The sequence below is a fragment of the Melanerpes formicivorus genome, unplaced genomic scaffold (genome assembly GCF_026170545.1).
Source record: "Melanerpes formicivorus ecotype bairdi unplaced genomic scaffold, bMelFor1.0.p_v2 SCAF_40, whole genome shotgun sequence".
Classification (NCBI taxonomy): domain Eukaryota; kingdom Metazoa; phylum Chordata; class Aves; order Piciformes; family Picidae; genus Melanerpes; species Melanerpes formicivorus.
In genome coordinates, this window is record NW_027142392.1 from 658,586 (window position 1) to 946,943 (window position 288,358).

At 39.6% G+C, this 288,358-nt stretch overlaps 1 protein-coding gene across 1 annotated transcript; it reads left to right on the forward strand.

The window, feature by feature from the left end:
* The first annotated feature begins 23,047 nt into the window (after positions 1-23,047).
* MMP16 (matrix metallopeptidase 16) lies at positions 23,048-203,349 on the forward strand. The gene is made up of 11 exons (XM_068158513.1): positions 23,048-23,138; positions 23,290-23,472; positions 109,343-109,491; positions 119,258-119,380; positions 130,179-130,483; positions 153,130-153,291; positions 156,848-157,065; positions 182,762-182,900; positions 190,481-190,631; positions 195,460-195,575; positions 198,835-203,349. The coding sequence occupies exons 2-11, from the start codon at positions 23,341-23,343 to the stop codon at positions 199,167-199,169; spliced, it is 1,830 nt and encodes a 609-aa protein (XP_068014614.1). The 5' UTR covers positions 23,048-23,138; positions 23,290-23,340; the 3' UTR covers positions 199,170-203,349.
* The last annotated feature ends 85,009 nt before the right edge of the window (positions 203,350-288,358 follow it).

A 288,358-nucleotide genomic window follows, 5' to 3' on the forward strand; every position in this document is an offset into this window, starting at 1 on the left:
TCCCTTTCCTTGGGAGGAATAATATCTGGGCTGCCACTCAGGCTGTCCTCTGCTCACAAAAGCTGTGTCTACAATTATTATTTAGGAAAGCACCACATGAGGTTAATACAACTGTCATCTAAATGAGGATGTGTAGACCATACCCCTCTTTTACCAGACACATTGTACTCTTTCTCACACATCCGTTGCAAAAAAACAACTTGTATCTCATCTTGCAGAAACACTTCAGTGTAGCTTGAATACAAAAGGCAGTGAATGAACCCAGATTTTATTAAAGCTAACCTTTGAAAAAGAGAACAGAAAGAGAAAGCCAGGAAGAGAAGTCATCAATACACAATGACATACCAAAGCATTTTAGACTTCACCCATTTGTCAATTTAGGAGGGTAAGTTTTAGTCTGTGGACAAACAATTGGCTCATTAAAAGGTGAATTCAGATATGGTTGCTTTGAGGATTTATTAATTTTTTTAACTAAGTCTTCTGAACAGAAAAGAGAAGAAAGCCAAATCCTGATGCTGCTTTACCCATCACTTTGTTCATACTAACATATGTACCTTAGTGCAAATATGAGAGAAATATTTAAATTTCACTACTGTGAGACAGTTGCTTTCTACCTTCTTAAAACCCCCTGTATTTAAAGTGAAATTAGCATTTGTTTTAACATGAACACCCAAAATCCTTTTCAAGGACAATTACCAATGTAACTAATCATCCAAACGGACACAGCCAGTGGGTCTAATTCAGAGCAGCTTGCTCAGAAACATTATTTTTGGTATCATTCTTACAGTGCTCTGTAAGCAGTTTAGGCTAACAATGTTATTTTATAGTGGACCCAAGGCAGTTCTCTGCATAATGGTCCAGGCATATTCACTGCATAATTCAACACCTGATTGAAAAAGACCTTAAGTTCATAAAAAACAGCTATCATTTATGCCTTTCCTCCAGGAAGTAATAGCCAAAGCACATTAAGAAAGAAAAGTAGTGCTGGTTTTCATTCTTTTACTCATCTATTTACTTTACATGGTCTCAGGAATTATACACATAAGAATGTAATTATGGAATGGCCCTCATTTGCAGGCAGGAAAACTTAAAATGATTTCAGATTTCAAACCTCTAGCTATTAAACTGATAAACTGAGATGTGTGGGTTTTGTATTTAGCATAAGTACCCCATGTTCCTTTATCCCCCTGTAAAGTTGAACAGTATAGAAAGTCTTCCGTGATGCAGACTGTACAAATCACCGTGGACCAACCTGTATCTCTGATCAGACGGCTGAAAGGATAAACTACATATGTGTGCAGGTGTCTGTCAGTTAATAACTGAATCTCACCACTGTATGTACATTTGAATATATAATATACCATCTAGAGACAAAGAGATAAGTTAACACAGAAGTAGAGTAGGTAGTGTGTTGGTAAATTGAGTATGCAGCATTTTGCTGTTGGTAAACTTTGCTTTTTTACCTTTGCAGAGCACTACTCTATACATTTTCTTACATTTTAGGAAGTACTAGACAATTTACCCTAGAAAACTGAAATAGGAAGCTGATAAAGAATATTCTTTTCATAACTTCTAATGACTTGAAGATGTAAAGTATCAATCTTTTAAAAAATAAAAATATTTTAACTGTTGGAATCAGATTTGTTACCAAATCAAATAATTCAGATCCCAGTAAAGCTGTATTGTATATTTTCAGAACAGAGCATATTGGTGAATCTAGTCTGTCTTTGTAACTGACTTGACAAAATGTTAGAGGACTGCATAAGTAAAAGTCGTGCTATGTGAGAGCTGGGCAGAGAAAATCACATTTTGGAGTTCCTCTATATTTCTCTGGGTTAAACATTTCATTCTGCATTTCATCTCTCATTTCTTTGGTGCTTTGCGCCGTATACGCAAAAGACTGGGCACGGCAAAGTCTTTAGGAGCCTTTACTGATTGTGGCAGCAAGAAACTGCAGCAATTTTGAGGAACATTAACCACCATGCATTGAGTTCTCAAAATGGTCTTGGGGTTGATTTTTTTTATTTTTTTTTTTTGACCTTCTGAGCTGTCTCATCATCAAAATGGTTTCCTGAAGATTAATTGTAAGGGAAGCAAAATATCCCAATGGCATTTCTTGCTTTAATTTGCTGTGAGAAACTAACTGGTAACTGCTATGGAGAAAATTAAGACTCTGAAACAAGACCCAAGAATTCTTAAAGGGAGTATCTTTGCTCATAAATAAAAAGGAAGGCTGGGGAAGGACTTCTCATGATACCAGGTAGTGATAGGACTAGGGGGAATGGAATGAAGCTGGAGGTGGGGAGATTCAGGCTGGACGTGAGGAGGAGGTTCTTCACCATGAGAGTGGTGAGACCCTGGAATGGGTTGTCCAGGGAGGTGGTCGAGGCCCCGTCCCTGGGGGTGTTTAAGCCCAGGCTGGATGAGGCTCTGGCCAGGCTGATCTAGTGTGGGGTGTCCCTGCCCATGGCAGGGGGGTTGGAACTGGATGGTCCTTGTGGTCCCTTCCAACCCTGACTGATACTATGATACTATGATACTATGATACTATGATACTATGATACTATGATACTATGATATATTTCCTTGTACCTTTTCACCAGAAGCTGTTTCTACTGGCTAGGCTAGATACTTCAGGAAAACTTATGTATTAGCTTTCAGACCAAGAAAATGATCAGAGATGGTGAGTTAAGCACAAAACTGGATGCCACAGATCTTGTCTATGATTCACTGGATTTTAGTTCTGTTACATTATTTAATGAACCGACTACCTTTGGCATCATAATGCCAGGCTTCCAGAAAATCATGCACTAGAGAAAGCTTACACATTTGGATTTATACTCACACAAACAACCAAACAAAAAATAATAATAATTTCTTCTATGTATATCTATACCTGCAATTACATCTATGGTTTGGCTTCTTGTATAATCTGAATACAAATTTTCCTCCAGAGGTGGTTCAGCATGTTAAGTCCTGTTTGTTGAGGAAGAATCTCTCTCACTGACTAAGAAGAAAGCTGTGGAGATTACCCTTTTTCTACTTCACCTCCTGCCAAGTGTTAGTAATTCCAAACAAGAAAGCCCACTCATCCATTAAAACCCATTATAATGGACTTATAAGGGATATTTGGTAGAAATGTAAAAATAAATCACTCTTCTAACAGAAAATGACTAAGATTATATATTATTTGTTCAACTTAGATTCTGATCTTGGTTAGACACATCAGCTAAAGGAGTATAAAAGGTTCCTTTCAAAACATGGTGCAAAGGACATATCTCCTAAGTTGTTAATTCATTTGTGAAGGTTCCATATGCAAAGAATAGGGGTTATTAATTCATTGAAAGTTCACCTAATTACTCAAGTGTACATAGAAGTGGCTTACACTTACATGAAAGTGAATATTGGCTTTTGCTATTGGTATGACACCTTCATATCAATAATCCACACAAATGGAGTTGCAATTTTACTGTCAAGATCATGTAGCTCCTGTCAGATAAGACTTCACATAATAATCTTATAATAAAGGTATTTTTTAATTTGTGAAGACACAGTAACCAAAAAGATTTGATTGTAATTAAGTATGGGATTTATTTCAACTATGTTGTATCAGAGCTTACTGCATAATGCGCTGAACATAAATGTTTTAACACCTCCCTGACAGCTTAAATGAGCAACATATGTTTGTAGTTGGAAGTGGAATTTATCGTTGCAAGATCATCAGTTCAAATCTAGATCATTTCTTAATACTATGCCATCATTTTTGCTGAAAGCTCATCTAGAAGCTGAGTGCTGGGGAGCGGGAAGGACCAGTGGCTCCCTCAGGGTGCAGGGCTGAGAAGCCCATCCCATCCCCACAGTGAGGTGCTGCAGCAGCGCAGACCTGAAGACAGAAGACAAATTCACCCAAGAGTTAGGATGACTAAGCAAGGCCACGTTGATCAGGTAGGTCTGAGGCCAATGCAGGTGTACAGATATGGTAAATGAGGGTAACACAATCCACAGCATCAGGCATCTCCCTGGGGTTGGGGATGGTGACAGGCCAGGCCAGGGTGGGCCTGATGGCAGGCCCTATGGCAGAGCAGAGCTGTGGGGAGCTGGAGACCAGTCCAGCTGCAGCTGTGCTGGGCCAGGGAGCTGGGACCCCTCTGGGGGGCTGAAATGGGGTCCTGGGCCTTGAGCAGGGTGGCAGCTGGTGTTGTCTTCAGGGCCCTGACAACAATATTCAATGGACTAGGTAGAGTAGATGGCTTTCCTGCAAGTTTATTGCATCAAAACTTCACTTGGACATTATGGAGATAAAAACTTTCCAGGCTTTCTAGCCTGAGTTTTAATATTTAGATGTGTAGCTTTCTCTTACATACATTCTAGCTAGATAAGATTAGGGTGAATGAGAATTAATGCAGGTATCACAATCTTGCAAGACCAGGACTGTTCTATATTTTGGGAAAACTATATTATATATACTACATAGACATTTTTGAAAGAAAAAAAAATAAGAGAGAAAGGTTATGGACTTAACTAAACATTTTCCCAGGCAAAAGGAAAAGAGAGTTTCAGATTCCATTTTCCTTGCTTCCAGGCACCTATCACAAGGCACAAGGAATTCAGCAGCCCTGGCATGACAGGGCGCATATGTTGTACCAGAAAGAAGGTTCAAATAGAATATATTCCCTCAAACTTCTAGTGCAACAGTTAACTACTTTCTAGTTTACAGCTTCCTGTGTGAATTCCTTATGGAGCATATATCAACACTACTTTATCTTCAGTATTAATTCAGTGCTACTACAAAACCCCATTTGCTCATCATCTTTGACGTCACATCCCAGGCATTTTACCAGCATCTCCTTTGGCATCTGGAACATATTTCCATTTAAACTGATTTGCCTATAATTTCATATGTGTTTATTATTTCCTTAATCCAATTCAGACCATGCACGTAAGTGTATGTGTATATAGAAACTAGAGGAATCATTAAAACTTAGTTAATATTGGGATTAAATTTAAAGAGAGACCTTTATTTCAACTCCAGTTCTTCAAATAAAGCTGTAAATTTAGTTTTCTAAGTGAACATAGATGAGCTGAATTTGTTGTTTCCTAATAAGTGCATGCTATTATTTTTTTCAGGAGAATATTGTAATAGTTTTTTTGTCAATGTCACCTTATTTTCTTCATATTTAATTCCTACACAGATTTCTTCTGCCTGAAAGACCTAGACCTCTGAGAAACCTGCCTAATGTCACAGCTACTGAGTAATGTTTCTTCATCTTTCCTCAGCTGCTGTTCCCAGGATTCACAGGTAATGACATTTTTTCCTTGGAGCAAAGCACTTTATGGAGGGGATAATTTTGTTATAATACCATATGAAAAAGCATTTAGACAAAATTATGTATAACCTTTATAAGATATCCAGATTTAGTTCTGGTTTTCTCTTTTAAGTATGGTTCAACTTTTCAAACAGGCTAGCAACAATTTTGTTACAGAAAACCCTGTTTGGAGCTAAATCCACAAAAGAGTTGTCAGTTCCTGAATCTAGATTGTCTTCAAAGTACCCATGAAGACATGGAGATGATTTATTTTCAAGATTTCTTGGTTTTTTTTAAGGTTTTACTTTTTGTAAACAACAAACAGTCATGCTGGGAATGAAAGCAGTTCTCTGGAGTTCACTAGCTCTTGATGAGTGTGCACGAGGATTGTTTGCAACGACCTCAGTTGCTGCTTCTCTTCCCTAGTTGTGAGAAGACCAGATAGTCTATCACTTATAATGCTGACAAAACCTAAAGACAACAATTATTTTTGGCATGACAATAGAGGGACTGTATGCTACATGTACATTCTAAGTTACAGAAGCATGATTGTGGTAGTAAGCAGCAAAGTATAAAGCTCTTGGTGAAGAACAGAGACACTCAAAAGTTTTGTTAGCCATTGCATTCCAATGACTGTTTGCTATCATCATACAGTTTCTAGGTTTTCTTAATTCCTTCAGTTCATAATTTGCTAAAAAAAAAATGTTATCTCAATAAAACTTTACTGAGACCAATGATACCTATTTTTTTACCCAGTCTTAATTTCAGTTATGCTGAGATTTATAGCAACTGCACCTTTACAGTGAGAATGAGAACACAGGAGCCTAACGTTGCTTCAACACTCTGTTTAAATGGGTTCAAGTTCTTTGTGAATATTCAGGGGGAAAAAAATAAACTTACTGCAAATTACTCACACATCACTAATAATTCATTTCTACATTTAATTTTCGCAGTCAAAAATTAATTTACTCATGTTTTGCCCACCTTTTTCATAGTCTCATAGGATTGATTTGGTTGGAAAAGACCTCTAAGATCACCAAGCAAGTGCAGGGTCCTGCATCTGGGTCGAGGCAATCCCAGGCACAAATACAGGCTGGGCAGTGACTGGCTGGAAAGCAGCCCTGAGGAGAGAGACTTGGGGGTGCTGGTGGACAAAAAGATCAACAGGAGCTGTCAGTGTGCACTTGCAGACCGCAAAGCCAATCAGATCCTGGGCTGCATCAGGAGAAGTGTGGCCAGCAAGTCGAGGGAGGTGATCCTCCCCCTCTACTCAGCCCTGCTGAGACCCCACCTGGAGTACTGTGTCCAGTTCTGGAGCCCCTATTACAAGAGGGATGTGGAGGTGCTGGAACGTGTCCAGAGAAGGGCCACAAGGATGAGCAGAGGGCTGGAGCACCTCTCCTATGAGGACAGACTGAAGGAGTTGGGGCTGTTCAGTCTGCAGAAGAGAAGGCTCTGAGGTGACTTCATTGTGGCCTTCCAGTATCTGAAGGGGGCCTACAGGAAGGCTGGGGAAGGACTTCTCAGGATCTCAGGTAGTGATAGGACTAGGGGGAATGGAATGAAGCTGGAGGTGGGGAGATTCAGGCTAGATGTGAGGAGGAGGTTCTTCATCATGAGAGTGGTGAGACCCTGGAATGGGTTGTCCAGGGAGGTGGTCGAGGCCCCGTCCCTGGAGGTGTTTAAGCCCAGGCTGGATGAGGCTCTGGCCAGCCTGATCTAGGGTGGGGTGTCCCTGCCCATGGCAGGGGGGTTGGAACTGGATGATCCTCGTGGTCCCTTCCAACCCTGAATGATACTATGAAACTATGATACTACTACGATACTCATTCCATTGAATGTGAAACCTACATGATAGTTAAGCCAGAAAAGGTCTGAGGAACAAAGTGGTATCCAGGGTTTGGTTAGGATAGGGTTAATTTTTTTCAGAATTTTAGGTTGCCTTTCCTTATTCACTTAAATATTTTAATCAACTGAAATGTTGTTATCCCAACTGGATTAGAAATGTTATTGCCCTCTAGTGGATTTATTTATTTGCAATTTTAGAAATTATCCCTGAGACATTTTGGAAGAAAAAAAATGTGCTCTGCAACACAGAACAGTGAGTCTGAACCAGAAAACATCCTGGACTGAAAAACAGCTCATGAATTGCTTTTTGCAAGGTATGTGCTGGGGACTATAAAATGTAAAATGTATTGGGAAACAAGAAACCCTGTATTACATAAAACTATTAGTAAAGTCTGTTGCAGAAATACCCAAAGTCTACCTCGTAATGGCATCAACAAAGCAAGCATAACATGATGACTTAAGGCCCAAACCATACAATCAGGCTGAGCTGGTGACTGCCACTTCAGCATGGCAGTATGTGTGCTAGCTTCAACCACTCTCAGCCATTATTCATGTTTTATTGTACCTTTAATGTTTGGTTAAATGTCTGAAATGGGCATGTCAAACTCACCTGGTTTCTGCTGGGGACAGAGAGTAAGCCTTGGATAACGTTCTATCAAAGAAAAAGGAAGCGCGAGCCCTGAAAGGCAACAAAAGAAAACACCGGCAGAATTAAGTCAGGGCATGCAATGAATAAACCAGATTTTTGAATGACATTATAAAGATTAGACTTGAAGGGACTGGTCTAATAAAAGATAGTTAAGGTGAGTAAAATGTAAATAGGTTTTTAAAAGAACCTACTAGAGCAAGTACTTAACTCACTGACTTCTAAAAGCAGTGTTTAATGAACCTCTGTTGCCATTGTAAATTGCACTGAACTCCAATTTGCATAGTTAGATCCCCTCATATGTGTGCAAATGTAGCCTTTCTATGTAAAATGTGTTACATTCTTTATATTTTAATTTGGAATAGGATTCAGTGAAAGTCTCTGGGCTGTGTCTGAATGTCATGAAATATGGATTAGTGTGAGTAAAACGTGACTCCACAGATATCACAAATTTACATGTTGCAGCACTTCTAACATTAACCTAATTTGGTCATTTAATCTATTTTTAAACATTCAGTGAGTGTTGTTTTAATATTCAGAGCCTATCATTAAGACTTATTTCACACAATAAGGACCAACATAAATATTTATTAAATGACTCATTATTTTGCTAAACTATTTCTTAGCACCTAGTGAGCTTGAAAGCTTGTCTGAGAGAGACCGATTACTGCAAATTCCATTGCTTATGCTTTGAAGTGAATGGGATTACTTTGGATTTACACTGTCAGGGCCCAGATTGTATTAACAGACTTTCCACACGTTAAGCAGCCTCATATAGCCCTTCACTCATCCACTGCTTGTGGACACAATGGTTTCATTAAAGCTAGTGCCTGGACAGACATCCAGACCTGCCCTGAGCTACAATGCAGGCATCTTTGAGCCCTTGTGGGATTCTTGGATAGATCTTTCACCTGCAGTATCTTTGTTTCCAGCCATCTCCTGTCAATACTGAGGGGGATCCCTGGGCTCAGCCCAGACTTGACTCATTATGTCACCTTGGACTGCTCATAGATCCTATTCCTTTCACCACCATGCCCCGAGGCAGTGGGCCTGTGCCTTCCTGCCCATGCTGTAACTGTTTCCAGTGGCTTGGCTCACCCTCTTCAATGGACTACTTGGACTATTGCTGCTTCCTGACAAACAGGAGAATAAAATAAGAATTTCTCCCCTAACAAATTTGCATCCAGTATCAGTAAATTATGTATTTTCTTGATTTTTTTTATTAATCATATCTAATGTTTCTGAGTTTTAAGGACAGACAGGACTTCATCACTCAAAGAATTAGAGATTAATTTTCTACACCATATTTCTTGTGTTATTTGGAATAATCTGGTTTTATTATGCTGCTTCACACACAGGCCTAATACATTCATAAAAAGCACCTTTCACTTGGAAACACCTTTCAGAGATTTTTAAACACTTTTAACAATGGCATTTAAGTATTATGTTGTATCTACAGTTTAAAATTTGGTTTCAGATTGTATAATTTGTCAACTATACTCTCACAGCAACTGTTGATTTAGGTAAAAAACACATCAGGATTCCCAAGGGAAGTAAAACAGACTGTGAAAGAAGAGGCTTTCACAGCTGAAATCTAAAATTAGGCAAATATAAATCATCCTTGGTCTATTTGGTACCTACTTGGGAGTTAACCTTGGGCTGAAGGAAGTACACAACATTAACCTGGTGGTGAAAGCGTAGACACATACTGTATATCTTATACATCCTTAGAGAAGAATGTAAGGAAACAGAATCTGGCAAGAGGATGCTTTGCCTCTGCTATAGTGAAAAATCAATGAGTTCAAGTGCTCCCCAACATAGCTATCACTGCACTTATATAAGGCATCATATATATGGCTTCTAAGAGTGAGAAAGGTGAGTGGTGAGATGTGCACCAGCCATGAACACAACTCCAACTCTGTACTGCTCCTGGATCAGAACAATGGCAAAATACTATATGCAGTTGTTGAAGGTGATCAAGCCTTTAGTTGGTCATAATTAACTGTGATCCAGCACTACATTATATCAAAAAATAAGGCAGATTCCCCATATTCACCATTTTAATTGTTTGACTTGGTCTTACTTTCTTAAGGATTTCATAACATTCCCTGAAATTATAGCACTGACTCTATGAATAAGAGTGACAGAATCCAAATTGTGAGTAAGAATCTAGGGCTAGTTTTGAGATCTTGAGATAGCCAACTTTACCTGAAAGTTTATCAAGGGCACTTCCCATTAGATCTGTGATTTTATACTAATTCACCTGATATTTAAATTATCTTAGAAGAAATATGTACATCTATCTTCATACATCTATCTTCTACATCTGTTCCTGTACCTGAAGGGGGCCTACAAGAAAGCTGGGGAGGGACTTTTTACAAGGGCTTGTAGTGATAGAACAAGGGGGAATGGACTGAAGCTTGAGGAGGGATGATTTAGACTGGAGATTAGAAAGAAATTCTTTACAGAGAGGGTGGTGAGATACTGGAACAGGTTGCCCAGGGAAGCTGTGGATGCACCCTCTCTGGTAGTGTTCAAGGACAAGTTGGATGGGACCTTGAGCAACCTGGTCTAGTGGAAGGTGTCCCTGCCTATGGCAGGGGGTTTGGAACTGGATGTTCTTTAAGGTCCCTTCCAACTTAAACTATTCTATGAGTCTATGATCTCACAGCAAGTGTTTACTTTAATGTATTCCATTGGTTTTAACTTGTTTTGAGCATAAGAAACAAAATCATTTGTATTAGGATGCGTCAAGTAATGCAGTGGTAGTTTGCTACATCTTGCTGGGCAAACACAAGTTTGCTATACTTCATTTATTCTTTTAACACTCAGGCAACACATTCCCCTCCCTGGTGTTACCCTTTCTATATCTTTTTATACTTCCAGTCTTGATCTTCCCCCTGCCTCTTGAAAAGTCCTTATAAACTCAAGGCCATAGCTAGTATATAATAGATAGTTTGAGGAATACAAAGATGTACCGAGCAGGTAGCTGTCACAGAAGTTTCTCTTTAAAAAAGAGGCACAGGAGATAAACTTTGAAATACAGCAAAGAATAAAGGCAAATATTCATTACACCATGTGAACTCACAGCCCTGGGTTATAAACATATGACAGACCTCTCTTTGAATTTCAGTAGATCCAAAACCTCAGCAATTTTCTTATGAGGAGTCAAAACATGTTTTCTGTACTTCCTAGAAATTTTGCCCCTGCCCCAACATATTCCCAGACTGAAGATGTTTCCTCCCAATGCAGTCAAACAGTAACAAGTAAATAATTAATTACTGAGCTCATCTTACTTCATTGTTCCTTTGTTCCATTTTTCCAGTCGTGATGTTCTCAGATGGTATCGTTTTTGCTGCTTTCTCCTCTGTGCCTGATATCTCATCTTTACCACACATCATCAATCTCTTACCCACATCTGAAAAGGATGTTCACCTATTCAGCTTGACTCATAGTTTTTTTAAATCACTCTTTGTGTCTTGTTGTTTTTGTATTTTTTTCTGTTCTGCTCTTTCCTTATTATGGGGCAATGTGAAAGTGGCCTTAAGATGCACGTCACAAACACAACCTGCCAGACTGAACAGGGAAGAGATTGCTTCTTACATTCACCACAAAAGGGGAAATGTCTTTTAAAGAATGGGGGAACAGGCAGAGGCATTAATAGGAAATGGTGAAAGATAGCAATGCCTGACAAGTCTGGTAATCTTCAAGAATGTATCAGAAACTGTAAGCTCATGTTCTACCTCTTTGCTACTCCGTCTTACAATACTTCCCCCCACTTTATTCTTTTGCTTTCCTTCCTCTCTACTTTCTTACAGACAATTTGGGCTCTATAGGTCACAGAATCACAGAATCACCAAGATTGGAAGAGACCTCAAAGATCATCAAGTCCAACCCGTCACCAGAGACCTCATGACTTCTACAAGCACAAGAAGGAGTAGCATGAAGGGCAGACTTAGGCTTACCCATGACCTACTTCTAGGAATGCAATGCCGAGTTGGTACAGATGGAAAAACTTTAAAATGTGAAACTACTATTAGAAGAAAACTCTTCCTAGAGAATTCTATTATAGTCTTCAGGAGTCTCACATGCATACTGCAAATTATCGGATGTACCTGACAGTAAAGAAAGCCAAATATTCAAATTGCTCTGATTCACAGCTAATTATATAATTCAATAGACTCCATATGAATTTACATTTTAAAGTCATTAATTGCTCATTTATCTTCATCATAAGTCTTGGTGGCCCACATATGACAGATACAGGATAATCAGAGCTAGTTACATCTCTTTAATCTTTATGCTGCAAAAATCGGAGAGTGAATTTATTTTCACCAACTTGGTGAAATGGTAAACATGATTTTAGGATGGGATTCCTGAGATGACTGTGTAAATGGAAAGGAGACCCAAAGATTCTTGCCCTTCATGTGCTCATTAAAAAGCTGTTCCCCACTATGATTGATAGCCACCTAAACATGAACCAGCAGTGTGCCCAGGTGGACAAGAAGGCCAACGGCATCCTGGCCTGCAGTAGGAATAGTGTGGCCAGCAGGAGCAGGGCAGTCATTGTGCCCCTGTACTCTGCATTGGTTAGGCCACACCTTGAGTACTGTGTCCAGTTCTGGGCCCCTCAGTTTAAGAAGGACATTGAGACACTTGAACGTGTCCAGAGAAGGGCAACGAGCCTGGTGAGAGGCCTTGAGCACAAGCCCGATGAGGAGAGGCTGAGGGAGCTGGCATTGTTTAGCCAGGAGAAAAGGAGGCTCAGGGGTGACCTCATTGCTCTCTATAACTACCTGAAAGGTGGTTGTAGCCAGGAAAGGGTTGGTCTCTTCTCCCACACAACTAGTACCAGAACAAGGAGACAGAGTCTCAAGCTGCACAAGGGGAAGTTTAGACTCGAGGTGAGGAGAAAGTTCTTCACCAAGAGTTATTTGTCATTGGAATGTGCTGCCCAGGGAGGTGGTGGAGTCACCATCCCTGGAGGTGTTCAAGAGGGGATTGGACGTGGCACTTGGTGCCATGGTCTAGTCATGAGGTCTGTGGTGACAGGTTGGACTCGATGATGTTTGAGGTCTCTTCCAACCTTAGGGATACTGTGATACTGTGATGAAGTGGGCACAACTACAAATTCTTTGAGTAAAATGAATGTGATAAGAAGAGAACAGAACAGAAAGGTGGCAAAAAAAAAAAAAAAAAAAAAGAAAAAGAAATCTTCCTTCTCACTCCAATGAAGTTATAAGTAAAAGACTTTGACTGTAGGCCACATGAGCTGCTTCAGCTTAATTCCAAGTAACAGCTCAAAGGAGAAGTGGTATAAAAGAATGGCATTTGCGTCTTCACACATTTTAAAAGGGGAGATCTGGTTTCCAGGACTTTTGTTTGTTTGCTTCTGCAGCTTTTGAAGTTTCCAATAGTTACGTATTTGAATTGCCATGACTTGTTTTATTTACAGGTACAAAACTCATCTTCCCTATACAAACTATGAAACTATAATTTCCTTTAAAACGAACTATTTCTTCAAAATAGCTAACTAACCAAATGAGTACAAACCTGCACTTTAATTCTAGTTCACTAGAATATTCATAGACAAACACAACCAACAAATACAATGCCAAAGTCATTAAAAAAAAATCAAATTACTATTTACAGAAATAATTCTCTATGCTCACTAGCTTACTACAATGAAAATTGCATAAAGAGAAGGTTACTCAACACAAGGTCAAGCCCTTGCATGTACTGTTGTTCTAAACAGAAACAGTGTCACATTTTGTGTTTCCATGCCACACTATCTATAACAGCTCTACCAAAACCATCCAAACCAAAAGAGGGCTGGAGACTCTCTATGTTCATGTACCAGAAACACTTATAGTTTCATAGTTTCATAGTTTCATTCAGGGTTGGAAGGGACCACAAGGATCATCTAGTTCCAACCCCCCTGCCATGGGCAGGGACACCCCACACTAGATCAGGCTGCCCAGAGCCTCATCCAGCCTGCTCTTAAACACCCCCAGGGATGGGGCCTCGACCACCTCCCTGGACAACCCATTCCAGGGTCTCACCATTTTCATGCTGAAGAACTTCCTCCTCACATCCAGCCTGAATCTCCCCACCTCCAGCTTCATTCCATTCCCCCTAGTCCTATCACTACCTGATATCCTCAGATGTCCCTCCCCAGCCTTCCTGTAGGCCCCCTTCAGATACTGGAAGGCCACAATGAGGTCACCTCGGAGCCTTCTCTTCTGCAGACTCAACAGCCCCAACTCCTTCAGTCTGTCCTCATAGGAGAGGTGCTCCAGCCCTCTGATCATCCTTGTGGCCCTTCTCTGGACACGTTCCAGCACCTCCACATCCCTCTTGTAATAGGGGCTCCAGAACTGGACACAGTACTCCAGGTGGGGTCTCACCAGGGCTCCTACTTTTTCACAATCACAGAATTGTTCCAGGTGGAAAAGGCCTGTAAGATTGTTGAGTCCAACCATTAACTCTACCAAGTATGGTGCTAAACCCTCTACCAATATAAGGAAAATGATCCAGAAAATAAGCACAGGATCCTCAAGTTTGTGCTTTGAAAAAGGCAACAAGATGCCTTAAAAGATGGCTACAGTTTAATTTCTGGCAGCAGCATAGGGTCCAGACAAATTTTACCCATTTCCCAACTGCAAAGACAAGGTTAGTGACTGTAATGGTCACTATTATGAGAAACTTTGGGTTTCTGAAAATGATGTCACTTCCCAAGGCTGTGCATGCTGTAATTGCATCATGATCACATTATTGTCATCATGTTCTCAGAATGACAAGCTCATACCATTCCAAAGAAGTATATTTTTAATCATTAAATGAAAAGCTTTTAGTTCCAAGAGCTAAGGAAAAATACATCACCTGTCAGCAAAAAATGGAGAGACTACTAGTATTTCAATGATCAGTCCCATTAGTCAGCACTCTAATGTGTTCCACAAAAGCCCACAAAACTTTCCATTGTGTGAGGATCTTTCCTGCTAAAAACCAAACAAAACAACAACAACAAAATCTTTTTTGATAAATAAATGAAATTAACGTAATGTAACTGGAGAAATGCAAATATTTCTCTGTCCTATATTCTATCTCAAGCATAATTAATATGTTTTCCTGTGGAAAAAAAAGCTTCTATGCATATTTAAATCCAGAGAAAATATAAACATGCTGGGATTTACTGTTAATTACATTGTTTACCTATAACTTATTAAAAAGATAATTCAGTGCAGAGGTCAGTTGGTCAGAATACTCTGTGTTGTGCCACAAATAAATTGAGACATTCTTATTTTTAAAGCTTTCATGGCCTTCATAAGTAACCTCTTCCAATATTTACATATTATTACAGCAAATAGAAAAAGTACTTAAACTAAATATCTTGGGTTTAAATAATCATGGTTTAAGCCCAGGCAGCATCTAAGCACCATGCAGATACTTGCTGACTCCTGCCATCACCCCCACCTCCTTGTGGGATGAGGAGGAGAATGGGAAGAAAGAGGTAAAAAAACTCATTAGCTGAGGTAAGGAGAGTCTAACAAAACAACACAAAGAAAAAAAGTAGTAATAATAATGATAAACAACAAATGTATAAAGTGAGTGATGCACAATGCATTTGCTCACAACCTGGAACTCAATGCTTAGCCATGTCCTGAGCTGTGATCCCTCATTCCCACCAGATTGCACTCCCAGATATATACTGAGTATGGTATCCCCTTGGTGAGTTCTTATCCTGAATGTGCCCCTTCCCAGCTTCTTGTGTAAATCAACTGTATACCAGCTGAAACCAGGACATAAGTCAAATTTATCCCACAGTGATGGAGGGACGCATTGCTTCATACCATTGCCATGTCCTCTGCACTGTCTTCCCTTCTAGGCTGTATAAATCCAATTTTCAGACCAAGACAAAAGCTTTTCTCATTTGCTTTTAAGCATCTGATCACTTGCTCCTTTCTGTTTGCTTTCTCTTTGAGAATGATGCCCAAAGCTAGCCTTCTAGCTGACGCATTGCCAAAACCAAGGATGACAAAAATCTCACTCAGAGTTGTTAATTTTCCAGGAACCATTCCCAGAATGACTTTTAACTTTATAGAGAAAGGCACATTCTACACTTTCCTGTAGTCTTTCTTCCACTGTTACTCCTCCTTTTTTATTCTCCAAGCCTGGTACTTGTGTTTGTTACCATTAAATTGAATCACATTGAGGATCTTTGACACAGACTGATTCCTGGAATACTTGCAAGCTCCATAAATGCTGTGTCATTTGTAAATTTTGTACCTGCAACCTTGATTTTTTTTGTTGTTTAAACCATTAATGAAGATATGTCATAGCCCTTGAGAGAAGCTGTTCCCTCAGTGGGTCAGTTGGGGTAGACATGCATCACCTTTCCACTTGGACACAAAACTATTGAAAACTGAACTTTGTCAATATTTTTTTTCAACCTCTTCTGGTAATTTAATCTAGGCTACGGAAAATTAACATGATAGTATACTGTTAAGGAGTTGGGTTTCTAAACTCTGCATATTAAGAACTTTTCTTTTCAGTTTTCAGACTATTGACAATTCGTGTTAGCAAGTTGAAATTGGAAATGGAACCTTAGCATTTATCTCATGAAAATGTACACTATTTTACTGTCCACTTTGATCTGATCACTATTTCCCAAATGGCAAAAAAATAACTGATGATAGCAAAAGGATGCTAAGACAACCCTAACACAGAAGTAAAGTTTGTCAGTAAAAGGAGGAAACAAACAGGCTATAGTTCAAGTACAGACACAGAGAAACTGAAGCCTCTGTGTGTGGTTTTTAGCTCTCTCATTTGAACGAGATAGGTATCTCTCTTTGAGTGTATCTGTATTGCAGAATGGAATAATATATATGCTTAACCTTGAGTGAACCCTTCTGTTTCTTGCAGACTGGTCTCTTCAGATATATTTTCAAGTATGTCCTTCTAAAACACATTTTCTAGTGTTAACACTGCTCTCTCTTTAGAAGCAGTGTGCAGTTTTTCTTCTCTAAACTCTTCTTGCAGCTCTTCTTGATCCAAAAATTGCATATATGAATGGTATAAACTAAAATGATCTTAAGGAGTCATGTGTCCAATGCTTTTGAGTGGAGTAACTTCAATTCTTGGGCTACACAAAACTGCAGAAATGCTTTTTAGAACCTAAACTTTAATTCATGCAAAAACAAATAATAAATTATAATGCAAAGATGAACATATCATTGAATGTATATGTCCAACATATATTTTTCTTGGGTCTGCATATCTATAGCTCTAAGAGATGTAGTGATTTCATTAATGACACTGGTAATTAACTCTGAAACTCACCAATGATATTTAAACATTACCATTTTGGTCTGTTTTGCTGGTACTCATTTTGCCAGATGCATCCAAACCTTCTATGAAATTCCATTCTTAGGTTTACTCTTCAAGAGCCAAATGTAACACTATTTTTCCTGAACTCCAGCTGCCAAGACTTACCTTTCCCCAGGTAACACTTCCAAAGTTCATTTGTGCCATACACATATGAGAAAAAAATATGTACTTAGTGTGTTGGAAGCTGAAAATAGACAATATCAAATCAATTTCTGTGGAAAAATCACCATATTGGCAGTCTGGAACTACTGTAAATTCAGTGAATGATCACCAGCACAGATAAAATGTCAGCTGAGCTGACCTTTGGCTGTAAAAAAAGACTTTAGTTTGAGGTCTACATGTTGGGAAATTGCTGGTGAACTTGATGATTGAATGGGCCTTTCTTGCTCTGCAGACTGAGCCAAAAATCAGAAAGCAGCACGACAGAATGCATCAGGAGAAGGAGAGAAAACGGCAGCATGAAAATTGTCATAGAGAAAATAAGGAAGAATTTGACTGCTTCAGTGCACTTTTTTTATCTATTCTTCACTAACCCAGTATTAACTCACGTTCCTAGATGTGTTAAGAAAATGCTATTATCAAATAAGAGATTTTTTATTATTGTGTACTTCTCGATGTTTTTCTTCCAGAAGCCATTTCTCTTTCACAGTTTCATCTATCTCTTTAAAATATATTTCTCAGTCTTCAGCTACAGAATTATATTTTCTTTTGGCCACTTCTGCCTTCAGCTCCACTTGCTGAAATTGCTGTTGTCACCACCAAGATCAAAATAACTAAAGGCCTCACAAAGACCTCACAGAAGAGATTTTATCCTCAAAATAGCTCCCTGAGACAGAGAAATCATATTGCAGACTAGGAAATGATGCTTAGGTTAGATTACTTTGATCCTTGAACAAGCACTAGAGTAACTGAACCTGAGTTGCCTCTGGTTTGTGCAGTTGGACCTGACAATTTAGAGAGATCTCACTGGACCTAAATTATTCTATGATATTATGAGTCTATGAATTAGAAATTCAATGTATAACTTCATTTAAAAAAAATAGTGATTTATGCTTTCAGACTTCCTTCCTCTCTGGCTTCACTGGGTCTCTGTGAAAACCTGCAGCCAAACATGAACCAAAATGCCCTGAAATATTACTGACTTTTACCGCTCTAGAAATTTTCCTTGTGATCCTATGTGTGAGGTTTTACAATGTCATTTATCTTTACATAGGTTCTTTATAAAGCCATTGGTGGAGCTGTAAGCCAACACAGCACTGGCAGTCTAAGTCATTTCTACTTTCTAAGCAGAGAGCCTTAAGCTTGCAGTGAATCTTGAGTAAATAACCATAGGTACCTGAACACAGGCAGTATGAGTATGATTTTGGCAGGAATACATATTCAATGCAATATTACTTCCCACACCCTTAAACTTGTTTGCTGCCCTCATGTCCTGTAGACCTTTTAAACAGTCAAACAGAATTCAGCCTGACACATCTAACCTCAATCTTTACAGTTTACCATACTTGCAGTGAAGCTCTCTTCTCTTTAAAAGTTCCAACCGGTACAATCAGCAGCTAAGCAACACAAAATGCAGAAAGAACAACGTGTAATATTTGGTGGGTTTTACTTGTCATATTAATTTCTATTCAGAATTGATACAGACTACAGTGGAAGATTTTTGCCCTGTGTTCAAAGCTGGGAATGGAAATGTATAATGATGTCTACATCTGCTTCTGGTAATCATCCATCCAGCTAGTGATAGGACTAGGGGGAATGGAATGAAGCTTCCATCCAGGTAGTGATAGGACTAGGGGGAATGGAATGAAGCTGGAGGTGGGGAGATTCAGGCTAGATGTGAGGAGGAGGTTCTTCACCATGAGAGTGGTGAGACCCTGGAATGGGTTGTCCAGGGAGGTGGTCGAGGCCCCGTCCCTGGGGGTGTTTAAGAGCAGGCTAGATGAGGCTCTGGGCAGCCTGATCTAGTGTGGGGTGTCCCTGCCCATGGCAGGGGGGTTGGAACTAGATGATCCTTGTGGTCCCTTCCAACCCTGAATGAAACTATGAAACTATAATCCTGTGACTATAGTCATCTATATTAAATATACTCCACATAGTCAAAGAAATCCAGCTGATAAATGTCCTGCTTGGAAGCACAGGAGACAGATCTCTTCTTGCCTTTTTAAAAAGACTAATAGTTTTAGAAATAAATGGGAATACCAGTTTTTCAATTTTGCTTCCATACAAACCTGCACACTGATTATTAATTACTGATGGTAACTGCCACAGGCAAAACCAGACAAATCATACTGTTATTTGAAAATGATAAAAATCTGCAAACCAGTATATACAGCTTAAATAACAACTCATAGCTCTCATTTCTTTCCACTTGCATTATTCTACTTCTTTAATTCCTTACACTTTTAAAACCTATCTCCTAATCCCAATCAAACACATCTACAAACAGCACTCTATAGGGATTTAAAAATTACTTTCTTTTTATCTTCTTACATGTCTCACAGGATTCTGACCCTACTGCTGGATATTCCTTCCCACAGCTCACTCGTAAATACTCAAAGACCTTGACCATCATTGCCAGTATTTATCCCCTCATACAAGCATCCCTGAATGGTATTTTTCACTCCAAAGATCTTCTCTGTCCTTCATACGTCTTGTCTCTTCCCCCGGCACAGATGTTCACGCACTGCTACTCTCTTTCCTTACCAGTCTCTTTCTTTATCTGTGTGGTCTGCCTTTCTCTTCCTCAAACATGGTTACAAATACTCAGGTGCTTTCATTCTCTACCATTCTATTCATCCATTGCTTTTCTTCTTTGTTCTTCTAAGGGACACAGTGCAAAGGAAGGAGGTAGCTGTATTTACGACCCTATGCTTTTCACAGTAAACAGCCACAGCAGTCCTGACAGGGCAGATGGTTGAAAATCCAGTTACAGTAACTTTATTTCCATTTCTATTTCCAGGTACTACACTAGTAGCAGATTCTATGAAATATGCCAGCAAAAACAGAGCTAGTGCTTGCTGAGAGCACAAACAAGAAGGAGGTCCCCTAGGAGAAGGAAATCAAAAGGGACAGTATAAACTCAGTGAGCTGGTGTTTCCTTAACATCAGTTACAGTCCTTAATTCAGAGAGTAATAAAAGGAAAGGAATTACTGATATACTAGAAGGAAAGAGGTTTACTAGGTCTCATAATACAATGCACTGCCCTCAGAATGGAGACTGTGTTGCTATGATATTCTTGCCTGTCAAATCTCTGTATGGAAAAGATTCCACACTCCCACTAGGCATCTTGCTACTACTATCACATTTTAGAAAGTTTTGTGTAACACTGAGTCTGAAGTTTCTGAATAACTTAGTTGATTTCATGTTTTCCTTCACCCCAAACTGAGAAAGTTCTACCTCTACTGTCCTTTTCACACCAACACCAATCTCTGTTTATAAAGAGGTATTTGCCCTCAGTCTTTTCAGACTAAATAGTGTTCTTTCAACTTTTACATGTTACTTTTGACGTGTTTCAGTATTTTGTTAACTGTTCTTAGTTTAACACCAAACACAGTTGGCTTCATCAACCCCTAGCAGAAAAATATTTTTTCCTGTTGGATGTAATGTACACCCATTAAAATACTCCATAATGAGGCTGTCTGGTCTTTTTCTTTACTGGTAGCACCTTGCTGACTCATACTTTCTTTATAGTCCATTACAGCCCCCAGATTCTTCTCTGAAGTGCTGCTGTTTTACCAGCATCCTTTTGATTTTACTTTCTGATTTTCCTTCCAAAATGTAATTGACATTTGTGTTATGTTTCCTCCTGATGGTTCCAAGATGTTTCTTTAATTTGTTAAGCTCATTTTGACTTCCACCAAAGTGCCCATGGGTCCTTCTAGCTTGCTGCTAGCTTTACATTTCATCATTCACATCAGTAAAAATATGAAGAGCAGAAAATGCCTCCAAGATCAAAGAGTTAACATCAAAGTGTCCTATCGCATGTGAAATAGTGCTTAAATACAACTAGTTTTTATTAGGCAGAACATGACTTCTTCAGAGGTAACTGTCTTAATCTTAAAATATCAAATTATGGAGAACATACTACATCCCTATGTCCTGCTACTAGGTGTTCTCAAAATGTTATGCACATAATCTGCACGTGTTTTAATTCTGCCTACTAACTTCAACTATCTGAGTAAGATTTATCTGTCAGGTACAGCCTTTTACTTCCAGGTGGTGCCATATCACAATCAAGTATTTTTGCATCTTTTTTTGGATAGCCAAACAAGTAAAAACAAGGTAAAAATTCAAATTCGGATTATTCGGATTTTTTAAATTGCCTTTTTTATAAGCTTGCCTTCCCCCCCCCCAAGATACATTATTGCCCTGTGTTATCTCACGAAAGTTGTGGATCATCTCATCTTACTTCGACTGGGTAATGTACCAAAGCGCTGCATTCAATGTCCCATTAACTATAGAATCAGTGTGTGAGTAGTTCACCTGCCATAATCACAAAGCATTTTGAGCATTTCACTATCCAGCATAAAGTTTGTCTTTGCTGCAGGTATTTCACAGTTTCCCCTTAAACATACGCTCTTTGGATGCATTAAAATAGATTTTCAGTGAACCCAATACCCATTTTTTCCTCTGGGTCGTTCATATCCCTGTTAACCACACCATCAGTGACCGTGAACTTGGTCAGCAGTGACTCTGGGTTTTGTGCCGAGCCACGGAAAAGATAAATCGCCCCGGACACCGTGACTATGCGATCAACCTTCCCCATCACGGGCTGCGTTTCCGGGAAGCTCCATTTCTCCGCCTTAGCCACCGTCCAAGCACTTCAGTTTGCCGCTTGCACTAGGTGCTACTCCCCCACCGGGCTCCGGGCCAAGAGGTTTTACGGCAGCACGGCTACGCGCATAGGCTCGCTCCGCTAAACCTGACCACACCGGGGCTAGGAAGAGCTGCGCTCCCCCGGCCCCTTGGTGGCGGCAGGGGGACACCGAGGCTGAGGGACACCCGCTGGGAGCTGACTGGCCATTTACCCTGCGGCTGCTCCTGCAGCCGGCGCTAGGCAGCGGTTCACGGAAGGACTGTCCACCCCCCAACCCCGCTGGCCTTATGCCCCGCTCCCGGGCGCTCAGGGCGGCCCGGACCGAGCGGTGAGTGCGCGTGGTATCCACCGGGCGCACGCACTGCCCCGACCAAAGCGCCGGCCCGCGGGAGCGGGGAAAAACGCGTGGCGTTCACGCCGCTCCGGGCTCTTCTCCGTGAAGAGAAGGCGGCCCTCCCGGTGCTTGTGCGGCTGTTTCGGTACGTGGGGCTCAAGAACGGCCCAACGCTCCTCCCGGGCTGCCCCCCTCCACGAGCCGCTCTGGGCGGCAGCGGACTGCCAGCAGATCGCGGCCGTGGGGCGGTGGCGCGTCCGGGCCGGTGCCTCAGCTCGTTGCTGGGAAGACGCCTACGGGGCGGAGCTTATGTAGATCTCGGCTGAACATTCTGGAGTGGAGGGGAGCGGCGGGGGGCAAGGCAAGGCAAGGCAAAGCAAAGCAAAGCAAGGCAAGGCAAGGCAAGGCAAGACAGCGAGCCGAGCCGAGCCGAGCCGAGCCGAGCCGAGCCGAGCCGAGCCGAGCCGAGCCGAGCCGAGCCGAGCCGAGCCGAGCCGAGCCGAGCCGAGCCGAGCCGAGCCGAGCCGAGCCGAGCCGAGCCGAGCCGAGCCGAGCCGAGCCGAGCCGAGCCGAGCCGAGCCGAGCCGAGCCGAGCCGAGCCGAGCGCCTTCCCCAGGAGGAGGCGGAGGGGGTGGAGGCAAGGGGAGGAGGAGAAGGAGAGGAGGAGAGAGAGGAGGAGGAGGGGAAGGAGGAGGAGGAGGAGGGAGGACACGGGTAGCGATTGCTGCTGCTGGGCAGAGAGGAGTTGTGCAGGCTGCGGCTGCACTCGGACGCCACATTCCCTCAACACGGGACTGGTGGTGAGGATGAGCGAGAGTTGACCCTGCCGCTGCCGCCGCCTGTGCTGTGAAGTGTCTGCTCCTCCTCCTCCCCTGCTGTGGGTGAACCTGCGCTACGGGCTCTTCACCGACACGGGAGGGGGGGATTGGTTTGTTTGTGTATTTGTTTAAGGCAAAGAGAGAGAAAGCGAGAGATCTTCCATCCACTGAAGCACAGTTCACTATGGTCGTACTCGCATTCAGCACTGGAAGCCGGTTGGATTTCGTGTCTCAGTCCAGGGTGTTTTTCTTGCAAACGTTCCTTTGGATTTTATGTGCTACAGTGTGCAAAGCGGAGCAGTATTTCAATGTGGAGGTAAGATCAGCCGTATGCCTGTGCGAGCCTGTGTGCTTCCCTTTCCCCCCTCCTTTTCTTTCTATTTTTTTTTTTTTTTTAAATATTCCCGAAATCAGAGCAAATGAAATAGCCAGCCAGCCATGTCTTCCAGCAGCCAGGGCATAAGTCTGCCTTGGCTTTCTCTCGGCAGCCGGTAGCTAGCTTCCCTCCCCGAGTTTCTCCGCTTGATGGATGCGTTTCGGTTGGAGCTCCGCTATCCGCGGCAGCACAAAGCGCGATGCTGAACGCTGGAGCAGCCCGGGCCGCCCGCTGCCCGCGCCCACGCCAGACGGGAGACCCTCAGTCCGGGCACGGGGGAAACCCTGGGCGTGGAATATGCACGCAGCTCGTGGAAGGCTCTCTGCATATCCTGGATTTAAGATGCCGCTGTATTGCTGAGTTTGCCCTGCCTTCCATTTGAGGAATGAATGAAACAACGTTATAGGGACAGGAGGAAGGAAACTTGCGATTTTTGGCACGTTTCTTTCTGGTAGAGTATTTGTCACAATACGGTCTTTCCCTCATTTAATCAGAACAAAAAGAGCTGCCACTAGAAATAGTGAAACAAACGGCATAAAGGTGCAACTACAGCACAAAAGTTAGAGGGTGTGGAGAAGCAGGAATTAGAATTTTTCCAAGTGAAATAAAGTGGGAATGCCTCGGTAGGGCAAACACTAAGAGTTTACTGTGGCAGTGAGAATTCAGATGACATCCATTTCCGGTCACTTTTCTATACACTCCCAGTTTTCCCATTTGAGTTTTTTTTGCACAGTACTATTTATAAACTAATGTTCCTTTACTGACTTTATCATCCTTGCATATATTCTTTCCTCCTTTTTCTCCCTCCTGCCAACCCAATTTGTTCTGCTCTTAGTCCTTTTTCTTAATCTGGTTATTTCAATGTGATATGTCTATTTCCCTCTTCCTTTCCCTGTCTACTCAACTTCTCCATCTTTCTTGTTAGGTGTCTCTTCAATTTATATGTGTACTTTCAACTTCTGCAACATGGTTCTGGTTTTCTGTTATATCCCCGTGTTCCTTCAATTTCTTCTATCCTGACAGCCCCTCTCTAAACTTTCTGCTGCACTCATACACAACCCTTATTCCTTTCTGTTTCTAGTCTCTTTCATATCCTGGGTTCTCACAATTCTTTCTCTCTGAGAAGAGATGTCTGTGTCTTTTCCTCTGTCTCACACATATGCACACTTGCTTGTTCTGAGCTCTTGTTCTCACTCAGTGACACTCATTCTCACTACTCTCTGGCAAGATTTCTCCTGCAGATGCTCCTTCATTCCTAGACTGTCTCCCTTTTTGTCTAAAGTTCTTACATGTACTTCTCTCTCTGCCTCATGCAAGATCACCTCAAACATAATAAAAATTTTCTTTCCCTATGTTTTCTTTCTTTCTAGTCTTTCCCTGCCTACAGGCATTTTCCCTTGCCACATGCACTTTTCCTCTCAACAGCACACATCCGTAGCTTCTCTTTGACTTGTATCTCTACAGAAGGAATTGCCTTTTTACTCCATCATTATAATCACTCCCGATTATAAAGCCTGCTCTTTTACAATCTGTTGTCTGTGCTTTAGTCAGTTTTGTTTGTTCCTTAACACATTTATATAGCTCTGATTCTCTTTGGTTAGCTCTTTGGGGCAGGACTTGTGTCTTCTTACACGTTTATATGATGTGTATCATGCCCCAACTGGAGGACAACTGTGAGACTTTTACTACATAAATGTTAGAAACGCACATTGCAGAGCACATACTGAAGTTTTATCCTTCTTTTGCTCATGTCCTCAGCTGCCTCCGCTGATGAGCAGGGGAATGCAGCGTGGAAGAGAGGAAGTTGCGCTCTGTATCAACTCCAGGCTTCACAGCCTGGCCCCCTGCAGGGTATGGGGAAGAAATTCCAGCGACAGAACTTTCTCCTCCCACAGTAGTCTGCTTTGCTGGCATCTGGCTCTGCTGGAGAGACAGGCGGCAGATGGAGCTAGTGTGGGAGGAGAAAAAGATTGGTTTAGTCAAGTGGAATATGAACAGGAGGCCAACTCCAGTCAGAAGGAGGTTTTATGAGGAAAGAAGGGAAACACTTTCTTTTTTGCCACCCTTTCCATATGGAAAACAGCACATTTTGAGGGCAAAGGCAATATCGGGAGCAAGAAACACTGTTGGGTGGATTGAAGTGGCATGTGTGTGTGTGATGAGGGCACACATTTCTCCCTTTTGAAATATGCCATCTCCTGTTCTTCCTCTGAGCCCTTCTGAAGCAAAGTGTGTTGTCATATGCCAACACACCCATTCTCTTTTCATATTTAGGTCTCTGAGCTACAGATTGCCTAGTTCCAGGGAATTGGTGTAGTATTCAAGAGCCCTCCTAAAATATTGGAGATGTACCTAGGCAACTGCTTTTGACCACTGTCAGTGACATGGTCCTTAACTAAATAGACCTGAGATTTGCCCTAGAGCAGCCACTGCATATTTGCATTGTTTGGGCAGCATTGAAAAATCAGCTTTCTTTGTTGGGAACAGCAAAGGCTAAGAGCGTGGGAAAATTGAGGCAAAGGGCTTGGCAACAGCTTGTATGTATTGTGCTGTACAGTCCCCTGTGTCAGCAGAAGTGAATAAAACAGTTGTAACTGATAGTGAATTGTGAAAATATGGCATGAAGTAGGGTTCAGGAGAGAAGTGCTACATGTTTAGTTGAATGAAATGTCACGGAACAAATGCTTAGGATGGCTGGAAAGCAGGTTTTTTATTTTTTTCATTTGCTGTTGTCTCTACAAATAATACCTGTTGAACATTGTAAAATGTGGAGACAATTTCTTTCCTCTTGTAGTAAACCTTTGTAGTAAGGTTTGATTTTTGTTTGTTTGTTTGTTTCAATGCAGTTTTGTTAGGCTGTGAGGGCAATTTTTAGGAGAGAGTTGTGTAGCTCAAAGGTATTAACCAACCAACCAACAGAGCTGAAGTTTACAAGCTTGCATGAGCATTGCTGTTCTTTAGAATTCTCTGATTTGGTAAAATCTCTTTTGATCAACTATCTAAATGGATGAAGTCCTCAAGCTTTCAATGATAACTGTGTTGTCAATCTTGAAATGTATTGATCTGTAGCTGAGCAGTATTCAAATTGGAGAATGGGACTCTGGAAGGGCACGCTTGCACTCTGAGTCAGTGAGAGCTTTCTGGTATGACTGCATAAGAGATGACTGTCAACTAAGAGTTAAAGGAATTTATGGTGAAGGTAAAGATTCCCATAGTCTTATGGGTAGGAAGTTCTTAGCATTCATTTTCAACTCTGATTACCAGTGGTATTTGTGTGAGACATTGTTTCTGACATCGTGAGGAAAACTAAGGTCTACTCTGTTAGCTTTCTGTTTTCAGTGCTGAACTATTGGTGCAAAATGGTAACATCAATGAGCAAGTGAGCTAAAGGAAGAATCTGTCAGTGTAGAGTTTTTGTACTAGTTTCAACTGTTTCTGTATACAGGCAGAGGAAATGTCCATTGGTGAGACAATAAATGGAATAACAGGGAAGGAACATTTTGAATCTGAAATTGAAAACAAGCACACACAAGATAATTTATTACTAAAAAAAAATGATAGAGCAATCAAATTCCATCCCCTACTCCCCACCCTGGGTTCATAGGAATAATGTCTTGTGTTGCTCAGAGAGAACTCCTTTGTATGTTACTGGGAGTGTCTATAGATGGCTTTTCACAAGTATCATCCATACAGACTATGTATATTTATGTTTTTCCTAAACAAAATAATATTTTACTGTTTGAGCTGGTATTAAACTGTGAGTTTATCTTCTATTATAATTAGCTGGTTTGTGCATATGTTTAAGTGTATGTATGTTTAATTTACTATTAAATAGTCAATATAAAAATAGTAAACAATGTCTCCATCACCATTAAAGTGGTTCTTGAAACAAGGATACCTTGGTCAGAAGGCAGAATCAGTGTGAACTTAAATAGGATTAATCTGTGGATTCTAATAGTGCCTACACTTAGTCCTGTGAGCAACTGTATCAGCTGGCTATCTGCATAAAGCCCGTTGAGCAAGAGCTGTTTTTAGATTCACACCGAGTTTCATTGACTCTGTAATGTGGGAAACACTAGAGACAAAGCACACTTCATCATCTCTCTCCTCAAGCTGGCAGTTATGCTCTATTTTCCTTCTTCTAATGCTCAATATATAGACTTGAATCCCTAGGGGAGATCCTAAATGACTCTTATTTTAGTGCAAGGAGCTCTTTAAAAAAAGTATTTTCTCCCATCTTCAGAGGTGAGACAGTTACATTGCAAATTGTGGAACAAAATACAGTGGGATACAAATCTCACTTTCCTCCGTGGTAGTAAGTGGCTGCCAACTCTGTTTTCAGTGTTGATAAACTTTACAATTAGCTTCTGGGTCCTGCTGAATGGTAATGCATGACTTTTTCTGCCATAGGCTATGGGTCTTTTCAGCTTAAAACAAGACCAGTTTAATTCTTTAGCTAGCAATTGAAAAGGAATAAACATTTGGGAGGGGAAAACATTTTCCAATGTCACCTTTACATGCTTTTTAATTAGTGGGCTTTATTGTCAGGTTTGCAAGAACAGCAACAGTTATTAAATAATTTGTTAAAATGGAAGTGCAAAGCTATGAAGAAGCAATTGCAGTGGTTTTGGTATAAATAGTGCCACATGTCATAAAAGGAATTTGCAGGGTCTTCTGCATTTCTTTTAATTGTAGTCAATATGCATGATTCTCAGTTATTAAAATTCAGAATCTTGCTCTTGCCTAAGGTAGCAATTAAATGAATTGGATGTTTGTTAGAACGAGAGGTCTAGCTGAAATTATTAGAAGTGTGGAGAGGAGTTGTCAAATAAGGTGGTTAATAAAAACATGGATAAGATGTGATTTATTTCCTATTTGACTTTTGAGGAAATATAAATACAAAGGAAACATCCTGTAAAGGCTTCTGATGAGGTGAGATATGTAGATGAGGAAAATAATTAGAAAGTGTTAAGTGTCTGATAGGCAACAGAACAGTTTTCTGTCATAAAAGGCCAGTACCTCCTATACAATGAGCTGGTTCTCGTTTGATATGAAGAAATACACGTGGAGATTCCTAGCTGGCAGAGTGCATTCTCTGCTGTAATTGAAACAATAATTCCTGTTTACAAAGATTCCAGTAGATCAATTTTATATTGCAAAATATGAGATCATTTTTAGCTAGTGATGAAGTTTATGTTGCTCAGAGACAGATTGAAAATATGGTCCCACTTCTTAGGAATTCACAGTTGTCATAGTATGGTAGAACTTAGGTGCATGACGTCTTTGGTTTTGATATGTCGACACAGTCTCAGGCTGCGCCAGGGGAGGTTTAGGCTGGATGTTAGGAAGAAGTTCTATACAGAGAGAGTGATTGCCCATTGGAATGGGCTGCCTGGAGAGGTGGTGGAGTCGCCGTCATTGGAGGTTTTCAGGAGGAGACTTGATGGGGTGCTTGGTGCCATGGGTTAGTTGTTTAAGTGGGTTGGATTGGTTGATGGGTTGAATGCGATGATCTTGAAGGTCTCTTCCAACCTGGCTTATTCTATGTAATGTAATTCTATGTAATGTTGTTATAGTTTATCTTATTTTCTGTTTTAATTCTTTGACCATGTAGTGTTTAAGCATCATGGCTGTTAGTGGTTCTCAATTCTACTAAAGAAAATAATTAAAATGGTTAAAACCAGGAGATTTAAGTGATCACCATCTGCAGTGAAAGATACACCTACCAAAACAAGTATTCCTGATGTCTTCTTGACATGAACTCTTACTAAAATAAATGCACAATTTATTAGACCACCAAAAACTCCTGAATAACGCAAGCTCTGCCCCTGCCAGTATTGAGGAAGCCAAATGTAGAAGTCCTGTGTAACCACTCTTTGTTTCTTCAGTGTTCTTTAACTGCTTTAAGATTTATGCTGCTCTTTGTCAGTTTTATTTGAATCCATCTAAAAGGTCAGTGCTTGCTCTAGGCACCTCAGCTCTGCTTATGCACTCAGCAAGACTGACTGGCAAGAGTTTATAAAGATAGACTGTAGTATTATATAGATTTAAAAAAACATTTCCAGCTACATTTGTTTTCAGTGTTTTAAAGTCTGTTTCATCCTTCTACTACTGAATGTTCATTTTGTGGAGTTGAAACAGTGGAGGACTTTGTGTTGATGCTTTCTGAAGATCCTTAAAGTAACAATGTGGCTTTTTTAGAAGTGTATTTTGATTATCTTATTTAAATGGCTTGATTCTGCTCACCTCTCTGGTTTGGATTCCAGTTTGTTGTCTAACCTGCTCACTGTCCTCCAACTACAGTACTGACCATAATCTAAAGGAGCAGGCTGAATCTGTTTAATTTGTTACCAATGATATGTCAAATGACAGATTTGGTTTCATTTTGTATGAGGAAGACCAGGATTAGTGCTGCAAACATGATTTTAGCTGGCACTGGAATGGATTTGAAAAATAATTATGATTAGAGCTTTATCCTTTAAAGAGAGGTCATGCTATTTGGAACCTTTATTTATTGGTTGCCTGGCAACTGTTCATTCATGTTCCTGCTTATCATCATTCATTGTAAGCGTCTCTGCTGTACAGTAAGAGCAATTAAGTGGTAACAATTTATTGCTGTGGTGAATTAAAATTGACATGAATTACAGAAATGAAAAAAAATAATAATTTTGTAGTTTTACTTATTAACCAAAACTGCTGGTACAGTGTTTCTCTGCTTATTATCAGCTGGTTTATACCAGCTGAGGAGTTATCTGTACTTCAGCTCTGGTCATAATGTTCCTAGCATACCTTTTGAGGTATTACAGCACATAATTGAATTAGGGGTTTATTCAGGTGTTTTTGTCATGCTTAAAATCTCCTGTTAATTTCAAGATCAAGGCTTCAGGGGGTGAGGAAACTTACCCTCTGTTGATTTCAATGCCTAGCATTAGGCAATCCAATCTCAAGTGCTGAGGCTTGAGCCCAGTATTGGGAAAGGGGTTTGAAATGTTGGGCTCGCAACTGCGGTGACAGGGGATGTGGAGCTGAAGCAATGAGTCACAACAGCTCTGTAGAACATTAAAGCCACTTGATGCTTTCTCTCTGTAGAACAATGGTAGGTTTTATTACATTGTGAGAAAACATTCATAAAGCATATTATTTGGCAACTGGTTTGTGAGTGCAGATGAAAAATATTTTGACTTTTGTATTAATTCTGTATGAATCATATCATGACTGACTGTGGCCCATAGAGGGGTGGTGAATGGAGCTAATTCTGGCTGGCACCCAGTCACTAGTGGTGTCCCCCAGGGTTCAGTATTGATGCCTATCCTCTTTAATATTTTCATCAATGATCTGGATAAGGGGATTGAGTGCATCCTCAGTAAGTTTGCAGATGACACCAAGCTGAGTGTGTTGATCTGCTAGAGGGTAGGGAAACTATACAGCAGGATCTGGACAGATTAGACAGATGGGCCAAGGCTAATTGTATGAAGCTCAACAAGACCAAGTGCCAGGTCCTCCACCTGGGTCACAACAACTCCATGGTAAGCTTGGGGATGTGTGGTTGGAAAGCTGTGGCTTGGAGAGGAACCTGGGTGTATTGGTTGGCAGTCAACTAAGTATGAGTCAGCAGTGTGCTCAGGTGGCCAAGAGATCGAGTGGCATCCTGTCTTGGAGTAGGAACACGGTAGCCAGCAGGAACAGGGAGGTGATCATCCCCTGGTACTCATCACTGGTGAGGCCGCACCCCAAGTATTGTGTTCAGTTCTGGGCCCTTCACTACAAGAAGGATATTGAGGTTCTGGGGCATGCCCAGAGAAGCGAACGAGGTTCATGAAGGGCCTGGAACTCATGACAGACAAGGAGCATCTGAGTGAGCTGGGGTTATTCAGTCTGGAGAAGAAGAGGCTGAGAGGAGACCTCATCAGTCTCTACAGCTACCTGAAGGGAGGTTGGAGTAAGGAGGGGTCCAGCCTCTTCTCCTTGCTGTCAAGCAACAGGGAAATGGTTCCAAGCTGCACCAGGGGAGTTTTAGGCTGGATATTAGGAAATATTTCTTCACAGAGAGGGTTATCAAACATTGGAATGGTCTGCCCAGGGTAGTGGTAGGGTCATTGTCCATGGAGGTATTTAAGCAGTGTGTGGACCTGGTGTTCAGGGACATGGTTTAGTGTTGAGCCTTCGGTGCTGGGTCAAGGGTTGGACTGGATGATCTTTGAGGTCTCTTCCAACCAGATGTATTCTGTGACCCTTGTGTAGAATGGGACAATTGTGCTACAGAATATTTGTACAAGATGTCTCTGTGCTTTGGGAAGAATATTGGAACAAATTCTTTCTGGCTTTATCTTAAAAGAACATCTATTACTGCAGGGCCAGGGTGGAAGTAGATCTGTCTGCTGTTCCCTCTTGGTAGCAGCGGCTTTGCCTCTATATTGGATGGCTCAGAGCTTGGGGGAAGAATGACCCTATAGGACTGAAGCCCTCTGTCTTGAGCTTCTGATTATGTTAACTCACCAGTACTCTTTATACCATACCATGGTTATGGGTAACAGAGTAACTACTGTAGGACAAACCAGTTAATGATTTTCACCAGCTTTTCCCGCTCGCACCACATGTCTGTAGTAGCTGATGATGCTGTTATATGCTTGTTCCTTTTGCAAAACATCTGAAGTGGTTTTACAGTGGTATAGATAGTTTGAAAAGAAATGCTAGCCTCAGAAAATCTGCTCCTGAATATTTTTTTTGCCTCACAATCTTGTAGAGAAACAGTTGTTTTAATTTGTTGGTCCTGTTCATTTTTGCTGACATGTAATCACATTTCCATTTGCAAGTGTGAAATACAGGTTGGCAAAGGGGAGACTTACCTTTTGGAAAATTACCAGCTGAAAGGCAGAATATTATCAGTTTCTTCAAAATCAAAACAGAAAAGGAAAAACAAAAGGCATCCCTTAAAAGGGAAGGAAGATACTTCTTTTAAATCTACCAGTGGATATTTACAAAGTGTACCAGAAAAGAAATTGCTTCCTTTCTGTACTGCATCCGGATGCAAAGGTGATGATCCTGTCGTGTTTTTCTTTCTTACCTCAGATGTTGGTTGTGTGATGCTCTTCTAGGAAATTGCTTTGACCCACTGTCTTTGCAGAGAAATTAGCAGATTGTGTTTGTCCACGTGTCATGGTTTAAGTGCTGTACAGAATAGTAATAATGCTTTCAATTGCAAGTAAAATAAATCCTCTCTCTTTCATACAATACAATCTATTAGTATTACTGGAAGTAATAGTATTCCATTACTAACTCTACAGCATGATTTTTGTCCTGTCAAGTACTCACCACTTTTATGTAGTTTTAAAAGTAAAAAACCAACAACTAGTAGCACAGGACTGGGTTCCATTTTCCATTTTCCCTTATTGATTATCAAGTGCTGGATTCTGATACTTCTGTCCTGTCCTTCATTACTCATACATGGCATGTCAGAGCTTTATTATTTCTTTCTCTGCTGCATGTATTTGTAAATGTGTAGGAAGAGGGAGGTGATGTAAGTGCCTGAGGTATTGTGCTGCTTGACTGGAGATCTGGGTTGTATGTCCAATTCCATCCTGAATCTGCATATTGATCACATAGCTTATCCATCTTCGTAACCTTGCTTGCACAAATATGAATTGGAGTAATTGAAGAGTATTTGCTGCTTTTTCCAATACATGTCAAGAACAATAGATGTGAAATAAAAGAGCTGGAAATACATCTTCATCATTCCTGGTTTCACTGTTTTGTTTTGTTTTCATAAAAAGTAGTAGAGGGATATAATAAAATTAAAATGCAGCATTTCAATTTGATCATCTGTGTAAGCATTCAAGTAATGAATATATTGAAGGGACAAGTACCAGAGCAGAGAATGCGAAAACCATGTCTATACCTCTTCAAACTGTGCTGTTTTTTCAGTTTACTTTAGGGTGTGGGTTTGGTTGGGGTTTTTTTCCAATGTAAATACCAGAACCTGGTGGGGAATGTTGTAAGTTGGATTCAATGAAGGATGTCATTAGATAAGTGAAGACAGAGGATCACGTTCGCTTTCAGAATGAAAGTTTGAGTAAGTTTCTTACCCAAATACAAAACCAAATAGCCTGCTTCAAAATGTATTCAAATAAATGTAAAAGTCTTAACAAATAAAATGGGGTTTGGATCAGCTTGTAACTGTTACAGGATGCAAAATCAATGCATTTTGAATGAATGTACATATTAAATAAGTGAACTGTTCCGCAAACATTCCCGTTGCTTTGTCGCCGCAGTACCTTTTCTGTTTGACTATTTGTGGATTTTTATGAAATAAAATGAAAGATTGGCCTTTCACTGCTGTAGGTTTTATTGAGTTTTTTATTAGACACCACTAACAGGCAGACATGCTGCTCCCATACCCTGGATGTTAAAAGCTTAATGGTAGGAGGAGGAGGCACAAGGGAAATAAAAGATTTGCTATGCCGTTAAGTATGATAGAAGTGGAAACCAAATTTCGTTCTTCAGGGTTCCTGTACCATGAGTTCACTTATGACTTACCCTCTTCTTTCCATTTTCCTGCCAACTGCTTTTTGTTGCTTCTTTCTTTCTTATCTCTTACTTTAATGTGGTAGTTTTTGCCTTTTTCCCCCCCCCCTTTCTTTCTTTTCTTTCTCTTCAGCTTGTCTTACTACAGACCATTGCCTGCAGTCCAGGAAAATCATCAATCTTTATTGAACCATAGAATCAGAGATACTAGACATGGGAAAAACTTGTCAAGAGCCTATCTCTGCCAGGGCAGCTTATAGTAATGTATATTTGCTGGGTTTTGTCAGTTCAAGTTTTCAAATCCACAGTGCGAGACTCACAAAATTGGAATTGAAAAAACAACCTGGTAAAACTACAGTGGGGAAAACTACAGTGGAGGAATTATTTGCAACAGACTTTTCCCTGGATACTGGCAGTAGTTTGAAACTGACAATTTCACTGACAGAAAGTGATGTCTGTTCTATAGTCCAGGGTGATAAGAGTAGCTTATGAGCACAGGTGGCATGCACTGGCTGTTAATTCAGTGTATTTCTTTGACTTTACAGAAGGAGAAATAGGGGAGGGACAGACAGAAATGATGGGTTGATTTAAATTTACACTCCATTTGAAATCTTTATTGAAGTGGAAATGGGCTAACACTGTCTGACTTTAAAAGATATGCTGATGTGTATGGATTGCTGACACTGTCTCACTCGATTAGTTGGTGATGATTTTCTCAAAGTAATATGCCTTTATGCCTTGTGGTATTTAAGTATTACTACCTAGTGAATAAAATCTGGTATTAGTAGCAGTATTATGGGTGTCTAGATATTGTGCTCTATTAAAAAAAAATCTCATTCTGGAATTCCATTTTTAGAATGTACATCATTAACATGGTCATAAACATAGAATTCAACATGTTCATGACACTTGCACATAAGAGCTATCATAATATCTGTGCTTTGCAAATTATTTAACACTAGTGAAACAAGGGTCTGAGGATATTTTACATGTACAGATTGAATTTGTTTGCTGGTATACATCCTGCTGATGAGATTCATGCAAGATGATTTGCATAAGGGATATTTTCAAGCAAGCAGGCAGGGTTCAGGCTTAGATTTGGAACAAGATTCAGTTTGAGAGAACAGTACTTAAATTTAGGTGTTCAAATGTGCTGTGCATGTTTCAAAACTATTAGAATAGAATAGAATTAACCAGGCTGGAAAAGAGCTTTGAGCTCACCAAGTCCAACCTATCATCCAACACTATCTAGTCAACTGAACCATGGAAACAAGCACCCCATCCTAAACACCTCCAGTGATGGTGACTCCACCACCTCCCTGGGCAGCCCATTCCAATGGCCAACCACTCTATGAAGAACTTCTTCCTAACATCCAGCCTAAACCTCCCCTGGTGCAGTTGAAGACTGTGTCCTTTTGTTCTGGTGCTGGCCACCCAGGAGAAGAGACCAATCCCCAGCTGCCTACAACCTCCCTTCAGGCAGTTGTAGAGAGTAATAAGGTCTCCTCTGAGTCTCCTCTGAGCCTCCTCTTCTCCAGGCTAAGCAACCCCAGCTCCCTCAGCCTCTCGTCATAGAGCTTGTGCTCCAAACCCCTCCCCAGCTTTGTTGCCCTTCTCTGGACACGTTCCATCAAGTCAACATCTTTCCTAAACTGAGGGGCCCAGAACTGGACACAGTACTCGAGGTGTGGCCTAACCAGTTAATCACAGTCTTTTCCCTGGAGTCAATCAAATAAACTAATTCAGCCAATCAGTCAGTTAATATTTGTATCAGAGTGAGTAGAATCTTGTTTTCTGGACTCTATTGTTAGTATTGACTAAGTAGTGTGATTCAGTATCTTATGCATAGGCATCCACCACCATTTAAGGTGCTCTCAGCCAAGATCTGCACAAGGTTGGCATAAACAACATGGGACCTACAAAAGCTTCATCTTTTAGGCTAGCAACAGGAACCCAGACTCGGTGTCCTAAGTCATCCTAAATGACATTAGACATTTTTGTTTAGGTAACTAAATCCAGTTCCCAGTTTTAAGGAGTGTGGAGGGTGTTGAAACACCTATATCAATGGAGCTCCCCCAGGTAGGCACTGGCATTCAGATATTGCAGTTTGGGATTGAATCTCTTCCCTTGCAGTGATCTTGGTACCTGTTGCTGTTTAAGCCCTATGGTCTATCCCATTTGGCCTCTACATAATGTTTCAGGACAGCATGGGCTGCCTAAAGACCTGTTATATATATATCTGCCATCCCCTGGATAATGCAGATCAGCTCAGATCACACCAGACCCCTGTACTTCTGACCAGACAAAAAACAGAACTCCATTTTTATGGTACTGCAATTTCTCCCCTGCCACTCTGATGCCCTGCACATTACTAAATACATTTATACCTTAGCATAAGAGGCTGACACTTCCTTACATCTTCAGATCTCATGTATTTTAAAGATTTAATTAGGGATACAAAGAGCACAACATTTCTCTACTGGAGCCCCTATTACAAGAGGGATGTGGAGGTGCTGGAAAGTGTCCAGAGAAGGGCCACAAGGATGATCAGAGGGCTGGAGCGCCTCTCCTATGAGGACAGACTGAAGGAGTTGGGGCTGTTCAGTCTGCAGAAGAGAAGGCTCCCAGGTGACCTAATTGTGGCCTTCCAGTATCTGAAGGGGGCCTACAGGAAGGCTGGGGAAGGACTTGTCAGGATCTCAGGTAGTGATAGGACTAGGGGGAATGGAATGAAGCTGGAGGTGGGGAGATTCAGGCTAGATGTGAGGAGGAGGTTCTTCCCCATGAGAGTGGTGAAACCCTGGAATGTGTTGTCCAGGGAGGTCGTCGAAGCCCCGTCCCTGGGGGTGTTTAAGAGCTGGATGAGGCTCTGTCCAGCCTGATCTAGTGTGGGGTGTCCCTGCCCATGGCAGGGGGGTTGGAACTAGATGATCCGTGTGGTCCCTTCCAACCCTGAATGAAACTATGAAACAAAGCAGTTTTGCCTTCAGTCTTAATGAGACCAGGATTGGGCCTGTTTAAATCTGTGTAAAACACATTACCTCACTTACAGCAAGTACTTTTGGCAGGTTTTATAAACTCCGTGCTTCTGACTGTTTTTTGATGCCTTACTAGAAATGATTTTAATGATTCCTAAATGTACAAACCGCTAAACAGCTCTTTTATGCCCTCGAGGGGAAAGAACAGGCTGGTAAGCAGTTTTATAAAATATATTTTAGAAGATAAACTTGCTAAATGTCTGTTGTCTGATACAGACAATCCTCAAGAAGGTAGAAATGAAAAATGTCATTTTAGTGATTTCTTTGGGTAAGACCCTAGGCCCTCAAGTGTAATTATCTCTGTTTTCAAGTACTGTTGTTATGTAGAGTAAGATGTAGATTAATTCAGCAGAAGTTTGCATTTCTGTGTTCATTCCAGAATTTGGATCTCATGGATAGGTGGGTATGTTATTTCATTGATTTACTTGCATTACTTGCTTTAGGTCTTCAGAACTGTGAAATGAATGAGGTCAGGAGTCTTATTGGCCATCTTACATATTTGCTTCTTTACCTCTTCATAAGTCTAAACTTTTAAATAACTCAATATGCTACCTGATACACTATTTAAATGAGTTTTCTGATGTCATGTAATTATAGAGAGACTAGATACTAGATCTGCTGTTGAGTTTTAGGTCTGCCTTTCAGAATGAAGAGTGATATATCTGCAATCTGTTATTGCAAAAGAGCTTCCTTTGTAATATTTAGCTTTACTCTATTGTTTTGCATTGACAGGCTCATTTAGAGGAGGAAAACCCAGTGTTTTAGTTCCTTTGTGAATAATCCCATCATTTTTCCTGACTGCCAAGAGAATTCACTTTTTGTCCCAGCAGTCAGATAAAGATAGAGTCATTGTTCTTCATAGATTAATTGCTAAGATGCCTTTTTCACTGAGATATTAGGGAATTTTTCTCTACATGCAAGATCTTTCTAAGGAGGTGATATCAATTTAATTTGGACCAAAAAGATTTGGATTCTATAGAAATACATTCTTTCTTTAGCTTTGCTCAAAAGAAAAACTCTGTTTCATTGAAAGGGTTTTTAAGTGTCTGTGAATATTGTCTTCCTTCTCTAAATTTTCAGCAGCAGAGGGAATGCTTCTTAAGGGGAAACTAAGCTTTAAAAGTGTTAGAACAATACATTTGTTTTTAAAGGTTAGGAGTGACTAAGGACAGGAGAGCCTAAAGCAGCTATAGTTTTTAACTTGTTAGCCTTTTTTTTAAACAGCTCTAATACAATAGAGAGATTCATCATGCCCATTAGCTTTAGCATGATAGCTAGAAAAGGACAGAGTGGTACATTAACTTTAAATGCCCTACAGCTTTGTAGGTGTTAATGTGGTTTTAAAAGCAAAATAGCCATAGGTGTAGTTGAAAATTGTGTCATGGTTTTTGGTAAGATAGCTCATCAAAACCAAAAATTGATTACTTTTCTCCTTTGGAACAAAGAATTCACAGGTTTGTTGGAAGGAGTCATCTGCCTTCAGATTGATATAGAAATGAAGAGTGTAACTATTCCTTTGCTTTCTTGTTTTGAAGCTCATACACTGCACGTGTTTCAGTGATAAGAAGAAACTAATTAGAAACAGAAATATGAAGGGAATCCACCCATATATGATCTATTTTCTTTTATATAACTGTTACTTGTTTTTTTGTGTGCTTATTATGCTAGCAAGGTACCTGATCTAATCATCCTGATTGGAAAAAGGATGAGATTCTGATTTCATAGAATTGGTCATGTTGTGCCCTTAATTTCATTGGGTCCAAGATTTTACTCCAAGCTGTTGCAAATGCACTAAATTGCCAAACATTGTAACTGAGTGAATTAACAGCGTTTATATAGGTGTTAAATACATAAGGTATATTCTGATGTGGAAATCCATAGGGTTAACGTGCAGTATGGATAAATAGTACAAAAGGAAGTAGAGATACGTGATTTATGTGTAAACTGAGTTTCGTAGTTACAAGAAAGTTTAAAATCCTTAGAGGAGTGGTATTCTTGAACCATTTTTCCAGAAAGAATATGAGGGAGGTGATGGAGAGGAGAAAAAGTCAGCTTAGGAGAAATGTGTTTAATGAAAGGGTTACGCAGTGTAACTTGTCTCAGCAGCCGTAATGGACTGGATTTCTTCCTTGTCCTATACTCTCAGTCTAACCGTCCTTTTCCTCATTCAGTGAAGCTGATGGCTCTACTGACAGCCATTGACTGTAATGTTTATTCTTCAGCATTAGTCTGTCTGCCTTGAGAACTCTGTAGCTATTGTATTAGACTGAAAATGTGGACTATATTGCCTCAATTGAGTTCTCCACTTCATTGCTTTTTGTCACTTAAGCTATTCAGGCACCGTGTGTCAAAGTCTCTTTTTCCAATAACATTTAATTGAATGCTGACAATCATGAATAAGGCTTGTGGAACCAACCAGGTTGATATGAAAATTATCAAAAGGCTTTGGGAATGTTTCTGTTTGTCTTCTGTGGCTTCACATTTTATGTGTATGGGGTTTGTTTGTTTGTTTGTTTTTCTCATACAAGAATGAGAAATTCACAGTTAAAGGAAGAAACAGATTTTTTGTTTCATTCTGTCAAGTAAGCCAAGTCCTCAGGAAACACCAAGATTTTAAGATTAAAACTATCAAGGACTAACTGCAGTGCTCCTTTCATACCTCTTTTCAGCTTTGCTTTTCTTCAAAATTGTGTTTGCTGATGGTTTTGCTGCTGTTAAAACTGGCCACTTGAGAAGGTTGAAGTACTTCTAACTGCTGACAAACACCGTTTTTTTTACTAGATGATGACTACCAACATTGTTCAATTTGCATAACATTGTTAAGCTCTTTAACAGTGGCTGACTGATCTTGTGCATCACTATTTGCTTCACCACGGGAGTAGCTTAAGTTACATTTTACAATTTAGCCACCGACTCTTTGCAGCAGCAGGGACTGGGGAGTTCTCCAGGAATTTAGGTTTTATTTTAACAGGTACTGCAACTCCTGTAATAGGAGAAGAAAACCGCGGATTTTACTGCTTTTAAACTAAGTTTGTGACTTTGTATTCTCAACTCGGTAATTTGTAGCATCTGTGGGAAGTAAAGAGAGTTGTGAGCTAGGACAGGTGTCCTAGAGTATATTGCAATACCAATATTAGTCATGATGTGTACTTTTAGTTACAAAATAACAGTAATTTGTGAACTAAGGGGATTGATTTTTAAAGTAGTAGCTAAATTACATAAATGCATTTTTGGATGAGTATTTAGATAATATAAATCCTCCCTCCTCCTATGATTGAGATACATGGAATTAAAGGAGACAGGACTATTTACTAGCTGACCACTTAGATAATATTTTCATAAGAAAAATGCCAGTGATTGATACATACTCAATGGATATTGATTGGAAGGGAGGGTGACACAGCATGATGGACAGCTGACTGCCTAGCAATAGAAATTTAAACTTCAGAATTCCCATAGTGGTTGACTTCATGCGTGAGTCAGGAACTGAACACCAGCATGAAAGACTTGCCAATAGGGATTCTGCTTGTTCAAGAATACAAATAGGGAGTTCAAGATTATTTTAACTATATATATCTATAATGTTGGGTATTTTAAGTCACCCACTATGCTTCTTTCCTATGATTGCTTGGATAGAAAGGAGACAACAACTAATGAATTTCAATGTAAGAGCTAAAAAGGAACACACTGTTATAGGTCAGATAAATGCAATGCATGGGGTGGCTCTCAATTTTGAAAGAACAGAGGAGGTAATCCCTTCAGGCATTGCTCTTTGCTTGTATCCCTTGAGTTCACTGTGAGTTTCAAGTTATGGTGCATGGATTTGTGCTGAATGAACAGAGTTTTGGAAGATTTTGAAAGACATCTGGCTGTGTTTATGTATAATATATTAAAATAATAGAACTGCTTGTCCTGGTTTTGATGGGACATAATCCCAGGTCAGCTATGGGCTGCAGGCTGTTAGCAGTTCTGAGTCAGCCAGAACAGCTGACTCCAGTTTGCTACAGGTGTTTCCCAGACCGTGCACTCACCACTCAGGATAAAGGGGCGAGTTTGCTGAAGAGAGGGGAGTTTCTTGACTGGATTTCTCCTGGGCTTCCTCGTCTTCCCTCTCTTGCTCCAAAAGGCTGTCTTCCTGGCTACTGTGACTGCTGTGCTATTGCTGGGCTGAGTATAACTTTATAGATCTTTTACTGAGTGTAGTACCTCTTTGGTCATTTTATTATATTTGTTTTCATTTCAAGCTGTGACTTTTTTTCTCCTTTCCTTGTTTTTCCTTTTCTGCTGGGGAGGGGTCATCATGTAATAGAGAAACTGCTGTAGTTTAGCCCCAGATAGGGGCTAAATAGAGGCACTGCTTTTGCGGGTTTACTGGAGACCTCTGTGTGAAAGTGCATGTACGGTTGCCACATTACAGACCTGACTGGTCTAAGTCTTCAGTATCTTTAATTGTGCTGGAAACTCCTATCAAGGAGGATAAGGTGAAAAAACCATAACTTTTATGTCATATGCAACTTCTGTCTCTTTCACCTGATGACTTTCTTAATGATAGATACCTAGCTAATGCCAAGTTAACTTGTAGGAGTTAAGTTTGAAGATAACCCATCACTTTTCAGGAAGTTTAAAATTCAGTATCAGCATAACTCTGTTTGTATTAGTAGGCTAAGCAACACCAGAGAATTCTTCAGGCTCTAATCTCACCTGTATATGCAGCTCAATTATTTCTGCCATCATTTCATTGTGGACCAGTTAGCACTTTTACTGACCAGGGACAACTTCCTGAAGGATTTGACTTCAGGCGCTCTGTATGTTTAACAGTGTGGAGGTGAGCTGTAATGCTAGTAACTTTTTCATGCTGTGGAATGCTCTCAGTCACACTTAATGTAGTTTTACCAGTGGGGTTTTTTTTTGGGTGTGGGTTTTTTTTGTGTTGGGTGGGTTGGTTTGTTTTGTGTTTATTGGGGTGGGGGTGAGTGTTCCCAGATAAAGTGATCCTGACTTTTCCCTCTTGGTGACTTGCTCCTTCAGTTTGGTGCTTTCTGGGACTCTTAAGGAAGAATGCCACTGAAAATTGATTGGAACTGTGGTTATGGGAACTGAGCTGGAAGGATCAACTTATGAGCTAGCAGCTCTCTGAACTGCTGTAGTAGCAGTGATCTAGCCTTTAAGACCTCATTCAGAGTAGTACTTAGATGGGGAAAATTATCTTTCTCTCTGCTCTTCTCCTTTATGTTTCTCTTTATAAAGCTCAGCCTGGTACCTAGCAGAGGATATTAGCCTTGATCTTTGAAAGCATGCTGTTGAGACCTGTTTAGGGAAGCTAGACTGTTCAGCCTCTTGAAGTGGAGAAAGCCCAGAGTGGCTTTTTGCCATTGACATTTTTAACCTCCTGTGATACTCTGTGGATTACTCTCCAGTATAGACTGCATAAACAATCAAGCTATTGATACCTATTGTATTTTCTCTTAATGTAACACTGTCCCTTCCTGTTTTGTGACCCACTTAATCTCTATGAGCAAATTCTCTCATGTAAGACCCTGTAGGTAAAACTGCTGTCTGATGTAGAATTAACTGATTTGAAATGTTCATTGTATCACATTTATCTGTCATACCAGCAATACATGCAGTAAATTTGCCAGATATAGCTTTTTTGAGTTTGAGTTACTGTCTGGACTGTGCAGCATACCGTCTTAAAGGTCTGTAAATGAGGCCATAGCAAGCATTTCCAATTTCTCTGCTAAAAGTGAAGTCAGAGTTACTGGATTGCAGTTCTTCAGATCCTTCCTTGTTCTGTGTGTAAATATAGTTGTGACAATATAAGAAGGTGCTTCCTTCCTCCCCCCGCCTTTAGCTTCTTTATTCTAAGTAGGGAAAAGGATATTGAAAATACAGCAAGATTAGTAACAATGAAATTCCTGCAGTGAAATTGTGTCCTCGTTGAACTGAATGTATTTTACTCTGACCTGTGCATGGCTGTGGTTTCAATTGGAGCCCTGCTCTTAACAAAGCTTTCAGTTCAAGTGCAAGGGGACAATGTCTGAAACTGTGGAATCCCCTGTTGCCAACTAGAACATTTCATGTTGCTTTTGCTCTCAACTTTTCACTCACAGGATTAGCTCTTGCTAACATCAGTGCTATTGATTGAACACTGTAGACTATGGATAACTGTAACTTAGGGGAGTATTGCTTGCAGGATGGTAATGTGGCTAACTTTCCAGAAATATCTCTTCCATGCTTGGTAAAGTAGCTTCAAGGTTTTAAGACTTACTGTATTTTAATATTTTCCTAATTAAATTAATACAGCAAATAAGGCAATGGAGATGTAGCTAAGGATCCTTTGAATATGATGTCTGACAATTGTTGAGGTAGTGTCTCAGGTTAAACCACTTACAGCAAAGTGGCAAATTACTATCAATATATTTAACTTCCCTGTCTGTACCAGATATTAGATCACTAGAAATAGTTTTCTTTTGTTTCATCATGATGTAAAATGAAGGCATAATTTCTGCATCAACTTGAAACAATCTCACAATTAGTACTAGCAGAAAGTGTTGTAGATGTTGCTACTTTGTAACTGCTTTTCATGAATTACCTACTTGAACAAGTTATTTGCACTTCCCTTCCACATGAAGGAGATGAGTGCGAGATGAATTGCACCACTGCTACCCAGTTGTCATTAGCACTATTTCTTCTCCTTTCTTTGGCCAAGAATCACAGGATGTTAGGGGTTGGAAGGGACCTCCAGAGATCAGCTAGTCCAACCCCCCTGCCAGAGCAGTATTTAAAAGAGTGGAGGCAAAACACAAGTCTCCATGATTCCTTAGTGCATAGGAAGAAATACAGGGTGTCAAGATGAAGTGAAGTTGTGGTAGTAGTCTGGAGGAAGAGCCTTATATTTTTTTTCATGGTTGCCTAGCAGCTAAATATGACTGTTACTGCATATAAATGTGTCCTTCTTCAAAATGCTTGACAAGCATTCACAATGATAATGCTGTGAAAAAGTATAATCTCTGCACTTTCTGTAGCACTTTATAAGGTGTTTATTGCAAATTTATGTGTATGTATCTGGTGGGAAATATTAGTCATTGCTCCAGACAGACTTTTCAATCACTCTGCCACACTCCTATCATTGTTTTTGGGTCTGTAGTCTGTACTGCTTTCAAATTCTAGGTGTGCTCAGTCTGTTTAAACATCCTGTTCATTAAAAGCCCACTATCCTCAGTGATTCCTCTGGATCTATTGCATGCCACAAAAGTTATCTGTGGTTTGGTGGTAAAGTTGTTAAGGCATCATTGAATGGATCCAAAAGTTCTTGTTCCAGAAGGCTCCTTTATATATAGCAGTTTAGGTGTAAGTGGTGTGTTTGATAAGTTGGTCTCTGCTGTTTAAAGGCACACAGCAATACTTCATGCTTGTTGACACTAGTATGTTTGTACCCTTCTAGCCTTGTGAAACTTCAACAGGCTTCTGACAAAGTGTGCATTCCTATTGTGTCAAATGGGATTATATTTTTTTTTTTAGGATGCTTTTCTTAGTCTATCATATATTTACAGATGAGGAAACTGTCAGTTAGTCTGCCCAAACATTGCTGCAAGAGCCAGGATTGGACATCATGATTACTGTCTTTGGAAATGCATTGTCAGATTACTGTGTGACACGTTCTTCTAACAGCTTAACAATCCTTTTTACATCAGTATGTAAGCCACAGTTTCTACAAGGGTTACACCGGGTAGGAAGATGTGGATCAAATAACGGCAGACTGTATGAGGAACCAAGAGATGGAAAGAGATCAGACAACTGTAAAAGGAATAAAAGCGATAAAATAGCCTCCCTATTTCAAGGTGTGGCCTCTCATGGCAGAGGACAAGGGTTTGTGCATTCTGTCCCATTTTCCCCTCTCCATACTAGCGGACAGAAGAAAGAGGAGATTGTTTCGGGACAATGTGAAACTAATTCTCAACTAATTCTCTACCTTCTTCTTTGTTAAAAGGATCTAATGCTCTGTGAATGTTTATGTCCACCCTAGAACTCCTGGACATAGCAGAAAAAATCAGGTTCTTAGTTGAAAACAAGTCTAAAAGGGCCTCTTTTCAGTGTCCTGTATCTCCCACACAATTGTGATAACAAAAGAAGAAACTATATCTCAGGAAATGTGGTTTTTTATTTCCTTTGTTTCTACAGTGTATTACCCTTAGCAGCCACTGAATTCATCTGCAACTATTTCCAGCAAGTTTTCATGATAATTGTTCTTTTAATACTTTTCCCCATGTGCTGTGTCCTAAAGGAAAAATTCAGACTCTTTTATGCTTTTTCTTTGCATGTTTTTAGAAAGAAAGCAAACCAAGCTACATATTATATACTACAAGTAATAGTTTATAAAAAAAAATCAGAGAGATTTGTTAACATCAATAGCTGTAAGGATTTACAGGAGTGTAAGTGCAATATTCATGAAAAAATGAATCAGTTTAAGGCAGATTGATAACTTTTTCTAAGATATTTATGTTCAGGAGAGGATAAAAGGCCTGGCTCTGGCATTTATAGTATCATAGTATCAGTCAGGGTTGGAAAGGACCACAAGGATCATCTAGTTCCAACCCCCCTGCCATGGGCAGGGACACCCCACACTAGATCAGGCTGGCCAGAGCCCCGTCCAGCCTGGCCTTAAACCCCTCCAGGGATGGGGCCTCAACCACCTCCCTGGACAACCCATTCCAGGGCTTCACCACTCTCATGGGGAAGAACTTCCTCCTCACGTCCAGTCTGAACTTCCCCATGTCCAGCTTCATTCCATTCCCCCTAGTCCTATCACTACTTGATATCCTGAGCAGTCCGTCCCCAGCCTTCCTGTAGGCCCCCTTCAGATACTGGAAGGCCACAATTAGGTCACCTGGAAGCCTTCTCTTCTGCAGACTGAACAGCCCCAACTCCTTCAGTCTGTCCTCATAGGAGAGGTGCTCCAGCCCTCTGCTCATCCTCGTGGCCCTTTAGATGAAGGCTGCATCAGAAATGGTGCTTCTCTAGTTCATTTAAATAAGTATAGGCATGAGAACCATTCAGCACACTTCCTCAGCTGTCCAACACTTGCTGGTGTTTGTATTGCTGTATCTGGAGTTTTTCGTATTATTTTTTTTTTTACACGTTTGTTGCAAGGTCTTCAGATCCACGATGCTCAGGCTGTTCTGTGTGCAGCCTTGGAGGCAGACCAAACCTGTCAAATCTAATGGAAAATACATGTAATGGCCAGCTGGCCTGGAAGGCTGCAGATCATCAAGAATGAAAACTCCACCTGGAGGTCTGCCCTTCTCCTGTAGTGGAGTTTGGGCTTCCAGCAACAGATCATGCTATCCCTACTGCAGCTGCAGGGCTGTATCACAGTATAACTAAGGTTGGAAGAGACCTTGAGGATCATTGAGTCCAACCTATCAACACAGACCCCATGACTAGACCATGGCACCAAGCACCACATCCAATCCCCTCTTGAACGCCTCCAGGGATGGTGACTCCACCACCTCCCTGGGCAGCACATTCCAATGACGAATGACTCTCTCGGTGAAGAACTTTCTCCTCACTGCGAGTCTAAACCTCCCATGGCACAGTTTGGACTGTGTCCCCTTGTTCTGGTGCTGGTTGCCTGGGAGAAGAGACCAACCCCTTCCCGGCTACAACCACCTTTCAGGTAGTTGTAGAGGGCAATGAGGTCACCCCTGAGCCTCCTCTTCTTCAGGCTGAACAATCCCAGCTCCCTCAGCCTCTCCTCATAGGGCTTGTGTTCAAGGCCTCTCCCCAGCCTTGTTGCCCTTCTTCCTTTTTTTTTTTTTTTAAGTTTTCTCTCTTTACTCTCTTTTTTTGTTTAACAGCTCATCATAGAGCAGAAAGACTCTACTTGTTCTGTTTTTTGGTGTGGTTTTTTTTTTCCCTAGAGTGCTTCAGAGCGTCAGCAGGGACTTTTTTTGTGTGTGTGATTTAGTAGTCCCTTTCTAGACAAGGGAACTTTTGTTCTCTGTGCAGTGAAATAGTGGAAGTGTCCTAGATGCCAGGGGGAGGGGAAGTGATAGACATGGATTTCGTTAGACAGGGTTGATCTTAAGCAATGGATGAGATTCAGTCACAGAGAAAAAGCTGAAAAGGTTTGGCCCATACTACATTCAGGTTCTGTAGCCCCAGCAAGAGGGTATACTGGAAGCATGGGGGGACTCTATAAGGACCTTCCAGAGTAAGCAGTCAGAGATGCTCCTCTTCTGGTTTCAGGGTTATCAGACAGGAGTCATATGGTCCTCTGATTTACATTCCTGTGATCTCATACTGTACATTCCCTCATTATCACCCACAGAGAGCACAGTGTGGTTTGCAAAGGTTATATATACGGTGCTATGCTGTATTAGTTTTTTGTCAGCGTTCTGCAGAATCATTTTTTCCAATAAAAGCCTGAGCTTGAGGATGTGGGAATGTGCTAGAGGGAGTGGTTTTGTACAGTAGCTGGAAGAAGTGTGTGTGTGTGGGGTGAATGAAGAACGTTTTTCTAGGAGGTTGCAGAATGTAGTCTGTTTTAAGGTTTTTACTATATATATAACTAATAAATACATAACTAGGCCCTTGTTTTACAGGTGTTTTGAGGTAATAAAATATGATGATGTTTAATAACAGGTGCCTGGAGAGTAAGATAGTCAAAGAACAGCAATGCACAGCAGGAGAAACAATAAAAAAGGAAAGAATATTGGTTATAAATTTAAGCTGAGCTACTGTAAATATTTCTGAATAGATTTTCATTGATTAAGCATACAGAAATGCTGGTTTCATATTAATGAAAAACACTAATTGAAAAGTAAACCAACCTTGAATAAACATAGTTCAAAAGCATTTTTCCTCTTTGATGTAGTTTTGTTTTGCATTTCTGGCTCCTTTTTTATTTTGGTTTAGATAATACATCAGCCAGTCTTTAGAGAACTCTAAAAGCTAGTAGTGTACAGCAACTGTATATAAGATGGTAAAAATAGCGAAGCAATAAATCTTATGTTTCTGTTAGGATTTAATTTTTCTCTTACATCTGTACTTGAGTAACAAAAATGAGTTCTAAAGAGTATGTAGCTTTAATAATTTGCCATCTGCAATGTAGAGGGTAATCTGTTTATCTGAAGAGCAGCAATAGCTCTTGCTAATAACAGGGGGTTAGTACTTCTCATGTGAAATAATAGTTGTATCAGTGCAAGTAGGAACGGCTTAATGACTCATTTGTCATTTAAATTGTTCAACACAGTTACAACAGATGCTTTTATATCCTTATTTTGCTTCTCTTTTTTTTTTCTTTGCTTTTATTATACCTATTGTTCACCGTTGAAATGAGCACGTCTGCTCAGCTGATGCCGGGCTCTCGCAGCAAGGGAGGGAGCAGGGATGAAGCTGCATGTAGGTCTCCATGACGACCTTGGGCTTGGCCTGATGCCTGGAGCTTGGCCTGCTTACAAAACGCCGTGCCCTGATGAATTATTTAGCTCTTCTGAAGGAAAAAAAAAATACAGCAACAGGCTCTCGGTGAGTAACCGAGGAGAGCAGTAAGGTCACATCAGTCGGCTTATACTGATTTGTTTGAGGGCTCTCCCCAGCTAGCAGAGGGATCAGTTTACTCTTGCTTAAGGCTCTGCTATTTATCTCTGTCCATGTTGGATACTCCCATTTTTGTCAGTGGTTTATGAGCAGGAAAAAAAGAGGACAGTAATTCTGTATGTTGATAGTCTGCTTTCTTTTGATGTCCTTTGATCTTAGACCTAGATGAGTGTCAGAAATGGGCCTATGTGCAAGGGCAAGTCCAAGGTCTTCTGCATCCATACAGACTATGATTGAGAGAAACCCTGCAAAGGAGGACTTGGGGGTGCTGATGGATGGAAATCTGGTCATGAGCCAGCAATGCATATTCATGGTCTGGAAGGCCAAGCATCTCTTGGGCTGCATCAAAAGAAGCATGGCCAGCAGGTTGAGGGAGGTCACTCTGCCCCTCTACTCCACTCTGAGAACTTCCCTGGGGTACTGTGTCCAGCTCTGCAGCTCTAAGCACAAGAGATATAGACCTGTTTGAATGCGTCCAGAGGAGGGTGACAAAAATGATTTGAGGGCTGGACACACAGGCTGAATTGGGGTTGTTTGGTCTGGAGAAGAGAAGGTTACAGGGGGACCTTATTACCTTTCAGTACTTGAGAGCCCTATAGAGAGATAGGGATGATCTTTTTATCAGGGTCTATTGTGACAGGACAATGAGTAATGATTTTAAACTGAAAGAGTGTAGATTTAGACTAGCTGCAAGGAAGAATTTCTTTATGGTGAGGATGGTGAAAGACTGGCACAGGTTGTCCAGTGAAACCCTGTCTCTTATAAACACTCAAGATCAGGTTGGAGAAAGCTCTGAGCAACCTGATTTAGTTGAAGAGAGGTCTCTGCTCAATGCAGGAATTGGAGTAGATGACATTTAAAGGTCCCTTCCAACCTAAAGCATTCTATGATTTTATTTGTTTGAACAATTTTATTTTTCCATTTGTAACAACATACTTTCAGAGAGAGAAATTGCAACATGAGTTTGACAATGTCATACACTGAATTATGCCCCAAATTGCTATGTATTTCCCTGCATTGAAGTGACTGTTACCAGTTTGCTAAAGGGCATTTTGGTACTTGTCAATTGTTTCCAAAACATTTAACCAACCTCTATTTTGTTAATGGATTGTTATTAAGCTTGGATTACACCTATCCAATCCAAAATGCACACATGCATTTTCAGGTTTGAGATGTACCTGCCAGAAGGGAGTTTAAATAGAATAGTCAGAAGTTATTGTTATTTCTAGTAGTATTATCTGCTGCAAGTATGAAGAACATTTGGCATACAGGGGGAGAAGGTAATGTATCAAGTGTACAGTGTTTGGTTTAGCACCTCAGACTTTGTAGGTAAATTTTACCAGTGAGCCTGAAGTTTAGAAGTTCAGTCTCTACAGGATTATTCTTGTGCTTGTACTTCAGAGCAGGGTACCACTCTGTGCATGTTTAAGACTCAAAAGCCCTCTACAGAAGGCTGTATCCTATTACCACTGACTCAATCTCTTTTTGTGTAGCAGAAGTGAAATATTTAATATTTTTTTTTTTTCCTGGCACTGATTTATTTTTTTCTAATTGCATATCTTTGGAGCCATACAATGAGTTATGACTCCTGCCTGTGCAACAGCACTAAATAAGGACTAGAAATGAGCTGTTCGATGGATTCAGTGAGGAGCGTGTCTGTGCCAGGGGATTGAAGTTCAGATGCGTTATGTTGCTTGACCACCACCTCCTTTCAGTCTTGAATCAGCAGCACGGCACTGACCTTCTGCATGAAATCTGAACCTGCAGAAGGAATATTCTCCACTTGGCATGCTATGTAGCAAGCCCATGTAAGTCTTGAACTAACCTGGCAAAGCACTGACAGTGCTGCCATCAGTAGATCCCAGAGGAGCGGTTAGCCTAACCTTCACTCCATTCATCTTTGCAGCTTCAGCTTCAACTGGAAGGATCATCCTCACAGCTCTGTCACTTTGCAAGTCCAAGGCAGGACTTGGAGTGAGGTGGCTGAGATTATTCTGCCCCCTTATCCCCTTATACTCAGCTTTTGTTTAGCCAGAAGTAACATTAGCTGAACCAAAGCCTTAGCTAGCTAAGTAAAAAGCTGCATGCTGGTTAGTAAATCCTTATTTTGAAAGAGAGTGTCAGTCTAATAATGTCATTTTGCCTTAGGCCTTGCATTTCTTGAAAATAAAGCATGGAACAGTTTTCTAAAGGGAAAATAGTAACTCCTCTACATTTCAGGAAGCCACATATCAAAGTCTCTAGAGTGTAGCTAACATCTTTACATCTGCCAGCTGCAAATAAAGATGAATTAGTAAATATAGAGCTCATTTATAGTCTAGAGAATACATGAATGTGAAGATGTTACAAAGTCACTGTAAAGATACACAATATAATTCAGAGGCGGATAGCTAAGGATCAAAAAGAAGAGAAGATGCTGTTATTTTTATCAGGCAAATGTACCATAGTAATAGAACACCACAAGGAGGAAGCATTGATGGCTTCAGCAGAAAGAGAAATGTATTTCTGAATACAGGAAATGATAAAGTCCATATTTTCTGTGAATAATCATAAGTGCTATTCTCTTTTGTTAATTAATACTTAATCAGCTTTATTTTTCATCATTTATAGGAATATTCATTATTCTTGCAGGGAACTGAATCTTGGGGGCAGTGCTCTATGTAAAGCTATTAGGTGGTTACTTAAAGCTGAAATCCCAAATTTTTATCATAGTATCAGTCAGGGTTGGAAGGGACCACAAGGATCATCTAGTTCCAACCCCCCTGCCATGGGCAGGGACACCCCACACTAGATCAGGCTGGACAGAGCCTCATCCAGCCTGCTCTTAAACACCTCCAGGGACGGGGCCTCAACCACCTCCCTGGACAACCCATTCCAGGGTTTCACCACTCTCATGGGGAAGAACCTCCTCCTCATGTCCAGTCTGAACCTCCCCACCTCCAGCTTCATTCCATTCCCCCTAGTCCTATCACTACCTGAGATCCTGAGAAGTCCTTCCCCAACCTTCCTGTAGGCCCTCTTCAGATACTGGAAGGCCACAATTAGGTCACCTCGGAGCCTTCTCTTCTGCAGACTGAACAGCCCCAACTCCTTCAGTCTGTCCTCATAGGAGAGGTGCTCCAGTCCTCTGATCATCCTTGTGGCCCTTCTCTGGACACGTTCCAGCACCTCCACATCCCTCTTGTAATAGGGGCTCCAGAACTGGAGGCAGTACTCCAGGTGGGGTCTCACCAGAGCTGAGTAGAGGGGGAGGATCACCTCCTTCGACCTGCTAGCCACACTTCTCCTGATGCAGCCCAGGATCTGATTGGCTTTGCGGGCTGCAAGTGCACATTGAGAGCTCATGTTGAGCTTTTTGTCCACCAGCACCCCCAAGTCTCTCTCCTCAGGGCTGCTTTCCATCCAGTCACTCCCTAGCCTGTATTTGTGCCTGGGATTGCCTCAACCCAGATGCAGGACCCTGCACTTGCTCTTATTGAACTTCATGAGGTTGGCTTGTGCCCACCTCTCCAGCCTGTCAAGGTCCCTCTGGATGGCCTCCCTTCCCTCCAGCGTGTCTGCTGCACCACACAGCTTGGTGTTATCAGCATGATCCTCTCTATTAATTACATTATTTGTGATGGGTAGATCATCTAGGTATTGTTGTTGCGTGGATTATATTCACTCCCAAACAAACACATGAGCTTATACTTAGCTTCGATTTTAAAACCCACTATTTAAAAATTTAAAGTCTCTCTCTCTTGGATTTGGTGACAATAAGTTCACTTTTTTTCTGCACAAGAAACTGGGAGGGGGACACAGCTGAGACATGCAGCTGAGCCAGCCAATTATTTGATACCATACTGATGTTATGCCTGCTGTATAAGAGAAGGGCTGGCTGAGGCAAGGGTGGGTGCTTCAAGTCAGAGGCTGGCTGTGGTGGGGCAGAATCAGGGGGTTGGCCCATTGTGATCAGTATAGCATGTTGTCTCCCTGGCTTTATAGAATAGAATAAACCAGGTTGGAAGAGACCTTCAAGATCATCGTGTCCAACCTATCACCCAACACCACCTAATCAACTAAACCATCTAACCAAGCACCCTGTCAAGTCTCCTCCTGAACACCTCCAGTGATGGCGACTCCACCACCTCCCTGGGCAGTCCATTCCAATGGGCAATCACTCTCTCTGTGTAAAACTTCCTCCTGACCTCCAGCCTGAACTTCCCCTGGCGCAGCCTGAGACTGTCCTCTTGTTCTGGTGCTGGCTGCCTGAGAGAAGAGACCAACCTCTGCCTGTTTACAACCCCCCTTCAGGTAGTTGTAGAGAGCAATAAGGTCACCCCTGAGTCTCCTCCTCTCCAGGCTAAGCAGCCCCAGCTCCCTCAGTCTCTCCTCACAGGGCTTGTGTTCCAAGCCCCTCACCAACTTCGTTGCCCTTCTCTGGACTCGTTCCAGCAAGTCAACATCCTCCCTAAACTGAGGAGCCCAGAACTGGACACAGTACTCGAGGCGTGGCCTAACCATTGCAGTGTACAGGGGCAGAATGACCTCCCTGCTCCTTCTGGCCACACTGTTCCTGATGGAGGCCAGGATGCCATTGGCCTTCCTGGCCACCTGGGCACACTGCAGGCTCATGTTCATCCTACCATCAACCAGCACCCCCAGGTCCCTCTCTGCCTGGCTGCTCTCCAGCCACTCTGACCCCAGCCTGTAGCACTGCATGGGGTTGTTGTGGCCAATGTGCAGAACCCGGCACTTGGATGTGTTAAATCTCATGCCGTTGGACTCTGCCCATCTGTCCAGCCTGTCAAGGTCTCTCTGCAAAGCCTCTCAACCCTCTAGCAGATCAACTCCTGTCCCCAGCTTGGTGTCATCAGCAAATTTACTGATGATAGACTCAATGCCCTCATCCAGATCATCAATAAAGATGTTAAAGAGGATGGGGCCCATGTTAAAGAGTTATTTCATCAGCATTACTGTTACTTCTTTTTTTCTGTTCATTCTTTGTGCTGCTCTATTATGAGGTCATTAACATCAGTTGCATAAAATGTAATTCTAAAGAAGGTCCTAAAAGATGAGAATAGATGCTTTTTAATTTCAAAGTAATACCATGTAAGTAATGCACATTTGTATGAAGTTTCGTGAGGCCAATTGTAGGGTCTTCCACCAAGGAAAACAGCCCAGGAATGCAGCTCAGAATTGGGAGCCACCTGGCTTGAGAACAGTGTTGTGGAGAGGGACCTGTGGGCCTTGGTGGACCTAAGGCTCAAGATGAGTTAAGTCTGCTGTGGTGGGAAAACAATACAGCAGGGCTAAAGATATCATTCTCCCATTCTACTTGGTGTTGGCCAGGCTTCACCCTGAGTAGTGTATACAGCTCTGGTCCCCACTATACAAGGAGGATGTGGACAGGTTGGAAAGGGTATAGAGAAGTCCCACAAGAATGATCAGAGGGCTGGAAGACCTGTCACATGAAGGCAGGCTGAGAGAACTGGCTTGTTTTCATCTGTCACTTAAGAATTGAGTTGTCTGGAACAAGGGTTAATAACATTTTAAAGAAATATTCTGAGGTTTGCACAACTTTAGCTTGCAGTTGTGTTTAATGAAGAGTTCATTTCAAACAATGTGAATTTACTTGTGCCAAGGAAAATGCATTTTTGTGGTGTTTTGGATTTTATTTGGTTTGGGTTCCCCCTCCCCCCTTTTAAACTCTGTTATGTAGTTTAGTATTATTTCAGGTGTTTTTTTCTGAAACAGAACTCTTTGGTACATCAGTTGCAGTTTTATACAGTTTTTACTCTGAGTGCACTATTCCAGTGCACTGCTACTACACTTAGATAAAATCAAAGAGAGTTTTCTCCAAATTGTTCCACAGAATTCATTTCTATGCCCCTAAATTAGAGGAACCGAAAGAAAATATCCTAATTAACATTTAATGCACTGTATGATCTCAGAGCTCTGCTGAAGTAGAATGCTGTAATCCATAATTTAAGAGTGTGAAATGCACTTTCTTTATGCAATTAAACCAAACATTACTTAAGAAACATTTTTCATATTAGTTAGGGCTGCTTTTCACATTTGGAATATGGAAGGAGAAGTTTCTAGTCTAGATTATGACACAAAAAAGACACTTTATAACTCTTATTTGTTAGTGCAATGGACTGAATCTCCTTTAGCAACTGATTACCTTAATCCTCTCCAGCTAATTTCCATCATTTGAACTTTTGCATGATTAAAATGGAGAAAAGGAAACATGAGATGTTTCTCATGATGCATCTGAACTTCTGTGGAGACTGCAGATGGGGATGAGCTCTCAGGGCAAAGATGTTGCCTGACATGGGGTTGGTGATTGGCACAGCTATAAAAAGTTGTAAGGAGGGAAACAAAATTGAGCATATTCTCAGCACTGCTGGACAGTTCCCCTCTGCGCTGTGACCCTCTGCAGCTGTCCAGCTTCTTGCTTGTGTTGTTCTAAAAACTGCTGCTGGTTTGGGGACACTTTCAGCGTTACAATAAGCATGAACATTACCTTGAAATTAGCCTCCATTGTACAGTTTGATAGTGTTAAAATTAGAAAGGAACAACTTCACAGATTCATAGAATACCAGCTTGGAAGGGACCTTTAGTGCAAGCTTTCAGGGTAAGAATACAGTTTCAATGAGATGGCCCAGCACCCTGTCCTTGAAATGGCAGGGGAATTCACCACCTCCCTTGTGAGTTTGTTCCAATGTCTAATAGTTTGAGTGGCAAAAATCTTGTTCCTGTTATCCAGTCCAGATTTCACCAGTAGCAACTTGTACCTGTTGTCCCTTGTCTTTGCCATATGACTCTTTGTAAAAAGGGAGTCTCCCTCCTTATGACAGCCACCCTTCAACAGATTCCATCCTAGCAAGCGTTCATAACTGTTATCAAGGATGTAAACCAAGAACTGCTCATCACAATTTGATCACATGACAAATTAATTTGCTAGCGATAAGCAAGGCAGGAGAAGTGAACTCTCCTCTGGTATGGCTTGCAGAATTGACATGAACTCTGTACTGGTTTATCTAGTTCTAGATGTGTAAACAGCAATTTAAAGATATAACAGCATACCATCAAATTTAGAGAAGTCATAGTCTTATCTAAGCAAGAAAGTGCAGCTGTATGAATATGATTACTATGCTAAAAGAACCCGCAAACCAAAGTTTTTATTATGCTATATGCTGTGTATGGAATCACATTATGTATTTATATGCAAACTGGCAACTGCATGGAAGAATCTGAGGCAGATAATTTCAGAAAAGTGCTTAGGCCTGGGTGGGAAGTAATTTTTTTTTATTTCTCCCTGTGCATGCTTTAAAAATTGTTTTAATTCCTTTGTGCACGCGGTTTTGTGATCTCCTCTGAAAACAATCCAACTGCGTTTCGAAGAGGGAAAGGTTTATTCACTCAGGAAGGCACTTCTAAATGTTTCTTCAAAATGTACTGTTTTCCTGAATGTTGTATGGCTTTTATTAATAAGATGATCAATTTTTTTTTCTCTCAGAAGAAAGATTCTTACAAGCAGTGATTCTAGTACCTGAGAACATGTCTATTCCATTCGTCCTTCAGTCATTGCTGCGTTCATGATTGTGCTGATCTGTGTTTGTGTGTGGCTTGCGCACATAGAGCTCATGGTTGTGTACAAAGATGATAGTTTTCAGGGGTCAGTCTTATGAATCCACTGCCTTTGTTCATCCCCTTGTGGACAGGCTATTAAATGTTAATGCTTTTCCTTCATTGTGGAGTTCTGCTGGTGAGGTGTGTAGGTTGGAGATACGAAAGCACTTCTGGTGTGATGTGATAAGTGACTGAGGATTGAACACTTCTCCTTCTGAACTAGGTTATATGGAAATGTTTTTTTTCTAAGGCTTGCTTGGTGTGCAGCTCCAAATGAAAGCAGGCTTTCTGTTTCCGTAGAAATAAGTACAGCATGTGTTTATAAACTTTGAATCATGGCCCTATTTAATACTATCAAAAGAGATTTGACAGTACTGTAAATCTGCATGCTGAAGCTGCAAGCTGGAGAGCTTTATTGGTAATGTTTTTCAGTTGCTGGAAATACTTGTATGTATGTTGTTTCTCTGACTTCTTTAAAACTTACTTTATTTTATTGTATGGTGGATTGCAACTGAATGGGCAGCTGAACAATCACTAAAACTTTGATGTTCACAGTTCCAAGTGAGGAAGTAGAAAATGTAACGTCTGGCTTTGACTTCTGATTGTTACCTGTGACAAGCATTGCAGTCTGTCTGAAGCAAAGACAGTGCAAAACTGCTCAGAGACTGAAATGCTGTGAATGGGAAAGGTCTGGCAGAGAGCTGTAGTGAGCATTGACTGGTTACTATTTGCTGCGTGTGGAAAAATAAAGGGAACATGAAAACAGATGTGGAAGCTTCATCATAAGTTGATCAACACAGACTTTCCAGGTCTGTTTCTTATCCTGCTAAAATAATCATATGCATGCTGAAATCTTTGAATAAATGTCTGGTGAGCCATCTGTGATAGACTGAAAGCTATCAGTCAGAAACGGAATCCAAAGAGAAGAGTTGTTTCAAAAGCAGAGAGTAAGTCAGTGAGATCAGCATTTCTTTGGAAGTGCTAAGATAATATGAAAATTTGACAGCTTTCCATTCCTTTCATTATATGGGAAGTTTTACAGAAACCTGTTCTCTTGCCTAGTAATATTGCTAAAATAATTGCAGAGATACTGTATGGGTTAAATAAGAAATGCAAGCTTACAATAATTAATGTACTTTTTTACCTTTTCAAGTATTGAGAACTCTTGTCACTTGAGTTTTAGACTGCTTACTGGACAAATTCCCTTCAAGTGGAAAATTTAGGGCAGTTCTTATAGTCTTAAGAACAATACATTAATGTACCAGTGTCTTAAGAAGGTGGTATTTTACAACAGAAGTCCAGATACTGGAGAAGAGGAGACTCAGGGGTGACCTTATCACTCTCTACAACTACCTGAAGGGAGGTTGTAGACAGGTGGATGATGGTCTCTTCTCCCAGGCACCCAGTACCAGAACAAGAGGACACAGTCTCAGGCTGTGCCAGGGGAGGTTCAGTTTGGATGTTAGGAAGAAGTTCTGTACAGAAAGAGTGATTGCCCATTGGAATGGGCTGCCCAGGGAGGTGGTGGAGTCGTCGTCATTGAAGGTGTTCAGGAGGAGACTTGATGGGGTGCTTGGTGCCATGGGTTAGCTGTTTGGGTGGGTTGGATTGGTCGATGGGTTGGACATGATGATCTTGAAGGTCTCTTCCAACCTGGTTTGGTTTATTCTAATACTACACAACCTTGTGGTTATGAATGCATTCTAGAACATTTTCATCTTATTTTCCATCATTTCTAATCAAGAGGGATTAGATCAAGCAGATCAGCCCCTAACCTGTACTGGTGCACAGTGTTATTCCTCCCTATGTGCAGGACACTACATTTGCCTTTGTTGATCTTCATAGGAACGAAGACTTGCTACTGTCTCTTCCTTCCCTGGACTGTGCAAACAAATCCCACCTGTCATGAAAGATTAGTAAAATCCATCCCATTCTTTCTTTGTGTTGTTCATTCTTTCTTACTCAAGAATTTTTGCACTACCTTCAGCTAGACAGCCGTGTTGTGATTCTTACAGCAGCAGCACATTCCCGTACATCAGTGACAGCATTACAGTAAAAAGATTAGTGCATCTCTGCAAAGCTTAGTATGCTGTTTCTCAGCCCTCACCTCTGAATCTTTTTATCCTCATTTGAGAGCAAAAATGGAAGAAACCAGTTGTGCATACAAACAGGAATTACAGGGAATATGATTTATTTTAAAAGCCCAAGTAGGAAAAATGATTGAGAAAAGGCCACTGAAAATCAAGGGCAATGCCAAAAGAAATCTAAAATATAATTAAGAGTCAGTCCTTCTGAGTGCAGACCAAAATGCACAAAGGTTTGTGATCACACTGGAAATGAGGATGAGATATCTGTGTCAGTGGCAGGAATAGGATGTCCCTCCTATATTATGATAATTGTTTCATTTAGCATGGCTCTTAGGAAATTGAAGTAGGACATGTAATTAAAAGATTTTATTTGTTCCTTTTAGATATCAACTGAGTCAGCAGTTAGGCTACATAAGATGTGTTACTTTTTCATTACTGATGATTAGTTATGGAATTACTGTACTGCATGAAGAGGACTGGGATATGAATGGCAGTTTTCAAGCCAGAACTAACTAGTGACCCATCAAGTGTTTTAGCAGCATTAGACAGTCTGCAGTGTGTGTGTGTGTGTGTAACATACAGTGCTTTCAAACACAGAAACATTGTCCTTTTAAGTTATCCCAGCAAGCATTCTAGCATTTGAATGGAAATCCAGGTGGGTCATCAGGGCTGACCACTTAACTACAAATGGATGAAGGTGATACCATCTTTGTGCAGGGTACTCAGGACTTGTAATCCAGTTGAGGTTATTTGAGCTTGACAAACAGGGAATCTGAAAATTCTGACCTGTTCAGCAGTCAAATGTGATAGGTAGTTTTGAGCAAATTCAGCAATATGAAGTTAGAACTTTTATAACCATAAAAGTTATAAGTGCCATTGTGCTGGCTTTTCTCTAAAACACATACTACGAAATAGTCTGTTAGAGAGATCTCAGTTACAGAGAAAATATATCTGATTTACAGAATGTTAATCAAAGGCAGCCCTGGGGGGTGGGGGAGGGGGTAATACAGTATGCTCTAAGGCTACTTTTATCTGAATCCCAAGGAAGACACACATGTTAGAGATATTGAGACAACTGAAAGAATTTCTGCTGCTTAAGCAAGATTAGATTACTGTACCTGAAGATGCATTTTATGAGCAAAGCATAAAGAGTCAAAGCCTGGGATAAAAATGTTTAAGGAGAAACAGTATGAAATCTGACTTTCTGTTTTTTTGGCTAATCCATCTCTTAATGTTCTGAATTTCAAGTATTTGGTGGAACACAGCTTGGTGCAGTGGTCTTAACACATCAGTGAATAATGCCAAAAGAAGACATAGTATGCTAAAATTTATGAGACGAGACTAATCATTGATTATACCTCGTGTGATTAAGTGGCATCACTGCACAAGTCTCTAAAACTAATATCTAATGTGGATCTGTTTTGGGCTAGTTTTGTCAGTAACTGTCAGCAGAGCTAGCATTTTGGAGGCAGGCAGTATAAGGGACATCTTAGAACATTCTGAAAGTGTTTTTATTGTTGGTTTTCTGAGTTCAGTGAATGCATTTGCTGCCCAGCGCTTTTAGCATGGGACAGGACAAGGTAAGAGCTGGACAGGGAAAAGTGTGTATTGGAAAACATTAACTTACTGAGCAGAAGTATCATGAGTGTTTTCATTTTCCACTTATTTTTGTCCTGTGATGAAGACTCTTATGAAATAGAGACAGAAAAAAGTCATCCACTGTTCCTCAGGGTAGATCCAGACTGATGACAGGTAGTTTCCCGATCCCTTTTCTGAGGAAAGGTAGAGATAAATGTATGTTATTCTTCCTTAATTTTATGGCATTCATATTTCATTCTCCCTCTCTTTAGATACATATTCCAATACTGCAGAACAATAAGAGCCATATTTTATGGCAAAATATCTATGGGGGAAAAGAAAAAAGCTGTTATTTGGGTTAGTGCAATAAGTTTTTATGATGCCGTCATTCTGTCATGCATGACTGAGGCAAGGTCTTTGCTGGAAAATATCTCTTTCCTGATATTTTCTCACCTTTCCCTCCAGTGTGTGTGAGTAGCATTTCTATTAATTATTCAAATGACTGAATGGGAGATAAGTGTTCCCCGTAGGCACCATCCCCCTGGAAGGTCCTCTGCTCTGAAGAGTGCAGCTCACATAGCACAAGCTGCTAAAGTCCATTCGTACTCTGTTAACATTTGTTGACAGTGTGCTGTTGTGAACACACCTCATAGTGTAAGCTGTTAAAATCTGTCTGAGCTCCTGTAATATTTGTTGGAAGATGTGTGGCTGTGAACACAGCTTGGGTGTTGTGGGTGATGCAGGTTATATTGCTGCATTCTAGCTAACAGAATAATTTCAAACCATGATAGCCATTTTTTTTTTTTTAACTGAGGTATACAGTGATTGGATTTTTTTTTTTCACTGAATTTATTGATCCACCAGCATAAGCATTGTAAGGAACCAAAGGGCTCCAGGAGCTTCCAGTCTAACATGCAAGTTAGTTTCTTTTATACGGCAATGTTGTTTCCTAGAACAACAGCAAAAGGATAAACTTAGCCTCTAACTCTTAATATGTTACTGACTTACAAGGTCCTTGTCATGTGAAATAACTCCCTACATTCATTTCACCTTGTCAGTTGTTCCATGAGACTGCATGTGGTGAAATTACTCATCATTTGTTTTCTAACTTAAAAAGGCTGAGAGGAAGGTGTTATTACATCAGATAAAGTGTTGCTATGTACTGCAGATGCCATCCTAGTACAAGACACGCAGTCTATAGGGACATCTTCCCATATGGTCTGTGGTAAGCTAAACCCAGGGCTGATGCCCACTATATATTTTGCATTTTTCTGGAAGTGAATGTAAATGCTAACTTGTAAAACCTGAGTAATCATTTCTTTAAGGTTCACCCTTGTGGATGGCTTGACTGCATGATTTCAGTAAGCTCTATCGCTGAGATACTCAGATACTTTTATTTTCTCGTATGTCTGCTGAAGTTTAAGATGCCCAAGAATTCTATTAGGAGAAAATACCATTTGTAAAAATGCAATGCTGTGTTTTCATTCCACACTGTGGATTGAGCTTTCATGTTCAAAGTGTTACTGCACATTTCATTCTTATGTTTGCATCTTCAAATGCTTCTACTAGCTCAATGTAAGTGACTGAAGCTGCAGAATTTTATTTAATCCTGCTGGATAGCATTTCTCTAACTGTTTGAGGCTTCCAGAATTACCTATGTTTGTTTGAGGTTGATCACAATATGATAACTAGTCAGGCTGTAATATAAGGAGGGAGACAAAAATAGGCTACTTTGCCATGTTCTTTGGTTTCCCCTCTTTTGTCTTTTTCCTCCTTCATCCTTTTTGAAGAAGATGCTACAAGGAATTGTCTGCTATTTGGTTGTCTGATTGAATACTCTACGAAGTGTTAAGTAACTTGATACCTACTTCCCATGACTGTTTGAAAAGGGAATAAATGTTGTTGATAGAAAGGTGCTGAAATCTCAAAGGAGGAGCAGTGATTCTCAAATTCATTAACAATTTTTAACTGGTTTATTTTTATCTATTGCTTGAATTTCCTGTTCATAACACATAACTCCATGTGCCTGATGAGTTTGAGAAGGGTCTTGATGGTATTTATTGTGAAGGGAACACTTTTTTTATAACTAAGAAGTGAAGATATTTTGGGGAGAGAATTCTCACAGCCCAACCTTCCTTTGGTGAAGCAAACTGCATCAATTTAAATAGAATAAAGGTTGGAAGAGACCTTCAAGATCATCATGTCCAACCTAAGATCCAACACCACCTAATCAACTAAACCGTGCAACCAAGCACCCTACCAAGTCTCCTCCTGAACATCTCCAATGATGGTGACACCACCACCTCCCCAGGCAGCCCATTCCAATGGGCAATCACTCTCTCTATGAAGAATTTCTTCCTAAGATCTAGCCTAAACCTCCCCTGTTGCAGCCTGAGACTGTGTCCTCTTGTTCTAATGCTGGCTGCCTGGGAGAAGAGACCAACATCCACGTGTCTACAACCTCTCTTCAGGTAGTTGTAGAGAGCAATAAGGTCTCCCCTGAGCCTCTTCTTCTCCAGGCTAAGCAACCCCAGCTCCCTCAGTCTCTCCTCATAGGGCTTGTGTTCCAAACCCCTCACCAACTTTGCCCTTCTCTGGACACATTCCAGCAAGTCAACCTCCTTCCTGAACTGAAGGGCCCAGAACTGGACACAGTACTCAAGGTGTGGACTAACCAGTGTGGTGTACAGGGGCAGAATGAACTCCTTGCTCCTGCTGGCCACACTGTTCCTGATACAGGCCAGGATGCCATTGGCCTTCTTGGCCACCTGGGCACACTGCAGGCTCATGTTCAGCCTACCATCAACCAATCCCCCCAGGTCCCTCTCTGCCTGGCCACCCTCCAGCCACTCTGACCCCATTGAAATCAATTAATGTAGTTTTCTGTAAGCAGGTAAAGACATCATTGAAAGTGATTTTTCTGTCTCATCCAGAACTTATTTATTATTTTTTTTAATAGGCATAGTTTTTTTCCACTATTGTTCCTAGAGATTATGGACTAAGCTGAACATGTTCTAAAATATTGAGGCTTACTATGGCTTCCTGGTTTTGTGGGGTGTTTTCTGGGTTTGTTCTGTTTTTTTGTTTCACTGTTTTGTGTTTGTTTGTTTTTCTCCCCTTCTTCATTTTTATTGCTCTTAATTTCTTTTTACTCTCTTTTCTATTTATTATCCTTCCATTGCTGTCAACTTCTCACCATTCCTGTCCCTCCCTGTACACTGTCCCATTGGCTACCTTACTCTGTTCTCCATTTTCTAAACTATGTCCTGGTTGATGAAGTTTTGGTAACATCTCAAATGAGAATATGAGATGAAGCATCTGCAGAACATGCCCTGTTTGCAGGCACAGCAGGTGAAGCATGTATCAAAGCACAGCAGAGAAATGGTGAAGGAAAGCAAGCCCTCCACAAGCAGGTCTGACAAAAGCTATGAATTAGAATACCAACATATGCTTTAAAAATTTACAGTAGACAAACTTCTACTAAGACATTACTTTAATCTCTGGAGAAGGGGCGGAGAGAAAGCCCCTGTGTTAACATCATCCATATAAACTGAAGAGAAACCTGATGTTCTTCACATTTTCTTGCCCTTCAATGGCAATATACAACCTACATGTTTTATCCCAGAACTCATCATCTGAGCCTCTGAACTTAATTTAACTTGACTGGGCTAAACTCTGGTTGATGAGCTACTGAAGAAGTTTAATCCCACAGTACCATCTAGCTAAAGCTAATACTCTATTTGACACACTGCTTTTCTGTCTTTAAATGACTGCTGAGTCAAATACTGTAATTCAAAGATGGACTGCAGTTCCATAAATGCAATAACTGCTTCCTAGCTACAAAGTGAAATACCCTGCTGTAGTTTTCTACAGAAACAGATAAATTGCATGGAAGGTTTTATTACAGTTTTTAATATGCTAGACTTTTCAGTCAAAATCTCCTGAAAGAATAAAGATTGCCACATAATGGCATACACACAAGACTCTTTTTTTGTTGGGAAGTAACACCTCTGTAAAGACTTCTTTTCTTAGTTAGTGCAGTATCATCAGAACTCTCAGACTGTCCTGAAGGTCACTTGGTCGCCTTTGGAGATCTGTATCTGCAAGTAACTAGATCTATATGTTTGTAAGGAAATGGAATTGGCTCCATGTATCATCCATTTATGACACATTCATCCAGTATTTGCCTGGTTATTCCTTATATTTCTTCCTCTCTGTCTTACTAGAAGTCAGACTCTTCAGGGTATGAGCAGAGCAATGTACTTTAGCATACTAGCAGTACAAGAAACAAACTCCAGCTTTTTACTTAGGTCCCCAGAGGTAATGTGATCAGTCCACATTGACTGCAGCGTAGCCAGCAGTCAGCCAGATATTAGCCTGGTGTAATGTATTTATTATGTAATAATATGTCAGACATCAAGTCTGGCTCAGTTGTTGAGTGTTATCATCTGCTGGGATGCAGTCTTCAGATCCCCTTTATCTAGGCTGGATTACACTTCTTTTGTTGTATCATGATGCCAGGCTTTTGAAAAGCACTTTCTGTGGAGCACACAGCAGTTTTGGTTCTTTGCTTCTCATGCTTGTATGGTTAAAAGGAAATCTCTGTTCCTAGAGCTATGCAAGTATCAGTCAAATTATAATAGTATGCAAACAAAGATGCTGTGCAAATCGAAGTTGCGTTTGTTAAACAAATGCAGGCACACACATTTCACTTCTGTTCTGGGAGAAAGAGGAAAAATCAGTGTTTTCCAAGAAGTAAAAGTATAAATCAGTGCAAATGTGCAAGTATCTTTATATCCTCTGTCACACTTTCTTATGAGTTGTTGCAGTCAGTGCAATGGAAAATCAAAACATATATTGATAATTTTGTTACTTGGAGTACTGCTAAAGAATTTTTTCCCCTTTCCAAATCTTTAAGATTTGAAATTCTGTACTTGATTTCTTAGTGTATAGGTTTCTGAGAATGTGGAGCTTCAAGTACTTATGATGTCTAAACTTTATACATTGACATGTCCATTTTGTGTAGCAATGGGAAACTATAGCTACATAATATATTAAGGAGAATAATCTTTATGGTTAAGAATGAGTACTTGACTGAAACTAGACAATAAAGGGAAGCAAGAATCACAGAATCAACCAGGTTGCAGAAGACCTCAGAGATCATTTCCTAACACCTCCTGCCAACTAAATTGTGGATCCAAGCATCACTTCACAATCCAATGTCCTCTAGTCCAGTCACTTGAAGACTGTGGTGTGTACCCAGATACTAGAACCACACTAAGGTAATAAAGCAGGTAGTGTTTTCTTCAAATTTAATGATACTATGAGCAGTTGTTGGAAATACAACTTGTGGAGGAGGAATGAGACAACCCCTCCCACCCCCCCAAAAAAAAATCCCAGTGGATTTCCCTTTAAAGATATGCATATATAAGCTGTGCAAGCCAATCATATGGTAGCATGTGAAAAGTCACTGTATTGGAAGTTTTTTTTCCCCTCCTTTGGAAGGTGCTAATATTTATGGTAAATAAATAAAATTTCTTCTTATCTCTTAAGAAGGAAACTTTTTTTCCTGTTCCAGAGCAACCCTAACTGCAGAACAGGCTCACATGTACTACAAAGCGTTGCTTTCTCCCTCTTTGGAACACTTCATGAAAGAAACAGTGAAACATTGCAATTGCTTTTCAGTTATTCTTGCCTTTGTGCCTTTTTTTTTTGGTACATTTTGGATAGACAACTGAAAAGAGAACATTTTGGAAAGGGAATGAAAATGCTAGAGGTATTTTCTTCCTGGAACCTGGAAGAGAACTTTAAGTTCTTTTAAAAGTAACTAAAATTAGTTCAAAGGTCTCAGACTGCTCTGAAAGTATAAATGAGTTTATTCCTTTGTGGCATGGCCCTGTAAAAAATATTGTGAGTATTCTTTTCACTGAGCTACAATATATATACTTGTTCCTTCCACCTTCTTAGCTACCTGGATGCTTGAGAGCTAAGAAAAAGGGGAAGGTTTTCACATTTTCAATAATCCCATCATCAGTTCATATGGCTGATGTTACTCTCCACTATTAAGCAGTGAAGGTGAGACATGGTTAACTCACTTTGGATGTTTGAATGGAGATAGGGAGTAGTCAACATTCAGGGAACTTTCTTGGTTTGCTTTTCCTTGTTGTGCCGAGCTGCAGAACTCGAGCAGTTTGGACAAAAGCATTGAATAATTTAGGTTGGAAGAGACCTTTTAAATGTCATCTAGTCTAATGCTCTGTTCTAGTTCAGTTACTTTTGGTTACGATGGCCACTACCTGAGTGAGACTGGAGCCTTGCTAAAGTAGTTGTAGCCATCCTCAGTGACATACAGGCATGAAGTTGTTTCTTTCCCCCCAGATACTGCAAGGTCCTTCCACAAGAAAATCCTGAGTATTCCCAGTGCCCTATGCTAGCCTTGGTGCACAACTGCTTCTGTGCTAACCTTTGAAACTTTCACAAGAAATTTTCAGCTTTGTGCCTTTTAAATAGACCCATTGACTTAGATAACATCAATTACATTCTTGGTAGTTAAATATATGGTTGAATTGCAGCCTAATGAAACATGATTAACTATATCTACAGTACACAATGCTGGGCATTATTAAGATACAGTTAATGAAGATAATTAGAGTATGAGGGAAAGTGTTTAACTTGGGAAGAATACCAAGGCTAAATTGCTTTATAACATGCTTATAATTGAGCACCACTCGTGACTATACCTGCGTGAGTCTTAATAGGCGTGCTATGCTGAGATGTCTGAAGCTTGTATTTGAATTAAAACTTCTGAAAAGATCTGACAGTGAGAAATACAACTATTTCACAATCTAGCCATCTTCTTGATCTATTAAAAAACACCTTGCAGCTGGAGGATGGTTTTAGGAAAGTCAGCCAGGGCTTATTACTTAAATGGCTGATGGCTTTTTTTTTTTCAAGTCGTTGACCTTGAACACCATAGTTCAGTACTTCACCTTTAATTACACAGCCAAGTGCTGCAAGATGCAGGTGTTTGATTAGATAATCAAGAATTTCACCTCTGACTACCTAAAATATTATGAAAGGCAATGGTTCTTTTTGTGCAGTCAACATGATTAGCTGCCAAAACTAAATTCTTTGTTAATGCAGATGAGACTTTACCCATAAATACTTCAAATTAGATGCTGATTTATGGTGAAGAGGTAAGGTTATATACTGTATTATTTTTAAAAGTATGGGAAAATACAGCAGACAGTTAAAAAATAGTATAGTCATTTGTAACCTCATAACCTGGATTTACTCAGCAGCTGAAGATGATTGTAGCCTTCCAGAACAAGAGGACGCAGTCTCAGGCTGCACCAGGGGAAGTTTAGGCTGGAGGTTAGGAGGAAGTTTTACACAGAGAGAGTGATTGCCTGTTAGAATGGGCTGCCCAGGGAGGTGGTGGAGTCACCATCACTGGAGGTGTTCAGGAGGAGACTTGATAGGGTGCTTGGTGCCATGGTTTAGTTGGTTGGGTGGTGTTGGATGATAGTTTGGACACGATCTTGAAGGTCTCTTCCAGTCTTGTCTATTCTATTCTATTCTTCCCCTTTAGTGAAGGTACAGTCTAAGTGTGACACAGCTGCTTTAGTCTGCTGCCTCTCCTTGCTTTCTGCCTGTCTCCCATCTGGCAGTCACTCTTGGACTGTGGGATAGCCCATCCTGGTAGTACTGTCCTAGATGCTTTAATACCAGTTGTATGGTGATGTGATCCCAACTCTTATTGCTGGAATTCTTGCATGTAGGAAGAGTAGGTGACAAATTGTAATTGAATTTTATGCCCAGAAATATTAATCTGTTTTTTAATGTTGCTTAACCCACACTATCCTCAATTAAAATATGACTACCCTTTATCCAAGGTGAGTTTCTAGAGATTGAAAATGGTCAGTCTCTCCAGAATTTACTGTTTCATGAGAAGAGCATCCTCAAATAGTCCCAGGTGCCTCATGTGGCAGCTTTGGAGAACAATTGTTTGTGCAACTTACTGGCTGCTGCTAGCCTTCAAAGTATGTGAAGACTCTCTTTTCTGTTTGTGTGTTTTCTCTTTGGTTTTGGTTTGTTTCCTCAGAACATGGGCACCTGGAGTTGGTATCTGCCCAGAATTTGGGATAGCTTCCAGACATATCTTAATGTGTACAGTATTTATAAATATTAGAAAACAAATAATGGCTTTAATAAAAATAATTGTTAGTGTTCGTGTTTACTGATGAAGGCAATAGTTGCCCTTTGGCAATGTACAAGTTGGATTAAGATTAATGGGGAGGATGTAAGAGAGAAACCAGCTTTCTGGATCCCCTTCTGAAAGCTGGAAAGGGTGTGAGGGGTTGGGTGGATTGATAAAATACATTGAAAACTAGTATATATTGAACTCAGAGGTGCTGCTTTCACAGGAAGACTCTTTGGAGTTGAATCACCCTTTAAAACTGACTGTGCTCCCTTGGCTGAAGAACCATAGTTGTTGTTCCACATTCTCTGAGCAGATGGTAGCTAAGGCTCCACCACTGAAGTCCTTTGTGTTTTTTTCAGGTGTGTGTGTATGTGCATGGCTGTCACAATGCATTTCAGTTCTATGTTGAATATGATTGCTGCTAAGGCTACAGCAGTTTATTTTTCTACAAGAAAGCTGTTGCCCAGTCTGGGGAAAATGTGAGAGAAAAGCAGCATTATTGGCATTGATTCCCTTTGGGAACAGTGTGAATGTTCTCTAAGCAGAACCATTTACTCTGAAGAGCTCTCTGGCCAGAAATCCAGTAGCAAATGGCAGGAGCATTAGAGCAAAGAGAACTTCCACTGAAACAGCAGAAGATGGAACTTTTGAAAAGGAGTGTGCTCTCTGGACAAAGAAGGCTACTTTTGCCCAGAAATGGGGAATGAGCACAAACAAAGCTTCTGGACAAACATACAGTTTGTTAGAATTTTCACAAGTAAAATTACATTCAGGAACCAAGAGGATGTGGCCTCAAACTGTGCCAGGGAAGGTTTAGATTGGATATTAGAAAACATTTCTTTACTGATAGGGTGGTCAGGTGTTGGAATAGGTTGGCCAAGGGAGGTGGTGGAATCACCATCCCTGGAGGTGTTAAAAGCCCATGTGGACATGGCACTCTGGGACGTGGTTTAACATCCATGGTAGTGTCAGGTTAATGGTTGGACTTGATGGTCTTGGAGGTCTTTTCCAACTGAAACAATTCTATGGTTCCATGATTTGCCTTGAGGAACTTAATTCCCCTCTGCCCTGATTTTTTTTTTTTTTATTGTTTTATTTCTCTTTTTCAGAGCAGCACTTCTGTCTTTTATACATTTCTTTGCCCATCCCAAGTTCTTCCTGCTACCAGCTTGTTCTCTAAGAAACTCATGATCAGCCAGCATCTCTGTCCTAGCCATGTGCTCTCTAGTCATGTTTAAAAGGCTTGAAGGGCTAGTTCTAGAGTCAAGGCAGCTGAATCTGAGAATTCTGTTGACCTTGAATAGTGTCAGATTAGAATTTGCACTTGAAAGAGCCAAAATAATCACTGCTTAAACAGAGGGAACTCTATAGCATTTAAAGTATATAACTCTCACCAGAAATTAGCTTTCACTGAGAGCAGCAGAGCTGGACCAAGCTGTGATACAGGGCTTGACTTTGACATTTGTTTGTTTTTCAAGAGTGAACCCATTTAACATGTGTACTTATCAGACAAGCACTGGTAGAGGAAAAAGTACATTGTGGATTTTCAGTACTTGAAAGAGAAAATAGATTATAGGTTTTTCCTTCTACTATTTGTGTAGCTGAGGAAAGAGGAGACAACAGACTAAAAGAAGCAGCTGTAAATCTAAACTGAAAGAGATATGTTTAATCCATGGAACATACAGGAAATCTGAACTTCTTGGTTGCACTTAACAAAGAATTTAATGATATTGACATATTGATATTATTTGTAGTGATGTTTTATGTAGCAGTAGATTTATCACATTTCCTCAATGCCTGACTGAAAACTAAAGGATGTTGACTTGCTGGAACGAGTCCAGAGAAGAGCAACAAAGTTGGTGAGGGGTTTGGAACACAAGCCCTATGAGGAGAGGCTGAGGGAGCTGGGGTTGCTCAGCCTGGAGAAGAGGAGACTCAGGGGTGACCTTATCACTCTCTACAACTACCTGAAGGGAGGTTGTAGACAGGCGGATGATGGTCTCTTCTCCCAGGCAGCCAGTACCAGAACAAGAGGACACAGTCTCAGGCTGCGCCAGGGGAGGTTCAGGTTGGATGTTAGGAAGAAGTTCTACACAGAGAGAGTGACTGCCCATTGGAATGGGCTGCCCGGGGAGGTGGTGGAGTCGCCGTCATTGAAGGTGTTCAGAAGGAGACTTGATGGGGTGCTTGGTGCCTTGGGTTAGCTGTTTGGGTGGGTTGGATTGGTTGATGGGTTGGACATGATGATCTTGAAGGTCTCTTGCAACCTGGTTTGGTTTATTCTAATAAAGGTTATTCTAAAACTTTCACAATGGAAAACTGGATGCAGACAGAAAAGGATCTGTTTCTTCTCAGCAGAATATAGTGCTGGCTACTGCAGCAATGTTTTGCATCTAGTTTGCATATAGCATGTGGTTCTGTTAAGTATGACTCAAGTAGAGTTTGGCATTGAAGTTAGGACCTCTGAAAACAAGGAAATGAGAATCAGTATTTGTCTAGTTCGGTCTCTGGTGAAATTAGGTCCTTTACTGATTTGCAGTAATAAAGCTATAATGGGAAGAAACATTGTACCAGTGGGAAAAGCAGGGGTGTAGACTTCAGGCATACATGTAATTTTCTCATTTTACTGTTTTTGTCCTACTTTGCCTTGTCACATAAAAAGATTCCTTTTTTCAGTTCCTGCAGTTAGATGCCTACTACTGTCAAGTGTCCCTACCCAGTTATGTGCGAGGAAACTGTGCTACATGAGTGAACCAGTGCTTCTCATGCTGCCATGCATTAGTAATATTTGAAGGAATTTGGAATGGTCTGTCTCCTTCAGAGTGAAGAGATGTTTTTTGTGTTCAGTAGCTCGGGTTTTTTTGGGTTTGTCATCTGTCCCAGATAGGAGCAGTCTCTCTAACATCACTGCTCATGCAAATGAGTTTATTTAAATTTGGGAGAAGATGAATAGGCTGCAGAGTTACTTTGCTCTTTCAGAGAAGTAGAAGGATGCTCCAGATGCATCTTTCTGCATTAGATCTACTTAAAAGGAGTGCTAATAAATCAATTCTCACTTTTACTGTAGGTGTTTTACACTACAAAAGAGGAGGGGAAAAACAGTGTTAACACTCAGAAACTGTGATTGTGGAAATACAGATTGGTGTGGGAGTTGTGGGCCTGTAGTGCACATGCAGCTGCTTTTAAAACTGTGTTTGGAAACTAACATTATTTATAATTCAGCCTCTCAAGCACAGATCAATGTTGTGCAGGATAATATGGATAAGTTGTTTCTCCTTCCATAACAGGAAATCACATTTTCTAATCTTAAGGCAATGAGCAAAGCATACAGGAGTATTTATAAATAAGGCAAGAATAGATTTTATTTAGTTTATTTAGGTTTCATTTAAGACTTGACATTTTTGTAGGTCATAAGTATCAATTGTTTATGCTAACCACAGGCAAAGGAGACTTACTTACAGATGTAATTAAACAAAGTCAGAAGTAAAAATGTGAAGGTATTGTAATAGACTTAAGTCATGTGAGCTACAAGACAGACACCTGCTAGCATATTTTTGAATTAAAAAGGTAAACCTCTCTGTTGCTTAACCACCTTTAATACAGTTAGTTCAGTAGGCTTTGTGTTCCCCTAATTGTTTTAAAGGAAAGAGAAGAAATCTAATGAGAAGGTGGCACAGCCGAACATTAGAGTCAGAAGATCTGAATTCGTTTGACTTTGACCTGATTAGTCAATGAAAACTTGAAGGCATGTTGCATATATAAAATGGTTGTAACTAAGATGTCTAGGTTCTTGGTTTGGGGTTTTGTGTTTTGTTGGGTGTTTCTGTGTTGTGGGGTTTTTGTTGTTGTTGTTTGTTTTCATTATAAAGCAGTTGGAGTCATTTATTATGCAAGTCTCTTATGACTCCATTACAATAATTGCCTTAAAGCTTTTCAGAATACTAATTGCAAAATGATGAATGTATGCCCAAGTTTCAGAAATGACAGCTTGCTATGAAGAGTGCTATTTTTCTTAGAGTATTAAATAAATAAATAAAATAATATTGGTATATGGTAGAGTCTCAGCCTTTAAGAAGTTAGGATTAAGCGGTCTGAAAGTCCTGTATTGTGTAATGATTTACTGCATCCTCCTCTCTCATAAGAGCACTCTGTGTATCTACAGGTTGAATGGGAAACCAGAATTCCCAATTCAGTGGTTATGGAAGAATTGGAAGATTATTTCATTAGAGGTGTGTGAACACTTGGATGAATGACCTGCCCTTCATTCACATCTGCTGGTCAAGCCTCCCTGTGTGGCTTCTGAACTGCTGTGGAAACGACCCAGAGGGAGCTAGTAATGACCCGGAAGACTGAGAATTGACTTGACAATTATCATAGTAGTCAAATAAACATTGATGTGACCTCGTTTGCACCCTAGATAGATATATTAAAAAAAAAAAGGAATTTATCTTCTGCTTAATGATTATTTCACATCCAGAATTGAATCTAACTTTTAATCAGAATTGGTTCTTTATGCCCTGCAGAATTTGTCACCGATCAAAAGACAACATTTAGCACATCTGCACATGGTGTGAGAAATGTAGATTGGAAGGGTACAGTGTGCTTTAAAATACTACAATAACTCAACAGTCTTGACTTCAAACTGTCCCTTAACTTCAATGAAAGCTGTGTGGTGCCCCTGCAGAGTAGCAGGCTTTGGATGGTAGCTTGCTTTTTCTTTTTGTCTGGGAGTGAATTAACAGAGGTCTAACTGATATCTTCTTATATCTGGGGGGGAAAAAAAAGTTGGTTTTGATATGAATATATAGATTAGGATCTAAATATAGGTCTTTTAAAAATGTGGCTCTGATAGGTTGTGGCTGGATCTATAAGTAAACTGGCTGCTTTAGAGGAACCCACAATGAGTGTTTTCCATTCAGGGAATGAGAATTGATTGTCACTTCAGTTGATCCAAAGCTCATCTCTTTGATCTAAGCCTCAGGCGAATAAAAATGTATACAATTTGATCTACAAATAAGGCAAAAAGTTGTCACTGCCTCCTTAGGAAGAATTTAAATATGATTTCACAGCCAGCAGGAGCTGTAGGTTGTTCACGTTCACCCTCACAGCAACGATTAATTTTCATTTTTTTCTTTTAGGTGCAGCCATTAGTGTGTGAAATTAGTATAGTTAACTTCTAGATGCTTGCTTGGAAATATTGGTAGATTATTTGATGATGACTCCTGTTTATTTGCATGTGGCTTTGAGTGTTTTGCCTTATGCACAATTACTTCTTAGTTTAGGCTTTTTCAAAACCAAGTATAACAGATTAAAAATAATACTACAAGAAAAAACAAACCCACCCTCTTCATTCTTCTGTAACATTTTCTGTTGAAATGTGAATTCTGGAGTGAGGGCAGATGTTTCCAGCTTGATATTCTGGGGGGCATCTTTCTGCTCATTTATTTGACAGTATGACTAAAGCTATTTAGAATTACTAAACATAATGTCTTTGCCCTGTCAGAAACAGAAAGGTGCAGACTAGTTTGGGGGCAGACTGAGACAGTTATGGCTGCTCAGCCTGGAGAAGAGAAGACTTTGTGGAGACCTTATTGCAGCCTTCTAGTACTTGAAGGGGGCCTACAAGAAAGATGGGGAGGGACTCTATCAAGGAGTATAGTGATGGTGTTAGTGTCCTGAGGAAATGTGGATCGTGTTTGAAGCTAGTGAGTCTTTTGTTGCTTTTAATGCTCTCCTTACTTTTAGAGTGCTATAAAGTTTGCATTTGGCCTTGTGGCTTCGCCAAGCACATTTGTGCAATTCCAAAGTTTATTGTGCTGTGTAAATTGTCTTCTAGTGAAGTGATGTTGTCTCTCAGTATTTAGATCTTTGCAACTTCTCTCTCTTCTTTAATTTCTGTTTATTCTCCACACCAGAGCATACTACTCTTATGGACTGCCACTGTCTGCTCCGCTATTAAATTATTGAAATGAGCTGAAACATGAGAAAAGTGTTATTCTGTTCAGCACAGTATGAGGAAGACAGTTTATCTCTGAAATAGAACTGATTAAGGCACATATGGTAATCATGGAATACATTGAAGGCTTTTTTTCTCTGTATTTACAAAAAAATATTATTTTATAATGCTTTTTTTTTTAATCTTGTGGTGGGAAACACTTTATATTTACAGTGGCTTTAATGATTAGGTTTATATAATCTTAAAGAGGCCCAGAGGCCATCTCCTACATCTTGTTGAAGAGAAGGCAAGAATAAACTCAACTGAGCTGGAGGTGAGGTCATTTTAGAGGAGCCTTTAAAAGGGCATTGGAGAGAGCCTTCTTCTCACCATATTTAGATCCAGCAAAAGAAGCAGAAAACCCTGGGAGAACTTTCAATAATAACAGCCTATTACTGTATCAAGAACAGGACAAGGAATTGAGCTTACCACCCTCTGGGGAGACTTTAAATATTTTTGAGCAGGTGGAAACCACAATGATTGACATTTTTCATAAATGTTTATGCTGTAGAGGGATTGTTCAATTGCCAAGCATTTGCTAGTGACAATGGAAAAGAAACCTTAAATGTTAAGCTATACCGCAGAAGGCTGAAAAAGCTTATCAGAACAGTGTGTAAATAAAATTACAGACTGAGAAAAATCTTTCATAAATGCAACAATAGCTGAATTAAATGGAAATTAAACTATTAAAATGCAAATAATGTCACTGTACTGGTTGACAGTTACAAAGGCAGTGTTTCAGTTTGTTTTGCAGCAGTGTGTGTGAAATAGGAGGGAAATATTATGAGGATATTCTATTTCTTTTTTTTTTTTGGCCTTTATGACTTACTGCATTTTCTTTTTTTTTCCCATTTAATTTGGTTTTAGGGCAATGGGATGCTGCATTTCTGAATTCATATGCCTGGTCTAAATTGCTATTAATCTGAGATAATCAATCAGCTTTATGTGAGCAATATATTTAGAAATTAAAAATGGATCCTTTTAGAATTTTATTGCATTTTTCTAATACATATATAATGAAAATAGGTAAAGACTTCATATCCACTTCAAGAATACAATTTATGTCTTAATTTCCCAATATATATTGCAATGTAAATATCTGCATGTCTTGATTGGTTTTATCACTGTACATGCTGATAAAATTCAAGAGAACATTACCTCTTTATTTAATAGAGAAATGTTGTTTGGGTTCAATGTTTCTGTAGATATATTTGTCTTGAAAAAGAAGTGTGAAGGATACACTACAAAATGTTCTCTTTTCAAAGACAAGCTCATGATAGTAGGAATCAAAGTGCTATAGTGTCCCTTTGGACATTTCTTACTGTGAGAACGGATGAGTTTACATATGCATCTCTTTTCTCTCTGAAGCCTGCTCAATGATAAAGTAATCTTCCTTCACTAGTTTGCTAGTAAATAAGAGATGCCTGGAGAATAAAATGGGAGATCTTAAGGCTGAATGTGTATCTAGAACTATTACTTGGTATGGATCACAGCCATGAAACTGGAATACTGAGTTATTTTTCTTTGGCTTGTCTCTTCTAAACATATTTATAGCTCTCTGATGTTCAAAGAAGAAAGTGAGAGTTGGGCTTCTTGAAAGCATAACTTCACCAGCCTGGATATAATTATGAAGGGTAAAGAAAAGGGGTGTTGTCATTCTTGTAGACAGCTTGGTCAGAAGGGGACAGGCACTAGAAACACCCAAAGGGTTTGGTGTGCTTGAACTGGAGAGCATGAGTTACAAAAATTCTGTGTAAGGATAGAGGAAGTCTGACATAAGAACAACTTATATGTTAAAATAAAAACAAAAATAAAGGTTACTGCAAATAAAATTTCTTAGATTTGGCTATGATGAAGATTTCAGAATTGGATGAGAATCTGTACTTGGAAGCCACTTTGGGTGAAAGTGACTGCAAAATGGTAATGTTGGTGAGTTTAGGAAGAAACAGCTGTAGTAGCAGAACAGAATGCCTGGCTTCAGAAAAACATACTTTAATGAACTTCGGCTCCTGGTTTTGGTGGGCTAGAATCCTAGGCCAGTCATGGGCCCCAGGCCATTACCAGCTCTGAGTCAGGCAGGACAGCTAACTCCAGTTGGTTATAGGTATATCCTGGACCATGAGCATTATATTCATGATAAAGGGGGAAATTTGAGGAGGGGGAGCTTTCTGCTAGAGCCTCCTGCTTGGGCTTCACCTGACCCTGCTTCTCAGATGGACTTCCTGGATACCATAACTGCTTCGTTTTTGACCCTGATGCCAGTTTGGCTATTTCATTAAATCTGTTTTCATTTCACCCTACAGGGCTTCTGCTTTTCTGGATTCCTCTTCTTTACTCAGTCACTGGATATTAGAGCAACTGTTGGAACTTAGCCCTAGATGCAAATGTAGTCAGGGACCTAGTAAAAATGGTTTCTTGAGAAGGGTTTCTAAAGAGTAAATGAATGAAGAATAGCTAACAGTTATTAAATGAATGAGTTAAAAGCTGAGTCACAAATTGTCACAATGGGGAGGAAAGACTGGAAGTACACTCAGAACAAGGGCTCACAGTCTCAAGCTGCACCAGGGGAAGTTTAGGCTGGAGGTGAGGAGGAAGTTCTTCACAGAGAGAGTTATTAGCCATTGGAATTGGGCTGCCCAGGGAGGTGGTGGCATCACCATCCCTGGAGGTGTTCAAGAGCGGATTGGATGTGGCCCTTGGTGCCATGGTTTAGTAGTCATGAGGCATTGGGTGACAGGTTGGGCTTGAAGATCTTTGAGGTCTTTTCCAATCTTATTGATTCTATGATTCTGTGAAATATGGATGCATCAGGTTATGCAAATAAAGGGGAAAAGTTCTGAAGGTGTTAGAATGGCGTGATAGAATGATAAAGGATAGTACTGGTAGCAAGAAAGAATGACAAGAAACAGAGGGGAAAAAAAGATCTTCAGTTCTGTGGGTGTGTTATTTAATAAAAAAACATTGCCAGCGAGGTAGAAACAAAACTGGGAAGGAACAATTTAAAATATATTAATGTAACATGATGTATTCATGTTGACAGGATCCAATTAAATTTGCCCTTAAGTACTTAGAAAATCTAGCCAGCTCAGTTGCTAAACCATTAACATAGTACCTACCTTCAAGAAAAGGGGGAAACAGATTATTGTGGTATTATAGATGAATCTGTGTAATTTCAACATCTGGAAAGTTACTGGAGCAAATTATTAGGCTTTCAATGTGTAGGTACAGAGATGATAAAGTAATGAAACCAGCTAGTGTGTTTCTGTACAAAAAAAACAAACCCATCAACAAACTCTAATTGCTTTCTTTGATAGGATTTCTGGGTTAATCACATGTGGGAACAGATAGGATTAATTTTGACTTCAGGCAAGGTTTCTGACACTGCCCCATAAAGGAGCTCATAAATAAATTAGGACAATATCATCTAGATGAAAGGCAAGGTGTGAAACTACTTGGAAATGATACTTAAAGCTGAATTCCCAATGTCTGACTGTCAAAGGAGGTGGGTGTTGGTGGACCTGATTTTATTCAACGTTTTCATAAATGATTTTGTAATGGACTAACAAGTATACTTCATATAACTTATGGTTTAGAGGTTGGAAGCATTTTGGACAATGAGAAAGAAAGATCACTATCCTGGAGAATTTGAGATGTTTAGTCTCACTGTGGTGATAAAATTTATAGGGGGCAGAGTGAAATACACCAATATAAAATGACCATTAAAAAAAGCTATTTATCCTGAATCATAGGATCAATAAGGTTGGACTGAAGAACAGTCTCTGAATGTCAGTGTGGACCACAGGATTTGCCAGCTAAAAAAAACAACAACTATGGTTTTGAAAAAATACAAATGAAAAAATAAATCAGGTGCTATTCTGTCTTTACTAAGCACAATTCCATTATGCAGTGTATGTAAATTAACAATTTTACCTAGACCTGATAAAGTAGTAACGGCATGAGATTTAACACATCCAAGTGCCGGGTTCTGCACATTGGCCACAACAACCCCAGGCAGTGCTACAGGCTGGGGTCAGAGTGGCTGGAGAGCAGCCAGGCAGAGAGGGACCTGGGGGTGCTGGTTGATGGGAGGCTGAACATGAGCCTGCAGTGTGCCCAGGCAGCCAAGAGGGCCAATGGCATCCTGGCCTGCATCAAGAACAGTGTGGCCATCAGGAGCAGGGAGGTCATTCTGCCCCTGTACACTGCACTGGTTAGGCCACACCTTGAGTCCTGTGTCCAGTTCTGGGCCCTTCAGTTTAGGAAAGATGTTGAGTTGCCGGACTGTGTCCAGTGAAGGGCAACAAAGTTGGTGAGGGGTTTGGAACACAGCCCTGTGAGGAGAGGCTGAGGGAGCTGGGGTTGCTCAGCCTGGAGAAGAGGAGACTCAGGGGTGACTTTATCACTCTCTACAACTACCTGAAGGGAGGTTGTAGACAGGCTGATGATGGTCTCTTCTTCCAGGCAGCCAGTACCAGAACAAGTCTCAGGCTGCGCCAGGGGAGGTTCAGGTTGGATGTTAGGAAGAAGTTCTATACAGAAAGAGTGATTGCGCTATGGAATGGGTTGCCCAGGGAGGTGGTGGAGTCACCATCACTGGAGGTGTTCAGGAGGAGACTTGATGGGGTGCTTGGTGCCATGGGTTAGCTATTTGGGTGGGTTGGATTGGTTGATGGGTTGGACACGATGATCTTGAAGGTCTCTTCCAACCTGGTTTGGTTTATTCTGTTCTAATAAAGGTTTATTCTATTGACTTTCCTCTAAACTTGGGGGAAGATTTTAAGGTTACAGCAGGTAAGGAAAGTTCCATTTTGAGTGGAGAATGTATATTTAACAGATTTCACCTAAATAGTGGATCTCAGACTTTCAGTAAATAGGACTCTTGCAGGCAACAGGTACACATGTGGGTAAATGGATAATAATTAGGTTAGTATAGAAAAACAACAAGAAGACCAACCGACAACAATGAAAAAATCCCTAAACAACAAAAACCACCCAAACCATCCAAATAGTGTGTTTCAGATTGGGTACCAGGACAAGCCTTCACTTTTGTGAATAAAATGCAGGAATGCTGACTAAAAGGAAGCAAGGCTGATTCTCTTTCACTGTGGATTTTTAAGAAAGCACCCTGTCCTGAATAGTGTAGATGCATTCACTCTGCTTTTGAGGTAGAAACATCAATTCTTCACTCTTGTACACTTGATCAGCCTTCCTTTTTTGGTTCTTCGCAAAATGATATGTCAAAACTCCGATTTTTGCCCTCATCTGTATTAATTTTGATCTTCTGTTTAGCTCAATGTGGCACTTTCATTTGGTCTTTACATCTGGCAAACTTTACAGGTTACCTCAAATATGATGCCTTAATCAGTTATTCAAAACAGGTTGGCACATACAGAGGCAAGGAACAGAACTTCTGAATCAGCTCAGTGAGTCACTTGCCAGACTGCTGCTATTTATTACTCCACAGATTCTCTCTCTACAGTTTTGCATGAATACTTTTGTGGATGCTCCAGATGTGCATCTGGAGCACAGCAGTTTCTCTTCTGTGGCCTGAGAATATCACCTCTCCAGGCGTCAATCTTGTTTATTTTGGGGCTATTTGTTTGAATTGGCAGTCACTCTTTCTGAATGCATCACATTTGAGATAGCTAGAATCACAAATTTTGCCCTGTAGGCGATTTGGCATTTGTTTTCTATCTTCCTTACTGGATTACTTCTCCTCTATTGCATAGGTTTATTTAGATGAGACTGTAGTGCCTTGTGGAAGATGTAATTCAGATGGGCTAACAGGTATTTCACCACTATTAGAACAAATGTGCTGGATAATTCCATTTGCTTGCATGACTTTTGTGGCAGAAAAGAAACCAACAAAGATGAAGGGCCTGGAGAACAGGGCTTGTGAGGGGCAGTTGAGTGAGCTCTGGGTGTGTAGTCTAGAGAAGAGGAAGCTGTGGGGGAGACCTCATTGCTTTCTACAACTACCTGAAAAGATGTTGTGGTAAGGTGGGCCTTGGTCTCTTCTCTGTAGTATCAGGTGATGAGAGGAAGAGACTGGAAATTGTACCAGTGAGGTTTAGATTGGAAAAATTAGATTGGTTTAGATTAGGAAAAATTTCCTTACCAAGAGAGTGGACAGGCATTGGAACAGGTTGCCCAGGGATATGGTGGAGTCTCTGCATTTCTGGAATCTTGTTGCTGTATGGCAGTAGGGTTTGTGCCTTCATTCATCACCCAATGGCACCTCAGTATAAGGGGTCTATGACTTACATGCAGCTCCCCCAGACCCAGAGGGGTGATGTAATTTGCTTGTCTTCATTGGTTAGTTTTGCATTCCACTTCTTTTTGAGGTCACGTATTCCAACCTGTTTTGTTTGGTATGGTGTTTTTGTTTTGTTGGGGGTTTTTTGTTTGTTTTGGTTTGGTTTTTTTAATTGGGGGGGGGAGTTGCATGACTGATATCTTTGTAGCAAAACCTGCACAGATACTTTGTTAGCTTTAGAAGTGTTTTCATGGGTCTCATTTGCAGATTTTCTCTGTTTACATGGGAAGACAGTCTAGTGTTTCCCTTCAGTGCTCAGAATAATTTTTTCTATCTTCATTTACTTTCCTTTTTCTCAGAATAGTATGGGATGAAAAATCTGGAAACTAGCTTCTAGGAGAGAGATACCAGAGGTACCTGTCTAGTGGAAAATCCATGTAAGCTTGCTTCTTTGTTCTACCATAACTACCACTGAATGTTTCTCTTGGTGGAGAAGTGTGGAAGGTTGCTCTCATGGCACTCATAGATCCTGCCAGCACTGAGCTAAAATAGGAGCACCTCCTTCAGCAGGCCCTCCCTACTTCCTGTTCAGATAGCTCTTCAATCATTTTAATTTGTGTCTGCATCCATCATAGCTAAATTTTGACTTTTCAGTCTACTTCCAGTAGAAGTCAAGCAGCACTAATGTTAGTCTCCCTGTTGCAGAACTGCATTCACTATTGGCTTTTATCATTATCTTTGACTTTAAAACTCCTCAGGGCTTTGTTGCTGTTGTTAAGGAGAATTACATATTTCAAGCACTCCATAATTTTTGGTATTGCCAGATTTGGACAAAATGCAGGGGGGAAAAAATGAGAGTGTTGGTAGTTAATATTTTTTTCATGAAGCAGAATAAGGTTTCTATTTATTTGTTTGTGATAAAGTTCTACTAGAGGAAGCTTTATTATACTGCAACCTCTAGCAAAAGCAGACATACAGTTGATTAAATAATTTACTACTTCAGCTTTTTCTTGTCTTTAATGGTATCTAGCCATCTCAGTTGGACAAAAAGGGCTCTTCAAAGTTTTTCCTTTGTCAATTTCTACCTGTGAGAACATGAGAAAAATACAGCATTATAACCAGGGTTGAAGCTTATTATGGGCTGTTCCTCTGACAGTAAGTACAAAGGAGTAGGAAGCTTGGTGATTCTTTCTCCAATACTTTGATGTGGGTCTTACAACATGGAGGAGAAACTTATTCCTTGCTGGTGTGGTGGTGGGAAGAATTCCACCAAAGTCATGAGAGTTAATGAGAGGATGCTCGGGCCTTTTTTTAACCCGAGGTCTGTGGGGGAGAGGGCCTGTGTTCTGGATATGCTGATTTACAATGACTGAACTGAAAAAAAATAAAGAAATAAAAATACTGTCTTCCCATTAAACTAGCAGGATTTTAAGGCCTTCTCTGCTTTAATACTTTTAATTAAAAGATGGTTATGCCCATTATGACAAAGAAAATGGAGTGTGGTTTGAGTCATAGCTGGCATGACTTCTTACATGGTACATAAAAAGAGACATTTTCAACAAAGGTGACAAGGGTGAGCAGGAACTGAGAGAACTGAAATCAAATCAACTGCCTGTAATCAGTTATCTGGTCTGTATGTATATCACGCTGTGGGTTCAGTCAGCACAATTAACTTTGCTTTGGCCTTCTTGCGTGTGGAATGGCGCAGAAGTCTAAAATGATGATTGTGCTGCTTTCCCGTTTGAGCTGACTCTGCAGCTGAGTGTCATTAATGAACCTTCCAAGAAACAGAGGCACAAAGTGCTGGGAATGTGGGAAGGAGAAAGGAGAATGAGTTCTGAGCAGTGTCAGAAGCAAGAAAATGGATCAAATGTACAGACTTGATTAGATGTTGCACACTAGTCAAAGGCTGGAAGGCATCTTTGGAGATGGTCTAATCCAATCACGTTCCTCAAAGAAGGATCAGCTAAACCAGATTGCCTGGGGTGTGTCCAGCTGAATTTTGAATGTGTGCAAGGGAGAAGGTGCCAAGGCCTCTGTAGGCAGCCTGTTCCAGTGCTTGATCATGGGGAGAAAGGTGTGGTTTTATTTTGATACAGGTTTTTCTGTTTGTTTAATATAAAGAGAACTTCCTTTATGTCAGTTTATGTGAATTTGTACTGCTTGCCTCTTGTTCTGTTCCTGCAGCCACAGAGGAGCTGATTTTGCCTTCTTATTCCTATTCATCAGTTATTTACATACACTGAGATTCTCCCTGAACCTTCTTTTCCCCAGCCTGAAAAGTCCCTGTTTTCCCAGCCTATTCTTGTATGGCAGATTCTCTAGTCTCTTAATTATCTTCATGGCCCTTCACTGGATTTGTTCCAGTACATCTGTCTTTCTGGTACTGGAGATTCTGGAACATGACACAGTGATCAATGTTATGATAGGAAATGTATACAAGGTGTGGAAATAAGAATATGGGGGATGGGTAGGAGACAACTTCAGAAGCCCGGCATCTGTACCTGGGAAACAGCTTGGGCTATGGATATAGAAGACCCTGTAGTCTGAGACACAGCTGGCTCAGGTGTTCATTGCATCTTTAGCAGAAGCTTTTCTTCAAAAAGAAACCCAAAACAACACCCCAAAACCAGAGGGAACAGCAAGGATTAAGAAGTATTCTGGACTATAGGCCTGTCTTTTTGCTTCACCCAGGAATGGCTTGCACATATTTGTAGGAGTTTGAAAGAAGGAAGAATTAGAAGAATAGGGAAATGTCTCTTAAGATATTCTAAAGAAGTATTTAGGGTTTCTGAGAAAGTTCAGTATGAGTTGAGCTGAGTCCAAAGGATCTGTGCCTACAGCATAATGCTGAGCTTGATCTGATGTGTTTTGTATCTGGGGAGGCTTTTTTTTCACATTTAGCTCTCTGTAAAGCAAATACATCTTGGCTAGTAGAATGAACTCAACATCTCTTGTAGTGCACTGCATAGGCTCTTGTGGGCCTTTGTAAGACTGTAATCTATGGAAGCTGTTGATACAGAGAAGGCAGAAAATGAGACTGGGGTGAATGAGCAAGTACTGCACTCAGGCCTCATGCTTTGAAATCCTAAGAGTGAAAGAGAAATAAAGGTGAACTTCCTTGGAGGTGGTAAAAATGTAAAATAGAATGTAAGTAGGAGCACCAGCAGGCAACCAGCACCAGAACAAGAGGACACAGTCTCAAGCTGCGCCAGGGGAGGCTTAGACTCGAGGTGAGGAGGAGGTTCTTCACCGAGCGAGTCATTCGTCATTGGAAGGGGTTGCCCAGGGAGGTGGTTGAGTCATCGACCCTGGAGGCGTTCAAGGGGAGATTGGACGTGGCACTTGGTGCCATGGTCTAGGCATGGGGTCTGTGTTGATAGGTTGGACTTGATGATCCTCGAGGTCCTTTCCAACCTAAGTGATACTGTAATACAGAAATGTGTGAAAGTTAATGAAATCAGAGGCAGAACTCTGAATGAAAGTTTAAGGAGGCAGAGGAGGCAGGTAGATGATGGCAGGGAAAGGCTTAGGAAAAGCATCAATCAGATGTTGAGAGACAAGAAGGCAAATAAAGGGAAGCAAACTATATGATCCCATGGAAAAACATAAAATATATGCTTTTTAAGAAGGAAGACTGTTTAAATAGCTAGCTCATGAAGGTATGTCTGATTCTCCTAAATGCAATGTATTGCAATTTGTTTAATTCATAAGGAAGCTGTGGTAAAGCAGTTGATATCAACTCTCTATTTTCCTGCTTCTTTATGATCACAGGGCAGACATTTGAAGGTACTGAAGATTTTTTCCAGCTGCAGTTTCTCCCTTTACAGTATAATCACCACACAGCTGCTTTAGAGCATACTCTGGCTTGATCATATGAATTCACTTCTGCTGATAACTGCCTTCATGTTCTTATTTGAGAAAGCTTATGCATGTCATTCGGTAATGTTTCCTATATTCATTTTAGGCCACCATGCTTATGGTAGCAAACATGTAAAGCTAGAAATAGTGAGACAGAAATAGATAAAAATAATGAGAAATCAAGTCGAAGAAACTCTCATTGCAGTATACCCTCAAGTTTTCACTCTGGTGACAGCATTTCTCTTCTGCAAGATACAAAGCCTATGCTAACATATACATCATCATAACCCTCCTGGAAAAAAAAATGTTGTTACATGGCAGTGATATAATTTGTGAGGCTCTTGGTCTTTTGTAGCAGAAACACAAAACCTGTTGTATGATTGGAAGGTGGTGGAGATGAGGTTTGTGATGTCCTGTGGATGATCTTTAGATGGATTTGGGTAAATGTGCCAACCTGTTGTATGATTGGAAGGTGGTGGAGACAAGGTTTGTGATGTCCTGTGGATGATGATCTTTAGATGGATTTGGGTAAATGTGCCAACCTGTTGTATGATTGGAAGGTGGTGGAGACAAGGTTTGTGATGTCCTGTGGATGATGATCTTTAGATGGATTTGGGTAAATGTGCCAGGTTACATGGTAACCAGCAACAATAGCACAAATATCCTATTCTGGTCTGAGACAGATTTAGACTGTCAAATACTGTTCTGACTTGCATGCTGCTACAGGATAAGCAGTAGGTATCTCAGTTTTGTTCTTAGGGAGGAAACATTCAAGTGCATCTATGTTCTGCAAACTCCACAGAGCTGTGTTCAACCTCTGGATGCCAATCCACTATCTGTTTAGGAAATGATGATGGGCTGCTTTTCTTTGTGTCCAAATAAATCTTAGGAGTTTAGGTTTGGATCAGGAGTTTGTTTCCTGTTCCTCTCCAACTGAGAAAAATGTTTGTAAATAATTCCCAATCATTTTGTCAAATAGGATTAGTTTTATAGAAGTTAACTGGCAGGAGGACTGGCACCTTAAAACATACATGGCTTGTGTGTCCTGCACGGTGTACAGAGTGTAGGTGAAGAAATAAGCATCAAAATGGTCTGCATGCATCATGGGTATACTGCATGTTGCTTCCTGTAGACATGTATTGGAACTTTTTGGCTTAGAAATATCTTTATGATCTTATATAAATTTAGATACCTACTATTCTAACATCTCTTCTTAATTCTTTTTTCTTTGTCTTCTATCATATATCCCACCTCTTTCTTTTTTTCTCCTTTCCATCCTGTGAAACCATGTCTGAAGTTTTCCCAGATACTCAGTATTTCAGGATGTACCTCAGGAAGTTTGGGGAATTAAGTCTCCCATAGGAGATGTGATATCTCCCTTTGCTTAAATCTTTCATGCATTATGTTTTGACCAAAGACGTCATCTGCCACAAGCAAGTTTTATCTCGGAGATCTCTGACCTTGCATGGCAGTAGCTGGGTGAACTGTGATCCAATGTTCTGAAAAAGGATTCTTGAAAGGGTGAAGCAATGGTGTAATACATATGAAACAGCAGAGAAATAAGTGAACCAAATTTGTTATGAAATTAGGTGTCATTCTAGTCTGTTAGAATGGCATGTTTTTCCTAACTGAAGCTAACTCGTTGTCTTTGGTAGCATTCCTTCACAAGTATCTACAATATTTTTCTTTCTGGGGCTGTAGACTATCTCTGATTTACATATTCTCATATCTTAGAGTGGGCAGTTTTTCTGGGCATTTCACCTGTAGCAGCTGTGCTTTGCTTTTGCTTGAAACAATACTGAAGCATATGTTTGCTAGGCTGACTTGCAAAGCACTAATCTGATGTTATTGTGCTGTTTTCAACGGTGGGCTTTCTGATTGCATCTACAACAGACAGCTTCATATTATGTTTCAAAAGCAGCAACAGAACATTACATTATTTTAGAATTACTTTTCTCACAAGATTAAAAGAGAACCTTGTAGATAAAATTCAAATCTCTTCTGTTTTGTTGTTTTTCTGGACTTCTTTTCTGCATTTATATTAAAGTCAATACTGTCAACTTAGCTGGAACTGGATCAGAAACTGATCTGCCTTGACAGTTGTGCCATCTGGAAGCTCTTATCTTTTGTAAGTGAATGATGTATTTGTTTCTTTTCAAGTAAGAGATATTTTAATTTAGTGTCACAGCTGTGGCTAAGTAGTGCTTGGCCATCCAAATACTTAGGTGGATTAAGTGGGTGAATGGTACAAATGTCACTTCTGCCAGGTTGGTTTCTTATAAAGCTAGTCTCTGAGCACAGGTGGAGACATTAAATGGTGGGCTTTGACTTGCTCCTGTTGCCTGTCATCCAAAGGAGTTTTGAAACAGTAGTGGTGGTTGTTTGTGGGTTTTTGTTTGGTTGTTGTTTTCTTTTGCCTGGCATTCTGCTCGATGTATTTTATTATTCTTTTTTAGCTGGGGAGAGCTTGGTGCAAGCTATCAGAATTGTAGGGTTGAGTACTTTTTGTGCTCAAATAATGAGTCACTGTTCACCCTGTGTGGAAAACACTGAGCTTAAACAGGAGTGTGCACCGTTTGCAGTAATTATCACTGCATAATAGATGGGGGGAGAGGGGGCACTGTAATGCAAATGTCCCAGCTGGACATCTTCATAAATAGTAGGGAGCTGCGCCACTTCCAGCAATGGGCTGCCATCCATTCTGAGTTGACCTTGGATATTGTAGAACAGTTTGTTAGCTGTTGTTTTAGTCCAAATGAAGATGCACAAACTGTGGCATTTTTTTTTTTTCATAAAGCACCTATTTTGAAGCAGTATGCAAAATAATAGTAAACCAATGATATGGTCTTTTAATCCTTTTTTCATAGAGGAGGTGAATGACAGCTATTGGGTGGCTGGTAAATGCCCCTTTGCAAACTCAGCCTTGCCGAGTTTGGCACAGAGATGGCACAAATGTGCTAGCTACCAGCCTCATCATATGGAAGAGGCGGGATAGGAGACTTCCTAAGTGTGCATGTGACCCAGCACTAATCCTGCAGGAGTGGCTGCTCCTTGTACAGGGAAACCCCTATTAAGCAAATGTATTAGAAAATGTCACAGTCAAAGGGGGCTAGCCTGAGAGTTATGAGGCCTTTTGTTATGTTTTACCAATAATTTCCTTGCTTTCACATACTTGATTATGGCTGAAGAAGCCTATGGCACAGCTGATGAAGTAATACACATAGTTGAACCTAAAGCCAGCCTTAAGGGATTCCCTTTTCCCTGTGATTCCACTAGGACTTAGAAAATACTAAGCAGACATGCACAAGGAGTAGCATCACATTGTCCACTTTGGTCCATGCTACAGTCAAGATTTTTGTTAAGAGCACTAATTTTGAAGCATTCTTTTAAAATGAAATAAAAAGCAAACAGCAAAATTTGAACTGGCTTTTGAAGATGATGCTTATGAGGTGGCACTACAGCAGCTAAGAGATGTGATAACCTTTAAATCATTTTCATCATGTTTGACTCCTCTGTCTCCTACAAGTGTATTTTTAAATGGCAATGACTATCATAAATCTGAGTGTCTTCACACTCCAGTTTTATTTCATGCTTGTGTTTCTACCCATAGGCTGCTACAGTAGATAGTTCCAGAGGACTATCTAGTCAGGATGCTAAATATGACTATTAATGAGTTGTTCTTTTAGTACTAATAAAATGCCTATAAAAGATTTAGTAGTAGTTCTGGAAGTTATAATTTGTTTATGGTAGATTATGTTGGCAGTAAAAAGCTTATCATGAGCTATTGAAAGAAATATGGTCTTGAATTCAGTGTTAGTGGAATGTTCCATCCTGTCAAAGAAATAATTATCATCATATGCAAATCATTATTGTATATAATTGCAACAGTGGAAGACAACCAGTGAGTTGCAGCCACATTTATACTCTTTTGTAGACTCCTAACTGATCAGTTACAGTAAATGTACTGTAGAGCAAGATCAAGCAGTGCTTAATACTGACTTGCCCCCTGTAGCTTTCTGTAGTGTTACTCTGATTTTTGTTATTTGCCTTCGTTCTGAACAGGGTTGTTTGCATCCATCCATACTTCCATGTACTGTTTTGACTTGCATTTTTTCATAGTTACCTATGTGGCTACAAAGCTGGCACCTACAAAAAGAAATACTGAGCTTCCTTTAAGGCTCAAATATTGTCTGATTACATTAGCTCTTTTTCTGATATGCCCATGGAAAAGGTTGAGCTCCGAGCAGAGCACGGTGTAAGTAATTTTTACCTTGCTGTCACATTTGAAGAGGCAGACAGAAGGTCAAAGCATTCCTGTGGTTCAGAAGCACTGAGAAGTTGATGAAAGGCATTGCCTGTGTAGACAGGATCAAGTAACTCATGAAGGAAGAAAACAAAGAGGTCTCATGGCCTGGGGGTGGTGGGACTGAACAACATCGTAACTAGTTCACTAGAATTTAGACCTGCCTATTTTTCAGGTCAAAATAGACATTTTTATTATTTCTTTTTTGGACCAGTATTTTGAGGCATTATACAAGCTGTGATTTAAAGAGTATGCTGTTTCCTGAACTGTGGGGTTGTGGGGTTTTTTGGTTTGGTTTTTCTGTTTCTTTTTCTTCCCCCCCCCCCCCCCCCCCCCGACAGCTTCATTCTTTCCAGAGTCAAATGTGAAATGTGATGATTCATTCAAATGGTTTGAAGTAACCTCCTAAACTGGAGTATTATGCAGATTTGAAGGTGACAGCTTCAAAGAAAAATCAATATTTGCAAACATGTTAATGCTTTTTCATAGCATTTTGAGACATTGCCTTCATAGCATGTAATTGATCAGCTAAAGAAAACTGTTTTCTTCAGCCAAGCAGCTAAATTCTGTTGTGATGGATGTGGTAAGCAAGGTTGTCCTTCTGCACTGACCTTTCTAAAGCTGAACATGTCAGATTCTCATCACAGCTGGCATTGCTTAGAGGTTCTCTGTCAGAGCCTTTGTCACTGAGACTGTATCTGAATTTTAGGTCAGTAAAATATAGGCTGATAAAGAACTTGAGCATTATTTGGGCATTATCAGAAAATGTAACTCTCAATCATCTATCATTGCTCTTGCAAATCAGGAAGGTGGTAAAAGTTTTGCCAGCAAAATCAGGTGAAATGAGAACTGCCTTTCCAAAATACTGACTGTAATTCATTTATCTTCTGAAATTATTAAAGTAGGATTTATCAATTTGTGATAAAAAAAATTACAGTAAGCAGTTGACACCAAGTCTAACTTGGTGCTGCTTTTAAGCAGTTCACATGAACAAACATCTGGTGAGGCCACTTTAATCCCAATTTTAATAATATCCCATTTAGATAATAAACTTCTGACTTTTATGTGCCTTAAGCTAAGCCTTTCCTCATGTGCAAGTCGGCAGGAATTTGTAATGCATTGGGGAGGACATCTGGGTCTGGATTTAATTTCATGTTTCTACAACCAAGTGCTGAAAAAAACCAACAAACTTGAGACTTTGTGAAAACCAACATGCTTGCAGTGCATTTTATTAATTAAAGCACAATTATCAGCAAGAGCTTGGGTGTTACAAGCAATGTAAAAAGCATCACTTTGATTCGTTAAAGTACGATGAAAGGTTTCATTTTCTGTACATGTATAGATGTATGTGTGTATATAGTAGTGATGATGTTGAAATGAAAGCCAAGCCATTGTTACTGCAGTGAACTAGAGTAAAATAATGGTATTTAGGTGTTACAACAGAATAGAATAAACCAGGTTGGAAGAGACCTTCAAGATCATCGTGTCCAACCTATCAGCTAATCCAGCCCACCTAATCAACTAACCCATGGCACCAAGCACCCCATCAAGTCTCCTCCTGAACACCTCCAATGATGGTGACACCACCACCTCCCTGGGCAGCCCATTCCAATGGGCAATCACTCTCTCTATGAAGAATTTCTTCCTAAGATCCAGCCTAAACCTCCCCTGTCGCAGCCTGAGACTGTGTCCTCTTGTTCTAATGCTGGCTGCCTGGGAGAAGAGACCAACATCCACATGTCTACAACCTCCCTTCAGGTAGTTGTAGAGAGCAATAAGGTCACCTCTGAGCCTCCTCTTTTCCAGGCTAAGCAACCCCAGCTCCCTCAGCCTCTCCTCATAGGGCTTGTGTTCCAAACCCCTCACCAACTTTGTTGCTCTTCTCTGGACTCGTTCCAGCAAGTCAACATCCTTCCTAAACTGAGGGGCCCAGAACTAGACACAGTACTCAAGGTGTGGACTAACCAGTGCAGCATACAGGGGCAGAATGATCTCCCTGCTCCTACTGGCCACACTGTTTTTGGTGCAGGCTAGGATGCCATTGGCCCTCTTGGCTGCCTGGGCACACTGCAGGCTCATGTTTAGCCTATCATTGACCAGTACCTCCAGGTCCCTCTCTACCTGTCCCCTCTCCAGCTACTCTGACCCCAGCCTGTAGCATTGCAAGGGGTTGCTGTGGCCAATGTGCAGAACCTGGCATTCTATGGATCTGTGGGCCTTGTCACTGATAATAGGATGTGAAGAATATCTGATGAGACTGTGCTTTGTGGAGACTCCCTGCCTAATTTTTGAAGCTTTTGCCTAGTCGCTAATTTGTGTTGTGCTTTTATGTGGTAAAGTATTACTGAATATATGCCATAACAATGCAATGCCAGAATAAACTGAGATGCAATATGTTTGATCACATATTCCATGAAACTGATTTACATTTCTGCAAAGTCAGTGAAATTGGAAAATGCTTAATGATATTTATTAAATACAGTGAAATTCTGGATAACTTAAAATTCCGGAGGGAAATTTTTGTCTACCCTAGGATAAAGTTTTGATGGGCTTTTTCAGTGAATATATGAAAACCTGCTGGAAAAATGATATTAATTTCTATGTCTGTAGCATTAAAATAGGGGAAAAAAATTAAGAACAGGCTACAGGCTGGGCTCAGAGTGGCTGGAGAGCAGCCAAACAGAAAGGGACCTGGGGGTACTGATTGACAGCTGCCTGTGCATGAGCCAGCAGTGTGCCCAGGTGGCCAAGAAGGCCAATGGCATCCCAGCGTGCATCAGAAATAGTGTGGCCAGCAGGAGCAGGGAAGTCATTGTGCCCCTGTACTCAGCACTGGTTAGGCCGCACGTTGAGTACTGTGTCCAGTTCTGGGCTTCTCAATTTAGGAAGGACATTGATACTCTTGAACGTGTCCAGAGAAGGGTAACGAGGCTGGTGAGAGGCCTTGAGCACAGCCCTATGAGGAGAGGCTGAGGGAGCTGGGATTGTTTAACCTGGAGAAGAGGAGACTCAGGGGAGACCTTATTGCTGTCTACAACTACCTGAAGGGTGGTTGTAGACAGGCGGAGGTTGGTCTCTTCTCCCAGGCAGTCAGCACCAGAATAAGAGGACACAGTCTCAGGCTGCACCAGGGGAGGTTTAGGCTGGAGGTTAGGAAGAAGTTCTTCCTAGAGAGATTGGCCATTGGAATGTGCTGCCCAGGGAGGTGGTGGAGTCACCATCACTGGAGGTGTTTAGGAGGGGACTTGATGGGGTGCTTGGTGCTGTGGTTTAATTCATTAGGTGGGTTTGGTTGGTTGATAGGTTGGATGTGATGATCTTGAAGGTCTCTTCCAACTTGGTTTATTCTATTCTATTCCTGAGAGATTTCAGATACTTTCTTGGTGTAGCAAGTTTTTACTATTTTTAAGTTAAGAAGAAGAGGAGAATTTAAGAATTAGTCCCAGGAGAATAAAAAGAAGTCTTGCCAAGCATTTCTACTGTAATGCTGAATTGTGCACTACCTGGCACTATCTGAAATGTATCAAGACCTTCACAAGATTGGGAGCAGAGTCTTCCCTATATATTCTTCTCACTCTAATTAGTTGTGAAGATTTTACAAGGCTTAGTTCAAGTGTTCCCTTACAAGAAGTGACATATACAGAACTTGGTATATCAGCTGCCCTGTGTGCCTACAGAAATACGCAAAATAACTTCTTCTGATCCTGCAAGCTGTTTGTTTCTCTTTATCATATGACAGAAAGCTGGCTTTGGTTAAGTTTGAAGGGATGTATGTCTGTGTTCCACCTGTCTAGACCTTATGTGTACAAAAGAAGCCATTTATATAAACAGCCACTGAGCCAACACATCATCCCAGACCTCAGTAGCAGACTTTTAATCTATTTCTCTGAGAATCTTTTTTTCCACACCCCCCTACAAAGGAGTTCAATGCTTACTAAAACCACATGTATCTTTTGCAGTTCCTTCCAACCCCAGATGGGTCTATATTAGTCCCTCTGCAGACCTATGTGCTGTTATTTGTCAGTCCCTGCTGCTTTTTTTCATTAAGGTTTCTGCACTGTTCCCTGGAGGCATCAACTGCCAGACCTCCCAAACTCTTATGATGCATATCACTTAAATACACAGCTCTGACTTACTGTAAGCATTACCTCTTTCCTGTCACAGCCACATGCTGCTTGCTTTGCTTGCTTTTTTTTGTGGGGCTGAGATCAAGTGAATAGGCACAAAAGAAAGTCTTAGAATTCCTAGATCATGGTATGAAAAACTGCCAGTCTAATAGCTGCTACCACTGTGATTGTACAAGTGTCCCATCATATCTTCCTCTTTGTGAAGAATTTTTATTGCTATGAAAATTGTTTGCTATAGGAAGAAAATAATGGGAGATCTGCTTTCATAGACTACTGTTGATCATTCTTCTTTCATAGTAAAGGTCACAGGACTTCCCTGGACTAGTTCTGCTTTGAAATAAAGCAGGAGCAGGGAGGTCATTCTGCCCCTGTATACTGCGCTGGTTAGGCCACACCTCAAGTACTGTGTCCAGTTCTGGGCCCCTCAGTTTAGGAAGGAGGTTGACTTGCTGGAACGAGTCCAGAGAAGAGCAACAAAGTTGGTGAGGGGTTTGGAACACAAGCCCTATGAGGAGAGGCTGAGGGAGCTGGGGTTGCTCAGCCTGGAGAAGAGGAGACTCAGGGGTGACCTTATCACTCTCTACAACTACCTGAAGGGAGGTTGTAGACAGGCTGATGATGGTCTCTTCTCCCAGGCAGCCAGTACCAGAACAAGAGGACACAGTCTCAGGCTGCGCCAGGGGAGGTTCAGGTTGGATGTTAGGAAGAAGTTCTATACAGAAAGAGTGATTGCCCATTGGAATGGGCTGCCCAAGGAGGTGGTGGAGTTGCCGTCATTGAAGGTGTTCAGGAGGAGACTTGACAGGGTGCTTGGTGCCATGGGTTAGCTGTTTGGGAGGGTTGGATTGGTTGATGGGTTGGACACGATCTTGAAGGTCTCTTCCAACCTGGTTTGGTTTATCTAATAAAGGTTTATTCTAATGTCCATGAAGGAAAAGACAATCCATCCTAATTTTCAGTTTGCCAGTGAAATGAATAGATCTTAAAACTTTGAAACTTAATCCTTTAGCTACTTACCCTTGCAACACTTTTTCCCCAGGTGCTGTGGAGAAGTGAGTTTATAACAAGATTTTGATTTTTTGAGAGAGAGTTAGAGACAGAGAGAGGTTATGTGCTGTGTGTTATAGTACAGCTGTCAGAATGTGTGAACTGGAGCAAATGGTTGTCAATTTATGGAGGGTAGCAGGTGAAATTCAGTGCTGATAAGGTAATGTATGCTAGAGGGGATAATTTGAGTTTCTCACACATGTTGCAGATTTCTAAATTAATTGTAATCACTGAGGGAAGAGACTTGGGCAATGTTTTATACAGCTCCCTGCAAACAGCTGTTCAGTGTGCCGCAAAAGCTTAGGGCATTTAAAAAATTCTGAGATTCTTAAATATTTCAATATCATTAAGTTAATGCGTTCCTATTTTCTTACGGCGCTTGTTCGTTTCTAACAATGCTCTCAAGAAAAGATAGACTTCAAGGAAAGGGTGAGATGAAATTTAAGTAAGGAAATGCCCTTTTTAAGAGCCATTTATTAATAGTTTATTCTTAGGAAACTAAATAGGATCAGCCTTTAGAATAAGAAAAGCTAAAATGTAATCTATTTCTCTCTTCTCAAAATTGTTTTTCATCAGTTGAAAAAGAGATGGTGGCTTTTTCAAAGAAGGAAGCTTTAACTGGTGAGGTCAAAAGTAATTTACTCACATGACTCTCTAATTCTACCATAGAAGGCTTTCACCAAGCTGGAGATGGTTGTAGCCAGGAAGGGGTTGGTCTCTTCTCCCAGGCAACCAGGACCAGAACAAGGGGACATAGTCTCCAGCTGCACCAGGGGAAGTTTAGGCTTGAGATGAGGAGGAAGTTCTTCACTGAGAGAGTCACTGGTCTTTGGAATGTGCTGCCCGGGGAGGTGGTGGAGTCACCATCCCTGGAGGTGTTCAAGAGGGGATTGGACGTGGCACTTGGTGCCATGGTCTAGTCATGAGGTCTGTGGTGACAGGTTGGACTCGATGATCTTTGAGGTCTCTTCCAACCTTGGTGATACTGTGATGAAGCACCACTGAGATAATCCCTTGTGGAATTTACTATTTTTTTGTCTCATGCTTGGCTTCCAGTCACCTACTGTGATTGTCAGTTTACGTGATAGGGATAATGATCCAGGCGTGAGAACGTACAATCAGTTAAGAGCTTTTGACATTATCAGATCCTTCAGCTTTACTTTGCTTTCATACTGTTTGTAAAACTTACCCAATCCTGAGGCAAGGCTGCGTTTTGACTCTAGAAAGCAGGAAAGGAAGAGAAAGGTAACCAGAGATCAGTTAAATGTGATGAATGTAAAAGTGCCACTTGCCAAATATTCCTATTTTATCAGGCATACTTCACTTTTTGGCAGTGTGGCTGTGTGACCATATCTCACTTTTTATCTGGAAAACAACGAGGAGAGAACTCCAGTTTTCCATGTGGCAACTTCAGGTTCCTAAGAGTTGTAATGCTGAGTACCATGGAAAAGAGACCATGTGCTTCAATGACTGGAGATGCCTCAAAACTGGAAAGTTAGTTATAGTTTCTGTTAAGGGTTTTCTAATCTGCTTCTGAATTTTAGGCGCTTGGTAACTTTGAAGCTCTGACCTTTAATAGTTGTAACGTAGAAGAACTTTTCCAAGTTTGCATCAAGTTGCAAACTTAGTCTTCATCACTGCTGCTTTGGGAATTCTGTGATTCTATTATGAAGTGTCCTGGGTCTGGCTACAATAGGAGCTAGGAGGGGCCACAGCCAAGATAGCCATCTGAACCAGCTAATGAATTACTGGATACCACACTGATGTGCCTCTATAAGGGGAAGGCTGGCTAGGGCAAGCCTGGGTGGTTTTGAGTAAGTGGCTGCAGCTGGACAGGATCATTGGTCATTGTGGTTATTACAGCATTTTGTATCACTTGCTTTATATACTATCTCACCAGTACTTTCGTGTTCCTGACTTTTTCTTTCCCCCCACCCCCCCTCCCCCTTAGTGCTGTGCTGTTAAACTCTCCTGATCTCAGCCCATGGGGTTTTGCCTTTTTCCCCTTCCCCTGTCCTACTGGGAGGTGCTGGGAATGGCTGCCTGAGTGGCTGTGTGGGGCTCAGTTGCCAGCTGGGCCTGAACCACGACAGTCCTTTTTGGTATCCGATGTAGGGCTCAAAAGCTTGGAATTTTGACTTTGTAGTAACATGACATTCTCATTGTTTCCACTGTTCTGAAATGGAATATTCCTGAGAAAGAAGCAAGATTACTTTTTGTGAAAAGTTGCTTCCAGGGGAAAAAAAAAGATGTGGCAAGCATGTAATGAAATAAACACTAAACTTTAGAATAAATATGATGAAGGCCAATTGCACAATTTTAAAGTAAGGTAATGGTGCTTTATAGATGTATTGTGCAGATGTTTATCATACAGATATCATAGAATCAATAAGGTTGGAAAAGACTTCAGAGGTCATCACCCTCAAACAGTTCAAAAGCATACTGTTAGGTCTTCCCTACAGGAAGTCAATGAATGTTGCCAGCTGTCTAAAATAGGCTCTACTCTAGCTGTCATACAGAAAAACAACACAAAAAAAGAGCAAGTACTACTTCTGTGATGTCTACCAGCTATTGGAAGATCTCAGTTGGAAATGTTTTACATGTCTTTTCTGTTGTGGGATAGGGTGGAATAGGATAATGAATTCTAACCAGTTTATACTCTATCAATCGGCATCTGGTGGGTTTTTCTTCGTTATACACAGGTCACGGGCTGGATGGAGGGGTTTTGGGTGTTAGTTCCTTAGTTGTTCTGTGGCTCTTTTATCTGGAAGAGATCTTAAAGTTTGTAAAATTCAGGACTTCATTTGATTCTTAACCCTGCTTACTTTTTTTTTCCCTTTCTGTATAGATCAAAACTTATACTCTTGTTCCTTCCTAAAATTTCCTCCTCCTTCCTGATAGGAAATGACAAATCAAACATTGATTTTTGTTCATTAATAATTGCTAACTCAGTCACTATACTAAACCATTCCCCCCCCCCCCCCCTTATTTCTTAAACCAAAGCTGAAAAAAGAATGTGTAATTTTTCTCTTCAGCACATGTATACATGCACAGATAAACAGTAGTAAACACCCTTGGCTTTAATACACGCAGAAGCTGTTCTCATTTGCAGCCTGGACCTGCACAAAAATGTATACATATTTTTGGAAGTTAGCATTTAATTGCTGAATGAGGCCTAATTTTACTTATAGTCATAGCAGACCAAGTCTAGCAAACTTAGATTAAGCTGAAACCAAATGAATATCAAATTAAATGCTGCTTGGGATACTTGAACATTAGCAGGATTAGAATACTAATGCTATTGCTGTGAGAATACATGACTTACTATGCTTATTAATTGCAAATTTACTTGCTAAAACACCAAGTTTCTTGGCTTGCATATGCAAATTTACTTGCTAAAACATACTAAGTTTCTTGGCTTGCATATTGTTCTTAACTGCATGGAAGAATCAAAACAGAAAAGCATGCACATAGAATTTTCTCTGGCCTCTTTGTTATTTTGATTCTGCATTTTTGAGCTAATAAAATTATATATATATATAAAACAAAACAATTCCTCTGTGATGTCTGAATGTTACAAATGTTACCAGTGATGAATGTAAAGCAAATATTTTATTTTAGCCACTTAGCTTTTAATAAGTATGAAAGCACAGATATATCCTGATGTTGTTTGTTGGCTGATACAGACACTTGACTGAATTCTGCCAGGCACTGAGTGCTCCAAGCATCCATCTCTACCTATGGCTATAGAGAGTGCTCAGGAATTCACAGCATCAGCTCCTAATTAAGCAAAGCTAAAATGGTTCTGTTACATTTTAAAATTGGAATACACATGACCATAGCCCTTAGGGAAGCTAATAAAAGGTAATACTGTGGTTTGCTTTAAAGCAATTACTCTGTGTCCCTTTTTGCCTGCAGGAATCACCTTGTCACGTCCGTCACTTACATCAATCCACCATTTTCCCTTCCCCCCCCACTTCTATTTTTGTAGCCTGCCCTTTAACAAAAATAGAGTTTAGAGGATGGCATAAAAAGGAAGGTTGCAGATGTACTGAAATATATGCAATCTTCCTGCTACTTGCAGAAGGATTTCAAACAGCTGGTGACTTAGTGTACTGCAAGTAAATAGACTTGGCAAATTGAATGTGAGGACTTCATGAAAATAAGAGCCTAATAGAGCTAGTCTGAATTGGTCATATCTTGCCACTGATCTATACAAGGAAAGGAAATGTTTAACTTCAGAACCAATGCATCTGAAGCAAGCAAGATTGGTTGCTTTTTTCTTTATTTTCTTCACCTTAGTGTATACAGCAGGAGCCAGTTGTGTTGTGGTGGCTTAAAGGAAGGGTAGTGCCTTACCCATACTAAACTCACCTTTTCTTGCTACTTGAGATTTAAACTTTGAATAGAAATGCTACTCTATGTACCCATTGTGAAACATCCTGAACCAGAATTTATGCAATGTAGGTTACCAGGGGTGAAGATGATATTAAAAAAAAATAAAAGGGTTCACATGTTTAATCAGTTTTGTTGTTACCTCTTCAGTTGTAGGGCACTGAATCACAGAATCAAACAGGTTGGAAGAGACCTCCAAGATCAAGTCCAGCCAATCACCCAGGCCTAACTAATCAACTAGACCATGGCACTAAGTTCCTCATCCAGTCTTTTCTTAAACATTTCCAGAGACAGTGAATCCACCACCTCTCTGGGCAGCCCTTTCCAATGGCAAATCACTCTGTGAAGAATTTCTTCCTAGCATCCAGCCTAAACCTCCCCTGGTGCAGCTTGAGACTGTGTCCTTTTGTTCTGGTGCTGGTTGCCTGGGAGAAGAGACCAATCCCCACCTGGCTACAACCTCCCTTCAGGTAGTTGTAGACAGCAATGAGGTCTCCTCTGAGCCTCCTCTTCTCCAGGCTAAGCTCCCTCAGCCTCTCCTTGTAGGGCTTGTGCCATAAACATTACCAAAGAAGCAAGAATTTATTTCTTTACATTAATCTTATAGTACTATAAAACTTCCATTTGTCTGATGCAGCTGCTTTTCCCAATCATTTTGCAGCCTATGAGGAAAAAATCCTGTATTATTTCAAATCTTACTGCTGTGAATGCCTCTCTTTTCAAGTACATGATTGACTGCAATGATATTCTTAGAGCCTGAAAATGACTGTGGGCATTTCCAGCTAGTGTCAGCCACTGTGAGATTTTTGCTTCTTGTATGACAGTGATGGAGTTAGTGGTTAAGTCCTTATGAATTCATGAAGAAATGCATTGCTTTGGTTGCTGAGCATGTGTGTGAGGTGAGATAGGCCTTTCTCTTATAGATTCTGAAACAGAAGGAACAAAAGTCCAAGCAAGGGCTGAGCTGTAGTGTCGAAGCAGTAAATTCCGTTTCCAAGGTTGGTATTCATCTCCCCGCTTGCTTTTAGAAATACTGAAATAAAAGAAACAGCCCTGCACTGAGTATTGTGACTGAAGGCATAGTCAAAATAACTCTAGCAATATAGATGGATTAGACTAAAGTGGTGAGCTTGCAGGTGAGGTATTGAAAAGCTGTAGGGATCATAGATGCTAATACCAAGGCAGTGACAAGATAGGGTAATCTTCTGGACTGTGATGAAAGAGTTGCTTTTAGTTCTTGCCTTCCTTGATATATCACAGAAGGACATTTTTAGTTATATAGAATTTTATCTGTTCCAGTCCCTGTTTGGGTTCTTGCAATGCTGCATTGGGGAGTCCAGCAACATTGCTCATTCTTATTTTTGCCACCATGAAAGCCAGCTGATTTCTCCTAGGAACATCTAATAAGCCTGTGGCTCAACCAGGATTTTGACCTGGCTGGTGGTGTTCTGAGATTCAGGCACCTGAATGAACTCCATGGTTACACATAAGTCATTGAAAGCAGAAAAAGAGAGAAATCTAAACCCAGCAGAAATAGATGATACTTCAGGTAGGAACACATCAGTAAACTCTGAGAAGATACATGGGGAGGGAAAGAGACAAAAGTAAAAGGTCTGACCACTAAAATGAATCTTACTGAGATGTTATGAAATCATGTGGCCAATCTCCATACCACACAATATAATGGTTGTCAAAGAAGTAGACCACTGTTATCACAAAATGTATACCAGAGGCCAGCTATCAGGTGAAAAGTTGCAGAATTGCACTCAAGTCCTTCCTTAGTTTGAGATCCCTAAACAAAATGTATCATTGAATAGGTATTGTAGAAAGAGACCTCTGTGGGAAATGAACTTCCTAGGACTTACTTTCATCTTTGAACATGACAACCCTTTCCCCCTACTCTTGTAATACACTGCTAGATAGGTTATCTCTTCTATTATTGTTATTATTAGCGGTGAGTTTTGCCTTTGCTAGGGGCCAGATGCCCACCAAAGCTGCTCTGTCACTCTTATTCTAAATGGACAGGGGAAGGGGAAAAATGTACTAAAAGCACAGGAGTCAAGATAGAAGCAATTTAATAGCTTGCAAAGCCAAAGCAAAGGCTGTGTGCAGAAGCAAGAGTAAACAACAATGTTATTCTCCACTTTCCATCAGCAGATGATGTTTTGTTACTCCTGGGAAGCAGAGCTCCAATACGCATAGCAGTTGCTCCAGAGGATAGATGCCATCAACAGATGTCCCCACACTTCCTTCTTTCACTTATCTTTTATACCTGAGCTGACATCATATGGCATGGAATTCCCCTATAGACAGTTTGGGTCAGTTGGCCTGGCTGTGTCCCCTCCCAAGACCTTGTCCACCCTCAGTGTACTCCTGGGGTGGGGGAATGTGGAAAAGCAGTCGTCTTGGTGCTTGGCTCAGCAGTAGCCGAAACACTGCTGTGTAATCAACACCCAGCTACAGCATTGCAAAATGTAGCTCTGGGGAGAATTAACTCCAGCTCAGCTAAGCCCAATTAATAATAAAAAATATTTTCTATTATTAAAATTTTAATGACTGTGGCTACTAAGAATTGCTTTTTTTTCTTCTCTATTTCATCTTGAATTACTTAGCACCCCTTTTTACATGGGATCTCTCCTTTCCATAAACTGGTTTTTCCATTTCATATTGAACTACATATTGCTGATGAAGAAATTGACTTTCCTTCTTAGTTTGTTTCGTGTAGCACGATGGGACTCTATTGCTTCTCATGGAAAACTGACTTCTGCATAAATACTACTAAGTTTTATTCTCATGTTAATATTTCTTGATTCTCTGACAGTTCTTTTTTTTGTCCTCATATTAGGGATATTAGGAACAGCATTAATGCCCTATAGGCTGAAGGTAAAAGGGTCTGTGAAACACACTGGCTCTCTAGGAATATAAAACATGTAGGCCTGTATTCCCTTCTAGACAACTAGTAATCTTCCTGTCTTGGAGATCTTGGGATGATGCTGAGTACAAGTATGCAAGTTATAATACCCAATTAGGTCTCTCCTTTTCCCTGAAGAGGTGGAGTCACCATCACTGGTGGTGTTCAGGAGGAGACTTGATGGGGTGCTTGGTTGCATGGTTTAGTTGATTAGGTGGTGTTGGATGATAGGTTGGCCACGATGATCTTGAAGGTCTCTTCCAACCTGGTTTATTCTATTCTATATACATAATTTGCAAGGAGCACATGTTTAGCCAAAGTTAGCAGCCTTCTGTTGCAAACCAAAGTTTTGCCATGAAGTCAACTGGACGTTTTCAGAACCACTAATTTAGGTCCCCCATCCTGTATGCAACTATGCACCTTTGTCTGTGCAGGTGAAAAATATATATTCATAGAAACGTGGAATTGTTTCAGTTGGAAAAGACATCTAAGATAATAGAGTTCAACTCTGACCTAACTTCACTATGACAATTAAGCAACATCCTGAAGGGCTGTGTCCACACATTTTTTGAACACCTCCAGGGACAGACTCCAGCACCTTCCTGGACAGCCTGTTCCAATGCCTGACCACTCTTTTTGTAAAGAAATTTTTATTGATATCCAATGCAACCCTCCCCTGGCACAATTTCAGGCCTTTGACTCTTGTTTCATCACCTGATACTAGGGAGAAGAGACTATCTCCCCCCTTACTACAACCTTCTTTGAGGGAGTTGTAGAGAGCAATGAAATGGCCACTTGGTCTTCCCCTCTCCAGACTAAACAATCCCAGTTTCTTCAGCCACTCCTTGTAAGACCTGTTCTCTAGACACTTCACCAGCTTCTTTGCCCTTCTCTGGACATGCTCCAGAACATCAATGTCCTTCCTGAAATGAGAAACCCAAACCTGAGCTCAGTATTTGAGGGGTCACCTCACCTGTGCCAAGTACAGTGGTAGTTCAGTTTGTGAATAGTTCAGCCAAGTTCAGTTTGTGAGTAGTATACAGAGTAAAAGGAACAATTGCCTTGTTTGACCATTTGAGAATCTGGAGTAATTTTAGAGCAATTACTAAGGCAGACTTGGGGGGGGAGGGGGAGAAATAAATAAAAGTATCAGTAACGGTTCACTTGGATTTATAATCCCTGAAGGTCTTTTCTGTGCTTTGAGCCAGTACATTCAGAAATTTCCAAGTCTTCATGATGTTACAGTTTTGGGAGCTTCAACATAGAATCACAGAATCACACAGACTGGTTGAAATTAGAAAGGCATTTTGGATGTCGTCTGGTTCAACTCTCTGCTCAGGACTACCTAGAGTGGGCTACCCATGATCATGTCTCAATGGCTTTTGAATATCTTCAGGAATGAAATTCTCTAATATTTCTGAGCAACCTATGTCAGTGTTTGTCCACTCTCACAGTGAAAAAGTTACTCCTTATGCTGAGAGGGAACTCTTGCATTTCAGTTTGTGCCTATTGCCTCTGGTCCTGTCACTGGGCACCACTGGAAAGAGCCTGGTTCCATCTTTTCTACTTCTTCCCTTCAGATATTTGTACATATAGGTAAGAACACCCCTGAGCTCTTCTCTAGGCTGAACAGTCTTAGCTTTCTCATTTTTCCCTCATAGGAGAAATGTTTTAATACTTTAATCATTATCATGGCCCTAGAAGTTTCATTTGTTTTTCTGAAGCAGTCATAATTTATCCAGCCAGATTATTCAGCGCCACATCCTTATCCCTGCAGAGCGCTTCATATCTTCCTAGAAGCTATAGAAATTCTGGTAATACGTAAGGACAGTGTCCCCTAATGTGGTCTATGATTGAGTATTTACCCTTACTTGAACTGCAAGATTTATTTATGGCAGTGTTTCCACTGGTCTGGGTCCATGCCAGACTTCTCCAGAGATTTCTGTTAGTGACTGGAGAACACTTCTCTAAGCTGCTAACGAATAAGGTCCACATTCTGCAGTTATAAATGTGTATACTGTTACAGGGAATGATCAAGGTACAAAGAGTTTCTTTCCAGGACAAGGATTTGTGTCATAGTTGTTGTAACACTAACCCACTCTTGGTACAGACACTCAGTAGGAGTAGTGAATGAGCCACATAACTCCTGCCTATGGAGCTGGGTAGTATCTGATCCCTGTTTCAAGTTATTTCAGAGTCTCTTGGGCACAGTGCTACATTCAGATACCACATTTGCTACTTGCTGGTAGGTCCCAGCCTGCCTAGGATCTGCAAATAGCTCTGTCCTGGTGCTCCTGGCTGCTCTTTTACACCTCCCCCTCCTGCTGCTCTCAATCTATATTGTTTTTCCAATGTATGAGTGTGGCAGTAAAGCTACTAAACTTAAATTACAAATGAGAGGAAATTGGCGAGAAGTTTTGATTGTATTTTGCTGTTTTACTGTTGTCAGTCCTTTGAACCCTGAATTTGGTTTGAGTCACTGACCATGCAGAGGTTCTGGACTTGAGTTGCAGTTTTGGTTCTTGTGCTGGAATGCATACACTTCTCACTGGGAGTGGGAGCTCCCTTTTAAAATTATCCCTCACCATATATGTGTTTGGGGAAATGCTCCCTCTCTCTTGATATCATGTAGGAAAAGATATATAAGATCAAGTGTTGATCAATCTGGCTTCATAATATCTGAGACTGTAATATAAAGGCTAATTTTCACATCCATATTGTAGTTCTAACACAGAAAAACAATATAATCTTATATATACTAGGAAAGGTGGAGATGCCTTAACTAATATTGAACTACGTAGCTGCAGCAACACTGAACTCAGTGAGATTTAATTCATCCTCTTTGTTGGCCCACTGTGAGCTCAACTCTGCTACTTCTAGTACTGAATCTAAGTATTTGCTGTGATGCAGTCCATGATCTAGATGCCCCACAGACTTTTCTGAATTACTAAGACCTTGTTACAAATTCTGTTATCCGTAATAAATATTAGCATCGATAACGTGGCTGAGAGTCTGTCAATATCACACCTAAATTGTTTGGGTTTGGGTTTTTTTGGGGGGTTGGATTGTCACAACAGTTCACAAGAAAAGTTGGTCACTTTCTAATTTAGGCCACTAAAGACATAAATTTTGCATGTTGGTATGTTTGCCTTTTTCTTTTTGGCATGTCCATAACAACAGACAAGATAGTTGATTGGTCTGAAGATGACTCCTTGTATGTAAGATCTTTTCCACTCTGTTCTTGTCATATGTTTTTGAGTTTGGTTTTGCCTTTTTTTCCCTTCCTTTTTTTTTTTTTTTTTATATGACATTGATGTGAAATTACAGAACAGTTATCTCATGTGTGGTATGTGTCTAGTGAGAGAAATACTCCAAGAAAACCACCAAACCCACAACAACCAACACACAAAAACCCACTGTGAAACTTGTAGCATTAGACATATGAGGTAGGAAAAACAACAGGAGATTGCCTGTAGTGCTCTGTGTCAATACTTTTAGCTGCCTCCATCTATCTGGCTATGAAGTTGTTACTGAAAAGCGAGAATCATAGTATATCACAGTATCAGTCAGGGTTGGAAGGGACCACAAGGATCATCTAGTTCCAACCCCCCTGCCATGGGCAGGGACACTCCACACTAGATCAGGCTGGCCAGAGCATTGTCTAGCCTGGTCTTAAACACCTCCAGGGACGGCGCCCCAACCACCTCCCTGGACAACCTATTCCAGGGCTTCACCACTTGCATGGTGAAGAACTTCTTCCTCACATCCAGCCTGAATCTCCCCACCTCCAGCTCCAGTATTAACTGTGATAGTTAGGTCTTGCAATTAAACCATGCTATTAACCATGATTAATTGGCCTAAATGGAGAAATGACCCAATCATATGTATACAAATTCTGGGGTTAGCTCATTTGTCCATGCAATGGTAAAAGCCTTCAATATAACTTCAAAATGACATCAGATCTTGAAGGTGTTGATGGTGATCAATGCAGGTTAGATTCTTGAATGTGTGCTTTTTGAACAAATAAATCTCCTGAGTTACTCAGGCCTTTAAAGGAATTTAATTTATAATGTCTTTGGAAATGCATTAAAAAAATAGAAGTCAAAATATTTTGAAATGATGAAATCTCAGAGTTTTACTCAGTGCAGATAGGAATTTTGTTTGCATGATAAAATCTAAAAAAAGGCACAGGAATACATGAATAATAATGCTGTGCAGCTGCACTACTGAAGATGTTTATGAAATTGTTTTGATCTGTGCTTTATTAGAGTATTTGATTTATGAAGCTTTCAGGTTCACAGAACATAATTGTGGTGCAGGTGATACTATATACTGTCATTCAAGAACATTAATAATTTGTTGTTAAGTTCCCTTCTCTCTTAAAATTCAGCTAGCTTTCTGAAACAGATTATATTAATATTCCTACTTAATCTTTAATGATGACATGTGGTTTTTCTTCTTAGTAACAATTTGGTGTCAATATACTGCTTTTAAGAGCTTATTTTCTTACAAACCTAGAAAAGATCTGAATGATTGAAGTCCTTGCTTTATCCTTTAGAGACAAACAGACAGCCATATGACATACTATCTGTTCTATAGCTAGATGATCTGTGTAGTATGGCATTAGTGCAGTTACAAACTAAAATGAAAAGGTCTTTACATCATGGCAGAAAATCCCTCAACCCTTAGGCATTTAATCAATAATATCCAAAATGTGGAAGGTGGCAGCTCGTGCGCTTAGCACCTACCAGGTTCCATGAGCTGCTGCATTGACTGGTTGCAGCTTCCATCACTGGTGGATTCTGGTTGTCTTTTTCCTTACAATTATGGAAAAAGATGGTGAAATTATGGTGAAGGAATTTTTCCTGGTGGAAAAGTGTGTGTAAAGCATGGCTGTATCATTAAAAAATGGTAGACAAGTGGAACATTAGTTGAATTAGTGAGAACAAACTTTTTTAGGCTAATTCTTATTTCTAACTTTTTTTCTTTCTCCCCCCAAACAAAGTGAGTATCCTTCTTGTTCTGAATTATTCCGAATGCTTCAGCCAAACTCCAGTGTTTGTTAATGGGATAGTGCTGGGAATCAATGTACAAATCTAGTGCAAAGCAGATGCTTAGTAAAGATAGATTTTAGCTTCTGGTTTCCTGGAGGTTAATGTGGACGATGAAATAAGATTAAACAAAAGAGGCTTTAGTTTACTTACAAAAGAGTGACTCATATAAGACAGCTCAAATACATAAAAGGCTGCTTCAGAGGGGAGAGGAATAATCAATTCCTCTCACCCGTAGCAGGTAAAATGAGAAGTTGCAGGCTTAAATTACACAGCAAGGGAGATTCAATGGGTAAGGCAAACTTCACGGCAGCAGGGCACTAAAGCAATGTAATAGACAGGGAAGTGGTTAGAACCTATTGTCTTCCAGCTGTGTTTTTCTGTGCTAACCATGAAAGGTTACCATGGCTTTCATTCTCCTGCAGGACAAAAAAATCCTGCCCAAAATTTCACTTCAAGTAGCAGTATTTTATCTTCCTAATTTATGTAAAGGAATAGGACATATCAGCGCTCTTGGATTCTGTGCAAAGGGTCTCTGTTGGCATCTCCAGCATCATTAGATGGGTCTGCTTCACTCTTCCTTTGTTCCAAGACAGATGAGTTCCTCAGGATGACTCACCAACACTGCACTGTCATTGCTGATGTGCACTAAGGCAAAGACATCTAATTTCAGTAGATGGGGAAGGATAAATTCTTGTGATCATAATTTCTTTCTTAGGCTGCCTCCAAAATACAAGACCATGAGAAAATTGTTTTTCTTTCTTCACTTTCTGTGTTTCTCTTATACTGTTTTATTCTCCTATATATTTAGAACTTAATTTTGATGTCAAGCTTCTCCTCCTGAGAAGGTCTGAGGGTCATATTTCATATGTTTGGCAGACTAAGCCAAGGTCCTTCAAATTTTGTTTATAAAAAAAAAAAACCTGAGGAATGCAATAGGAACCACATTTATTGCCTCTTATTTCAGGATCCTGTCTCACCAGGACAGAAGGCTAGTATTTAGTGCTACCAAGTGTTACTAGCTCTGAGTATTCTCCAGCTATTAGTCTTGGAGGTCAATTTGTCTAAATTTTCAAGACAAGAAAGTTGATTTCAGAGTGTCATCTGACTTTCTGGTATGTTGGCTTTCTCTTCCAGCTGCAGTTCTGAAGGTTGAGAAAGATCCAGATGGTCTACTTCCTTTGTGCAATGATAGGCAGTGGTTACCATGTATTTAACACATATATAAGCCTCTTTAGAAAGGAAAAGGTTACATTGTCCTCTCCTGCTGTTTTCTGAGCCAGATATTTTTTCGTTTTCTCTGTCTGCAGTGGCACTCTGCCACATTCTAGTTTGTCCTCTTTATCTACTTCTCCCCTCATGTGATGGGTTGAAAATTGCCCCCAATGTAAAACTTTGCCAGACCAGCTCAGGCAGAAGCAAATGAAGCTGTATTTACAAGCAAAACTACAATTGAAAATGAAATGCAATGAATAAGATCATCTTCCTAGCTGTTAAACAAAATTTCATTCTTAATTCTGAATGGCTACTGTATACAGAGACAGTATGAAGGTGAATGAGGCTAGACTGAGTCTTAATCCTGTCTGCCTTATATATCCCTGTTGTGAGTTCCACCACAATATTGTTGAGATTGTCTGAACTGTACCATGAGAAAGTAAACCTGTTAAAATTAGAAATATCTGAACTCATAACCTGAAGATTTCCCCTACCTTTAGTGCCAGTTTGATCTTGTATTTGCACTGAGACAGTCTTCACCTTTAATACATCTTCAGGGTTAGTAAAGTGAACCACAGAAATGAGTTCATCCACCGTGAGGTTCTTCACTGGGTCTGTAAAAGAGAATACATTCAATATGGTTAACGTGCTACAGAATTGTACAGGGTGGGCTCTGCAAGATAAACTTAGGGCTGGAATTTTCAGATTATGGAGTTTGGCTGTGTATGAACAGTGTATATAAACAGATTAAAAACCCAGGAGTGTTGATGAGGCAGGCAGAGCCCACAACACAGTATAGAGAAAGAGTGGGTGGGTAGCATTCATTAATGTAATGATTCAGAATCTGGGAAACTGAATGAAAGAAGTGGTGAACCAATTTTTAAATGTATCTTTTTATTTTCTTTTCTTTTTTTCCCCCCCCCCTCTTCAGAACAGAATATCAGATTTGTGGGGTTACAAGTAGTTTACTCCTGGGGAAAGTGAGGCTGCAGCAATACAATGTAATGGTTTCTGGTAGATTGGTAATGCATGAATATTTCTAGTGAGTAGTTCCAGTCCTTAGATGAGAAACTCAAGCATTTCTGTAGATACATCAGTGCTCTATTGTCTCAAAAGTCTTGCATTATGTTTTGTAGGGTAGGTTTTGAGATTGCTTACAAGCATTAAGACTACTGCAACTATTTGTTTATTAAATGTTACTTCAAGAGACAGTATGTTTCAGAGGGTTTTTCCAGGTGTTCTTAAGATATGAGCTTTAACCTAGGAAGCTTTTAGTTACTTGGATCATGCCTTCTCCTTCTCACTTCTACATAATTAAGAGCATAAACAGTTGGCATTAATCCCATCTTGATTTGAAAAGAAACATCATCTTATCAGGGAGTTTCCTGTAAGTGGAGACAGAGTCTCTTACTTTGCTGTCTCCTGATTGCTTGCTTGACCTACACTCATGTGATTTTGACATTCTTCTCGGAAAGCTCAATGTGTCCCCACCCTCTCTTTCATATTACTTGAGAGATAACAATAGAGTGCAATTGTGTGAGAATTATTGTGGATTTGTCGTTGCAGTTGGTGAATATTGTTATGTGCAGTCAGTTTTATGTGGCATATAGTGTAGACTTTATATTTTTGTCTGCTTAAAAGATTTCTTGATGTGCCTGGAGTCAGGGTTAGGAGCTTAAGTTGTGACTTCAAATAAATAAATGGGCTAAATAAATAGTTGATGCAGTTGGTTTCAGGTGATAAAGAGAGATAGCTTCTGAGTAGAAAACACTTTAAGTTTTTAAACCACCAAAATCTTTAATATAGGAGATGAAGCAAAAGCCTCAAAGGATTTCTTCTTTGCAAAAAACCCCAACCCAACCCAAACTAGCAGAATTTTTGCTTGGTGAATTAGAAACTTCATTATACATGATCAAAAGTAATTACTAGGGAGCATTTTTTTTAATTTATTTTTTTTTTTAACCTCTAATTTCTACTTAATAGCCACTGCACTTGTCATTGCAGGTATGGTTACAAAAGTATGGCTACCTTCCACCAACTGACCCCCGAATGTCGGTGTTGCGCTCTGCAGAAACCATGCAATCAGCTATAGCTGCCATGCAGCAGTTCTATGGCATTAATATGACAGGAAAAGTGGACAGGAACACAATTGAGTAAGTAACCATTACTGAACTGCTCTTGACTTTTCTGTTTTCAAGCAGGGCAAAAAAGAACTGGAAAAACTTTATAAAACCACGTGAAGCAGGGTGACCTGGATATCCAAATAGTGTTGCAGCTTTAGATGGGGAGTTCAAATGTTTCTCTATCTCCTTGCCCACCCCACCCCCCCTTTTTTTTTTTTTTTTTTTTTTAAATATATATTGTATTTCTTCTTCTTCAGTAGTCCACCTGCCTAACTGCTGCTGCCTCTGGGCACGTATCACAGTATCGCTAAGGTTGGAAGAGATCTCGAGGATCATCGAGTCCAACCTGTCACCACAGACCTCATGACTAGACCATGGCACCAAGTGCCACGTCCAATCTCCTCTTGAACACCTCGAGGGAGGGTGACTACATCACCTCCCTGGGCAGCCCATTCCAATGATTAATGACCCTCTTAGTGAAGAACTTTCTCCTCACCTTGAGCCTAAACTTCCCCTGGTGCAGCTTGAGACTGTGTCCCCTTGTTCTGGTGCTGGTTGCCTGGGAGAAGAGACCAACCCCTTCCTGGCTACAACCACTTTTCAGGTAGTTGTAGAGGGCAATGAGGTCACCCCTGAGCCTCCTCTTCTCCAGGCTAAACAATGCCAGCTCCCTCAGCCTCTCCTCATAGGGCTTGTGTTCAAGGCCTCTCCCCAGCCTTGTTGCCCTTCTCTGGACACGTTCATGGTGGATGAACTAATTTCTGTGGTTCAAGGTTAACTAAAGGGCCAAAATGTTATCAGTGTGGAAGTGGAGAAACCTGGTGAAAATTGACAAGAATTCATACAGTAGAAAGAATCTTTTCTTACAGGAAAGTCTCTTCCTTATCCTCACTGAAAAACAATGTATCACACTCCACTGGCTCATTCATTTAATGGTTCCCAGTAACAAAAGACCAGATGTGGTCATTTGAACATGCCATAAAATTGGAATAGTTTTGCATGCCCTTTACAATTTTGAAGTTGGTAAGGCTGGCAGCGTCTGGTTCTACTGAGACTGAACACAGAGAAACTGTGAGACAGAGCTGCCAAACAAATGCACCAGAAAAATTCAAAACAGCAGCAACAATAAAGAGTATTAGTATGCAATTAAGAGAACATATCTGGTGTTAAGGTTGAAGTGATTGTTGGATTCACTCCAGCTAAAATGCAATGAAGAGTGTATTGCGATTTTAGGGAAAAGTTCCTTTGTTTGAAAAGCAAACTAACAAAATATTGTCACTATGTATCCACCATTACTTTATTGTAATGCTTCTACTAATTCTCTAAACTACTTTTTAGGATAGAAGAAAAAAAAATCTTTTGTCATTTCCCATTCACCAACCCCATCCTGATGCGTCATCTTTCTTTATCCTTCTTTGGTAAAGTGGCTGATAGAAATGATTTTTCTGTCATTGCAAGTCTAGAGAAGAGACTCCTCAAAGTGCTGGTAGGGTTAGAAAAAATAATTGTATTCCACTGGCACATGTGGTAATACACTGAAAAGCAGTAAAGCAAAGCAGGTTTTAGGGCTCCCCTAAGGGGAGGTGAGTTGACCACACATCCCTCAGTGTAGGAATTTAAAGGACCTCAGAACATGCAGTAGAACAGCAGTAAATGCCTTGAGAGAACTATGCTTAAAAGTCTGTTTATGATTCATTCTGCAGGGTAGAGAGACTAGGCTCTTCACATAGCTTCAGTGATTGACCCTGGAGGGGAGAGTGCTGCTATGCCAGTCACTAGTTTCCTTTTAAAGACACATTAGTGGCAGGTTCCTAAGAGGCAATATAATTCACCAAAAGGAAAACAATCTTCTCACTCTACAGAGAAGAAAGGAAGTGCTAACCTAAGAAGTGAAAATGATCTCTGAAAGTATCAGCTAATGAGGTGAAAAAATACAAAGCCTTTAGTTGTAAGGGGTAGTGGTTTGTTTGCTAAACTGATGCTGTTGGCAAGCGTGTCAGCAAGATTGTCTCATTTCTGCTATGCAAGAGAGACACAAATCCATTGGTGTAGCAGCCCAAAACATCATTTTTACCATCTGGTAGATATTTGAGTCTTCCAAACCTTTTGATGTATAATTTCCTTCTACTCAGAAAGATAAAATATGGCAATACTTAGGTACCTGTAGCTCACGTTGGATGAATTCTGCATTTACTTAAGGGTTTGGAGTTACATTAACTTGAGTCCAGCTGGGAGCAGAACTGATAAGTTACTGACTAGTCACATTTGCATTGGTGTTGAGGGAAAAAAATAGCTCATTTATTAAACTGTGGCCTCAAGTTGCCATCAATTAACACCACTGAATGTTCATGGGTAATATGACCTTATAACAAAGGATGATTTCCACCCCCACCCCCCCCGCCCCAGTTGCTCATTTGTGGTAGTATTTTGTAAAACTTTCAAACAACTTTCCCTTTCATCTAAGCAGAAAATATATATATTCTGTTTTGGCCATAGATATGTAACAGTTTAGCATGTCTTTCTTTGTGATTATTCTGTTGTTATCCCATACAAAGTTGGAATTACAAAATAAAGAGTATGGCAGACACGTGGTAAAACAATATAGTTTCATAGTTTCATTCAGGGTTGGAAGGGACCACAAAGATCATCTAGTTCCAACCCCCCTGCCATGGGCAGGGACACCCCACACTAGATCAGGCTGGACAGAGCCTCATCCAGCCTGGTCTTAAACACCCCCAGGGACGGGGCCTCAACCACCTCCCTGGACAACCCATTCCAGGGTTTCACCACTCTCATGGGGAAGAACCTCCTCCTCACATCTAGCCTGAATCTCCCCACCTCCAGCTTCATTCCATTCCCCCTAGTCCTATCACTACCTGAGATCCTGAGAAGTCCTTCCCCAGCCTTCCTGTAGGCCCCTTTCAGATACTGGAAAGCGACAATTAGGTCACCTGGGAGCCTTCTCTTCTGCAGACTGAACAGCCCCAACTCCTTCAGTCTGTCCTCATAGGAGAGGTGCTCCAGCCCTCTGATCATCCTTGTGGCCCTTCTCTGGACACGTTCCAGCACCTCCACATCCCTCTTGTAATAGGGGCTCCAGAACTGGACACAGTACTCCAGGTGGGGTCTCACCAGGGCTGAGTAGAGGGGGAGGATCACCTCCCTCGACCTGCTAGCCACACTTCTCCTGATGCAGCCCAGGATCTGATTGGCTTTGCGGGCTGCAAGTGCACACAATATGCTCCCCTCTTGTGCATGAGGATTTACCTGCTACTGTACCATGTCTTGAAGAGATTATGATGTGCCTCTTCATCTTCAGAAGGACAAACAAGTAAAAAAAATATATAGCAGTTACTTGATAGGAACTAGCTTTGGGGATATTAGCAGAAAAATAATGTCCTGCAGCGGCAGCACTGAAAGTCTCCAGGGGGGGATTTTGCTGCTCTGAACAAAAGGTAATCCCTCAATGAGTGTTTTGGTATGCATAAATATGAACAGTGCTTCTTCTTTCCTCCCCCACGTTATTCACTATTCATTTGGTTTTGCTATTTCATATTTTTTAAATATTTGCCCAAGAGGTTTGAAAAGCATGATGCACACTTACTGCTGAGGATAAGGAATTAAGTGGTAGAAAGAGACATCATGATAATGGCAGGAAAATGTGAGGTATCCTGAATACAAATACCATGACAATGGTGAAGCCAAGGCAAATGCTGTCTGACCTTTGCATGGGGTGCCGCAGTATCTTCTGTGATTCATTTATATAGCACCAGGCAGAGTCAACGATTCATTGAGATGTAACACATCCAAATGCCAGGTTCTGCACATTGGCCACAACAACCCCATGTGGTGCTACAGGCTGGGGTCAGAGTGGCTGGAGAGTGGCCAGGCAGAGAGGGACCTGGGGGTACTGATCGATAGTAGGCTGAACATGAGCCTGCAGTGTGCCCAGGCAGCCAAGAGGGCCAATGGCATCCTGGCCTGCATCAAGAACAGTGTGGCCAGCAGGAGCAGGGAGGTCATTCTGCCCCTGTACACTGCACTGGTTAGGCCACACCTCGAGTACTGTGTCCAGTTCTGGGCCCCTCAGTTTAGGAAGGATGTTGATTTGCTGGAACATGTCCAGAGAAGGGCAACGAAGTTAGTGAGGGGCTTGGAACACAAGCCCTATGAGGAGAGACTGAGGGAGCTGGGGTTGCTTAATCTTGAGGAGACTCAGGAGTGACCTTATTGCTCTCTACAACTACTTGAAGGGAGGTTGATAGCCAGGTAGGGGCTGGTCTCTTGTCCCAAGCACCCAGCACCAGAACCAAAGGACACAGTTTCAAGCTGCACCAGGGAGGTTCAGACTGAATGTTAGGAAGAAATTCTACCCAGAGAGAGTGATTGCCCATTGGATTGTGCTGCCCAGGGAGGTGGTGGAGTCACCATCATTGGAGGTGTTTAGGAGGAGATTTGATAGGGTGCTTGGTTGCATGGTTTAGTTGATTAGCTGCTGTTGGATGATGGGTTGGAGGCAATGATCTTGAAGGTCCCTTCCAACCTGGTCTATTCCTATTCTGTTCTATTCTATTCTATGACAGAGTTCGGAAAATGGATCCACTGTTGGCATCCTGATCTTTCACATTCCTAAACCAAACATGCAAAGTAGAAAAAGACTAGTTGTTGTCTTCTCTTGAGACTGTTCTACATGCTTATTTCCCAAACATGTCATGCATCTCTTTAAACTGCAAAACAAACCTCTTGGCTTGCAGATAGGATGGCAATAAGTGCAAGGCATTCATTTTATTTTAATGTCATCCTTTATAAGGAAATGGCAAATAGGTTTACATTAATGCCCAGATGATCATCTATCCAAGTTTACTTCAAGGTTCATCATCAAGATGTAATCATATTTATGTGGTCTCTGCTGTTTATGTATTAATTGTCAGTCATAGAGTAGGAGTAAATGGTACATTTTGAGCTGTTGAAATCAACTCAGTGGTCTATTTTATTTATGAATATTGTTGTACAAATGCTGTATCTATAAGGTCGTGGATCCACATCAAACATTCAATGAGAAGTGTTGCCAACAAATCATTGTTGGTAACAGGGACTGGAATACAGTACCTGACATCATTCTTCATCTAATATCCTATTACTTAGAGGACTGTTAGTAAAGTCCTGTAATAGCAGAGGGCAGTAGAGAAAGAGATTATCTATCTCTCCTTGCAAGAAGTTCAAGGGTACCATTCAGTAGTTTTTTTCTTAAATGTCTGTAGTTTTTCCAGCCACCAAGTTGCACTTAGTCAAATTGGAATCTTCCTTTTATTTTCCTGTTCTGCTATAACTCCACAAAATAAAGCCCAAAAACACCACCACCAAAAAAAATTATATAGCCTAAGTTGCAGGTTCTGTTAAAGGATAAATGAGAAGGGGAACATTAAACCAAATGCTTTTTTAGGACTTTTTAGTGTTTTGATTCTACATCAGGCCAAAAATTTTGTCCTGAAGGCTTAAGAAACTGAGGATTCTTCCTCTTAACCATCAAGTAACAAAATCTGGTGAAGCAAGTGGCTCGTGTTAGAGCAGTTCAGTTTTAGTGCTCTCTCTAGTGGAAAAGCATTAGAGTTCTGCTGCATATTTTCATTTTAATCTTTTCAGATATTCTGTGAGTCTAAACTGTTTTAATTCTCTTGACATCTATAGCTCCTCAAGATTCAAACTAATGGAGCTAAGAGAGGAATTTGATGTGACATAGTCTACAGATAGAGTACATTAGTCACAATTAAACCTCTTTATTGAGTCCTGATGAAATATTAATTTTGAGGGGCTGCTGCATAAAAGATTTCTACAACTTCAGGAGCAGGCAGATGAAGTGAGGCAAAATCATTACCAGCATGCTGCTTTTAAAAATGGAAAACAATTATTTAAAAAACCCAAACCAAACAAAAAAAAACTCCAACAAGCAATCGGGAACATGGAAGACCCTGATCATATGGTGCTAAAAGTAGCTATATTTGGGAGAAAATAGAAATGGATGTTTTATTTGTCACTCCCCTCTCCAGTTGGGATAGTATATTACACACTGAGTCACCTCAGTTGTCACGAGCGTTTATGATCACTGCTGACAGAAGTCTTCTTCCCAGTCAATGTGAGAACAATTACTGTTCAAAAACCCGCTATACTTAACATATTAATCTTCTTAAAGGAAAATTTGTGTGGCAGAAACTAACACTTTACTTTGTTTCTGTGGTAGAAAATTATGAACTTCAGTACTAATCATGTCGTTTTTTGTCTGTTTGTTTTAAATTCTGGCTGCTAAATTTATCTCACCTAAGATCTAGGTGGTAGCTTTGGTGGTGGTCCAACTCTTCAGCTGCACATTGCATCTTTCTTTAAATTTTATGTGAAGATAGTTTCCTGAAAGCTTGTGAGCCCCTTGTGCAAAGGCTTCTGTTTGATTTACGTTACTGTGCTTGAACCACAGTCCCAGTCCTCATGTAAGAACAGTAGTGAGCCAGACAGCATGACAGCATGCAATGTCCCCCTGCTCATCTAGATGAGCAAGGATACAAGCATAATGTTCTTCTTAGGTTCATACCACTTCAAAATCAATGCAAGAACAAGTAATGGCTGCTTGAATTTTGTAACAATTTATTCTGGGCTATGTTTTGTTTCGCTAAAAATGGATTGGCCACAGATCTAGTAAAATAATAGGAGGCTGAATTTTGAATCCATGCTACAGTTCTTGACTTTTCGTATTAAATGTTAAGTGTAAAACATTTTATGCTAATAATATTTTATGTAAGATCATTGAACCTTTGACATAACCTGAGAGATTATTTAAATAACAGCTTTGAAGATTACTTTTTAAATTCACAACCTGGAATATTTACACTCCCCCTGGCTTGCCAGTGAGCAATCCCTGTTACTGAAATAGTTTTCCATCAGTTAAACTAAATTTAAACTTCCCCCCCCCCTTTGTTTTTTTTAATGGAAGGAGGCCTAATTCAATTGATTTAAAGACATTGCCCTTAAAACATTATAGTTATAAGTGATATATTGTATATTTCATACAAGACATTTTTGCACAGTGTTTCCAATATACTACTTACATTTTAGCTTTATTCCTTGCTTTTTCATGTAGTGATACCACCTTAAGGTGAGAACACTGATCTTTTGTTATTTATATATATTTTCCTACAAAATATGTGCAGTGTCAACAGCAAAATTTAAACAGGCCCTGTCATTCAAATGTATAACTACATGCTGATCTATCATTCAATGAGGAAAAAGTATTGTTGACAATGTCTAAATGTTTTTTGATGTCTGAGCCAAATTCAGTCATGTTTGCCTAACTGTACATATGATGTTGTTTTACTTAGGAGAATAGATTGCTCTTTGGTCTGTAACTAAGATCAGATTTCCCCCCTTAATTTTTCTTTTATTATTAGAGGAAGTAAAACTTTTAAATCATATTTAACCCCAGAAATTGCTAGCATCTACTTTGTTGAATTGATAGCTCTTTTAAAAAATAACAGGGGAACCTGAAGTAAAGTTCTTCACCATGAGAGTGGTGAAGCCCTGGAATGGGTTGTCCAGGGGGGTGGTTGAGGCCCAATCTCTGGAGGTGTTTAAGACCAGGCTGGACAAGGCTCTGGTCAGCCTGATCTAGTGTGGGGTGTCCCTGCCCATGGCAGGGGGGTTGGAACTAGATGATCCTTGTGGTCCCTTCAAACCCTGACCGATACTATGAAAGTTGCAGGGTGCTTCAGCAAATGCTGGTGGGGTAAAGTTTCATAAATTCTGTAGTACATGCAAACATAGATACAAACAACAGTCAACTGGTTGATATGCCATGCACATCACAGCAGAAATCAGAACAAATAATTATGTCTTTCTTACTTGAAACAGGTAAATATGAAACAGGCAAATTCATAAATTTTGGCTTCCTACTTGTACTACTTGATGGAGGTATCACTCATCGAAGTTTTTACAAATAGCTCTATAGCCTTTATGAGTGCAAGTGGGGTGCAGTGCCATCTTGGTACTGCCTGCACAAAACTGTATTTTCCTCACAGGCTAGTGGGCTTAACTCCTATTTATGCATTTAAATAGCGATTTGCTATGTATCCACAGCTATAGTGTTTATAAGTCTGGCTGTACTTTCTGACCTCCTCACACAGATTAATGCAAAATGTGGTGGTTTTTTTTTTCACTGGATTAGCCCATCTCTAAAAATTCATTCAGTAGGCAACATACTTTGCTTTGTACGTATTAGTATGTGCAAAATGTACGATGCAAATTTCATTCCTTGAGTACAGAACTGAAAAATCAACCATGGCATTAGACTGTGCAATTTTTTAAGCACATGTATACACAATCCTCCTTTATACTGCAAATATTCCATGTCTTCTTTTGAACAAACCAAGGTTTTCTTCATTTTATGTATTCTGAAAAAGAAAGAGCTGCTGGAAAAGAGGAAGATTGGGCAGTTGGGGTCTTTTTGTTGTCATTGCTGGGTTTGGTGGTGGTGGTTGGGTTTTGGTTTTGTTTTGTTTGTTTAGGCTTTGTTTGGGTTTGTTGTTAAAGTTTTTATTGCCTGAACATGTTTTGAAAGGAGTCTATATTCTGAGATGACAGTTCAAATTGTGCTTCTGTCATCCAGTCTTACATACTTCCAGTTGCTGTGTGTATATTTATTTATGAAGCAATGCTTAAATCCCAGTTTAATGTTGAGATATTCATTCATGCAAGTCTGAATATAGGGTGTGGTTGCTCTTGTGGTAAATACCCTCAGAAAACTGTAGCTTCTGCATTAGTAATAATTTGACGTGATAGAAATAAAGTCAAATGAACTGGAAAAGTAACAAAGGAGATTTGTCTTTTACTTACACAGTGAATGTCTTTAGTTTTGCTGTCTTCCTGATGGTAAATTGTTCTGTAGTTCTTCAGCTCATAAAATAGTAACTTCAGCTGAGTTCTGTTCACTTTAACTCAAACTAAACAAATCCTTACACTCTAAATGAGAGAAAGTTCAATGATGCTGCTGTTGGACTCGTGCTTTTGAATTAGATATCATCTGAATTTTGGCATCTCTTTTTGTTTTGTTTATGATTGAGACCCTTTCATCTGGGTTGTGTAGAGCATTAAATAGTCTTGAGCAGAGCTCTTGAGTTGAATATCTCCCCTAGGGGTGTTACAGTTGCAATGAGATACTTTTCATTGTATGGAAGGAGAATAAGATAGAAGAACTTAACAGTATCATAAAGTTACTGGTTTCAATGTCTTGATTTAAACAAAAAACCAAAAGGCTGTTGACAGGGCTCTTTGATTAAAAGATCTCAAAGCTTGTTAAACATCATGAGAATGAGACAAGAAAACAACAACAAATTTAGAAACTAATGATTTGGCTAAATCTTTGTATGTACTTCACCTTCAGCAGATGAATAATTCAGATCATAGTGATCTTGAATGAATCAGTAAAAAGGGACTGTGAAGTTTTGTCCAGTTGGGAAGTGTTTTTTTTGGGGTTTTGTGTGTTTGGTTGGTTGGCTTGTTGTTTTTTTTTTAAGAGGTTGTAGCAAAAGAAAGCTAGGAAAAATAACAATGAAGAAAGGGGTTTCTGAATGTCATGGATGCAGTGAAGTTCCACAAACTGTGTATCTGGTAACAAAATAGCTGCTCTTTTTCTCATTCATTGTTGCAGGTAACTTTAACAACAAAAAAATAAAGGTGTAATATTTTTATTAGTTTGTTGCAGTTATGATTTTTCTCTCATATTGCTCTAACTCTGTGGTGCTGTTTGTTGCAGCTGGATGAAGAAACCACGGTGTGGTGTGCCTGACCAAACAAGAGGTAGCTCCAAATTTAGCATTCGTCGGAAACGCTATGCGTTGACAGGACAGAAATGGCAGCACAAACATATCACTTACAGGTACTAAAGATATTCATATGGATACATAAAATGCCTTTATGTAGATATATAAAATGTATTATTTTTTAAAATGTGAAGTAACTATAAATGTCTGAAATATTTTTTCAATATTTTGAGACATTATTATTAATATATGATAAAAATGCTGATTTGGATCCCTTTTTGATAGGTATGTATGTGCTACATAAGAATCACATTATTTTCCTGGATTAAAATTGCATGTATTTAGTAACCCCTAAATTTTCTAAGGCTTTCAGCATTGTTTTAACACCCAATATGTCCTCAGCCTTACCTTGTAGCCTTCTTGGCAACTTCTCAGGGAGCATTGCTCTGTAACTCTGTGCAGTGTAAAGAAATACAGGTCTCTAAGTACGTAAACCAGATTATTGAAACAAGTCAGTCTCTACAAAATGTTAGGTGCCTACAGGTTTGTTCTAAGTACAAATGCATTTGTTTATAATTTGATGAGTCCCTGACCCAACCATTTCCTGGCTACATGAATGATGGGCATACAGATACGTGTGGAGGTGCGTAACTCCGGAGTCTGGCGTGTACTTTACACAGTGTGTTGCCTACTGTCAAAATTGATCTTTGCAGGGAAACTTAGATGCAAACTGTGTACTTACTAGAGCTCTGTCAAACAAATAAAGTGTCATGTATGTAATGTAAAATCCATCATCTGTCAGCAAACCCAGGATTCCGATACAGCCTTGTTTGAAATTTATGCAGTCTCATTGGAATTTCTGTAATACCTAACAGGGGCAAGTTCTGAGGCAGAACATAGTTTTCAAACTCATTACCTGGTGCTATTATTTGTGAACCCATATGAATATTAAATTTTAAGTTCATAAACTGGGATTGCCATACAGACTGTTCTTCAGACCACAGTGAAGAGAGTTTTATTAGTAAGTCTGTATCAATACTATGGTTTATGTCTGAATTAGAGAATCACAGTATCACAGTATCACTTAGGTTGGAAAGGACCTCGAGGATCATCGAGTCCAACCTATCAACACAGACCCCATGACTAGACCATGGCACCAAGTGCCACGTCCAATCTCCCCTTGAACGCCTCCAGGGTCGATGACTCAACCACCTCCCTGGGCAACCCGTTCCAATGACGAATTACTTGCTCGGTGAAGAACTTCCTCCTCACCTCGAGTCTAAACCTCCCCTGGTGCAGCTTGAGACTGTGTCCTCTTGTTCTGGTGCTGGTTGCCTGGGAATGCTGTGTTAAGACATTACACACTGATATATCTTCAAGCAATAGAGATCTAATTGCCTTAGGATCTGTGTGTTGTACTGGCTTTATTGATAACGTAAATGTAATTCATAGTTGGTTAGAGTAAGAATGGTTACCTACAACATGTCACATAGATCTGTGTTTTAAAATCTGAGTGTATTGAGTGTGCACACGTGACAAGGCATGCGTGGTCACCTACAAATGAGCATGGTTTTCTGCCACTCTAAGTTGTACAATCTACCTCTCTATTTCGTTATAGGATTTCTAAATCCTGCCACTTGTGTATTTACTGCACCGTCACTCAAAGCGTTATCACGATAACAAACGAGGGTGACTGATATTAGACTGTGGCAACTATCTAGTTATCTGTCTCACTTTCTGCTTATTTGAATGGTGAATTAGGGGGTTTGTTAGAATTATTGTTTCTAATGAAGTTACACAGCAATACTTTTTATTGTGTCTATCCTGCCTGGTATAATTCATGCCAGTGTGGCCTGTAAATATTATTAGTGCTTATATACTAAATAACATCTACAAAGAGAGAGAAACAAAGTCATTATTTGAACCTATTTTTAGCAGCCAGAAGAGCATGGGAGTGAAGGAGAACATCTAGAGTATTTGAAAATGATAGCCTCATTACAGAATAAATGAAAAACAACTTAATGATATGGTCTTAATTCTTCCTCAGTGTTGTAAATTGTATCAGGCTACACAAAAGTTTCTGAACGTTATATAGAGTCAGAGGAGAAATCTATGAAACCTGGCAAGGGATTTTTTGTTTGTCTGTTTGCTTTTGTTTTTAATGGATTAATTTTTTAAGGGAGTGTTTGCAAAGACACTTGTGAATCTCTCTCTCAAAAAAAATCAACCCAATTGCCTCCTTTACTAGGGACATAAGTCATCAGGTACTTTAAAGGAGCAACAATGTGGATCAATAAAGCAACTGGCTCTGTGAAAATAGAACAAAAAAATTTACATGGCCTTTTTAAACAAAGAATTATTAAATATGAAGTCCTTCTCATCTGAATTCTGGGCATACTTTTCATAATTTTAACTCAAGCAGTCAGTCACTGGTCAATTTCTCAGACAATTGAGTCTGCAGAACAGTTTTGCAATTAAAACTGGAGAATGCTAAAACAAAACAAAACAAGCTTTGCCTTGAATCTTTGAGTCATAGAATGTTATGGGTTAGAAGGGACCTCCAGAGATTGAGTCCAACTCTCCCACCAGAGAGGGATCCCTTAGAGCAGGAACACATCCAGGCAGGTTTTGAAATTCCCCAGAGAATTCTCCGCAACCCCTCTGGGCAGCCTGTGGTAGTGCTCCATCACTGTCACAAGAAGTAAGTTCCTCCTCATGTTGAGGCTGAACTTCCTATGTTACAGCTTATATCTGTTCCTTGTCCTATTAGTGGGCACCACCAAAAAGAGATCACCACCTTCATTTTGACACCTACCTCTCAGATATTTATATGTGTTGATAGGATCCTCTCTCAGCCTTCTTTTCTCAAGGCTAAACAGCCCCAGATCTCTCAGTCTTTCTTCATAGCAGAGATGTTCAAGTCCTGCAGTTACCCTCAGGAGACTCTCCAGTAGAGCCCTATCTCTCTTAACCTGTGTGATCTCACCAAGGCAGAATAGAGGGGGAGGAGAATATCCCTAGACCTGCTGGTCACGCTTGAGGCACGCCAGATTACTCAGAACAATTTAAGTTAAAAGAATAATTTAGAAGCTATTCTGCTTTATTATACTGAGTTGAGGAAGAAAAAACCCAAACACACACAATTTCATTGTTCAGCATTGTGTATTAATTTAATTAGTGGATGAAACGGTAGATGGTCAATGATGCCTTCCCAAAAACCCTAGAATTAATTTAATGTTCTTCTTGAGTTCAGGAGACAGTGTCAACCCCTAGATCAATGTCTTTTTGCTTTCCTAACAAGTTGGAGGCATTATGGATTTCAGCTAGTTTAGTTAGGCTATCCTGGTTGTGCTCCCTCCCACCTTCTTATGAAAATTAATGCTATCCTAGGTGAAGCCAAAAAAGACACCTTAAGGCAGTGGAAATGCCTAACTATATATTCTAGAATCCTACTTTAGCATCTTAAGTCAGTAAGAAATTCACATTTCTTAGCTCCTCTGTATCACAGAATGCACAGCAGTATAGGAAATGCATGCACAGTTGTACTGGAAAGTGATATCCCTGGGGTGGAGAGCATTCTGAAGGTAATGGTGAAGAAGTCTTTGGGATTCTCTGAAAACAGGTGTTTTCCAAGTGACCCATCCGTGAGTCATAGCATTCCTACATACATGTTCTATTGGAATTCTGATTTACAGCTACAAATCTAGAAAAGTAATGGTAGAGACACTACTTATTTTTTTTTCTACAATTTTTTTTTTTCATAAACTGTTAAGACTACCATAGAGCTTCAGCTTGCAAAGACTAATGGGACAGAGATGCTGAGATTCCTGACACCAAGCAATAGAATAGAATAGAATAGACCAGACCAGACCAGGTTGGAAGAGACCTTCAAGATCATCGCGTCCAACCCATCAACCAACACCACCTAATCAACTAACCCATGCAACCAAGCACCCTGTCAACTCCTGAACACCTCCAGTGACGACGACTTCACCACCTCCCCGGGCAGTCCATTCCAATGGGCAATTACTCTCTCTGTGTAAAACTCCCTCCTGACCTCCAGCCTCAACTTCCCCTGGTGCAGCCTGAGACTGTGTCCTCTTGTTCTGGCTGCCTGGGAGAAGAGACCAACCTCTGCCTGTTTACAACCCCCCTTCAGGTAGTTGTAGAGAGCAATAAGGTCACCCTGGGATACAGAATTTAGATGCTAATTAAGGTTCTATTATAGATTTTGTGGTCATTATAACTTCATCCCCTGTGCAAATCCAATCAGAAGTACCATAAACAATAAAATTCTAGTCACCCTGAGAATACATAAGACAGTTTCCAGTATCCATATACCTGAAATCAGCTAGTGCCATTATAGGTGATGGTTAGGAACTGGAATAAAATGGAACATTCCTGAGTGATTTAAAAATGTTATCCCTCCACTAAAGCCTGATGCTTTCCCAAAGTCTAACTTAATAAAGGTAATGTTTCCTCTGTTCTTAACTCCATTAGCAGTGTGAAATACCTTAGCATTTCTAACTTCTGAATGGGAGGAAGACATGTAAAATATACCTAGTACATAGAGGTTCTAAAATCTGTGCAATGAAAAAGTTCTAGACAAATGTTATTGTGAGAGGATTGCTATGTAACCATCAAGTCAGTTATACTTTCCCATTTGTAATTAACAAAAATATATTCTCTCTCTGCATTTTTACTGGTAGTCTTTGTCATCTAAAATGTTATTACTGTAGAATATCAATTCTCATTTCTTTAATACTTGCCTACTTCAGCAATCCTGAAATAATTACTTCTTTGAATATCAATATGCCATAATTGTAAATGTTTATGTTGCATTTTATTGCTTTTAAAGTGATTAGTAGTAAAAGATTACATTTATCTGTCAAGTAGTTTGCTAATCTTGATATTCTGTCTTGAAAAACCTAATTTTTGTCACTTTCAAATCTCCTTTTAATGAATTATGGGGATAATAGTCATGAAAATGAAGAGGCAAAAGTATTATAAATTCTTTCTATTGTAGCAGCAGTTGGTTGACTTTTAATGTGGTCACAGAGCAAGGGAAATCAAAAGCAATAGTCCTGACTTGGGTTTAATCAGCTGAAGCAGGAGCTATATGAACTGAGATCACACTTTACATGAGAAATATTCTTACATTATAGCTATAAAGAGTTAGTAAAGTGAGGCTAGAGAGAAGTTGAATCTAAGAAAACCCACATCAGGGAGGGATTAATGAAGTGGCATGCTAGGAAATGTCTCAAGAGAAATAATGGTGCAAAATGGAATCGTACCTTTGACCAGAGGTAGTCTATTAATTTCAATAGAAGTAACAGTGGGATTTAACAAAAACTAAAAAAGGAAAACTTGGAGTTTAATTTCAGCTTGTTTTACAGCAATGGCTGTGAGAAGGTAGTTTCAACAAGTTGCTCAAATTCAAAGTGTGTTCAAATAATTTTACCTTAACTGTTTCATACCAAATACAGATCTAGAGCAGATCTAGTTGTCCTACTTCAAAGAGATTATTTGCTGCATCTTTTTGCCTACTTTCTTGAATTTCCTGCTCTTTTATCTTCTCTGCCAAATAGCATTTCTGCAAATTGCATTGTAGAAATATTTTCCCCATTTATATTTCATTGATTTTTTTAGAAGAAAAATTAAATTAAAATAATCCTCTCACATCACTATAAGCATATAAAAATTGCAAAAGCACTCATTAGTAGCCACTCTAATCAGCACAACAGGGTAGGAAGGTATTGTTAATCTTGTTCTCTGGATTTAATGCAAAAAAATGAGTGTAGAACCAATTTAAAAGCAGTGCTTATTACATGCAGTGGAGAATAGAAGTATCAAAATCTACAGGCCATGAAGAAGTCTGTCCCTGAGTTATTACAGCTTGTGTGGAAGCCATTACTGCTAAGGTAAGCAGTAACAATAAGCTTTATGTGTTTTAAGCTTTGTCTAGCCTTTGCTGAACTGCCACTTTGGTCTAGCTTGAGTGAGAAGAGATGATTTTTAAATACAGAATTGTAGCAATTTACATGAAAAATGTAACAAAGCTCTTCTAAAGGAAATACTGGAATTTAATGGCAAATATGAGCTACTTAATGTACCATATTTAAATTTCAGATGACTGATTTTACATGACAAGTGAGGTATATCCTGACAGGCTTGCAAGGCTCCTGAAGCTGTTGCAGCCAAAAATTTGTCACTGAAGCATGGATACTTTTCTAGATGATATTTTGGGGAAGGAGAGAGAGGGGAAGGAAAACCCAAAGCTTTTCTACAGTCAGTAGAGCTCCGAATTTCAGGGTAACAGTCTTCAAAATAAGACTCTTCAGGCACATGCAGAAGTAGTAAATCAGTGTGGAAAGTGCATGTCACTAGTGAAATCTTGCTGCTCTTGTACAAGATGTGCATTTAAAAGCTATAATGCCTAAAACAACTCTCAGGTTGAAAACCATATTTACATCAAATATCAGTAATAACCACAAAATCCATAACTCAGTTGATACATGACTGGTTGTCTCAGTGTAACATCTTTCAAAATTCATACCAAGTATCACTCAGTTTAGTGCTTTGTGAAAAATTACATGGAACCATAGAATGGTTTGGGTTGGAAGTGACCTCCAAAGGTCATCTAGCCTAACCCCATGCAGTGAGCCAGGGACATTCTCGCAGCTGAACTGAGGAATTGTGGTCTGCATGATGGGGCAGTGAGGCGGATTGTGAACTGGTTGAAAGAAAGAAGTCAGAGAGTTGTGGTCAATGGGACAGAGTCTATTTGGAGGCCTGGACCTAATGGGGTCCCTCAAGTGTTGGTACTGGGACCAGTACTATTTGGTATATTCATCAGTGACCTGGATGAGGGAACAGAATGCATTGTCAGCAAATTTGCTGATGACACAAAACCGGGAGGAGTGGCTGACACACCTCAGGGCTGTGCTGCCATTCAGCGGGACCTAGACAGGTTGGAGAGTTGGATGGGGAGAAATTGAATGAAATACAATAAGGGCAAGTGTAGACTCCTATCTGGGAAAGAGCAACCCTATGGATCACTACAGATTGGGAACTGGCCTGTTGGAGAAGTGCAGAGGGACATGGGGTTCCTGTGCGAAAGCAGGATGACTATGAGCCATAAAGATGATAAAGGGAGTGGAACATCTCCCTTATGAGGGAAAGGCTGAGGGAGCTGTGCCTCTTTTGGCTTGGAGAAGACTAAGAGGTGACCTCATTAATGTTTATAAAGATATGAAGAGCAAGTGTTGGGAGGACGGAGCCTGGCTCTTCTCAGTGATGTCCAATGATAGGACAAGGGACAAGAGGTGAATAGGAGATTCCACATAAATATAAGGAAAATTTCTTTTCACTGTGAGGTTGACAGAGCACTGGAACAAGCTGCCTGAGGGGATCTCTTCTTTAGAGACATTCAAAATCCCCTTGGACACATTCCTGTGTAACCTGCTCTAGGTGATCCTGCTCTGGCACAGGGGGGTTGGACTCAACAATCCCTCAAGGTCCCTTCCAACCCCTAATGTTTTGTGATCTTTCATTAGATCAGGCTGCCCAGAACCCTGTCAATCACTTTTTACTTACTGAAATATTGGAGCTCTGTTATTTGAACATGTTAAGTGTAAGATATCTTGATACCACTGATAGTTACTACTACTCTGGGTGACCACTGGTTTTAAAGTATAGAGCCAAGTGTAACAGAAAAGGGTTTATATACTGCAGTGATTTGTCTTAACTGAAGACTTTGAAGAGATGAGTCCTAGAATCCGTGGTAGTTGATACATCTTACAGAACCTCATCTTGGGAGGTTGTGTGATCAACACCATGAAAAGAATGTAAAATAACTTGGGGTTTGTGTGCCCACATTAGGAACTTTGCTTAGAATAATTCACCATTAGGAGAACTTCAGTGTCTGTTTTACACAGAATTTGAATGTGCCTTTTTCAAGTTGAAGGTGCCTTGCATTAAAGAACTTAATAATCATAACTTGCTCATAATAATAACTTAATAACATAATCATTTTCTGGAAATGCTCTTATATTGGAATACCTATTGATTTATTTCATTTCTTTTAGAAGCTACATTTTTCAGCAAAATCTCACCCTCTCCAGAAGGTGTTTTGGAAACCAGAAATCTGTCTTGTATTAAAACAGAATGTGTGCTTTGAAAAGTCTTTCTTCTTGACAGTGAATCTTGAGATGTAGGATGCTATTTCAGAAATTATTCAATAGCTGAATCCCCTGGAAAAAGTCTCCCCTCATAGATAATCACCCCTAGTTAATGAGCATGAAACTAGCACAATGGGTCAATTTTTCATTTGTAATCAATGACTAAAACTTAATTTTGTGCAGTGAAGAAGTAAGAAAATGTGAAGTGATAAGGTTTTAAGTGCAAGTCAAATGCTTTTAGACTAAGTAATTAATCAGTTTGCCCCTAATAAAAAATTCCAATCACCTTTTTATCTTATTTCCTCATACCACATATAAAAGGATAAGACCATCCTCTCTTTACACATCCCCCAGAAATTACTTTGACCATTATAAAGGTCTCTAAATACAAAACAATAAAAAAATAATCAAATCCTGTGTCTTTCAGTTCAGAGCTTTACCTACATCAAAAAATCAGTTTACCTAGACATGTTCTATTTTCTAATAATGCCTGTTAATTAATTTGCTGTATTCATTATATGTAGCAAATAACAGAGACTCTAATCATTCAGTGAGCTGTGCCTGAGACAGTTTATTCCTTTGGAGAGCACATTGCAGGACTGACTAAGAGAAAATCCATCAGCTTTTTAAGTGGCATTCTTAGCACAGTAACAGGTTAATTGTTGTCAAGGTTTTGGTGGTGGTAGTGGAAGGTTGCCTGTGAGGTGTTTTGATTTACCACCATGTGATGCCATGGTTGTAAAATACTGTACGTTCTCAAGGGGCACAGAATGAGTAGTTTATGAACTTGGTAAATAAAACATCTCAAAAGAAGTAATTCACGAAGGAGAGACCTTTCAGAGCAGGGTTCTGCAGGGACCGATCACTGTCCCAATATATCCAATGGTTTTTTAGTTGCCTGAAAATCCACTCAACAGTGACAATAAAATTACTGATGAGTAAATAACTATGAAGAAAGGGCATCATACATAGCAATTTGAATCATATGACATTTATATCATACAGGGTAAGGCAATGCCTACAGATCAGAGGACTGTTTCTCTGTGACAGCAAGATCAGTAAACACTACTTTGTAGTTCTGACAGAGTCACCTTTAAAAGAATGTTGCAAAATTGGAGTGAGTTAAATGAAAATCAAAGAAAATATTTAATAGGCTAGAGCAAATGTCTCATTGTAAGGGATTTGAACAGTTCAAACTTTTAGTTTCAAAGAAACAACAAAAATATAATGACATTGCAGTGCAGAAATGCCTTTTAAAAGTCTCAGGTATGTGAAAGAGAGAACAAGAACCAATGCTATAAGCCAGACAAATCAGAGAGTAAGCACAAGGATGTAATGACTGGTTAAATTGTCTTTAGAACAAAATATCAAGGGAAGTAGTGGATTCTCTACATTATTTTTCTACTCTGTCTTGATATCCCCTTGGAACAAAAGGAAAAGTCTTTGTTTAGATGAGCAGTATTGGACTTAATAGAGAGTATTTAAGAGTGTAGTCAAAATAGGTAACTTTTTGTTTTCTATGTGAACCTATAGGCAAAACATTTTATATGTGAAGCCAAATCTATAAAATCAGACTTGAAGGCTTTATTTCCATTTATATAAACTTACAATACCATATAATCAGGCAAATTTAATGCCTCATGAAAATGTTTTTGTTCTCCATTAACATGCCACACTGTGTAAACTTACATACGTAGTTCCAGAGTATATGCAAGGTTTAATTTCTGAAGTTTGTGCTGGACATTCAGTCAAGCACAAGTCAAATGAACAAAGAGCATCTGATTGCAGCAGTTTCAGAGTAGACACAAACCTAACAGTGTTTGATGGCTGCATGGATCAAGTGAAAATGGTGGTGGAAATTGAATCGGTCTGAAGTTTATTGCCAGTCTCTTCTAGAATGCAATAACAAGAGAAAGACAGGATTTTTTTGAAGATGATTCCACTATAATTTGCTATTAACTGTGACTCTGAACTCAACTGTAATTCTGATGGGTGTTTTTTTTTTGCTTTTCTCTTATGTCTGTTATTTGAAGGAGGAGTGGAGACTGAAATCTCTGTTTAAATATGTATTTCTCAATTAGCACATAACTGTCCTCTGTGAAATGATTTATCTGAATTCTACACTTTTATGCAAGATTTATAGAAGTACTCAGATCATAAAAGGACATCTTGGCCTGCACTGAAATGAAAATGCTTTGTTTGTGATAAGGAATTATCTGTCCAGTTAAAAAATGCTGCGGCAACTGTTTTTCAAGGCTTTGTGAATCTTGGTCGGTAGTCACAGTATGGAGCTCTGCTATTGTTTATGGACTCCCTACAAAGTTAGTATTTCATTTAACTGGAAGCATTTTTCTTTTGATCAGGCATTGTATGCCATCCTTCAGCTGTGGTGGAGTATAATTGTGGTCCAGGAGGTGAACAGTCAGTGGTTGATTAATCTGGTTATCCAACTGTTAAGAGTTTTTTAATTTTAAAATATGTTTAATCTTTTGAAAATAAAGGGGTTGGTACTGCTGAGAGTAATCTAAGTAATGCAAGTTTAGAATTAAAGGCTAGGCATTTTGACACAGTTTCACACCTGCTTGTTTAAAAATACTCTTCCTTATAGGATATAATGCCAGACTATGACATTTTTCTTAAAAGCACAGTGCTCATAATGATGAGGGGGAAAGGGATGCAAGCAGTCCCTTACCACTCTGTAAAGTTTAATCTAATGTTTGTCTGTTTCTTGCAGCATAAAGAACGTCACTCCAAAAGTAGGTGATGCTGAAACCCGCAAAGCCATTCGCCGTGCCTTCGATGTGTGGCAGAATGTAACTCCTCTAACATTTGAAGAAGTTCCTTATATTGAATTAGAAAATGGCAAGAGGGACGTGGATATTACAATCATTTTTGCATCGGGTTTTCATGGAGACAGTTCTCCCTTTGATGGGGAAGGAGGATTTTTGGCTCATGCATATTTCCCTGGGCCAGGAATAGGGGGAGACACTCATTTTGACTCAGATGAGCCATGGACTTTGGGAAATCCCAATCATGATGGTAAGAGATTTTGGTTTAAAGTGAATAAGTTGTGTGGATTTCAGCTAACAGATCTATTTCCCATGCTTCCCTGTCCCTGAAGTCACATAGTCCATGTTTGTTTCCTGGAGTTCACCTTACTTTAGAAATATCTTTAGGCTAAATATAAATTCTAGTATGACAACACTTTTATCTTTAATAACATTGACTTTGGGTTAGGAACCTTTGTGTTCATTCAAATGTTGTATTGTTGAGTGTTTACATAAACAACTTTAATTTTGATTTTTTTTTTTCCATATAGACATTATTTAGAATAGAATAGAATTAACCAGGTTGGAAAAGACCTTTGAGATCATCAAGTCCAACCTATCATCCAACACTATCTAATCAACTAAACCATGGCACCAAGTGCCCCATCCAGTCTCTTCCTAAACACTTCCAGTGATGGTGACTCCACCACCTCCCTGGGCAGCCCATTCCAATGGCCAGTCACTCTTTCTATCAAGAACTTCTTCCTAACATCTAGCCTAAACCTCCCCTAGTGCAGCTTGAGACTGTGTCCTCTTGTTCTGGTGCTGGTTGCCTGGGAGAAGAGACCAGCCCCCACCTGGCTACAACCTCCCTTTGAGTAGTTGTAGACAGCAATAAGGTCTCCTCTGAGCCTTTTCTTCTCCAGGCTAAGCAACCCTAGCTCTCCTCATAGGGCTTGTGCTCCAAACCCTCAGCAGCTTTGCTGCCCTTCTCTGGACACATTCCAGCAAGTCAACATCTTTCCTAAACTGAGGGGCCCAGAACTGGACACAGTACTCGAGGTGTGGACTAACCAGTGTGGTGTACAGGGTGAGAATGACTTCCCTGCTCCTGCTGGCCTCACTGCTTGTGATGCAGGCCAGGATGCCATTGGCCTTCTTGGCGACCTGGGCACATTGATGGCTCGTGTTCAGGCCACTATCAACCAGTAACCCCAGGTCCCTTTCTGCCTGGCTGCTCTCCAGCCACTCTGACCCCAGCCTGTAGCACTGCCTGGGGTTATTGGCTGATGTGTAGAACCCAGCACTTAGATGTGTTAAATCTCATGCCATTGGACTCTGCCCACCTGTCCAGCCTGTCAAGGTCCCTCTGCAGAGCCTCTCAACCCTCTAACAGATCAATACCCGCCCCCAGCTTGGTGTCATCTGCAAACTCACTGCTGATTTTGGTATAGAAAAAATTTGGAATGTTCTTTAACATTGACTTAAGAGAGGTTAAAACCATCTGAGACTCCTCAGTGCATGCCAGTGTACATAAAACCAAATCTTCTCTAGCTTTTCTTTATGGTGATGCAGTGGCAGCATTTAAAGACAACTCTTAAAGGTGCCATTCCAAGAACAGACTTAGTCTTTCTCAGTAATTTTTGATTGTCCTTTGGAATTGGTAATTCTAGCATTTTTCCAATTTACTTAAGTTGTACGTTTGCCACAACTAAACACTACGCTAAAGTTATTCCTCACACAACCGAGCTCCAAGTTCATGTGACTAAGTTACTTCCGTTGTGTAGGAAACCTAATTTAAAGCTATCCTTTGCATCTCTGCAGAACAGTATCAAAGAAGAGTTTTTGTGTATACGTATTCTGTGTTTGATGCTTTGACAGGTTTTGGTTCCAAGCATCTTCAGTTATGCTAGTAGATCTTTCTCTGCCTGTTATACAGAGTTTGAGAGAGCCTTTTCAGCACACAATGACGCACAGAGGATGTTCCTAGCATACAAAAGATGATAAAGAACACAAGAACTGCAGAACTGTTGTATTTCAGTGTTACGCCAAATTTTGTGAACAATGAGAGGCTTTATCTAATTCCTTTCCTTTTCCTTTCTCACCTGAGATCTTCCAAGTAGCATTCAGACAATTACATAGCGGTATTTGTATCCTGGAGTTTGCAACAAAGATTTAAGCTAATATTTCTCCGGTGACCCAAGACCTCTATATTCTTATTGGAGAGAAAAATCTGTGCTATTGCATTGCTTGTATTTGTTCTCTTTGCGAGTTCAGCTCTACGAAACAACAGTAGGAGTCTTGTGTTTGTGCAGTTCAGGTACATAGTCTGTCACAGCATTGTGAGGCTAAATTGAGGTGGTTTTATGGGCCTCAGTGGGAGACCAGTGCTGCACATAATGTTCTGTGGGTTTTGGAGCTATTACTTCGAGCACTCAGGGAAATCTACAGATATGTGCATGCCAAAGTCAAGGTGTCAATTTAAAATGTGATAGCTCTTTTGGAGTACTTCCACATATGGATACTTTGAAAGTGTGCAAACTTCCATCTATCTCCTTCTCCTTTAACTTAAGTAACTTTTGGAGTGCAAAAGGGCATTCATATCTTATGTGCCTTTATGTCAGTTTCAAAAGCTAATTTTTAATCCATTATAAGATATTTTAAAGAAAAATAATCAAGTGAATTGATGCTATCACAAAAAATATGCTTTTATGTGTCTTAATACACCAAACCTTAATAGGTGTTACTGGATTATTTTTTTTCCTGCAAATTTAATAGTTTATGTACTTTAGTGTGCTCAAATGTACTATTTGAGGGAGACATTCCTGTTAGAACGGTGGCAAATGAGAAACCCCAGGATACTTTGGCTGGATGATTTGTGCAAAATTCATGACAATTACAATACAAATATTACCAGTGTTAAGTTTTCTGAAGAATTTTGGCAAATTCTGGTTGTTGAGATGGTATGAAGCGTGGATCTGTTGTCCAGAGAAAGCCTTATGTTATTGTAACTCTAGAAATAGCAATGTACGCGCAGTCGGTCCGTATATGCAGAGGGCATGTGCCAGTTTGTCTGATTGCTGACTTCATTATCAGGAGGGCAAAGTTCTGCAGATTATCTTAATTCATTAGCTTATGTCTAGGAATCTTGAAGGAATGTCCAGATATTCTGTGACAGGAACAAATTTCTGAGTTTCAAAAGACAAGCATGCCATTTGAGATTGACAGGAAGACTTTGCAGTCTCTCGGGCTTTCTATCCTCTTGAGCTCAGACTCAAAGCAAAAGGTTGAAAAATATTTATGATTCTAGCTATGAGTAATTTTTTCCCAAGTGAGTGTGTTGAGGGTTTTCTCGTTTGGGGGTTTTGGGGAGGGAGTGTTGTGGGATTGTTTTGGGTTTGTTTGTTTATTGGTTTGGTATGTTGGGTGAGGTTTGGTTTTGTGTTTTTCTTTCTTTTCAGAATTCATTGCTTCAGTAGGCATCTTCATGTAGTGTAGAAGGGGAAAAAGATCTGGTGATTTGTTTCTCTTTTAAATTTAAAATTAACTCTTGCCCCCAAAGGTTGATTTTCTTTGATTCCTATTCTGTTATTCCGGAGTTGTTTGAAACCATGGACCAACTTAGCAGCAATAATGCAAAGTCAAGATTCCCTGGAAAAGTACTAGCCTCGTTCTCCATCTTGTTGTTCTTTTAATGAAAAAGTCATGTTATCTGCCTCAGGACAGAGGCAACTTGTTGAAATGCTTACATAAGCTATTGTCTTTTTGAAAATAGTTTTCATTCCAAATTAGGAAACATACACAAATCCAGTATTCCGAGTATAGCTAATTTCTAAGGTAATTTATCTTGTTAGTTAATTGCAGTGTCGTCGTACTTTAGGGTTGGAGTTTAGTTGTTGGGTTTTTTTTTCTTATCATGTTTACCTGATTTTCTTGTGTCTTGTTTGATTTTAATAATGTCATGGACAGAAAGGGCAGTTCCAATAGAAATCCATCATCTCCACAGTGCAGCGCTGCTTTCCTTTGCTCTCAAGTCGGTGATGTGTTTTTGTGGTTTGCAGACCTGCCTTATCAATCATGTTCTGGCAAAGAGATCCGTGCTTTGACTCCTCCCTCATTCTGAAGAATGAGTAAGACTCTTTAGGAGTAAAGACTAATGGGCCTGTCGCTCAGGAAAAAGCCTCCTGTCGTACAATTTAACACTTGAAGGCTCTCTAAAATGATATATTTTGTTACCTTCATAATACCCTGTAACCAGAGTACAGCTGGTACCTTAACTGCAGCTGAGCTGTAGAGGTCTTTTCTCTGAATTTCTTTCCATAGTGCTGCAGGTGTTGGTGGAAGTACTGGTCAGAAAGAAGAACAAGAGACTTTCTGTCACAGGGGTGTAATAGAAGGAGGACAGAATTTCTTTTTCTAGGGAAGAAGGGATAGACTGGAGAATAAAAGGTATTGAGGTTTTTGGTTTTTTTTTTTGCAAGGTAAGGCAATATTAGCCTTGCAATATATTTGGACAAAATGTTTGCATTCATTGGACTGTAGCCTTCCTCCAGGCAGCTGTCATGTTCTACTTTTTCTGTTAGGATATGTAATTCTCAGGTTGTTCTGTAGGAGTAGACCTTTTCACATGCAGTAAACCCCATTTCCTTTATGGTCTGCCTGTCCAGGCTTCAGTGTGAGATGAAAGGCTTACATCTGTAACTTATTTGTGACAGGATGGTTTCTTCCTGCATATTGTGTTCCTAGAAGGTGTCACTTAAAACTCCAATTGTTGTGGAAACACTTGGCAACTATGGTAGCATGATGATGATGGAGTAAACAAATATTGAAGATGAAACGCTGCTCCAGAACAGCAAATCAGAATAGGCTGAAATGCCACAAGAAAACATTTCACAGTACATGGACTTAAAAAGGTAAAAAGAGAAAAGAATAAGCAGAAGATGAAAATCACTTTACATTAAGTAGCTGCCTGAAAAATCAAAACTTGTTGGGGAAAAAGTTTGAATTCTTATTTTCTCCAACTCAAGTTCAGGAGACAGAAAAAGAAGTAGACAGGAGAGGAAGGGTGAGGGGAAGAAATCTTAATGTACCACTCTTGAGGTTAAGGAGAGATTTCATAGTTCCCATGACTCCAATCCATTCTGGTGACATGTATGACCTCATTCTTTGAATGAAAATTTTATCAACTATGAATAATGTATATTCATCCAGAAAATGACAAAGACTTCTTTCTCAGTATGACAATAGTTTGGGGATATTTTATTGTCAAAATCCTGAACAAAATTGTTTTCCAAAGTGTTTATTTGCACTTACAGTATATCAAGTCACTCTGATGAAACTCAAAGTCACTGCCAGGGAGGAGGGAAAATAGAAACTGTCTCTGTAGTAAATTTTCTAGTAGCTAGCAGAAAAAATCCTGTTCTATGACCTGTCTTCCTGTGCCAAAATGGAACGTGGTGATCCTAATAGCCTTGACAAGCCCTTCCCACATATAATCTGTACACTAATAAATCTACAGAACTGAATTTTTTTTTATGCACAGCAACAGAATAAGAGGTTGAAGTATTATAGATTCTGCTAGAATGAAAAATCTGCTTTGTTATGGCATTGTTAAACCTCAGAGTCTATAATCTCCTTCTCCCCGGTCCACCAGGGTGCTACAGTGGGATGGGCCATATGCAGTCATGAGGTCTTATATGCAAGATGATTTCCCTTTTGTAAGGCTGGCAATTATTTGTCTTTATTTTGTTCTAACTTTAAGCAATGGCCTTTTGAAAGCTGCTAATAATGTGTGCTGAGTATAGATATTTTGCTACTGGGAAAAAAAATGCAGGGTAGATTTCTGCAATGTCGCAGTTTGGAATAGGCATTACCTGGCACCTTTGCTTTGTTAATAGCATTTAGTAATAAGTGAATAAAATAACAAATTCAGGAGGCCACTTTTCTGATCTGTACTTCAGAAAATATAAATCAGAAAGAACTCAAAATATATGCTACATACAGTACTCACTAGCTTTTCATTGCCTCGTTCCTGGGACTGAATTTTGCTTATGACCCTCATAACAGAACTTTGAAAAAGAGACAAGCCAATATTTTATCTAGGAGCTACTAAATGCAGTCGGTACAGTGAGGGGCTAGTTCTGAAGTGCTGAAGTATGTCTGTGCCCCTTAGTAAAGGATCATTAGCTGCTGTATTTTGGAGGGAAATTGTTATTAACTTGTTTGTGCCTTTTGTCTTTTTGGGGTTTTTGGGGTTTTTTTTTGAGGCATCCCTTGTAAAGCCTCAGAGAGGCCAAGACGTATGCTCAGTTCAGGCTGTAGTTTTCTCACTAACTTAAAATTGGACAATTTCAAAATCTAAATAAATCTTATACCCTTCACCGTTTCTGAAGAGAGACCCAAGAGTGGGACAGATGAAAAGCATGAAAGCAGTATTCTGAACAGTGGCTTCAGAGGAAGCTCTCTTATCTTTAGAAATCTATGTGTCTTGATTAGTTCTGTAGGCAAACCCCAAGGGCCATTTCATCGATCAAGTTTGTGTAGTATTCTGATATTCCTTGGCAACCCCAACCCATCAAAGCTAGGTTCCTTAATTAGTGACTATGCTCAGAAGTTTCATGTTGTGTCAGGGAAAGAAAGAAAGGAGTGAATTTTGCTGTTAATAGTCACCGCTAGCCACAAGCTGAATGAAAGATAGACACTGCCTATCAGCTGGGAATAATAACTGAGATGTATCTCTTCTTCCTCACTGTTGCACTACATATTTCCCACCAATCTCTTTCCCTGGATTTATTGTACGAATTATCAGCATAATTCCCATTAAATATAGGAAACTCTGAGATGGAATACTAAAAATTATGGTGCAGAGAGCAGAAAGGAAGACATTCAGAGAAGTGACCATCATGAATGAAGAGATATACACTATGCTCTCATGAAGAGGAAAATCCATTGCTAATACATATATATCTTATGGCTTTGTAATTTATATTTCCTTTCTTCTCCTGAGAGTGTATGAAAACATTTTTGTTATTTGTCAGAAGGTAAACATTTCTAACATAAAACATAAACTCTTACCTCTGTTTCAAAAATTGCATTGGTTTATCAAAATTGATTTCATGTCTGTCTGGCTACATGCACTTAAGTTAGATTCAGCTCTGTTTAAAGCAGCTATTCTTTTTTGTTCTGGGGAAGTACTATATGCATCTAAGCCTATTTAAGGGAGTGTTAAACCAGTTTGAATGGAAAGTGCGCTTCTTTTAACTAAATTAATTTAAGATTGACCTACTTACACAAGTGGAGCTTTTTTAAACCAGCAAGCTTTAGAAGTAGCTTCTGGGGGGAAATAAGGATTTCCTTGGAGCTTAGGTTTCAAGTACATTAAATACGATGCTTAATATACCTGTTACTGGCTGAAATCTGACCACAAAACCATGTCTTCTAGTGACAGAAGATAAACACAGTAGATGGGTGACAGAAGTTTGATACTCTTACTGTCACATTTGTATCAGTCGGCCCCATGATTTTTTTGCCTCTGTAGCAAATTTACCCATGCAAGTACTGTACCATACTGAAATTCTACAGAGATCAGTTCTTTCATCAAAGAATATACACTAAATAACATCAAGTGAAGCATCATTACAGAAGTAATAGGCCCTTTTAGTATGCACTTGCATTTAAATCTAAGGAGAATATTGCCACGGAATGCTTTAATTCATGTGGAATATTTGTAACGTGTATATCTGAGGTTGTGTTTTCAGGTGAACAACCCCAAAACTTTAACAACTAGGAGTTTTTCTGTTAACTCTCTGGCATTCAAAAAGTTGTTCAAGTTTTGCAGGCAATAGAAAGAGAATAAAAAACAACTTGTCATGTTGTACCATGCTATTTGTAGATTGCAAAGTTTCTTGGACCCTGATGCAAATACAGTATCTAGTGTAATGCATTGGACTCCAGTTAGTGCATAGATTCTGCTGTGGGCACTGTAGTGGCAGCCAAGAAAAATTTATGAAAATTCTGATCTCTGAACTGCGTAGATCAACCTGTAGTAAATTTCTTTTGGCTGCTGGTGTGGCTGACACAGTGTAGGAGATATATGCTGCTGGAAATATGAACCACTGAAGTTGGGAAAACTAAGTCCCCTAAGGGAGCTCTGTGTCTCAAACCATGCTCATGCTGTGCTTAGTCTAAAGAAAGCAGAGCAGAGCATGGGAGCTCTGTGTTACAGTAGTGACATTAATTTCGTGAAGCATAATTCTCTTAATAGATTATATATACCTTAATAAGCTCTAATCAATATCAATATCTCCCAGGCACCCAGTACCAGAACAAAAGGACACAGTCTCAGGCTGTGCCAGGGGAGGTTCAGTTTGGATGTTAGGAAGAAGTCCTATACAGAAAGAGTGATTGCCCATTGGAATGGGCTGCCCAAGGAGGTGGTGGAGTCGCTGTAATTGGAGGTGTTCAGGAGGAGACTTGATGGAGTGCTTGGTGCCATGGGTTAGCTGTTTGGGTGGGTTGGATTGGTTGATGGGTTGGACGCGATGATCTTGAAGGTCTCTTCCAACCTGTTTTGGTTTATTCTAAATAAAGTTTATTCAAGTTTTATCTGTAACCAAGCAGTGTAACCTTACAGTTGTCACATGCTTGTTATCCAGTTCTGTACCAGGACAAATACGTACAAGATTGATATTTTCTTTGCATTTGTATTGTATTATACTTGTGTATATATGTTTAAACACAGAATTGCCAACATGAGTTCAGATAAAATATTATCCTACAAAATATCCTGTATCCAGCTATGGCTATTAACAGATGCCTAGGGAAGAGAATAAGAGCAGGGCAAACATATGGCAACAAAACCCCAGCATATTCCCTTTTTAGCTTCTAGCAATCTGTGGCTCATTGAATTCTGAGCCACGGGCCATATTTTTGTGTTTAATAGCCTTTGAGGGATTTCCTTTCATGAACTGGTGTAATCTCTTTTTGAACTCATGTAAGCACTTGCTATCCACAACATTCTGTGGCAATGTATTCTATAGTTTAAGCAGATGTGAAGATCTACCTCCTTCTGAATGTTGAACCTGGCACTTAAAAATTCACTTTTTAGGTAGACTGGTTCTGATACTATGAGGAAGTAATTTCCTAATCGCTTTATCTATGCCATTCATAATTTTAGGGACCTCTGTCATATCTTGTTTCCAGGATAGAGAGATATGCTCTGTTCAGTTACAACTTTGTTTATATGTAGTTGTAAGGTTAAGGCAGCACAGCTTCTATTTTAAGCTGAATCCCTGGAGGTGTTTAAGACCAGGCTGGATGAGGCTCTGGGCAGCCTGATCTAGTGTGGGGTGTCCCTGCCCATGGCAGGGGGGTTGGAACTTGATGATCCCTGTGGTCCCTTCCAACCCTAACTGATACTATGAATGCAAATTGATAGAATTAGCAATATCATTTAAAAAAGCAGTTATTACATTTATAACATTGCACAATGATGAAGATGCCAGGATATTATTATGAAGAATTTTGAAGCTCCAGACAAGCGGAGTAACTGTTGATTATTTTCATTGCACCGTTTCCCCTGAAATCCTGTTAATTCAAGAAAATGTTTTCTGTGGATAATCCTCAAGGCTTCTAGTATTTAAATAGCAAACCAGTCTTTCCTCTTCAGTTAAGTGCATGTTGGGCTGATAGAACTTAACAGGGTAATAAGTCCTCAAACTTCCCAGATCTTCCATGGGTGGTTTGCTTGTTGTGCAGATGCCCACCTGTTCCATATCTAGTCATCACCAAGATCTCACATAAGATGGTAACTCTGTAATATTCAGTGTCTGCTACATAAAACATGTCCTTGAAAGTATTATCATAAGATTCAAAGCTGTACTTGGGAATAGAAAGAACCCTTTCAGTTATTAAAGAGCTGCTGGCTGGTGAGGACTCAGTCTTTACAAAAATTTACAAAATCACAGAATGTCAGGGACTGGAAGGGACCCCAAGAGATCACCCAGTCCAACCCCCCCTGCCAGAGCAGGACCACCTACACCAGGTCACACAGGAATTCATCCAGGCGGGTCCTGAATATCTCCAGAGAGGGAGAGTCCACAACCCCCCTGGGCAGCCCATACCAGTGTTCTGTCACCCCCACAGTGAAGTAATTCTTCCTCCTGTTTCCATGGAAATTCCTATGCCTCAACTTCCACCCATTGCCCCTTGTCCTGTCATTGGGCATTGCCAAGAAGAGCCTGGCTCCATCTTCTTGACACTCACCCTTTACATATTGATAAACATTAATGAGGTCACCCCTCGGTTTTCTCCTCTCTAAGCTAAAGAGCCCACACAGTGCTATACAGGCAGGAGAAGAGGATCTGCCTCCTAGTTTCCATTTACTGGGCAGAAGCCAGTTGATGGAAAATATTAACTGATAGAAAGATGATTACTTCACTTTTATTGCTTTGGGGGAGTGTTTTTGCTTTCATGGAACACCTCTTTGGCTTTGAGAAAAGCGCTTTACTTGCATATTGTTAAAGGGGAAATCTGCTTTCACTGACTGCCAGTGTGTAACGGTTTTGTGGATGAATCCTGACCCACATTCTATATGCATGTTTAGCTGGCTGACTGTAAGACATCTCAGGGGCTAATAGTGTGCGTATCATGCACACTGCTCTCATATCATGCTCTCAGCTTTCTTCTTGGCCTAAAAGTGCCAAGAGCACAATTATGCAAACGAAGAGACTGCAGAATGCATTGAGAAGATGGACTTTGTGGTATTCTTAATTAAAAAAATGGAAGGGTACACTGCTACACACATCTTATTGTGCTCTGTGTCTGTGGAAGCAAGGTGATATTTGCACTGGGGCTTAATTGCCAGAGATGGTCATGATGTGGATCGTAAACCAAAAAAAGGCAGTGTAACCTGAGCCACTAACTTGCATATTGCTTCTGTAGCAGTGTAGGTAAACACAGGTCATTGCAAGCCTATATGGAGTAGTTAGGGAAGTTGCAAACTCAGTTATCCATTCAAACTGCAATTGGAGGTTATTTCTCACATACCAGGGCCAGCAGAACAAACTGCTTGTATTTGCCATCTGCCTTAGTTTGTGATCAGCCAGCTTATCTTAAACTGCTAATGAAAAGTGTTAAAATGAAGTTGGCTGACTTTGCCTGGAAATAAATGAGGAAAGTTCACATTGTCGGTTACATCAACCAAGGAAACATATCTGAAAGGCAGAAGAGAACCTTGCAGACAATTTTGGCAACCATTGCACCTACATTTACAGAAAAAGAACTGCCATATTTAATTTTTTTTTCCCCCAAAAGATATCTTTGTCTCCAACAACTATTTACACACCAATGAAGATAAATTTATCTTCCCAAACTGGATTCATTTGATCAGACACTTACATTAGTATATTAAAAGTACAGAGTTAATATAGGGAAATTTAGTTGAAAAATATTATTGGGTTGTTTTGGGTTTTATTACTATTAATAAGTTGAAATGAATAAATGTGGTGGGTTTTGAGTTTGTTGCTGGTTTTCTGCTGTTTGTTTTTGTGTTGGTTTTTTGGTCGGTGGGGTTTGGTTTTGCTTTGTGGTTTTTGGTTTGGTTGTCTTGGGTTTGTGGGTTCGTTGGGGTGGTTTTGGTTGGTGGTTGTGTTGTTGTTTTTCACCCCCTTTAGTATGCTAGAAAAGAACATTGGGAAGGCTTTTTTGGTCAGGCAAACATGTATTTTGGATGAATGCATGCACAAAAAAACCACCAAAACTGGCTCCTATTTAATCCTTCCAACAGGAGGAAAGGTTAAGCCTAGCAGATTCTGATTCCTGAACCTGTGAGAGATTAGTCTAATTTTTGTTGTTACAGTTACAGTGGGGGGGAAGAATGTAATATATTCCAGTGGTTTGTTTTTTTTCTTATCTCCTATGTATCTTCTTAGATAGTGCTCTTCATCACCTTACAATAAAGGTAGTATTTCTTTAAAATGTATTATATAGAAATATCAAAACTAATGCTAATCATAACCTACCTTATGACCTATGAGATTTCACACCAGAGACTGAATTTCAGTTTCTGGGAAGATTGCTTGCCATGGAGGGCTTGTGGAAAGCCATCTTCTCAAACATACTGGGTTAAAGGAAGAGAAAATCAGTTCACACACACACAAAAAAAAAATGAACAAGCACACCCCCACCAAAACAAACAAACCAACCTCCCCAAACCCCAAGCAACTAATGAAGTAATGGATTGATTTTTATTTGTTTATTTTCAGTCTGACCTGCTAGCAGAAAAATTCTAGGGAAAAGAAGCTATCTATGATCTTTAGACTGTTGCATAAGACAAAGTGGCATTTCTGTCATTTAAAGAAGGCATCAAGCTCAGATCTCCATCTCTGGTGTGATTCAGAGAACTTGCAGTTTCTGTTTGCTGCTGGGACCACTTCATGAAGACTTTTTTACAAAGAGAGCAGCTCTAAGAAATCTGAGTTTTCCCAGAGATGTTCTGTAGAATATTACTGCTGTGTTGCCCTCTCCTTTCCCCTGTTTTTTTTAAGGGTAAACTGAATCTAAAAAATCATATTGCCAATTACTGTGGATGTTGTCATGGTTTCCTGAGAGAACGAGACAAGAATTTTACAGTAATTACATCTTTATCTGTTAGGCAAAACTGTAATGGATTGCTGTAGCAAATGCAGAAGAATATATGATAACCCTAAAATAGAAGGTAATACTCCACATGAGTTTTTTTAAAAGAATAATATATGACCAACTAATGAAAGATTTTTAATGACATCTGTATTCTCAAGCCTAGAGAATAATTTGTGCTTTATCCTGACAATTTATCACTTCAGAATGCCCAAACCATATGTTCTTGAGGCCAAAAAAGTTTCTCATCTATTTTTAGACTAATTCCCAAGTGACTTGGGTTTCTAAAAGTGCTGAGCAGCTAACACACCTACCTGGAAACATATACAGCTAAAACACCAGGTTAGGGAAAAAAGATTAAAAGAGTAAAAACAAAAAGGGCCACCTAAATTAAACCTATAATAAGCAATACTGTCTCATGCAAAATATTTTGTTTTAGTGGGCAAATTTAAGTCTCTAGGTCAAGTCAATGATGTGCTTCCTGATTTTGTACATATATCACTTAAGTCCATATCCTGTACTTTTATAATTAATGTTTTGCTGCTGCTTTAAATGAAAAGACTCAAGTCAGAAGCCAGAAGACTTGAGGGGGTGGAATTAATCTGACCATATGTTGATGTTTATATCTGAGTTAATCTCATAGAGTCCCTTTAGAATTAGAGGGGAGATATATTGCCTTTGTGGGTAAGATTTGTTGCATCCTGAAGTTGGTGTCTAAAATAAACTAGATGAATCATGTCCTGAAATACCTGTTTCTCATCGCTGTCTGTGAAAGGTACAGGTATAGACATTTGTATTACAGTTTTCTCTACCTAGATGACTTCCATCAGTGATGCTGAATCATGTGCAATTTCAGATTAGAGGAGAACTGCAGTGATAAGTACTTCCAAATAACAACACCAGCTGGGGTCCGAAGAAATCTCTCAGGGATGCTGTCTCAGTTTGGTTTTGGGGAACAGTTCATTATTATACTCAGAAAGGGCAATTACTGGTGTGAGCTATTCCGTGTCTCTCAATATGGCAGGACAAATGCTCTCCCATTGGTCTAAATAGGATAATTCATGAGTGGATTGCATCACTTAAATTTTGAATTCATAGTTGGCAATATGGTAATGTGTAAAGATGTTTGTAGTTTCCCTTTTTCTAAGAGTCATCCATAGCTCCTTTCTTATGATGCAGTTTAGGAACTGATACAATGTTAAGACTGAGGAAATGGGATATTCGCTGAGCCTTCACAGCAGTGACACAGGATTAATGTTCTTAGCTATACTCCAGCTAGCAGGGCTAGCAGATGCAATAAAAATATTAGGGTCTGAGCTTCATGAAATGTTAGCAGCTATAGTCAGCCCTTAGCTGGTCTGTATTTTTAATTATCACTTGTGTTACTGGCAAGGCTGGTCACAATGACTGTCAGAGATAGAGACATAATGATCCCAGACCTGCCTAAGTGCAGAATATGGTAGAGTAGCTGTTTGGAGCAGTGTTTCCCCAGTATCTCTGCACTTGGCCCTCTACTTTCCTGTGGGAAATTGATGTGGTGCATCTGGCATTGTCCTTTCTGCCTGTCTGTGCCTGCTGATGACCCCCAGACTGGGGTCCTGCTGACCTCCTTATGCACAAAAGGGAATGTGTGCCAAAATTTACCTCTTCCCTGGCCAACATTCCTGTGTCAAAGCTCTTCTGTGCTTTGGCAAGGGCAGATAACTTATACTTTCATCTTCTTCTTTAAGCATCCTCTTGTTACAGGCTTTCCTCCTCCAGGAGGCTCAGAAGGATGGCTTGTGTGCGTAACCATCTTGGCCTCTCCAGCGCCCTTTGCCTTGCCCTCTGTAATCTTTCATCCTGGATGTTGCCCCTCCATGGCAGTTGCTGAGGCATCCTCATGCCAAGAAGTGCCAAACTGACAGTATTCTCAGAGTGCTAGTGGAACTTACAGTTCCTCTAGCCAGAATGAAACAGTTAAATGGAAATATTTAGTAGTAATAGCAGATTATCCAATAGATCAGAGAATTCCATATGACTAAATTTTAACAAAGTAAAACTAAAGTAGCAGATTTGTCCTTCTGTCACTTTCTCCATATATATGATCCTCAGTTTGAAACTGTCTCAATTTAGAATATGGTACATGCTTGGATCAGGTCTCCCTTTGAAGTCTACAGACTTCTTAGAAAATATATCTGCTTTTCAGATCAGAAAACTTCTAATGATTTTTTTTTTTTTTCTTCTCCTAATCACTTTGCCAATTAGGATTCAAAATTCCCAATTCTTTTATCAGCAGTCCATGGGAAAAAAAAAAAAGATTAGACTATTCTATCTTGATTTTTTTTTCCATTTTTTTTTTCTTTAGTAGGAATTAAACAAAATACAGTGAAGGAAGAACTGTTCATATAAAATTCCCAGATATGTATATACAATACTGTGTTGCTTTCTCTCTCTTTAAAAACAAAAATATTAAGCCATATGTATCTGTTAATTAGATGCAAAGATCAGGTAAGAATAATGACCTCATTTTGATAGCTTTAATGTGAGTTAAGTGAAAGGATAATATAATTGCTCTCAGTAGTTGAAGTGACAACGTGGTAAAAATTTTCCTCTGCAGAAAGCTACCACAGGATTTATACATAAATTAAATTCTATGCACATTGTGTTGTGAGGATTTCGGTGATCTGTAGGACCCTTTCAGATTTCTGCCCCATGGCAAGTTTTATCTATTGTGAATATTGGCAGCGTTGACTTTGACCTTCCTCCTAGTAATTACACACATTTCTTTGTAGCAGGACACATAGGACATTAGGGCAAATCAAGAGGAAAAAAAAGTCATCCCTTCAAAGCAAAAGCAGCCACAGTGTCAGCATGCTAGTGTTTTAGCTGAGTGGCTTAGAAACAAAGCTTACATTTTTGTCAAAGGCCAGGATTTGATTTTAATATGCACTGAAGCAGAATTAAGGTTTTTATACATTTAATCTCACCCGGACTGACACTTACTCAGGGGTGGCAGAAAGATGTCCATTCACTTCCCATGAATGTCCTCTTCCTCAGGGACAGGACCATGGAGGATAGCTGAAAGCTGTGCTATGGAACCCTTTTTTTTTGTGCACATATCCAAATCTCCAGTCACAGAATGTGTTTATTTTCACAGCCTTCAGAAAGGACTTTTAAATACTTCTGCAGCTTATTGTTCCCACAGCAACAACTAAAAGCAGAAACAAAGACAAGATGGAAAAGGGTAGAAATAGATAAGGCTGCCAGGGTACTTGCAGCATGTGCAGTTGCATTGAAACTACTGGAGAAACAGCTTAAATGCTGTGGGGCTTCCTGGTCATTTGTAATGCTGTGAGAATTACTATTGTATTTTCAAATATGTGAAGTCGTTGAAAGAAAATAATTGATGATGATCTTTTCTAGCAAAATGCAAAATTCTGTTATTTTGGATAAAATTATCTAAAGCTAACCATGAAAATACCCCCCACAAATTTCTCATTTTGTTAATCAACATAAGGATTACTAGGAGAATGAAAATTGCATTTGAGGATAGTATTCAAATTCAGGAATGGATCTGAGCTATGAAGAAGTTAATCCCAGGATCTAAATTCAACGTGAGGGTTGGTTTTTTGGCTGTTTGTTGGGTTCATAGTCACAGCAGGGTTTCCTCAAAGCATGAAATGAAGCTATAAGTATTATATTTGCAGAAGGAAACACATACCATCTTATTTCCACTTTTATTTTTTGAGAAGCAACAAGCTCTCACATTTTTCTTTCCCTCCCCTAGCATTATCTCCAGCTGCTCCACTTTCAATCTTTGGAGGAGTTGATATTGATTTGCTAGTCAGAATAGTTTGCAAAATGTTTCACTACTAGTGATTGAAACTGAGAAACAAAGCAGAAATATCCTTACATCCATGCTTTTTTTAGAAAGAAAACGAAGAATACCTTAAGTAATTGGTTCCACCTACTTCCAACAATTTACTGGAACGTTGTAGAATGTGCTTGGTAATAAATCTAATTAGTAAGGTAGAAATTCTTAACTTTTGCATATCTTTGTCTTCCAAAGTTAAGGTTGATCTGTAGTATTAAAAAATGTAGAGTAGAACTAAACAGGTTGGAAAAGACCTTTGTGATCCAGTCTACCCTATCATCCAACACCACCTCATCAACTAAACCATGGTACCAAGTGCCCCATCCAGCCTCTCCTTAAACACCTTTCAAATATCTTAGTGGGCTCCTGACTTGTAAATTATGCCCACAATATGCAGAAACAGTAGAATGCTGCCAAGGGGGCATACACACCTCTAAACTCCCTTGCTCTTGTCGTATCGCATCAACAACCACTGAGTCACCTGAAGACAGTCTTGCCCTATACGAGTGTCCCCCTGTCAAATTTCAAGGAAGCAAGTTTAAATTTGTCACTGGTTGGTTATTTTTTAAAGTACCTCTATTTTTGAAAGACTGGTCTGTGGGGGTGTAAGCATATTGTTATAAACAGTATATTAGTGCATACTTTGTATACAACAAACTGCCTGTGCCTTCCCTTCTGCCTGCAAGCATGAATCAGTAAGTCAACTTGCAAAGATGTTTAGTGTTTGTGCTAGTGTATGTAATAAGAGAGTAAATGAAACATTTTAATGCCCCTCTCTATTATTACAATGAAAAAAAAAGGCTAAATGTAATAGATCAGTTAGTGAAAAAATTGTTTCAAATAGCATGCACAAAATAGGTATGCACAGTTCATACGGGAAATGAGTATACCATATCTGATACCTTTTTATTTATAGCCTCTTCATTTTTCAGAGCTACTGCACCATCTCAGATTCGTCTATTCCAAAATAAGCACCAAGCTACTGAATTTCAGTGCCAATGGCAGAAGTCTGAGATAATGTCAAGCAAGTGTATATGATTTCTTAGACTGGAAAATGTGGCATCGTTATTGGAGTAAGAGAGTATGCCTGTGATTTATATTTAGGTCCATGTATACTTTCCATATAACATATATATGCCTATATGGTGTTTATATAAGTGCATACTTAATGTATATATTCAATTCTGCTATATTGCAATAAGGTTAAGAGAGAATGAATCTTCTTTTATCACTGGCTGTTGAAACAACACATTCAAAATCCTGTCCTGTCTGGAATGATAATTACAAAGATAAAATACTTTTTTTTCCCCCTTTTTTCTTGTTTTTTATCCTTTTGTTGTTGTTGTTCTTTCTGTACACCGTGTACAGTAAGAACCTTACTCCAAAGTTTGCAGCGTTTCAGCCAGTTGGGATTAGCAGCATTGATTTAATGAGTCAATAGTACAAAAGAACAGAGCATTGAAAATGTGAATTCCAAATATATTGAACACATGTATGCAGTATTATCTGATGAACTGTAGGTTTGACTTTGAGGTACTGTTTTGCTGTAAGGTTATAACAGAAGTCTGTCTTGTGCAGATTTACATTTCAGATTCATATGGATTTAATCTGAAGTCATCTCTCTGCGTCACGGGAAAAATGAAGTAGAATAATCTTGGAAGAAATGGTGTAGGTCCTTGTATAAAATATTTGTATAGTTTCCCTGCTTGTTTGTCACTTGAAATTCCTAGATTTTTTTTTGGTTTTCTCTGGATGGATGGGAAAAATCTTCCAGAATGTGGTCACGTGGCATTTAAACTATGGATAACTCAAGCTCATGTGTTGTAGCAGTTACTGGCCCATGCCAAAGAGAAGAGCCAAGTGACGTGCCCTGAGGTGTCATTTAGTGTCTTACTGAAAAGGTGCCTAAGTGATGGATTGAAGACTTGCTAAGCCATTAGGGTATCCCTTTTAAAAATTAAGATTGCATACCATTTCAAGCAGGAATTAATGTCTTCAGAACTAGGATTTCCTTATAGCTTGCTGTGTACAAACCTATTAGCTTTGTTTATGTCTAGACATGAAAAATAGTTTATATATTAGCTACGGGAAAAGGCTTCCCCATACACCATGTTCCACAGTGCTGGCTGTTGAATATTTAATGTATTAATACATATTTATGTTCTGGAGTTTGTGCAGTGATTGTAAAGTCAGGCAGATTTAGTGCCTAAAATAGTTTATAGCCTCAGAGAAAAGTGTCAGTATAAAAATAATCATTTTGTCTTAGTTCTTTACACATAGTAAAGAATTTCACATTTCCTTGTGAAACTCAACTTGAGATAAACCACTAAAAACAATCACAATCTTTTAGAGCTTCTATCCCTTCTATTCCAAATCTCCATGCTAATGAAGAGCACAAGAACAGTTTTGGACTTGTGAAATGTATTTTCCAGTATTTCTTTATGACTCTATACACAAATCTAACAAGAGGTGACTGAGACTATCATAATGAATATTCACCATCCTATATCCTGTAGTGGCAACACTCAGTTTAAAAGTCATCATAGTCAAACATAGTTTACCTCTGTTACTCATGACTTGTTTAAAAGTTTTGTGAGGATGCTTTGTTTGACATGTGGGCTGAAATATGTTTGAGCTTGAGTAATGTGTGCTGAAATATAGAAAGATTTGGGTCTCTTTAATGGTGGAAACTGAAAATATTATTAAAATGATATCCAGTGTCTGAACAATAACAAATCTAGCCTGAGCTGATATGAATGTTCACTTGCCTTTACACTCCTTCCTCTGACCACTGGCCAAGGAACTGAAGCTGGCCTACTATCAACCTTGCAGTCACAAGTCCTGCGCATTCTAGAGAGAAAGAGCAAGCATCTAGGCTTGTCTTTCAGCACACTCAGTAGCTGGTTACGCTAACATTGAGATGCTCAAGGCAAGTCTGCTCCAAAAAGCAAAGTGGCGCTGGGTAATTGTTACCTAATTGGAGAAATCTAATTATACGCAGAGCAAAAATTGATGGAAACTAAGACGGTAGTAAGTCCTACCTATGCTGGTCTCAGACAACACATCTTGGACTGGTTTAAATCTCAGTTCAACTGTACTACGTTATTTGGGTCAGTTTAAATTCAGGATGCCCTGGAGACAATCATGACTCCTGATGGAAATTGTTATGAATAATGGGGCTATTTGAGTACAAGTAGAAAATATGTTCCCTGTTAAATCACTGTCACCCCAGGCAAGAATATTATTCTCCCAGCTTTCCTGTGACCTTCTCCCTCTGCCCTTTTTCCTTTGCTCCAAGGACTGCTATGTCTTTGCCACATTTAAGAGGTGCCCTGATGGCTGTAAGTTGCATTGCAGGAGACAGAAATTTTCATAACCCTGATTTTTTTCCTTTGGGACATAGTCCAGAGGGGCAGTCAGATGGTGAATATGCTTTTGTTGTTTGTTTGTTGTTTTTTGTTTGTTTGTTTTTACATAATAACCTCTATCCAAAAGACAAAGGGAGAAAGATAAACCAAGAAACAGCCTTCCCTTGTGTAACATCTGTTCTCTCACACAGTCTCACTTTCATTTAGAAGTGCTACTTAGAAAGTGCTCTACTGTATGCTTATTATCTGTGATCCCAGAAGGAAGATCTGCCAGTAGATAACAGTGTATTTTATTTGCCTGATTTTATGTATTTCACACCCCTTCGAGGGCAGCATGCAACAAAAAATGGGAATTCCTGGAGATCTTTGTGGGTACACATTAAGAACTGATAACCAAATGATGTATTGATTCTTTGTGCATTGCATAACTGGTGCAAATAAACTCAGCAGACTCTTCCAAGCCCATTTATGTGATTTCTTAATACATTGGCTGTTGTAACAGGTTCACTTCCTAGACTTCCTATCACAAACAGTAGAGGTTTAATACACATGTAAAGCACTCTTTGGTCTACTGATGCTGATTAGCCTAATAATCATGGAATCAAATACTATTAATTTAGAATCATTTGATACCCACATGAAATAATTTTTGGTCTACTGATGTTGATTAGCTTAATAATCATGGAAAAAAGTACTATTAATTAAAAACATTTTGAAAATGGTGCAGTAAATACTGTGGCCATCTTAGTGCAAGTATTACTATAGGATCTACAGTGGTTAATATTCCTAATTCTGATGTAGGAAGCACAGGTTTAGGAGGCAACTTTGCCTTTCACAAGGTCTGAGAAGCAAAACAAAATTGCATCTTAAATATATGAGTTAATGCCAGACAAAGAAATATTTCATTCTAGTCTGAGTTAGAACTCTAACCTTTGTGGAAGGCAGAAAAGAGCAGAAAAATGTGAGACATATCACGGTCAATATATTAACATCACCTTCCTTTGTGTGTTTCCATCTTAAACCTATCAATTTTTAAATGATGTTAATTATTCCATTATGAGTGCAGAATGAAAACTTTTACAGAACTGCTCCTGTGCATCACTTCCACTGTTGAAGTTAGCTACAGGAGCTGTGGATTATTCATGTGAGATAATGTCAAGATCAGCTTTCACTACACAGAGATTCAGATATCAGAAGAATTTGTTGCCAGGACAGTCAAGCTTATCAAACCTCTTTTACAGCAGCACATTGAGAATCTGCTGTACTATAAAATGAGCTACATCCAAGAAAACATATTGTAATGAAAATATTTCATCTGGAAACCATATAATTATAAATGATAGGATAAACTCTTCTCATTTCTGAAAGCACATTATGTCATATTAATTTTTGAAAGATATGGTTTTTTCTGCATTTTTATACTGAATAAAGAAAACCAAATGCACTTAAGTTTTCATGTTTCCAGATTAAGAATCAGAAAGACATGAAGACACTTTGACAACTAAGCACATAGATTTAGTTGTGACTGTTTTCTTGCTTTCAGTTAAACATTTATTTTACAAACATCATCATGGCTCCATACATCATGAGGACATTACTGCCAAGTGTTTCCTCTTTCATATATGCTTGGGAGAAAATGTATTTCTTTGTGTGTACATGAGAAAATAGTTGAGAAACTGAAATGCTGTCAACTATTATATCCTTAAGGTTCTGCAATTATATATATGTGTGTGTGTTTTCTATTGTTAATTTTACCTTTTTAATACTGCTAATATTATAATACTACTTAGAATTCCAGTGCCAGAAGTGGGAAATAATTGTCTATCCCCAAATTATTTACAATATACAACACTCTATTAGGCCCCAGTATAGGCTTTTCATTATTTATCCTGTTTTGCCATCAAGAAATTACCTGCTGTAGGTGGCACCAGTTTCACTTCAAGCCAGCTATCTAAAATTTAGATGCAGCATAATATGCTGGTTTAAAATACTTCACTTGTCAACAGGACAGGAACACTCTTCCAGAGGGTAATCCTTCCCATGCCAAGATGGGGAATATGACCAGTATCCCAGATGTGACCCACTCTGAGTGGCTGTAATGCATTTTTCCAAAGTCTTGTTATATGACAGGGTGACTACAGACAGAATCTGTAGAAAAGGCTCATAAAAAGATATGCTGAGCTTAGTCTCAGATGAATAAATGTAGACAAAATTAATAGCATAGACATCCAGCACTGAAATACGTAGAAATAATCCTGTTGGCTTTGATATATATTTGTTTCATAAATTCTACTGCTAAAACTTCTAGTTGTGCCTAATACCTTGCAACAAAGAGATGAAAATATGGTTTTTATAAGGGAATAATATGAAAGTTAAATCAGTCTATGACACAAGTATGTAATTTTATGTTTTAGACCTACTAAAATAGTTCTAATATTTAAGTAAGCAATTAGACTTAGCAGGGGAATTACACAACAATACAAATAAGGGCATCTTATTTTGAGGAGGATTGCACAACACCTGTATTTTCTTTGTTAGGGTTTCAGTTACAGTCATTCAGAGCATCCACAAATAATTCTCAGGTGTCTGATTACAGGCAGTTGGACCACAAAGTTCTCTGTGGGTTTTGTCCTAAATAGTTTGTCAAGTTTACCACACAGACCAAGGATGTTTTTCCCTTTTGGAGCAGCATTTCAATGCAAGTATTTTTAGTCAGGTTGACTGCACTTCAGGTCAGAAATTGCACAAAAGCCTAGGCATGAGGTATGACACTGGAACCCTGCACTAACCGTGTGCCTCAGCTATGAAAGACTGCATTTATTGTGACTGTAAGAATATTGTATATTGTATGTAACAATAATTATTTCTTGGAAAAAAAAAAGGGAAAGTTGCTTTTGCCATCCCACTGTCCTTTTGATTCATTGTAAGCCTTGCCCTATAAGAATCAAATTCAGTGAAAATGTTTACCACGTGCCAAGTTCTCCACTTGTGTTATTTCTGTTACTATGCCTATGGTTTCAAAGGTCTTTTTCTGTTTTTTCTCCCTTCTCTTCATAGGAAATGATCTGTTTCTAGTTGCAGTGCATGAACTGGGACATGCTCTGGGCTTGGAGCATTCTAATGACCCTACTGCAATCATGGCTCCATTTTACCAGTATATGGAAACTGACAACTTCAAGCTGCCTAATGATGATTTACAGGGTATCCAGAAGATATATGGTATGTTATGCTTTATTTAAGCAAGGTTAAGTTTTTTGCTTTTCAATGTATTTTAGTTATTGTGCTACCTCTCCAAAAGGGTTTGTTAATGTAGACTCTGCCGGTTGTTATCATAGAATCGATGAGGTTGGAAAAGACCTCAAAGATCATCAAGTCCAACCTGTCACCCAAGACCTCATGAGTACCAAACCATGGCACCAATTGCCACATTCAATCCCCTCTTGAAAATTTCCAGGGATGATGACTCCACCACCTCCCTGGCCAGCCCATTCCAATGGCTAACAACTGTCTCCATGAAGAACTTTCTCCTCATCTCGAGCGTAAACTTCCCCTGGTGCAGCTTGAGACTGTGTCCTCTGGTTCTGGTGCTGGTTGCCTGGGAGAAGAGACCAACTCCTTCCTGGCTACAACCCCTGAGTCTCCTCTTCTTCAGGTTAAACAACCCCAGGTCCCTCAGCCCCTCCTCATAGGGCTGTGCTCAAGGCCTCCCCCCAGCCTCGTTGCCCTTCTCTGGACACGTTCAAGAGTCTCAATGTCTTTCTTAAATTGAGGGACCCAGAACTGGACACAGTACTCAAGGTGTTGCCTAACCAGTGCTGAGTACAAGGGCAGAATGACTTCCCTGCTCCTGCTGGCCACACTCTTCTTAATGCAGGCCAGGATGCCATTGGCCCTCTTGGCCACCTGGGCACACTGCTGGCTCATGTTCAGCCAGCTGTCAATCAGTACCCTCGGGTCCCTCTCCATTTGGCAGCTCAATAGTAAGCTTATGCCAGAGGCCGCTTTATGAACAGTACAAAGATTCTGATTAAACTCTCTTACTTTGTTTCTCACTCTTTGTAACTTGCACTTAAGTTTGTACTCATCCGGAGCAGTAATTTTAGATGTTTTAAAGAGGTATAAAGAAAATCTTTGAAAGAGGATCCCAAATTATGAAAATATTAAGAATTTCAGGCCTTTGACTATAATGAGCTTATTTCCACAGTAGTCCAAAGTCTTGCAACTGGATGAATTGATACCTTCTCAATTTATCAGTTGCCTAGGTGTACAAAATTTGTGTTCCCAGAAAAAAACAAAACAATTTTATGATAAATATTGCAAACTGATCTCTAAAAAAATGTTACTGCTAGCCCTAGATTTTGAGCTACCTGGGAAATGGTCCATTTATTTAAAATATGGGGTGTTAGGATTTTTATAGGCTGATATAAAAGACATATGTGATGTAAATAAGTTCTGCATCTATTGAATGAGATTTTGTAATCAATGTAATTGAAAATTTAAAAGGTGAAATAAAAAAATATGATTATGATTGTGGTTTGAATCTGGCACTAATTCCCATATTGCTTTTCCTTACATTTCACAATATGTGGTTTTTATACTTGGCTTTAAAGACCTTGATTTTGTTGATATTTGTTAAATAGTGCATATTTTATTTAAAAATATATTGTAATAACTGTGTGGTATCTATATATTATTGCTATCTATAGTCACTGCTTAGGGCTGAGCCCACCAGGACAGCATCCAGTACATATAATTTGGAATTATCTTGCTTAATATTCCCCAACTAATTCTCTATTAAATTCAGTTTTGTGCTCACATATATTTTCATTTTAAAGGTTTGTCAGGTTTACATAAAATATTATCAGGGCCATTCCTTGTTTATCTTTGCAAAGCTTCTTAATACAAAACACCATGGAGTCTGCAAGGATCTAGTTAGCGGCACAATAGTGCTATGTGATGATTGTTCTCCCCGGCAGCAAAGTGTTATATTAACAATAACTGAGAGATATTTTCATAAAGCATAAATAATTTCAAAATGATTGGCTGATCATGTTTTGTTTGGTTGTTGGGTTTTTTTTTCCCCCCTGTGTGATTAGCTGGAAAGGAGGTTGTTTCTCATGACCTCATAAGTTGGTAGTCTAGACTTAAGGGCTAGACAAGGATATTTTTCTGAAAACCAACTGCTAAGCTTTAACAGCTGTGGGCTATACGTTAGTAGGAGAAATGTGTTACCCCTGGGAAGTAATATCTGACATCACCACCAAATGGCATATGAAAACTTTGGTTTGAGGTTAAAAACTTTCCAGCATGAACTACTACAAACTGATTCCTTTGCTGCCTTTAAAATCAAGAGGTGATCTGGAATCATACGCCTCAATAAAAATGTCGCACCTATTAAAATAATTACTTTGGTCTGCAGTATTCCTTGAAACAGCATTATTAACTGTAAATTATAAATGTCACAAGCTTTAAAATGGTGAATTAAGTAAATGCCTTATTAAATTGCATGACAACCATTTGGCAAGTTTAATATTTCCTCACGTAGTCCATTTTGTTCTTGAAAAAGTATAAATCTTCTTGGCAAAGTTATCAGATGCCATTTCTGCATCTTTAGGGTTGCCTTAACTATTCTAAAGCTGGTCATGATGATTCATTAAGTATTTAAATGATGTGGAGAGAAGCCTAAAGAGAATGAGCCAAACTCAAATTTTCATTTCAGAAATCTTACTGAGTCAGCTGAAATTTCTTATCTTTTTGTACATGGAAAATGATTAAATTTGGTAACACATGTAGAGATATTTTCAGTACACCTATTGCAAGTCATTCTGTATGCCATTAGGATTATGAAAAGCATCTGTTTAGGAGGGCCTTTTGACTTTCAGGTAGAGAAATTAGGAGTGCGATAGTTATTTCACCTGTCATCAAACTCTGTATGTTATGACAGAAAATGTATTTGAAAGAAGAAAAATGTTGTTAAACCACCGTACAGAGTTTTCATTTTTCACTTTAGCTCTTTTTAATCAATGCAACCTCAGAACAATTCCTTTAATTTCCAGCTATCTAGCTTTGTAAGACTCACTAGAAAATAAAAATGAAAACATGGAGTAAGTAATTTCAAAATATTGAAGTGAGCATGTGAATTATAGTTTTTGTTTGTATGGATGCCTAGGATTTGAAGTCCTATACATAGCTCCTATACATAGCAAGGGACATTGGGAAAAACTGGCTATGTCCTGTCACTAATGCGTGACACTACTTGGCCTATGAATTAGGTCAGTAGGAAATAGCAGGTATTCTATCTATATGCATATGTGAATTGATGAGTGGAAGTTAAAATCATTAATTGAAAATCCACTGACTGCTGATGATCTTATTAAGAGTTTTGGGTCTTTTCATTATTTGCCTCTATTTTGTGCAATAGACATTCTGTTTAAATAGTTCTTACTCAATTGATAAACTGTGTGCTATGAATTACTTATTATCTGAAATGATGGTGGGCTACACGTCCTTTGCAGGTTTTATTGGAATGGTGTTCCAATAATGAAGGAAGATTCTGGATAGTTAAAATTAATTAGCTTCTTAATTTGTGCCTTGGTTTTATGGTAGTTCTTCATTATACCATTTAACAACACAGGAAAGGTATGTTAGGTCACTTTTTCCATTCCCTGTCCACTGCAGGATTTGCACTTCTTTACAGCAGGTCTTTGTTGTGTAGTTCTTCTTTGAGTGCCACTGGTGGGCATTTAAATTACATCCTGCTGCTATATTTTTAAAGGTCCACCTGACAGGATCCCACCACCAACAAGACCTCTGCCAACAGTGCCCCCACATCGTTCAATTCCTCCAGCAGACCCACGGAAGAATGACAGGCAACCTAAACCACCCCGGCCACCCACTGGTGACAAACCTTCCTATCCTGGAGCCAAGCCTAACATCTGCGATGGGAACTTCAACACTCTGGCTATTCTTCGCCGGGAAATGTTTGTTTTCAAGGTAGGAGACTGTGAATTTTTCAGTGTTACATCAAATGTCTACATTTCTCTGTTTTGTTTTGTTTTTAAGCAAACTCTCATTCATCATGACTCCACTTTCCCAGCCTGCTCACAGTTAGAAAGTTCAAGAAAGAAACTAAAAAATAAACAAACCCATGGCTTAAATGTCTAGCAGAGGACTGCTGTAATGTTCTATTTGGGGAAAATACCCATGTCAGCAGAAAAAGTAGTGCCTCAAAATGTAAGAATAAATAAATGCTGCATGTTATGGAGAGATAAAAAGTGTAAATCAGCTCATGAATAACAAGAATGATTTTATTTGGAATACAGCCACATCCAGACATACAGTAATTGTTTCTTCAATGTTTTGTAGTATTTTGTTGTTTGGGTTTTGTTGTTGTTGTCTTTTTTTTCACATGGAGCTATAATTTTAACTTTAGAATTAGATTTGGCATTTACAAAGGAAGTCTGTCATTTCATTGTGGTTGCATTGAAACCACAACATCTAAGTAAAGGTCTTCACCATAAAAAATTATTGCAAATGTATCATTGTTTATTTCCATTCATCCTCTTGCTCTGAGTTGACAATGGGGTATATACTATAAATTAAAATGAACAAAATGAACTGAAAAGTAATCTTTTGATAAGAGACTCATCCTTTTGCTAAGGCTTATGGACATCCAAGCTCTCTTAGGAGGATGATCTGCAGTATGATTTCCAGAAGGCACTGATCATTGAAGAATAATTACAGAATCATTGTTATACAGCCTCTTAAATCTTAAACCAATTTGCTGACAGGTAGTGCTGTCTGAATGTTGCAGAAACAAGCAACAGGATAATCTGTTATTTTGAACTGCTTGTGTGTCAAATTTACCCTAAGAAACAGGAAGCATAGGAAGTTTGGAAGCATAGGAAGTTTGGAAGCATAGGAAGTTTGGTTTGTAAATATATTATATACAATGCTACCTTCACCATTGTAGGTAGAAAAGAAAGGTCTTTCAGATGAAAACATAACGCTTTTCCTGTCAGCAATAGGGTAAGGACAAGTGAAGCACAATGAATTTGTCCCAAAATATGAAGCTCCCACTTCAATGGCTTTTGTTGTCCTTTTTCATGGGACTTACTTCTCCCTTGTATGTTTTCTTTTTATGTAATCTATCACTCTAGATAAATCTTATTAGCAGTGCTACCCAGGCTTTCACTTTCTTCAGCATACCTGAAAATAACATGTACAAATGACTTTACGTGAATTCATTCAAAATTATTGAGCTACCTTCACAACCCAATGGGCAGGAAATATTTTTCCTATAAACAGCTAAGGATTTTGCCAGCCCTGGGGCTGTCAGCCCTTTCCATTTGAATAGGTGGTATATCTCAAACACTGGGAGGTCTTGAACCATCAGTCTTTTTATGATTAAAACTCAAAGGTTAAGGAAGAATCTAATTTTCTAACTTGACATTAAACAGGATATGAAAATACCTACTTCAATCTCATGTCATCTACCTCAACAGCAATAGAACATATTCTCATTTATTTTAGACATAAATCAATAAATAGTGAAATGCTATCCCAGTAATACAAAATTTCCTGTCTAGCCAAGTCTGTGTTCTGGGATAAATAGATTTACCACCATTACTAATCACCCTTACATATTTTGCTTGAAAATACAAATTAAATTTTCTCACAAAAATGTTTACCTCTTACTGCTGTAGCACTACGCATTTACTATAGTGTTTGTATGCTTACTAGTGTGTAAACTGTGTTTACATTGCCCTAATGAGGAAGCACAGAGAAAAATGAGAAGTAGCAGAGCATTTACAGATTTCATGTTTAGAATATGACCCTCAGAAATGAAGTTGCTGCAATCATAAAAGCAATGCATTGGGAAGGGAAGAAAGAGATTTTCTTTGTCCAAATTACTTTTGTTAAAGGTCTCACAGCTCTCCTTTCCTCCTAAGGGTACCTGGGAGCATAGCAAGGCATGACTTGGCTTAGTGTGCTGAGCAGTGGTGCTTACTAAAGTGTACAAGTATACTTGCCTTTTAGTCTGAGTGGCTTTGAATTCTTGAGTTAGTATGCCTTAAATGTTTGGTTTGCACATGAATTTACCAATTCGGAGTTCTGTCTGCTAAAGGAGCTAAGGAGCTTCATTACCTGGTTGAGATACATTTTTTTAATTCCAGAGGAAAAAAGGTGTATGGGGAGGAGTATTGAAAGGAGCAGACAAGTGGAGAATGAATTAGAAAGGTCAGGGTTTGATTTTCAACTTACTTGGCAGAATCTCAAGAGTGCATGTTTATAAGATAAAGCTCAGCATGTAAGACTGTAGCCGGACCAGGGCAGGAATTGACTCTCAGATGGTAGAAATAGAAATAGGGAATGAATACAGGGAAAGCATCCAGAAAAGGAAGAAGTGAAGCTGGAGGTTCTGTGGCCTGACAAAACAGAAAACCCCAAACCTCTTTGTCTTTGCCTTTGCCTCATAATGCTAGTACAAGGATAGGCTGGGAAGGCATGAGAGATGGGCTGAGAGCCAGGTACAGAGAGGCGGAGAAGGTGAGGGGACTGATGGCAGTACTGTACCAGGTGGAAAAAATTAAAGACAAGTTATAACCTTCATTGGAAGAATTATTTCTGGATACTTCCCAGATGAGTTATAATAATAATGTTGGAAGCTAATCAAATTATATCCTTTTCTTTCTTCATCTGTAATGATTGTGTAGTGGTAGACTACTGCCTTCTAAATGGAACGCGTGCCATGTACCAATTTCAACTTGAAAATAGCCACTTTTATATCTCACAGGCAAGTCTCAAGCTCAGGAGCTCAGTTTGTTTAAATTATCTTTGAAATTGCTTGGGAACATAGCCACACAGCTTTGAAGAATGTGAGCCCTTTTGAATAATCAAATTCTAATTTAAAAGAAAACTGAAACATGAATGGTAACCGTTTCAGATACACAGTGGATTTTCATAGTAGATGACAAATAATATTAATTTCAGGAATATTGTTTTCTCTTGGCTGTTGAGCTATTACATATACTGAAGAGTATCAGAATATTAGAAACCGTTTCTGTGCCTGTTGTTTGAAGAATATCTGTCATTCTCAAATGGATATATCCAGAGTAAAAGTTAATGAGAGTAAACTTAAAGGGAGAATGGAATTTACACTTATTCATTGCTTTTTATTATTTTGCAGTCACTTTGACAAAGTAACAATCCTTGCAACACTTGGTAAAAATTGTGGGGTTGTAGAAATTAAATAAAGAGGAGCTGTTCATCATCTAACACAAACAGTTAACACAGAAGTAAAGCTATCAGGTTGTTAAAGGTTCCCCAAAGACGACTGAATTAGAATTTATTTTTTATTGGTAGAAATTACTGGATTTTAAAGAAAGCAAAGGCGTTCTCCATGAAGTAAACATGGATTACTGACATGTAAATATATTGTCCCTAAAGGACTTCTTTCTGAATTGTTTAAATTAGATGCCTTTAAAATGACCCTGCTAGCTGTAAGGCTTGGGGACACAGCATGCTGTAGAAGAAATATACTAGTTAAAATCAATGCATTGGAATTACTGGTTTCAGTTGTGATCAGCTGATACTTTGAAGTGTGTGGAGTTCATCTTAATTGAATGTAGTTTTCTAATTAGCATTATTATTTACTACATGCTTGAACTGGTACAAGCAACCATCAGGACAGAAGAATTTCTATGCCAAAATTCACGAGTGCCAAGTTTTTATCTTCAGATTCCAGTTAGCTTCTGTATTTATGCTGAATGTAATTAGCATTTAGCTGTCACTCTCATTTCCAATCTTTTCTCCAGTTATTTTCTCCCTCTGTTTAGTTAGAACTCCCCTGGGACACAGAAAATGGCTGCAAATGGAAAAAAACAAATTAGTCTTCCTTTACCAAGGAAGTTATGCAGAGTGCCTTTAATGGAAGAACCTCTCACCCACTGCATATAGCAATAGGTGGTACCCCACAATTCTGTCTCCTTAAAATCTCCAGAGTACCTGAAGGGCCACTGTGCCATGAAAAGGAACCTCCTTGTTAAAGGTCACCAGAAAAGGTGCATTTAGTGAGGAATTTTACAGCATATATTTCCACTCCTTTCCTCTGTTCTGTGCGGGTCACACGCTTTTGCAGTTCTCAGTAGCAAAAGCGTTTTGAACATAAAGTTCAAAATAAAGGTACTTGGGAGACTCAGGGGTGACCTTATCACTCTCTACAACTACCTGAAGGGAGGTTGTAGACAGGCGGATGATGGTCTCTTCTCCCAGGCACCCAGTACCAGAACAAGAGGACACAGTCTCAGGCTGCACCAGGGGAGGTTCAGGCTGGATGTTAGGAAGAACTTCTATACAGAAAGAGTGATTGCCCATTGGAATGGGCTGCCCAGGGAGGTGGTGGAGTCACCATCATTGGAGGTGTTCAGGAGGAGTCTTGATGGGGTACTTGGTGCCATGGGTTAGCTGTTTGGGTGGGTTGGATTGGTTGATGGGTTGGACGCGATGATCTTGAAGGTCTCTTCCAACCTGGTTTGGTTTATTCTAAATAAAGGTTTATTCTAAATAAAGCATAGTTTAAAAGAATGTTCAAGAAAGACAATAGTCACATGGAACGTGTCATCTCTCAGAGGATGCAGCTCAAGTGACACTGGTTGCTTCTTCTGTTCTTTTTGAGGCACGTACAGCTTGTGTTTGACTCTACATGCTGATTGTTTCTTGGCAACAAAATTACTTCTAGCTCTGCTTCAACAATCTGTGCGCTCCTGTTAATATCCATTTTCTTTAGGTCCATTTCAGTTTCACAGATTTTTAACAAAAACCCTTAGGTGTTGTTTTTTTTTTCCTAACAGATTGCATCTAGAAAAGTACACGCTAAGTTTTTGACACTTGTCCTCTGTAATCAGCAAGTTGGAGGGGCAGGTCACTGTTCTTTACGTGACGCAAGGGGGTTTTTTTGGTTCACAGAACAGCTTGCAGAGGTTACACTGGTCCTTTCTTTGTTTTATGCTAAATCTAATACAAATAAAAATGGAAATAAATTTAAAAGAAAAGCAACATACCCCAACAAATTAATGGATCCTATATAATTGATAACGATTTTTTTTGTACTCATGTTGGAAAAGTTGACTCACTCCTTGAAGAACAGCATTGTTAACCACTGTCATACGCTGTTTGTTGATGTGTAACATTAAGTATAAGAGAAAGAAGCCTGTCCATCAGACACAACATTTGGAGCTCAGAGAAATATCTTCTGAAATGTTAATATTGCAGATGGTAGAATAGGGATCTGGTTTTTGAGGAAGGCTTTAACAGGCTGTATTTTGCTATTTTATAGTAATTTCTCTACAACTGCAAAAATTCATTTGCTGACCCTTCATCTGCTAAGAACCATTGTAAAAACATTTATTGCATGCCAAACAAGCCAAAGCAATTAGGCTGTCATTACCTCCTGGCATTAGTTTAGAGTGCAGTTACTTTCATATGTAACTGTGTAGATGCCATTTAATATCCCTTTCAGAACTGTGTATTTATATAGAATATACTGTTAAACACAAAAGGAAAAATAATCACCCTGTTTCTTGATATGTGGTAAACATATGAGAAATTTTTAAAGCATTTTGGCACTGGCTATTTAATCATAACTGGTAGGGCTAATAAAAAAAAATAACAACAACTGGAGACAGAGAAACAGCTACAATGTGAGACTTGACTCCACCACATTTGAAAGCAAACTTTTCAAAGCTCTCCTGGTCTGTGTAGCTAGTTTTTTGGTGTGTGATACTGTGGATATCTGAGCTGCCAGTTACAGGTGGGGAAAGTTCAGCAGAGGACGCTGTGGAAGGAGACACTTTGGGATCTGAGAGGGAAAACTCCCTCCCTCGATGATCCTTGAGGTCCTTTCCAACCTGAGTTATACTGTGATACTGTGGTCTAGTCATGGGGTCTGTGTTGATAGGTTGGACTTGATGATCCTCGAGGTCCTTTCCAACCTAAGTTATACTGTGATACTGTGATATAACTACGTAGCATCTCAACTGTGAAAGACTGGGAACAGAAGCAGCTAAGTCTGCAGAAAAGTGGACTCCCTTCACACCACTATTAGGAAGATAGTCTGGTGAAATTTGCCATTTTTTAACACATCAAGGAGGAGAGTTGCTTTAGTTCATGCAATTCAGGTTGTATGGTGAGAAGGACAGAGAAATGCAACAAAAGAGAACTGCATGGCTTAGTTGATTAGGTGGCATTGGATGGTAGGTTGGACATGATGATCTTGAAGGTCTATCCCAACCTGGTTCATTCCATTCCATTCCATTCCATTCCATTCCATTCCATTCCATTCCATTCCATTCCATTCCATTCCATTCCATTCCATTCCATTCCATTCCATTCCATTCCATTCCATTCCAAAACTCAGCAGGGACTGCAGTGTATCATGGTAGATCAAGCCCATTGGAAATGTACAGGATGGTTGTTTTGTGATACAAAACCAAATTATAGAATGTCAAGAAAGAAAAAGAGAAGGGACATACTGGAATTCTGAAGCTTCATAGCTTGTATATTTTTGATAAATGTATACTTTCACTGACAGATATAAATATATATTCCAAATGTTACCTAAACCTTTCAGTGTGCTTCTGAGCTAGGGAAGGGTTTTAGCTAATACGTCACAGGTTTAAAATGGGAAGCACAGTCTGTTCATCACTGTTTGGAAAGTAGGTAGCATATTCCACCCAGCTGCCCAGGAATTTAGGCATGAAGGAAATTGACTGGACAATAACTGTACCAGAATAGTTAGTTTTTAAATCCTTCTACCTCTTCACCTTTAAAAAAATGTCTTGGACTTTACTACATAGTTTTATGTCTATTTGAATGATGGCAACCCATCCATTGCTGTACTTACTACCTAGCAACTACTAGCCTACAGGTATATTTGTACCCTTAGAAATATTATGTATTGCAAGATCTACATAATTAGTGCTTGATTTACAAATGCATCAGTGCAGTGGGTGTGCATGTTGCTGAAATTTGTAAGCAACTTGAAATTATTAAAGATCTGTATTATCTGGCTGATACAATTCATATTACTCATGTACTAGCCCATTGAAAAGTGTAACCTCAGCAGGATACATGATTCAATATCGTCAGTAGGGCTTTAGATTTGTCAGAAGAGTACTGGATTTTTGTTTTGTTTTGTTTTTCCAAAAGGCTGTATTTTCATGGGCAAAGAGTGTGGTGTAAAAGGATTTGAACTGTAGGAGAGCAGACAATACTGATCTCCTCTCATGTCCATCACATGCTTTGCTTTCTATTAGATAGTTTGTCCTCTGAGGCCAAACAGTTCCACGAAATACATGGTTCAGATTTTTCTGAAGGGCTGGTATCCCTTAGACACTGACATCTTTGACTGTGGACCCCTCCAGAATGCACTACAAAAGTGTTTCATCTAATGCAAGTGGTTACCATCTTGTTACTGTGTAATTTCTCACAGCAGGTTGACCTAAATAAACCCTCACATGCAAAACATATTATTATTTCTTCTAATACTATTTTTTGCATGACACGATGGTTGACTACCTCTGTACTGTAAGCTTGGGTGATGTGCTTTGCAATACGGACCAGGGATAAGATGTAAATTTAACAGCTGTGCCAGGAGTCATAGAATAGTCCAGGCTAGAAGGGACCATTAACTTCATTTTATTTTCTATCACATACTACCAACTGCAAGAAATACAGGACATAACACTATTAAATAAGTGAAATACATTAAACATTCAGATGAAAAAACACATGTGAAAGACTTGGGTAGATTTACTTGTTAGGAATAACTCAGGTTTAGACAGAGAATCTCAATGAGGAAAATATACACACCTAGGTCTTCAGTAGATAAAACAGAATCATAGAATCAATAAGGTTGGAAAAGACCTCAAAGATCATCAAGTCCAACCTCTCACCCAAGACCCCATGACTACTAAACCATGGCACCAAGTGCCACGTCCAATCCCCTCTTGAACACCTCCAGGGATGGTGACTCCACCACCTCCCTGGGCAGCCCATTCCAATGACGAATGACTCTCTCTGTGAAGAACTTTCTCCTCACCTTGAGCCTAAACTTTCTCTGGTGCAGCTTGAGACTGTGTCCCCTTGTTCTGGTGCTGGTTGCCTGAGAGAAGAGACCAACCCCCTCCTGGCTACAACCACCCTTCAGGTAGTTGTAGATAGCAATAAGGTCTCCCCTGAGCCTCTTCTCCAGGATAAACAATCCCAGTTCCCTCAGCCTCTCCCTGTAGGGCTTGTGCTCGAGGCCTCTTACCAGCCTCATTGCCCTTAAATCACTTGCATAAAGACTGATAATGTGAATTAAAGTTGAAAGATCAACTGTTTGGGCTATTTTTTTCGTTTTCCCCCCCCCCCACAGTTGCACTCAGAGAATCCTGTACCCCTGTTAATTTTTCGTTTGTCATTTTAGTACAACAAAAAAGACCAAGAAAAAGTTTTAGCTGAACACTAGAGTACGAAAGGTATTTGATTTTGTAGAACTTGTCTGTTTTCAGAGACTTAGTGTTTGAGTGAACTGATTAAAAATATTCCACTGGCAAGAGACCAGAAAAAAAAGCATTATTGACAAAAATAATTGCAAAAACTCACAGCAAGGAATAATCTAAAATTACATGGAGGCTTATCTTCAATTTTGTACCACTGGCAAGCATTATCTTGTACTATTAACAATACATTTATTTTAATTGGGGCCACATCCAAAGGGAGTAATTGTAGAAGCACTTCAAGCACAAGACTTAATTAAAATTTCTTGTACAAAATTGTGGCCTTTCAAAGAATTTAAGTAAACATTTTGAGAAACAATTGAAATGGCTTGTAATAGAAGATTTCGAAGCAGTGGTATTGATTGGGCTGGAAAATATTTGCTTAATCTTGATTTATAGCTGAACTTTTGTATTCCAGATGTATTTATGGATTTTTAATTTCTTTGTTTATTTCTTTCTTCTTTTTTTTTTTCTTTCCAAGGGGTTGAGGGTCCACGATGCAGAAGTTTGGCAGGAATTTAAATGAAAATGATCTCATTAGTTCCTCTGAATTAGTCAAAAAACCCTGTATTGCTAAACAGTCCAGTCTGTAAATAAAAATGAGACAGGAATGCGAGCTTAAGAAGCTTCTTGTAGCTGGAAATTATGCTAAATGATCACTGAAACATGCCTTAGTTCAGAGGATATAGGATTATTCATGCAGATTAACATTATTTTTTTACCAAATGAATCCTTCTGTGCTCTGGAGTTTTCAAGTCTTTGTGGCCTGCCAGCGATATCTGGCTGAGTTTAAGAAAGTAGAAACCAGTATTTATGGCCTTGCCTTAACTAAATATTTCATTTGACTTCTTTCAGTCTTCCTGCATCTAGAAATTTTGATAAAGCAGGTCATACCTTCTGTTGGATTATCAGGCCCAGAGACCCCATTCCATGCTGATTTAATTCCTGAATTTTGGGGATAAAAGTAAGGAAAGGGAGCTGAGGTTGCATTCCTCTGGCCTTTACTATTGCAAGGGAGTGTCCATGTCATTACTGAAAGACTGATGACTCAAGAAGAGTAGATTTAGATTGGATGTTAAGAACAACTTCTTGACCATGAAGGTAGTAGAGCATTGGAACAGATTGCCCGGGAAGGTGGTTTGGGCCCCAATCCTGGAGATATTCAAAGTGAGTCTTAACAAGGCTCTGGGCAACCTGATCTAGTAGAGGATGCCCCTGCTTGCTGTAGAGGTGGTTGGAGTAGATGACATTAGGTAGTCCCTTCCAACCCAGACCATTCTATGATTCCACAAGATATTTCTTACTCTCTTATTGTGGCTCAAGATGGATGGCAAAAATCAATTCCAAACAAGTGTGGAAAAATAATCCTTAGATTTTATATATGATCCTAGCAGGAAGACTTGGTCTGCTTCAGGAAGCAGATTTCTGTTCTAAGGTCTGTGCTGCTGTTGATAAGGCAATGAGACGTAACGCTAGGGAATAATGTGAAACTATGAGGGGAAAAAAAAAATCAAACCCTGATATCCTGTCTATTTCTAGGGAATTTAATTTGTTTTCAGGGAGAAAGGTTCCTGGGGTTTTTTGGTTTGGTTTGTTTGAGGGGTTTTCTGATGAAACATTAGATGAGACTGGAAAAGGGGGACAGAAAAGTGGAAAGTACGTTATCTGTGAGGACTTAGGGAAAGAAGGTAGTTGTAAAATTAGTTTTATTGAGCTTTCAAATTGAATAGAGGCTCATCTTTGTCAGGTTTAGGATAGCAAACTGTCATGGAAAAGTGGAGAAGTGTTTCCCACAGAGTGCGTCAAGAGAGGGAAATGTGTTAGGGTAAGAGAAGTACAAAGAAGTAGGTGTCAGTCAATGAAAAGGAGATTTAACTCATTTGAATGTTATGTTCATCATATATCCCATAATAATTCCAAGAATCACATTCATGTGTTGACACAGCTTGTATAAATGCAGGCTTCTTATAAAGCCAATCTTTATTCCACCTTGTTTTACGCTGTTGGTTGTAAAGAGACAAGGAGAGCTACTGCAAAGCAGACATCTTCACCTCATAATGTTATGCACTACTTATTAAACCTTTTCACCCCTTTTCATTGCTAAACCACTACTATATGCTTGCCTGTTCTTTAAATGGATATATCAAGAATCCCTTTCTTTTCTTTATATTACATAATCAGGTACATACACTAATGACAACTTGTCATACTTTTTTCCATTTGAGTCATCCTTGTTAGAGTATTTGCAGTTCAAATATATACCTCAGCAGAATACTGTTCCTCATTGCCAGGAGTAAGTTTATCAGTTTTAATAAACAAAAGTAGTTTGGGCTTTTTGTTTGTTTTTACAATAAAAAATACCCAATTTTCCTATTTTTCTATGGAACTCATTGACTTGTATGTGAACTCTTTATGGCTACAGGCAACAGAACTGGGTTCAAGAAAATTTGCATATGGTTTTGTAAGACTCAAAGCGCAATCACTACTGGGAAAATAAACATTTAACTGCTCTGTAAAGCTCTAATGTTCATCCTGTGGATGAAGGGTTTTGTGCAGTACTCCATGTGCATGTGTTACCTACAGAGCATTAAAGGGAATGTGAATGTTCCGAGAGATTCCTGGCTGCAAGCCTAGATGTGATGTCTTTAGAGGTCTTTATTGTGCCTCTTTTATTGCTATCTGATTGTATTTTCACATTGGATCATCATGATGTGGCAGTGGGAACATTTTATAGAGCCTCAGTCATTTTAGTTATTTGGACAAAATCAGAATGAATTGAAATGCTGAGTTCAGTTGGGGATACCCAAAGGGAAATAGTTATTTTTGTGGGGCTTTGTGTGTGTTTGTGGGTGGTTGGCCTTTTTTTTTTGGTTGGTTGTTGGTTGTTTTTTTCTTGTTTTGTTTTTTGAGTGATCAGTTAGCAAAGATAAGGCATTGATGACATAGAATCATATAATTGATAAGGTTGGAAAAGACCTCAAAGATCATCAAGTCCAACTTATAACCCACCACCTCATGACTAAACCATGGCTTCAAGTGCCACGTCAAATCCTTTTTTGAACACCTCCAGGGACAGTGACTCCACCACCTCCCTGGGCAACACATTCCAATGGCAAATTACTCTTTCTGTGAAGAATTTTCTCCTCACCTCGACCCTAAAATTCCCCTGGTGCAGCTTGAGACTGTGTCATCTTGTTCTGGTGCTGGCTGCCTGGGAGAAGAGACCAACCCCCACCTGTCTCCAACCTCCTTTCAGGTAGTTGTAGAGAGCAATAAGATCTCCCATGAGCCTCCTCTTCTCCAGGCTAAACAACCCCAGCTCCCATGATTCTCATACCAAAGTTCTTCACATTAATCTCTTCTGGGACACACCAGAAAAGCAATAGCACTATGTGATATCATCTCCAGATGCTCCAAAGAGCAAGGTCTGTTGCTGTCAGACTCATAATCTAAATAGGTACATTGGACAAGTTCTGATGTGCAAGATTTTCCATGAAGGACCAAGTGCTCTTGGAAGTATATGTTAGTGGTATAGTATGTGATACTCTCCCACACAAAGCCCAGATCAACCCATTGTGTGGGTAGGGGTCTCTAAGATTACTGAGTTTAATTTATGCTATAAGAGCTAGTGTCATCCAGCCACTGGTGGTAACCAAAGACTGTAGCACATTTTGAAAGTACCCTGCATAACAGTTTTTTCTTGGACCAAAAGCATTCTGTAGCTACTTACAGGTTTTTATCGCTTCAGGGTAGTTTTGAAAGGTTAATGTATACAAAGAAAATAAATGGATAAATGCCATTGCTGCTGTCTACATAGGAAGGACAGATGGATATGAATCAACAATTTTCTAAAACCCTCACACAGAATTTGGTAATGAAGAAATTATAAAATACTTACTTGAGTAAGACTGAAAGAATTAAAATAAAGGCTATAATGGAAGAGTCATTTACTAATGAGAGCAGAGCTGTAGAATGAGGACATACTGTTTCAAAATTAAATATTAGCCAACTGTACATCAAAGTGTTCTTGAGTTACTTCCATAGAACACCAAATACTAAGAGCAGTCTTAAGAGATGTTTATTTTAGAATGAGTTTGCTCATATGCAGTGATTTCAGTGCTAGCTTGAGATGTAGAGAAAATATTTTTTAACAAACTGTTGTCATCTACACTGGAAAGGACAACAGCAGCCATCTCCCCTTTGTAGTGCAGATGAATTAGTTACTGCACTCAGATGAGCAGAAGCAGGAAAGAGCCAGGATTTAAATCAAGATATGCCTGCCAAAAGAGAGCTGTAGCCGTGGTTGTGGATGCCTGTGCAAGTAGACTACATTCACTAGGTTCATTTAAAGAGATAATTTCCCCTGCAGTTCTCTCTGAGTTATACTAAGACTGCTTCCTTTAAAGAATAGTCATTAAACGTGATAGGTTGGACTTGGTGATCTCAAAGGTCTTTTATTAGAATAAACCTTTATTATTAGAATAAACCAAACCAGGTTGGAAGAGACCTTCAAGATCATCGTGTCCAACCCATCAACCAATCCAACCCACTCAAACAGCTAACCCATGGCACCAAGCACCCCGTCAAGTCTCCTTCTGAACACCTTCAATGACGGCGACTCCACCACCTCCCCGGGCAACCCATTCCATAGCGCAATCACTCTTTCTGTATAGAACTTCTTCCTAACATCCAACCTGAACCTCCCCTGGCGCAGCTTGAGACTGTGTCCTCTTGTTCTGGTACTGGGTGCCTGGGAGAAGAGACCATCATCAGCCTGTCTACAACCTCCCTTCAGGTAGTTGTAGAGAGTGATAAGGTCACCCCTAAGTCTCCTCTTCTCCAGGCTAAGCAGCCCCAGCTCCCTCAGCCTCTCCTCATAGGGCTTGTGTTCCAAACCCCTCACCAACTTTGTTGCTCTTCTCTGGACTCGTTCCAGCAAGTCAACATCCTTCCTAAACTGAGGGGCCCAGAACTGGACACAGTACTCGAGGTGTGGCCTAACCAGTGCAGTGTACAGGGGCAGAATGACCTCCCTGCTCCTGCTGGCCACACTGTTCTTGATGCAGGCCAGGATGCCATTTGCCCTCTTGGCTGCCTGGGCACACTGCAGGCTCATGTTAAGCCTACCATCAACCAGCACCCCCAGATCCCTCTCTGCCTGGCTGCTCTCTAGCCACTCTGACCCCAGCCTGTAGCACTGCATGGGGTTGTTGTGGCCAATGTGCAGAACCCGGCATTTGGATGTGTTAAATCTCATGCCGTTGGATTCTGCCCATCTGTCCAGCCTGTCGAGGTCTCTCTGCAGAGCCTCTCTACCCTCCAGCAGATCAACTCTTGCCCCCAGCTTGGTGTCGTCAGCAAATTTACTGATGATGGACTCAATGTCCTCATCCAGATCATCAATAAAGATGTTAAAGAGCACAGGGCCCAGCACTGATCCTTGGGGCACACCACTAGTGACTGGCTGCCAGCTGGATGTGGCACCATTCACCACCACTCTCTGGGCTCGGCCCTCTAACCAGTTCCTAACCCATCGCAGTGTGCTCCCGTCCAAGCCATGGGCTGACAGCTTGGCCAGCAGTTTGCTATGGGGGACGGTGTCAAAGGCCTTGCTGAGGTCCAGGTAGACTACATCCACAGGCCTCCCCACATCCACCAGGCGGGTCACCTGATCATAGAAGGAGATCAGGTTGGTCAGGCAGGACCTGCCCTTCCTAAATCCATGCTGGCTAGGCCTGATCCCTTGGCCATCCTGTAAGTGTTGTGTTATTGAACTCAGGATGACCTGTTCCATGATCTTGCCTGGCACTGAGGTCAGGCTGACAGGCCTGTAATTCCCTGGCTCATCCAACCGGCCCTTCTTATGGATGGGCACCACGTTGGCCAGCTTCCAGTCCTCTGGGACCTCGCCAGTGAGCCAGGACTGCTGGAAAATTATGGAGAGTGGCTTGGCCAGCTCATCTGCCAGCTCTCTCAGCACCCTAGGATGAATCCCATCTGGTCCCATGGACTTGTGGGGATCCAAGCTGCTAAGGAGAGTTCCAACTACCGCCTCATGGAACATAGGGAAACTGTGCAGCTCCCTGGCTCCTTCTGCTAGCTCTGCAGACCAGCTGTCAGGAAGACGTTCTGCCCTTCTAGTAAAAATTGAGGCAAAGAAGGTGTTAAGTATCTCTGCCTTTTCCTTATCCTTGGTTACAATGTTCCCCTCCGTATCCACCAAGGAGTGGAGGTTTTCCTTCCCCTTCCTCTTACTATTAATGTATTTATAGAAGGACTTTTTGTTGTCCTTCACAGTAGAGGCCAGTTTAAGTTCCAAGTGTGCTTTTGCCTCCCTAATTCTCTTCCTACAAGACCTAGCAACATCCTTAAACATTCTGTGGGTTGCCTCCCCTCGCTTCCAAAGGTGATACACCCTCTTTTTTTCCCTCAGTTCCATTAAAAGTTCATGAACCATCCAGGCTGGCCGTCTGCCCCGGCGGCTCATCTTCTGGCACATTGGCACAGCCTGTCCCTGAGCCTTCAACAATTCTTCATTGAAGTAGGTCCAGCTCTCCTGGACCCCTTTGTTTTTAAGGACTTTATCCCAAGGAACCCTCTGAATTAGTTCCTTGAGTAACCCAAAGTCTGCCCTCCGGAAGTCCAGAGTGGAGGTCTTCTTGCCGCCCCTCTTGGCTTGACCAAAAACCGAGAATTCAATTATCTCGTGGTCACTGGACCCCAAACACCCTCCAACCACCACATCACCCACCAGTCCTTCCCTGTTGGTGAAGAGGAGGTCAAGCATAGCCTTGCCCCTGGTAGGCTCTCGCAGCACCTGGGATAAGAAGCTGTCCTCCATGCATTCTAAAAACCTTCTAGACTGTCTCCTCTCTGCCGTGTTGAGTTCCCAGCAGATGTCAGGCAGGTTGAAGTCACCCATGAGAACAAGGTCCGGAGATCTTGAGACAGCCCTGAGCTGCCTATAGAATGCTTCGTCAACATCTTCCTCCTGGTTGGGTGGTCTATAACAGACTCCAACCAGGGTGTCTGCCCTGCTGGTCTTCCCTCTAATTCTTATCCACAAGCATTCAACCCGATCATCCCTAATCTCCATCTCAATGGCATCTAGTGTCTTTCCAACCTGGTCTATTCCTATTCTATTCTATTCTATTCTATTCTATTCTATTCTATTCTATTCTATTCTATTCTATTCTATTCTATTCTATTCTATTCTATTCTATTCTATTCTATTCTTTATTATTAGAATAAACTTTATTAGAATAAACCAAACCAGGTTGGAAGAGACCTTCAAGATCATCGTGTCCAACCCATCAACCAATCCAACCCACCCAAACAGCTAACCCATGGCAACCCATTCCATTCCATTCCATTCCATTCCATTCCATTCCATTCCATTCCATTCCATTTCTATTCTATTCATAAAAAATTAATAGCCTCTTGGAAGTTTTAGTTTAGTTTTGTTCTGTTTTAAGCCTGATACCTATTTTTAAGAGCTATTTTCCTGTGTGTATCTGTGTGCATGCTGTATACATTCAATATTCACGGAAGCACACAGAGGATTCGGATATACTAATAGTTACCCAAATAGATACTCAGAAACATTTCTGCACAGCAAATGACCAAACTGCATGAAATACCTGGCTGAATGTTTTATTATATTTTGTTTAGGAAGAGGTAATGTAAGTTCGCAGTAACGTGCACTTTTTCCATATTTGCTTTCTAATATGCAGTGTATTTAGCAAAATTTCAATATACAATACCAAAAAAAAAACCCAACCCCAAACATCTTCACAGTTATATTCTAAAAACATGACTAGCTTTATATTCCTTTTATGTTGATGATTTCAGACAAAATTACACCTCTTTGAAGTAGTTGTACAATGCACGTTGTCATTCAAATGAGAAAAATATATCATGAAAGAGTGATTTGCGGGATCTAGTCTAAATGTGCCTGGGTGTTTTTCAAAGCTTGATGAAGAACTGCAGTATTCTTATACAGCTTGTTGTCAGGCATTCAATATTATTCTATGGATGTGGGAAATAAAATTGCAAATTCCTCAAATCTGCTGCTGAATATGAAAAAAAAACCTGAGTGGGGTGCAAAGATTCTGCCCTTTCTTAGACAGGTTATCACAAAGGCAGCAGCAGCTTGTCTTGGGGTGGGTCCTTTGAAATGAGTAGTGTCTGACACACGACAGCCCTAGTCTCCCTTCACAGATGCCATCCCTGCAGCATTTCCTGCCCCAAACAGCACCTGAGCACTAACATTCGATACAAATGGCCAAAGTATGCAATAGAGAAATAGTAAATGAAGGAAACTTAGAGAGAAAATAATGCAAAGATAAAACAAAGAAGGTGAGACTACCTCTTAGATCTACCACTGTGCAGCGCTAGAAGTGGGGAAACTGAGATTCAGCTGAGAAAGCTGACAAGAAGTCAGGAGAGATTTCCGAAGGATTACCAGTATTATGGCTAATCGATATAATTTAGTACTATAGAATTTGGTGTTCAACATAAAGAAGGTATTTTTGCTTCATCTTCTGTCACAGTTCTTCTCATGACATCCTATCATCCTGGTAGTGCCTCAACAGAATCAGACATCAAGATGAGCATGTTACAATGTAGTTGGATATAGTGTCCAGGAAAGAGATCTATGCAGGAGTTCATGAAGGAGGGTGAGTTTCTCTTGGGAAGACAATCAGAGTGTGTATGGAGTGCCTCAGCCCTTTGACTCCTTTGGAAAAAGAAATGTTGTTTTTCATATCCTTTAATCTTTGAAGTCTGGTTTCTGGATTGCTGTAGCTTGGGGTTTTTTTTGAAGGCATAGCTGTAGGTTTCAGCATAGATTTTCTTCCTATCTCAAATTAGCAAAAGAAGCTACTCAGGTCATCAGTTAGGACTCAGAATATGGAGCCAAAAACATAGTTTTTTAACAAGAACAGAGTCAAGTTTGACCTTGAATAAATACTTGACATTACTTTACTTTGTCAGTGACATAGACAAACATACTTGGAAAAAAAAATGCTAATCCCTAGCAAAGACTTCCTAGATAAAATCACTAGATATTTTTTTCAGCCTGGAAATATATTTGCACCAGTGACATTTTCTTGACAGTGGCTTGGCTGAAGGCAGAAACTTTAAATCAGGCTCAGCAGAGCACTTTCCATAAAAAACAAATGGCTAAGTTTACCAGTGTTTTATTTACTCCTACTCCGAGTCACAGAAGTTAGTTTCCTTTGCTCGTGGTGTGGGCTAGCATTAACATGTTGTTAAGGAAAAGAATAAGATAGTAACAAACTGTGACTTTGGTTTGTCTGGTGAAGTCCTTTATTGTCTCGTTAGATGCCAGTAATAAATGGTCATTAACAGTGGTTAATTGCATCAGGAAGTACACTTGGGAATGTAAGGGCACAATGGAACAAACAACAGCAATTTCTGATGTTTTTGCAACCCTTTGTCTTGAATACAGCAAGTTGGTCTTATTTTCAGTGAAGAGATGGTCAGGAGGTTCAAGGTGTCAGTGTAGGAGGTGCTGAGATTGTCCTGCTTGATGTTAAATGGTTAAATTATCTGAGCGCTCATAATGGTTCTTAGACCACATTTTTACCCTATTACTACCATGCTGTTGTCTCAAGCACATCAGGAAAGATGAATTGTTTCTGAAAGTTCAGAGGCATCTTCTTCAATGAATTGTACATTCATCTTTAAAGGAACATATGCAGTCCTTTGTAGTTCTAAAGCAGTTTTGGTTGCTCTTAATGTGAATCACCTTAATAATTAGCTGAGCTAAAGTATTCTCTGTGTGTACAGAACAGCCCATTTAGTTAATTGTTTCCGAAAATGAACTAGATTGGTAGCATCCATTTGATGTCTGACTGCAGTCTCGCTAGAGAAAATCTTTTTCTGCTCTGGAATTAAGCAGGAATTGAAGCAGGCTAATCTATAAATTTCTTTGCAAAACTCTGTATTAAAAAAGGGCAAAAAAAAAGTAAAACAGAAAAGTAATTATTCTTATATCTGAATTGTGCTAATATTTAACACTTGTTTAATATTTATTTTATATTTATTTAACATTTAATATTTGATTCTCCAAGACTGTATATTTTTTTTTTCTTGTGCTCCATGAAAATCATTTCACAGAAAGTTACCCCAAAGCATTTTTATTTTACTCTGTGCAGTGGTGTCCATTGGCTTAAATGCTATAAGTTAAAAATTTGGAATGTCGAGAATGCATATTATTAAAGAAATAGTGGAATTCCCCAAATGAGTCGAAACAAAGCCTTTAATCCCACATGCTGCATGCTCAGCATTGCTGTCACTGAGATCCCCTGGTGAAATTCATATGCATTTATGAAGTGGATGTTGAAAAGTGGCTTTTGAGATTAAATCAAGATTTTTCAAAAGGCATTTGCAATGCTCAGATGGGGAAAAAATTGGAAGGCTACTCCTTTGTCTGAATGTTTCAGTCTGCTGTGCCTGCTTTGCGTAACTGCTGGAGATGTTGACTCTTCCACTGACAAAGGCTTGCTTTTGCATATGGTTGGAGGTAGCTTGTGGGAGAAGAAATGACCCTGTGTGAAACTGTTATATCAATCAATATTATCAAGTGTTTTATTTAGAATAAACCTTTATTTAGAATAAACCAAACCAGGTTGGAAGAGACCTTCAAGATCATCGCATCCAACCCATCAACCAATCCAACCCGCCTAAACAGCTAGCCCATGGCACCAAGCACCCCATCAAGTCTCCTCCTGAACACCTCCAATGATGGCGACTCCACCACCTCCTTGGGCAGCCCATTCCATAGCGCAATCACTCTTTCTGTATAGAACTTCTTCTTAACATTCAACCTGAACCTCCCCTGGTGCAGCCTGAGACTATGTCCTCTTGTTCTGGTACTGGGTGCCTGGGAGAAGAGACCATCATCCACCTGTCTACAACCTCCCTTCAGGTAGTTGTAGAGAGTGATAAGGTCACCCCTGAGTCTCCTCTTCTCCAGGCTGAGCAACCCCAGCTCCCTCAGTCTTTCCTCACAGGGCTTGTGTTCCAAACCCCTCACCAACTTTGTTGCTCTTCTCTGGACTTGTTCCAGCAAGTTAACTTCCTTCTTAAGCTGAGGGGCCCAGAACTGGACACAGTACTCGAGGTGTGGCCTAACCAGTGCAGTGTACAGGGGCAGAATGACCTCCCTGCTCCTGCTGGCCACACTGTTCCTGATGCAGGCCAGTTGGTAATATTAAGGCTACAGTATTGGAATTCAGCACACATTTTTATAAACATAGTCCAAAAAAAATTATGCTTTACAGTTATGATTTGTCCTTGTTCTTCACCTGTTACACATATCTTTTCCTGCTTTGTGTACCTGCTGCGAGTTCTAAGTAAAACCAGCATAAAATGAAATTTCTGCTGAAGTACTTGAAAGTTTTCCAATGTTTTCTTTTTTATGTCTCTTGCAGACTTTTTAGAAGGTCTCCCACATTGGGCAGTCTTTCTGGCTTTAGGGAGTATCATTTGGATCTCTGAATCATATTGTTACATGTAATTTCAGAATCACAAATAGAGTTCATTAGGTATAAAATAAAGGGTAGAACTCTAGAGACTTTGTGGCAAATTAATCTCTAATTGTTGGCAATGATTGTCGGTCCAGAGATACAGGAGAAAATGAGGTGCTTAGAAAATAAAAGCTTGATTACTTTTGCACTAAAGATTTCACTGGTTTTTGTGTTATGAATGAATTGAAAAGTCTGGAGATTGGTTTTAATCACGATTTTAATTCGGTTATCTTCTACCTGCCAGTTGTGTCCCTTAAGGAATCTGAAAGTTAAGGTGAGAATAAATAACAAAATTGGCATTAATTATTCATAGGAGTGCAGATTTAAATGTTCATTAAAAACAATAATTACAACAAGAGAGGAGCAATACTCACCAGCATCAAACAGAATTAAATAAGAAAGAAGTTACAAATGCTCTGACTTCTCACAATGGTTCTCAGACCACATTTTGGTTTAGAGTCTTTGCTGAAAGAGTTCATAGAATCAAACATGAAGAACAATTTAACACAATCATTGCTAAAATGCCAAAAGTGGTTTATTGTTATATTAGGAGGTATGAAGTATGAAATTATTAGAGGGCTGGAGCACTTCTCCTATGAGAAAGACTGAAAGAGTTGGGACTGTTCAGTCTGGAGAAGAGAAGGCTCCCAGGTGACCTCATTGTGGCCTCCCAGTATCTGAAGGGGGCCTACAAGAAGGCTGGGGAAGGATTTTTCAGGATCTCAGGTAGTGATAGGACTAGGGGGAATGGAATGAAGCTGGAGGTGGGGAGATTCAGGCTGGATGTGAGGAGGAACTTCTTCATCATGAGAGTGGTGAAGCCCTGGAATGGGCTGTCCAGGGAGGTGGTTGGGGTGCCATCCCTGGAGGTGTTTAAGACCAGGCTGGATGAGGCTCTGTCCAGCCTGATCTAGTGTGGGGTGTCCCTGCCCATGGCAGGGGGGTTGGAACTAGGTGATCCTTGTGGTCCCTTCCGACCCTGAATGATACTATGATACTATGAAAATTATGCATTATGAGTCATATTTTTTGACTCTAATGTACTCTTCCATTCAAGATTTTCCAGGCTGTTAATAAAGTGCTTATATGAGGAAAGCATTTGCTCTGATCATAGACAATGTACTATATTTTAGTTCCTTCATCTAAGCACTGAGTTACAGCTGCAGAAAGAAAAATACTTAGAGCATTTACTGACAGTGCAGGATGATTTATGTATAAGCACTGTTCAATTTGTTTTCTCTAAAAAGCTTTATTTTTTTTCTCTTTCTCAGAATTATCCCATCTGAATAAAACAAATTTCATAACACTTACTTTGAGTGACTGCTCTTGCTTCCCACTATAACTCCATAACATTATTTCTGAGGCTGCTTAGAGTCTCACCTTCCTCATTGCCCATTTTCTGATTCTTAGATATATTGCTCACTTTTAAATTCAGTTTTGTTGGCTCTATTTGTTGCTGGGGGTTTATTTGTTTGTTTCAATTCTGCTTTTTTTTTGAATTGGGAACAGTTGTGCAAATTTCATTCAGTTAGTATGTCTGTAGTAATAATATTTAATGATTCATTGTTATGCAAGGTCTCAGGTGCACAGGAGTGATTCATATATCTGGAGTTACTAGGTGACTACAGGAAGGCTGGGGAAGGACTTCTCAGGATCTCAGGTAGTGATAGGACTAGGGGGAATGGAATGAAGCTGGAGGTGGGGAGATTCAGGCTAGATGTGAGGAGGAGGTTCTTCACCATGAGAGTGGTGAAACCCTGGAATGGGTTGTCCAGGGAGGTGGTTGAGGCCCCGTCCCTGGAGGTGTTTAAGACCAGGCTGGATGAGGCTCTGGCCAGCCTGATCTAGTGTGAGGCATCCCTGCCCATGGCAAGGGAGTTGGAACTAGATGATCCTTGTGGTCCCTTCCAACCCTGAATGATACTATGATACTATGATGACTACAGATGATTACTAGAAGGCGTCTATTAACCAGCAAGGAAAGCTGCTAAATGCTGTGTGCATTCAGTGTATGCATTTCTCAGCCTTGGAATTGAAGTGTCTATGACATGTTCTGTGTTCAGTCAGTCTGCAGGAGTTAATGTGTTTTGGAGAAATAAAACTACTAAAGATATATTTAACCTACATAGAGGGGAAGACAGTTTTTCAATATACAGTATTTCTCAGAAGAGAGACAAATATGTGTTTATTCAGTATAACCAGATGCACTGAGATGTGCTTTGTCAGAGAAACTGTTTCAAACTATTTGCTTAGAGCGTGAAAGAGCTTTCTCAGAGCGAGTGCATTTTCTGTTGGACTGTACCTCTTTTGAATTTCAGTAATAGGTGACCTGTGTTGAAAACAACACTTTTAGCAGTTGTACCTGTTTGTCAAAATGCAAATGATAAAATTGCTGCTAAATAGAACTTTGTTTAAAAAACAAATAAAGGCAAAAAAATCAAGTGCATTTAGTTATATGTGCTAAAATAGCCCATTCTTACTATAAGGAGAGCCTATCCTATCCAATACCTCAGAAAGATCCTTGGCATGCTTTACAGACACAAGCTAGAGTTTCTTAACTGGAGTTCCAGAGTTTGAACTCTGGCAGTCTAAAGCCTTTGAGGCCAGTATGTTCATAGGGAAGTCAGCCAGGAAAATTAAATTTACATAAACAAATTATTCTATCAACCTGTGCCAACACCTTACCCAGTCTTATAAATGATCCAAACTCGCATTTCTGCCCACAGACATTTCCAGAGATTTGCTGATTTTTGTTGATCTGGCTACCTCTTAAAATACACCTATTGGCAAATCATGTGTTTCCTTCTGGCTGTTTAAATAAGACCATAAAAAAAGGCAAAATTCTACATTTGCAAAATTTTAGCTCTCCAGAAACTTGTAGGGTCCTTACAGTGGGGACCCCTTTGTTCATTCCTAATTCAATGGCATGTTAGTCTAGATAATATTTTAGATAATATAATATACATAAATAGATAATATTATAGATACATAATATATAAAAATAGATAATATTATGGATAGCATAATATATATAAAATAGAGCAGGAAAATAAGGTGCCTATGGTATTCCAGAAGCAGAAGAGAGAACATCATATGTTGTGTTCACAGCTATGCTTCAGAAGAGAATACTTGGACATTAAAGGAAATGGCACAGGAAAATCTTATTTCAAGCCACAGATCCTTTATCCTTAATATGGACCAGGTGTGTTACAGTATAGAGAGGTTCCTGAAAACAAGTAGAATGATTTAATCTACAAAGTGGTTTTAATGCGAAGTCACAAAGGTCTTGAATTAGATCTTGTGGTTTAAGTGCTCCTGTTCATGCTGGTAAAGAAAAAGAAATCAGGTGAATGAAAGCTGAATACCACTGAGCAGCCATGACTGTTGCTGATTGCTTATTGCTTTTCAAACTGTGGGTTGTTTAAATTCTCATGTACATTTCTACAGATAGGTGTGGATGTTCTAAGTTTGCATGTGTTTAGGAAGGAGTCCAAAGGTGTAAAGTCCATGATCACAAATCAGCCCTGAGCCACAAACAGTGGGTAACTGGGAAAGTATATCAGAGAGTTGTCATTGCATGTTTCCTTTATTTTTAGGATAGAAGTAGAATAGAATAGGAGTAGAATAGAATAGGGGCAGAATACAATAGAGGTAGAATAGAACATAGCAGTTGGAAGGGTCCTACAACAGTCATCTAGTCCAAGTGCCGGGCAACTTCACGGCTCAAATCATTTGTTAGTGACTCAACTGGAGATAGGGTACAGGTCTAGATGAACCCTGATGATCTAGCCTTGTATGATAATTTTTATAATTTTATGTTCTTCATTGTGAGAGATTGAATCCAGGAGATAAAAGTAGAGAATGAATATTTATCTTGCATTTGGATGCAGGTGAAGACACCTGTGCCAGTCCAGGATGCACGCTAACACCCTGATGAATTGAATTCTTGACATATACCTTGAACTATTTCTTGCTGAAAGCTTAGGGATATATAATATTGACATGATAGTTTCTGTCTATATTAAAAGTAAGTAAAAATGTATATGTATTTAACCCCAAATTTCAGCCTTGCTATTCTTGTGATGATTCTAATTGTCATATATCAGGGCCAATTACTGATTTGCTAAGGAATTGGAGACAAAACCTCTAATCAGGTGAGAATGGTGAACTGTGTTGCACTTACAATGAAAAAGCTAAACATGCAAAAAGTGAGAGATTTTGAAGGGTACTTTCCAGACAATTGCAGCTTTTCAATATAATATTTTTCAGGTTGTATAAGCTGTCTGAACTTTTTAAAATACTAAAGTTCTCAGAAATCTAGGACTCAAAACAACTCTTTCAGTTTTAGACTCCTTTATGCACATGATTAAGATGTATTTTTGTATATGCATTGAGCTGGTTTGTATTTGTATGGCTAATACTTTTTGTGGAGATTTATAAATTGTTGAGTCATTAGAAAGATAAACAATTAAAGAATGCTATGATCTCAGGTTTGGAAAGATGATGAAGGCAGTTCATCATAAGCCTGCTCCTGCAAAGTATTAATCTTCTCTCTAAGCTGTGCCGGTTCCCATAAGAGCTCAGATCTCTTTGGCTTGGCAAATTGACCTATACAGAAAGAAGACTGAATTGTCATGTGAAACTGTGAGAGAGATTTGACAGCATAGCATTTTCTTTGTCATTTGAGGGATTTGGCTTTACAGTTCTGTAAAAATGTGAAATGTTTGTAAAAAGTTAAATAATTGCTTACCCCACTCTTCATCTATACATATAGGATGAACTGAAACTGTTGTTGATTTAAGAGTTGAAGAGGTACAGTGACATCTCATCCCCACCTATTATGTCTTATCCTCATTTCTCAACTTCAGCATTCCTCATTCCTCAACAATTCAACTTCTGTGTGACTCTCACTTAAAATAATAACATATCCCACTGGGGAAAGCTGTTTTAAATGGCAACAAGAGAAGAGAGATTTACCAGGACATTGGATTTAGCACCTATAATGGGCTAAAATATTAACTCTTCTGTTTGTTTATTATTGCGCAGGAAGATTGTAAATCATCTCTACAGTAAAACTGTCATCAAAATGTAGTTCTTAGTAGACTGATGTAATAATCTTACAGCTATATCTATCAACCTTTCCACTGAAAAAGAAAAAGAAAAAAAAAAGAGGCTTGTAAAATTCACTGATGTTCAAAGCCTGTTTGTAGTTCTATTGTACTCTGCTTTCACATATGCACACAGTTCAGTCTGAAAGCATTTGTAGTCCATAAATTTTAAGTTAGACCCTTTGTAGGAATGATGTTGAGAGCATTGCATCATCCCATACAGCATGCTGTATGTTCTGCTGAAGGCTGTCTACACCAAACACACAGTTCGCATGGATAGCTTCTTCCCACCTCAGGGAAAATCTAGTTCTGACACCTTTGTAATGTGTGGATGTGACACGAATGCAAGCATAAATATGGTTATGCAACAGGAAAAGGTCATGCTCTAGAAATGCTAGGATAGGCTGTTCGGTATTTTCAAGACAGCAACTGAATGTATATAAATGCCTGAAAGCATAATAAGAAACGTGTATTTGATTTCCAGGATCAGTGGTTCTGGCGAGTCAGAAACAACAGGGTGATGGATGGATACCCCATGCAGATTACCTACTTCTGGAGGGGACTGCCTCCCAACATTGATGCAGTTTATGAAAACAGTGAGGGGAATTTTGTCTTCTTCAAAGGTAAGAAAAAGTAGAAAGGTGAATGTTTTTTTTTTCACAGTTTCACAATTTCAGCTGTGATGGATGATTTCTTTGAACATATATTGCTCTTTTTTTTATTAGCGAGTTCCAAATCGTGTTGCATGAAGAGTATCTGAGTTATGCTTTCTTATTTTGGCAACTGCAGCTTTAATTTATGATTACCCTTCAGATCCTTTACGCTTCCAGCTATGAAATCTGTTTTGAAAAATGTGGATTAGGAAGCAAGAAAAACCACAGGGGCTATTTTTTTTGTTGTTGTTGTTGTTGTTTGGTTTGGGTTTTTATTGGTGGTTCTCTTTGCTCTTATTGTAAATGACGTTTTCATGTAGTTAAACGGCATCTGTCCTACATCTATTTCTCTATACTTCATTGTACATATTTCATGGGGTGGCTGTGATGTTAGGAGTTGCAGGTGGGAAAAATAAATATCTTTTGTATAGATGTGTAGTTACTATTTTTAAAGAAGCATGAACTCTAGAAATTCTGTTCTGTGGATTAAATTTCTCCTAATCATTCTTGTCAGAGTTTCACTCCAGGTATCAACGATTATTCACAATTAATGCTCTTGAACATGCATCTAATTTAGATGAGAAAATTCGTATATGTATGTTAAATACCCATTTGGCAACAAAAGAATGAAAATTCTGTAAAGGGTATTTTATAAGACAATAATTTGGGAGAAGAAAGAAGAATCTGAATAGATGTGTGAAAAATTATTCAGCTGTTTAGTATTGTGAATCACTTGTTAACTCTTGCCAAAATGTAGAAAATATTTTCTTTAAGTTGTTATGTCAAAAATTATTTCAGTTTTGCAAGTGGAATCATTCAGAGGTAGATAGAAATACTATTCCATTCACTATGGAAACATCATCCTGGGAATGCTGAATGGAAAATATTTAATAACATGAAGATATAGTTCATAACAGCAGAATGAAAACGTAGGTTATATTTTATTAATAGGGAAACTGTATTTTCTGTGTGAATCAGAAGGAAAATCAGACTGCATATATTATGTTTTCTACTTAAATTACTTCAATGCAGCATATGCTTTCACTTCTCTTGCTGTAAAATAAACTTCCTGTTGTAAACTCCAAGAAATTGATATGATCAGGAATCAAGACTAAGGTACCTCAGAACTGCCATTCTTATGTTTGATTTTTGCCACCATGGGACTTGGGAGGATACAAATATTATTCTGTTGATATTTCTGTGCTCATTGTCATAGAATCATAGAATCAACAAGGTTGGAAAAGACCTCAAACATTATCAAGTCCAACCTGTCACCTCATGCCTATTAGACCATGGCACCAAGTTCCACATCCAATCCGCTCTTGAATACCTCCCAGGGACGGTGAATCCACCACCTCCCTGGGCAGCCCATTCCAATGGTTAACAACTCTCCCTGTGAAGAACTTTCTCCTCACCTCAAGCCTAAACTTTCCCTGGCACAGCTTGAGACTGTGTCCTCTCGTTCTGGTGCTGGTTGCCTGGGAGAAGAGACCAACCCCCTCCTGCCTACAACCACCCTTCCAGGTAGTTGTAGACAGCAATAAGGTCTCTCCTGAGCCTCCTCATTGTTACAAAGCAAAAGAGCTACTTTATACATTCTGGACCTCTACCTTGATAATTCTGGGATCCATTACCTAAGCTTCAGACAGAAATGATCAAATTTAGTCTGATACTTGCTTTTCCCTCCCAGAGATCTCAAAATATTTTTCATCATTAACTGACTCTTCACCCAATGCTGACTGATTCCTGTTAATTCTTAAGAGTAATGGATTGAATTAGTAGGCTGTAAGTTATAGGTAGCAAAACACAGGAGAGGAACTTTGCCGTTTTCTGACAGAGAAATCAATCAATCAGGATTGATTAAAACAAGCAGAAGCAGCAGGATTATTCTTTTAGAAACTCTGTTCTTTTCCTTCCATGTCATCCCGAACATATGCTCTCTGACTTCCCCCTTTGTGTATACTGATGGATTTGTGGTATCAGTAGATCTCTTCTGTACAATTTTAGAAATAGAGATAAATAAAAGGGTAAAAGTATTTCTCAACATACCTTTTCTTTTTAAATATTGAGAGCTGTGTTGTAAAATTTGGGCCACGTGTAAATGATATAAGATGGCAACTCAGGACAGGCCATTTATGAATCCTGGAAATGTCTTTATAGGTTATGTTTTTGTGAGGAGAAATGTGATGATTCTTATCTTGTGGAAATAAATCTATCCATATATTTATACCTATTTAACATTACCTCCCTGAGGAAACTGTGAGATCATGCGTAACAAGTAAGATGTGTGTAGAGAATCAATCTGAAGACTGGTGGACCAATTGTCTTCTTGGTTCTGAAATTTCATTTGCTTTAATTTTTGTTTTCATTAATATTTATTTAGACAAGGGAAAGCTATTGTAAAACTTCAGTAGCACTCTTGTAGTGGAAAATGACTCTTGCTCATTCTGAGTGACTTGAAATACTTGGCCTGTCTCCTTTGCCTCATCATGCTTAGCAGTCTGGTGGACGGCTGCTCACACAAACCAGATGTTTACATTCTTGTTATTGCTCACTCCTGGTGAATGAGGATAAGAAGGTGGCACCAGAATTACTTTTTAATTTTCTTTTCTTTTTTTTTTAAATGAGATTTTAGTAGTAGGATTCATTTTGTGTACCTGTGGGAGTTTATATGGTGCTAAAAATGAAATCGTCAAGCCATCTGCACTGTTAAATGTGATGGTAAACCAAATGTAACAATAGAAAGACTGCTATAAAACTCATATTACCTCTGCCACCATCATAACTTTCAGCTGCACTTATCTCATTGCTTGACAGTTTTATTTTGAAAAATAGGTTTACTATAGTGTCAGATCATGGAGCAAAGAAATGACAGAAACATTGGGGGAAATGGAGAATGAGAAAAAATAAAGGAAGCATGAGTAGTAATTTGGAGAAACAAGTCAGGATACACCTGATCCTGTCTTTAAAGACCAAAATTAAGAGCAGAGGTGACTGGAGAAAAAAAACAAAACCAACCCTCCCAAAAAAACCAAAAAACACAGCCACACTTCAAAATTTTATATTAAGGTTGTAACTACTTTCAATTGAATGTAATTCCTTAAAGGTTTGAGAATTTGCCTCATCACTGTGACACCCATGGTCATTACATGCTATGCCCCGCACAGGTTGTTACAACAACCTGAATAATTCTTTGCAGTAATCAATAGGTGGTTAAATACTCTGAAGAATATCTGGGGTTAAAGATTCAATGTTTGAAGTGAAGCATAGCAATACAGGTACCCTGTATTTCCATTATTTTTTCTCTTAGAATGTTAAAGATATGTCTTGAGTGACTTCAAATAATTGCAGTCACCATTCATCCTTCTCGATCGTTTCCCTGCGGTGATGATATTTAACAAAGCATTATTGCAAAAAGTAAGACATTCTGGCTTTTTTATTACTTGCCTCATTCTCAGCCTGTGACCTTAACCATTCTGATTGTTATTATCTTAGATCTTGCACTAGGGAATTAAAGCAGAGAGATTAAACAATTCTGAAGCTTGGTCATACTTCATGAAGCGTGGCGCTTTATTCTCTGTGAGAATAACAAACCTGCCAACCAGACCTTAAAAACTGCTTTGTAAAATAAATACATAGGTGGTTTTGTTAGTTGCTGTGTTTTAGTTTGTTGTTTTTTTGGGGTTTGTTTGTTTGTTTGTTTTGCCAAGGGCATAGCGGCTGGTCTCTTCTCCCAGGCAACCAGCACCAGAACAAGACGACTCAGTCTCAAGCTGTTCCAGGGGAGGTTCAGACTGGAAGTTAGGAAGAAATTCTTCACAGAGTGACTACCCATTGGAATGTGCTGCCCAGGGAGGTGGTGGAGTCACCATCATAGGAGGTGTTTAGGAGGAGATTTGATAGGGTACTTGGTTCAATGATTTAGTTGATTAGGTGGTGTTGGATTATGGGCTGGACGTGATGAAGGGTCTTTTTTATGTAACGTTAGGACTCGGAACACATGTTAGTTATCTATAAGAAGAATCACACTATAACTATCCCAGTCTTGTCATATATTCTTCATTTTCAATATGATCACAATTAATGAAATGTAGTCAAGACTAGAATAGAATAAAGCAGGTTGGAAGAGACCTTTGAGATCATCAGGTCCAACCTTCCCATTAACAATCAACTCAGTTGCAGCAGATTAAACATGCCTTCCAAAGCAAATGTTAAATACAATTCCCTCTGGTTAGAATCAATAGAAGTCTTATCCACATGTATTAGAGCTCTCAATGCCTTACTGTCTCCATAAAATACAGATAAATTTACCTTTTTTCTCTTTAGCCAGAAAAACAAAAAAAGTGTCTTAGAAAGCATGTAGGTGAGGATGAATTTAGTTTCTGACGTCTTTTGTTCCCACATCTGCACTACCCTCCTATTTCAGTATATCTGAACATGCAACAAACACCAACAAACACTTCAAAATGGTGTATGCTGGAGCCTTGTTTTGGTATGGCCTGATTTTGTTAATAGCTAATTTTGTCTCATTGGGTATGGCTGATAATGGTCTATTCTAACAATTGTTGGTACTTTTATTCCTTGTGAGGAAAGTAATGACATACATCACAGCATATGCCTCTCAATGCTGTGCAACAGCTGTCATTTTGAATGATCTAAACAGAAATGACCTGGCTCAGTATCATTCACTGGATACCATCTGTTGTTCACACCACAAGTACCAGCTATTAAAGTCCAAGCCACATGACTTAGCCTTGCATTTGAAACTGCCATTACTATCTGAAACCTCATCATATGAATTGGCAAAAAGATAAATCACATGGGAGGAGGGAGAGTGATGATGCTCACCTCTGTCACTATCAAACCTTCTAAGTGAATTTTGTACAGAATCTCAGTAAATGTCAGGCTAGCACAGACCTTAATCCCATGTCAACACAGGCCTCAGCTTTCCACAACTGCTCTTCATCGATCTGTCTCTCTTTTATTTTCAGTACTTCAAATGGCTCTCTACATGCTCATTCTTTGAACCCTTTCATCTTTCAACTGGCAGCAGGGAGAAGATGGATCTGTTGATCAAACTGTATTTGTGCTTGGTACTGGGTGACAAGCAGCTTCAAAAAAACTTGATAAAACATTTACTCTGGAAACCCAGCATGGGAGGAACTGAAACTGTATCCCCACTCCTAATTAAAACTGTGATAAAATGAAAATGTGCTTTAAATCACTACAGTATAAGGAGGGAGATTAAAAAAAAATAAAAATATCCCTCTCTTTAAACAAACATTTAATATCACTAATGGATAGCCAAAATATTATCACAGTATCAGTCAGGGTTGGAAGGGACCACAAGGATCATCTAGTTTCCAACCCCCCTGCCATGGGCAGGGACACCCCACTCTAGATCAGGCTGGCCAGAGCCTCATCCAGCCTGGTCTTAAACACCTCCAGGGATGGCGTTCCAGCCACCTCCCTGGACAACCCATTCCAGGGCCTCACCACTCTCATGATGAAGAACTTCCTCCTCACATCCAGCCTGAATGTCCCCACCTCCAGCTTCATTCCATTCCCCCTAGTCCTATCACTACCTGAGATCCTGAGAAATCCCTCCCCTGCCTTCTTGTAGGCTCTCTTCAGATCCTGGAAGGCCACAATATATTAACCCTGCCACAAACCAGCTCTCTGGACTGTTCCTCTTTGTGTCTCTGGTTTATACCTGATCCTAGATCTCTGGAGTAATATTACACTTTCTTACAAAATATTTATGCAGCATAGTGCTTTAACCTCTATGTAACAGCCTGCATAGCCTTACAGGTAAGTACAATGGCTAATACCAATAGCCATGATTGCATCTCTTAGGATCTCTTTCCAAATGTTTGAGCAAAATATATTTTTTAACTTTTTTTTCCTTATACTTTAAATATCATCATCATGAATAACAATAGGGAGACAAAAATGAAATATCCAATAGGCCAATTCAATATGTATGGTCATGGATCTCTGCTAGACCTTTCTGTGATGTAACTCAGGAAGGTCTGAATGATGTCATAGTATCATAGAATCATTCAGGGTTGGAAGGGACCACAAGGATCATCTAGTTCCAACCCCCCTGCCATGGGCACGGACACCCCACACTAGATCAGGCTGGCCAGAGCCTTGTCCAGCCTGCTCTTAAACACCTCCAGGGACGGGGCCTCGACCACCTCCCTGGACAACCCATTCCAGGGTGTCAGAGTGTAATCTCCTTCAATGTAATTGTTATGAAAAATAGGAGTGTTTTTTGGAAGCACAAATGAAGGTAGTACTTTGAAGAGAAAATCAATACCTGGTTCTTACACAATGAAGCCTACAATCTACCTCAGAAAAAGTGTCCCTGTGGACTTGATGACATAATGCAAAAAGAAGACAGCCCTCCAAGCAGGTTCTTGTCAAGGATTAGAGCTGTGGTGGCCACTAAATGAGTGACAGGTGCTCTGTGTTAATCCCTCTCCCTTCCCAAAGGAGAAAAGAAAGGGGATAAGGGAGAGAGACTTGCAGACTGGAAAAGTAAAACTGTTTTACTTAAAATAATGCCAATAAAATTATATATATAAAACCAAACCTCTTGATATCAATTAATGTCACCAATGCCACTGCTACTGTGGGCAGGCTCTGGGAAAGTCCCAGGATGGACTCAATGGCAAACAGGAATTGAATTCAGGAGCTGGATTCTGAAACTGAATTGGGGAATGTATGGATTGGAATCAGGGGCAGAAAGGACAGAATCTTTCTCAAAAATTGTCCACTGAAGAAAAGAGATTAACCTTTGTGATCCCTCAGTTTTGCATGTGGAATTAAATATTTAGTTGGTCAGTTCAGAGTTGTACTATTGGTAATTGGATGGGTTTGGATGGATCATCACCCACAATCAAAGGTTAAATCCTACTTCCAGTGGTACTAAATGCAATCCTGCTTTAATGTGAGAAACGGTTTTCACCTGTGGTACTTAGAGCCTCAGTTTACTCTCTTTAGGCCAAACTAAAGAAAATCTGATTAAAAATGTATTTTCAATGCTATGGTAAATGTAGAATGCAAGTTTTCTAAGTAATTTAACTTCTTGAGGAGAATGAGAGGACAGAGTAATACAAATATATGATCTCTGTGGGGATAGAAATTTCTCTGGTTTATTTATTTAAATGTTTTCTTGGCTTGCTTTCTCTTAAAACTCACTTTTATTTCATCATGAAAGGTTAAACTGTTGTGTAATATTGCTGTAAATGTATTACATTATCAACAACAGAGCATCTTGAGACATCATTTTCATTCTGGATTTGATCCCTGTATGCTTGGCATCAAAATATTCTGTGGGTTTATTGAATGGAAGGTGCTTTATAAATGCAAGGTATTTGTAAGACATGTTTAATTTTGCATTATCTACAGTGATAGAACATATTTAATGTCACTGGTTTTGGCAGAACAACTTTCTTATTTCTTAGGATTGTATTAATGGCAATGCTGAGAGTACTGACAACTAACACAAATATGTGTATGTGTATATGTATGCTTTTGTACAGGTAACAAGTTCTGGGTTTTCAAGGACACTACTCTCCAGCCAGGTTACCCTCATGATTTGATAACACTTGGAAGCGGAATTCCTTCCCATGGCATCGATTCAGCAATTTGGTGGGAAGATGTTGGGAAAACCTACTTCTTCAAAGGAGATAGGTTGGTATAGCAATTCAGGATATCAGCTAAGCCTGCTAATCTTTTCCTCTGTTTTTTCAAAATAAAAAGTCAGCCACTAAAATGGTTCATTTTCTGTGCATGAAATTAACTGCTCCTGCAGTTAAGGAGGAGGACCGTTCACTTTTCACATGTCTTGTAGCCTACATTTTATTTGTGTGAATATACTGAAATAAGTACATGTATATCCAGTGGAAAAGTCATGCTTTGGAAGTCAGCAGGCAAGTCAGAGTTGTGGCAAATTTCTACCAAAATATTCAAAGTAATGTAGTTACTTCTGTTCTTACCTGATAGTTTTTATGCACACTTCTAAACCCAGCACATAAACAGGCAAGGCACGATCCAAAGCTTTTTTTAAGGTCAGTGAAAATTACTTCTCTGCTACTATTCAAAAATTAGGAAAGAAAGGGAAGTTGCATCTAAACCAGGAAGCTGCAGAAAAGATTTGACCACTTCCCAAGGAATTATTTAGAAATAAATCTTACAGTTCTCTTCAGAAGGTTTTGGTTTGTTTGTTTGTGGGGGTTTTTTTGTTTGTTTTTTATATGATTAATCAAGAAAAAAAAAATACAAATTATTTTCTAGTCCTGAAAGAGACTTGCATTAATCACTTGCCATCTCTGTGTCTTCATTTCCCTGTCTGTAAAAATAAGGGAAAGAATATTTACCTGCTTTATGGAGATGTCAAGAGAAGTGATTAATTTTTTAAACCCTGCAAGTTTTCTGAGTGATGGATTTTGCAAGTTTTCAGGGTGTTACTGTGTTTGCTGATTGATGCATCACTGTGCAAATTCTGAAAGCTCAGGGACAAATTATCTTTTTTTATCATTTTAATGTTTGTATTAGTATTACTAAAAGTATCATGAGAGCTTTTATTACTGTGTGTTATTATCCCTATATATTACCCTGCATAGGCAGTTACTTATACTCAAAACATTCCTAAAACACTAGTGTTGATAACAGAAGGCCAAAAGAACTCTGAGAGAAAAAAAATCTGTTTGTGGAGAAGTTCCTACTTAGAGCTAAAAAGCACAATGAAACTCAGCAGCATATAAATGCAAACCAGTGTGTTAGAAGGAGATCAGAAAACATGAGCCTTGCAGAGATAATCGAATGATTGCAGGATATTGACTACCAGTGAGAATAAACTCTTACAGCACTAAGCTTTTTCATGTGTATTGTTTATATCACAATTTTTTTTCTTAATGTCAAGCTAGAGTTGAATTCTCTTGCTGGTTTCAGTAATATATGTTTAAATCTGACTATAGGGGTCTGAAGAAGGTATAACATAAATTGAAGAAGGTATAACATAAATGTACCTTCTCCATGGCAGGAGGTAGGGATGAAAGGGAAACAGAAAGTTATACTAGCATCAAAATAACAAAGTATATTCCTCCTTATGTAACTCAAGGACTTCTATACTTTGATTTGATGGTAATATGTAGTTAAGGAGCAGTAGGGCAGAATCTAAGCAAAGTTGAATGTCCCAGAACAGTGGCATACATAAAAAAGTTAGAGTAGTTGAATACAAAACAGTAAGTATTGACTATAAAATGAAAAAGAAAATAAACAAAACCCACAACCAAAAAAACAAACAAACACCACCACAAACAACCCCAAACAAACAAAAAACCCAACAACAAAACCACAAACCCAAGCGCAACCAACCAACTCCAAACCAGGAAGAAGATTTAAAAGGCCAAATAGTATAGCATTGTAAGTACACATGTCTAAAGCAATTAATCTATGGATCATTATTATTTAAAATAATCCATTTAAACACTGATAATAGTTCTTCCAAATAATTTTATGAAAGCTAGAGGGGCCAAAAAATTACCACAGAAGACATGTTGCCCTCTCTTATTCATCTCCTACTACAACTGAGTAGTGTAGAACAAGCTGATAAGAGGTTTGCTGTACTTCTGCCTTGCTATGTCCCTGTTTGGTGTGGCTAGTTTTTGTACTTTAGAGGTTACATGAGTAGGTGTATTTTCTTCATAAAGCTCAGCCATCCAATAGTTCAGAATATCATTAAGTAAATAGGATTAGATACAGCAACATTTTAGCAACTATTTTCCAATTATTATTTTTTCTAAGGCCATGAAGTGCATTTTTATTTTTTCCCCCCTCTGTTGTTTTATCAATCTTAGAGATACAGTTACACAGTGTATACAGTTTGTAAAGCTAACATCACTCAAACCATCACTGGGGAGTCTGCTTGTAAACATTCAGCATGCCAAGGAGAATCAGAACTAGAATTTTCCTTACCCTGTAGATATGCTCATTATGCCAGCACAGATTGCCAAGACTGTATCATGATCAGGCCTTCCCATATCAGTGCTGAAATACCAACAGGTTTGGGACTTCTGTGTGTGCACTGAATGTGCCCTCAAAGGCTTGTTTTTTTTAATGACAACATCTATTTTTGAAAGTCCTAGAGGACTGCCTATTTCCATCGTGCAGTTTAGTGGTAATACACAGAGGTTAGTAAAAGAAGCAGCTCAAAAATGTGAAAAATATTGGAAGAGAAAAAAAGGGAAAAGAATGGAAGTACACAGGAAGGAAATAGTTTTCTGAGGGGAAAAAAAAAGAGATAGAAGAAAAGGTAAGATAGCTGATGAAGAAGAAATACAGCTAAAAATGCAGATTAGAAAATAGAATATTAACTCAGAAAAGAGTACCAACGATGAAACAGAGAGAAAGAGGGAACAGACAAATGTGAAAAGGGAAGCTGCAAACTGAGGATGAAGAAACAGAGTCAAAAGATGAGCAAGAAGCGATTGCAATAGTGTTCATGTCAGGGCTTTGTTTACTACCTCAAGATGTTGTTTCTTTCTTCACATGAATTGTGAAAGATGTTACTTTTCAAAACAATGAACATTGCTTTGGCAATGTTACTGGCTGGTTACTGATGCATATGGGACTAGACTAAGAAATCAGGCTAACAAAAAAAAATTTATGCATAAGAAATAGAGAATAAATACAAATGTTTAAAAATGTAACTTGCCAACTCTTAACCCACTTGAAATCTGCCACCTTTTAATTTCATTGAGAGTTTTAAGCAATTAAAATGCCCTGTGGGTAGAAACACATACAAGTTTAGACCATTTTGTTTTTAAAAAAGGTGAAGACATGAATTTATTAAATGTCTGAGTACCTTCACAGGGCTAAAATGTCATTTGCTTAGGGTCTCCTTAATGTGTCAGCAATTATCATTAAAAGATTTTTCAAGAGCTGAAGTCAAATACATGCAAATTACAAAAAAGGTCAAGTTTTTAGCAGTGACCAGGTCATCAGTGAAAGTGCTATGTTTTCAGGGTCTTGATGTCTGGAAGTAGTGAGGGGCTGCCTTTTAATGTAATTTTTCCCATGAATAAAACTGATTTGGAAAACAAAACCAAAACAAACCAAACAAAAGAACCCTGAACACACACATGCACCAAAAAAAACCCAAACCAACAAACAGCAAAACAAATTCCTCAAGAAGACTGTTCTTTAAATTGTTATGCTTTCAATTGAGAATAGAATAGAATAGAATAGAATAGAATAGAATAGAATAGAATAGAATAGAATAGAATAGAATAGAATAGACCAGACTAGAAGAGACCTTCAAGATCATCGCATCCAACCCATCAACCAATCCAATCCACCTAAACAACTAAACCATGGCACCAATCACCCCATCAAGTCTCCTCCTGAACACCTCCAATGATGGTGACTCCACCACCTCCCCAGGCAGCCCATTCCAATGGGCAATCACTCTCTCTGTATAGAATTTCTTCCTAACATCCAGCCTAAACCTCCCCTGGTGCATCCTGAGACTGTGTCCTCTTGTTCTGGTACTGGCTGCCTGGGAGAAGAGACCAACAATTGATGGAGCCAACATAATATGAAATAGCCCACCCAAACATTATATCAGGATGCACAATGATACTAGAGACACAGTATATTAATTCTTAGAACCATCTTATAGTAAGATATGCATAGCAGTTGTAGGCAGCTGCATACCAACAAAGAAATGATGAACATTACCTGTATGTGTAAACAATATCACATGTAAATACTTCTTATGTGTTCATGTTGCCTCGAATTTGCCTGCTGAAGCTTTTTAGATTGGAGAAGAGCTGGCTGGCAAAACCACACAAAAGCAGGTTGAATTCTGTGTTGCACCGTATCTGTTTGCTGTTAATGAAATGCGCTACGGAATGGGTTGCCCGGGGAGGTGGTGGAGTCGCCATCATTGAAGGTGTTCAGAAGGAGACTTGATGGGGTGCTTGGTGCCATGGGTTAGCTGTTTGGGTGGGTTGGATTGGTTGATGGGTTGGACACGATGGTCTTGAAGGTCTCTTCCAACCTGGTTTGGTTTATTCTAAAGTTTATTCTAAAGTTTATTCTAAATGCAAAGCTATCACACTATATACATAAAAGGAGTTAAGATTACTGAGAGTATTTTAATCTGATGTTATTTTTGTGATTCAGATGTTCCCTAAAATGTTAATATATCTTTTTTTTTGCATATGTTGCTTCTCTTTGTGTCACTGTGATGTCCCAGGCATCAAAGTGAGGTAGATGCTGATTTAGTTGTCTTCTATCTGTTTACATGAGCAGTTGTCCAGTCAGAAAATAGACTTCTTTGTATTGCAATATGTAATCTCTTTGTAATGTATTATGTTCAAAGAAAAGGATCAAGTATTCCCTATGGCCTGTGACTGTAGCAAGTGTTAGAAGGAATAAAACGATGTAGTTACTCATCTTCTATCTTATAAATGCCTTTTTCTTTTTTTTTTAATCCTTTAAAAAAAAATTTCAGATACTGGAGATATAGTGAAGAAATGAGATCCATGGACCCTGGTTATCCAAAACCAATCACAATTTGGAAAGGTATCCCAGAATCCCCTCAGGGAGCCTTTGTCCACAAAGAAAATGGTATGCAAACACGTTCTGCTTTTAACAATTTACTTATATTGATTATGGAAGAGGGAGTAGTAAGGGGGTGATGAGCTATTCAGGTTAAGCAGTAAAAAGAATTCTTGATTTATGAACAGAGTATTTCCTGCTGTCATACATGCTGTTGTGAAAATGGCTGTCTCTTTTCATGTATCATTTAACACAGTGGAGAAAACCCCTTCAAACTTACTACCAGAAACTTTTCATTTCCCTTTTGGTTTTCTTGTGTCTTCATTAACTTTATTATTTTTGTTCTCTGCTGAATTATAGTATCTCTGAAGAAAGCTTCGTGAACAGGCACCTTCTGTCAAGGTGTTGGCTGTTTTCGCAGTATTCACTGCATTCTGAAATACTAGAAAAGGGAAGCAAAATCTGCATCTAAGCAGAAATCTCCCTAGGAATCTATGCAAAGAAAAGATGTTATGACTTAAGCCCATAATGCAGAAATGCAGGTCACAGGGATGTTCATATGAAGTGCTATTACCTGTACCAAGAAGCATCATCCCAAACAGGAACCCAGAATCTCAGCTGGCCACAACTCCAAAAGAATCAGGGCAGCCAAAATCTCCTACATCTTGAGAATTCAATGGTACCCAGGGGCTGCTGGCAGGCTGCCAGCCCTGTGCTGCACAGGATTTAGATCACTTTCGTGGGAATAAAAATATGCATTTGTCATCACTTGCCATTGTTGGAGAATTGTTGTATGACATCTATGATTTATTTATTAGTATGCTCTGAGTTTATTTGTTTGCCTTACAGGCAGTACACATATATAGTGCCATATTATTTTAATTTCCTTCTAATAAGCAGATAAAAAGATTTCTTTCCTTCCTGTATGAACTATTTCAATCTCCTGTTTCAGCATCTAACTTGATTAAGAAGTTTACCATGGAAATGTTTGAGATTTTGGGATGGGTGGGGTTTTTGTTGTTGGTTTGTTTGGGTGTTTGTTTTGTTTTGTTTTCAGAAATATGTTTAATTGCTTCCTTGCTTTGTCTCTATTTTATCCAGAAGCAGAAATCTTCTCTTGATTCTGGCCTTTTGGCTAGACTAGGCTTTCTGGTGTTGCTTCTATTGGTTTAGTTTTCTTTTGGGTTTTGTACTGGAAAGCAGGACAGTCAATAACTAGCTGTTTGTAAATACACATACATGTGGAAATGGGCACAAATGTTATGTATGCACAGGCAGTCTTAATGGATACTCTCTCAATTTTCTTCCTTTAGTTACTTTTCAAGTACACCTTTACCGTTTACCAACTTCCGTCCACCATATTCCCTTTCTTAAGGGGGCAACGTCAACCGGCCACACATCCAAAAGGAATTTAATATATGTGTATACATACGTATGTGTTTGAGAGTTTTTTCTTACCTTGGCTGCATTCCCCATAATAAGTTTATGAGCTCAGGTACAGTTGTCTCTCATTAAAAATGCAAATTATCTTACTGTAGCCCTCAAACCAGTGAGTTTGGAAGTACTACAGAGTGAGAGCACCTGTTGCTAAGACAGGAAAGACTCAGTTATCTTGAAGCCCCTACTCTTTTTCACCCCATTGGCTTTGATAGACTGTCTGAGCCATTGATTGAGATGGGTGGTAAAACATGCCATGAGATTATTTGGGAGCAGAAAGAAAAGAGAGCATCAGAAAGCCTAAAAGTGCCCCAGGACAGAAAGAGGGGCTTAAAGTGGCACCATAAAGTTCCCAATAGGATCACTATGACATTTTCCCTAAAATCAAGAAAACAGGTGTACTGAGAAACAGTTCACCACTCCACTAATGATTATATGAGGAGAGAAAAACAAAAGCAGATGCAGATAAGAAGTACCACAGGTTAGCTGTAAAGAAGTTGACATGAAAGTTTTACTGTATATATTCTTAAGGGAACATCTGGAAGCATGTCTTTCAATTAATCCATTTAATTTGAAAGAACCTTCAACAGCTACAAAAAATCTGATCATAAATTGATTTCCTTCACTGTTCACAAAAATTTGGATTCATCTTGTGGTAGGAGCCTTGAGAAAGATGAGAAAATTTCCTACTGTAGCCAGCATCCTGACTCAGTGTCCTAATAGCTTGATAAGGTATGGGTAGCATCTTTGTAACTCTTCCTGCTACTTCCCATATTGTGGTAGAAACTGTTAACAGGAAATAAAGGAGACATTTTCTTTCTGTTGCTCCATGGAATCTGAAATCAAACAAAGTTCTTCAGACTGGGGAAATCTTTCTCCCTTGAGCAGCATACAAAATTTTAGTTCCCAACTAGAAATTCTGCAGAAGTGCATGGTCAGCAAATTATTTTGTAGAGTAGAAAGAGGATAGTCTATTTTATTAGCCCAGAGAGCTTTTTTTTTGTCATGTGCTTACTACCACTCCTCCCTAATTTGATTTTCTGTGGACACATTAGTGGTTGCTAAGCCCTTCCATACTGTGTGGGTCAAGCATTGTACTCACTACTCTCAGCAGCTAGCAGCTGGAAAATTGTAAGGAGCAGCTCCCAAAGCAAGCTCGACGAGGCAAGTGGATTAGATGAAATAGCTTTCAACAGTTGTGTGAAGTCACTTGTTCTGCCATGAGAAGCAGTTAAACTATTCAGTCTCTTAGAACTAACCCTTCTCTGCTGGTAACTTCCATCCTTCAGCTGTTACTGACTGTTATCCTTGCTCCTGCCTCAGCATAACACAGGAAAGTTTAAACTACTGTCAGAGTTTTCCAGTAGAAAATACATTCTGATGGAGGAATTTGTCCTGGATCTGTAGGAGCTGATTATACCTTTGCTGCTTTGTTTTTAATAGCTTTAATTTCCTATTTCATTCATTTTCAATGGTGGCTAGGAAAGCCATTCAAATTGCACAACTAGTTAGTGTAGAAGAATGTTCAAATAATCTAAATATTCTGAAAAGTGACAGTGGATAAATGAAGGTTATTTTTTTTTTTTACAGTTTGAGGTGCAAAATATACTTTGCAGGTTTGTTTTGGTTTGGGTTTTTTTGGTAGTAATTGAATAAAATCATAGTTTGTTTAAATTAAATATCTCATCTCTGTGTTAGATTCTCTAGAGACAATAAAGAAACAAAAATTTGTGAAGATTTGGAAGACCTATAACTGAATTTTGTTCTTTACACCATTTTTGGTTTTTTTTTAACTTACAAGATAATTTGATATCAGTAATTTCAGTCATGGTGTGTTGATGATGTTATTTGATCCTATATGACCATGAGTAATTGCAGTTTTCTCCCTTAGGCTTCACATATTTCTACAAAGGAAAGGAGTACTGGAAATTCAATAACCAGATGCTCAGGGTGGAACCTGGCTACCCCAGATCCATCCTCAAGGATTTTATGGGTTGTGATGGACCAACAGATCGAGATAAAGACCGACACAGCCCTCAAGATGACGTTGACATTGTCATCAAACTGGACAACACAGCCAGCACTGTGAAAGCCATAGCCATCGTCATTCCCTGCATCTTGGCCTTGTGCCTCCTCGTCTTGGTTTACACTGTGTTCCAGTTCAAAAGGAAAGGAACACCCCGCCACATACTGTACTGCAAACGCTCTATGCAAGAGTGGGTGTGATATAGGGTTCTAGTTTTTCTCTTTCCCTCACGGGAGTTGTGGTAACTTGAGAGTCAACACAAGAGCTGTTATGCAGTTTCCTAGGTAGAAGCGGGCATCTGTCAGTCTGAAACAAAGCTGATCTTTCAAACCCAGGGGTTTGCCTGTCCTGCGCATGAGTGGCGAATCGCTCAGCTGGGAAGCTTCCATGATACACAGTATCTGCTGTTTCTTCAGTCCTTTGTCTTTCTTTGTCATTTGATTCTAGGCCTTTCCTCTGCACGTTCAATGCCCTACAAACTATCAGGATTAACTAATGAAGAGGAAACCCAAGAAAATCTCCGACGTTTCTACATTTCCCCCCTTAAGGCCTGTTCCCCTTTGAAAATTTTTTTGCTGAAAGTAAATTTTTTTAGAAAAAACACAACAACCCACAACGGAACTTCCAGGAAAGTGAGAAGATCCAAAACAGCTTTGTCTCCAAAGAGGATTGCTTTCTGTTTGCTACGGATAAAGTCCTTTACTCCTACTTCCGGTTTTGTCAGGTGGGAGACTCGGATGACACACAGGACTTCAGACTGTTTGGACAGCCATTTTCCAACAAACAAGGGGCCAAAATATCTGCAATATAGTAACAGCCTTAATAATACATTCATTTTGTGTTTTTTACAGCTGCTCTGGGCTACGTCCTCAATGTTTTAAACTCATTTATATTCATTACAATATCCAAGCAGAACCTTTTTATTGGTTTGTTTGATTTGTGGTCGGTTTTCCTGCATAATCTTTCCCAAGATGTACCAAGCCAACTGCCCCAGGCCTTTTATAGGTCTGTCAGGAGCACTCATTCCAAAGCATGGTAAAAAGCAGTGTGTCTCTGAAGTGGATTTCAGTGAACTAAAGCAACAGTCATGCTACAGAGAAACTTGACGCTCGTATTACGTTGGTGGTGTAACCCTTTGAGAACTATTGCATCCGTTTTCAGAGTCTGGTGGATGTTGATCTTGGTTGTCATTAAATTATAAGATTGTGTTTGGGTAATTCAGGTTTTTAAAGAAAATCAGTTTTTCAAAGCAGATTTCCTGTGACTGCAAGTGAGTGTTTTGAATTATTTGCATTATTGATAGAAAGGGATTTGTAATATAAATAGTGAAAAACAAAAAAAAAAAAGGAAAAAAAAAAGAAAAGGGAAAAGAAAAAAAAAAAAGACCCAGCTATTTTCTGGTTAAAGGAACCAAGCCTATTTTAGTAACTTCTACCACTTACCAAGGGTTTTTCTGAACGGGCAACAGTTTTATAGCTTAGCCTCTTGTCTTAAGCATCTTGGATTTCTCTTTCAAACTACGTTGCATGATAATTCAATTTGCCTCTGCAGAGGTAGGGTTACGGTTTCAAAGGAAAGCTAAAACGATGACTCTGATATTGCATGAGTATCCTCCGGTGTTTTACCCCTTTGCATGTTCATCATAGTTCTCAAAGGGTTAGTCAAATTTCTGGCCTTCAGGCGAACGTGATATCACTGACAGAGCCAAGGGACCACCAAAGCATTTTGTCATTCTGTGTAATTTGTGCTAACAGCAGTATTGTCATTTTCATGTGACCTGCAGAGCAGGTTTGTATCAATAATTTTTTTCCTAGAGAAAAGTCAGCAACTGACAGACCTCTTTATTGATTTAAGGAGCTGCTTCTTGCAGTGATAGGCTTTACAGTCACTGGGCTGTGAACTTATTAAAGATGGTCAGAATGATGCACCCCAAAAGTCAGACACCTGGTTTTTTATGAAAGCCAGGATTTGAGGGGAGTAGCTTTTGCAACAATTAACAGCTTGCCTTGAACTTGATTATTGACCTGTTGACTGTCATTACCAAGTTAAACATTGTCTTCTGTGAACAGCTTCACTCTCTGAATTTCCTCAAAGTGTACTGTCCTATGTCTTTGATCTTTGACCTTTAACTTGCAAACTGGCACAAACTGAAGGGAATCTGGTGTAGTGAATTAACTAAGATGAGTTTTATTTCTTAAAAGGCCTGAAAAGCATTATCCAAAATTTGAAGGAAAAAAAAATAATAATAAAATGGTTGTGTTTTCATAGAAAAGAACTGACACAAACTGAAATATTTGTGATGGATCTGTAGAAGGGTATTTTGCTATGTATACGTGCACACTCTAAAAATGAACTACAGTAGAAGTTGATTTTTATTTAACTTGAATACAATTTCCAGTAAAAAAAAAATAAATGATCATTTCTACAAATAGCTAGTTGTTAATGAAAAGGTTAGAGGAAAGTATTAAAATACTTGAAATGGCCAGTATTGGCTTTTACATAAAATGAAACTTTTATACTACCTTCAGCCAATTTCTTACTGGTTTCTTAATCCACGTAACTGGATCACTTTTTAGAGAGTGTAGGTATATATGCATATATATTATGGTTATTATTATTTTGGTAATGTATAGCTTGACTGCCTTGAATTTATATTTATATTGAGCATAGCATGAAAAATAGTATGCCTTTTTGTTCAATTACATGATTTTATATTGATTTGAGAACTTATTTTATGAACATATGTGGCATGCTATAAAGCATTCCTATTTCGTAGAGCATAAACAGATATACATATGTACGGCTAACAGAAATGAAGATTAGAAAAAGATATAGTTTTACAACAAATGTGCAATGCAGATGGCATTTTGGAGATGTTTTGTAGAGGTACTGCATACTGTAGGTTAGAAGTGCATCAGTATCAGACCATAGCATTATTTAGTAAACCCAGTTCAGTTGCTGCTGAAAAGATAGATGAATTGACAGTTAAGTAACGTAGGATATTTGCTGCACATCAAGCTCACGTGGTGAATTTGGAATTCTTTGCCTGTTTTGTCCTATTTTAAAATGTGTGTGTGTGTGTTTATGTACCTGTAAATGCACACAACCACGCATGCACGCATACAATGCATATTTTAATCCATAGAGACATTTTTGTTGTCGACAACCTACAATAATTTATGTTCTGCCTACAGACAGAACAAAATTATTTACGTTGCTGTTCCATTTTTTTCCTTTGAGTAGTTGGTGGAAAATGCTAACAACACTGCTTGGTTTGCATTTGGTTTTCCTCTACAGTAGAAAAACATTCTAGATTATCTTTAAGTCAGAACAGCATCTCATATGTTTGGGATATTTTTTTGTTTGCTTGTTTGTTGGGGTTTTTTTTTGTTTTCTTTTATTTACTTGAAAAAATCCACTTCAATTTTGCAATCTCTTTCACGGCAGCTTTAACTTTTTTGTGCAACTGTTTCCCTGCCAGTAATGAAGTGCTGAGCATGTTGACTGTTGTTCTTTGATAAGGTAACAAAAATGTTTGTATTTGGAGAACTTAACTTTAATTATGCAGGAAGATAAGTGTGATAAGTCTAGTGCTTGGTATATGGTACATCATAGCTACGTGAATACATGATAAATTGATCGTTTACTCTATTTTCTTTTAGTTAAAAGTGCATATGTATTATAGACAGAGAAAGGGAGAAAAATAATAGTACATTGGCATGTTTATGTCATGCAGAGCAGGATTGTGTCAGCATTTCTATTACTTACTCCTATTTTCGCTAGGTTATAAAGCAGTCCTAAACGTTTGCTTTAAGTAAAAGCAATCTGAGCGATTGTGTTCACTGTAATTCCCAACTACATGCTGGTTTGTTTCAAATTAGAGAAGTTCAGAGTCAATTAGTGATGTTCCCTGGTCTAGTTTTAAGCTCAAATGACTAGCAATTCCAAGACAATGTTATTTTTTTGGGAAACTTTTTTGTTTGTTTGTTTCTTTCTTTCTTTCTTTTCCCATCAGGGCCTATAATTACGAGAATTAAGAAAAAAGAGGTTGAAAGTACTTTCAGTTCTGCAATCTGGGTTCCTGCTTATGTGCCGTAACGTTTTTTTTTTCCCCATGATGTTTTTAATAAACATTTCCATTTTGCTATTGTACTCATCTGTACTGTGGAACAATACAAAACTGAATATGCATTGTGTTAATCACAGTCTATCGAGCTGACTATACAGGGTCGTGTATCTTCAGAGTGCTATGGTCTGTATGATGCAGCGGGCCAGAGTAGATGATGGCAGTGTTTCCTCTGGCCTTTTAATGTATAAAACCTATGGAAAGGTTACTGACTGTAGACAAAAAAATTAATTTTTATCAAAAAAAAAGAAAAATACCTTTAAAAAACGATGTAACTGTATATTTACTGAATAGGCTGGGATGGAGAGACTCAAATGGCTCCAAAGGAGCCCTTTCAAGTCTCCTGAATAAATGTAATACGTATTTTATATCTTCCTATGAAATTTTGTTCTTTTTCTTCTTTCAAAGTGGGGCAAAGGGAGGGGATAATTAAAGAAAAAAGTTTGGTGGGTTTTGGTTTTTTTTAAGGCTAATTTTGTGAATGAGAATGACAGGAGCAAAGAGATTCAAACATAAGGGGCAGACTTACACTTTTTCTTAGAAGTGTAACTCACCTCCCTGGTGTTTTGTTCAAGACCTCTGTACCATTCACACTGTGGGTTAAGAACAGAGTGTAAGGCTTAATTTTTCAGTTTGCAGCTTTTTTCTTTTATCCTTTTTTTGGGGGGTGGGGGGAAGGGGTGTCTTACTTCACAATCTCAATGTCAGTTAAATGTAGCTTTTGGTACCAAATTATATAGAATCAAATTCTAGGTGGTTAGACAAAAAAAAAAGTATGTAGAATAGAAAGTAGGTCTGGCTATATGCAATGGAAGCATTACATTCCTATTCTAGTTTTCTTTTTGTTTTGCATTTGAACCATCTCTAGGGCAAACCTTTAAAAAGACACATAGCAAAACTGATCAGTGAATGTTCCAGACACTGCATTTTAAAGAAAGTAGAAATGTAAGCTACCACACCATTAGCAGCCTAAATTGGAGACAACACAAGATGACTGACTTGAGGAGGAAGAATATGACTGCAGGGACTTGCTCTGTTCTGGCTCCCATATTTTCTCACAACATGGCTGAATTTTTGTCACCAATTGCAGGGGTGGAGGAAGCTGTGCACTGTGGCGGTAGGAGATGTGGAGCAGCCACTACAGAGTAACAGCCCCCTGTCACCTTTTGTTGTTGTCAAGACTGTCTAAGGGCACCTCTGTTTCAAGAGGTGTAAACAGATGACTGCAGCCCTGTGAGACTTAAGGGAAATCATTGTTATCAGTGAAGGAAACAAATGTCACTGGCCATTTAGGTGTTCAGCTATGCTGTAAATCAAATGATATTGTGTGGGAGCTGAAGAACAGATAACACATTATTGAATACAATGGTATAGCTGTGACTGATACACCAGCGCTGTACTGTTTGGTGTGCTTCCTTAGCTCACACTGCACAGATTGCAGACAGAGTGGTTCACGTGAGAAAAGACCATTTAAACATATGTCAGTTACAAAACTAGGTGTAAATGCACCATGTACTCATGAAATTAATCTTTGATTTAATGCATCCAAATTAATGTGTTGTCTGACACTGGTCTCATGAAGAAATGTCATGTGTGAGTCAAATCTGTCTAACCCTTTCTTGTGATTTGCCATCTGAGATTTCAGAGAGTGATAGAGAAAGACATTAGGAAACCATATTATGAAGCATTATCAGTATGTGAGCACAGCCAGCATTTGTTCCTAAAACCAAAAGGTATTTCAAAGAAACATGCAGAAAGCATTAAACATTCGCATCCTCAACAGGTCTTGTTTCCCAATATAATTAATCTTAATTTTAGAGGCAGAGAAGACATAAATGAAGAAATGCTGGTGTCAGCTAGCACACTGAAGACATTACATTTAGGGATGTGTGTGTGGCATTGTGCTACTTGCTGTCACAGTAAAAATACATGAACAGTGATGATTACATGTACCAGCCATGTATGATGACGCAAAGGTTTCCAGTCACACTGCTTATTTCTTCTCCTTCTGTAGAATGACATTGTCCACAGATGATGATTATAATAGCCACCACATAAACCAAAGCTTTCTGTTTAGTTAGTAGTAATTTCTACCCAATGAAATTGAATCACATACTTTTTATAACTACAGCCTTAATCTCCTTGGCAAGCTATCAGCATATCGTAATTCACAGCCTTTTATGCCTGTTTTTTTTTTCTTTGGTTGTGTTTTTTTTTGCTGTTGCAGTAAAATATATACTGAACATTCTCTCCATTTTGCCATCTGGCACTTAACACATGGAATGCTTACTTTCATTCTGTGCCATTCGTATGTCCTGGATCAGCCGTTTGCCCATGCATCACTCTGGGAACTGGCTTTCTGGGAAGTTGGATTAGCAACAGAAGGCTGGGATAAAGTAACTTCCTAAAGTACCTGGTTAGCCCTTAACAATATGGCAGCAGAGTTTAAAGAGGTTTTAATGAAGTATTATATTACTTACCCACCAGCAACTGAACAGTGTAACTCTGCCAATCAGTGCATGCCCAGATGGGTTCACCACTTTCAAAGAGTAGTGTGCTAAACCAGAAAGCAATGTTTCTAATCCATATTTGCATCCTGATGTGATGGCATAGTTTACCCAGTCTACATGTATATTCGTAGCTCACATGGCTGTACATACATCATCTACCTTGTGGAAGCTGAGTGCTTAGGGTCAGCTGATCACCAGTGCCAAATCGTTTCTAAGGTGTGAACACTTTTTTTCCCCCTTACTATGAGTTTACAACCTCAAAGACTGTAGGTTTTGTTCATATTGTAAAATGATGGTTTCTGACACTCTTTGTCAGTGTTCACAATTATGTCTATAGCTCAAAATGTACAATTTTACAACTGATACATTCTAGTTGAAGTGCACAACCCTATATTTAGGCATAACAATGAATCTAAACAGAAGTTCACATATTGTATATGCTGTGCTTTGCTATTGCCACGAAGTTGTCAGTGCTTACATACTGATCATCTTCATATTTTTATGGGCTTACCATGTCGAAGTTGTCTCTGAGCAGTTTGTCTACCTGGATATAAGTGGAGTTATATAAGATAGGAAAAGGTTCTTGTGATGGTGTGTCTATTAAGAAGACATCATCACTAAGCTACAGTGCTGTTTTAAAATCATTGTGACAACTACAATTCATACCTGCAAGGCGTAGCTGCAGCTCATTATCTACGTGTCTCTGTTTTATCTCATATGATAAAGTGCTCTGAATTCTGGCCATGCATCATGAGGAAGATGAAAATTATTAAAACAATTTTTCAGGATAGCCATAGTCAATACTCACATAACTCACAGAAGAGATTATTATACCCAAGAAAATTTAATCTTGAATAGGAATCCAGAATTGAAGGGACGTGTGATGATACAAATAATGTATTGCCAGCTCTTTCTCAATTTAATGCAGTTGGTAAAGCATTATCAACTAAGTATATGCCTAGCATCCATCTTTGCTGTGTTTCCAAAACCATGCAGACATCTCCTCTCAGTTCATGCACAGTATTGTCTTACTGTGTCTGGTCAGAAAAACATTTTATAGGATAGATCAGGGATTATGATCTCCTTCTTGTTATCCAAGACATGCAGGTCATCAGCATGCATTCCTTTCAGGGTGGTAGTCCTTAGATCACAGTGGTGACCAATACAGATTTAAAGGAACAACCTATTAAAATATTAAGTTAAATTAGTCATTAACTGGTTTAAAAGGTAGTCATGAACATAACAAAGAAGTTAAATTAGTCATGAACTTTCTTTCCCTACCTCTAGGATGCACAGGAAAGCCAAATAGGTCTTTCAGTCAATGACTGCAGATAGACACAGAAAGAGCAGCATCTGGACATTTCCATTTTTCATTTCCAGAAGAATATAAGAAAAGAAATTAGAAGTGTTTGAATTACAATTGCAAGTACAAAATCAGTGTGTCAGAAATGGGAGGAGCCAAGAGCCACAGACACAACTAAAATTGCAAGTAATTGCTATGTTATCAACAATAAAAAGAGATATTGTCAGGAATTTGGTGGTAGCTTTGAAAGTATTATTTGTCTGCAATAAGTAGGATACCTGTTAGGCTGTAGAAAGTCCACTGGATTCTCTATTTGTTGTCATAGTCCACCAGAGAGCAGTGAGTCAAAAAGCTTCTCAGTACATAGCTACTCTTAACCTGCCTAGAAATAGATGGAGTTCATTATTTATCTGCTACAATCAAAAGTCTTTCAAAAGACATTTAGGAAAATTAACATTAGCCTGAATTTCTGTGCAAAAACTTCTCACAATGAAATGTTCTTACATCTGTTTTCAGAAGTTAGATCCAAAAATGTGTTCATATTTGAAGAGCTTCACTGGATGAAATACTGAAAGGCAAAGAAGCTTTTATCTCTTAGAGTCTATATTACATCCATGTATCTTTACTTCCAGGATATCTCAGCCTTGAAGTGTTTGATGTACTAGAAATACATTTATGACCTCTGGATGGCTCATTTATTGTTATTTCTTCATGTAAATTGACAATTATGATCAAACTTCTGATTCTCTACACTCTTTTTTCCCTGAGCCATGACGTTAAGGCACTTTTTAATTTCATATCTTCTTGGTAGTAAGAAATGATCTGTTCACTATACTAAGAAAAGAAGAAAATATCATTTTGTTGTCTGTCTTATTTAATGACAGACATCTTTTTACAATCTGTCCCTAGGAAATTCAGGTTTTTGTGTCTGTGATGGAGATGTAGTACCTTTTAAAAACCTCCTGTGCACATCTGAGGAGCTTGATATGTATCTTTCACTAATTGTATTTTTCTGTGTCTGTTCCCCAACACAGAGCTCCCTCACTTCAGATTGTTGAAATCTCTGCTGTCCATTGACACTGCCATCCTTTAAGTCTTTTATGGAAATAACATGGTACAGCCAGCACTGACCATCATGGACTCTTTATTTGCATCCTGTGGCTACTTGCCCAGTCTTGCGTACAGCAATGTAACGGCAGAGGCCTCTCATCTTTTCTGCCAGCCATTGCAAACCATTTGTGTGTTTCTGTGAAAGATGAGCAGTCTAGAAAGCTGCATTTTGAAAATGGTTTGATTATTTCTGGTGGTTCCTTTTCTGATCTTTAACCTTTCCTGTGCATTCCGATGCCTATAATCTGAGTCATTCACAGAATAATTATATGGCTGGACTCCATCCGCTACCTAGTCATGAGGTCTGTGGTGACAGGTTGGACTCGATGATCTTTGAGGTCTCTTCCAACCTTAGGAATACTGAATAATTGAGGTCATACATATACATCAGCTACCATTACATTACTGCTGTAGCACCACACCTTAGCACTGATCCATGGCAGAATGCTTTTCTTTTATGCATTGTTTTCTGGTTGATCCTAATTTTTAGGTATCATAAATAGCACATTTATGAAGAGCTGTCTCTGACATCTGCTACAGTAGTCTGGGAATCAGATTCATTGCATGGCTCAGCCACAGTTTGCAGAGGAAGTTGCAAGTGTTTGACTTCTGTAGGTTTATTGCATAAGTGTTCCTGTATGATCAGAAGCTGCTCCTTGCCAGTCCTGTGGTTAGTATTCTGAGCAGTTAGAGCATGCCCAGCTGTTTTTGTCAGTGTGTAGTCAATCAGAATTTAACATGTACAGGAAGGATACATTGTTTTCCATGCTTCATACACATTCTTGTTTCTCTTATTTTCTGAATAGCATGCACAATGCTTTCTAAGTGCTATACCCTTTTATCTACCAGAACCTGATTTCTTCCTTAGTTCTGCTTGTTAGGAGTTATTTTAGCAGCTGATTCTATTTTCCATCTTGTAGCCATTTCTTCCTCCCTGTAATTCCTTGCAGTTCTGGCAGATATTGTTCTGGTTCCAATATGTTAGCTAGAAGCTACTACAATTGTGACTCTTCCCACACTGTGACTTGCTTGTTCACCCTCTGCCTCTGAGAAGGAGGAAATTGGCCTTTCAAGCGGAGACAAGGATTTCAGTGCAATTGTTAGGCTATCTCTGAAAATGTCTTGACACAGAACTTGGCCATAAAATTCACACATTGTTAAACATCAACTCTTTTCAATCTCAGCTTCTTGAACCACCCAACAATTTACAAAGCCTGACAAATGAGTCAGAATATGGATGCAATGCTTTCTCTGTGTGACACAAATATATCAGTTTTATTCCTTTTCCTCTGCATAGCCCCACGTGCATTTCATGCCGATGTTTGGCTCATCAGGATATGAGTTAATAACAAAATAACTGGAGCATTTATTTGCTTTCTGCAACTAAATTTCATTTTATTATTGTTATTTTTATTTTATTGTATTTTATGTTATTGGCTCACACAGCATTCTATACAGTAACCTTTTTATAACTGACATATGTTATTCCTTCAGGTAGCTTCTACTGACAAACACAAAGCTTGTTTGTGTGCAAACGCAAGGCTGACTAAATGGTGCTAAAGTGTATTATGACTGTCAGATATAATCAGGCAAAATTTTGTGGTGCTTAGACTGATTTTTTTCATTGATTTTATTGATCAATGCATTGAACAGTGTTTTATTATACACGAGTTGTCTTTTATTATTGAATCAAGACATCGTAGTGCATTGTTAAACAAAATGGGTTAATCAATCTATGTAACAGCTCACCAAGCTATTATATCTTAAACTCCTTAAAATGTTGTGTCATTAAAGGTCAAGGAGTCATGATAATAATCTCATTGCTGTAGACCATTAACATGACTGAAGATTTTCAACAAAGTACTTATGTTTACAATGCTATAACCCTTTGACTGCTGCGGCAACCTTTAACCACAGAAAGTCTCATGCTAGAATCATCATTATGGTTCTTGCCATGGCAATCAAAGAGTTAAGGGCTGTGCAGTGATTTGTTTTATATTTATTAATTTATATTTATTTTTTTGTTTTCATTTGAGAAAGGGGGAATTGGGGTGGGGCAGTTCTTGTCTGCTGTAAGTGTCTTAACCAAGGGAAGGGTTAAAATGGCTTTTTTATACTCTTGCATCTTATGTACTTACCATCGTTTCATTGTGTTGTAATTAAAAAAAAAAACCAATCTGTCAATAAATAAGAGAACAGGAAAAAAGTTTCATAAAGACATTGTGGTTTAATTGGTATATATTACTGTAAGATGTATAGCTGCTGCTCTTGAGATGTGTAACATTGCAGCCAACTTTTCGTTCCAAAAGAGGAATGCCTAGCTGATGATGACAGTGTGTAGCCACATTATCGATATATCTTGAGTATGACCAAGAAATTAAACCCCCCCCATATTGGTTAATTTTCCTAATCAAAATACAGTACAAAACACTGTTTTGTGAGAAAGAGAGGTGGAGTGTGTGACAATGGACCTGATTTTATAATGTGTGATGGGCTAGTCAGATTTCTGTCACAGCCACTACAAAAATGATGAGGACATGGCTGAATTTTTCCCTCCTCTGTTGTGTGCAAGTAGAACTAAGGTAAGTAAAATGTAAAGAAAATGTGAATGTAATAATTCAGATTAGGAATTAGATGAAGAATAAACCAAACAAAACCAAAGTATAGTTTTCACAGAATCAGAATCACAGAAGCAACCAGGTTGGAAAAGACCTCAAGAGATCATCAAGTCCAACCTATTGCCTAATACCTAACACCTCCTGACAACTAAACCATGGCTTCAAGTGTCACATCCAAACTTTTTTTGAACACCTCCAGGGATGGTGACTCCACCACCTCCCCAGGTAGCACATTCCACTGGCCAATTACTCCGTGAAGAACTTTCTCCTCATCTCAAGCCTAAACTTCCCCTGGTGCAGCTTGAGACTGTGTCCCCTTGTTCTGGTGCTGGTTACCTGGGAGAAGAGACAAACCCCCACCTGTCTCCAACCTCCTTTCAGGTAGTTGTAGAGAGCAATAAGGTCTCCCTTGAGCCTCCTCTTCTCCAGGCTAAACAACCCTTTTCAATATTGAAATAAAAACACAATAAAGCACAGACTAAGATATAAAGGAGAGCTTTGTAAAAACTTAGCCATCCAGCTCAGCTTTTCAAAGATCTGTGTTCTTCCCATGTCCTCATAAATCATCTTAGGCTATAAGATCATAGAGGTCTCCTACACCCATGCATTATGTATGGATGTATGAAAACCTCTGTTTGAGATTCCTAGCAAGAAAGAAAACAATGCTTGTAAGCTGAACTGAGTGCCAACTTATCACATCTCTAAGGTGCCTGAAAGCTCACCCTTTTTCATTGTAAATCAGAGCTGTCTGTGTTTCACACTCTATAAAAGTCACAAGCAGGTCATCATTTAAAAAAAAATAAAGGAAAAAATAGGAATTCCATTATTTAGCTGATTAAAGGGAGAAGGAAAATTGAATAAAACAGATGCTACAGATGTCACACAAGAGACAAAAAGGCCCTTGCCTGAGCATTGTCTGCAAATGACTGACAGGAAAAACTTCAGTTCTGAATGAAAGAGTTAGGGAAGTGTCTTAAATATTTTAGCATCTTAAGTTCAGAGAAGTGTGTTGTTTCTGTAAGACATGAATGAAAACAATTTCCAAACTGATCCATGGTTTTTTAGTACCATTCACTTCACATAGATAACCAGGCCACTTAAGGCAGTAAACATATTAGTAGATATTTAGCAGGCCCAATTAAATATGAGAAATTTGGTGCCAGAACTCAATCTTTTTCAGATCTATTTTCACACAATTATATGGCAGATGATTAGATATCATAAAAGAATGTTTGGGGGCCCAAATTCAAGATTTAGTTTGTAATTAAGACAGAGCAGGTTAACCAATTAGACAAATTGGTTAACCAATTAGACAAAATAGTTGGGCTAGGTTAGCCAATTAGGCAAAATTAATTATGCATAACAGATACCCTTAATCACTGCTTGCCAACCACTTTTATGCTACTTGTTTGAAGTATTATGAAGAGTGAAATCAACTATCTCAATAACTGCCAATAGAACTAAAACTTACAAATACTTTCTTCAGTTCTAAACACCATGCAATTTTGTGAAAACTGCTCCTTCTTCACTCAAAAGAAGATGAGGATAAAAAAACATAGGTATTTTGTAGATTACCTACTAAGCCAAGTAGGAAAACACCAGGGCACTTACTGTTACTTGTGAGGTTTGCACTTTGAAGACCATTATGTAGTCCAAAAGCCTGCAGTACAGGTGGGTCAAACTGCTTTTTCTGCAAGTATATTGGCAATGGCAATGTGCTGCTGCTGGTGGTGGTGAAAATGAGCCTGTGTTGGTAAAGAGATTATTGCTATAAGACATGCAAAGTTTAGATGCATATCGGAAACCTCCTTTGCTAGTACATAAAGATAGATCCTGGTCAATCCCTAATCAATGTTACAGTATCACACAGTATTGCCAGGGTTGGAAGAGAACTCGAGGATCATCGAGTCCAACCTGTCACCACAGACCCATGATTAGACCATGGCACCAAGTGCCATGTTAACCCAAGTCACTTTCTACTCAGAAGGAGGTACGTTGCGATCCTCCTCTACACAAACATTGAGAATGCCAAGGAGCTTTTCCAAGACTTAACAAACCCATATTTTCTGACTCCAGTGTTTGTCACATTAAATGCAACATAGAGATATTTTCACTTAAGTGCCTCTTTCCCCCAGGAAATTGTTATGCGCTCATTTTTAATCAGAAATATTCAAGTTGTAACTCAGGAGAACCAGAGTGGGTAAACCATATCATTGAAGACATATCCAAGAAAAGAATAAAAGGTTATTTGAAAAAAATTGATACTTTTGGAGAATTTTTATATTAGTATTTCATGTCTACAAAGTTTCCAAGCTGACATGAGTATCGTTGCTACCACACCGTTCAATATATTAATGTGGTTTGGTTTGCAACTCATTCATCGCTTTGCCAAGTCCCTGTAAGAAACAATTCCTAAAGAGCATGCTTAATTTCTTAGATGCTTGTGTGAAGTTACTGTCATTAATCACCATATTGATTCTCTTTCTTCGCTTCTGCAAGGTTCTTCTCTTTAAAACGTTCCCCTGAAGTGACACGTGGAGGCATCCTTGTTAGCCGTGACTGGCTCGCTGGCTGTCTAATTGCTAAATAAGAGATTCATTGTGCAGTGCTTTTGTGTTGTGGTTCATAGATAATTTTTGCTTTGATTTCTGGCATCAATGAAACGTTCTCACCATGACAAATGATGAAGTGTGGCTGCACTCCCATTGTTTCTACACCCGGTATTTGTTATTCTCTCGCACTGGCCAGCTTCCCACTGCATGTCTTTGCTCATATTGTGACTACAGTAATAGATTCAGGTTAAAGAAATTCCTGGAGAGTCTTTCTATTGATGTTGTTCTTCTGTAAGGAAATACTGTTACACAGGCTTGACTAGTTTTGCAAGGACGATATGGAGTACTTCAACACAGTCATAGGGGCAAATAACTTTGTTCCCAAATCTCTTCCAGGTCTTGTTTCCCTGACAGTTCACACTGTGTGTACATGGCAGATTTTCTTTTGGAATGCACTAGCTAAGGCTTTCACAGATTTTTTACTTCTTTTTCTTTTGGGAGGCAGTTATTCCAGGAATCACTCTGGTATATGGGATAAGATAGCATCATCCCTTCTGTATGATCCTAGCAGGTATAACACTTTCAGGCATAAGACATGTTTTGAAAATAGCTCAATTAAAAAATAAGTAAAACCTCACAGTTCACAAGTTCAGTTCAGTTAGAAGAATGATGAGTTTATAAGTATTGTTTGGTTTTAACTGACACCCAGGGAGACACTGCTTAGACTCAGAACCATAGCAAATTCAGAGGTAAAGAAAGACTTTCTCCAAGGCTGGCCTAGTCAGAAAACAAGTTTGTGATACAGGAGCTTAAATACCCCTTAAAAGTCTAGCAAAGGGCATAACTGCCAGCTTGTACCTCCTAACCTGTGCCTAATGCAACTGCATCAGGGCTCCATCTGACTATAATAGATGTGTATCCTAGCTGGTGGCCTTAAAAAGGCCATTGAACAGACAGCTACATTTAGGACTTAATTTAAGACTCCTTTTCTTGACAACATGTGCAAGTTAAATGAATTGTATCCCTTTCACCCCTCAGCTGGGACAACAGAGATGCAGGCAATATGGAATGATGTTGAATATAAGATGCTGGGAACAGCAACACTTGGAGATCTTGCACAACTGAAATAAATGTCAGCACTGTCAGGAATCACAGTGCAAAGAGAAAGAAAAATCATGGAAAGGAAGCTCAACACATGCTTCTCTGCAGTTAAATATGTAGCATGTGCTTGCACACCCAGCTGTTCTACACTGGGCCCTGCTCAGGTGACAGCCAAACCTGAGAGGTCCATGTATAAGTGCCAGAGAGAGATACCATTTCCAAGAGTACCACTGTGGTGGGTTGACCACTCTGTCACTCCTTTCCTCAGCTGGATATGACAGAGAAAATACAGGTTCAGGTAAGGTTTTGTAGGTTCAGGTAAGGACAAGGGAGATCACTCCAAACACTGTCATGGGCAAAGCAGACTTGATCTGGGGAAATGAGTTTAATTTGTGGCAAATCAAATCAGAGCAGATTTATAAGAAATAAGTCCAAATATTAAAGACATCTTCCCTCCACCCCTCCCTTCTTTCTGGGTCACAGTCTTGTTTAAGCATCCACCTGCTCCTGTCCTCCATGGGCTGCAGGGGGATATCTGCTCCACCATGGACTTCCATGGGCTTTAGAATGACATCCTGTCTTACCGTGGTGTTCACCAGGGGCTGCAGAGCAATCTCTGCTCTGACACATGGAGCACTTCTCATTCCTTTGTCATCATCCTTGGTGTTACAAAGTTGTTTCTCATACTCTTACTCCTCTCTTCTCTGGCTGCAATTGCTGTTTTGTAGCAACTTTTTCCCCTTCAATATGATATCACAGAGGTGGTACCATCATCAGTGCCTGGCTTGGCCATGGCCAATGATGGGTCCATCTTGGAGCCAGCTGGCATTAACTCTGTCAAACATGGGGAAAGCTTCTCACAGAAGCCACCTCTGTAGCCCTTCCATCACCCAAACTTTTCTGTGCAAAGCTAATACAACCACTCCCTGATTTCTTTTGAAGCAACTAAAATTCAGATATAGGTAAGTTGCTCTTATCACATTTAAGAAAGATGCCTTCACAGGTTCATTATTGAAATCCATGTGAAAAGCAGTAAAGACCAGAGTGTTTAGAAAGGGTATTTATGATTCATGAAGTCTGGAAATTAATTTTGACAGTGGAGTTGCTGTTTACCCAACTTGTGTGGAAATCTGGACCGTGCACATTTTTCTGACTGTGTTACTTACCAATAACAGGCACAATCAGTAGTTAAAAAGGAAGCAGCAGAATAAAACCCTATTAGCAGTACCAGGAAAATAAAAAATACCAGGCTATGAGAAGACTTCTTAAATCCTTTGATATGAAAGGGACTTTGGCTAACACCATAAAGTCCTAACGACCTTTGAAATCACAAACAGGGAATTGTAATCTCATTTAAATGTTAATTAAATGAATTGAACTGAAGTGGTTCAGAGAGACACAAAATTGGAAGTTCTGAAGATTAAATCACTCCTTTGACAGATCAGACTACATGGTGTGGCACAGTATGTATGCCTCTGCTGATGTGGACTGCAGGAACAGTTTCTTGAGGGACCAAAACTCTCACGTCACCTCTTCTACCTCTCTCCAAATCACACTGGTACGATCTTACACGCCTGTTTATCTCAGAAGCTGTACAGTTCATGCAGAGCTTTCTTCTTTATAGATAAAAGTAATTATTTTAGCACTAGTAATCTTACTCCCCCATGTCTCTTTCCCTTCATACCCTTTACATGGATTAGTACAGCAGTTAGTCCCAGTCTGCAGCCTGGCAACCTCAGGAGTTCCTCTAGAGCTGATTATTTCCATCTGTATAGAACACAAATTGGTTCTGCAGCTGCTTTTGTAGCCTTGTGGCTAGAGTGGAAAAGATATCTAGGTGATGGCAACACTAGCCTAACTGGAATAAGATTCAACTTCCCAGCTCAGTCATTTTGCCTTTTTTTTGACCCTTGGTGAATTGCATAATCACCACTGGCCAGCTGTTGTAATACTCTGCATTGAAATGAGTACAGTTGCTAGTACAGAGTTGTGTGTCTGAGCTTTCCATACTCTGAGCACTGAAAATAAGATTCATAATAATCAACTTGTTGAGTAAGGTAATGTTTAAGCTTACTACAAAGAAATACTGGAAAAGAAGACAGCATAACTGCATTTAGCCACCAGACAGAAGAAGAGATAGGCACATCTGCAGCTCTGGGTCATCAGAATTGATGAATTAGATAAGTTGCAGATTTGGAAGTGAATGATTCCTTCAAGAATGGTCCCTCAGGATGTGGGGATGTCTGTCTCTTGGGAATTAGATGGCCTTCACCAGTTCAGTCTTCTTTGTAACTTAAAGTGGAAAATGTAAATATTTAATCTCCAGAGGGGTTTTGTCATCCATGTGCTTAATCCAGAGTAAGAAGAAGGATTTTAAATATTTTATTTCCTCAGTATTTCTTAGTATTGTTTTTCACCTCAACAGGCATTTGGAAAACATTATGGCAACTGGTGTGATTCTGAACCCCCTCTCCAGTGAAGAGTGCAGAAAGAATTTAGGCAGTAGACTAGATAAAAAAGCAAAGTGAATCTCTTAAAATAGGTCACTGATAAATTCTGAGAGTATTCTGTAGTTCTTCGTGCTTTCAAGGCTTCATTTGTCAAAGCAAGTTCATACCTCTAGGGAAATGTATTTAAGAAAAGGTGAGAACGCTCCACAGGTGGTGATGACTGAGGAAAAGAGGTGAGAAACACCCCTGCAATCACCAGGGGCAGAGAAGAAGGAAAGGGAGGAAATGCTCTGTCTGCTGGAGCAGAGATTCCCCTGCAGTCCATGCAAGAGACCATGGTGTGTAAATATGCACACTGTAGCCCAGGGACCATGTGCTCAACCCAGTTCCTCCTGAAGGATTGCTGCGTGTGGAAAGGTCCCATGCTTGAGCAAGGAAAAATGGTGAGGAGAAGGGAGCTGCACAGAGGAACTATTACAGAATACTCCCATTCCCTTTCCACTGACTGAGGAGGAGAGATGTAGGAGAATGAAAGATGAAGGTGAGTCTGGGAAAAAGGGAGTGGTGAGGGGAAGATGGTGTTTTAACTTGTCTTTGTTTCTCATTATCCAAACCTATTTTAATTGGCAATAAATTATTTCCCACCGGCTGAGACTGTTTTGCCCATGATAATTATTGATCTTCCTGTTATTATTGCAACCCATCAGGTTTTGCATTCTATTTGCTGCCTATGTGGTGCTGAGGAGGCAGCTGTGTGGGTGTCTGGGTGCTAGCCAAGGTTAACCCTCCTCAGCTCTTCTTTATTTTACTTTATTGATACTACTCCTGGCACTGTTTTTGTGGCACAAAATTCTGTAGAGCTGCAAAAGTCTCTATTTATGTGAAGAGTGGAAGAACATGGAAGGGAGAATTATCTTCCTGGATGTGATTGCCACAGCATCAGCCTAAGTTGAAATGTAAGTATAAGATGGTGAAAAATAGTTGGTTGGATAAAAGGTATCAAATTTCTGAAGTGTTCTGAAGGTACTAGGGGAAAAAAGAAAGAAGAAATAACTGATTTATAGTTGTGCTATATCATGTCTTCCTAAAATTGCTTCAGGACTGGAAGATGGTTAAAATAGCAACAATTTTTTAGAGAGCTTTGTGCAAAATCTCAAAAGCTGCAGCTAAGTAAACTGTCACATCTAGTTATCAAACTGACCTTCAGAGAGGGATTTGTAAACATATGGATAAATATGGTATATGAAAGTGGAAGCAGAATTATCTCAGAAGCAAAATAACCTATCAGAGTTCTCAAAAAAAAATGTAAGTAATGCTAAAAACGTTGATGTACTTCTCTGAATTTCCAAAAGGCATCTTAAATCAATTTATCCATGACAGCAAAGGAGGCAAAGTCCTCAGATGGATGAGCAAGTTATTAAACTGCAAGGGGAGAAAAAAAAAAGAAAGCATTATTACCTAGTTTCAGCAATCAAAAACATAAATAAACCTCACATGAGTCTCTGTTAGGGGTTATATGACAAAGTTTGCTGATGATACTAAAAGCAATAAAGACAAGGAATGAATGTTAACAATCATAAATGAAATGGCATATATATGAAATTATGTACAAGTGAAGCACTTAGGAAGAAATAAAATTGGTGTATATAATTATGTTTTCTGAGCTAAGTATTAATGTTTGAGGAAAGCTCTTAAGAATAGAAGAAAAAGAATCCATGAAAGTGTCAGTTCAATATACTGCAACAGTGAAGAAAAGCAAATGAAATGTTAGAAGTCGTTGGGAATGGAATAGAGAAAACAAAATAACAATAATAAAAAAATATCATTGTGCTGCTGTACAAATACATTACACCCTGCCTCTTGAATTCTAATTGAAGCTCTACCTCCTTTTCTCCACTTGCCTGCCAAAATTTGTATAGTAGTGAGGTAATAATATTGCACAGTGTAGCTGTATTTGGGTAAAGGCCACTAGAATACATAAAGTTATGAAATAAGTTTCTATTTGACAAGAAATACAGGACTTGACAAAAAAAGATAACTAAGGGGAAACCCCCCAGGCATTCATACAATCCTGATTTTTACACCAAGCATATAGGAAGTTATTTTTCGCTACCTTCTTGCCACAGTTTTGAGCCTAATGAAACTAATAGGCTGGCTTAAAGTATCACAGTATCACTTAGGTTGGAAAGGACCTCGAGGATCATCGAGTCCAACCTACAGACCCCATGACTAGACCATGGCACCAAGTGCCACATCCAATCTCCCCTTGAATGCCTCCAGGGTCGATGACTCAACCACCTCCCTGGGCTCAGTGAAGAACTTCCTCCTCACCTCGAGTCTAAACCTCCCCTGGCGCAGCTTGAGACTGTGTCCCCTTGTTCTGGTGCTGGTTGCCTGGGAGAAGAGGCCAACCCCTTCCTGGCTACAAGCACCTTTCAGGTAGTTGTAGAGGGCAATGAGGTCACCCCTGAGCCTCCTCTTCTCCAGGCTAAAGCTAGCCAAAGCAGACGCTTTACGCAGCACACACATAAGATGCTTATCTACTTGTTACAAATTGTCATAGACAATAAAATCTGACTTATCCTCAAAAAATGAATTGATGCAAGAAGCAAAATCTCTTCAGAATTATTCAATAGAAACCAGCATCACCATGGGCACAGGGAGTCCTCCAGACAGGGCCTGATACACCAAGATGCAGCACAGTGGAAAAGAATATGAACAGTGTAAATTTGAAGTTGTATCTCTGGGGAAAGGGCTCAAGCCACTAGACTAGATCCCATACTGTCATTTATGTATTTATATATTGAGTTGGTAAACAAGTAACCTTTGCTTTAATTGGCTTTACTCAGTGAGGAGTAAACTACCAAGCTTCCTACTGCTTTGGGTATCTGAGACTTCCAATGTAAATGTGAACATTCTTCATTTACTGAATGCTGTATTTAATAGCAACACATACATTAGTAGATATACTTAATATCAATATTTAAATGGGAAAAGTGCATCTAATTATTTTTTCTGCCTCTTGACTGAATCCAGACACAATAATAAACAAACACTTGGGGGATGGTGAATTTTGGAATAATGATCCTGAAAATATGTCTTTGAGAGCTAGCATAACAGTTGTGCTCACCTATAGTATGTAAGACAAGGATTCCTGTGTATCATATTGTGACAGCCTTCCTGATACAGATCTTTACATCACCAAAATGACTTTTGTGTGTTGGTCCTCAGTCTGACTCATGGAAAGACTGACTTGGCACATTGAGGTCAGATGAGTGCTTCTGTATTAAAACCCAAATATTAATTCCTTGGTATAGTTTCCATATATCTTTTGCCTCTCTAACACAGTAAGTTAGTCAGTATAATTCTATGTGCTTAGCCTATAGCTTACTCTGTAAACAACAACAAAAACTCTGTATGTATACACATTAATAAATATATGTACAAGCAGGAAGGTATGCTTTGTCTTAATTTGTCAAGAGAAGGAAAAAAGAATCCCTAAAATGTGAGAGAAGGATTCAAGATATGTGATGTAGAAAGTATCTGATTAAGGAAGACTTTCTCAGATGGCTTTCTCAGGCATCATCAGGTTATGAGTAAGTTTAAAAGCAAGATTTCCTTGATTTCATTAATTTAATACCTTGTCATGGATTTCATATTGATGATAGACTGTGACCAGCACACAGTATCTTGCTGGCGCTTGGGATCAAGCAAGGTAATGCAGGCAGATTTTTGCCTCAAAATATTGCACTGCAGTTTCTGCAACAGTTGCCTCCATAGTTAACAGCTACCCAGTTCTTTCACTGCTTTTCAATAGCAAATGGACAAGGATGTGTCAAGATGGATCTAGGATGTGAATGACATTTTTAATCCTAGAAGAATTAATTTTGCCAGTGAAATTGAAAGTCTTCCCTTCAGTGAAAACTGAAAGCAAGGAAAAGTGATTTTGTCAGCAGCCTACATACTGCTTACACAGATACAAAATAGAATAGCAGTAATAATAATAAATGTAATGGTCTCAATAAAAATCAAAGGAGAAGCAGAAAAAAATAGTTGACAAAAAAATAGCATTAGCAATATTTCCCTTTGATCACCAGTCCTTTCTCTTTCAGTACCCTGGATAAATAAAAAGAAATGGGTTTTTTTATCAATAATAGTTGGCCATGAATTTTTGATACATAACAAGAAACATATTGCGCTGTATTTGTGCAGTACCAAATTGATTCTATGCTTTAGATTTTTCTTCTGTGCACTTTTGGGGACAAGAAATACTTTCTCTCTTCCCATTATTCTTGGACAATTCTGTGTGATAACAGCAATTCACCTTCTTTATGAAATTCAGAGGATGGCTGTGGTAAGTACAGGACATAGGGAAGAAAATACATTTGTGCTTTTAGTAGTGTCCATGATTCTTTTTGGTCTCTGTTTAATGTGCCCCAGATCCAACCAGCTGTCAGGTTGGAAGTAAAGAAAGAACTGCACCTGCTTCCAGCTCAAATTCACAGGAGCAAATAGCTCTTGGTGGAGGCTTACTCCATAGTGTGTCATATCACTCTAGATGCCTTTGGAAGAGTTTTCACCTAATTACCTTTCCTCTACTGGACAAAATGGGACACTGGCACCCTGCTTCTTCACTTCAATAGCTTTCCTCTCTTTTTCTGTGTCATATCAACTGCTTCTGGTATTTTTCATGCAAGTTTTGGCTTATTGGGGGCATCCAGGGGGCTCCCAGAAGGAGGAGTCAGGTTTCAGAAACATTGATTGTGTCTAAGTGTTGAAAATGTCTGAATCAGTTAAAATATCTCACTGGAATAGAAGACTGTCTCATAGTCACTTGGAATCTTTTAGCAGAGCATTTTTTTTTATGAATTAAAATATGATTCATAAAATTGAGGTAAGGCAAATATCTCTTCTGAGATCATTGTGTACCATGCAAAAGTTATTATCCTGTTGTTTCCTCAGGTTAAGAACTTTAATTCTTTTTCCACACTATATGTGCAAACTACTAATTTTAAACTGCCAGATGTGTTGCAAATATCCCTAAGTGGCAGCATCAAAGAACAGCAATTTCTCTGGCTGGGGAGATATACAGGGTACACTTATCAACAGAATGATTCTTCTATTTGCCAGCTCTCTCATCTGCATCTCAGAGGTGTGCTACACAAAACATTAGATGAACAAATAAACTGCCAACTAGAGACAGAATGGGCAGTTGCCTTCATTTACTTTTTCTCATTACTACTATGGCTGGAAGGGTTGATGTGCAAACTCAAACTGGTTTTCCTGCAGGACAGCCTGCCTATCCCTGCAATTGAAAGACCCAGAAGCTGTAACTATCTGTGAGAGACAAAACAAGATGAAGGAAGGAAGCCATGGACTTCAGTTTTCAGAATGCTGAACTTTGTTTCACTGCTGGGAGTGCCCATGGTAGGCCATGCTGCCAGGTCTATACATAGAATATCCAGTGCCACAGGTTTAAGGCTGGCAGGGTTATGCCAGCCTTGCTGCTGATCTTTTCCCTCTGAAGTCTTTCTTCTCACCATTCAAATTTTAACATTTCTTGCATTTCTTTTTGAGCTAACTCTTGCAATGCTTCAGAAGTGCCTGGATAATTCTCTGGCTGGTGTTTAACATCTGTTTGTCATCATCCTTGCTACCATCTTCAAACTGGTGTGAAATGATCTCTTGGGCAGTTTCGGGGATGTCATTCGCATACATTGTTGCACTCCTGTTCCCGTCTCATCACCCAACATTTTTGGCAAGGGGAGCATACCTGTGAGCACCCCAAGAGCTGAAATATTTGCAGGTGGTGTGAAAGCAAATTTGAATCTTTTTTTTTTTTCCCTTCAGTCCATTCACACTCAGTTGAGATTTTTTTAGGCGGAACACAAAAGAAGAAAGTAAGTTAGGAAAAAGCCCTTTTCTATATTGCTATTTAGAATAATTATATGCAAGTAATGTATATAACTAGGGCTTGGTAGACTAACTGAATATTTTCTGTATATATTTGTTTTTCTGATCTCTTGCAAGCTATACTGTGGAAATATTTTATGTTCCTAGCAAGCAAAATTTAAACTTCAAATTTAAACATTTTATTCAAACAGAATGATGCAGTTAATGAATCTGCTTTTGTGAACTACAAGCAAAAACAATTTTCCTTCATATTCTGCTTTACCTTTGAGTTTTCTTGGAATCTAAAAGCATCTGGGCCTCTGGAACTCATAAATTTAACAGTGACACATTTAGTCTAACTTCCTCTGTTGGAGTCTCCTCGGTTAACAAACATCTTCTAAATCTTCCTAGAGTGTACACCTTTGAGTTTCAAAATGCATGTTTGCAGTTCCACTAGAACACAGAACAAAGATCTCCTTCAACTTCGATGCTATTGAAAGATGTTTCAGTTCTTCCATCCACACTAGGTGTAGCCAGCATATGTAGCCAAAGAACTTTTTCCTGTGCCTGTTGGCAGCAAGATAGAGATCCTAATGAATCCATTATCAATAAACATAGTCTTTATTTTAAATCATTTTCAGGTTGTGAATCATTATGTGAGATGTCAGTTGTGCATGTGAATGAACCTCTGTTCTTGACCTGAAATAGAATTTTGTCATAAAAAAGGAGATATTTCTCATTCTGTATTTCAGAAAAAAAAATGAAAGAGGAGGAAAAAAAAGAAATAGTAAAGCTAAAAGCATTAAAATTACATTTTTTCTGTAATTTGCCATTTTAAGGCAACCCTGTATGTAAAAGATTCTGTGAGGTAAGGTGCAGGCACTGTCTGGGGAGGTGTTCAAGAGGGGATTGGATGTGGCGCTTGGTGCCATGGTTAAGTCATGAGGTCTGTGGTGACAGGTTGGACATGATGATCTTTGAGGCCTCTTCCAACCTTGGTGATTCTGTGTTTCTGTAAATGTGGAGTCCACTTCCCACCTAAACAGCTGCAAAGTGAAAATTTCTCTTATCCTTGTGCCTACTTTAGACTCCTTTTGCCAGCCTTTGGACTCCCCGTTTCTAGAGGGATGCTTTAGCTCAAGTGTGCATGACTTATGTTATAATCCTGAAGATGGAATTGGGAAATTCTGAATCTGTTAAAATAACTTGAGGTGTTTATTGCAGGTGTAGACACCCTGCAGCTGGCTTGGAGAGAGATTATAATACAGCACTTAGGATCACATGCCCTAGTTTATTGGGTTTTTTTAATGTACAGTTTCTACAGTCTCAGTTCCTTCACTTCTGAGAAGAAGGCATACTTTCTTTTGAAATAATCAGTTGTAGTGATATAAAATATTTTGCCTGCTATGAAGATTCAGTTGAAGATTCAGTTGACCTCGACCGACTGGACAGATGGGCAGAGTCCAATGGGATGGCATTCAACAAGTCCAAGTGCCGAGTGCTGCACTTTGGCTACGGCAATCCCATGCAGAGCTACAGGATGGGGTCGGAGTGGCTGGAGAGCTCCCAAACAGAGAGGGACCTGGGGGTGCTGATCGACAGCCACCTGAATATGAGCCAACAATGTGCCCAGGTGGCCAGGAGGGCCAATAGCATCCTGGCCTGCATTAGGAATAGTGTGGCCAGCAGGAGCAGGGAAGTCATAGTGCCCCTGTACTCTGCTTTGGTTAGGCCACACCTTGAGTCCTGTGTCCAGTTCTGGGCCCCTCAGTTTAAGAAGGACATCAAAACACTTGAACGTGTCCAGAGAAGGGCAACAAGGCTGGGGAGAGGCCTTGAGCACAGCCCTGTGAGGAGAGGCTGAGGGAGCTCGGATTGTTTAGCCTGGAGAAGAGGAGGCTCAGGGGTGACCTCATTGCCCTCTACAACTACCTGAAAGGTGGTTGTAGCCAGGAAGGGGTTGGCCTCTTCTCCCAGGCAACCAGCACCAGAACAAGGGGACACAGTCTCAAGCTGCGCCAGGGGAGGTTTAGACTTGAGGTGAGGAGGAAGTTCTTCACCGAGCGAGTAATTCGTCATTGGAACGGGTTGCCCAGGGAGGTGGTTGAGTCATCGACCCTGGAGGCGTTCAAGGGGAGATTGGAAGTGGCACTTGGTGCCATGGTCTAGTCATGGGGTCTGTGTTGATAGGTTGGACTCGATGATCCTCGAGGTCCTTTCCAACCTAAGTGATACTGTGATACTGTGAACAGATACTACAGCTAGGCTGCTGACAATTTTTAGTCTAGAAAAACAGTCATACAACTGTGGAGCTCTACTTTCAGTGAAGGAAAAAGAAATTCAGTGAGGGTTTTGTTGATGACACTTCAGAAACTACCAACTGAGAAACAGCTCGAAGAAAAACAGTCTTCCACTTCTTCTAAGTAGCCTCTACTCATAAACTACATATGTCTATGAAAGCCTGCCAGTGACTATTGTTTCACTACAGATGAAATGATAAATGACCTTGAAAGTGAGTGTGAGGATGTATGAGAACTCTAAATCTATGGATCTGTTTTTTTTTTCACAGTTGCACAGCTGTTAAGTAAAAATACTTAAGCTGTTGACATTGTCTGTGGTTAAGTCTGAACAGGCTCTGTTTTCCTCAATTGCACAAAGAAGTCAGAATGGTCTCAATGCTGGTGATTTGTATTGTGCCCTGGCAGAACAGAGTCTGAAGTCTGGGGGACAGAGACTTATTAACAATTTATGTTGATCTAAGAAAATTAATGAATCAGTTTTTATCTTTTTGCTTTGGTTTGGTTGGTTTGTTTCTTGTTTCTCCTAGTAACTGCATTTTGGTTTTTAAACTTGTTCTGCAGAATGAACAAAGACTCCTTGACAGGGAGATGGCAACATAAGGGTGTCTGGTCGAAATGTCAGCTTAGTATATACATCACTGGTTTAAGTAAACAATGTTGTTATTGTGATTGTGCGTAATCCAAACCAATAGATTAATGCAAGTTACTGGAACAATTCTTGGTTGCTTAAATCACTTCATAATATCAGGTGAAAAATGGTAAATATTTATCATTCTAATAAATATAATCTAAATGCCATCTTATACCTCTACCTTTATCCTATTGACCTGTTTGGTGACTGGCTATGCTAGACCCTCAAATTAGACAGGGCCTTTAAACAGCCCATTGTCAAACTTTCATTCATGGCATGCAAACCTCCTTTAATTAGGAAAGTGTAGAACTGAACTATAACTCCAAGTGTCATGTTGTTTCATTTTTTACTTTCAATGAGGATCTCCTATGACATTTTTATATTTAAGATTATAATTTTTATTTTTTGCCCTAGGTTAAATGAAAATTTGCTGTAATGGGGATCTAAGGATGTCTGCCATCAGCTTTAAACTGTTTGTTGTTGTTTTCCTGCAGATGAACTTTTTATTTGGCTTGCTTGTTACAGGAACTTGAGGAAATCCAACAACCGTGTCAATCTGATTTGAGTTTCAGAACAGGGCTGCTGATTCTAACTCATTTGAGTTCTTAGCTGTTTGTCAAAAGGGAGGCTCCTCTGATTCTGGAAGGAGTGGGTATATAATATACAGCAATGATGATTGCTTTCTTCTTACAGAAGAAAGTCAGGCAAACCAAAAAGAGTATATAATAAAAGGAAGTGAGTCACTGTGGTGGGCATCAACAGACTCCTACACAACATAAAAAGGCTGATTTACAGGAATTACAGGCAATGCATCTGGGGTACCTGTTCAGTTTCTGTTTGCTCTGTGTTTCTGAAAAATCAGTCACTTCAAAGCTTCTGCTTTGTTAAAGTTAACCTTAAGCAGTATTTGAACATATGGTAGGAGCTTCTGTGAGAATGAATACATTAACATGCATAATGAATGGCAGGTGACAGAGTAAATATCAAAGTTAGAAGGAGATAGAAATTGTATTTAAACACTGCACAAATGCTGAGGACCCAAAGTATTCCTTGACCACTATGTGGAGTATTCACACTACTCAAATTCCTAAATTTCATTGTTCATGAATAAGTGAATAATTATTAGAAGCGCAGAATGAGGTTTGGAGGACAGTTAGGGATAATGATACCTTGCAGAAGACACTGTCCTTAGGAGGCCGGGGGATAAATAGTAACTAAGCAGTACTGAATAGAATATTTTGGTTGGAACTTACCATAGAATAGTTTTGGTGAAGGGACCTTTAAAAATTATCTAGTCTACATGAAGAGGTTCTTCATGTAGATCAGGTTGCTCAGAACTCCATTCAGTCTGAACTGAAATGGTTCCACACACTGGACATCTATGACCTCTCTGGGCAACCTGTTCCATTGTTTCATCACCCCTAACATAAAAAAATGTCTTTGTTTCATCTATTCTGAATCTCCCCTCTTTTAGTGTAAAAACAGTAGCCCTTATCCTATCACAACAGGTCCTACTTAAAATTATGTCCTCACCTTCCTTATAAATCCCCTTTGAACACTGAAATGCTGCAGCTTCTCCCTGGAGCCTTCTCTTCTCCATGCTGAATAACTTCAACTCTCTCTGCCTTTTCTCTAAACTGGTTATCATTCAGATAATGGAAGCCAAATAGCAGATGCTTTGTTTAATGACTATAGATATGTCCACTAATGTGCACCCAAAAAAAACCCCAAACCAGCTCACAAAATCAAGCAAATTAACAGATAACACATGAAAGGGACTATGTTCAAAAGACTGAAAGGATTATGTCCATTATAGAGCCTGAATTCATTCCAGCCTCTCTCTTGTTAGTAAGCAGCTAGCTGGAAAATCCCAAGCCAAAAGGAGGTAGACAGAGACTGCACCAAGAAGGGTGAACCAGAGGAGCTGAATCCCGCTCTAGAAGTGCCTCTCTTTCCCTGAGAGTAAAGGAATATAAGGATCTTTCCAGCTTAGGTAAATGGTTTGAATCTTTCCACCTCATTAGGTCACACATTCAGATACCACAGAAGTATTTTAAAGCTCCATCCAGCTGCTAATTATGAAACCTTAATCAGTCTATGATAATGTTTCCATCAATTAAGTCTTGACTTGTCTGCAGAGCCTGCTTCAGCAAGTGATATCAGGGAGTACCTACTCAAATGACTAGATGAGAAGTAAAGACTTCCTGCATCCCATAATCTTCAGGCTCTTACTTGGCTTTAGGAACTATTTATAGGACCTTTGGATAGAACAACACATGATGTTTGTAGTCTCAAGATGGGGCAAAACAAAGGCAAAAAGAGTTGTACCTTTCCATTATGAATCCTTACCTTAGGTGTTAGTGCTTTTGTCTTGGAATTTGTTTTCATTAAAGTGATTGGTGATAATGTTTATATTGGTTTGTTGGCATTACCCTTTGGAGCTGGACTCATTTGATGTATTTTGAGTATCAAGCTTAAACTAGCTATACAGATACTTTTCAGAGTTCCTGTTTTGAAGTAGTCAGATCCAGAAGGGAGATTAGGGCATCCTCTATATGGACAAACTTCCTACAGCAAAGAAGAATGCTATCTATTTTAGGTGCTTACTTAGTGGTGGAATGGAAGTTTCTATGTCTTTCCACTGACCTTACAGGAAGCCTGATCCTCTACAGAGCCTTCCTGACCTTGTTCTAGGTGAATGTGAATGTCCATTAATGTGATGTTGTCCCCATGTTCTAATTTGCTAAACACAAAGAAGGGGGAAGATGTGTGTATTGCATCTTTATTGGACTTGAAGCCCTTAATCAACTTATAGAGTGATTTGCGCTTGAAAATAATCTTTATTCCAATGCTGAGAAAAATAATAATCTCACATGATATTATGTGACCATAGTAATAGGTTAGTTTAGAAACTAGGTGTTTTGGGGAAAGGATGAAGCAATTTATGCCGCTCACAGTGAGCAAAGAAATCCGTCAACCAGCCTCTAGTGTGCTGTAAAGGACTTGTAAAAGGGAAGGGGCCCATCATCAACTTTAAATGATTTTATCTTTCTGCACCACTACTATTCCCCCCCCACCCCCCAGAAGTTAAAGTATCTAAAATGTTCTTTTGGCTTGATTATTTTTCCTTTTTAATTTTCTTTCCAGGTGCAGTCCTCGTCTCTGTAATGAGAGCAGAGCACCATGGGAGAGTCTGTATCGAAGAATGTTGTTTAAATGAGTCAGTCATATTGCATGACCTTGTCTTTCAAATTATTCTGAGAATAAGAGCTGAGGTCTGTTTCAAACAAAAGAATCAGAATGTCAAAGAGACAGAACCCACTGCTTGCTTCCCGTTCCTTGTAATGACAGTTTTATTTTTAAATCAGAGAAAGTAGTGATCAGAAAGACAAACATAAGAGAAAGGAGTTCAAACATACTGCTGTTGTGTATTACCCAACAGAAGCAATCAGCAGGCACTGCCTTATAGTTGGTATAGTGAAACTTCCAGTGGAGAGGGGCTAATTGAGAGACGTGTTACACTGTGTGTGTGGAAAGGGTAGATTGATCCCATCAGGTGAAACAGTGCCAAATCAGAACATTTCTGATACATCCAGGACATTTAGATGTCAGCTGCGTTCTTCTGGCAGACAGACAGGGAGGGACAAATCCAGAAAGGACAGAAAATCATGGCAAGGCCAGGGCCATGAAATGTCAAGTAAATTTAAACATCTGGGCAATAATTCCATAAATTTATGTGTTTCCCATCTTCAAAAGCAGGAAAAGTGCTTTTACCAAATCATCTCTCTGGATGGAAAGCTGGCATCTATCTGTACCACATGGTAGCCAAAAGGTATAAATTACAGGACTTTGTGGTGCTATGGACTGTTGAGGGAGTTATTTGTACTTGCTTAAGTAGCCTCATTTGCAACTCTATTTAAAAAGACATGTGATACTTTCAAACCCCAAAGCTGCCTGACTGTGTCACAGTGTGGGATGCTCTGATGCTGAGACTGTGTCAGCATCTTTGTTGTAAACAGAATTTTTTGGGTGACATGAATTAATCTGCATCTGTTGATATTTTCCTTTTCATTTCAACAGGACTCATTACATACCTCTATTGAATCTTTGTACTTAAGAAAATGGAAATTTAAACATCTAATGGCTGAGTGAAACATGTCTGTAGCTTCAACACAGTGGGAGGTGTCTGCTTAGAAGAGGTGAGAGAAATGAAGTCCAGGGGGACCACTATTACAAGCGTTTCAGGAAAAAATCCTGGTCACTCTTTGTGGAAAGCAGGGTAACAAGCACCTGTTTGTAAAAGAGCTCTCAACCTCTGGGACCCATGTGGTCAGAGACATTTCTTGGGGCCTTGAATCTAGCTAAGGGGCAAATGTACATCTTTATTTGTGAATAGAATAGAACAAAGGTGGTCAAGGGCAGTTTTGAACTTCCTTGGAGATTTAAGTGGGTAAATGGACCATTGCTCTCAGCATCAGGGTTTCTGGTGAAAAAGACACCTGCCAATATGGGAGGTCAGAGCCATTAGCCATGGTTTTGGAAATGCTACTAAAACAAGCATGAGAGATGAGTTAAACTTGGAAACACATAATTTGTGAGTATTCCTGACATTCACAAAGAGCAATTCACTTCTCTTATGCCATTAGTGGCTTTGAGGGGGGTCAGCAGGACACGTTCACTACCCAGGATATTTTTACTGGTCAGAGTTTAGACATCTAATGATGTTGGGTTCCTCTAGAGCTAGCTGTCAGTGCAAAGTGCATTATAGGAGTTTGCATGTTAAATGCAAGAGTCTGAGGTGGTGTCTAGATATTAAGCCTTTGTGATTTGTCTGAGTTACAGTCCTTAGTAGCTGCATCTGAAAATTAATAAATACTTTCATCCAAATGCTCATGTAAGGCATCTAAATCCCTACATAGAGAGCTGAATAAGCAGCCTTAATGGCTGGTACTTAGCTTCCAGTTAATCAGGTCTTTATCATGTAGTAGCACCAATTAGTCATTAAGCCACTGCTGTAAAAGGATGGTCATTTAAGTAATAACATCACCAGATGCTTATGACTAAAGATTTTATCATATCAATACAATTGGAAAAAAAAAGTCACAAATTTTGTTGATAAAAGTGAAAGCTCTGGCCTCGTACTTTGTCTGTGCTGGGTTTTAAACCAGAAACCAGCATGCTATATTTAAAAATCATTTAAAACTCTGTGTCTCAGAATGCCATCCTGAATGGAGATACATCTACTCTTCTGATTTTACTGGAGTCCCCTGGGGATCTGCTCTAGGCTGTACAGATTCTGTGCATCACAGAATTCTGTGATTCTGTGACACAGTATTTAATGTTTGCCAGCAACATGGAAGACATAAAATCATTACTGCTAGATATAATGAAGAATACAGGTCACGAGCGTAGAAAGCTGGATCACCTTGTAAATAGGGCACAATGCATATGCTTCTGCCTAAGTAATACATCTGGCAACAAAGAATATAGGCTGAGCTTCCACTATGAAACTCAGAAAAATTAGAGATCATAGTGGAGAGTCAGCTGAATGTGAGCTTCCAGGATAGCACCTTGGTTTACAGTGATTACATACAGACAGCTGAACACCAAGTAGTAGCAGGAAGAATCTGATGCCACTACCAGTGAGTAGGACTGCGGCTGCTGAGATGGGATCTGTGCTCATATATAAAAAAAGAATATTAGTAAATGGGTCATGTTCCCGAGATACAAGAAAACAATTGGAAACAAAAGTTAAAAGAATATTGCAGCATAGGATGTTGAAGGATGAGGCCAGTCATAGGTCAGTGTTTCTCACACTCATTTCCTTTGGCAGTTTTTTCTTACAGTAAACTCCTCTGAATCACAGCAACTTCCTTTAAATCTTTCTCTTACATCTAGACTCTTCACAGCCTTTTCTCCCTACCTTTATTTCAGCAGCCCCCTAGCTGCTTTCCCAGATTAATTTCAAGCAAAGGCTTACTCATGGCCAAGTAAGAGAAGCCCTTTCCCAGTAGGAAGATCTCAGTTCTAATCCTTTGTTCCATGTCAGCTCCCACAGTCGAAGAGCACATTTTGCCATCATACTCACCTGTCTTTTACCTGAAGACAGAGTGACTTGCAAGACTATCACTTGGGATCCACTATGAAAAGTGGAGGTAAAATTTAGATAGTTGTGCTCTAAAAGATCAGAAGACATGGGTTAGAGCACTGGATTGGCCTCGTGTGCTTTACTTATGGATCATAAGTATAGTGATTTTTTTTCTGGATTTTTAGCAATTCCTAGTTTTTTTCAAAGAAGTGAACCAGAATAGCTTTCCCTTGCAAAATAAAACAGCCAAGGTCAGAGAGCAGATCAAAAATATCTCCATCAACTTCACAAGGAAAATGAATCTCATTTCACTTGTGTATATTGAAGCTACATCACAAAACCCCCTCCCCCAAATGTACTGTAACACAGTGGATCTGACCAGATAGCGAGGGGAAAAGCAAAGTTACAAATAATACATGGATTTAAAACAAACAAACCCCCCCTGACTTTTTATTGATACATTTGCCACAGATACTTAAGTATCTGAATACTGGCTGGAATGTAAAGTTATACACGGTCAGATAAAACGTAGCAAGTTCTTGAGAAATACCTGCAGCAAATTATTCCATTGGTCAAGTTTCATCTCTTGCCCTGAGAGTGTAACTCTGGAAAGAAAAAAATAGGCTGAGGCTGCTACAATTGTAAGTAAATACCAATTATAATCCCATTTAACACAATTAAAATTTTCCCAGCCAGATTTAGTCTTTTTCTTCCTTTTAGGTCTATGAACTGCCCCCCTCTCTAATACACAAGAAGATAGAGAAGAATAATATGAAGATCAGTGCAAACTGTGCTGGTATATTGTACTGCACTTGGGCACTCGAAGTAAAATCATACATAGTATCATAGTATCATAGTATCATTCAGGCTTGGAAGGGACCACAAGGATCATCTAGTTCCAACCCCCCTGCCATGGGCAGGGACACCCCACACTAGACCAGGCTGGCCAGAGCCTCATCCATCTGAGATAGAAAGACAACAGAAGGTGGGGATGTGTGCCACCCTCACATAAGGTGAGATTTCAGGTGTGAGAAATGCTTGGCACTCAGCATTTTCCTTACCCTGTATCAAGTACCCAGTACCAGTTCTTTTGCTCTTCGGCTTCAAAGTAGAATTCCTTGCTGAGTTACTAGCTTGAGTCATTACTTTCTATATACCAGCCTGTCACTCTTATTTTATACAATTTTAAGCCAAGACTTCATCCAGTTATACTTCATACACTTCTTCATTTTACTGTAATGGTTGTAGGAGAGCTGTGTCACATAAGAAAAATAATTCTACCATAACCTTTTTTCTAAAACACAATCTCACTGTTTCCTAAGAAGGAGAATGTCCTTTCCTTTTCCCAGATCCTATGCATCTTTTCTGATTTCATCATCCTGAACATCTTCTCAAGTTGGTTTGTTTATGTTCTGGTAGAGGAGCAGCTGCTAAAATTTGGAAAAGAGCTCTGTAATTAAGGAGAGAGGCAGAAAAAGACTGTAAACAGAAAGTGACCACATCCCTCCTTCAGCAGTTTTGTGATGAGAAAATTGGGACTTTGAAAAAGAAAACAACCTGGATTAGTCCCAATTTTGGCACACAAACCTAGCTCCCGAGATATTTAAGCAGTGAATAGAGCATCTTGTTACATTTGGCTTTGTCATGTGCTCAAGTAAAGCCATTGTTTCTGCAAAACAAATCTTGTTCTGCTTACACATCCGGGATGGCACCTTTAGAATTTTCAAAACAAACCCATGGTAACAGAATGTTTCCTCCAGATGGCAAAAAATGTCTTTAATTTTATCTCACAAATAAATTACCGTACTTTAACCATGGTTGTTGCTAAAAGAGGTTGTTCCTCTTCTGGAACCACAGGCTGGAAAGAGCTTTATTTTCTGTAACTGTCGGAGAAATTCTGCACTTTAACTCAGTAGATTCTTGTCACTCGTTTGAGTGGAAGAAGAAACTTGTTTGACTTTGGCTCAGAGGTAGCAGGCAAGCATAGACTGGTTTTCCAGTCTTTAGCAATACTGACATTGAAAGAGATATAATATTTGTGACTGCTGAAAAAAAAGTTATTCTATGTATATAGGAGGTACTGGCTCTACTAGATCTGTAGTTGTGAAAATGTGCAGGTAGGAATGAATCATCTATTTCTCTAAGTCTATTTTTCTATGTCTTTTTTTAAAGTGGAGACTGAAGGAATAAGCATTTCTCAGAAGGATGGAGAGGCAAGCTTGGTTTGGGAAAGATCAGAGAAAATTGCATTTTCATAGCTGCATACACTGTAAAGCGTGTTGAGCACAGAGATGACAAATACATGCATCAGGTAATGTGAGGGGAAAAAATAAAGAAGAAGGGCTATAGCTCTCTCTGTTTCTTCAGACTTGAGTATGTATCTTTCCTACTATAGTAGTAGATGTGCAGGTAGCTGTCCTAAGGCATGAGGTTCCATTAGTGTGACTATGTCTAGCCCAGTCATGACTAGAGCTAGTTAGGGGGTCTGTGAGATATGGAATCACAGAATGTTAGGGGTTGTAAGGGACCTCCATAGATCATCAAGTCCAACCACCCTGTCAAAGCATGATCACCTAGGGCAGGCCACACAGGAACACAACCAAGTGGATTTTGAAAGACTCCAGGGAAGGACACTCTACAACCTCTCTGGGCAGCCTGTTCCTGTGCTCCATCAAGCTAAGGAAGACATTCCAAAAGGAGAGGGAGGAGAAAATATAAATTCTGACTCTGCATTGCAAGTCATTTTGTTTATTTAAATCCCCACTGTTAGCATGCTCTGCCATTCATGTCTTCTTATGTGGCTGTCACTAAAGGACATCCTAGGGCCCTTTCAGTGCTTCATCCCTCTAAGTTTAGCAATCTTTTCTATACTGCACTTCTTGCCTTGCTCCTTACACTGTTTTTAACTGTTGTTATTACAGCTATACATTATACCCCAAGCCTGCATAGCAAAATAAACAAGGGAAAGGAAAAGGAAAATTGCACTTATTTGTAGTGGAGTGAAGTGGGTTTTGCTAGGGAAGTAGAATGTACCACCTGGTGTAGGAAGGATGGTTACAAATAGCAGTATGTACACATACTCAAACCTTCCCCTCACACAGTCTCACTTCACCCACATGCTCTGGCTGCTCAGTAAGTAATTGTATTTCACTATATTCAGCTTCATCTGCTTGACTAAATCCTGATGTTCCTCCTCAGATCAAGCTCCTGTATATTTGATAGTAGTTGAGCATTTCTATCAGAATCTGTGCTTGTTTATTTATCATTTAGTGCTACAATAGAAATAACTTCTGTGGGTACAGAAAAAGACAGCAGCTGGCTGGAAGGGGAATTTTCAAATCTTGTTGTATAAGTGTTATTATGCAAATGCAGAATTGGTTGTGAGATTATTTAGGATATGTCTGAGCCCTTTAGCAGTCAAATATGGTAGTGATGAGTGCACCCTAAATGTGCCAAAAATTTCTGTTTTACATCAGGCAGGGTTTCCAGAACAGACCTTTCCTAATGAATGAGCCGTGTCTGAATCACAGCCAGATTCACAAGCAGATTTAGGTGTGACAGCATGTTATGTTACCATGCAAAACACTTATGTGTCAAGCACCTAATGAAATATATTAATTGAAGCTAATCTGTCAAGTTTTTGAGATAATGTCTAGTGAGCCTAGCAACACAGATTCACCGCAGCCAGCAGGCTAAGGGAGATGACATCTCATCCATTTCATAGGAAGTAATGTTGCAATGCTGTAGCAACAGAAATGTAGCAAAGTTCAGCCTGAGGCATTACAGTAAAAGTTGTTAATTTAAAAACCAAAACCTATTTATTTCATTCATGCTCAACACAAACTCAGTATGACCTCTGTATCCAACCAGTGCATCTAGCACCCAAGGCAGTTCTATTCAGGTGGTGTGAGCAGGATTCCTTGTGGTGACACAAAAGGTGCAGGGTCCTGTCCTCCTCATGTCTTCCAGCATTGTCTTGTACTGGTTTTGGACTGCCTTTTTGTCCTCTAGGAATTGACAGTCTTTCTATTCTTCCATATCCCTGTGAGTAATGAGAATTTACTTGCCATCCTTTGTCTCTCGTTGTCTCAAGCAGATGTAAGTAAATACGCTGGGATCTCCTTAATCTTGGGGAAAATTGCATGATATTCTTACAGCAAATTTTCTGCCTGGTTGATTATTGGAGGGATCAGAAGGACCAAGCCAGCTGCTTTGACTGACCATGAATTTGACTGAGGAATCCATTTGCACATGTGTGTGTCAACCCATGAGGCAACAGGAGGTGAGAGGATCCCAAAGCAAGTTACTGGACAGCACAGTGCCCAAGTTCCTGGGTGCATGCACAGTATATGTGTACATCTACACCAGCATCTGGAGTTAGGGCTTGGGTTGTATGTTCAACTGGGGAGATCCAGGGTCCAGTTTGAGTGCATGTTGGCATCTAGGCCAGTTAGTAGAGGGATTTATATCTTACATATGTGCACATTTCCATGCAGAGCTTTTTTATCCTAATGGATAGGAGAGGGGCAGTGAAGGAGGCTGCTGGTGCTGCCTGCATTTGCCCAGGTGCATTTTTCTGCCTGTACTAGCTGATGTGGCTGGCCATGTTCATGTGTGTGTTGTATAAGTGTGTTTGTACCTGTGGGGACTATATGCTCAGCCTTGTTAATGGCTGGAGTAATAAGCTTAGGGGAGCTGCAGCCACCATTCCTCTATCAAGCTGCTGGATGAGGCAGCTCCTAACAGTGTTTCCTTCATACTGCTTTTCTCCTCTGTTCTTTGTGGCAGCAATGCCAGTGAGATGTCTGTGTGCAAAATGCATAAGATTGATGTTGCTATTAGCTAAAATTTTCTAGCATGATTAATTACTTCAGTTACCCAATATGCAGCATTCTAAAGAAAAAACATTTTAGGAAGTGCATAGTACCTGCCATATAAAATTCATAACCCTTTAAGCACTCTTTAGCTCAACAGATGAACATTGTGGCACACAAAATGATTAACTGTGTTTAAAAATGTGCACCAATATTTATATAGTGCAATAGGATGGCATAACAATTTCTAGGAAAGTGAAAAATGGGCTCTGCCTTGAGGAGTTTGTAGTCTAAACTTAGGTCTGACAAAGTAAGTGATTGCAAACAAGAGAGCATGAGAGTTACAGTAATAGGAAAATTGTGTTTGCTGTTTTCTCCTTTTCTCATTACACTTGTCCCTGTCTCTGGGAACAGTTTGCAATTACTTAATTGACATAAATGTAAAGTTAACCTGTGAAGAAGCATTCACATGGAATAAGACATGATAAAGAGAGAGAATGAAGCACAGGAGAAGAGGAAGGTAAAGAGAACAAAAGAGCTGGGTGGGTACAGAAATAGTCTTGAAGATCAGGGTCAAAAGGAAAGAGAAAAGTAAGGGTAGGAAACACAGAACACCTGCTCCAGATCATCATCTGCAAGACCAGACAAACAATGACAACATATCTGTTACACACCCAAGACCAAGATGCTGAAAATGTCACTGTGGTATGTATTTGGGGATGTCTGGGACAATCCCCTTGGGAAGGTGGTAGGATATGCCAGAGTGGGATGTCAGCAGCCCATTCCTATTGCTGCTGCAGTACAGAGACCTGAGAGATGAAACCAGAGTTTGTTCTCTGGTTTGTAAATTCTGTGCAGTTCTGTAATTACAGAGGGTCTCTCTAGGGAAGTGGTCTTCAAGCATTTGTGATTATAAACCCCCTCAGTAAAAAAAAATAAAGTAATTTGAGTATGCACTTCCTAAAATTGATTATGCACTTCCTATATAGTTAATTTATTCATAAATGATATATTTATAGCTGTAATATTATACTATGCACATTATAAGTGCACAAACCTCTTGGAAATTAAGAAAAAGAAAAGGATGAGGTAAAGATGAAATAAACACACTTTTGACTGTTTAATTTTTATTAATGACTCAACAAATATTTTCTTTCCAAACACCAGTGGGTTGTGCACTCTCTGGGGTGCAGGCACCTCAGTTTGGAGACTGCTGCTGCGGGGTACCCTTAACAGGGTGAAAAGATATGGAAGCAACATACAGGACACAGTCTCAGGCTGCGCCAGGGGAGGTTTAGGCTGGAGGTTAGGAGGAATTTGTACACAGAGAGAGTGATTGCCCATTGGAATGGGCTGCCCAGAGAGGTGGTGGAATCACCATCACTGGAGATGTTCAGGAGGAGGCTTGATAGGGTGCTTGGTTGCATGGTTTACTTGATTAGGTGGTGTTGGATGATAGGTTGGACACGATGATCTTGAAGGTCTCTTCCAACCTGTTCTGTTCTGTTCTGTTCTATTCTATTCTATTCTATTCTGCTCTGTTCTGCTCTGTTCTGTTCTGTTCTATTCTATTCTGTTCTGTTCTATTCTATTCATTTCTGGGCAGTCAATCCACAGTTCTTTGCTCAAACAGGTATTTTCTCTTCTGGAAGTATGCTTCAGTACTACCAGTAGAGTGAAGAAAGACAGCAGACTAGAGAAATTATTCTGTAAGATGAGAAAAGATAATTCAGTGGGTTCCATTTCCTTGAAAAACTCCCTTGTGAATTGAAATGTCTGTCTCTAGGAAAAAAGTAAGGGGGGTGAGATAAGAAAGGCATTCAAAACCAGTGAGTAAAATAGGAGAAGCTTTTTGCTAAACTCAGGTTGGACCTAAATATTGAAGACATTCAATCTCTGCAAATGGATAGGTTCCTAACATGAACTGCCTTTTCTTGTTAGTAATTCATGACTCTGCTCTAGTTTCCTGTGAGGAATAGTCAGGAAGAATTCACCTACTGTGTAAAAAAAAAAAAAAAAAGAATAAAAAAAGGGATATCTTTTGTAATGTAAGTTTTGTAGGTCAGAAAAGTGCCAGAAACCCAGGGAGCTTAGAGCCATATCTAGTTCTTTTTCAGTGTTTGAAGAATATGTGTAACTGATCTGTAATAATAGGGATATTTATTTGTATAAATATTTCTGTGTCTGGGCTATATGTTAAGAAAGTTTATTTTAAAACAGTCTAGACAGAAATGTGAAAAATGTAACAAGAATTATATTAAATGAAAGTAACTTACCTTCAGTTAGAATAAACCAAACCAGGTTGGAAGAGACCTTCAAGATCATCGTGTCCAACCCATCAGCCAATCCAACCCACCCAAACAGCTAACCCATGGCACCAAGCACCCCAGCAAGTCTCCTCCTGAGCACCTCCAATGATGGTGACTCCACTACCTCCCTGAGCAGCCCATTCCAATGGCCAATCACTCTTTCTGTGAAGAACTTCTTCCTAACCTCCAGCCTAAACCTTCCCTGGGGCAGCTTGAGACTGTGTCCTCTTGTTCTGTTGGTGGTTGCATTTGATACTAGGGAGAAGAGACCAACACCCACCTCACTCCAGCCTCCTTTCAGGAAGTTTTAGAGAGCAAGTAGGTCTTCCCTCAGCCTCCTTTTCTCCAGACTAAACAACCCTAGTTCCTTCAGCTGCTCCTCACAAGACCTGCTCTCCAGACCCCTCACAAGCTACATTGCTCTTCCCTGGACCCACTCCAGCCCTTCGATGTCTTTCTTTATTTAGAATAAACCTTTATTTAGAATAAACCAAACCAGGTTGGAAGAGACCTTCAAGATCATTGCGTCCAACCTATCAACCAATCCAACCCACCCAAACAGCTAACCCATGGCACCAAGCACCCCATCAAGTCTCCTCCTGAACACCTCCAATGATGGCAACTCCACCACCTCCCTGGGCAGCCCATTCCAATGGGCAATCACTCTCTATGTATAGAACTTCTTCCTAATATCCAACCTGAACCTCCCCTGGCGCAGCCTGAGACTGTGTCCTCTTGTTCTGGTACTGGCTGCCTGGGAGAAGAGACCATCATCCACCTGTCTACAACCTCCCTTCAGGTAGTTGTAGAGAGTGATAAGGTCACCCCTGAGTCTCCTCTTCTCCAGGCTGGGATGGGGGGGGGGGGGGGGGGGGGGAAGTCTGCAAATTATCACCATATGCATTACCTTCCAAATCAAATCTGACATCCAGTGTCTGTATGGACAGCATCCAAAATTACAGTTAATGGTCACAAACACAGTCAAACAAAATTTAGAATCAGGCATTCACCATTGAAATCACCATGCGACAATGAATGGCTTGGAAACAGTTAAAATGGAAAAACACACCAAAGACTGTGATTTGAGGTTATGAAAAACAATGTTCTTGATTACAGTAACTGGTACAGGAATAATATCTGGAATTTAATATCTGGACTGCTATAATTTTATGTTTTGTTTTTTTTTCTTTTAAGCCAGGAGTAAAATTTTAGTCCTGTTACAACAAATGCCAGATACAACAACCTGAAGATCCCTGTAAAAGCAAGATCAATTAATTCTATATACTTTCCCAATACTGTTCTTACAAGCAGTGTTGCATATAATCTGACATTGGTGTGGTTTTGTTACTCTGCCTTTTAATATTGTCCCTAGAAAATCATATGTGACACTAGGAAAATGCATACAATTGTAACTTTCATTACATTTAGAAAATTGGGCAGTGTATGGCTATTTTTATGTGTGTGTGTGTGTGTGTTCATAAATCTTTTAGTGTTCTCCAAAAACCTATTGTCAAAAGGAAAACATCAATATTTAATCTCATCAGATTTGGGAGTGATGTCTCATATTACTGTAACTCCTTCTTAGCAGATTTTGCAAATCAGTCTATTGTACAACAGGATATGAACATTTCCTGCTTTCCTCTTTCATTAATGCCAGTTAATTACTGCAGGAAAAAAAAAGCCCACAATAATCATTCTAATCAGCAAGATGGATTTTCACGTACTGGAGTGCAAACTTTGTTATCCTTCATGATGCCAGCATGTAATAAAAATTCCTAGGCTACTCAATGAAAAAGAACAATAACATCTCTCCCATAGGTGTTTTTCTGGCTGTTCATATGAGAAGAAAAGAACAGCTAAGTGAGTACAGAGCAGTCCCTCCAGCCATTGCACACGTGATTGAGGAAAAGTTCAAGAAGGTGGTAAAGGTAAAATATTCCTTTGGTAAACCCCACAAACCCTTAGCAATCAGCAGCACAGGGAATTCTTGAGCCAAAGTCATATCTTCTTCTTTAACATTTCTTGGTGGACTGTGTTTTGTCTTTTTTTGTTTTAAGACCATGTCTTCAGAATTCCTGTATTGTCTTAATGATGAACAGAACAGATTTATTGAAACTCATTTTGGAAAAAAAACCCTCACAGGAGTAGAGCAAGAGGGAAAGTAGCTCTAGAAGATCAAATGAAATTGCTGTGTGGATCAAGATTAATGAAAGTCTTGTAACTGATCTCTCACACTAAAGCCAGCTGGTAGGACACAGTCCATAGTTCGTTATTGCATAGCATTAAATTTCCTTACCATTCAAAATAGACTGCATAAAACTGCCTGTCAATACCCATGATTCAAATCTAAATGTGATTTAGGAGAGTTTTTTGGCTCAATCCAAATACATGCCAAGGACCATACTAGAAATTTAGACAGAATTTTGTACTAATAGTTTAACAGCTGGTGAAGTTTCAGTGCCCCAAAGTCTTCCCTGGCTATATCTAATTAACTATGAAAGGTGAAATCTGTGTCTTTTTGCTGGTGTTTTAAGTTCTCTGGGGTTGTGTTAGACTAGAATTAAATATCTCTTCAGCATGTCAGATGCTATTAGTAAAAAAAATTATAATCTTGAGGGGTGAGTCTGAAATTATAGTAAGAAATTTCTTCATCTTGGGAAAGGCTTTGCTGTCTCTATTAGAAGTCACTCATGCATACTGAACAGATGATGGAAAAGAACTGAGCCTTAAGGAAAAAAATAACTGGCAACTAACATACATAGAATGGCATGAAAGAAAATTGTTCAGCCTTTCAAACATGGTTGCTTCTGCTTTCACCAGAAATATCAGAGAGGCTTTGTTACCAGTGGTGCTGAAGGAGGTTGATCCATCCTTGTGAAAGAGCCAGGCTGATTTTTCTCTCTTGTCCAAAAGAGAGTATTAACTACAGTAATAATCTTGAATGCGTAGGTTAGCTATTCTTCTCCATTTGCTCTTCTCATGCCAAAGACAAGAATTTAGACACTGATTTTTGCTGAGCAAAAGTGTTCCCAAGTCAGCATTAATGAAACAGGAAGCACAATGTAATCAAGACACATTCATTGTTCTGAAATAGGCAGCAAGGCCTTCCAGCTGATGAGCTTTGTATAAACTTCCTTGACTAATTAGGTCACAGAGAATGAAAACTGAAACTATGCTTCTATGTCTTCAGGCTGCAGTCCATTACAAAATTACATATTATAAAGGAAATAATATTAATGAACCAGTTTCAGGGATTTTTGCTATGAAACTTTCTGGGCTTTTGTTTTGTTGTTTTGTTTTTGTGTTTGGCTCTTTATTTATTTATTATTTTTTTTTTCTAATAGCCAGTTAAAATTACAAAATTATTAGGTGGAGGGTTGCCTGGACACTGTGTGATGTTTCCTTATACTAAAACACTGCAAAGTTTGGTATCTAGCAGATGGTATATAAATAAAAAGACAAGCAATCCTACCTCCAGTTTCTTGGGAAATTCAGTGAAATTTGTGTTCACAGACCACTGTGCCTGGGTGGATCCCAATGCTGCTCCTTGCAAGCTCAAGCCTGTGTCAAGTCTGTTCCTGAAACCAATGAAGCTGCACACCAATACATGGATTTTCTGAGGTGAATCCCCTTGAATGATGGGTATATAATAGTGTGCCTAACTTTGAACGTGCAGTTGCAAATAACCTTGTACTGAAAGTTACCCTTCAGTGGCTTGCTGACTGATTACAGCCCATCAAATCCTAATAGATGAGAAATGAAAAAACAGTGGAAGGATTTTGGCATATCCTGGTTTTGTTAAGGTATGTCAACAAGCAGAAAAATAATGTATAACATTTTGAATCAGTGACTCTCATTATCCATTGCCTGTTTCTATTCCTCATATGACTTATCTTTTCCCTTAAAAATCTCCTAACTGATTAAAGTCTAAAACTCTTCAATACTACAAAAACTTGCTACTGATGTAAATGTATTCCTGGAGCACTAGTATCTATGAACTTTTTCAGACAATATAATCAATGTCTTGTATTTCATTACAAGTCTGGGTATTGTAGTATTTCATTACAAGTCTGGGTATCTGTAGTATTTCATTACAAGTCTGGGTATCTGTAGTACTTGCAACCAACTACAAAAGAGTTCCAGGCGGTGGTGTGCCTTCATTTGCACTCCCATTTCACTTAAAAGCATTGTATAGACTGTTAAAACCAGGCCCTGGCCAAAGGCTAGACTAACCAAAAAGAGCGTGAGAAACTAGTGGGCACGGCGTGCCTTGCTGCATGAATGTGAGGAATAACAGCAGAGCAAGGCCATCCATCACCTTGCTGATGCCAGCCAAGGTGAACTCACCAGGTTCTCCACTTTGAATAACTGTTGATAAGTCATGGCCTCAAGAAAGTAATATAAAGACTTAATAAGGAGCCCATCAAAGATGGAGGGCCCCAGGGTGGCAAGAAGCTGTCTCCGGCCTCTTTGCAGCATTTAACGTAAGCAGAAGTAGTAGAATGGGAGAACTGCCTCAGGAAGAGGCTCTAGTTTCAGATGCAGCCCTATGACCACATCTGTCAGTTAGGTCTTGCTTACTCTTTGGCTTGATTTTACTATTACCTTCAAACAGCCTGTTACGTGTCAAAGTCTTTCCTCTTCTAGAATGCAGGATGTCTCATGCTGTTCATAAACTCATGTTGTAACAGCAATTATGGCTGATGAGATAACACCTAAGGTGTTTGACCTTATCTAGACATATTTTATTGACTAATACATTAATACTTCATGATGATCCTACCCAGTGATTACATAAGGATGATTATACCTGACACTTCAATTCTGTAGCCCATTCATAAGGCACTAATTCTGCATGTTTATCACGCTGTAGAAGAGTTCATTTATTGATTCCTGTTTCAGAGTCTTTCACAATAATTTTCTGTAAGAGCTCAGTGTTTCACACTGTGTGGAGACATGGTTTCTGTGTTCAAGGAAATCATAACAAATTATTTTCATTACATTTTGACTTAACTGGTTTTGCAAAAAAGCATAGTTTCAACTTTTATATTTACAGGCTTCTGGAGAAGAAGTTATGTCTGCATCTGAAAGCCTTCTATCTACATTATAATACAGGGCACCTCTATTTTGTAAGGGCTGCTTCCTGCAAAATACTAAATATTCTGTCTCTGATCCTGCAGAGCACTTATGTGCATGAGGCATCATTCTGAAATCAAAGGGATGTCTCAAACATGAAGAGATGAAGACATGTTTAGGTGGCTGGTCTGTATATTTTAATTCCACTAATTTAATAGGAGTACTATCAGTACTTGAGGCAGGTTTAAGCCAGACTGCCCAGATCCAGAACAACATATTAGTTTGTACTCCAAAATGTTATTTTACTTTATAAAAATCAAGCTTCTGAGCACTGCATACGTGGCTTTAAAACTTGACGTGGCACAATAAAATCCATCCAGAAAGATTAAGTACTTAGACAAACTTCCTGAAGATCTGTGGTATGTATGTCAAAGAGTTTGGTCTAAACTTGCTTTTAATTACTTTACATAAGAACTGGGTCATGCAGCAGAGTCTACTCCTGTGGTCTCAGAGAGACTCAGGCAATTAACACTTAATACCAACTGTTTGGAGTCCTTTCATCCATTATGCGCTGTTCAATGTTCTAGATATCTCTGCCTAAGTTTGTTCTATGTTATGCAATACCAGTCTGTTTGCTTCCTTGACAGCTTTAGCACGATCCTTTCCCCAGCAAAACAAGCTCTCTTCTCTCTTTCCAGTAGTTAACTTAAAAATAATACATTTTATTCTTCAGAAACACTTTACAGAGTTTTTGCCTCAGCAGGCATTAACTCGGGTAGGAACACCAGCTCCATCTGATTTACTCTTGTAAGGAACTAACTACAAAACTTGTCTGTGGCTAAAGCAGTGCAGGGCAAGCAGTGGACAGTTTTACTTACTGAAAAGTTCTCAAGTACAATTTAGTTGCATTGTATTTATTAGCCCTGAATGTCAAGAGACTAGCAGTGATATGGCAGGTTCTATGCAAAAAGATATGTATGAGTGAGATGATGTAGATATAGTTTGAGTTCCTGTGCAAGCTTTTCCAGTTTGCCTCTTTACCAGCATTATCTTTCGAGGTTTGGTTCACTATCAAGTGATGAGTACTATGTGAGCTGAATGACTCTGGTACAAGTCACATCCCAAATTTATCCAGTTTACTTTCCAAAACAGTGTATAAAATTGTGTCTAGCATTTTGCAGCTCTTCCTTAAGAGAAAAGATGACATTGAGATGTTTTTAACAAGCAAAGTCTGCCTCTGCTCATTCAAACTCATGGTGTTTTAAGTAGTTTCATGCAGTCCTTTCTACATGGTCTAAATGCTGGCAACCATCTTCTGTGTGTGCATCTATACTCATATGAACAGAGGACTCCTATAAGGTGTATTTCTCTGAAACTGTTTGCATATTTAGGCATGCAAATCTGTAAACTATGCACTCAAGGCTCAGTGTGTTTAACTGTAGTGTTGGCTGAAGCTAGCACACCACTGGAGAGCCAGGTGAGATACTGGAAAACCTCAGCTAACATTAGAAACTTCAATCCCAGTTCTTTACAAGTGATAACTAGTATAAGTCAGAGATATAATGAAAACTGAGGGACAGCTAGAAGTGCTCCAAAGAAACCCCATTTGCTCAGTTTAGCTTAGTTTTGAGAAATGAGTATCATGTATTGGTTATAAATAACTTCACTTCAAACTTTTACTACTGATAAGAATTGTGGAAAATGTAGGGATTTAGTATCAGTGTCTCTAGCTTCTTCCTTCAGAAATACAAAGGATGAGGAAGGGGCTAGAGGGGCTGATTTGTCACATGAAAATAAAAGACTCATGTATGCAGTTTGGCTAAACAATGATTAAGGGACCAACGCTGACATTAGAAAATGCTGCTTAGCAAACAATCTTTTAATAGCAGAGAGTGGGACTAGATGTATTATTATTTATAAATTGTGTTGCAGTGGTGCCTAGTGGGCCCAGATATGTTGGATATTACACAAACACCCACCAGGAGACAGTGACTAAAGAGCTTGCAGTGGGAACAAGGAGGAGGAGGAGGAAATACCTTGCATCAGGGTCACACAGCATGGGAGTAACTGAGCTAGTAGTGGAAGTCCAGAGCCCTGTTTAGGATTGCTGCATTTAGCAATTTCACTGGTAATTTCTCTGAGACATGCCTCTGTTTATGATCTGTTGGGCATTACAAGAACATCATTTTAGAAATGTGGTCTGGTTTTCAATGTGTGGAGAATAGTCCATTTGTAACTGTCAAGAATTCTGCAAACTCCTACAAGAAAAGGTAAAACTAGCTATCCAACTGACAGGATGCAGACAGTATTGGACAATGAATGTGCTCATTAGCCATGATAATTAGCTCCATGATTCTCTAACAGACGAATGCCCAGTTTTGTGCTGCTATAGCTTTCATGGCAAAGTATATTGGATGCAGAAATAGTGGTTTTATTTGTAGCTCCCCAGCCCTTTCTGCAATGACACTGAGATCTGTTTTCTCTTCTTCTCACATACTCACATATAATGAAATAGAAGGTTTTTTAAAACCCATCTTCTGATTGTTTTGATTCACCTTAAACTAAACTTGATGTGTTTGTCACCAGTTGTGCTGTTGAAGACAGCCCTGTCTGGACTCCATGCAGGCTCATTGCCATGATGAAATATAACTTTCAATGAGGGCAATAGACCTCTCTTCCAGCACCTGTCCTGATCTGGAGCCATTACCTATGAAGAATGGTCAAGTCTGGAGCACCATGAAGACAGATGCAAAGCCAAGGTGAGACACTGGAACAGGTTGCCCCATCCCTGGAATTCTTTAAGGCCAGGCTGGATGGGGCTCTGGGCAACCTGATCTAGCCCCCATGGCAGGGGGCTTGGGGCCAGATGATCCTTGAGGTCCCTTCCAACCCCGATAACCCTGATAATTCTAAGATGGAGTTGCTGTGCAAAGAGAGGGACCAGCTCTCACTGTGAACCACAGCAGGCATGGCTCATCTCCAAGGCACAAAACCTTGAGTATCACAGAGTGTTATGGATTGGAAGAGACACCTGGAGATCATCTAATGCAATCTTCCTGCTAAAGAGCAAGTTGCACAGTATCACATCCAAACAGGTTCTGAGTATCTCCATTGAAGGAGGCTCTACAAGCCCTCTGGGCAGCCTCTTCCAGGGCTCTGTCACCCTTGAAGGTAAGAACTGTGTTCCAGAAGATCAGAACCAAAACTAAACTGTTGGACAATTAGATATTTGGCTGTGGGTTGATAGGAATGACGCAGGAGCAAGCACATTATCTCAGACAAGACTTTTCATGCACATTATCTCTTTGCAGGCCAATTCAACATAGACAGGCTTAAAGTTTAAGCTTTTTATCCTTACAATTAGGCTTTATTGTCCCACAAGATCTATGTCATAACCTCTCCTAAAGAAGTAATGGATGGCTTGCCTGCTGCTAATCTGAAAATAATGTTTTTATAGTAGAGAAAATTCAGAAGCAATTTCTGTTCAGAGCAAAGAATACTTTAATTTCTCTGCAAGACAGATGTTTAGAGAGCCTTAGAGTAAACACCAGAACCATCTGGATGACATGTCACCCTACCCAGATGGAAAATTGCTATTTAATACTGGCTATGGGCAGAGTTGTGCAAAAATACCATAAAATTTCAAATTAAACAATGTTGGAAAATCCATTTAAACTACCAGTAACTACTTCATCATTTCCAGTAGTTTGAAGGAAAAAAAAACTTGTATGAAAATTAACAGAGCTTGCTATAATAACAGAACATGACTCTATAGTCAGAAGTTATCAAATTAATGAGGAATATTTTCTTTCTAGTAAGAGATGTTAAATATGCCAAGTGAAAATACTACTGAAGGAACCTGCAGCTTGTATTTTTCCTGCTGGCAGGTGACCTGATTGCAATCTCTCTGTTTTCTAGCAAGGACTGGAGCAATGTTTCATAAGAACAATATGCAGATAAGAGAATCTGTTATTTTGTGGAAGACAAGATCTTAAGATTAGCTCCTATCTAGATTTAAGGCTCTATTGAGAGAATGCTGTCTGTTACTTAACAGGAGCTTTTGGAAGGGAGAGCTTGTAGTTTCCTCTGTCCAGTGGTTTGGTTGTGGGGTTTTTTTTCTATGCTTGGTTAAATCTCTTACCTATCATATAGCCAAGTTTGAAATAAACAGAAACTATTTAAAAGAATTTAGAAACTGTATTTGAAGACCCATACAGGAAGAACAAATATTTTGCTACTGACCCTGTTGACATAGCTAACACTTACAGTGGATGCTGAAGTATTTTTCTAGCCGGTCCCAAAAGTAACACCCAGAGAAACAGAGTTTCTAGGAACGAGAGTTCAGACTTGCTCTGATTCAGTGTTTTTGGAATACAAGAGGGCCCTCTCATAGTGGCAATGCATGAAGTGAAGCTCTTGTAATGCAGAGAAAGAAGGCCCCCAGGTGCTCCCTGGCTACCAGGCACTTTTCTGTTTACAGCAGCTTCTCTTTTCCAGGGATTGAGCTCTGTGTAAACAAGTCAGCTGTGCAGCGAGGCTCCAGAGAGCAGCTAAGGACAGCATCTCATTCCTTGCTTTTCCCCACACCCTGTAGTCCAGCTGTCAGTCCACCCTACCCCTGTGCCACTTTCTGCTCCCCCTGAACCTCTACAGAGAGCCTCTTCAGTCCCTACTGCCAGTGTCTTTCTCCACTGGCAGCTGCTCTGTCTGCCTTCCATCCTCTACAGAAGCAGGGAGATCTTCCTCCAAATACAGCGAGGGCAGTCTGATCTCTAAACCTTTTCTTCACTTTAAAATGCAGAAGAGTAGCCCTAAAGAATTCTTCCTTCAAAAAGGAACAGTGCTAGAACAGACGTGGCTAGTCACTCACTTATACCTTGGCAAATCTGTCACTTCTGGAAAGGTAGATATCCACTGACATCTCAGACTGTCCAGCTGGCAAATTCTGAGCTACTGGCAGAAATCTTGTGTTCACCAGCAAGATGACTGTAGCTTCTTCCACAAGCCCCACTGAAATGTTACATATAGAAAGAGAACTCTCATTGGCTGTTCTTTTAGACAAACATAGAAGGGTATACTAAACTAAACCCAACTGATTAAAAGGCTTTTGCTGTTAAATAATAGTTATATCATTAAAAAAAAGCTATAGGAATGAGACTGGATCAGAAAACTGAAGTGAATCCCATGCTGAAAGCTGAGTACTGCCATAATAACAGTTATATTTCCTAACTGCTCGGAATGCAAACTTGCTTATTCTCATATGGATTCTAGAAGGTAAATGTCCTTTTGCTGCACCTATATACTCATGCTGCCATCAGGTAGATCCTCTGGTCTGTACTTGATTGCTTCTTAATCTGTACAGTGATTGGTAAAAGAGCTAGGAAATAGTTTGCTACACTGCTTTTTAAAGAGTTAAAACGCATTTCAGTGTTTACCTATGAGCACTTGCATTAATGACTGGGGTACAATTTTGACTAAGTTTCTGTATTATATATGAGTCTGGCAAATAATTTGGGTTTATTAGAATTACTGCCTTTAAGACAGTGAGTCACAGTAGCTGAAATATCAGCTAAAATTCTGATCCCTTTGGTTCTGTAACAGGTTAAAGTGCTTTGAATGGGTTAACCTGCCTGTTTCCCCCCTGTTGTGAAGGAGACATAGCAACACCAGGAAAGTTGTAAAAACACACTCTGATTTATTTGCAATTAGATTTGCTCTCCTTCCAATATAATAAAAATTATAAGTTTGGTCTTTTACAAGAAATTTTACAAATGGTCCAACATCCAAAACCCAGAACCCAAGAGCAGCAACCAGAACAGGAAGCCTCTCATTTTACAATCTGAACTTCAAGCCCCATAATACCTTGTTCCAGCACTTTCATTTTGAAGCTGACGTGATGGAAGCATGGTATGAATATCAGCAGACTCAACTTAACCCATGACAGGTTCATATTTCAGAATACCATGACAGAGACTGTGTTTGTCAAAAATATCTTGAATTCAGTTTGGAAGCATCTGGACTGAAGGAAAATTAACAGAGCTTGCTACAATAACAGAGCATGACTCTATAGTCAGAAGTTATCAAATTAATGAGGAATATTTGCTTTCAAGTATCACAGTATCATAGTATCACTTAGGTTGGAAAGGACCTCGAGGATCATCGAGTCCAACCTATCAACACAGACCCCATGACTAGACCATGGCACCAAGTGCCACGTCCAATCTCCCCTTGAACGCCTCCAGGGTCGATGACTCAACCACCTCCCTGGGCAACCCATTCCAATGACGAATGACTCGCTTGGTGAAGAACTTCCTTCTCACCTCGAGTCTAAACCTCCCCTGGTGCAGCTTGAGACTGTGTCCCCTTGTTCTGGTGCTGGTTGTCTGGCAGAAGAGGCCAACCCCTTCCTGGCTACAACCACCCTTCAGGTAGTTGTAGAGGGCAATGAGTAAGAGATGTTGTATGTGCCGAGTGAAAATACTACTGAAGAAATCTGCAGGTTCACAGGTTCATGACAGAGTCACATTTTAGAATACCATGATAGAGACTGTGTTTGTCAAAAATGTCTTGAATTAAGGGTGGAAGCATCTGGGCTAAAGGAAAATTGAACCATTCTCCATATAGCATTTATATCTCATAAACTAGGTTTTGTCCTGGATTTGAATTAAACTACGACATCCATGCACTGTTCTTACCTCTGACTTTCACTTACTCTGTGTCAAAACTAGACATCAGTTTCCAATATTTTAAGGGTTACAAATATTTTGCTTGCCTGAAGTTACTTCTGGATCTATATTGACATACAAAATCATTCACGTGATTCTTTCAGAGACTTCTGAAATGTACATGAATTTTCTCAGTTGTAAGCATTTCACAATACTACAACTTCAGTTGTCTTAGCTGTTAAAGGAGGATAATGCTTATTGAGCTGACAGGCTGCCAAGATCAGTTGCTTTCTTTGAATGGCTTTGAGATTCCAGTCACAAAGTACATGGAAAGTGTCTATAATATGTTTCGAGAGAACATGAAAGGGCTTAGCATCTGCTTATTTCTATTGGAGATGCTACACATGCAAACAATATTGAACTTCCTTAAATCACAGAAGGGAATTACTTGGGATGGAAACCAAACAAATCTGTTCCAGGTTGTTAATACTTCTCAAATTTGCCTCCTATTTTATTTCAGTGAGCATGTAATTCGAGAGAAGATCATCTGGATAAAATATTCCAAAGAATCTTCCTGTTGAAGAACCCTAAATAAATACAAATAACTTTTTCACTGTATAGTATACTTGGGGGAAAAAAAGTTACTTAATGAAGATCTATATTGTTCCTTCCAGAAATTAAAGTTTTTAGTTTCTTTGTCTTAAAAATGAACTTTAAAGAAGAAAGTTTAGAGAGTATGCGACTCAACAGAGCATAAGCAGGACTGAAGAACTGTGCACTAAATAAGTAGAAAATAGAATATTACCTTCTACTCGTGGTTTATCACAATACTTAATCTCTTGTTATTGAGAATTGACTTTCTGCTCTCTGAGGTTCTCTTGAATGAGGTTCCTTTAAAATGTGTCCAGCCCCAGACATTGTAATAACAAAGTTATATCGTATATTGAAAAAGCAGATGAATTTTAAGCTGCTCAGAGCTGTGACACACTGAATTCCAGCAGGAGTTATTTAATTTCATGTTATTCATTATCTCATTCTAGTTGATGGCATCTTCAGATTTCCTGTTTTGAAAGTCCTTTGGAAATGCTTTGCCTAGCCTTTGTCTTCCAGACCAGAAGATTCCATGACACAATGGAACTGTGTTAGGTGTAAGAGGCACGGCTTGGATCAGTACTACTCAGCTGTTACATCAGCTAGTAGAACTACAAACCTTGTTAGTTTAAATAAATAAATAAATAAACCCAGCTGAGATATGCTAAGTTTAGGAGCTGTGAGTGGAGCCTGCAACATGGAGAGATATGCCAAGTGCCATGATTTCGGTGAAGAAACTTCTTCACTTATAGGGATCTCAAACACTGGGATAGGTTTCCAAGGGAGATGGTTGAATCGTTATCCCTGGAGGTGTTTAAAAGGTGCAGAGATGTGGTGCTGAGGGACATGGATTAGCACCAGATATGGTAGAGTTAGATGGTAGTTGGACTTGATGATCTTAAAGGTGTTTTCCAACTGAAGCAATTCAATGATTGTAGAATTCTATAATGTAGGAAGGCCTGCAAGACATTTAGTTCAGTATATTGTTAGCAACGTAGATTACAAATCTTAGTTTCCCTTATTTTTTTTTCTAGCGCTGTATGGCAGCAATGAAAATTTATTTACTTCTTTGCAAGAATGATGTTCACAGTAAAGTCCTTGTATATTGCTCAGATGATCATATTCATAAATCAGAATATGCAGCTTAAAATGTCTGAGCTAGACAGAAGTAACAGTACAGGGGGCATTTTCCTGCATGATAAACATAGGTGTCTCTGTGTTTTCAAACGGAAAGCTCTAAATGTTTTGAAGTGATTATCACAGTAATTTGGGAATGTGCCTGTAGACTGACTCTTACATTCTTATACTGAGGTAGTTGGTAAAGTTGAAGTATATTCAGATGAGCAAGTTTAACAGTTGGCATTAGAAATATTACATTTGTTTTTATCTCATTTTGCTGGACCAGTGTGTGATAGCATTTTCTTTGCACTTTGCTGCAACAAGAGCACTTTTTCACTAAAGCTCTTCTGGAGCATTTGAATTAACAAATGGTTCACAAGTATGTACCAGGAAAGTAAAGCATTTTAAATAGTTCTAATGAATTAAATTGTTTAACTTTGGGTCAAAGATTTGACTCATTTACTGCTTTTTGATTTAGTTTAGATGCAAGTTTAATTTGTTTGCTACTCTTCAGAAGTGCTCATTCTATAAAACAAGGCAAGGACACCTGAGATAATAAAGTTTAAAAGTAGCAAAAAAATTATAAATAATAATAATAATAATAATATAATAATAATAATAATAATAATAATAATAATAATAAATAATTTTATTTCCTGTTTACCCTTTTTTTTTTCCAAATAAAAAGTATAGAAATCCAGAAAATTGTTGTAGATCACCCTATGAAAGACCCTGAGACATTCTAAACTCAGAATTTGGTGAATGCCACTTCAAATACAAATGATGCAAGAGGTTAATCCCTGTGCTCCTCTATCAGAGGATGCCGAAATCATTTCCCTTTGTAACCAGAGGGATTTCTGGGTTTTAAGATAGAGGAATGAGCAGGTTCAGAATTGTGCATAAGCCCTGATGGGACAGAAAGCTTTTGCAGCATTGAACTTTATCCTCTATTATTAAATTAACATCACTTTGGACTTTAAAAAGAAAAGGCCAGTTGCCAGAAAAAATAAACAAAGTGCATGTTAGTGTTAATACCTGACCTGGAAAATATCTCCATGCTCTGCAGAGGTCTGTCAATTTTAATTTTAAAGCATATGGAAATATAATTAGACTGGATTTCTCATTAATAATAGAAAATTTGAAATGAGAAAAAAATCAGGCCACCTTCACGTTGCTATAATACAGCATGCTTCATTTGAACACTGAGGTGTTTTTCATCACAAAAATGTGGCAGGGATGTGCATGAAGTGATAGAAAAAAGGATCCAAGAGTGGGTGAGGGGTTTGGAACACAAGCCCTATGAGGAGAAGCTGAAGGAGCTGGGGTTGCTCAGCCTGGAGAGGAGGAGACTCAGGGGTGACCTTATTGCTCTCTACAACTACCTGAAGGGAGGTTGTAGACAGGCAGATGTTGGTCTCTTCTCCCAGGCAGCCAGCACCAGAACAAGAGGACACAGTCTCAGGCTGTGCCAGGGGAGCTTTAGGCTGGAGTTTAGGAAGAAGTTCTATACAGAGAGAGTGATTGCCCATTGGAATGGGCTGCCCGGGGAGGTGGTGGAGTCGCCATCACTGGAGGTGTTCAGGAGGAGACTTGATGGGGTGCTTGGTGCCATGGTTTAGTTGTTTAGGTGGGTTGGATTGGTTGATGCGTTGGACATGATGATCTTGGAGGTCTCTTCCAACCTGGTCCGGTCCGGTCCGGTCCATTCCATTCCATTCCATTCCATTCCATTCCATTCCATTCCATTCCACTCCACTCCACTCCACTCCATTCTATTCTATTTCAGTTAAACTGATTCCAACTGTTCAGAAATGTAATTGAACTCTGGGAAAACACCAGTTGTATTAATACTTTTAAACTAAATCTGTACAAAATATTTTACACTTCTTCAGTGTCTTTATTTCTTCTTTAACACCAGCATCCAGAACCATCGCTGAAGGTAGGATAACAGTAGCAACTCAAGAACTGTGTTGTGGGTTTAAGACTGGATGTCTTAACCAGAGAGTACAGCCCTCCAGAGGGTTGAGATAGTCCAGGTGTGGACAATGGAAAGTTTTGTTATTTCATCCCAACATATCACCTATATACACAGACAGCACAGGCTGTCCTGCCCTCTTTTCCCTCTCTCCTGCCCTCAGTGTGGACTGCTATCTTGTTGGGTATTTCAGGGGAGTTGAGTCTTTCAGCTGTGAGCAGCCTGGATAATTTTTACTGTGTCATTTGGGACTGGGTAGGGAGGTACTGAAGCCTGGAGTTATGGCCTGGTGGGGTGGGAGGGAAGGTTTTGGGAAGGTTCTGGGAAGGTTCTGGACTAATGAGGTTTTGGTAAGCCCGAGCTGGAGAGAACTGGGCTGAGGTTGAATAAAATTTTCTGTATTTTGCATGGTTTTGTGTACAGTTGTGAATAGTCCTTCCATTTAAATTTCCATATTCTTTCCAATCCTGTGTGGATTGTTTTTCTTTTACTCCTTTGGGGAGGGGTAAAAGAGATTCTGTCTGCTCTAAAACTAAGACAAACTGTAACAAAGAGCTCGTTTTCTCTAAAGAAGTTACATCAGAAGGAAGTCAGGCAACACCAAACCAACAAACAAAACAGGAGGGAAAAAAAGAAGAAAAGAAAAAAAAAAGAAAAAAAGAGAAGAGGAAGAGAGGTTAAGAGGAGGTGACTTCCCCAGTTGTTTACAGATCCATTTCACATCAGTGACTCATCTTGAGCTAGTTCCTGCTCTGGTCTTGTTCTTTCTCACTGGATTGACTGATGCTCAGAAAGATTAATATGTGAAGTTCTTCTGCAGGGGGTGGAAAAAAACCCCAACGTTTTCCAAAAGTGTTTAGCAAGACTGGAGTCACTGCTAGTGACAAACAATAGTTCAGAAGCTTTTTGTTAGACCCCCTGTGCATGGTCAACATTACTGGTTTATGAATTAAACTGGAGTGCTCCTACTGTGCTGAACAAAAAGAACTGCAGTACATGAAATCTTGTAAAAGCAGGAATTCAGGGCAGAAATTAATAACAACTCACAGCTCTAAAAGTCTGAACACAGATTTGTGTGGTTGAATTGTTGCTGTTTCTCAGGAGGCTGTCATGGGTTGAGTTGAACCTGCTGCTGTTTTTCACACCATGCTGAAATCATGCCACTTTCAAAAAGTGAAAGTGCTGACTGGAGCAAAGTATTAAGGGGCTTGAGGTTCAGATTGCACCACAGAGGCTTCCTATTGCTGCTTCTGGGTTCTGCTTTTCTTGGGTGTTGATTCTTTTCTGCAGGCATGGCAGCAGAAAGAGTGGGAGTCAGGTAGCTGCTGGTTTTGGCTTTCTGTTTTATGCTGGGGATTATTTTTTTGTTTGGTTTGTGGTTTTTTTCCCCTGTATTTCACTGCACCACTTCTACAAATAGGCTAAGCTAAGGTAATCATATATTGTACTATTAGATTAGTTAGATTATTATGCATTGTGCTTATGATATCTCATGTTCCATTAAATTCTTATCTCTTTATCTCAGCCCTGAGTTGTGTGTTACTCTTCCCTCACTTTTGTGCTGGGAGGAGAAGGAAGTTTAGGCCTTGTGCTAAACCATTCCAGAGGCATAATTGGAGGTTTTCAATATTTGCCTCAGATTTATTTTTTCTTTTATGAATGAACAGTTCCTTGGTTTGCCTATTACCTCTGAGAACTGAAAAAGCTTATTTTTCTGTTATATATCCATTTCTTATCAGCTTCACCAGTCAATCTTGATGAGCATGAGTCAATCACACTGCACCCTAAAGTCTGATTTTTTTGTTCAAGATTTCTACTTAATATGTTAGAATAAACCTTTATTAGAATAAACCAAACCAGGTTGGAAGAGACCTTCAAGATCATCGTGTCCAACCCATCAACCAATCCAACCCACCCAAACAGCTAACCCATGGCACCAAGCACCCCATCAAGTCTCCTCCTGAACACCTTCAATGACGGTGACTCCACCACCTCCCCAGGCAGCCCATTCCAATGGGCAATCACTCTTTCTGTATAGAACTTCTTCCTAACATCCAACCTGAACCTCCCCTGGTGCAGCCTGAGACTGTGTCCTCTTGTTCTGGTACTGGCTGCCTGGGAGAAGAGACCATCATCAGCCTGTCTACAACCTCCCTTCAGGTAGTTGTAGAGAGTGATAAGGTCACCCCTGAGTCTCCTCTTCTCCAGGCTGAGCAACCCCAGCTCCCTCAGTCTTTCCTCATAGGGCTTGTGTTCCAAACCCCTCACCAACTTTGTTGCTCTTCTCTGGACTCGTTCCAGCAAGTCAACATCCTTCCTAAACTTGCATTCCAAGTCTTCCCTGACCCATTTTTTTCTGACATTCTCCATCCATGCTAAGTTAAAATGCTTGATAGCATTGCATTTTTTAAGGTAAAATTAGATTTTTATGTCTAACTGCCCATGGCAGGGGGGTTGGAACTAGATGATCCTTGTGGTCCCTTCCAACCCTGAATGATACTATGATACTATGTTACTATGATTTAACAACCATCATGCTCGCATATTGATTTTGATTATCTAACAAGGATAAGCTTTACATCCATCACCTATAAGAGAAAAGTATTTTCCTCTTCTTCTGAAACAATGTTCAGAAATGTGTTTGCAAGCTGGATTTTAGCCTCCTTACATGTCCTTATTGAAGAAAGACCAGTTCTAAAAGTAAAAATGCAGAGCTAGTTCTGATGTCATTTGTGTGAAATATTGGAGATTGGATGGGTCTAAAATTCCTTCCTCTGCTGCTGCAACTTACCAGCAGTACAGTTGTGATCTCTTCTTTGACAGATTTATCAAAATGGAAAATGTTTAAGAAAAGTTGGCTGAAGTTCTACTAAAATGTTCCTGTTATTAATTTATGAAGAAAATGTGAATAATGGGATGATTATTTTAGGGATTTTTTTTTTTTCCCCCTATTTAAGACATTCTTCAGTTTCTAGCACAATTTGCAAGGAGTTCATCCATGAATTAGTTTCCTAAAATAATGAGGCTTACTTACTAAACCTCTGTATGTATGTGTGTATACGTGCGAACCGCCTTATTAGCTTTCAGGGCCTCTGTCCAATCTTAATCAGATTAAATGGAAGAGTTCAAGGCCTTCTTTCTGAGAATCATAAAGTCATATTCTTGGAAAAAGGAGATAAACTGTATTAAGAAAAAGCTGTAGTGTGAGATTCTTAACATTTCATAGAGACAATTCAGCCCAGGAACTCACACTCAATACATAAATCAGCGGGAAACTGAGCTTGGTTGCTTCTGCTGCTCACAATATATCACATTTATGTTATCTTACTGTGCAGAAATCATTTTGAGAAAGAGAACCTTTGACTTTTGTGTTCATTAGTAATGATGGTATCCATTTCAGTTAAGGAGTCAAAAAAACACATTTGTACCCTTGGCTTTGTTCATAAAAAACTGAGGGAGGCTCTCACACAGGTTCTTTTATCATTCCCTAAAGTTCCAGCATTCCTTTTTTCCTATTCTTGCCTCATTTTCAAATTTGTAATTTCTCCAAACAAGCCAAATAGAAGAAAATCCATCCAGGAGTGACTAGTCTTTTACAATTTCATATAACTTGAATGCAGGATCTCCTTTGACTACATCGTTTCTTTCCATCCTTTCATGCAAACATAGGATTACTTTCCCTTTAATCTTCCCAGAGTTTTCTATCTTTTACATGAATCTTTCACTCCTTTAGCTCGGGTGTTTTCTATCTCTCTCCTCCAGCTGCCTAGAAATGGGGTTCAAATGTTTTATAAACATTTTCCATTTCTGTTTTATAGATAAGAGACTAAATCTAGCATATGTCCCAAACTCCGTTGACATCTCTTCTCACAGTGCAACCGGTGATTGCCACTGATGCCATCAGAACAAAGTTTCTCAAGAGGGGAAAGATTGTCTAAGGATTATAGTGTGCAGTTTTCAATATCTGATATCTACTCTCTGCTGTACCCCTAACATACTAAGCGATACTGAGCCATAGCTGCAGCAAGCTTTAGGTCCACGAGGTAAGATTTACATGACATTTAGAAACCTAACCATTCACCAGAGAAATCTGCAGTTCTGTTTGCTGCAGCAAATTTCCTACAGTTCTCAAAATGCTATATTGGAAAATTTTGCACAGAAATAGAAACTCCATGAACAGAAAAACCATCAAAGATGGGCAAAAAAAAAAGCCCAACCCCAAGCCTAAACCTTAATTCTGTAAAGTGTTGTGAAGAGCAAAGCTTTAAAATCAATGTCTTTTAAGAGTAAGCTCTTTTAAAGAAGATTTTACTGTATTCTTTTAGAGTATTAGGCATTCTGAATCACTTAAACAGCATCTTTTGCAGCAAGATACCACTCCAGTATCTAGTAATTTTACAACAAAGATTTCCAATGTGAGAATCTTAATTGTGCTATTTATCTTGAACTAGTCATATATCTGTGTAGCAGGCAAATGATTACACACTGGGTCTGAGAAACACAGAAGCTAAAATGTGCAGGAGAGAAAAGCCAATAGTAAAAAAGATTCAAAGAAACTTCAGCAAACTGACCAAAGTAAATCCTGTCACATAATTCACTGTGCAGCCCTTTTAGAGAATGTTGCTTGTGTTGCTTCTTTGAAAACTTATTTATGTGCTGGGTCTGTGTGGGAGCATGCACTGTGTACTTCTCTGAGGGAAAACCAAAAAAGGATTTAAAGGGTACCTTTTAATCATAGTTCAGACTAATCCCACATTTAAGCCTCTTTTCTTTTTTTACCTTATCTGAAGATGCAGATCCAACAGGGCTTGCAACTTATTTATATATGTGCAACCACTTCAGGCCTGCTTCAATGTTAAAAATTGGTGATTCTCAGGCAGAAATATTGTAGTCTCAGTATTTCAAAGATTCTGACACTTCCTAATTTAGGCTGGAGGTTAGGAAGAAATTCTACACAGAGAGAGTGATTGCCCATTGGAATAGGCTGCCTGGGGAGGTGGTGGAGTCACCATCATTGGAGGTGTTTAGGAGGAGACTTGATAGGGTGCTTGGTTGCATGGGTTAGTTGATTAGGTGGTGTTGGATGATAGGTTGGACACGATCTTGAAGGTCTCTTCCAACCTGGTCTGGTCTGGTCTGGTCTGGTCTATTCTATTCTATTCTATTCTATTCTATTCTATTCTATTCTATTCTATTCCTTTTTATTGAGGCTTTGTATTAACTGGACTGAAATATTGAAGTTGCTTATAGAATATAGGGATTAATGTATTAAAAAAACATTCACATATTAAGTGAATTATTTGAAAATGAAAGCAAAGTTGAGTAGCAATAAGGTGAGCCTACATTTATTTCTAAACACAGAGGGTAATGAAAAATTGACATAACTTATATTAGTCTACAGCAGAGTTTGAGAGTTTGGAACAAAAGGTCTTTTGGAGAACAGCTGCCGTGGGAACTGGATACAAAGAAATGTCCAATTCATTTGTCTGGATACCCTCCAAACTTTGTAAGGAGTGGGGGAAAGGGAAAAAAGGGGGAAAAAAAATTAAGGAAAACTTTACACAGAAGAGTACAAACCATCATGCAGAACAAAAGCCCTTCCAGCCACTTACTCTGGACAGTATGTCAGTACATACTGACAGTACTTCAGAACCGGTACCTAGACAGATTATAGAAAAGATCTAAACCAAGTGTTATGATTATCTAGACTCTTTGGGGCATTATTTAAGGATGTAATTTATTTAAGGATGCAATTTGATTTTTAAACACAAAATCCTGGCCATTTTCAGACTGCACTATAACATAATACAGACAGAGAGTCTTCCAGCTAGCTGTTTAAAATAACATGAATAATAGCTTTTTCCTTCAACATTTTTTTCTATGTTCTGGGCTACTTTTCTTCAAGAAAAAAATAAATTTACCTACTTCTCTCCTAGAAACATTTGTTTAGACAGCTTGCTCTTTATCAGAGGTTCTTGGATGACTTATAAGGGAAAAAATCTTGTCCAAAGTGACTTAATGGGATCATTTAAGTATTCTGTAACACTATATATCAGTGTATTTTTGTGATATTACTGTGGGAATCTTCTAATGATATTCAATGGAGACAAAGGTATATTAGGCTTAAACAGTAGTTAAATATTCTGAAAGAGCAGGAACAAAATGTCTGACCATTAGCATCAAAATGAAGTGATGCCCTTCACTGAATTCTCTCGTAGTTTACATCAAACCTAAAGCAAAAGTATTTTAGGCTTGGAAACTTTGGAGCTTGTGTAATATAAATACATGGATTTTGAAGGTTTCAAGCCCTTTTTATTTTCAAACTTTCACAGCTGAAGAAGTGAAAAAGTTCCATCAAAAATCGTTGATAGGATTTCTGGTTTTAACTGGTCAAGTCTCGCACGCACAGTCTTGACTCAGGAGTGAAGAGGAGATTATCCTGTATTCAAAGGCTAAATCTGTTTTATACTGTATAGATTGTCTCTTATAAAGGTGTGTTTATACCCTGCACAGCTACATTGAGTGTGCAGAACGTGTGTTGCATGCCCAGGTCTCTGCATTATTTTCAAAGATATATCTTGAAATGATGTTCTGCTCTATATTCTTTTTGCTAAAGAAATATTCAGTAAAATAAAGAATCTTTCCAAATCAGATCTTGTGGCCCTAATGTTAGGGAACAAAGAGTCAGAGTAGTGCTAGGGAATAAAGAGTCAGAGCTTTTTTGTGCAGTCTGATGTTCTTTGTGCTGTTCCAATACTGCCTTCACTCACATAGGACTTGCTGCACACTCCAGGGACCTGGAAAGGGATTTTTAGTCCCTTTAGATGTCTGCAGTAATTTATTCTGTTATACCCCCAAATGACTGAACAACAGAGCTATTAGTCAAGTGAACCTATATATCATAGAATCATTCCAGCTGGAAAAGATCCCCGGCATCATCAAGTCTAACCATTAACCCTATTCTAAGAAGTTCACCCCTAAACCATAGCCCCCAGCACCACATCTAAACGACCTTTAAACACATCCAGTGATGGTGACTCAACTACCTCCCTGGGAAGTCTATTCCAATGTCTTACCCTGTTGCAGCTTGAGGCCATTCCCTCTTGTTCTATCACTAATTACCTGTAAGTAGTACCTGAGGTAGCTGTAGAGAGAAATGAGGTCTCCCCTTAGCCTCTTCTTCAAACTAAATAGCCTCAGCTCCTTTTAATTTTCAGCAATCATCTTTTAAAGACCTGCTAAGTTGCAAAATTACCTTTCTTTAAGTAATGTTGGAATTTTAGTAATTCTACTTAGTGTAATGCATCACTGCAGAATCACATGAAACTTGGTAGCTTCCACAACTGTTATGCCTATGGGAAATTGCATGTGAAAAATGATTCATATGTTTAAGCTATTCTTTTAATATCTAATTACTATTTCTGCAACGGAGGCAGACCCTGGAGCAGGTGAATCTACCTTAAAGGCAACAAGTATCTGTGAATAGTCACAGGGATTCAGTGATGCAGTCCACCACAGGTGGTCTTTCTAGAAGAGGTGGAAGTCAGTGATGAAGCTTGTACATGGAAGTTGGCATCAAATGTCTATTTAATGGATTATATAATGCTTTTCAAAACTGGCTAGGAGATTGAAGGTGTTTTTGGAGGAAAAATGTTTAGAGTTTAGTTACTCTATATCTTATGATACTAGAAAAAGTATGATGTTTCTCAAGAAAAATACATGTGTAATCAACTAGTCACTCTTGAAAAACATACTCTGATAATTTAAAGCCACAGTAGGCTTGGACTTCCTTACCTCTTCTTTTCTTTGTTCATACAGCTGCTTATCTGACACTGCTCTGCTTCAAACACATTCTGTTTTCAGTAGATTAATAAATGGGAGAAAATATAGCAAAAGCAAAGGAGAAGTTAGTGGAAACTGGCATACATGAAGATTCAGAGGGTACAAATGCAAGAACAGCAAGTGGGTACATTTCCTAATGGTGCAGTCAGATGTCATGGATGAACAAACCTAACGGCTCATTGTTGCCAATATGGGGATTTCTACTCCCTTCCCTTCCCTTCCCTTCCCTTCCCTTCCCTTCCCTTCCCTTCCCTTCCCTTCCCTTCCCTTCCCTTCCCTTCCCTTCCCTTCCCTTCCCTTCCCTTCCCTTCCCTTCCCTTCCCTTCCCTTCCCTTCCCTTCCCTTCCCTTCCCTTCCCTTCCCTTCCCTTCCCTTCCCTTCCCTTCCCTTCCCTTCCCTTCCCTTCCCTTCCCTTCCCTTCCCTTCCCTTCCCTTCCCTTCCCCGATATTGGTTGTGTGTTCTTGCAGTGGTCTTCATCTGGCTGGATAATGAGCCAAGTCACTTAACTCATTTGTCAGAAGTTTATTTGGTTTGGGTTTGATTTCTTCTGGGTTACTAAAGTGAATTGATCCAGGCAGGTCAGACAGCGACTGGGTGTAACACCACGCAAAGATGTGCATTCCTCAGCTAGAAGTAAGGCTATGGGAACGCAGCTGTAGGGGAGGATGACTGGGAAGGAAAACAACAGTGGGAGGGACTCTTTTGAGATCAGTGAGACAGTCAGAAGGAGCAATAGCATAGTCACACAATAGCCACACTTCTAGAATTAAATAAATAAATAAAATGCTGTCATCTTAGTTTTATATTTAGTCTAGGATACTAGTTGGAAACAGATGTCCTAAAAATGAAGAGAAGATTAAACAAGCTGAATTAACAATATATCAAAAGTGCTAAGGGGGAGTGTGGGGGGGAAAATATGATTTTAAGTCCCTTGTTAAACTGTGAGAAAAAAATATAGTTTGACGGTTTTGGTTGGTTGGTTTAAGGTTTTCTGGGGGTTTGGTTTTGTTTAAGAAAAAAAAAAAAGGAAGAAAAAGCAATTTTTAGACAGTTTTATTTTCTTTTCCTACAGATTTGCCATATGGCCTGAGAAAAAAAGCTCTTAGGCTCTAATCCAGAATGTACTTATTAACAGCAACTTATTAACAACTTATTAACCCTAATTTTTTGCTGAAATACAATCTGTATTCCACTGTATAAATCAACCAAGAATAACTCAATCTTTCTCAACTTTCACCACATATTGGGTACATTCTCCCTTAGGGAGAGACCACGTGTTTTGCCTTGTGTGACTGTAGCATTACCTCTTCTCCACAGACGTATATGTTGTACTACTTTCCAGCAGATGTGCTTCTGACTTATATATATATAAGGAACATTAAATAGGACCAGACCCAGTATCAAGGCCTACAGAATTTTTTTGACAGTTTAGGCAGAATCCAATAACTTTCTGCTCAAAACTATTTAATTTCCCCATCTACTTATCTTGTACTTTACTGAATGAGAAGCAACTGTAAATCAAAGAGCCATACAATATTCAGCTGTATCACATTTAGAAGACTGTGTTCCGAAAGCTATCATGCAACAGAAAGGCATGAAAATAATTTCTTCTTCTTCTTTTTTCCCCCCTTTTTTTTTTTCTTACACCCCCCCCCACCCCCCCAACCTGATTAGAGTATATGTTAATCTTGATGCTTAATTAAATCACTTCTCTGTTTATATATCTGCTTTCCTCCTCCTCAATTCAGACCTTGATAAGACACATCCCCATCTTGGGAAGGCAGGCTGGGAGGCAGAAGAAGTCGTGTTGGAGGGGCAGCTGGGGAGACACCTCCCCTGCCACATTAGGGACACCTGTGGCCCCCTCCCCTAAAGCCATGTGATGATGTCAGGGGTGATAAGAAAAAGACACCCCCCCTGCTGAGAGGCAAGATCCAGGGCTGCCCAGGAATCTGTCTTTATCATATTATTGGCCTCTCCTTTTCTCTTGGCTTAAGGTGCTTTCTAATGACTGTGACCACCGGTTCAAACTCTTATCCAGTGCTGCAGAGACAGCTCTCCCTCTTTATTCTTTTTTGTTTGTTGTTTTATTTTGGTTGGTTTTTTTTTTTGTTGTTGTTGCCATTGTGTTGTTTTGGGGTTTTTTTATTGTTTTTTCTGTGTGGTTATTTTATTTTATTTTATTTTTGTTTCTTTTTGTGTGCTCTCTCCACGTGGAAAGCAGTTCCTATCAGTCAGGGAAATTTCCCTGCTAAAAAGAGAATTTAAAGGAATCCCACCCTCTCTGCAACCTGGCATTTGGTGAGTACCTTTCTGGCTCCTCAGGGAGATTTGTTCTTTTGTAAGTGTGGTAGATTTGGGCTATGCCTTTAAAGTTTTGTTGCAGATTTCGAGCAGAAAAGTAGAAAAATGCAAATAAATCACTATTGGGTGTATAAAGGAAAACCAAAGGTAATTCTAAACTGTTTCATTGGAGAGAGATCTGCTATAGGACTGGTTCTACCGAAACAATCTTTCCTCTTCTCATGTCTTCTCTGCTTGCTTTGCTTGGGAGGGAATACTAATCAGCTTCTGCTTGAGCTTGGCTGCATTGTTTTGGTTAACAACTACTTTTTTTTCTACTCCTTTCTCTCTTTTGGGTAGGGGGTGGAGGGGCAGAGAGACAGCTTCCTGGTCTTCTTGACCAGAGGGGTTCTTGTGTTGTTTGTTAATTGTAAGTAGCTGTAAATATTGTAAATACTGCATCTTTTGTACCTATTCATTGCATTCCATTGTAGATTGTAGTTTTGCCTGTAAATACAGCTTTCATTTGCTTCCAACTGAGTTAGTCTGGCAAAGTTAATGACGGGGGGGGGGGTTGGTGGAAATTTCATAGTTTCATAGTATCAGTCAGGGTTGGAAGGGACCACAAGGATCATCTAGTTCCAACCCCCCTGCCATGGGCAGGGACACCCCACACTACATCAGCCTGGCCAGAGCCTCATCCAGCCTGCTCTTAAACACCCCCAGGGACGGGGCCTCGACCACCTCCCTGGACAACCCATTCCACGATCTCACCACTCTCATGGTGAAGAACCTCTTCCTCACATCTAGCCTGAATCTCCCCACCTCTAGCTTCATTCCATTCCCCCTAGTCCTATCACTGCCTGAGATCCTGAGAAGTCCTTCCCCAGCCTTCCTGTAGGCCCCCTTCAGATACTGGAAGGCCACAATTAGGTCACCTCGGAGCCTTCTCTTCTGCAACCCATCACAATAAGTTAGAGTGCAGTGAGTTTGGGTTCATCTTTCCACATGCTACAATACCTCAAGTAGTTTATAATCAGACTCATTGTAACAGAAATTCTCAACCGAAGACCAAACTTACACATTTTATTATCTTGGAAGGGGAACAGACCTAATAGTAAATAAATCAGAGTTTGTTTTTGTAACCCTCCTGATTGTTTTGTCTGCTTCATAATAACTGCAGCTGCAACAGTTGCCTTTTCTCTGTGTCACTGGCATATCAGAGGTTCTTTTAGTTCTGTGAAATTCCCTTGACATCTCCTGGTTTGTAAAAATTCAAAGCATCAGCAGGCCAAATTCAGCCCGTTCTTCTGGGCATTTTTGGTTCATGTTATACAGACAATCAGATTAAATATGTATAACAGAATTTTTTTATTATTCCCTATGGCTAGTAATGGCCTGAAAAAGCATTTTGCTGTCGTCATCTGATAAATATAGAGCATTCTGCTTCTTCCTAATTACAGAATATTAACATTCAAGCCTTTTCTTCATTATTGTTAACATCTTACCATCTGTGATTAGTCGAGCTTTTATCATCACTAGAATTCTCCCCTAATACTGCCTTTACTCTGACTTTTCCTGAACTAAGCGTAAGTACTGTGTTCAAAAGGTGTACACTACATATAACACTATGTACAGAAGTTATCCAACACTGTTTGCATCATTGAGTCCTAAGTGTACGATTGCCACTGTAACTGCTAAGAAAGAGATTATCACACTTTAGTTTCATATTATTTAGCTTTACTTTGAGTGACTAGAGTGGTTTCAGAACCTAGTGAAGTATCTAGGAATGGGGTTTTTCTATTCCCTGAATAAACCTTTATTAGAATAAACCAAACCAGGTTGGAAGAGACCTTCAAGATCATTGTGTCCAACCCATCAACCAATCCAACCCACCCAAATAGCTAACCCATGGCACCAAGCACCCCATCAAGTCTCCTCCTGAACACCTTCAATGACGGCGACTCCACCACCTCCCCGGGCAACCCATTCCAATAGGCAATCACTCTTTCTGTATAGAACTTCTTCCTAACATCCAACCTGAACCTCCCCTGGCACAGCCGGAGACTGTGTCCTCTTGTTCTGGTACTGGGTGCCTGGGAGAAGAGACCATCATCCGCCTGTCTACAACCTCCCTTCAGGTAGTTGTAGAGAGTGATAAGGTCACCCCTGAGTCTCCTCTTCTCCAGGCTGAGCAACCCCAGCTCCCTCAGCCTCTCCTCATAGGGCTTGTGTTCCAAACCCCTCACCAATTTTGCTGCTCTTCTCTTAGCTGTGCAATCTGATGATTTGATAGGGGCTGAATTAACAAGGTGGGAAGTACAAAAATACAGTTATCTTAATTTTTCCAGAACCCCCTGCCCTCAAATTAGGTATAAAACTTATTAAATCATTTACAGGTTCTGTTCAATCATGAATTCTACCAGGATGCTTATGGTCAACTTTAGTACAATTTAGAGAATTCAGAAAATGGCAAATGCTAAACCACAAAACAGCTTTTCCCCCCTTATAATCAGAGGCAAGCCAGGAACCTTGGGAAAGCTGATGAGAATGCCAGGTTGCTTTCATGAGGATGGAGTAGGAATTCGGTGGCAGGCTCCAGGAACTGCAAGTTTTATAATCCAATTTGTGGATAATGCAGCATGATCCAAAGGAAAAGGACCCACCAGAATCAAAGTCTCCATAGACATGGCTGCTACAAGGCAAACTCGTGAGCAGCAGCACTGCAAGAAAACCAGTGTGTCCAAGGCCAATGTATAGTGGGCACAAAGCACCCCACTTAATCATAGCTCCCAAACCCAGCAGCCTTAGAATACATAGAATAAACCAGGTTGGAAGAGACCTTCAAGATCATCATGTCCAACCCATCAACCAATCCAACCCACCTAAACAACTAAACTATGGCACCAAGCACCCCATCAAGTCTCCTCCTGAACACCACCAATGATGGTGATTCCACCACCTCCCCGGGTAGCCCATTCCAATGGGCAATCACTCTCTCTGTACAGAACTTCTTCCTAACATCCAACCTAAACCTTCCTTGTCACAGCCTGAGACTGTGTCCTCTTGTTCTGGTACTGGCTGCCTGGGAGAAGAGACCAACATCCACTTGTCTACAACCTCCCTTCAGGTAGCTGTAGAGAGCAATAAGGTCACCCCTGAATCTCCTCTTCTCCAGGCTAAGCAGCCCCAGCTCCCTCAGTCTCTCCTCATAGGGCTTGTGTTCCAAACCCCTCACCAGCTTTGTTGCCCTCTGCCCTGGCCGGAGGAATGGGCACTAATTACCTGTCCCCATGCAATTTCACACCTTGGAAGGCAATTTGGTGCCTTTGTCTTTTCCCATTCAAACCTCTGCTGATGGAGATAGGGGAAGGGGGTTTGGAGCACACTGTAACATCTGACAGTACATATCCCTAAATGTTTGGCCAATAAACCTATAAAGACCTGTTTCCAATTTTCGCTTATCTTTGAATTCACTTCAGAGCTCATTTCCAAATGCACCCTTATGAGGTGAAATACTTAATCCAAAGTAGTTCAATTTGCAAGATATGCAATGCTTTTGGGGTTTTTTAGTGCTTCTTTACATGAACTAATGCATGAGTCAGTTATCACCTTTCCAAATCTTAAGAGAGATGACAGACAATGCATTTAGGAATATGCAGCACCTTTGCTCCTGTAAATCAATTCCTGACCTTTCTGCTGGAGGTGTACCCTATTTTCTTGTCTCCTGCAACTGAACTCTCTGAAATGCTATCAAGTTTTCAATGGCAGGACTCCAAGCTTTGGGTCACACCTCTCAAATCCTCACAGGACAACATTCTATTCATTCAAACTCACTAAGAGCTACAATAAATGGGAAGGGAACCTGCTTGGCATCAGAGCTAAGTGAAGACCAGCTGCTTCATGATGGACAAGAAACCAGGAGCTGAACCACTGACAGGGCACTGTATACACAGCTTGGGAAAAGGGGTAAGAACAAGGGGCTGGTAAGAGGGTTGATCCTTCAACAGGGCAAGGCCTGAATCAAGGCCAGGGGCCAACTCAGGATCCCATCATGGCCACAAGGAGACAGGACTAAAAACAGGGCAGGAAATAAGCTACAAGATACATAGGGACTCACTGAGAAGATAGTTGTGATGGCTGTCTGTGGGACAGGGCTGCAGACAGATAGTCCCACAGCTAAATTTAGGCAGGGACTGGGGGCAATGGCCTTAGAGCCATGGGCTCACAGTTGTGTAGAAGTCCCAGAGGAGGCTGGTACTGACACTACAAATGAAGAGGAAAAATGTGTACATAGATGTGACACAGGGGACTCTTTGACAGATGAGGACAAAGGCGGTGGCAAATGGCCAATGTGAATAACATTTTTTTGATATGGTCACCAGCTTTGCCCCCTGCCTGATCTGAAAGAACTGTAGCTTTCTGCTAAAACATGCAATGCTTCCTCTCTACGGACTCTAGTTACAATGGTAGCATCCTCCATGACTATGGTGTATGAAACAGTGATTCACAGATTGCATTGGGTTGGCAGGAGTCCTCAAGGGTTGCCCTATTCGATTCCCCTGCAGTGAGTAGGGTCACCTCCAACTAGATCAGGCTGCCCAGGGCCACATCAAGTCTAATCTTGAATGTCTCCAGGGTTGGTGCCTGAACCACATCCCTGGGCAGCCTGTCCCAGTATTTTACCACTCTCATTGTAAAGAACTTCTTCCTTATGTCCCATCTATATCTACCCTGCTCCAGGTTTCAAACCATTGCCCCTTATCCTATTACTACAAGACCTTGTAAACAGCCCTTCCCCTGTCTTCCTATAGGTCCCTTTCAGGTATTGAAAGATAGTTATAAGGTCTCCCTGGAGCCATCTCTTCTCTAGGCTGAACAGCCCCATCTCTTTCAGCCTGTCTTCATAGGAGAGGTGTTTCATACTTTGGTTGATGACCATACATTTGTAATAAATTTCATAGTTGCATAACCTAAAAATGCTAACATTCTGGAGTTTTTCTTTATCACCCTTTCATGAAAGGAGAGAACTGATAGCAGCCATCTCAGCTACAGACCGCCTCTGAATGCTTAATCCAAATTATTCTACTATTTGATTTAACCTACATCTAACCCCCCCAATATTTTTAATCCCTGCAATTTCGCAGTTGTCTCTTTTATTATTTCAGTCTGAAGAAATCAAACTATGGCAACATTATTCATGCACTGGCAGACCAAATTTCTCTCAAACCCACTTGTTTCAGACTTCAGTCAGTAAAAGAGGAGCAAATTCACCATAGACTATGCTGAAGTTCCAGCTGTTACCAGAAAACATCCACCTATCAAAGCTGTCAGTGGTAACTGCAGCTACAAAACGAGTTGTGGCCTTCCAGAATTTTCAAAAAAGGGCTAATGAAGCTCCTGCCTCCCAAACTGGCAACACTTTGAAGTCTTAAGAAGAGAGAAAGTACAGGTTGTCACTGCTCACTGACTGCTGCTGCAAGAGCAGCCCTCCATTGCCACGCACGCTTAGCAAGGTCATGGGCCTGGAACTAAGGGAACTGGGGAACAGGTTGGATGGGCAAGAAGAGGTGGAGGAAGGGACTGATAAACACCACTACTCATGTGCCATCTTACACAAACACCCTTGTAAATTCAGGAATGCAGCTGACAGATCACATCATTAATATTTTCTGAACTATAACTAAGCCTTACTTACCTGTGGTGCCTGAAATTTTCACAAGAATCACCAAGATTATTTTTGTGTTTGTTTTGATGTGCCCTTAATTTAGGATAGTGGTACTGACCAATTTCTGATTTCTTTATGGTCATTTTAGGAAGGCTTGTTGGCCTTATAGCTGGTGTCCTCAGCTATATCAGAAGTTTTGGTAAAAGATATAAAATCTTTCAGCAAACAGACTCTTTGATGATTAGAGCTACAGCAATGCTACCATTACATGTGTTTGTGAGTACTAATACTAGTATTTAAAATACATTTTCTTTTTAATAAATTCAGCAGGTGTTAACAGGAGATCTTTCCAGAGAGAGGTTATGCATTGATTCTTCTCCAAACAAGTTTGTGGTAGGCTCTGTCTCTCGGTTTAATATCCTGCTTATGAACTATAATCAGATCACGGGCAAGATTAACATGGGAAAAGATAAATTTCTCAAGCCAGCCATCTCAAATGAAATGTGATTGCATTCCATATAACACATACCAGGTTCAGGACAGCTAAGAAAACTTATGCTAGTGTTCCAACTGTATGAGAAAGTTGATTTTGGATGTGGCAGCTAAGTGCGTGAAATCCCTCAATATTTAACTAGATTAAGCACCAAGCAAAACATTTACTGGTGGAGTGAAACAGCAAGTTCCAGAAAACTTGTGAAGGATTTCAGCTTCAGTAGGCTCAGGGGCCTTGGCATGCCTAAAGACACTCTTCACAAATCTGATTTATATGGGCTTTTTGGTAGTGAATTCCAAACTTTTCCCCCCTCCCCTCTCTTTTTAATGGAGTGATAGCCTTTTCCAGAAATATGGAAATTCCTATTACTTAAAGGAAAGTCCTCCTGAAAATTTTATCCCTGCTCTTTCCACTGGTGTGCAGAAGGCACAACTTTCTTAAAAAGTGATTATTTTCAGAGCATAAACATAAGAACCTAGGAGAAGCATTTTGCTACATGAATAGGTGAGATAATTCAAAAGCCACAAACCCAGTGAAAACTGAATGCCTCTTTTGCTGCTCAATAAATTATAAAGCACTCTAACCAAATAAACATAGCAGGTTGCTAGAAGAAAAAATAGGTAGATATTTCTAATATTTTAATTGATGTTTTAGTATTTTGCTTATTTTTTTCATTTGGTTTTTTTTTTTATTGTTATCATTCCTTTGGGGCTCTGTGCTTTTGTGTATCTGAGTGACTGTTTCTTGATTTGAGATACATATGTGGTTATATATGTATGCATCTATGTTGGTGTCTAAAAACCTTGGTTACCATTCATATAGAATAGAATAGAATAAACCAGGTTGGAAGTGACCTTCAAGATCATTGCATCCAACCCATCAACCAATCCAACCCACCTAAACAACTAAACCATGGCACCAAGCACTCCATCAAGTCTCCTCCTGAACACCTCCAATGATGGTGACTCCACCACCTCCTTGGGCAGCCCATTCCAATGGGCAGTCACTCTCTCTGTATAGAACTTCTTCCTAAACATCCAACCTAAACCACCCCTGGCACAGCCTGAGACTGTGTCCTCTTGTTCTGGTACTGGCTGCCTGGGAGAAGAGACCAACCTCTGCCTGTCTACAACCTCCTTTTAGGTAGTTGTAGAGAGCAATAAGGTCACTCCTGAGTCTCCTCCTCTCCAGGCTAAGCAACCCCAGCTCCCTCAGTCTCTCCTCATATGGCTTGTAAAGACAAAAAAGGTATTTCATTTCAGGATGTAGAAGTATGCAGACTATGATATGTGTGGGTTTTGTAGTTTTGGTTTTGTGGTTGGTTGTTGCTTTATTTTTTGGGGTGGGTGGGTTTATTTGTCTGGTTTTGTTGTTAGAGAATTTCTTCAAGGAATATTGCCCAAACAGACTTAATGGAAGGCCATTATTTTTGCAAAATACTAATGCATCAATGCAGAGCTGAAAGAAAATTACAGTCAGATAAGGGCTACAGGATATGGCTAAAATTTATCTTTCAGCCACTCAAATAGCATACAATTGAGCTTTCTAATGTCTTTATTTCACTTCATGCATAGCGAAGTGTCTAAGAAAGTCCAGAACAACTGAAACAGAAAATTTCATCTCCAATTGTTTCATCTTTGCTAAGTCCAGAGACCTTTAAAACCAATCTCATAAAATCCCATGAAAAAACTTTCTTTTTTTCTCTTTTCTTTTTCCTTTCTTTTAAGGCTTTCTATTAATTTTGTTGTTGTTGTTTTGATTTGAGGTTTTTGTTCAAGCTTTGGTGGTAGACAAATGATGGTACTGAACACGATTTAACTTGACACAGCATGCAATCTCTTTTAAATTTTCATTGAAAAGTTTAGCTCATGACAGCAAAATAATTATGTTTTAGCAACTGTGTTCTGATTAGATGTATCCTACAAATATTTAATAGCTTCAGATGAAAGAGAAGCATAATTTGCTTCAATTAAATAGTGTTGATTATAAGGAGTGGGATACAAACTCTGTAGGCTGGTTTATGATGGTTTTACTCATTTGAACATCTCTTGACTTTAATGGAATAGTGAAAGAACAGGGCTGGGGGGAAATGGAACTCCTCCTGTGCTGGCACAGGGCCAGAGTAAGATTTAGTAGCATGTAACTTCAAGTTACTCTTCACAGTAGCCATACAACTGTTCATTTCAAATGCAGTACTCACTTTATCAATGGTTGTGGTGATCACTAATTATGTTTTTTTCTAGGATATAGAAATTCTGTCTGTGGTTCAGCTAAGAAACATGCTTAGAAATGTAAATTATTTCCAACAATGCAATATTAAAAGCTTGGCAAAGCATATGATTGAATGTCCTTGTCACCCTTTCCTTCAAATGGTGCTTTCTGCCCCAGTTCAAGCTGATCATAGATAATATAAAGGTTTATGGTGAATCACTCCCATACTTAATTTCAGACACCTAAGTTAAAAGGTGGAATTATGAAACCACTCTCTTCAGACAATAGCACAAACAATGCAGAGAAACAGGCACTTCCACACAGCTATTCAGAACACCGGATATGTAAACCTTGCATTGTCTTTTGGACAATTCTCCTGGAGTTTAGAAAATCGAGACTCATTACATAAGTACCTAAGTGGCAAGCTTAGAATTAGACACAGTGAGCATTTGCATGGTTGCACTGAATGTCAGCTGCTGGTGAATACAAGTGGGTTATACTTAACATCTTGGTTCCTGAAGATGACATGAATGCCAGATGACTAAGAAGGAAGAAAAAATGGCAAAGAGGATATTTAGAATAGAATGGAATTAACCAGGTTAGAAAAGACCTTTGAGATTGAGGCCAGCCTATCATCCAACACTACCTAATCAACTAAACCATGCCACCAAGCACCCCATCCAGTCCCTTCTTAGACACCTCCAGTGATGGTGACTCCACCACCTCCTTGGGCAGCCCATTCCAATGGCAAATCACTCTTTCTGTGAAGAACTTATTTCTAACATCCAGCCTAAACCTGCCCTGGTGCAATTTGAGACCGTGTCCTCTTGTTCTGGTGCTGGTTTCCTGGGAGAGGAGACCAACTCCCTCCTGGCTACAACCTCCCTTCAGGTAGTTGTAGAGAGCAATAAGGTCTCCTCTGAGCTGCTTCCTCTGCAGGCTAAGCAACCCCAGCTCCCTCAGCCTCTCCTCACAGGGCTTGTGCTCCAAACCCCTCACCAGCTTTATTTTAACCTGATTCATCCTTCCAGTAGGCCAGAAACCCAATGCTGTTCTTCCATCTTATTTTCTTTCAAAAACACTGGTCTTGAAGGGAGGGGGGAAAAAAAGATTGAAAAGCAAATACTTTCCCAGGTGAGAAGGAAATCTGAATAGTGATTCACACTACTGAGCATACTTATCAACTGGTTGAAGTACAGAATGATGACTATCTGTGCAGCCATCAAAGAACATTTATGCACCTGCATTTTGAATTTGGCTCTGATGAGCAATGCCAAGGGGAATATGTATATATAAGATTGCTGCATGGCCAATCTTCATTTTCTTGATTGACTGATTGGCTGACTCAGTACAGAGATTTCCTCCTTACCACTTAAAAGATTCCCTGCAGTGTGATTGCCAGTGAGAGGGGGGATTATTTTTTTAGCAAAAGTAATCATTTCCAGTGATCAGGTAAAGAAAAGCAGTCATAGTAAATATAGTTAGGAGATATGACCTTAAATATCTTATTTAGTACTCACAAAGTCCTGGGACAGCATATCTGCATCATGGTGTAGAGGACAAGGTCATGTCTTCCAGATTTTTAATGGCAGGTGAAAGGAACCCTCTTTGTCTTTATTTTATGTGATTTTGTGTTCATCCTAGGTTTAGCTGGATAAATAAATGTTGCTTACAGGAGTCTCTTTATGGGTGAAGAATTGCAAATGAAACATTTGTATCTAGAGCCTTTCTTTAATATGAGAAGTTTACATAACCCTGTAACCACTATGACTGTTATGGTTACCTCAACAGTACTGTAAATAATACAAGGAATGGACTCATCTCTGGCTCAGCACAGTTCACATCCCCTCAGTTAAACTCTTCTACTACCCAAGTCAGAAAGGCTTCATTCAAATGGCTCATCAGGAGTGGTTTCTACTCCATATTAGTCTCTAAATTGTGTTTGGGTACTGCCTGTGAGTCAAATCTATGCCAAGGACCATGTGCTGGACTATGCCAGTACATGACCTTGATCAGGGCTAGGTTTTCGGCTGAGAAAAGCCACAGCCTCTCACTTCAGGATTTTCACCCTCAATGACATAACAATGTCCATGTCTGCAAAAGGCTAGCGATTGATATCAGTAAAATGGTCTCAAGCTTTAACTGTCTTAGAGAACCTGTTGGGGTTTTGTAGACTTCTTTTTTTAATTCATTTGTGCAGATGTCTTATGCCTAGACCCAGCAGAGGTGATCAGAAGAGGTGCCTTGACTGTGTTCTGCTCTGTTCTTCAGTGCCACTTCAGGGAGCCAGGAACACCTTCAGGTTCTGATACCATTTTCAGTGAACCAGCTGAACTGCTTCAGTTAAAAATTTGCTGTAGTAACAGAGGCAGAAGAGAGGTCAGTTTTAGAGTTTCTCCTTCTGTGGCAATCACTTCAGCCAGAGCCTCTCTGAGGATCTAACAACAGAGCCTATACATGTGCCATGTCTCCCTGAGGACTTCTTATCTTGGTCCCTGTGCACACTTATCAGGTCCTACACACTGAGCAAAAGGATTAGGGCATCTGCATCACTTCCATCCTTTTCCAGAGTGCTGCACTTTCCTGCACATGCCAGGAGCCCAATCCTTCTATGCAGACATCTGGCCTGATTGCTGAGGTCCTGACAAGCAGCTTTGCACTGTGGGAGCTGTGTGGAAATAAAAGCAAACACTGTTGAAAAGATGCCTGTTAAGCAAACAAGCAAATTTGGAAATCTGTTTCTCCACCAAATGTGTTGAAGAGGCACCACTTGCATCATCATGTTAGGACTCCCAAGCTGAAGAATAGAGTTGAGAACTATGGTGTCCCAGCAGTGTTCACTGCTGTGGCAAAAGGTAGGATCTTTTCATAGGTTTTGAATCTTAAATCAGAGCTTACAATTCTCCAATAATATCAAAGTTCTTTCCTAAAACAGATGAACACAGCACTGGCCATCTTCAGCCCTTCCAGTTGCTCTAGTTATTGTTTTCTTTAGATGCTTTGCTTTTTAATTTCTTCTGTGTTCCAAGTTGATGAATCCCATCAGGCCTTAGCGATTTACTGCTATTTAACTTCCACCGCACAGCTAACAACTCTTGCATAGACACTTCTATCTTTGCTCATATTTCACCCTGATTGACCATGAAAAATAACTTCTGAACAGGAATTTCCTTACCTTGAAGAGTGACAACTGATATAAAGAATTCATTTAGTTTCCCTGCAGTTTATCTGCTTTAATTTCCCTTGTAGTTTATTGGTGATAAAACAGACCTTCATCCTTAGACCTGACTTGAGTCTGCAATATTTACTGAGCATTGAGATGCCTTAACATCTTTACTTGTTTCTTTTTCACTTTCACTTCACTTGGGCATTTCATATGTGCAATGTCAAAAGAGGATTTCTGAAAAAGAAAAATTAAACCCTCATTACACTGAAATCAATAAAAATTAATTATCTCCAATGAAAATATGCTTTTCAGGCAGCAAAAGCTTAACTTTTCAATTTGAACTTTCCAATTTATGTCTAGAGCGTGACAGTTGGATATTCAGAAGGTTATTTCTAGAAATGAAACAAGGGCATAGGTTTCCTAAAATCTGTAGCTATTTCATACACAATATCCAGAAATACTGACCCAACAATACTTTGCAGTAACTTTGCTTTAAGAACTGTACCTTTCTTACAGTTAAGGTAGGGGGAATCTATCCAGTACACATCTGGCAACAAAACCCAAACCAAACAAACTCTTACTCAGGATTTAATATATCAGCTTTAAGCACAAGCCTATTTTTACATGTCATCTTTGGCAGGGCTGTGATCTGGATGTTGAAATTTTATAGAAAGACAGCTGCTGCAAAAAAAACCACAGAGCATATAGCGTGTACTAGACACAAATATTTGTGAGGACACACCTGTCTAACTCTCTCCTTTCCCATTTACTCCTTTCCTTGCTTTCTCCATGAAAACAGGTCTGTTTTCAATTTGGTTTATCAAATGGAGGCTTTGATGTGTTTGAGAAGTCCAGGCTTTAGCTATGATGATAAAAGTCATCCCACTTGACTCTGGGAGTTTTTATTAACAAAGGTTGACAAAGAGCATTTCACTTTATATGTTTTCCTTCTGAAGAACTACATCGTTAAAACAGAGTTTTTATTAACAGAGACATTGAATGATGTTTACTTGCTGATGTAAAACACTGAAGTCAGACTTCAGTGGGCATAAATACAAATAAAAATGGACCTTCCTTGCCTTAAAAGCACTTGTAGGATTTTGCATTTCCCTGATCACTTTGTGTGCCTACCAGACGCAATTGCTGCTATTGCAGGAGAAATTGAGGAACTATTTTCTCTTTAGATACTTTATAAGGAGAAATTCAGGATTTATTTTACCTTGGACAGTTTGTAAATCAATTAAATGTGAAGAATATTAATAGCCAATCAAACCTTGTAGAAAAGATTATGAGAATAGTTTCTTAGCTGAAGTTTATTGTTGAACAATTGTCTGCATGGAAAGGGAGTATCAGCTGCTTTGTGTGATGCTCTAAGGGGAAACTATTAAATGAAAATGAATGAGGAAGATAACTTCAGTCACAAGCACAGGACTCTTTCTGTTCTTGTAAAGAAAATCTATATTGTAAAATAATTCTCCAATTGTACTTCTGAAAAACAGTAGCCTAAGGTGGCCCCAGGTGGCCAAGAAGGCCAACGGCATCCTGGCTTGCATCAAGAATAGTGTGGCCAGCAGGAGCAGGGAAGTCATTGAGCCCCTGTACTCAGCACTGGTTAGGCCACACTTTGAGTACTGTGTCCAGTTCTGGGACCCTCAATTTAAGAAGGACATTGAGACACTTGAATGTGTCCAAAGAAGGGCAACGAGGCTGGTGAGAGGCCTTGAACACAAGCCCTATGAGGAGAGGCTGAGGGAGCTGGCATTGTTTAGCCTGGAGAAGAGGAGGTTCAGGGGAGATCTTACTGCTGTCTACAACTACCTGAAGGGTGGTTGTAGCCAGGAAGGGGTTGGTCTCTTCTCTCTAGCAACCAGCACCAGAACAAGAGGACACAGTCTTAAGCTGCACCAGGGGAAATTTCGTTCGCCATTGGAATGGGCTGCCCAGGGAGGTGGTGCAGTCACCATCCCTGGAGGTGTTCAAGAGGGGATTGGATGTGGCACTTGGTGCCATGGTTTAGTCATGAGGTCTGTGGTGACAGGTTGGACTTGATGACCTTTGAGGTCTCTTCCAACCTTGGTGATTCTGTGATTCTCTAATGTACACCCTTGCTTATGTAGACCATTAGTATCTTCTCCCAAGCATCGTTCAGGGTAGCTGGCCAAGTGAAAAATCTGGTGTAAACAAAGTATGAACAACTAGCAAAAGTAGCAAGTAGTAGACGAAGTTAAGCATACCTGTAGTGTAAAGAACAGTATTTATGATTATGTGATTTCAGGACAGAAAACATTCAGTCCTGGAAGGTAATATTGTCTTGTATGACATGTCTTTGGACAGAACTTGGAGGCTATCCTGCAGTGGTTTTCCTTTCCAGACCTGGTTGTTTTCCTCCAATGGGACTTTTGTTCTTTCCCTCCAATGCTCTCAGCAGTTGTCTTTCAAGGGATACTTTTGAGTTGCCTACCCTTGTCACGGAAAGCTCAGCATTCAGAGCTATGTCCAGGTTGGCATCAAAATTGGACTGCACAAGACCAAGTTTTTCTAAGTCAACAATATGTGGAAAAAGCCTTTTTTTTTTTTTCACAAGACGCATTTCAAGCTCTGGAAGGGTGAGACTGCTGCTTTTGTAAAAAGGACTGGCAAATTGATCAGGCAAGCTTCCCTGTGAAAGGATCCAGGTTTCATACCTCAGCAGATCTGCTTCACTACTTTAGCAGCTATCTAGCTGCTGCTAAATGCTGTGTGAGTTTAGAAATGCGCCCTGGCAACTTGGCTGGTGCGGTCTGTAAAAGGGAGCGCAACCAAACGTTGACTCTGAATTTTGCATAAATAATAAATTGTCATATTGCTTGGAGCTTGGAGCTTTCTTTATTGCCTTGTTGAATGATTAATGATGAAGACTGAAAGGGCTAGATTGACTCTGCAAAGCATACTATCTGAATGAAGCACATTTAGAAAAGGATTTTTATATTTTTATTTCAAAAGAGGGTCGGAGTGGCTGGAGAGCTCCCAAACAGAGAGGGACCTGGGTGTGCTGATCGACAGCCACCTGAATATGAGCCAACAGTGTGCCCAGGTGACCAGGAGGGCCAATAGCATCCTGGCCTGCATTAGGAATAGTGTGGCCAGCAGGAGCAGGGAAGTCATTGTGCCCCTGTACTCTGCTTTGGTTAGGCCACACCTTGAGTACTGTGCCCAGTTCTGGGCCCCTCAGTTTAAGAAGGACATTGAGACACTTCAACGTGTCCAGAGAAGGACAACAAGGCTGGGGAGAGGCCTTGAACACAAGCCCTATGAGGAGAGGCTGAGGGAGCTGGGATTGTTTAGCCTGGAGAAGAGGAGGCTCAGGGGTGACCTCATTGCCCTCTACAACTACCTGAAAGGTGGTTGCAGCCAGGAAGGGGTTGGCCTCTTCTCCCAGGCAACCAGCACCAGAACAAGGGGACACAGTCTCAAGCTGCACCAGGGGAGGTTTAGACTCGAGGTGAGGAGGAAGTTCTTCACCGAGCGAGTCATTCGGCATTGGAACAGGTTGCCCAGGGAGGTGGTTGAGTCATCGACCCTGGAGGCGTTCAAGGGGAGATTGGACGTGGCACTTGGTGCCATGGTCTAGTCATGGGGTCTGTGTTGATAGGTTGGACTCGATGATCCTCAAGGTCCTTTCCAACCTAAGTGATACTGTGAAATAACTTTTTTTGTTCTGATGGCTTTGTTTCCTTTGCCCTTTTCAGCCATTCTTATATCATCAGCATACTTCATTTTGCTCTGTTTTAAAAAAAAATTGCTAATAACAATATTGATATTTAGTTGAAGTGTATTGATTTTGTTGCTGAGGCAGACAGTGTTGTTTGGCAATTCGAGCAGCAGGGTTTCAAGCTAGAGTTGACTTCTCAGGGAGAAGTTTGGGGAGCTGGTTGTTTTGTTTCCACTCTTATAAAAATTGTGTTGCAGTATGGAAAAGAAAACAGCATCATAAGCTCTGCTCAAGTTAATATAGGTATATTAAACAGATAAATGTATTGTCCTATATTATGGAACAATAATAAAACAGTTGGTGATGGTTTATCTGCTTCTGTTGATTTGTCTAGGGTTTGGTTTTTCTTAATGACTGGGAGTCCCTGTAAAGAAGTGGTCCTGACACTGAAGACCTGATTTCCCACCGTGAGACGACTTGTTCTTCAAAGGAAGTTGTGTCTATGCCACCAGTGAATGATGGTTGGAGTAAGCCTGATTATAACCAGCTATTCACAGGTAATTCAAAAGTGGAGAGATCAAATATGAGCTACGTTTATGCAGTATGAAACCAGAGCATCCCAATGTAGTGCTATCCTTGTGGAAGTTATAGGAGCTCTGTGAGCCATTCCAGTTCATGAAGTCAGAGGTGAGAAATGGTTTAGTCAGCAGTGAAGATGTGACAGGTAAGGGGCACGTTCTCACCATCATGTAGGAAAAGTTTGCTCCTGTCCAGCCTCCTCTGGAAAGAAGTCATGTCTGTCCTCTGCACAAAAGATGTTTTAAGTTGCTTGGAAGACTACATTTAATTAAAAACAACACAGGTAAATGGCCACACTGAGTAGATATTTTGATCAATACTGCTCAAATAAGATTATGATTTGTTATCCTTAGACTGGTCATACAGCTGATACTTGGCATATTCCCAAGCAATTTCCAACAGAAGGTAAGATTGGTACCAGATAGGACTATAATTTTTGCTTAGTTTATGGTGATGAAGAATATACAGCAATTCTATTTGCCTGAGCACAACAGGCAAGGAACATCAGGCTTTTACCTGAAAATATCCTTATATGCCTTTCCAGTCAGGCCAGTTTCCAAGAGCTTTGTTTCAGGTACAGTTATTTCCCTGGCTTTCCCATCTCCTCCTACTTTTGATTATTGCAAGTCAGTATTTTTTCTGACAGTTTAACACCTAGCACTAGTCAATATGGTGATATATACTGGGCATGTAGGGGACAGTTTAATTACTGACTGTCTTTAGATGCAGTATAGGCTGCAATTTTAGTGGCCTCAGTGACAATTCTAATTACCAGCTGCTCTAAAGCCATTTCATCTTGCCATCCCTGGCTATTCATTCCAGCCTCTTCCTTGTCCTGGCTCCAGTGCCTGCCAGGCCCTGCATTCAGCACAGTAAGTCAGTATGAAACAAACCCTACACTAAAGCCAGGCATTTCCTGCTGATTCAGCATTCTGCATCAGCTCAGCTGGAGATAGCTCAAGGGTGAAAGGAGCAGGGAGACTCTGGCAGGCATCCCTGAGATCAATTTAGGCTACCACTGGGCAAACCCTTTCATTTCTTCACAGTATCTATCTGTATCTATGTCATAAAATAGCCTTTCCACTGAGCATAAATAACAAGTGGCTAGTGTGTCATTCAGATTTTGCTGCATCTATCTTTACCCATAAACTGAAGGCACATCTGAAGGCTGTCATTAATGTCATTGTAGTACATTTCTGCTACTTCAACAGTGTTGTCAACAACTGGAAACACAATGTGTTGCTTTTGCTAGAGATCGTATTCATCTGCTATAATGGTTTGAGCCAAATCATATATATATCCTACATCATTCTGAGCAATTTTGTGGCACACAATAAACTCCTCCATCTTCTTTCATTACCTACCAGATGCATCCTGGTCCTTGGGCAAAAGGAATCACATGGGTGGGTTTGCCTTTACCTGGAATAGGGTCAACCTAGACCACCTTCCCTAGGATATTCTTCCTGTGTACCACAGGAACTTCACCTTCTACATCATGTGGCAATTTGGAGTGGGCAGGAATAATAGATCCTCTGCTGTTTACCAGCCAAGTGGCTTGTGCTAAATGTGCATTCCAGTTCTTGAAAGACCCTCCCCCCATCGCTTTCAGAATGTTTTTATAGTTTTCAGTAAGCTATTGTAACATTCAACCTTCCCAGCAGCTGGTGCATAGGGGATGTGATGCACCAAGTTGATGCCATGTTCCTTGGCCCAAGTATCTATGAAGCTGTTTTGGAAATGAGTCCCGTTATCTGATTTAGTTCTTTCTGGGGTGCCATGCAGCCACAGGATTTGTTTTTCAAGGCCTAGGATAGTGTTCCAATTCATACAGGAACCTGTGCCATATCCCCACATGAAAATCAGAACTGGAAACACAGAGAGCCCAGCCCCCACCCCTGAACAAGGAATTTTACAAACTACAGAACATCCAGTGAGCCTCACAAATCCCAGCAATGCCCAGTTCTGTCATGCAGCAAGCATTGCTCAGAATGGTGTAGGAGATATACATATGATTTGGATCAAACCAATACACTCTGCTTAAAGCTATCCAAGAAGAATACCAATATAGCAGAGCTCCAATCACAGGGTAATAGCAGAACCTATATGACAACCTAAAGCAACATGAATGACTAGCATGAAGGCAAGATCAGATAGTTTGTAGTGGTACAGACTCTCATAAAAATGGGTATGGACTATCTTACATTGCTAACAAAACCATCAATGCTTCACTCAGCAGTATCATCTTCCAAAAAAGTGTTTTGTTGTCAGGTGAACGGTGAAATGTCTTTGACACTCACAGAAAGACAGGGGTGACCCCTAAATGTGAGACAGCAAAAGTCTCAAATTAATATCCCTAGGTGATATTGTTACAGAGCAGAGCAGTATGCCTCTAGGGAGGTCTAGAGTCAGTCATAAAGTGGTAAAGAACAGCAGGGAGAGGTCTGCAAACTGTTTTGGGAAGAGGTCTTTTGGGGCAATGTGATATGATACAAAAGGTACTTGTTCACTTATGTATGGATAAGAAACATCACAAGAAATGGACAATTTAGTACATCTCCCATCTGTTGTTTTCAGATTATTCTGTATCACCCCCCTGTCCCTTTGTAGGGGTATATAGACTGCACTTTCCACATAAAGAAACCCTTACTGCTCCTACTGTCAGTTGTAAGGGCACTTTGAGATTCCTTTAAAGACAATAATTAGAGAGAGAGTTCTTTTCCTGTCTCTCTTTTCCAACTGTCCATCAAAATGAAATTTATATGTGCTCCCAGTAGATTTCCTTCCCTTAAAATAAAAGTCAGAGAGTTGTTTTTTCTTGCAGCATAGGAAACATAACAGCTGGAAATTAATAACCTATCCAAATAGTCACCTTTAAATTTGTTCTGAAGCTTTTAAGACATGTATAGTGCAGTCCACCCTGATTCCAGGCCTTTCGTATTTAATACTTTTAATGGATGGCTCAAACTCATCTGGCCGCAGTGGGGTTTGAAAAAACTCAAGCTTTGGAAGAATCAACAACTTTAAGCACTTGCCCTGGCTGCCATGAACGTCTCTGGATTGTATTTGGATGCATGAATTTTCTCCCAGAGTTACAGCTTGCTTTATTTTGTGAAATTTAATAATCATGGCTGCACAGCTGGTATTTTAAGGCACACAACAATAACCAAGCTGAATATGTTTGATGAGTCAAGCACTTCTCCAAGTTTATACTTCATCATTGATTTTAAAATATCATTTTGGTTTAGATATAAAAACATAAGGGTTTTTTCTCCAAGTGTCTTAAACAGTAATTGTGTAAGAGAACATTTTCTGGCTACCGTACACTGGAAGAGTTTGTAAAGTACCTCTGGGTTCCTGGTTTTAGTTTCTTTTCTCATTTACTTTGTTTTGACATTTTCCTTCCTCCTGTGATTTGCCTACAACATTATATAGTTTTTCAGTGTGATTTTTGCAGCTTCTCATAACAATGAGAGAGACATTTCCTCCATTGTGTTTGCTTCCAAATACATTTGAATTGTTTCTTTGTTATAATATTGCTGCAGAAGCAAGTTATTAAGCCTCCATTGGGAGGAATATAGAGGATGAGATTCCAGTCCTCAGTTTGTGAATTTAGACATGTGATATTTCAAGAGTATATTACCTACACTTTAGTAAATTGTATTATTTATTAGACATTTGGTGTCTAAACCAGGCCTTTTTGTCTTCCTCTTCACATACCCACCCTCCCAAGCCCCAGTTATATCAAAACAATACTAACAATATAAAATATTTCTGGCTGGTTTTCTTCTCATTTACACCTGGTTTTATTGATATCACTCCCAGTTTACATCAAAGTGTGGCCCAAGAGATCTGGTTACCATTCAAGCATCGTTTGCTCCAGGCTCAAGATCAGTGTATCCATGTGAGTAAGGTATCAAGCAAAGGAGGCAGGACAACTGCATGGATGAGTAAGGAGCTTCTGGAAGAACTCATATGGAAGAAGGAAGTACTTGACCATTTGGGAGGAATATAGGAATGTTGCCAGAGTATGTAGGGATGAGATGATCAAAGCTAAGGAGCCCTCTTGGAAATAAATCTGGCAAAGGATGTGAAAGACAGCAAGAAGGGCTTCATCAAGGGCAACAGTAAGAAAAGGAAGACTAGGGAAAATACGGACCTGCTGCTCAATGAGGTGGGTGTTCTGGTGACAGAGGACACAGAGAAGATGGAATTACTCAATGCTGTATTTGCTTCAGTCTTTACTGCTAAGATCAGTACTCAGGACTCCCAGTCCCCTGGAGATAAGAGACAAAGTCTGGAGGACAGAAGACTCTCTCTTAGTCAAGAAGCACTGAGTTAGTGATTTTCTTGACAACATCCTTTCTCCATCCCTAGGAAAAGGCAGCATGATGGAAGTGACAGAGGAAGAGGATTGATGCTAATGAAGTACCAGCACATTGAAAACAGATAAGTAAGCAGGATTGCTACACAGCTGAGCTGAGTTTGGATGTTTCCTTAAAGAGCTTCAGATGCTGTACTGAGAATAACCCTGAAATAACTCTGAAAGCCCAGAAGATGCCTTACATTTCTAGGAAACATGGGTGAGCACATGTTTTACAGAAATCAGTTCAGCAACTGTTGTGGAGAACATGGACATGCTACTGAAACTGAGAGAGTACCCAGAGATGAAGAAAGGAGACCTAATACGGGCTTTACAAAATAGTGGAACATCTAATAGGCCTATGAAAGGCATGCTGCCTCATCTAGCAGGCTCAGAATTAACTCCCTCACTTCCACCCCTGGAAAATATCATCCCTACCTATAGCTTTTGCAAGCTGTAAGAGAGAATGAGACATTTCTTTACTGCCCCTGCATTACAAGTCCTGTGAGACAACAAATGGAGATTACTGAAGAAAAGAAAAGCAAGTGACATGCTATTATCTACTATCCTCCTAAAACTATTTCTATCAGGAGACAAACTAGTGTCTTCCTCTTCCTTCCTTTTCCCATGAGTGAATGTAAATTGGATGTCCACATCCAGACAGTGGCAGCAGGGCCTGTAGGATGGCCCCTATGAAGAGGGACCTAGGTTGCACTGATGGTTTCTATTGCTTCAGCAGATGCATCACAACACACAGCTGAGCCCATCAGTCAAATGGATTGCATCTCCCTGTCTATATCTGTGGTCTGTTTTATCCTCTGTTCTCCCTCTGCCCTGAAGTGAGGTGTTGGGTGGATGTCTGGCTGTTGGCCAAGGTCAACCCACAACCACCTTAATATTTAAAAGTTCTTTGAAATGACAAAGGGACAATAATATTCCAAATTACTTCAAAACATCAGATCTGCTGTAGCAAGCTTCTAGAGGGACTGGTCAAGGTTTGTTCCTACACAAGCAAAGTTAGAGATTTTTATTGACCTTCACAGATTCATGGGGCCTGTATCCTGTACTATGATGCTGAAAACACTATGATTTATTCTTAGATCTGTATTATGCAAATTTGGTGAGAATTATATGTAAACTTGCCACAGATTTGGCCCAGGGCCCTCACATTTAGCAGGCCAATGAGCTGGAAAACACAAGCCAAAAAGAAATGAGAATGAATGTTGTTTTTACTTCTCCCCCCAGGAATTTTGGAAAAATTCAAGTTGCAAATGGAAAGATTTTATCAGTGGACTTTCCTTTGTTGTTTGCATGCATTTTTTTGCATGTTAAACAGAGCTGTTTCTTCTGGTTTTAGTAAAAAAACAAGTGTACTTAAAGAAAAGATAAATCCCTAATTCCTTTCACTCTAGGACCTGCTTATTGTGTATCTAAAGACAAATACCCAGAAGAATGGTATTTTTGGACAGCTTTTGCAGCTCAGTTTTTGCAGAGCTAATAATGAAATAGCAGAGAATGGAAGAAGACCTTTTGGTGTAAGGAACAGAAATAGTAGAGTAGAGAGAGAGAAACAGATGGAAGAGTAAAATAATGCTTGGATGGCTGTCAGAAAAAGTGTTGTAGTTGGATCCTTTCCTGTCCCTGAGGAAGTCCTAATGCTGCCCAGCTGATGACATCAGTGCGATATGTTCCTGTGATGAACTGTGACTCCTGACTGTCACGTCGAGTCTCTTAGGGGACAGAAGTATTTTATATGGACACTGACTTGAAAAGCTGCCTCAGACAAATTCTGTTTCAAATTTTAACCACAATAATAAACCTAAGATGAAAAAGATAGTAATAATAATGGTAACAATTACCTCAAAAATTGCAGGCAGAAATTGTTGCTCTCAATGTGAATTGTACCCTGCCTTCTGTTTCTGAAGTTTTCAGTGACTATAAGCATGAGATGAGCCTTCCCCAGGATCTGTGATGAATTGCATTCAAGTATTTTCTAAACTTCTAAAGGGACAATTAAGAGGAAACAATAAGCTATGTTTTCTTCCACAAAGTTTCAGGTGGCATATGTTTGTCACAACCAGGCCCACTGAATGTCAACATTAAGAGTGAGTCGTGTAATGCAAGGACAGTAATTACTAGGCTATAGAGATAACCCAAAATCTTGAGTTTTGGTAGATGAGCTGGCTGGGGAGGTAAAATGTCCTATGCACATGTTTTAAAGGATTCTGTACATACACATTTTGTTTCCATGACACCCTTTGTCTCTATATAATTTGCACTTTCAAAATTCCAATTCCTGAAATGATTTAAGGATCTCAGTTCCTCAGTTTTCAACCTTGTGGAGCTGACATGTTGAAAAATTAGAAGGAAAATAAAATCTATGGCTGCTTGTACTTTAAATTCTGACATTCAGATTTTGGATATCCAGTATTGATGAAATCTTAAGTCATGCATTGTAGAAAGTTAAAAAAAGTGGTTGGTTGGTGGTTGATTTTTTTTTCTGCTTATTTGTTTTGTTGTAGCTTGGTTTGTTATTTTTTCTGTCTTTCCCCCACCCCAGTCCAGTCAATAGTGTAGTTTGTAAAAGAAATTGCAAAATATCTTCTTCTGTGCAACACCTGCAAACTTTAGAAAATGCTTAACATTAAATCTTGTGTGCTTTATATGCCAAAATAATGCCAATGGTTCATTACTCATCCGAAAATTATTGGGGTAGTGAATGAATACGCATCCTGTGTGAGAGCCTGAAAAAGGTCAATTGATCAATTTCAAGGGGTTTTATTTCCCTCCTAAGAACTGGGGTTTACAAATATAAACAGACAAATGGGAAGAGGAGAGAAAATGTGAAAGCAAGACGACAAATGAGGAAAAATGCAGTAAACAAAGAGAGGAACAAATTACACATTTAAAAAGTGCTCCCTCTTCTAAATGCCACTTTATTTGGTTAGTGTTCTTTGCCATTGTTCAGAAGCTGAGAGATAAGTACTTTTATAATAGTATGATAAAAGGTCTTGGGGAACAAGAAAATCTTAGGAAGTCTTCCAGACCACCCCAATAAAATATTGTAGTATAGCTTGACATGAATTACATCACTAAGGTTTGTGACTTCCCCTAAGCAGAGTCTTCAAGTGCTTCCCCACACTTGCTGTGAAGTTTTGTGCAATATTTAAACTGAATCTTCATTGCTGTAGAGCTCTCTTCATTGTATTCCCTCATCACATACTATGGACATCGAGAACAGATTTCCTTTTCTTTGCAGCAGCCTTTTTGCATCCTTGATATCAGAAAACATTCTTCTGCCCACTGTTTCTTTAGGCTAACTATTTACATTTTCCCTAAGTATTCCAGACACAAAACATTCTTGATGTTTTTTGATTGGTGTATCTCTTACTTGGAGGGCTGTGCCCCAAACTGAAGCAGCAGCCTCTCTGAGGACTTAATGCTGAGCAGAAAGGAAAGTATTACATAATTTGCTTAGCAGCATGAGCTCCTTCCTATGTTTTCCAGGGACACAGAATGGCTCAAATTCAGACTGTGATGAAATACAAAACTCAAACTACACTCACCTGTTATCCTTTTTTGTTCCTGATATGGTATTGTCTTGATGATTGCTGCCTCGTGCTGCTACTTTTTTCCAGATCATGCTTGTCAAAATCATTTTGAACTCATACCTATCCTCCAGTATGCTTTCAGCTTTTCCTGTCATCTACACATTCAATAAGAACTTATTCTGTGCCATCAGTGAGATTACAAGCAGAAATTTTAACAGCACCAGCCCTTGGTTAGATCCCTGCAGAATCCCAAGCAATATATTATTCCATTTTGTAAGTAAAGCAGAACTAGCTGCTCTGAGAGTGGCTTTTCA

Excerpts from the sequence above, each read along its gene's own strand:
- MMP16 (XM_068158513.1), top strand. The coding sequence starts at position 23,341 with ATGGTCGTACTCGCATTCAGCACTGGAAGCCGGTTGGATTTCGTGTCT. Across the intron at positions 119,381-130,178 it reads CACAAACATATCACTTACAG|CATAAAGAACGTCACTCCAA; the intron begins GTACTAAAGATA and ends TGTTTCTTGCAG. Across the intron at positions 130,484-153,129 it reads GGGAAATCCCAATCATGATG|GAAATGATCTGTTTCTAGTT; the intron begins GTAAGAGATTTT and ends TTCTCTTCATAG.